The 280107-nt window shown below is 40.5% G+C and overlaps 24 protein-coding genes across 38 annotated transcripts; 9 read left to right on the plus strand and 15 right to left on the minus strand.

The window, feature by feature from the left end:
• Positions 1-10312: 10312 nt before the first annotated feature.
• On the plus strand, positions 10313-11440 carry fibina (fin bud initiation factor a). Its single transcript, XM_031748132.2, has one exon. The coding sequence runs from the start codon at positions 10358-10360 to the stop codon at positions 10985-10987; it is 630 nt and encodes a 209-aa protein (XP_031603992.1). The 5' UTR covers positions 10313-10357; the 3' UTR covers positions 10988-11440.
• Positions 11441-15520: 4080 nt separating this feature from the next.
• tmem276a (transmembrane protein 276a) lies at positions 15521-18639 on the minus strand. Its single transcript, XM_031748046.2, has 4 exons — positions 17785-18639; positions 17246-17359; positions 17004-17141; positions 15521-16868 (listed from the first exon to the last, which is right to left on the minus strand). Exons 1-4 carry the CDS (start codon positions 18185-18187, stop codon positions 16621-16623), a joined length of 903 nt encoding a protein of 300 aa, XP_031603906.1. The 5' UTR covers positions 18188-18639; the 3' UTR covers positions 15521-16620.
• Positions 18640-19560: 921 nt separating this feature from the next.
• Positions 19561-22412, plus strand: spi1a (Spi-1 proto-oncogene a). Of its 3 annotated transcripts, none has more exons than XM_031748102.2 (5): positions 19561-19718; positions 20151-20274; positions 20351-20523; positions 21585-21717; positions 21805-22412. In XM_031748102.2, the coding sequence occupies exons 1-5, from the start codon at positions 19692-19694 to the stop codon at positions 22113-22115; spliced, it is 768 nt and encodes a 255-aa protein (XP_031603962.1). In that variant the 5' UTR covers positions 19561-19691; the 3' UTR covers positions 22116-22412. The 3 variants fall into 3 exon arrangements, with proteins under 3 accessions (XP_031603962.1, XP_031603960.1, XP_031603961.1); XM_031748100.2 differs by having other exon boundaries at positions 19562-19718; positions 21552-21717; XM_031748101.2 differs by having other exon boundaries at positions 19564-19718; positions 20181-20274; positions 21552-21717.
• Positions 22413-22995: 583 nt separating this feature from the next.
• Positions 22996-29109, plus strand: LOC116326743 (protein regulator of cytokinesis 1-like). 2 transcript variants are annotated; one of them, XM_031748149.2, is made up of 14 exons: positions 22996-23174; positions 24052-24184; positions 24270-24392; positions 24482-24715; positions 24792-24962; positions 25053-25202; positions 25319-25466; positions 25564-25700; positions 25792-25887; positions 26601-26747; positions 26858-26968; positions 27065-27172; positions 27630-27806; positions 28644-29109. In XM_031748149.2, the coding sequence occupies exons 1-14, from the start codon at positions 23164-23166 to the stop codon at positions 28713-28715; spliced, it is 1818 nt and encodes a 605-aa protein (XP_031604009.1). In that variant the 5' UTR covers positions 22996-23163; the 3' UTR covers positions 28716-29109. The 2 variants fall into 2 exon arrangements, with proteins under 2 accessions (XP_031604009.1, XP_031604010.1); XM_031748150.2 differs by having other exon boundaries at positions 27630-27739.
• Positions 29110-29197: 88 nt separating this feature from the next.
• Positions 29198-32147, minus strand: LOC120440846 (ubiquitin-associated protein 1-like). The gene is made up of 4 exons (XM_039614213.1): positions 31470-32147; positions 31202-31372; positions 29625-29726; positions 29198-29527 (listed from the first exon to the last, which is right to left on the minus strand). Exons 1-4 carry the CDS (start codon positions 32145-32147, stop codon positions 29393-29395), a joined length of 1086 nt encoding a protein of 361 aa, XP_039470147.1. The 3' UTR covers positions 29198-29392.
• Positions 32148-33455: 1308 nt separating this feature from the next.
• On the minus strand, positions 33456-43309 carry clpxb (caseinolytic mitochondrial matrix peptidase chaperone subunit Xb). Of its 2 annotated transcripts, XM_031748088.2 has the most exons (15): positions 42984-43308; positions 42433-42508; positions 41701-41861; positions 41477-41591; positions 39611-39765; positions 39332-39491; positions 38503-38544; positions 37706-37882; positions 37432-37596; positions 36406-36494; positions 35972-36136; positions 35572-35871; positions 35124-35216; positions 34929-35035; positions 33456-34806 (listed from the first exon to the last, which is right to left on the minus strand). In XM_031748088.2, the coding sequence occupies exons 2-15, from the start codon at positions 42485-42487 to the stop codon at positions 34716-34718; spliced, it is 1875 nt and encodes a 624-aa protein (XP_031603948.1). In that variant the 5' UTR covers positions 42488-42508; positions 42984-43308; the 3' UTR covers positions 33456-34715. The 2 variants fall into 2 exon arrangements, with proteins under 2 accessions (XP_031603948.1, XP_031603949.1); XM_031748089.2 differs by lacking the exon at positions 38503-38544 and having other exon boundaries at positions 34668-34806; positions 42984-43309.
• Positions 43310-43567: 258 nt separating this feature from the next.
• LOC116326741 lies at positions 43568-56015 on the minus strand. Its single transcript, XM_031748144.2, has 27 exons — positions 55505-56015; positions 54705-54756; positions 54584-54601; positions 54433-54495; positions 52511-52612; positions 51752-51823; positions 51554-51658; positions 51374-51445; positions 49717-49809; positions 49553-49630; positions 49181-49267; positions 49000-49089; positions 48316-48354; positions 48149-48226; positions 47978-48052; positions 47636-47728; positions 47466-47546; positions 47088-47177; positions 46911-47003; positions 46754-46828; positions 46584-46673; positions 46407-46487; positions 45720-45800; positions 45470-45538; positions 45241-45366; positions 45003-45150; positions 43568-44912 (listed from the first exon to the last, which is right to left on the minus strand). The coding sequence occupies exons 1-27, from the start codon at positions 55823-55825 to the stop codon at positions 44450-44452; spliced, it is 2835 nt and encodes a 944-aa protein (XP_031604004.1). The 5' UTR covers positions 55826-56015; the 3' UTR covers positions 43568-44449.
• Positions 56016-56849: 834 nt separating this feature from the next.
• Positions 56850-62028, plus strand: LOC116326742 (brain aromatase-like). Its single transcript, XM_039615679.1, has 10 exons — positions 56850-57231; positions 58546-58759; positions 59728-59878; positions 59978-60132; positions 60220-60396; positions 60527-60641; positions 60727-60841; positions 60919-61081; positions 61164-61405; positions 61525-62028. The coding sequence occupies exons 2-10, from the start codon at positions 58621-58623 to the stop codon at positions 61753-61755; spliced, it is 1488 nt and encodes a 495-aa protein (XP_039471613.1). The 5' UTR covers positions 56850-57231; positions 58546-58620; the 3' UTR covers positions 61756-62028.
• A 2668-nt stretch (positions 62029-64696) lies between these two features.
• ap4e1 (adaptor related protein complex 4 subunit epsilon 1) lies at positions 64697-82155 on the minus strand. 2 transcript variants are annotated; one of them, XM_031748104.2, is made up of 21 exons: positions 81837-82155; positions 77132-77203; positions 76889-77012; positions 76157-76230; positions 75952-76073; positions 75689-75848; positions 75433-75599; positions 75275-75348; positions 75067-75189; positions 74870-74979; positions 74640-74779; positions 70864-70976; positions 70626-70744; positions 69145-69447; positions 68514-68625; positions 68298-68436; positions 67948-68203; positions 66255-66806; positions 65974-66164; positions 65742-65902; positions 64697-65293 (listed from the first exon to the last, which is right to left on the minus strand). In XM_031748104.2, exons 1-21 carry the CDS (start codon positions 81975-81977, stop codon positions 65133-65135), a joined length of 3414 nt encoding a protein of 1137 aa, XP_031603964.1. In that variant the 5' UTR covers positions 81978-82155; the 3' UTR covers positions 64697-65132. The 2 variants fall into 2 exon arrangements, with proteins under 2 accessions (XP_031603964.1, XP_039471612.1); XM_039615678.1 differs by lacking the exon at positions 81837-82155 and adding an exon at positions 78165-78216.
• A 196-nt stretch (positions 82156-82351) lies between these two features.
• gnb5a (guanine nucleotide binding protein (G protein), beta 5a) lies at positions 82352-86697 on the minus strand. The gene is made up of 11 exons (XM_031748045.2): positions 86474-86697; positions 85775-85911; positions 85631-85672; positions 85120-85196; positions 84876-85008; positions 84446-84589; positions 84260-84351; positions 83898-83946; positions 83667-83763; positions 83405-83571; positions 82352-83320 (listed from the first exon to the last, which is right to left on the minus strand). The coding sequence occupies exons 1-11, from the start codon at positions 86607-86609 to the stop codon at positions 83309-83311; spliced, it is 1086 nt and encodes a 361-aa protein (XP_031603905.1). The 5' UTR covers positions 86610-86697; the 3' UTR covers positions 82352-83308.
• A 492-nt stretch (positions 86698-87189) lies between these two features.
• Positions 87190-98186, minus strand: myo5c (myosin VC). The gene is made up of 40 exons (XM_031748071.2): positions 98062-98186; positions 97624-97734; positions 97339-97510; positions 96782-96926; positions 95847-96003; positions 95583-95726; positions 95412-95493; positions 95153-95260; positions 94967-95073; positions 94614-94879; positions 94432-94513; positions 94203-94343; positions 93981-94103; positions 93809-93892; positions 93593-93724; positions 93357-93454; positions 93172-93258; positions 92965-93076; positions 92671-92882; positions 92401-92566; positions 92162-92308; positions 91914-92078; positions 91709-91802; positions 91563-91626; positions 91004-91278; positions 90851-90914; positions 90690-90770; positions 90400-90580; positions 90214-90307; positions 90069-90132; positions 89812-89980; positions 89655-89739; positions 89461-89559; positions 89139-89293; positions 88757-88846; positions 88496-88646; positions 88123-88408; positions 87869-88043; positions 87695-87775; positions 87190-87605 (listed from the first exon to the last, which is right to left on the minus strand). Exons 1-40 carry the CDS (start codon positions 98086-98088, stop codon positions 87453-87455), a joined length of 5229 nt encoding a protein of 1742 aa, XP_031603931.1. The 5' UTR covers positions 98089-98186; the 3' UTR covers positions 87190-87452.
• Positions 98187-98694: 508 nt separating this feature from the next.
• LOC116326721 (unconventional myosin-Va-like) lies at positions 98695-117907 on the minus strand. 2 transcript variants are annotated; one of them, XM_039614924.1, is made up of 40 exons: positions 117678-117907; positions 117226-117336; positions 116536-116707; positions 113567-113711; positions 113311-113464; positions 112574-112717; positions 112207-112288; positions 111983-112090; positions 111081-111187; positions 110689-110951; positions 110507-110588; positions 110219-110359; positions 109956-110081; positions 109397-109480; positions 109013-109138; positions 108138-108235; positions 107937-108023; positions 107709-107817; positions 107405-107616; positions 107157-107313; positions 105938-106177; positions 105556-105804; positions 105157-105250; positions 104921-105063; positions 104600-104713; positions 104177-104311; positions 103991-104047; positions 103576-103803; positions 103379-103446; positions 102781-102855; positions 102502-102700; positions 102249-102342; positions 102009-102152; positions 101771-101925; positions 101601-101690; positions 101352-101502; positions 100984-101266; positions 100469-100643; positions 100290-100370; positions 98695-100193 (listed from the first exon to the last, which is right to left on the minus strand). In XM_039614924.1, the coding sequence occupies exons 1-40, from the start codon at positions 117702-117704 to the stop codon at positions 100041-100043; spliced, it is 5463 nt and encodes a 1820-aa protein (XP_039470858.1). In that variant the 5' UTR covers positions 117705-117907; the 3' UTR covers positions 98695-100040. The 2 variants fall into 2 exon arrangements, with proteins under 2 accessions (XP_039470858.1, XP_031603979.1); XM_031748119.2 differs by having other exon boundaries at positions 99048-100193; positions 110689-110954.
• A 1329-nt stretch (positions 117908-119236) lies between these two features.
• Positions 119237-121184, minus strand: arpp19b (cAMP-regulated phosphoprotein 19b). Its single transcript, XM_031748095.2, has 3 exons — positions 120978-121184; positions 120387-120509; positions 119237-120298 (listed from the first exon to the last, which is right to left on the minus strand). The coding sequence occupies exons 1-3, from the start codon at positions 121020-121022 to the stop codon at positions 120128-120130; spliced, it is 339 nt and encodes a 112-aa protein (XP_031603955.1). The 5' UTR covers positions 121023-121184; the 3' UTR covers positions 119237-120127.
• Positions 121185-122846: 1662 nt separating this feature from the next.
• rsl24d1 (ribosomal L24 domain containing 1) lies at positions 122847-126174 on the minus strand. The gene is made up of 6 exons (XM_031748127.2): positions 126017-126174; positions 124852-124965; positions 124696-124768; positions 123813-123876; positions 123563-123648; positions 122847-123256 (listed from the first exon to the last, which is right to left on the minus strand). Exons 1-6 carry the CDS (start codon positions 126095-126097, stop codon positions 123180-123182), a joined length of 495 nt encoding a protein of 164 aa, XP_031603987.1. The 5' UTR covers positions 126098-126174; the 3' UTR covers positions 122847-123179.
• A 2180-nt stretch (positions 126175-128354) lies between these two features.
• Positions 128355-143314, minus strand: LOC116326733 (protogenin B-like). Its single transcript, XM_039614389.1, has 18 exons — positions 143172-143314; positions 142321-142620; positions 139051-139195; positions 138789-138922; positions 138405-138701; positions 138026-138185; positions 137648-137895; positions 136901-137065; positions 136372-136677; positions 135509-135694; positions 133713-133808; positions 132945-133131; positions 132652-132779; positions 132374-132544; positions 131809-131991; positions 130989-131112; positions 130746-130878; positions 128355-130641 (listed from the first exon to the last, which is right to left on the minus strand). The coding sequence occupies exons 1-18, from the start codon at positions 143236-143238 to the stop codon at positions 130273-130275; spliced, it is 3399 nt and encodes a 1132-aa protein (XP_039470323.1). The 5' UTR covers positions 143239-143314; the 3' UTR covers positions 128355-130272.
• A 3060-nt stretch (positions 143315-146374) lies between these two features.
• Positions 146375-162052, minus strand: LOC116326682 (DNA-binding protein RFX7). Of its 2 annotated transcripts, XM_039614758.1 has the most exons (10): positions 161581-162051; positions 159127-159160; positions 157078-157163; positions 156643-156681; positions 156430-156552; positions 156222-156338; positions 154293-154377; positions 153993-154200; positions 152711-153006; positions 146375-152618 (listed from the first exon to the last, which is right to left on the minus strand). In XM_039614758.1, exons 1-10 carry the CDS (start codon positions 161706-161708, stop codon positions 149229-149231), a joined length of 4506 nt encoding a protein of 1501 aa, XP_039470692.1. In that variant the 5' UTR covers positions 161709-162051; the 3' UTR covers positions 146375-149228. The 2 variants fall into 2 exon arrangements, with proteins under 2 accessions (XP_039470692.1, XP_031603912.1); XM_031748052.2 differs by lacking the exon at positions 156643-156681 and having other exon boundaries at positions 161581-162052.
• An 8267-nt stretch (positions 162053-170319) lies between these two features.
• LOC116326726 (transcription factor 12-like) lies at positions 170320-182991 on the plus strand. Its single transcript, XM_031748125.2, has 13 exons — positions 170320-170538; positions 172708-172807; positions 174526-174668; positions 174765-174888; positions 174985-175055; positions 175379-175475; positions 175573-175646; positions 177491-177667; positions 178434-178551; positions 178658-178811; positions 180501-180730; positions 181653-181824; positions 181951-182991. The coding sequence occupies exons 1-12, from the start codon at positions 170470-170472 to the stop codon at positions 181793-181795; spliced, it is 1500 nt and encodes a 499-aa protein (XP_031603985.1). The 5' UTR covers positions 170320-170469; the 3' UTR covers positions 181796-181824; positions 181951-182991.
• Positions 182992-184452: 1461 nt separating this feature from the next.
• Positions 184453-196765, plus strand: LOC116326723 (cingulin-like protein 1). Its single transcript, XM_031748123.2, has 19 exons — positions 184453-184584; positions 185929-186810; positions 186884-186978; positions 188466-188571; positions 188674-188769; positions 188869-189017; positions 189915-190056; positions 190143-190355; positions 190456-190662; positions 190744-190848; positions 190981-191133; positions 191339-191509; positions 191729-191881; positions 193552-193641; positions 194819-194902; positions 195506-195630; positions 195897-196005; positions 196108-196271; positions 196353-196765. Exons 2-19 carry the CDS (start codon positions 185950-185952, stop codon positions 196429-196431), a joined length of 3102 nt encoding a protein of 1033 aa, XP_031603983.1. The 5' UTR covers positions 184453-184584; positions 185929-185949; the 3' UTR covers positions 196432-196765.
• A 176-nt stretch (positions 196766-196941) lies between these two features.
• LOC116326716 (aquaporin-9-like) lies at positions 196942-201171 on the plus strand. The gene is made up of 6 exons (XM_031748107.2): positions 196942-197112; positions 197270-197396; positions 198315-198452; positions 198634-198752; positions 199707-199924; positions 200429-201171. The coding sequence occupies exons 1-6, from the start codon at positions 197011-197013 to the stop codon at positions 200634-200636; spliced, it is 912 nt and encodes a 303-aa protein (XP_031603967.1). The 5' UTR covers positions 196942-197010; the 3' UTR covers positions 200637-201171.
• Positions 201172-204376: 3205 nt separating this feature from the next.
• On the minus strand, positions 204377-222073 carry LOC116326736 (disintegrin and metalloproteinase domain-containing protein 10-like). Of its 5 annotated transcripts, none has more exons than XM_039615484.1 (16): positions 222006-222073; positions 219667-219817; positions 217588-217706; positions 217267-217425; positions 216624-216724; positions 215348-215491; positions 214194-214286; positions 213925-214108; positions 213303-213466; positions 213012-213195; positions 211343-211493; positions 211054-211237; positions 210838-210946; positions 210495-210715; positions 210251-210377; positions 204377-207553 (listed from the first exon to the last, which is right to left on the minus strand). In XM_039615484.1, exons 3-16 carry the CDS (start codon positions 217688-217690, stop codon positions 207354-207356), a joined length of 2124 nt encoding a protein of 707 aa, XP_039471418.1. In that variant the 5' UTR covers positions 217691-217706; positions 219667-219817; positions 222006-222073; the 3' UTR covers positions 204377-207353. The 5 variants fall into 5 exon arrangements, with proteins under 5 accessions (XP_039471418.1, XP_039471417.1, XP_039471416.1 ...); XM_039615483.1 differs by having other exon boundaries at positions 221961-222059; XM_039615482.1 differs by having other exon boundaries at positions 215348-215488; positions 221855-222023.
• A 3784-nt stretch (positions 222074-225857) lies between these two features.
• On the minus strand, positions 225858-231697 carry fan1 (FANCD2 and FANCI associated nuclease 1). Its single transcript, XM_031748126.2, has 13 exons — positions 229943-231697; positions 229719-229859; positions 229249-229450; positions 228938-229171; positions 228711-228842; positions 228522-228630; positions 228307-228426; positions 228025-228189; positions 227723-227876; positions 227502-227605; positions 227234-227428; positions 226575-226703; positions 225858-226468 (listed from the first exon to the last, which is right to left on the minus strand). Exons 1-13 carry the CDS (start codon positions 231438-231440, stop codon positions 226331-226333), a joined length of 3321 nt encoding a protein of 1106 aa, XP_031603986.1. The 5' UTR covers positions 231441-231697; the 3' UTR covers positions 225858-226330.
• A 273-nt stretch (positions 231698-231970) lies between these two features.
• Positions 231971-243780, plus strand: apba2a (amyloid beta (A4) precursor protein-binding, family A, member 2a). Of its 3 annotated transcripts, none has more exons than XM_039615048.1 (12): positions 231971-232187; positions 235451-236693; positions 236945-237052; positions 237263-237302; positions 237387-237532; positions 239502-239588; positions 239681-239866; positions 240003-240182; positions 240786-240998; positions 241354-241473; positions 241865-242005; positions 243644-243780. In XM_039615048.1, exons 2-12 carry the CDS (start codon positions 235482-235484, stop codon positions 243713-243715), a joined length of 2505 nt encoding a protein of 834 aa, XP_039470982.1. In that variant the 5' UTR covers positions 231971-232187; positions 235451-235481; the 3' UTR covers positions 243716-243780. The 3 variants fall into 3 exon arrangements, with proteins under 3 accessions (XP_039470982.1, XP_031603995.2, XP_039470983.1); XM_031748135.2 differs by having other exon boundaries at positions 231972-232187; positions 236948-237052; XM_039615049.1 differs by lacking the exon at positions 231971-232187 and adding an exon at positions 234941-235034.
• On the minus strand, positions 243742-248349 carry duox2 (dual oxidase 2). 2 transcript variants are annotated; one of them, XM_039615052.1, is made up of 8 exons: positions 248255-248349; positions 247087-247265; positions 246831-246888; positions 246607-246741; positions 246241-246445; positions 245923-246137; positions 245640-245830; positions 243742-245367 (listed from the first exon to the last, which is right to left on the minus strand). In XM_039615052.1, the coding sequence occupies exons 2-8, from the start codon at positions 247231-247233 to the stop codon at positions 245356-245358; spliced, it is 963 nt and encodes a 320-aa protein (XP_039470986.1). In that variant the 5' UTR covers positions 247234-247265; positions 248255-248349; the 3' UTR covers positions 243742-245355. The 2 variants fall into 2 exon arrangements, with proteins under 2 accessions (XP_039470986.1, XP_039470985.1); XM_039615051.1 differs by lacking the exon at positions 248255-248349 and adding an exon at positions 247671-247793.
• On the plus strand, positions 248277-263959 carry duox (dual oxidase). The gene is made up of 33 exons (XM_031748073.2): positions 248277-248399; positions 248482-248565; positions 248649-248813; positions 249532-249719; positions 249879-250074; positions 251788-251954; positions 252305-252368; positions 252745-252841; positions 253057-253147; positions 254177-254279; positions 254374-254546; positions 254628-254803; positions 254926-255044; positions 255138-255275; positions 255360-255473; positions 255840-256042; positions 256255-256440; positions 256678-256903; positions 258235-258328; positions 258413-258588; positions 258668-258737; positions 258873-258914; positions 259958-260136; positions 260234-260464; positions 260556-260655; positions 260735-260784; positions 260875-261002; positions 261086-261239; positions 261391-261623; positions 261705-261863; positions 261939-262094; positions 263311-263439; positions 263524-263959. The coding sequence occupies exons 1-33, from the start codon at positions 248333-248335 to the stop codon at positions 263644-263646; spliced, it is 4581 nt and encodes a 1526-aa protein (XP_031603933.1). The 5' UTR covers positions 248277-248332; the 3' UTR covers positions 263647-263959.
• Positions 263960-280107: the final 16148 nt, after the last annotated feature.

Raw genomic sequence — 280107 nt, forward strand, 5'->3', positions numbered from 1 at the left:
CCATATGAGGGGAGCTAGACCATGTGGTAATGGAAAAACTTTAAAGCCTCAGATCTATAGAAGGAAAAAAAAATATGCCACTAATGGACAAAAAACTAATGAAATGGAAGCAAAGCACCCAAAAAACAGAATCAATTATAGACGAGGGAAAAACCAGTGACTGAAACAATGTAGCAGTAACAGACACCTACTATCCTGCAGTACTCTGAATACATTTGAGTAGTAATAATACACTTACCAGCCACTTGACTGGGTAAACCTGTGAAAATGTTCATTAACACATACATCTAAGAGCCAATCACATGTCAGCAATGTAGACATGATCAACACAACCGTATGGTTCAAACTGAGTATCAGAATGGGGTAGAAAGGTGATGTAAGTGACTTTGAATGTTGCATGGTTGTTGGTACCAGACGCGCTGGTCTCAGTATTTCTGAAACTGCTGGTCCACTGTGATTTTTCCACATAAGTGTCTCCAGGGTTTACTTTTTCTCTGAAAAAGAGAAACTATTCAGTGAGCTGCAATTATTGTAGTCAGACTGCTTTGAGCTGAGAGAAAGGTAACTGTAACTCAAGCAACCAAGATATGCAGAAGAGCATGTCTGTAGGCACAACAGGCATGCACCAATGTTACACTCTTCACGCTCCTGCCGGTACAGGAGCATCCACACCAGCAGATTCAGGGACAGTTTCTACCCACAAGCCATCAGGCTACTGAACTGCTGAAACACTGCACAGTCGGTGTACACTTCTGCATTAGAGCCTCTACAGTATTTTTAGTAATCTCTATTTATTTATTCTACTCTCTCTTATAAATATATATTTTCTTTATTTATATAGTTTATCTTATTTTTATCTTTGTTTTAAGTGTTACTTAAGCAGCTTGTTACTTACTTACTTACCTTTCTATGTGAGATATTGAGAGTGCTCTGAGCCCAAGAATTTCATTGCCAGTAGTAATGTGCCATTTTACCTGTATATGACAAATAAACCTTGAAACCTGTTGAACCTTCTAGCAGATGAGCTACATCAGCAGAAGAGCAGTGCCACTCCTCCCAGCTAAAAACAGGAAACTGAAGTTGCAGCTTTAAACAATGTAGCCTGGTCTCGTGAGTCTTGCTGCGACATTGAGATGGCAGAATTTGGTGAAACAACATGAAAGCGTGAATCCATCCTGGTTTGTATTGATGGTTCAGGGCGGCAGTGTTACTGTGTGGGAGATATTTTCTTGCCACACTTTGAGCCCCTTAGTACCAATTGACCATCATTTAAACCTCACAGCCTACTTAAGTATTGTTGCTCACCATGTCCATTCCTTTATTACCACAGTGTACACTGACAGCATGATGCTCACAAAGCTCAAATCATTTCAAACTGTGTTTTATATACATAACAAAGAGTACACTGTACACTGCTTAAATGCTCAGCAGATCTCAATCCAATAGAGAGCCTGTGTTGGAAGAGGAGATTTGCATCATAGACAGCTGACAAGCTTCACCCCAGAACTATGAAGGTGTACCTAACAAAGTGGCTCTCTCATGCTCTGGAAAAACTCATGTACATAGTTATTTTCTGCTCGACTTGTTATTTTATATTTTACCCACAAAAGGTTTCACTGTTCAGTTTTAAAGCATGTCGAAGTCTGATAGAAAACACTGACCATTAAACCAGTTCAGATTACTGTGAGGCTCTTATGGCTGTTTTCAAACTGAGGATTAAATAAAAGACCAAAGAGACCCTCTGTGTCCAAATATTGCTGTGCTGGGTGCCATGATTATCATTTGTACTATTATTGTTGTCATATATCTCATCAAATAAAACAAACTGAGAACATCCTGATTCTGCTGAAGAAAAGAAGGAAAAAATGAATGAATAATGTAAGAAAGTCAAACAAATTGATAAAAAGGCTCCAGGGAGACAAGCAACCTTTTCACATGTCTGCTCCCCACAAAAAGACAGATCCTCTGGTTCAACACAATATTTATTCTCCACTCAGAAGCATGTTGGTAGCTCTGCCACTAAAACAGAAAGGTTATTCACATTTTAGGCTGAGCAGCCATATAGTGTATGATTTAACCATCTTTCCACCCCTGACTGCAGACATCAGTTCTTGGTCTCCACGAGCAGCGCCATGTGACTGATGTTATTGATACAACACAGATTTACACTACAAGTTAGAAAGGCAATCAATAGATCCCCTGAGACTGCCGTCATAAATCCACCAGCACAGATGTGTAAACAGGACAGCGAGTAAATAATGACCAGCAGCAACAAATCAGAGCACTGAGATAGCTCAGTGCAGGAAAATGCTCTCAGCATTATGTAGGGAGGTGTTTACTCTTCCATAATGTGTACTTAATGAGATTTGTAATGGAAAAATATGTTTTCACAAGCAAGTCAGAAAATGTATGAATTTTCTCCATATTTCATCTGGTAGTTAAGTTTTAGCTCTCCTAGGGGGATGATTCAAACATGATTCATGGTCGTTCTCCAGAAAGAGATCTCACAATCTTTTAGTCAGTGTGCCATGACATTTTGTGCAGACACGATCCTCACAGGTTGAAAGCCCACTAACGTTTTCCTCTGCACCCTCTGCGTCAGTGTAGAGGATGTTCTGAGTGAGTTTTCTCACCAGCTAAATGGACTGGTATTTACTGGTCTGGCTTTTCGTTTACCACTCAAAATGCTTTTACATTACAAGCTGTGTTCAACCACTGACACACGCTCTATGCAGTTTAAGTGCTTATGTATTACGCAGAAGCTAACATGCTAATGAATGCGTCGGCGACAACTGTTGTGTCGAAACGTGACCATCTGCCAAAAATGATTGCCCATATTTGAACTGTTGTAAATCACTTGTTGGCCTATAATCTGTCAAACATATCTCTCATGAATGACATCAAGCCATTTTGAACTAGAAAGAACATTCATGTTACGATGTAGAAGCTGCAATCAGTGACTCAAAGTGTAATTGACATTTAAAATGTCTTTTTCCAGAGAGATGTGGCCAAGAGGCCAGCAGAAATTGCAAAAAATATAACATCACAGCTCTGTAAAGGTATTCTTTGTAGCCAAAAAGGACTGGGCTGATTATGCTGTAGGCACAATAATGCAGTCATAAAGATACTTACAAAACAGGTCATTTGTTTATTTTATATATAAGCCCTTCATAATTCCTGTTGACTCCAGTCTATGTACCATTGTGAGCAAAAGTATTACACATAGAAAATATACAGAAACATTTGAAATCACTGTTTGGCACAACAACAACACTGGAGGAGCCAGGGGATCGAACCCCAAACCTTCTGATTAAGTGATCACCAGAGTTTCCATCAAGTAACAAGTTTTCCTCTGTCACAACTTTAGAAAAATTAGGGTTCATAGTCTGTTTTTCTTTGCTCCTATAGCTCGTTTAATGGCCCAAATAATCCAAACAGCGTTCCCATCAGCTTCATTTTTGTTTTGTTTTTTGTTAGCAACACACATACATGCTAAATTGATACATGGTAGCCATTTTTGTCATCGTGAGCAAGTTTTTTTCTTATCTGGTGGCATAATACCTATCAGAGAGAGACATTTTTAGACATGCAGCTGAACCACTTTGTGTAACATTTATAAGAATATAATTTGGTATTTTTGCAGAGCATACGAGGGGAAGATAGATGTGCAGCAGGCATGTTGGGAAAATGAGCTGGGTGTAAGGAGGTGAGACTCAGATATGAAGCGTGAATAACAGCCATGATGGATGAGTGGACCTGAGTAAAGCCTCCTGCACAGAGAAGCAGCAGCCTCAAATTACTTCACAGAGCTCAATGGATGAAGGATTTGGCAGCTGTGCAAAGGGACAAAGCAAAACCTGCGTCTCTGAAGCACCAGGACCTTAATGAGCAGACTCACTTTGATTCATCTACTAATAAACATCTTTTTATGCCATCATGCTATTATTCTCATGATAGAGTTAGCAGTAATAGTATTAGGAGAGTGGGTGTACTCCCACACCAGAACTCATTTTACTTTTGAAAGCATTTTTTGGTCGTTTGCTATTGCGGTCCTCTCCTATTAAAGAACGTGAAAACTGACAGTGAAGTGCACGCTGCTTCAAAGTAAACATGAATAGATTAATCCCACATCTGGTCCTCCCTTATGTTGCATCTGCTTGGCCACTTCAACATATTACTGGTTCATGTTTGTGATTATTATCCTGATTATTCTCGTTCATGTGTGTTTATACAAACTTTTATTAATCCAGGTGCTGGTAGCACTGACGACAGTCACACCACACAGCTCTGATGTCAGTCACTGCTGCGCTGCTGTTGATGGTCTCAATGCTGTTGTGATCATCATTAGCAAACTGGTTCTCTTTATGTTTTAAATGTGCAAGCTGCAACACAATGCTCAGAAAACCTATGAAAAGTGAACACAGTCCAGACAAATCAGTGAACTTTCACAAGAAGTTCAGTAAATCACACTCTAGTAAAGCAAGCAGTGATTTCATACACTGTGTGGAAGCTGTGTAGCTGTGTGGAACTAGGGGCACTTAATTCCGTGTCAACACTTGTGTGGGCGGCGAAATCTGCAGAGTTTCCACATGAAAACTCATCATTAAAGCGGACGACTCAACACAGGAAACAAGAGTGATGAGCACAGGGAGCCGACGGAGAGAGTGCACAGGAGGGAAGGGCAACATGACAAGCAAATCGAGAGCCTTAACAAAAGCCATTTGCTTTCTTCTGGATTTATCTGCAACCGATACAGAAAAACAAACAGGTCATCTGCATATGATTAGTCAGTGGAAGAGGAGAATCAGGACTGAGCATTAGCTGTTATTGCTTTCATAGCAGAGAGCAGAGGCAGCACTTTGTTAACATTGTTCTATTTAACAACATTATCAGACAGTGTGAGAAAAATCTCCCCAGGTTAGACTTTTGAATATAAATGTGACCTTCAGCAGGTGGATTTCCAGTGGATTAATAATTTAATGCTCCTTCATCACAAATGGATTTGTGACCTTGTTGCTTCGGTGATGAGTATGCGCAGTTCATATGGCATAAACCCTTCTGTGACTGATCATTATGCTGCAGCTGATGTAAGAAAGCTGACAGTGGCATGTTTTGTAGTTATATTAATAGTCTATTGGGGCTACTGACAATTATTTAACAATTATTTGATCGGCTTCAGTGGATTTTTTCTTTTTGCTTGTAAGATTGTCAAACTGGGATGAATAGCAAGCCATTAACTTTACAGTTAATTCCCAAACCCCTTACAGTTCACACTTTGGATGCTAATCAGTTTCAACTGCAGCTGCAGTGAGATCTGACTGATCTGACTCGGCATGTGATCTGCAAAAATCAAACCAACACAGCTTGAAACAAACACTTTATTGTGTTGTGGTGGTGCACAGTCAAGACTGAAAGGCTTACCCATGTGTTTATGAAGATCCAACTTGTTTTACTGAACCATGAGATATAAAACAATCCTTTTTTCATTTGAAATGTTACATTTATTTCCAGTTTTTCACCAAAAACATTTCTGTTTGGCACTTTTGGTTTTTTGGTTTTTTTTAACACCCCAATATGTTTTCCTGTATGTTGCTGCCAAATTTAGCTCATTTTACAAAACTACCTCTCTTGAATATTTAATGAAAAAACACTTAAGGGCATATGGCCAAAATGCCAGTCTGATGCAGTCCTCCAAAGATAGCACTTTTTCTCACAGAACTGCAGCAACAGTCCTTCATTAATCTTTCATCTAACTAGCGTGGTGAGAGGGGCTGGAGCCTATCCCAGTTCACAGTAGACAGGTCTCCACAGGCTCAAATCCAATCCCTCTCCTACTCCACTATGGTGTAACTCTATTGAGTCTCTGCTATGGAGTTCATAGATTGTATAAAAACAAATAGATGTAGTCACATAATCTCATCCATCAATTTCAAGGCCTCAAAATTTGCATTTTGGCTGCTAATGTGTTTTTTGATGCCACAAGTGATCGTGTTTGGACGAGAAGGTAGCGTGCTAAGTAATCAGCTAACAATAGCAAGATTCATAACCCACTCCTGCTTGAGGCTGTTTGGTTTGCAAAAGGACTCAAGTGTGTAGCCAGAGGGTGCTGAGGCCAGATTGGTACCAGGACTGTCACGGGGCTGACACAGGGAGACAAACAACCATTCATGCTCACATCCACACCTGTGGCCAATTTGGAATCACTGCCTAACCCGGCACGCATGCTTTCTGGACTGAGGGAGTCCTGTGAAGATTTGAAGCAGCTCTAGAGAGAATTACAAGGTTGCGTTGAGGTTTGTCCTCTCTGGGTGCTTTTGGAAACTTTTTTGCTGATTAGCGGAGGTCACCGTTTTAAATCCTCTGCTTTAATAAAACATGTGAGTGAACAAAGCTTCACTGCTGATATCTGATGAAAAATGAGCCTGATATAAATGATCACATCAAAATAATCCTTCTGATGGAATGAAATGAACATGAAGTCATTAAGAGCGAGCTGACTCACAGTCTCACAGTGAGTCAGCTCGCTGTTTCTGCAGTCTCCCACGCAGCCCGCAGGGCCTCGACCTATGCACCATGAGGAAGCCCATCACCATCAAATAGGGATCTGCTAGAAACAATAGACTCTGGGCCTCCTTATTCACACGCACACGTACACACTCACAAAGTCAACAATAGTGGATCAACAAGAACATCCCTTCCAACTCCACTAAATTATATTTGTTTCTGCATGTGTTGTTACATCTGCTTTGGGGCGGCTTTATTTTACCCCGTGGTACCCTGCTCTGCCTCTGTGAGCTGGACAGTTTATTCTGTTCGTGTTTATATTGAGAGACGCTGTATTTATTCAGGTGTGTGACTTAAGAAGAAACAGAGAGGGCCTGCATGCCGAGAAGCCTCGAGCTGTCTCTGCTTGTTTCCCTCATTCAGCAGTGTGTTCAGAAGTGCAACAGCAGTTTCAAACAAACAAGCAACACTCCGATGACCCAGAGCTGACGGGAAATGAAAAACATGTGCATTTGTAGCATTTCTCACACGTATTTCAAAGTGCAATTGGAACATATTTCCATGAAGACTAAGATGAGATAGAATACACTTTATTTATTATCCCATAGATGGGAAATCCCTGCATTAGAACAGTGTATATAACAGTGTATAACAATGAGCTAAATCTGGAGGGAGGCCTGTGAGCTAGTTCAACCAGTCGTCTCAAGCTGCACTGTGTCATACACATCATATCTCTGTCCCCTCCCTTCATCCCCACCCCAGTTTTGGGTGCATTTAAGCTCCAAACGTTCTATCTCTTTGCCACTGTTGCCCTACAATGACACCAGCTGTGTCAGACCTTCCATCACCTCAACATCCACCTGTATGGGCTCCCTAACTTCTATATGTGACATGTCTGTGGGGAACTCTAACTATATTTTTCTGGGATCATAAATCATCTCAAACGTGAGTTTTCTGACTAAACAGCACATCTGCTTCTGATTAATCATCCTCTTTATCCAAGCATCAGTCTGCCTTGCCATAAGGTTTTAGGAGACGCTTTAACATTATAGAGACGGAAACCTGACTGTAATACTACCGTTATGTATGCTGACTTGGCTTACTAATACTCTTAGAAGGAGCCGAGACGGTGTTAGCATTAATTATTAAATAAAAAACAGAATGCAGAAAAGCCCATTACCTCTTTATGCAGCAGTTGTCCCCCCTGTGTTGCCACTTTTCCATCAGTCCATTTCTGTCCATAAGAGTAACCCCAATCTCTATTTAACTGTTGTTTTCCTACCTTTTTTTATTTTTTTGGTTTTGTTTGCTGCTGTTGTCAGCTTACATCTTGCTGACCTATATCCTTCCTGTTGACAAATCCTATAAATCCTGCTTTTATCCTGCTGCTCTAAACTGCTTTTTGGTGTCAGTCAAGAAAGGCGAGTGAAGGAACAGCAACTCCTGCATGCAGAATGTGAAATACTGCAAATTTAGACCTCACTGAATATTTTTGCATGGTCCTAGTTCATGAATAAATCCAGTCTGTTTTGTATTATTGTAAAAAAAAAAAAAAAAAAAAAAAAAAGCATTTCCAACCGCTCTACCTCATTGTTTAGTGACAAAGATGCATCCTCTCTATAGCAAATACTGTATGGATCAAACACGGGACCAAACAAGACATTTCCAGCCTTGTGTTTACGGCTCACCATATGTTTCCAGTTTGGGTGACTATTGCTAACAAGCTGTGAGCCATATCTGAGACCACCCGGTGATGATGCAATTATCTTGGACAGGATGTGCATTAGAGGGGATGGAAGCCCAGGGGACTCTCCCTTTTTCAGTAATGTAATCGCCTGACTGAAGTCATCAGAGTGAGTGCTCACTATATTCTCACAGTCTGAAAATATAATAAAAAAGCATTAATTACTAAATCTGTTTGAGACTCTCCTATTCCCATCGAGGCACAGCCACAACATTAAAACTACATATTAATTTGGAGGACCTCCCACCACCACAGCAGCTCTCCCATCAATGTATGGACAGGGGGGTTCTGGAGGTAACCTCTAGTGCAAATGTAGGAAACATACAGCCAGAGGGCCAGAACTGACCCATGCACTATCTCAATATGACCCCTAATGTCTTCAATGGGAAATTAAACAACCGCTAGCATTAAAAAAATCTATAAAACACAGCCTCCAATTAATGGACCATGACGTCTTTGACTATAACAAGTCTGTACTGCCTTATGACTTGATTTCAGCAATCCAAATGTTTTTTCTGCAATAAACTTCAACACCTTCATTCTAAAGGTTAAAATTATATATGTGAAAAATAAAATGAATACAGCTTTTAAATGGATTGTTTTATGCCGCAATACACCATACTGAGGAAAAGCAGACAATTTCTAACACAAAGATTTCTGTTTTTGAATTAAGAATTCATTCTTTTGCCCACAAAAATTCATAGAGTTGAGCATTATGTACAGAATGTTTCTAGTCAGCTTGTTCAAAACGCAGCCCTTCATTCACTTTAGGTAATACATTTTTAAAAAATGTTGCCCACCCCTGCTAGTGTGTGCCACCTGGAAAATGACAGTTGATCCTTTGGATCCCGTAGGTTGTGGGGTGACGCCTCCGTGGATCAGGCTTGTTACATTGCTCACCCAATTTAAGTCCAATGCTCCATCACTGTATTTGGCTCTTTGTCATTTTCCTTCTGATATTTCTGACACCGGATTTGTCATGTGGTGTGTCAGATTATTCTCCTGTAGGAGGTTTGTTCTATTGAGGAGGGTCTTTAGTTAGTAAATGTCAAAGTCACATCCACATGAATCCCAAAACCCACAATTTCTCAGCAGCACAGTATCACTGTGAATGTAGAAGGAAGCACTTTATACCCTCTTGCTGATGAGCCACGTATTGTTTATTATATGCCATGGGTGTTTCCATGCTTCCAAAAAGGCAATTAAGACATGTAACAATTTTGCATATCATGGCTTATTACCAACAGCAGCCACAAAAAACTGTATCTGTATTATATTCGTGTAACCCTATAAAAACCAGCTAAACACCTAAACATCACAAGCAACTCTCCCCATAAAATCTTGCTCTTGTTGTTTCCTGGACCCTTTAAATCATGTTCAGGCCCCCAAAACGCCCCATAGAAGACAAAAAGCAAAAACTGGGAATGCATTAAGCACTGCTCTTCACAAGAGCTGCATAAATACACTTACCTGCACCTTTTTCTAATCACATGGCAATCACTTACACTTATGGCCAATGCTGTCTCTTTATCTTACAGCGTCTGTTCACTATGCAATTAGTAGCGGCTCAAGTTCTCAATAGTTCTCGTGTGTAAGTTTATGCTTCTCAGTGTGCAAATGTTCTTCCTAAAAGTGCAAATGTGCCCGGAAAAGTGTCTAGCAAAGTTTCTGGTTGTAATAAAAGGGGAAAATGAAAATGCAAACCAGACAGCTGATACATGATCGATTGCAAATAACTGTTAAATACGGGGTTACATTTGTAAATCATAGAGCATAATGCACAAAACACGCTGCAGAAAAACCACTTATTCTAGATATGACTGACGAAATGCTTATTTTCCACCCAAAGATATTTTTCTGCTGTGAACCATGCCTTAAAATTCTGCGGTCGGAAACACAGACGCTCAAAGATCAGCCGCATGATTCTGCACTGGTGCTGCGCGCTTTGCCTGACCCTGGAGCCACCACAGAGGGGCTCTTCTGCCTTAAAACAGGCAGTCTGCGCCTTTTAGGTGACGGGGGACTGTGTAATATGAGTCGGGATGAAAACTGCGCGCTGAATCCGGCTGCCAGTCCAGATGCTGTTCGCTGGAGAGAGAGAGGAGGTGCATGATGGATCCCGTCCCACTGCTGCTCATCCTCGTCACATCTCTGCCAGTTTGCTCGGCAGTCTACACTGGGCCCCTGCAGCCTGAGATCTCCAATGGCACTTTCCATCACTTCTTCGTCCCGGATGGAGATTACGAGGAGACAGAGGATCCCGAGAAGTGCCAGATGCTGTTTAAATTTTCAGACGTGTATCCATGCGCGGCCTTAGAGGACAGTGACTCACTGGTGAGGGAGGACTTCGTCCTCACGAAGCTGCAGGCGGAGGACTCGGCCCGCCTGCTCGAGGGCATCGGCCGGACTGTGGCCCAGGATCTGGACGGAGAGGACAGCTACGGAAAGTTCCTCCGGCGGGAGATCTCCCAGATCGGCGAGGCTTTTTCAAACGTGGACAAGTCCCTGGTGGAGCTGGAGGTGAAGTTTAAACAAAGTCAAGAGACTGAGCTAAGGGAAGAGCAACAGCTGAACGGGCATGTGGTGAAGCAAGTGGGTGACATTAGGGACGCTCTGAGGGAAACCACCGACATCTCGCTGGGCCTGAAAGATAAACATGAGCTGCTGTCTCTCATCATTCGCAGTCATGGTACCAGGCTGAGCCGCCTAAAGACTGAGTATCTTAATGCTGGTTCTTAGTGGGGCTGTGGTAGTTTTAATGTGTATTTGTGTATGTGTGTGTGAAAGAGAAAGCGAGAGGCTGAGAAAAAGAGAGAGAGAGGACGCTCCAGTTCATTAACCAACTGGAAAGTTTATTGTGGCCTATGAATATCCTTCTTAAGCATTTGAACTTCTCCGACCTTTGGTTGTTCCCATTCCTTGGAACTGTGTCACTGAAGGAGCTCTAACAAAAATATTAGCACATTCCTCTGAATCAGGAGGGAACAAAGAAATGTGGACATAAGTTATGTCTGCAAGGAACCCTCAGTGCCACCCCAGAGGAGAAATCTTATCCAGAAGAGAGAGTGTGAAAACAACCCCCCCGCCCAAATGGATTTATTGTCAGTAAAATATGTAACTCTGTATGATTTTAACTATGCTGTTCACGCTGTTAGGTTGTCATAACTGATCAAATAAATATTAAATATCTGATATTTCCCCATTTCTTTCAAGCAAGACAAAATGTTCTTCATTTTTGTCACCAAATCAGGACTTTCGGGAGTTTTCTTTTTCATGCCTTTCCTGCTTGCCCTGAGACCAATGTGAGACGTCTCCCATCCTTTAAAATTTGAGATTGGCAATAAGTACTCGAAATCTTTGAAATTGTAATTTTTTTTACTTTCATGCGACCCTCCTCCTCCCTCATGTCTTGACATCACCGTGTTTGCTGTTGGCACTACAAGTGGCAGGCTCGACTGTCCCTTCAAGTGGCCGTGGTTAATTGGCGTCTGAAGTCTGTCACTGCCTCCCACTTCCATCTGGAAGTAATCTGCTCGAGTATGAAATATGCTTCTTCAAAGGCCGTCACTGTCATCATTATCTAGTCTTTTGTCTGTCATAATCCACACAGTTCGAGGTTGATATGAGATGTTATTGTGTTTAAACTCTGAGCTGTTTTGGATTATGTCATTTTTACTAAAAATAGGCTCTTAACTGCCAAGTTGTTTATATGTCTATAAAAAAGAGTCTGTTTTGCTCTTGAGTTTATTTCAGAGACACTGTTTATGGATGGAAAATTGTTTTGAATTTCTAAAATAAGCATTAACCCCGGCTAACAGGGTCACACATAAACAAATCTGTTAGGCTGCCTTCATTTGAAGTGCCTTGGATTTAATATCACAAATGCCTTTGGTGGTAATCTCTGTATTTTCTCTCTCTGACTACCGTAAAATGTTCTTATTCCAGCCAACGTCTGCAACAACCACAAAGTAACGTCTACAAGCATGCCCACTTTTTTTCTTTCTTGCTTTTTTTTGTTAACAGAGATAATGTCTATGCAGATGTGAGTGAGTCAGATGGGCTGCAATGGGTGCAACTGGGTGTGATTTCCTCTGTCTGGTTTTCCTCACAGTCCAGCTTCCCCTGAGGGACCCCTTTTTTAAAAAAAAACCCAGCTCTTTCTTGCTAAGCACAGTGCAGACCAGCACAGCAAAAACCCAGAGCTACAGGAGCTCCTGAGAAACCCTATATGTCTATACAGCTCTTAATTTCCAGGGGCTCCTGTACGGGGCTCCAAGATTTGATTAAAACATTTGGACAAAATTTCCACTGTGTTAGTAAAAGTGGAGCTATTCGCAAAACCTCTCATAAGCAACCTGCCCATCATAGTTAATTTGTCTTTTTTGGCTCAACTGATATAAATCCACCTATAGGAAAATATTTTTTTCCCGCAAGATTAGATTCAGATCCACGCTGCTTAGAGGCACGACTGCCCGAGCGTTGAGCATGCTGTTGAAGAATGTATTCTCCTTAAGAAAAAACAAAGAAAGGTCAAGAATGCAGACCAGAGTCGACCTGAAACTACTCTGACCCGAAAATGACAGGCCTCTGGGGTGCTATTGTTAGAAAGGAGAGATTTGTTAAGTGCTCCATCTGCTACTAGTCTTACCGTTATTATTACTGCAATGAAACGGCTGATAGTTTTAATATGATTCAACTGCATCTGACGCTCTTTTAAGGAGCTCTTGTTCAATAAAAATAGAGATACTATTTAACTTCTCAAGTTTTTTAACACATCTCAGTGGAGCAGCTCCATGACAACAGAGAAATTTCCCACTGAGCAAAGTCTGCCTTCTGCTAAAGACCATGAGATAAGGTTGAAAGCTCTAGAAAGAGCAGGAAAGTGAACCTTGAGATAAGATTTTTTTTTTCCAGATTGCTGTGTTGAAGGCCAACCCCTCCTTTCACATACTCAGGAGCAGAATTCATTTACATCCTTAACAAATGTTGCTGATGTAACAAGACAACATAACTAAGTCAAATAGGAAAAGAAGTCAGAGCTTTAACTTCAGTAAAAATAAACACTAATACCAGTGTGGTATGCAGGGATGTAAGCAAAAATCCTACATTTAAAATTAACTTTAGTATAGGAAGTATTGTTAAAGGAAAAAAAATGCAGAATAGCCCATTCGGAAGTGACGGATGACCTCTTTGACTGCTTAATTGCAATGGAAAAGCATTATTTTAATGTAAGTGGAAAAGTTGATTCCTTACTCTATAGTAGTTGGTGATCAACTATAACTATTTATGTATATCTGTCTTATTTTTTTATATTCATGAAGTCATCAGGTAATTGATGAGAAATGGAAAGTACAATATTTTTCTCCAAAATATATTTTAGTATAAAGCAGAATAAAATACCGACATTTAAGTGAAGTACAATGGCCTTCAAAGTGTACTTTAGTAAATAGTCCTTGCTACTTTCAGCATACATGCCTATGTAAAACTAAGTACACTCTTACTGCTTCCATTGAAATTCAAAGAGTAAGGCGCAGTGAGGTGCCGCTAATCAAATGCACTTAATTAATTGATCATCTGTAAGTGTGAGCACCCTTGTAAAACCAGATGTTTTGGCAGTTTGATGTCTGCAGCATTCAGGTGGGTGTTAATGCAAAACCAAGAGCTGTTCCTGCCCATCAAATTGAGATGAGTTATGAGGCCATTTTGGAACAATTTGAAGTTCATCATTGTACAGTGAGGAAGATTATTCACATGTGGAAAGCTTTCAAGACACTTCAAGCTCAGACTGTGCAATGCTTGGAGAAACTGCCAAAAACAAAACAAGAGCTACATCTCAGACTCTGCAGGCCTCAGTTAGCATGTTAAATGTAAAAGTTCATGAATATTACAATCAGGAAAACAAGTGTGGTTTGTTTGGAATGGTTGCCAGGAGAAAGCCTCTTCTCTCTGAAAAGAACATGACGGCACAGCTTTGGATTGCAACATCTGAACAAAACAAAAGGCTTCTGGAACAATGTCCTTTGGACAGACAGGACCACAGTGGAGACGATTGGCCATAATACACAGCACTGGGTTTGGAGGAAATTAAACAGCGTATCAGCGCAAACACTTAATACTAACTGTCAAGCACCGTGGTGGAAAAGTGATGATTTAGGCTTGTTTTGCAGTCATGAGTCGACAATGAACTCTTCTGTATAGTCAAATGTGAGGCCATCTGTCTGACAGTTAAAGCTTGGTCTAAAACTGCATCGTGTAACAGGTTGATGATCCCAAACACAGCAGCAAATCTTCAACAGAATGGCTGAACAAAGATGTTGCAATGGCCCAAAGTCCAGATCTCGACCTGTTTGAAATGCTGTGATAGGACCTTAAGAGAGCTGTGCATAAATGAATCCCTCAGTGAACTGAAGCCACACTGTAAAGAACAGTGGGCTACAAGGTACTGAATCATGGACTGCATTTAGCTTTTCTTTTCACAAGACTCCACAGAGTCCAGTGACCATATATAGAGAAAAGCATACACGCTTTTTACTCCACTTATCTGACATGGTATTAGTCACTTTTTCAGATTGGGGTTTTTAATGCAAAGCATACTTAAAGTTCAAGCAATTGAATGCACTTTAGCCAACAAGCCATGGGTATGTAGCATAATTAGACCACCTACAGCACCGGATGACTTTTTAATGATGTGGGCACATGTAGGACATGTATGATTCCTCCTCATTAACCACACAGTCCTTTGTATCATTGATACCAGACACTGTAACACTGCAAAACAAACCAGTCTTCACAATTCGTTTGAACAGTTAGATACATTTACTACAGAGGACTACTGTTTGTTTACATGAAAAATGTTTTCATGTTTCCAGGGGCTGTTAACAGAATAAAAAGGAGCTCTTTGCAATGAATTAATGGTCCACTAAGAGAGTCTGTGCATCCTTTAGCAAATGATTTTATCACAAAATATATTTTGTGCATTTATGATGTAGAGTGTTTGTTTACTTAAATCTCCCGTGCCTTAAGTAAACAAACACTGTGCCTAATCAACAACAGGGATTTATTTGAAGACTGCAGATGAAGATTGCCACAATTTGAGCAACAGAATAGTACCGATGAGGAGCGAAAGTTCAGGAAATGAGTGAAGCCAATATTTGAATTAGCTGTCAGAAAGATTTATTTTTTTCTTAAAACCAGTATGCATGAAAAAAAAAAAAACCTTGAAAAATTATCAGCAACATCAGTGTGTTAATCTGTGAATTGTCAGCATGTTGTGATCCGAGAGCTTTGGATGAAGTTATCCGGACATTCCTCATTTTATGTGGCCCTGATGTTTATAAACATAGATTTAATTTCCACTGAAGTGTGCGAGGGAAAAAATGACTTCACTTTCATGTTCTATTTAATTTGGACTGATTTATTTCTGTCAGTTTTGTCACTCAGTTTTGGTCACTGACGCACATTTTGGCCACTGACATTTGCACATTTAAGCGTTTAGAAGTGGTTGCATAAAACGGTGGCCTGCAAACAGCTCCTCGTAACACCAAGAGAAATAAATTCAGCTGCAGTTTTAAAACAATGCTGTAAACGCTTTGACTCAGTTAGCAGGCCTCTTCTGCCTGCCGGCATACCAGTGAACACATGTTAAGACATAAGACAACCACAAAGGTTTTTTTTGCTTTTGTTTTTTTTATATGATGTCTATTCAGTGCATTACATGAGGGGGGAGAAAAAAAATACTTTTGCATGGCTCTTTTATTTTTCAAAAATATTCCGACAGGGGTAAGACCTCAAGAACAACAAAACACTTCCCTCAAACACAGTTTGGTCTAATGCTCATTTTTTTTTCCTTGAATAAACACAAATGCATCTGCATACATACAATTCATAAAGTACATGTACATATCTTGTTTTGAATGGGTACATAATGATACACAGTTGCCCTTTGAAATGTGAATTACAAGTCCATGGTTTGATCTTCAGTTCCCATTTGAAAGTTGTGCTATTGACCTCCTGCCAGTGCATCTTTTTCTCTTTTTTATTCTGTTTTTCTTCTCAAACTAGCAGATTTTACAAGAAGAAATTGTTATATTCTCCTCTTGAAGAGCAAGCAATGACACTCAACAGTTTATTCATAAAGAGGGACAGAAGAAAAAAATCAAAAAGCACCAGAGGAACTGAAACCGTCTTCAGTCAAATGTCACCTCTTTATCATTTCCCATGTGAGTGCGAGCAAGTGTCCCATGCTTTCTCTGTGCCTGGCTAAGTGAAGGCTTTCTCTTCTCTCTGAGTCCCTGGGTGAAGCTGTCTCTGGAACAGGGCTCGTCACTGTTTCACAGATGAGACAGGTGTCTGTTTGGTATGCCCGCGGCCTGTCACACACAGCCGTTCTCCTGTCTGGGCTTGTGCACCGCACTGGTCTGTGGGGGGTAGAGGGAGGGAGCGAGTGTGCACAGGAAGCCAGCCAGCAATGTGAGGCCCAGTCCACCCCACGCACAAAACATGGACCAGCCGTAACCATGACTGATGTCTTCTGGTATGCCAAACATGTAGCGCGGATAGCGGGACAGTTCAAAGTTGATTCCGGCCACACACGTGCAAAGGGAGATTATGCAGCACGTCCCTGCCAGAGAGCGAGGATGAAACAAGTCAGCAACCCGATTTGATCACCCCCTTTTGATGCGCCACGGTTAACAAAGACCACACCGCCCCTCTGCGGTGAGTCGGGGCAGTGCTCTTTATGTAAAGAACTTCTTACCTCCCATGAGGAAGAGAAGTCCGGCGACATACTGCATCAGATCGTGGTCTTGACAGCAGCCCAGAGCGCCTATGATCCAGCCGAACATGATGATGGATATGGCCATTCCTATGAAACTGGCAGTCATCCTCTGGAGATCTGCAAAAAAAAAAAAAGGGCACAGCAGAAAACACCCTGTATGTCGGGGGGCGTGCTCAGTTTTTCTACATTAATTCATCAGATTAAAAAAAAAGGCAACTCACGAAGCGCGTGCCACTCATCCTGCCTTATTGTCTTCGTCAGATTGATTGGCAGATTTCTGGGGAGCTCTGATGATGAGTAGTAGTATTTTATTGGTGTGCAGCGTGGAACCAATCCTGTGGATGTAAACAACACAAAAAGGATGTCTCACATTAGCACTGAGAGGAGATGAAGAGGATATCACAAGGCTCGCTCCTGCCACCCCCCACCTCCCAAAAATACGCACCCAGCCCCCCCTCCACCACCACCGCCCACCCATCCACCCACACCACTGTGGAGTAGCTTATTGTACGCATCCCGAGGCTTCTGTTACTACAGGCTGCCCTTTTGTGCTGGGGAGAGAGAAAAAAACAGCACGTCGATCGCATTGTAACTGTACTCCGTGCGATACTGCGTAGGCCTCGAGGGTCTTTGCGCAGCATCAGCACCTTGGATAGCGCATTCGTGCACAAAGTATTGTTACCGACAGCGGCTGCCACTCGACACAAAGCTTCCAAAACAAACACGTTACAGCACAAAAACACGAAGCCCGACACCAAACCTTTAAAGATCAAATCCTCCGTCTCCAAGTCAAACCCTTCTCTGTGGCACTTTCTCCACAGTCCGGTGACGGTGGAGTTGAAATGCCGACTGCAGAGAGACTCCATTGCCGGGGCAGGAGGCAAGAAGTGCCGCTTAGCCCGCAGCAGCATTTCGCCGCTGACACTGGAGCCCTTTCTTTCAACGTTTTTCTCCTTTGGCAGCATCCGAAGCGGAAGGTTGTTGTTGGAGATGTAAATGTAGCCGGGGTCGTTTCTTTTGTTTGAGTAATTCTTGCAGCGTTCCCGGTGCCTCCTGGCGTCAGTCTCGTACCAGTTGTCGGTGCTGATCGCCACCGCGATCAGTCCCAAAGCGCAAAAAGCCAAAAACAGACCTGCCACGGTTAAAGTCCTCATAGCAGCCATGTTCCATGCGTATCTCGCCTCGGTGCCGTGATATTTCCACGGGACAGCGGGACTCCGCTCCTGGCTGCTGCTGCTGTCAGTGTCTAAGGTGGGGAGGAAATTTGGCAATACGTGGAAATCGGAAATGCTGATTAATCGGTGAAGCCCTCATTTCTCTAATTTGTCAAGCATCCCCTAAAAAAGCCATATTCGGGGGCGGAGGATAAATAGATTTGGGCCTAGATGTGCTATTTTGGTTGTCTCCTCTATGCCTCTGAACTCAGTCTAGCCTAGATACTGGCCAGTTCAACGTCTCTTTCCAGTAGATGGAGACAGAGCAAATATTTGAAAGCACGAGAAGCCCCAGACCTGCACTTTACGCACCGTGGGTCACGGTTTGCAATCGTCATAAACACGATTTTCTGGGGTTAAACAAAATAAAGGAACCTTTGCTGTCTCTTAATAGACCATGTCTCAAGGCACCTCAGCTGATGTGTTCCGTGAAACACAAAAATGCAGACAAACAACCTGCTTTTCTCCCTGTGGTGTGTTCACAGGAAACAGTTTCATCACAGCCAGCAGATTGCCTCTGGTAAGTTTCCATTAAAACAGAGGCAAAGATGTCACAGCACAGTGTAATAATGTTTGACTCATTCGATTATTTTTAAAAGAAGTCATGAAAATCCACCTCCATACCAGAAAAAAAAAGTCAGAAGGTGGTTATAAAAATCTCAGTTGTGTGGAAAAGTGTTGTATGTATAAAAACGTAGACAAGTTACAGGGACAAAGTGAGTCCAGCTATTTCAGTCATGTTTTCACTGGTTTCATCTCATGGTCAGAACTTCCTCAATTGAAACCATAATGCCAAACAAAAAGAGGAACAAGCCTGGTCCAAACTTCACTTTTGGTTTCGACTGCTGCCTGCAGTAGAGATTAAAAAAAATTCCAGTGTGAATAAATCATACTCATTGTAATTGAGAGTTAGAATCTCATAAAGCCTGCTTTCCTACTCAATTACGATGTGTTAAATGAAATAAGTGTCGCATTTTCTTTAAGTTTAATCATGTTAGGAATGAGTGCAAAGATTAGAGTTAATGTCTCTCTAATCACATCAGTTAAACTAATGAGAGAGAAGAGTTGAAGCAGGGAAGGGCTCGTCATTTAATATGTGATAACTTTCTCCTCTCACTGCATCTTCTTTAAGGGTGTGAATGTTTTCACAGAAATGTGGAGATGTTTTACACTCAGAGTGTGCTATAACACACAAAAAAGCACACTGGGCTTTAGACTTTTAATAAATGCATGTAAACATGGTGTATGGCCATCAGGAACTAACTCATATGAATCTAGCAACTGGATATGAATGCAGACTGTATATGTTCCAGCTTATTTCTCACTTTCAGTTCCCATTTGCGTGCTGCAGTCAGTGCCTGGCGACACTCCGTATTTATCGGTGAAGCAATAAGAAAAAGTTAAAAATTACCACAAGCTTAAAGAACCAAGAAGCTCATGAAGCCTTGTTTACATGATGGATGGCTATGTTATATCAACTGTAAGTGGATTTCTTTTGATTTTTACCATTTATATGTCATACACCAGGAGATAAGGCTTTGATTTCAGTTTGCGACATCGTGAAGGTATTCTCTTTCCATGTGGGTTTCTGTTAGATTGAGTTTTCAGTTACCTTTGAAGGTTATTCTAGTGACCAAAGTAGAGCTTTAAGACACTGGGGGTGGTATTTTATTTGTTATTAATGTGTGCAAAGATGACTTTTGTTTGTGTTTAATCAGGATATACTATTTCACTGCATTTTAACGGTTAACATGTAGTAAAGTCCAGTATATAATCTGCACTCCTGCTTTATTCAGTTGATTTTATTGTTTTTGTCTGTTTTATGTTCTTCTAAAAGCAATGAGTAATAACTGAAGATCATATCTGAAAACATTTTGGAAAGACAAAGAGACTCAAACTTTTAATTTTTCAGAAACAACATCTCATATTTCCCCCCCAAAAGGCTTCAGAGGAAGTTATTGCAAATGAGGCAGAGAACTATCGACCGTCTGTGGAGCTGTACCCCTACCTCACCGGCGTTGGGGAGATTTGCGATGGTTAGTAGGACTTGATTTCAGTGTTAGAAGGTGACTCATCATACAGCCATGTGCTTAAACCTCGGTGACTTTTCAGAACGTAGATGGACCTTCCAATCTGAGCGGGTCCAGGCGTCAGACTTTGAGAATCCCCTCACGGAGCTTCAGGCCGTGTCTCCCCCACAGCTGATACCACCCTACCGCTATGGCAGTGAGTCACTGTACCTCCAACTTGATCCTCCACTCGTTCCTCTGTCTGCATCACCACAAGTAAGTCCATGTATGGTAGCTTGACAGTTTCTATTGATGTGATTGGAATTACTGACAAGTGGCCTGACGAGTAATGAACCCCCTTCTATTAGATACACTCACTGCCCAAGCTGCTATTCTAAAGTAGAGAAATGCTTTTAAATGTACTGCCATTTTTTTTTATTTGTTTTACTGTGATTGAGGTATTAACATGCAGCAGTGATGTTAGGCAGTGATGAAAAATGCATTTACTCAACTGTTACTACACTGCGTGACTCACATCAGTCTGATTGCTCATTATTTCTCCCCTGAGGGAGAAGACCTTTACTGGAGTCTTTTAAAAGACCTCAAACATTAAAAAGAAACTCCGGAAAAAAATAAGGTTTTGGTAATTATTCTCACTGTCTTGAACACAGCCGTGTCTAAAGTAACAGTAAATTATTTGTCTTTACTCTGATTGACTAGACATTAAAATGTGCCTCATGTAAGGGTCACGTTCACTATGAATCCTACATAATGTCAGAAAATTGCCTATAACAATTCTCTATACTCCAAGCAGAATCACAGGCCAAGAAGACCAGACAATGTTTGGCATTTTTCTACTAAACAGGACAAATTTGTTGTTAAAATCACTTGTAATTAACATATTTAGTTGACAGATTAATCAACAAATGAACTAGCCATTTCACACATAACTGTGTATATAAACTGTACGTGCTCCTGACTTTCAGAATCATTCAACTGCTGCCAAGAAATGAAAACAAACTGTGCAGCTGTGAACTGAATCGGGGATTTAGAAGATTATAATGTGATTTTATCTACACAAATACAGCACATGATGTGGACAGTCTGGGATATTTCCTCTGAAATGTCATCTGCACTGTTGGGTACTGCTGAGCACTGAATTCTAATTCTGGCAGGGCAACTTCCTCTTTTAACACAATGACTGAGTTTAAATGAAAATGTCAGGCGATGAATAACTGCAAAACAAAAAAAGTTGCCCGGTCTGTCACTTCTGTGCATAAACATGCTTTAAATTTCCCCTAAAGATCCCATATTACACCTCACCCCTGTGCTACCAGTACCCGCCTTCGGCCTCACCTGGACAGTACTACTCAGAGGAGGACCAGAGAGGAATCAGTCCACCGCTTGAAGTATCAGAGGGCGAGGATGAATATGAAGGTCATAACCCTTCTTCGTTCAGGAGAGACACTAGTGGGTATTTTCAAACCTCTTTTGTTCTTACATTCAGTCATAAACCTTGAAAAACTGATTAAAACTGCTTTATACTTTCCACTCCAGACAACAAGAAGAAAATCCGTCTGTACCAGTTCCTCCTGGACATGCTAAGAAACGGCGACATGAGTGAGAGTATCTGGTGGGTGGACCAGGACAAGGGCATCTTCCAGTTCTCCACCAAGCACAAGGAAGCCCTGGCGAGCCACTGGGGTATTCAGAAAGGAAACCGCAAAAAAATGACCTACCAGAAAATGGCTCGAGCGCTGAGAAACTATGGTAAAACTGGAGAGATTAAAAAAGTGAAGAAGAAGCTAACCTACCAGTTCAGTGAGAATGTGTTGAGAAACTTCTATTCACGTCAGTACCCTCAATGACAAGGGAACAAACGCTGTCTCTAATCATGCTAAACTACTCAAATTTGTATGTTGCCTGTAGATTTACAATTTCAGTTTGTTTTTCTACCATGTTTCCTTCTTTATTTATTTGTAATCTGTGACATTTGCTAATGTCTATATAAACGGCTTAATTTTAAACTCAAATTATGGGTGAATAAGAACAAAACGACGAGTAAAAGATCAGTGACAACTGCAAAGTAATGTCTTAAAAATGCATATTGTAATTTTCTGAATGCGTGTAAATAAATATGATGCTCTGCTATTTTTGTCAAATTATTCAAATGAACTGGGTCTCTCTTTGAACAAGCAAAAAATATGTTTTACTCCCTAAAATAAAATTTTTCCTGAGCTTTGTTAAAAAGGCAGAACCGAGCTGTCCCTCTCTGCAATGATGGAGAACTCATTAGGATAGTAAATTAAATAGATGACGCAACAACACTCTTCATGCAAAAAATTAAGTACAACAGTTGCTACGAAATGACCTGCGAGTAAATTATAAAGGTGTATTTTGTAGTCTGAACCAACGTCCTTCTTTGGGCAAAAGCTTTTTCTTCAGTCGTTTTCAGTCCAATCCTTATACCTGGCTATTTTAAGAGGAAGAACTTTTATTTTTCTTTGTTTTGTTTTGTTTTGTTCGTTTGTTTGTTTGTTTGTTTTTTGTTGCAGACATTTCAAACACTGTCCTATGAATCATTAAAGCAATATATCCCCATTTACCTCTTGCTGGAAACTGCTGCAGCCCCGAAGTTTGGACAAGTGGGAGATGTTCCAAGTACAGCAAATATAAGCTTTTATTTTACAAGTTATCTGGTTCCGCTCCAGAGCTATTTCCGCTGACGTCATTTCACCAGCCAATCAGAGTCGAAGCATTGTTTCGGTGCAAATTTCAAATGCACCAGACAAACGAACGGGCAGTCGGGCAACTGTACTGACTTTAACCTAGATTTTCTTATTTGAGGAGTCAAAACACCGTTTGCAGAAACAGGACGACTATTTTTAAAACATTTCAATTGTCTGCGGTGGCGAAATGAGAGTGAGGTTAGTACTGAATATAAATATATTTTTTTAGCGGTTTATGTAACTTGTGTTCTTAACTTGCTGATTAGCGTTAGCATTTAATGTTAATTGTGAGAAAACTCGCACAGCCTGTTTCACACATTCAGACGGAGCAGTCGTTAGGTTATGCTGTCATTACTATTAGGCTTTTTTGGTCACTCATACTATTTAATATTAGGGGTACCACGTATATGCTATGCCGTCTGCAACTATTTAAATGTTAGTTTGCTCGGTCGATGGTGGAAGGGCTGTGGCGTCTGGCTTTTCGGGCGCTAACACAGCTGTTTCCTGTCTGGTTTTAAAATCCCTGGCTTACTGTAGTATAAAATAGTATACATTTGTGTTTACATTTTGAGTAATTGAAACACCAGTTAAAATATTCAAGTCCTGCTAACATACAGGCCCCCCACCCCCACCCCACACAACATACAGGCCCCCCCACCCCACACACACACACCCACCCCACCCCACACACACACACACACACCCCGAGGGCCACTTTGAGTCAGGAAAAACCCAGTGAAACCTGTCTGATTTGATTGTTAGCCTCGAATACACACCCGTAACCTCTGTGTACACCAGCTCATTTTATTACAGTATCCACCACACTTTACACTCTGTTACCCTGAACCCGTGAGGGGTTACGTTACGTTTTACTTCATGAAATTGAATTTTTAGTTGTATTGCGTTGTGATGTTGTATTTTATTTCACTGAAATGTATACCTTTATACTTTTTTTATGCCATTTTGTTATGTTTTTTTGTATTTAGCTTATTTTTGAACTGCTGCAACAAAGGAATTGCTCAATTTTTATGGTAAAGTGTATCTTAACAAACTTGAGGGTCTGTTTCTCTTCCAGTGAAGTCCATGCCGCAGAGTCTGTTGCCTACCTGAACCGAGCCCTGGTCAGGTTGCAGGATATTTGGGAAGAGATAGGGATTCCTGAAGAGCAGCGCCTACAAAGGACCAATGATGTTCACAAGCACATTAAAGTGAGTCCCGACACTGGTGTACATTATGGTACCTTTTGGCCTTGTAGGACTAATCCATTGCCTCTTTGCTTTTTCTTGCCTTCAGGGTTTGCTGGACCTCATGATTGCTGAAGAAGAGGAGCTCAAGAAGCGAGTATTGAAAAGTATAGAGTCTTGTCGCAAGGAACTCAGTATTTTGTATAGTGAGCTTCAGATGCCCCCTTTTGAGGTATTTACATTTGAGAAGTGTGTCTGAGTGTTTCTTTATAACCAACAAGACGATCTGTGTTAGGCCTTACCTTCTGGATTTCTTTGCAGGAGGAGGATGGCTGCAGCATGTTGCAGATGGAGAAGAACTGCCGCACACATCTGGAGGTGATGAAGGAGCACAAAAAGCAAAGAATGGAAGAGCTTAAAGGCCTGGTTGTCAAAGACCGAGAGCTGTGTGATGTTATGTGCACTACCCCCTTTTGCATCAACCAGGACTCTGTTCCATCATCAACACAGCTAGAGAGCTATCGGGCCTACCTTGCTGATCTCACCAAAGAGAAGGTGTTTTTGATTTTCTGTTTGTTTCTTGAATATTTCAGTTTTTGCTCTTGGTTTGTAACCTGTCTCATCACTGCAGGAACATCGTCACAAGGAATTTGTGAGCATCAAAAAGGAGATCATTGTATGCATGGATGATCTGGAGCAGCAGCCAGAAACCAGTTTTGAGACGGATGTGATTTGTGAGGATGAAGAGGCATTTTGCCTGTCGAATGACAACATTGCTGCTCTCAAACTCCTCCTCGGTCAAGTGAGTTTGTGATCTTTCCTTTTCTAATGTGATCCGTCTGCAGTATTGCATAGAATAACGTGGATAATTTCTTCTTCTTCCTTCTTCCAGTTGCAAAACCGCAAGGCTGAGAATGAGCTCCTTTGTTCAGGTTACCGCACTAAGATCCAGGAGCTCTGGGAACGGCTTCAGATTCCCCAAGAGGACAGGGAAATTTTCTCAGAGCATATGATCAACACAAAGAAGAGAAACATTGAAGCGGTACAAATCTACCTTTTGATTTATGATTTTTTTCAGTAATGTGTCTGTTTATTTTTCCACCCAGACCCTCTAAACCCTCGTAAAAGGTTCTGATAATGTGTATCCTGTGTTTCCAGCTCCAGGCTGAGGTCCAGCGTCTAGAGGTGCTGAAAATGCAGAGCATGCAAAGTGTCATTGAGGCCATCCGAGCAGAGATTGCCCTCCTATGGACGAAATGTTTCTACAGCCCTGAACAGCAACAAGCTTTTGCGCCATATCATGATGGTGAATGTCTGTTTTAATAACGATCACTTCATTTCAAACATATGCACCAAAGGTCACAGAGGGAGTCACTGTTCTGGTACATCTTTTCTTTCCTCAGATGATTTCACAGAAGAGCTCCTCAATCTACATGAGGCTGAGATCACGACCTTGAAGAAGTATTATGAGGACCACAAAGCACTCTTTGAGGGAGTCACTAAATGGCAGGACAACTGGACGTTGTACTTGGAGCTTGACGTGAGTGCTGTCTCTATAAGCTTTTTGTGGAAGCTTTTAAAATGCTTATCTCTGGGTGTGGTGACATGTGGCTGTATGCTTCCCCTTTTAGAAAAAGGCTAATGACCCTTCAAGATTCAACAACAGGGGTGGGAACCTTCTGAAAGAAGAGAAGCAGAGAACTGACCTGCAGAAAAGTTTGCCTAAGGTGAGAATTTGTTTTTTTTTTTTTTTGGTTTGGTTGTTGGCTGTGCTGCTTCAGTAAATACATAGCTTTACTGTAAACAGATGGCAGCCTGTAAGATATTCTCTTAGAAGGCATTTCAAAGATGTCACATTGGATGAATTGGCAAATAAAAAGAGATGAAGCAAAACTGCATTGCTGTATTGCTGGTTTTGTCCAACAGATGGGGATATTAAATGACTGTCACTCTCTGGTTCAGGTACATATGTCTGTTCATCAAGGGCATTTTAGAAATTGATGTAATCTGACAGTCCACTGTCAGTGCAGATCCTGTTAAAAGGGAATCAGCTGAGCTCTACTAATCCAAAAATGCACATTTTGCTGTTCAAAATGGGCTTTATTTACATGGCCTAGTCAGGGGACACATGCAGCAAAGGGCCTCTGGTGGGTGGCCCTGCATTTCAGCCTTGCAGTCTATGGTCAACTTTTTATCCTGTGAGTTCAACTGCTTTGGGATTTTCTTGGAACAAGGAAAGTTCAGAGAAATAATTAAAGTGTGAAGCCTTGAGTTTTGGCTCACAGGGATTATTCTCACATTAGACTCTCACCTCATTATTTAAAGCATTGGTATTGTTTCACAGTGGTGGCTGTTTGTAGTAAAGTGTACATATAAGAGAAGTAAATGTAATAAAGCCCCTCTTTTGTGACAACATAAAAATTGTTATGCTTGTTTTCAGTTGGAAAAGAGTCTGAAAGCCCAAATCGACGCTTGGGAGCAGGAGCATGGCAAAGATTTTCTGGTGAACGGACAGAAATTCCTCGATTATGTGCAGCAGCAGTGGGATCAACACCACAGTGAAAAGGAGAAGGAGAAGCTTGAAAGGGTATGTGAAGTTATTGCTGTGACACACTCTGTCGTGACTTTCATTTCCCTGTAGCAGTAGTTTTGCCAGTGCATTTTTTTTTTTTAAATGTATTGTTCTTTGGAAAATAGCAAATGAAGAAAACTAAGCAGATACAAGAGGAAATGCTGTATGGAACGATGATGAGAACGCCATCTAAAAGGCGGATAGGAGGGACTCCCACACCTGGAAAAATGAAAAAGGTAAATAGCTAGATATTTCTGTTTTTTTTTTTTTCTGTAACTGTTAATGTCAAACATGAGTACTGACTGAAACACCTTTGTCCCCTGTCCACTCAGCTCAATGGCACCTTGACTTTCTCCACTCCAACCAGCTTTCTGAGTTCAGGCCTCAGTGGGACCATGTGCCAGACGTCCACCCAGAAACCACCGTTGTCTGCTAGCAAGGTATTTTGCTTCATGTTGTGTTTTTGACAGTCAAACCATCAGGATTAGATTTTTTTTTTTTTTTTTTTTTTTTTTTTTCCCAGTATCTTAGACAGGTTTGATCCTTATTATTATTAGTAGTAGTAGTAGTAGTAGTAGTAGTAGTAGTATTATTATTTATTTTTTTATGTTGAAACAGTAAAAACTCTTACATTAGTTTGTACCTAGACTCAATGTTGGTCAACGTTTGAGTTTAGTGTGTCCTGAATATGATGCAGACATTGACACTGATAACTTTTCATTCTAGTCAGGTCCAGTGTCGTTAATTAAGATAATGCACTTCATATTATGTATATTTATTTTGTATGTCAAGATATTGGACGTGGCAAAAGTGCTCATCTGTCATAATGTCCTATATAGTCTTTAAAATGAAAGGGCTTGCCAAAACACATCATCATTCTAGTTGGTCTCATTGTAGGGTCTTGGCCTGCGAACCCCTGGACATGGAAAGGCACCCCGTGCACTAGAGCGAAACAAGGAAAATATCTCCCACCTTAATAGAAACACTCCAAGTGGCACACCACTAAGGTCTCAGGATACTCAAGATCACACCTTCACCTTTAACTCTGTTGCTGGCTCCTATTCGGAATTTGCGGTAAATGGGGTTTTTACATCTGTTTAGTCCACTCAGTAAAGATTATTGTAAGACTAAACATTTGGCTCACAGTTTAAGTTTACGACCAAATGTACAACTTGTTTAATTTCTTGCTATGTGGGTGTACATGTATTTTATAATGCAGATGAAATTCCCACATTATGCAGTTGTGATGCAAAGAAAAAGCTACAAAAATCATTTATAACATAATGACAAGACTTTAAAAAACAAAGCTTTCAGCCATCTTTTAATGTTTGAATACATGTATTCCAAATTTCGTCATACAGTCAGCAGTAATTAATATATAGAAAATGTTGATTATTTGTATTGAGATTTATACAAAACACCACCTTTTACATATAAGTATACGTATAGTGTTTGACACATCCACTGGGAGAGCGGGCAGGGGGATTGCGTCAGAAGGGGCAGCCAGCATATAAGCAAAGTTACTGATCCATCCACTGAGGCAACCCCCTGTTAATAAAGGGACAGCCAAAAGAATCTGTCTACAATGAATGTATAAATAAAATAGTCAAAGTACACTAGGTCTTATGAAAAAATATTGAAATCGCTACAGCCCTGTGCTATAAATAATAAATCAAAAAAAATTCCTGTCATGCCAAACTCTCAATGACTTATTTGTCTGAGCCGCAGCTAAAACTTTCCACCACATGACTCAAATCTCATCATCATGAGGTTAAAGGTTTCCAAAATGAATACATCTACTTAATTTGTCATGTGAGAAAACCATGTTGATACACAAATATTTTACCTTTGATCTTCTTTTTTTTTTTTTTTTTTAAATGTGAAAACATTAATTTGGACTGTTTCTTACAGAGGGACCTCACGAAGGCTTCTAAATCGAATGTAAAGTCGGGACTGCTGAACTCGACTGTCAGTCATCAGTGATGGTTCAACGGAGCTGCTCTGGCACAGAGGTTCACCCACCTCAGGGGTAGTTTGTTGACACAATGAACAAGAGGGAACTTCTTACAAAAAACTGTAAATATTTTGTCAACATTTCTCTTTATTAGAAATTATTCCATGGTTTCCTCTGCTGTTTGCATTTCTCTGGCATTTTGAAATTTTTACGATGTTTTTATTTGATCCTATTTTATTTTGGCTTAAATTAAATATTATCTGTTATCTAGAGCACTACTCTGTTTTACTAAAGTGGAAATTGGAAAGTGGCACCATGATTTTCTTTTTCCAGCTGGATTGACAGCTAATTTTGCTCATCAGAAACCAAACATAGGGTGGTTTTATTCTTTTCCTTAACCTGTAAATAAACGTTTATAAAGCAGTTTGTTCTCTGTGACTATTATTTTCCCGTCATTCCTGCCCCTCATTTTTCAGCTGAACATGGTTTTACTTCAGCTGAGTGCAAGCCAAAAGGCAGTAATTGAATTCAGCCAGAGGCAAATCCTTGCCAGAGTTATAATTGTAATTTTTAAAGTATTGTTCCAACTTTCTATAAAACTATAGGTAGGGGACTGGTCTGGAGGAACTGAGCTCTCACGAGTGCTCTTCTAGTGAGTGGATGTGAAAGTCCTTCCCTTCTTTACGCTGGAAATGTGATGACTTGTTTAAGCCATGCGTGTCATGAGCTCCTCAAGAGCCCTCTCACGGTGATTTTCATGAACAAGCAGCACTTCTTTGATTGCACTTTGCTGGAAGCCCATCTCATTAAACTGAGCCAACAGGCGCAGGAACTCAGCAGCCTGGAAAAAGAAGATATTGTTTTGCTGCTTCATTCAAGTTACAATAGGGTGTGACGGGTGCTGGCTTTTCAACCTGACTTGGAAAAACTGGATTTACCTTGCTTTCGCAGTTCTGAAACATCTCCAAAGCCTCTTCCACCTGTGCTTGGTCATAACCCAACTGACACAGACGATCACAGGTAACCAGGTATTTTAGCACCTGACGATAGCAGAAAAAGCATGAATTTTATCAATTTCTGTGTACAATTTTATGAAGTCTATTCATTAACATTTGGGAATGTAAATACAGGATATAGCTTGACCTACATACTATTACTTTACAGATGTGTTTTATGTTTTAATGCATTAGAAAAACATTGGTTTGCCAAGTACTGCAAATTAGGTGAGGGATAATTGTGATTGTTGTATTTTTAACCTCTTCTTTTCTCTGATGCCATTACGTTTTTTAAGGATGTGTGTATTGGTTTTTAAATACTTAAAAAACACAGGTATACAAAACAAACAGATCATTGGCGGCAGCTCAGAAATAACATTACTTGAGTTATAAGTGTTCATAATACAATGTGAGATTGTTAATCCACAGGACAATGGTGAATGGAAGATTTATTTTGATCACCAATTTCATGGTGATTGGTGATTCCCTATTTAAAGCCATGATGGAAAAACTCTAAGTTACCCCAAAACATTTCTGAACTGTTACTGTAACTGTTGTTGAAATCATTAGATAGGGTTCCTTGCTCTGTTCAAAATTTTACACACAGAGGTGAAGTGCCTTTGAATATTTTACGTAATCTAGTTGAAGTATGGACAACTTTGAATTGTATCGAGATGTTCTGAGCGTTTATAGAGATACTGTGAATGTTTACCAATCCAGATTTACATGCCAATCTGCCTGGAATGATTCTCAGGATGGACCATTTACATTTTGTTGGATGCTGTAGAGTTGAGACATGGCTCCTTTGGAAAATAGCTTAATTTTCAGGAGACCATCCAAGACCGCATGGCTGGGCTTCTGTTCATCCTTAAAAAGGATACATGTCTTAAGTTTGAAAACTTGAAAGATGTGTGCAATGGAAAGCTTGAATGTCTTCTTGGACAGGGGCAAGCTGGCCCTCAATATAGATGTCTCCCAAACAACTTATACCCTTCTGCCTCCAGATTTTAAAGACAGTCCTCCAAACCTGGAATGAATGCTTTAATTGAAGCATACTGGTGAGTCAACATATACCTTGGGGCTTTTCAGTAGTAAGAGCACCTGAGGCCAGACTTGATCCCCAGTGTCTTTAATAAAAATACAATAGGATATATCTTATCCCACCTCTCATAAGGTCACCACTGTGTTGCTGGGCTAACAAGGAGACGGATACCATTCATGCTCACTTTCACACCTATGGCCAATTTAGATTCACATGTTAACCCAACATGCAGGTATTTGGACTGTGCAAAGAAGCCAGAGAACCCACACAGGCAGGAGAACATGCAAACTAAACACAAAAGGCTCCAGCTGGTTAGTAGATTTGAACCTTCTTGGTGCTAACTACTGTATCACTGTGCTGCTCTATCCTAAAAGTTTTAATTTCAAGTCAGAATTTACTCAGTCAGACTTAAGAGTTCACAGTTTCCTTGAAAAATGCAACCTTAAACAGCATGTTGTAACCCTACTGTAGTACAAACCTTCTCAGGGCTCCTATAGCCTGTCTTTTGCAGCGCCAGAATAGCTGTTCTCAAAGGGTAGCCTTTCTCAGTGATTGTTTCAAGTAACTCTCTCTCTTCCTGGCTGAGGGCTGTCAAAAGCTCTGCAGCACAGTCGAAGAAAACCCCCCGAGAGACACCGCTCGTCAGAACCTGATGATGACAAGGGAAGACCAGGCACAAATAAGAGAAAACAGCTTTACCTGCTTCAAGTATTATATTGTTACGTGACGCTCTCAGAAAAACCAACCTTCTTTCTGCGGTTTTTCAAAACAGGCCCTGCAGAGGAGGGTCGTTGTTGTTGCCTCGGTGGGGAAGGTCCAGCGGGTGGTGTGTTTTGGGACAACTTCCTGCCTGAAGAGCGCTGCCTCTTCTTGATGTTCTTCTGGCCCTGAGGGAGCGGGCTGGCCTGCTGTGATCTGTGCTGCTCGAGCACACGCAGAGGCTGTCTGCACTCTTGGGGAGAAGACATGCCCCTGTGACCTCTGAAACTCTGAGCTGAGCCAGTCTTACAGTCATGAGGGGAAGCACCAAGGTGCATGTCTTTGACTCTGGAGATCGGGTCTTTGAGTGAAGCGCTCCGGGGCCGCTCCCTGCCCTTGATGAGGTGAGGGGCATCTTCAGTAGAGGACATTTCATTGTCCTCATGATAACCATCTTCATCATCAGAGTCAGATACGAGGAACTTGACGGTGCGATGGCGCAGCCAGTGAGCATCTGCAGAGTTCAAGCTGTTGCTGCGGGGCCGAGGGTTGGGGGCCCGCTGATCGCTGCTCCTGGAAGTGACTCTGTGACTCTCCTTAGGGCTGCTGAACATCAACCAGTAAGGTGGGCAGGATGGAGCCTGGCACACTGGCTGCTGGCCAGTTAAAATCCATCTCTCCAGGTTGAATCCATACTGCAGAAAAATCATAAAGATTTGAAGCATTATCTCCTATTCACAGCTGACATTTACAGGTGTGGGGGTTACTAAAAACAGAAATAATAACTGTGTAGTATTCAAGTGGGCACTTGACCCTAAATATACTAATTTTATCATACAACCTGTGCTTTTCTTCCAGGGGAAAAAGACCTATGCCAGTAATGTTCGTAAGGTGCAATAAAAAACATTTTCAGCTTCACAGTAAAAGCCCAATCTAGCACTTTTATTTGAACTTAATCCTACATTACAGCGTGCACATTGTTTCAGGAGAACATTGTCTTCAGCAGTGTTTAAACTCTTATTAGAATCTGTAACTTCAGAAGTCCATTAAAATGAAAAAAAAAAAGCTTTGCTAAACTCCAAAACTCAAACCCTGGATTTTCAAGTAATTAAACTGAGAAAATAAATTGCAAGCAGATACTGAACAAGAAAGAACACACAGGCTGTATAGTGAGATATTTTTGGAAAATTTTTTTTAATGTTTGACCTCAGTTTCCTTCATTATCTGTCGGCAGTTTGGTAGAGTAATGTCCGGAGCAGGCAACAGCTGCATTTCTTCCTCCAGTGGACCCAGCTGGGTCTGAAACGGGACATCTTCCAGCATGTTCATCACCACCAAAATGCTTCAAATCACCAACCTGCATCAGAAGACATGAAGAGCTCCTGTATCTCCAGCTTTAAGTTTAAAAGAAAGTTTTATTTTTAGAAATGTTTACCTTGGTCAGATATGTTCTTCCAGGTCCACGGTCCTCTGAAACAATCGGCAAGTGTTTGGAGTAAATGACTCACAAACAGCAGACGTGATAAACCCCTTCGCCACTAAGCCTCTGACATCACTGGGTTTGTTTACCAATAATACCTCAGGTGCCTGCTTTAATCCCACTGTCATAGAGCCATTAGAAATATATCAAACAAACATATCAAAATTAAACCATGTAACACCAAAACAAATTATAAATATTACATTCTGAAAAACAATCTAATACATTTGTCTCTAATAAATATAAGTATTACTATTAAAACTTCACTATTTTATCCCTTTCAGCAGATTGTATCATTTTCCACCTGTATTCAAGGCCACATTAAAGACTTCGTACGGACACTTTGTGACTTTCCTGTGTACTAGGAGGAGGATTATGGAAATGCTGAGGTATCAGGAAACAAAGCACAGCATGATACTTTCCAGAGATTAGCTGATTACATAAAGGTGACAGCCTAACAGTGCATCGCAACATTGTGATGTCTGTTGCATTCATTTATTTTAAGGTTTTATCACACCTCAAACTTAAATGAGAATGAAAGAACAATTAAAAATTTGTACAGAGATATACATTTTATTTGTACACTTTAAACAATCACAATAAATTTAAGATTCACAAAATTTTGGGGGTGGGGGGTACAGGTTCTGTAACAGACCTCTGAAAACTTTAGTAAAATAAAATGAAGCTTCAAGCAAAGGGGGGAACAAATCTAGTTTAATCTAGTTTGAAAGCACAAACAGCATTTTAAAGAGCACAGCAGCATGGTTCAGTCAGAGCATTTAAGTAGAGGCTTGATTACAGACGTGTACTGAAGTACCATTTAGTAACAGGATATTACATCACTAAAGGTAAGGTGAGGAAAATAAAAAAATATCCGTGCAGCTCTGAGGGGTGTTTGACAAAGCAGGTTTGGAGGGGCAGCCAGCATTAACGGGAAAGAGAGCATCTGAACACGGTTCAGTTTTTATAAAACAAAACTTCAGAAGCTATTTCACTGATACTTCAAAAGTGACCCAGCTAGCCAGCTTTGTGAAACAGCCCTCTGTGAGACAGAGGTCTCTAAGTAAACACTTATACATTCCCTAAAAAGTGTGCTAAAGGAGAAAGCCAAAAACTGAAAATAACCATTCTGGCTGTTTAAAAGGTCACCATTGTGTCTCACCTGCTGTAATTAGTGTGCTGGTGCATTATACCTCACAATATGTTCTAATAATTAGAGGTCATGTCATACAAACTGCTTACAAATGCTACCTAAGCAGTGTCCCTAAACATTTACAGCTGATTTCACTGTGAGCACCATTATTACAATGGTGGTAAAGGAAAAAGAAAACATCAAAAATATTGATGTGCTCATGGAATATGATGCCCTGATGAGGCATCAGCTAACATGTTAACATCATATCGGGTCTTTCTCAGCATCCCATGTTTGCAAGTGTACAGTATGATCCCATAATTTCCATTTGCTTCCCTTACCATTATAGCCCCTCACTACAAAAAGGAAAAACAAACTAGCTACAAATACTTCCATGAATAAAATTTCATTATCTTTATATAGATAAAATGTTAACAATCCCCAGAGATTGAAATATTTTAAGGTCCACCTTGTCAGTGCACCACTATAGAATCTACATCTGATGCACAGGACCCAAGGCTGTTACACTCTCTTAACTTCATCACAAAAACCCTCCCCCCACCAGTGTCCACAGCTTATTCGTCAGGGGCTTTAATAAAAGAGTTGGTACCAAACTTGGTATCCAAAAGGTTCATTGTGATCTAATGATTTGCGACAGCATGGCCTTTAGGGTAAAATGGTTCAGTTGTTAGCAGCGTCTGCCTGCCGAGGCCAGTTGTCCTCCTCGATGCCAGAGTCGTATTCCTCTTCTGCCGAATCCTTGGCAGGAGTTCTGAAATTCAAATAAAGGATGCAGGTTGAGTTTCAGTTACTGAGTCGCTGTGTACTCTGTCTAAGAAAACTGATCTGTAGCATGACCCATCTACCCCCGACACTGTGAGGAGAGGTACTGACCTGACATATCTGGGTTGGGATTTTCCCTGGACAACATCTTTGTCCAGTTCAACAGCCATGATGTCAGAGTGGGGCACCTCAAACATGGGCTCAAGGAGGAGTTTTTCCTGTGCGTGAAGACAAGTTTTCACTTTACACCACACAAGAACAAAAAATAAAAATGAAAGTTTGGCACTTTGTGTAAGAATCACATACCATGATGGATCTGAGGCCACGAGCTCCAGTTTTCCTCTCCAAAGCCATTCTTGCTATTGCCCTCAAGGCATCCTGAGTCACATTGAGATCACACTGAAACAAAAGATATTGACCATTTAATTTTAATTCTAAAAATCAAGTCATTTAACTCACAAACACAAATGTATTATTATGTTTCTGTACATCTGATCTAACAAAAGAAATAGAGGCCGTGTTTAGAGAGACATGAGTTTTTGGTACCAGTGAAACAAGAAAGTACATGCATCAGATTACTTTCTGGAAAGTGTTTGTATTATAAATAAAACGAGTGTGTGCAGATATTTGAGAGGACAATGCTGTATTTTGACTCAAGAAAACCCTACTGGGCAAACACAGCAGCCCAAATATGAGAATGTCTACCCCCACCACCCACACAGCGCTGCAGCAACTACAATATTAGAACTCTTACTTTGTCCATGCTGAACAGAGCCTGGTACTGGGGCACTACAGCATTGCGTGGTTCAGTCAAGATCCGGACAAGCGTGTCTTCATCCAAGCTGTGCAGAGGAACGATAACGGGAAGACGGCCAACAAACTCTGGGATCATTCCAAACTCAATTAGATCCCTGGCCTCGACGTGCTTCAGCAGCCTGTCCTTCTCCTCGATCTCTGCTACGGTGTCTGTCTCACCGCTGGTGTTTGCCAGATCTGCAGCAGCGGCTGCACGGCGCCCTTTCCCCAGGTTAGAGGGAGTTCCAAAACCCAAATACTGGACAGACATGAAACACAAGGAGCATTTTAGAGGCAGGAATAACAAACAGGCTGAACACCTGCTGGCGTGCAATACGTCTGAGCCTTGTCAAGGTTACCTTTTCATTCTTTCTTCTGCTAATGATTCTGTCAAGTCCATTAAAGGCACCAGATGCAACAAAGAGTATGTTTGTTGTGTCAACCTGCACCGTTTCTCCTCTCAGTTTCCTGGAGTTTTTCTCAGGAACATTGACAACTGTACCCTCCAGAAGTTTAAGTAAACCCTGACAGAGCAGAAAAAGTGATTGTAAGTCTCAGTTGACCAATACAGACAATAACAAACAGAAAACCGCAAGGTCACAAATGTAAACAAAATCTGTCTGTGTTCGGACAAAACAAACAAAAAATCTCAAAACATCCACCTGGACTGTGCTAAAACTTTAACAAGGAGGAATAAATCAAACATATGAGCTCTAAATTAAATAAAAGTATAATCAAAAAATAATTTGTTGCAGCCTTTAAACAAACTGCTGCATAAAGTTTGCACACTAACCTGCTGAACTCCCTCACCACCCACATCTCTCAGCTGATGGATTCCAGGAACACTGCCAATCTTGTCAACCTCATCCAGAAACACAATACCTGCACATGAAACAGGAGAACAAAGCTTAATGTCTTACCAAGACACTGCCTGAGACACTTTTTGTCTTTGATGAGCTTCCTGTGGATGACTGCTTAGTATTTTCTTCCAATTTCACGCTTTCTGGTGCATACACCTCACCAGTATTCATGCTGAAAGCTTGTAAACATGCAGTGCAGAGTACAGTGCACGTGTAGGCTAACCTGTTAATTTAATCTGAAATCCAATTAATTTAAACCTGTTCCTCTTCTTGTCAGTATATCGAACATGGTAAAGCCATAAACACATTCTTTAGTATAGTAAAGGATGCAACATGAAAAAAGCATTCTAGTTTTTAGATGTGTTGTAGCAGAGTAACTCAGTAATGTATATGAAAATGAAGCAGTATTAATCTTCTCAATGATTAAGCTTCACAAAGTGGTTTTCCATACAAGAGTCCTATGGTACCGTTTTAATTTGTTTATACTCTAATCTTATCTACTCCCAGTCCTATAATCTAATTACTAGTGAGTTTTGGTGTCGCAGTTTAGGCCTTGTTTTATAAAATACCACTGAGATTGCTTTCTTTAGGGTCACCATAAATCAATCTGTTCAACAATCAGGTTCATTACTTTGTAAAACAATGGCTTGTATGGTAAACCAAACATCCTGACATTCAAATATTTGCTCATTAATCTTACACTTGTCTTAATTTTTAATCTTAAGTAATGATTTGAGACTTCCTATATCAAATGAAATATTATTATTAATTGCATGTTAACATTAAAGAAACAGTTGGATGGATGTGAGGGGGAGGAACGAGATTATGTTTGTGTTAGATACTGCTGGTGCTTGCTGCTTGTGCTCAGTGTTTTCAAAACAGGCAGTTTCTTACTTAGTAAACATACGTATCATTCTGACACTGGAAACTCTTTCTGTAAATAAAGTCCCTCTGCCCACCTTGCTGTGCTTTTTCCACTGAGTAGTTGGCATCTTGCAGGAGTTTGGCAATAACCGACTCGATGTCCTCTCCCACGTATCCAGCTTGAGTTAGTGTGGTGCAGTCGCAAATTGCAAATGGAACATCCAGACAACGTGCCAGTGTCTGCGCCAACAATGTCTTTCCTGTGAAAATTTATGTGAATCATAAAATTGTCTGGGGAAGGACATAATACAAACACATTGCACAGTGTATCTGACAGAATCGACTTAAAAGTATTACAAACCAACTTACCTGAACCAGTTGGACCAAGCAGAATAATGTTGCTCTTCTCCAGTTTAATCTCAGTGTGTGTAGAGTCCAGGACTTCCCCACCTCTCCTCTCCTGAGGTGCCTGTTGGCTCGCCTGCTGCTGCATGGACGCCCCGAGAGCATTTCCATGAGGGCTGATTCCTGCAATCTGCAGCAGCTCTGCAACAACAAGCCAAGCAAAGAGGACACTTCATTACTAAAAAGAACTGTAAAAACTCTGTTTCATAAATCACTAAAAATGCAATGTAATGCATTCCTTTGACTCACTGTTAGACAAACATGCCATTCACTGATCATGAATGTGACCATTTGTGTATAGTAACAGTTTCCAAGCAAGGGCTAAAAATACACACACCCTGTTCAGTGTCACTGTGAGTTACTGAGGACAGCTGGACTAAAATTAGCAAACGGCTGAAAGTCGGTCAAAGGTCAACTTCACCTGCTTGTCTGGTCTGTCAGTCATTGATGGGTGTAATTTTACTGGTTCAATTTCTCTTTATTTTATACAAAAGGTCACTGTTACAAACTGTAAATATACCCTATTATCTGATGTTAACAAAATTCCTTAATCATTTTAGTTCAAAGTTCATAATTTTTTAAACTGGGCACGGCCATAAATACATTAAAAAAATGTAATCGCTCTGAAAAAGGTAAAACAAACCTTTGACTGTCACAGCGGTCTGTACACTTTGGCATTTGTGCAACTTAAAAACAACAAACTGCTGATTAAGTGACTTCAAAAGTGATAAAAGATAACAGCGAGTAGGACAGTCACTTACTTGTGAACCTGTATTCATCCTCTCGTCTTCTCATCTCTAGCTCTACAGGGAGAGGGTGAAAGTGCTTAAATCAATATTATTATTAACACTAATGCCGATATATTACCATTATAACATTATCAATGCAGTCGCTGAAAAAGAGCTTTATGAAATCATATGATAAATATTGAACAAATGCCAAATAATACAGATTATAATTTCAGGCCACAGCTGTAACCTCTCTAAGGTTATTTGTAAGGACGTTTCAAGAGTAACCGTTGATACTCTTAACATGCAAATATTAAAACTAAATTGTTTTCAATGTGGCAAACTTTAAAGTCTGCTTATTTATTTTGGCATTTGGCATGAACACATTTCAAAGTGAAAACTTGCGTGATCATATTTTGTTAATTTATTACCAGCTTATTTAAATGAGCTTTGCTTTTAGGAGATACTGTTGCTGTGTCCAAATTCATCTTAGAATTCACTAATTCTCTACTCCATGTTTGAAAGACATTCAGCACAGAGTATTTTCACTTTGAGGTTTAGTTTTGAAATCATGAAAAATAATCTGCTGCATTCATTTTTTTAAAAGTTTCATATTACATTTCAGCTCTTGTTCATTTATGGATCATTTGTCTGGTGTTAAATGAAGACTAGAATTTCACCCAAAAATGTGACTAATCTCAGCACTATCTACCAATACCGAAAAGGGAGTTTTATAAGCTTTTTTTTTTTTTTAAAGATCAAATCAGGTGTCGTTTCCATCAGACACTAATGGCTGATATTATTTGAAACAAATCCTTAGATGCAGAATGATGCAGTGTCTACAGAAAAGACTGCTACTGACCACGAGGTGTTAAAGATGGCTGTTTTTCCACCTCCACCTGCTGTCGGCTCCCAGAGGGGATGTTATTGTAGATGCGCTTATAGTGATTATACACAGCAACTGCCAACACTTTTTTTGCATAGGACTGGCCAACCACATACTTGTCAAGATAGGCATATATCTGGGAAGGAAAAAAAAAAAAAAAAATTATCCTTCACAACAGGAGAAAAATACAATCAAATTCCCAATCGAATGTTAAAAGCTTGTTTTGACAAATTGCTTCCTGCTTCAGTTTCTTACCTTCTTTGGAGGTGGAGGAGGTTTCTGAGCAAATGCCAGTTTCACTGCCTCCGCAGCAGATTCTGGCTCTTTGTTTAGCCCTTTCTTAGAGTCCGTTTCAGACAGCACCACGAAGAAGTGATGACATTTCTCACATTTGACAAATCGTGTTGATGCTACAAAAAAAACACCACATACAGTGTTAGAAACATTTTTAAACCAAGCTGAAGCAATTTTTAAAGACACTTCAACATAAACTTGTGCATTAATCCCACTGATGCTGAAACCTAAAATAAATATGGAATAAGTGTAAAACTGCACCTTATTATGTTTTTGATCCTTCATTGTTTTGAATACTGTTCAGCTTTGATTACCAATAAAAGTCAAAGTCAACACATGCTCATTTAGGGTCCAGTTAGGCTACAGGCTTAGGAAAATAAACTCCCCAATAACCTCATCAGAGATTTCCTGTAGCTGCTAATTTTCATTTCCTCTGTAAGCTATAGATCGTTCATGAATATTTCTGAGATTTGTTGACTGACTAATGTGGTGTGGACCACCCACCCCTAGACAACAGAAAAAGTTCAACATTACCTGCATTTGTTTGTCTTATTGTGAAATAATGAAAACCCAGATATCGATTTTTCTGAGGCCTTTGTTTATAAAGACCTTTATAACCTGCAACTCAAGTTTTATCTTCCTAACTGGAACACCTGACTCTCAGTAGCTGTCAGAGAAGTAATTCATTCATGGCCCCAACTGTAAATGACTACTTTGTGTAAAGTTTTACATTAACCAAGTCAAAGTGTGTTGCAACTGTAATTGTTTTATGATAATAATTAGACCACATTTTACAAATAATCAATGCTGAAATCCTGATGATTTCAAAGCCCCCCCACTCAATATTGTACAGGAATAACAAGTAATGTAGAGAAAATAATTTGACACATGTGATGCCTAGCCCAGCCTCTGGTATGATGGATTTATTTTTCCACAGAGAATGCCTTTGTGGGAAAAACAGACTGTGTGCATACAAGCTTTTATTTTTGGTTTGTGTTTTAATTTGAGCATCAAAACAAACTTCCACCTTTTCCCTGTGGTCTATAAGAGGACAGACTGTTAAACAGCTCACAAATTGTACATTACAAACCACTTCTCTGTCTGAAAGTGTATTGTAGATTTAGATTGCCAAGATAAAAATTAATAAAACAGATGCAGCTGATGTAAATGTGTTTTTTACTTGATAGTACTCACTATGATTGGCCGATTTAAAGTCAGAAAGTCGTAAAAACAAATATACCTGTGTTCAAGATGTTTCTCACACATCCAACAATCCTAACAGCCCTTCTTGGTTTAAAGCTATGAGTCAAAATGTTTATGTGGCACCACAAAATCTAAAACATTCCTGAGACAGCAATAAAACCGACATTACACAGTTTATATCCACATCTTTATTTTGACAAGCTGTGCCAGGAAAATACTTGAAGTGGTGGTTTGTGGTGCACTATTCATCTCCTGTGTTTACACTAGTGTTTATAGTTATTTCCACGCACAAAGGTCTGTGTCACAGAGAAATACGAAAGTTGACTAAATCATGAATTTAAGTGACGTCTAATCCATAATCCATCTTTTTTTCTCCCTGCTCATCATCCATGTTGAGAGGAATCCAGTAACAGCAGCCATTTATTCCAGCAATGATAATACCATGTATTTATTTATGATCAGTTTGTTTACTTTGGTTTGTTTTTTAACTACTGGTAAACAACAACTTTATATCTTAAGAAAACATCTGTGACACAAACATTTCCACAACTGACACAACATCACATGACATTCAACAGTTAGATCATTTGTAAATAATTGTTGAAGAGTAATGTGTGTACTCACATACGAAGGTCTCTACATGTGTGCAGGGGTCCCCACATTTAGGGCAGCGTAGCTGGCTTCCACCCTTACCCGATCCTCCGGAGCCAGACATTCTCTTCCCCTCACTGAGGCTCTTCTGTGTAAAAACAACTGTGTTAGCACGTGTTAAATTAAAGTATTATCATCCTTTGCTTTAACTAGGTTGTGTACATCCACATTTGCAAAATGTTGCAAATAAAGATTACCTTTCCACCATCACTTCCACCATCCTTGGTTGTCCCATCTTTAGAGCCATAACAGACAGAGGTCTCTGAAAACGACCTCACACGTACCCGAGGAGGCAAATGAGTTTCCCGAAATCCGTGACGACTCAGAAAAAACAACTGAATCCGAGAGCATGACAGTCCTGTTTTTAAAAAAAAAAAGAAAAAAGAAAAGACCAACATCCTTTTAGTTTTCAATTAGGCTTCATCTGTGTCTGGGAAATGGGAAAATAAAGGTTAAAAGTAAAACATTTTTTTTTTTAGAAACGTTTAAAGATTTAAAAGGGCATTTTAACAACATGTGTAATACTACATATTATAATCATAAAATACCATAATACCAAAGACCATATTTCTATTTCATGTATATTATTAAGAGCAGCACTTCACGATCTGTGGCAAGAAGTGTATTTACATGGGGTAAAATCGCTCCATATGTTTTTGTTGTTGTTTGTCATGAAATCATATGTATTGTTGGTCTAAAATCTGAAATACGAAAACGTAGGTGATGTAACAACATTGTCCTAACTTTAGCTTCTAAACTGTCATGAATTACCTTTTCACCTCCTGTTGACGTTAGCTACAGAACTGTCATAACAAACGGTAATCTAGGTCAGCTGGGGCCCTGATTCCACAAGTTGAAGCAAATAGCTCAATGTCATGCAGCTTAACGCAGCTGTAGGGCAGGGAGTGTGTGCGTCTTCCCTTTCGTACCTCTGTTAGCAGTGTTTAGGAACAACCTGGCAGCCGAAGCACATGGACAGGACATCTTTTCTTCTGTCTCAAACTCCTTAAACAAACAAAAAAGTGTCAAGTTAGCATCGTACAGCTAACAGACTGCGCTGAATAAGACAGGCCGGTTTAACGCCTCAATACTCCAACGTCACAGTTAGCATTAGCACAGCAGCTCGTTGACGAGACTAGATAGTCGCCACTACAGTCTAAATATTTACACTGTACACCACACGAAAATGTGTTGGTATTTTAAGCTACCATGCAATGCTAATGCTATAAAGGTACCTTGTATGAACACTGTATCTAGTTAGCTTACGTAAATAGGTAACTGTTAGCTTCGCATGCTAGGCCTTAACCAAATTCACTAAGCATTTTCTTCAAGAGGAAACGACAAGCAGCCGACGCTGCAGAGCTAGTAGGCAGAGTGACTCCTAAGAAAAACAAATTTGCAGGTATCGTTGCCAGCTTATTTAAAACGACTAACTACGAACCACAAAGCAACGTTTAACTAGTTTTCCAGTTTTACTCACAGTGCGTGTTGAAAGCAGTCGCGTCTTGACAGCCCCTCTCTGAAACACAAATTTGCTAAATCACTAAATCTTCTGCACGTTTGTTACAGCTAGAAAGGTCAGAGTGTCATGCTAATGCCACAGTGCCTGTTACATGGACTGAAAAGGGTCAACTTCTTTAGACCGTTATTTCACAGGTGTGACACGAACTAAAGTGATGTAACGCCTGCTGTTATGAACTAGGTTAGGTTGGTTACCCGGCTAGCGAACTAGCCTTCCCCAAAGGAAGCGATAGAAACAGTGTGCAGGGTGTCAGCAGCATGGTGGATTCATTCGTGCCAGCGCATTCAACACCCATCCAGATATTTTGAGATCTGCTCAAACTTGGCACGATTCGTGGTGCGTTCATGACAACATCGTAATATGCAATGTTAACAAAGATATTGTGAAATTAAGTTGCGTTTGGTAGTTATGGGACATAACACATCTAGCATTGTAACCTGTTAACAGTCGTTTCAGTCACACTTTGTTATTTGATAGGCTCAGTTCAGATTCAGTATGCATTATTATCTAGAAGTTTAACAAAGCCTTGGTACTCATGAGAGGTAGTTTGACATTTTAATGCATGTAACTTTAAACAAAGAAAGAAATGAAGAATACTCTCAGAAATATGGGCTATAGGTTTGACATCACTTGTGTTAACATAACACTCAAGACTGCCTCTCCTGTCTACATTGAATTCACAAATGCTCACCAAAATTAAACAACAGAAGTTCTGAACAAACATTACCTGATTTAATGGTTCTTAGTTTATACTGCAACATTTGTATGGTAATTAAGGCAGTTCTGAAAGCAAAAGGAGGTCCAGCCCGGTACTAGCAAAGTGTACCTAAAAATTAGCCAATGAGTGTATGTGTAAGGTTACAACTTTTCTCCCAGTCAGTTGTACAAAGTAAGACATGCAAACAAAAACTACTCATATAAATGTACACTGAAAGTCTGATTTCAAATGTCTCAACCCAGCCGCAGAGTTAGCTGTTCCAGTGTGTCATCTCTTCAGGCTCCTGGACAAAACTTGGATTGTGAGCTTCTGCCGTCCACCACCACCTGTACACCACCTTCATGTATTCAGATAGCTTTGTCACATCCACATACTCATTAAGGCAGGCTCTCGAGAGAAGTGAAAAATGCTAAACATCATGTTGACACAGCAGAACCTGATTATTTTTAAAGAGGTCTCACACACCTTTTATTTGACCGGATTATAAGACTTTCAGTACAGAAGTCGGTCTACAGAAAAATACAAAAATATACGTTGCTATGAATACTATTGGTCTTTGGTTTTTGGTTGTTTTTTACAAACTAAACTGAAAAGCACACAAAAAGAAAAATTGCGCAATTATTTACCTGTATATTGTGACAAAACTAAACCATACAATGCTTTGTGAATCCAACTGCATGATGTCATAGAGTTTGATTATTTATTTTTAGGTCTTTTTGAATTTAACTCTGCAGGTATTCACACTTTTGTTGTCCCACACGTACAAAAGCTTTTTGTTGGGATAGTACGACAGCATAGCCAAGATTCCATTACCTGATCTTATATCAAAACCTGCATCCACAGGACTCTCTTTCTTTAAATCATAGGCATATGTCACCCTTCTGTCTTTGTCATCTGTAAAATACAGCACCCCACACACAATGAAAGCATTTCCTGCTTTAGCCGTTGGGTAGTTGGTGTTTATGACAGACTCTATAGAGAATGTGTCATCGTTGAGCTTTGCGACCAGTGTGCTGTCATCTGCGTTTGAGGCAAAGATGACCCACAGTCCACTTTCATCCACAGCAAACTTGAAGTATGTCTTTGAGTTTCGAAAAAGATAATTCAGGTTGTGATATCTGGTGTCTGGCATGGTCAGAATCTGCGTTATCTTCTTTTTCAGACCAAATCTGTAAAAATTAAAAATATTGACCATTAAATAAATGTTGGAAGCATCAAACGCCTCAAGACAGGTGCAGATGTTTACTACAAGCACTTACTTTATAAGTCTGTTTTTTCCACCGTTGTGGTAGTAAAATGATCCTTTATAAACAACATGGCCACACCCCTGGTAGAACCTCTTGGTGTCTGTAGTGTTTTTAGGGTTTTGCAGCGTTGAAAGGTTGTGATACTCCTGCAAATGTCGACCTGGTGACAAAAGTTTTCGCATTAAATCCAATCAAATAACTCTCAAAAGTCTGTTATGAAGTGAGAATTCATGGATGTTGTGTAAGTCACCTGAAAAATGATCGGCCAGCCAGTACCGATCTTCATCCAGCTGCGACGCGTCTGACATCCAGGCTCCATAGGTGCTTTCCATTTCAGTGGGCTTCTCTGAGCATTTTATGCTTTTAATAATACACTCTAAACAAAAAAAACACACACACTTTTGTATTTCAGTAAACTATACAGTAGAAGATAATTAGATAATGGCATGATTTGAAGCTCAATTTAGCAAGTCTCTAACCACTTTCTGTTGATTTGTCACCGGTGGTCACACTGATCTTATTATCAGACCAGAGCTTATTTGAAGAATCTGAAAAAAAAAATGAAAGATTATGTTTAATGTAAATATTTATGTTGTTTGAGTCATAGCAAGTGATCATTACTTTGTATTTTTGTGTGAGGTGACTATAAATTATCAATACTATTTTTTATTGAGCCTTGCAACAAAGTGAAGTGTCAGTATTGAGGTGGGACACGTGGCCATTTCTCACCAGTTGTCATGGGTTTATCGTTGACGTTTCCACTGTTATTGAAAGTGTCTCTGTTTTTATCCAGTTCTTCAGAAAGTGAACCTTTAAATTGGAAAAAAAATGAAAGAGTGTATAGAGATTCTAATGATGTTATAGTTTAAAAAACACCATATTAGGCACAACCTACTGGCACTGTGATAGGCCCTCTTTTTCCTTCACGCCTTTGGAGGGGCATAGATTCAACAAGGTGTTGTAAACAACACTCAGAGATTTTGGTCCATATTGATATGATAGCAACACACAGTTGCTGCAAATTTGTCAGCTGCATATCCATAATATGAACCTCCCACCCAACATATCCCAGTCGTGCTCCATTGGAAAGAGTTCTGGTGAATGTGGAGCCCATTTGAGTCATGTCAATTAACCAGTTTGCTAGAAGCAGCCATTCAGAAGATGTGTACACTGTGGTCATAAGCACATGGACATGATCAGCAATAATACTCGGGTAGGCCGTGGTGTTTAATGATGTTCAACTCGTACTAAGGGGCCCAAAGATCCATGCTGTCACATGGTGTTTACATAAATTTCTAACCATACCATCCAAATGTTCCAGCAAAAATCAAGACTCCAATATAAATAGCATGAAATATTCCATATAAATAAATAACGCTATGAGAGTAACGTTCATAACGAGTGTGTTAGTCTTACCTCTAAATCGTGTCACTGGTGCCTCTGTAGCATTTCGTTTAGCAACATTGAAGGCAACATCTTTATCAGCTGATTTTAGCTCTAGAAAACAAAGTAGAGTGCTTACTCTCTTGTTTTTTTTCCTCCTTTTTTCATATATTTAGACTTCGGTTTATCTCTAGTGTCTTAATGTTTTACCAGGTTCTACTGTTTTGTCTGCATCCTTTTTAGAACCAGGAACAGTAAAAGCATCTCTGGTGTTTTCAGCTGTATGTGGTGTTGGTGTTACTGTAGATACAAAGATATGAATGAGTTAGTCCACATATAAACAGTATAACCATAATCAGATCCAGTGTGGCAGTTTTTACCTGCTATTGTGCTTGTTTTAATGATGGTTCTCCTGCCATTAAATGTATCACTCTTTATGTTGGGATCATGTGGGGCTGCAGAGTGAAATTGCAACCACGTTCAGAACTTTTATTATGAAAGAAGTAACTTAACCATTCAAAGCAGATGATTTCCTACCTATTAATACTCTTACTGGCCCCTCTGTGACATTTGCAGTGTCGGTATCATTCCAGGAGCCCTGGCTGTCATTTTGATCCAAATTTAAGGACTCTGGAAAATTTAAAGAAAAAAAAAATGCCTTTAGCATTTTCTCTGTATATAGTCAAACTGAGGTTTGTCTCATTTGAGGTTTACCAAGTTCTGTTGTTGCATCTGAAAGTTTCTCAGAGTCAGAAACATTCAAAGCACCTCTGGAGTTTTCTGCTGAATGTTCTGTTGGTGATTCTACAAAAAGAAAGAAAACTTTTACTAGAAGAGCTGGCACACCAACTAGAATCAACCAGTCCTTATAAGCTTGAGCTTCCTGTCACTGAATGTAAAAGGTTAAGATATTTAAGGTTTAGCTAAATATTGAACCTTGAGTCAGCATAGCTCCTGATTTTATCAGCAGCTCGGGCACCATTTTGGATATTTATTCAGGATTAGAGTGAAATGATTAAGTTCAGCAATTTGTTATTAATAATATCCAAAGTAAAAGAGGATATTTCATAATCCAAAGCAATGATTTCATACCTGTTGACATCATTACTGGTCCTTTAGTTTCTGTATCATTCAAGGTCCCCTGGCTTTCATCCTCATCAAATGTTACTGGTTCTATGATATTAAAAAATAAGTATTAGGTTGAATTTTGTTTTTTAATATATTCAAACTTAGGTTTGCCTTTGCAGTCTTTGTCGATTTACCTGTTTTCACTTTCATGCCCAGATGTTTCTCAGATTCAGAGACATTCAAAGCATCTGTGGTGGTTTTCTGAAGAGGATACACTGTTGGTGATTCTTCAGGAAGAAACACAAGATGTAACTACAGTTTCTGCTGCACACATTAGATTTGTATACAAGTAATATTTAAAAATTGGTTTCTCACTCCTGGTTAAATTTCTCCCACTGTTCATGAGATAAAAAATAAAAACCCTAAACTACATATTTTCATATTTAATGATGTTTAAGAGATAAAGCTCTTACCACCCCAAAACATTTACTACAGAAACATAAAACATCATTGAACTTTAAACACCGTGAATTTACCCGTTTTCAGGGTTGCTTTAATGAAAGTTTTGCTGCCATTAGAGGAGTCACTATTTATATCTGCATCAGGTGGAGCTGTGAAGACAACAAAGTTCAACACTTCTTCTTTGCATACCAAGCACAACAAGAGGAGGACGTGCAGTTAATAATTCAAAGCACAAGACTTATTACCTGGTAATAATTGTACTGGTCCATTTGTAACATTTTCAGTGTTGGTATCATTAAAGTTGTGCATAAATGGTTTTGTGTCTAGAGAAATTAAAATGTTGTCATTAATTAGTCCTGGTGAATTTTTTGTGTTTGTGTCAGAAGTTTCTCGGGGTTAGAAATGTTCATACCTCCTCTGGTGTTTGCAGCTGGACGATCTGTTGGTGATTCTTCAGAAAAAAAGAGAAGTTGGTGCACACATTAGAAAAATTATATATTTGAATAGTTAATTGCTTCAATTTGGAGCTCAAATTCATACTCTGCTGCAAATATTTTAAACAGTTTCCCATTCTTAGGAAAAATTTAACTTGCATTTTAGTTTTATCCCAAAATTGGGAAAATCTTTTTTCATAGAATTTAAAATCAAGTTAAACACAGCAGACATGATTAAGTAGCTTAAATAAATAGAGCTCAGTAACATAGAATACAGTATGATCAAATTAGGATTAAAAACAAGTTTTAAAAAACAATCTGAAAGCAAATGAAGTAAATAAGTATGGATTAAAAATATGAAATGATAATATAATACTATATAACTAAGGTAAGTATTCAAAGACGTCTAAAAGATATTAGTACACAGTCTGTTAGTCAGTTTTAACGTCAGCTTGTGAACGATTGTGAGCGAGTAATGTATCTGCAGCCAGTAAAACTAATCAAACCAATTATGAGCCTATACACTTAGAACAGGAGCATTTTAAAAACACACCTGTTTTTACTGTTGTTAAATGCAGCACTGTTTAGATCTCCATCACTGGGGCCTATACAGTGAAAGCACTTCCAAAGAGACAAAAAGAGGATGTTTTAGAGTTTAATACCTGTTAATTTTCCTGCTGCCTTTGTGATGACTTCGGGGTCTGTAAGAATCGCTGTGCTGTAGCTGTAATCTTCATAAAACGGTGAATGCTCTAGAATGTTTTGGGGGGGGGGTTTAAACTGTGGGGTTTAAATACATTTTTCATATATTCAAATTTAGGTTTTATGGTCTTGATCATTTACCTGATTCTGTCTTATTGTCCAGTTTCTCAGAGTCAGAGACATTCAAAGCATCTATGAAGTTTTCAGCTGGATGTGCTGTTGGTGATTCTGCAGAAGGAACGTAGAAGATGTCACTGGACGATTGGACACACACTTTACCATAATCGTAGAAGAAACTTGCTGGTTTATTTCAAACAGCAAACAATCTTTATGGCATATCGTGTGTAATTTAAAATCACATAATTCAACAGTTTTAGTGTTTCCAGTTATTAGGTGATAGTAAATGTCTAGTTTGTAGAAATCTATATGAATTTGTTAACATTAGTTATAAAACATTCAGCCGTCTCTTAAATATCTTAGCAGAGACACTCCGACACTCAAATGGTTTCTTACCAGCTTTCAAATATGTGTCTAATGGTTCCTCAGAGAGAGCATTTCTAGCATCATGAGGCTCACCTGGTGTCGGTAACACTGTGGAATTAAAGAGGAAATCCAATACAATGAGTATAGTGGGAAATAAAGATTTGCTTGTACAATGAATGAGTATAAATATTAACCTGCTAATAAATTCATTGGTGCTTCTGTAACATTTTCTGGATTGATTTCAGTCACGTTGTCACTTTGGTAATCTGGGTGAGGTGATACCCACTCTGCAGAAAAGAAACATGATCAGCATAACCATAAATGTTTTATATGAATCCAGATACAGTATTATACTGTATATGTGGCCAAAGTTTCAAATCCTTTTGAGCCAAAATGGAAATGAGCATAAAAGATCCCATTTGAGGCTTAATTGAGAGGGAAATGCAATTATTCAACCATTTTTATTTGTGTTCTGAAGTGATGTGGCATTACTGAGAGCACACACATATGGGCTCAAAATGTGGTCATAAATATTTTGTACTTGTAAATCAGTTTTGTACTTGTAAATCAGGATTTGTATGTGTAAAAAGAATTTGTGCGTGCGTAAAAAAGATTTGTATGTGTAAAAAGATTTGTGTGTGGACTCAGCCAAAAAAACCCCTGCAAGTTACAAGTACGAATTTTGACCCTATTTTTCTTCCTGTCATCTGATTGGTCAATGTCATGTCAATCACAAATGTAACAATCCAATCAGAGAACAGATGGGTTTGGCTGTCGGAGGGGCACTTTTTTGAACTGCAGGTCCTTGGGTAATACAGTTTGAAGCTGGAGGATCTCTATATAAATATCCGATAGCAGCTAGGTCCCCTTACTTTCAGCAGCTGTTGAAAGGATAAAGTTGTGGTATATCAGTGGTTAGAAATACCATTATTACTTTAGGATTAGTTTAACACAAAGTCAGGGCTGACCCGGGACCATTGCTGTGTGAGTCACAGTGCGCAGCATAAAGGTCCTTTCACATCGGACGCAGGATGTGCTGCTAATGCTAACTGCTAACTAAAAGCAAAGGATCCAGAATTTGTTGCGCTGGCTGCTGAGCTCTGTGGGTTTTTGCAGCAGCTCTACCTGTACTAGATGCACCTGCTCCTTGTCGTTCCTATCTCTGACTTTATGTCCTCTACAACAGTTTCTGGTTTTTTTGCTAGTTCTTGAAATGTTCAATAAAAACATGTATGCTAATGCATAACGAAGAAAGCTTTGTAATGAAGACTGTCATTTCCAAAACACTGCCCCCCCCCCCGCGGTCCGCAGCGCTGTTGAAAAGGCTGTGGAAGTCCCTGTATTAAGCACGTAGACCTGTGACACAAAAATCACCAAACTCAGACGACCACAGACTGTTTTCCTTCGTGGTGATGAAGGAAAACGCTGGGTTGGCATGTAAAAGGGCATTTATTCCCTTCAAGGACCTGCAGTTCAAAAAAGTGCCCCTCCGACAGCCAAACCCATCTGTTCTCTGATTGGATTGTTACATTTGTGATTGACATGACATTGACCAATCAGATGACAGGAAGAAAAATAGGGTCAAAATTCGTACTTGTAACTTGCAGGTGTTTTTTTGGCTAAGTCCACACACAAATCTTTTTTACACATACAAATCTTTTTTACACATACAAATCTTTTTTACGCACACACAAATCTTTTTTACACATACAAATCTTTTTTACGCACGCACAAATTCTTTTTACACATACAAATCCTGATTTACAAGTACAAAACTGATTTACAAGTACAAAATATTTATGACCACATTTTGAGCCCATACACACACAGCATACTCTGACATTTTCTTACCACTTTCCACTGTAGTAACAGTAACATTTCTGAAGGAGTCGCTGTTGTTGCCTAAGGCTACACTCAGCAGGCCTGGAGGATAAAAGGAGACATTTACAATTCTGCAGCATTTTCAGTTGTGACACAAAAAACAAATGATCGTGGCTACGCTCACTGTCATTATAGTTTAGCACTTCTTACCTGCTGATGATTGGGACCTCTCGCCTGCTGGGACCTCTGTGACATTTTCTTTTTTGGTATCATTGAAGGCGTCTTGGCTGTGGTTTGGATAAAAAGAACCAAAATCTAGGAAATAAAAGATGTTGAGTTTGATGCTCTTTCTTAGTCAAATATTAGTCTGCCAAACAAGACTCCTTATCGCTCACAGTGGTAACTAACCTAATTTTATATTTGTGCCACTAACATTCAAAACATTAGTGGTGTTATCAGCTGGACGTGGTGTCGGTGATTCTGTGAAGAAAAAAAAGGGACATAAATTGCTACCCTTATCTTAGAGCAATTAAAAAGCACACACCATCCATCTACCCATACAGACATACATATATACTTGGCAACTTGTTGTTTTCTATGTTGCTTCATTAGCTTCTAATTTTAACCCTGTGAGGTCTAAGTCATCATCAGTGATCACCCTGACTCTGACTCTAGCCCAGCTCTAACCCTAAACAATCAGAAGATGGATGAATGAATGGATGGTTGTCGATCAGGCTAATGGACACCTCTATGACCAGTGTGTCGGGAACTTATCTTTAAGGTCAGCATGCCTGAAACAAATCCAGACATTTAAAGAGTTTAAATTAAAATCTAAAAAACAGTCTTAAATCTTGTTTCTGTAGGAGAATGGCTCCTGTGATTTTAAAATCTTGGCATTAATCATGCCTTTGACCAGTCTGATTTGTGAGGAGAGACGGGAAAAGATTTAACTTTGTGGTAAAACAACTAAAACTGTGTATGTTACACTGCTTAATATCATGGTGGACAAACAAGTGATTTTTAACTACTACTAATCAAATATACAGTGAACAAAAGCAACTAAACACTCTTCAGGTCAGCCAACACTGTTGTTTTTGAATGATCACTCAGTTTTCTTATCATGTTTGCGGTCCTTGGTCCTCTGGTTTATTGTGGCATTATTCCTACCTCTCCATGCGTGAATTTGACGAATACTTCCTTCAGTAATCTTGTTTTTCACGTCAGTGGAACAACAGGCGGAGCAGGGTGGACCAGGTGGACCAGGAAGACCTTTATGTTCACAGATGATTAGAAATATGATGTGCAAAACAGACCTAACTACAATACTGCTAACATAGACTCTTTAAGATTAAACCAATTATATTTACATAGTGAAAAGTCAAAACATAAATCATCTCAGACTGTTTTTACATTGTAAGGCCTGGGCCACACTTATGGAGAGCACCCATCAGCCTTGACTGGTTGGGTTAAAGGGAGAGAGGAGAAAATAGGTCAAGGAGACAATTAAAACAAAGGAGGTTGGCTGAGTCAGAAACATTCAGCTCCAGAGCCAGAGACTTCTGCTGAAAGCACAGGGAGTTAATGGCATGCAATGTTTGTGGCCCTTTGATCTAAGTGATGGTTCAGGGTCACCTGATTCAGCCCTAACTACAGACTTTATCAAAAAGAACCGTTTTAAAACTAATCTTGAAAGTAGAGATGGTGTCTGCCTCACAAGCCCAAACTGGGAGCTGGTTTCAAAGGAGAGCAGCATGATATCTGATGGCTCTGCCTCCCACTGAAATGCTGAAAATGTGAGGATCAGAAGTAAGTCTGCCCTCTAGTGCTATCTACATAATATGGCACCATGAGCTCTATAACGTGTCAGAGTGCGATTGAGCAGGATTGTAATTCAGTTCTAGATTTAACGGGAAACTAATGAAAAGACGTTATTATTACAGAAATATCACCTCTCTCTCTACTCCCTGTAAGTACTCTTACTGCAGAGTTTTAGACCAGCTGCATCCTGTTATAAGGTATAAGGTAAGTACAGGAATCTGGCACAGAAGTAACAAAAACAATAAAAGAACAAGGAATGCCGTGATGTGGGCTACTCTATTAATTGTTGATATATAACTGTTTTACCCTTAATAATGACTTGTGATGCCTCAAATGTATTCAATTCAGTTAAATTTAATTTTTATACCATTAAATCACAACAACCAACAACCGCAATCGAGGTGATATAAGCAAGCACTTGGGGACAGTGGGAAAGAAAAACGACCTTTTAACAGGAAGCCAGGCTCGGGGAGTGGCAGCCATCTGTCATAACTGGTTGGGGAGTGAGTGGAGGGAGACAGGACACAAGACACAATAAAGGTGTGTTTTTTTGATGGAAATTAGAACACTGGGTTTTTCAGGTAGCTCTAGTGAGCTGTATGGGCAGAGATCACCCTCATTAACCTGTGATGCACACCCAGTTATTTTGTTCTGGAAGCAGGCCTGAAAAATGAGAAAAGCTACTCAGCTCAGAAAAGAGAAGTAAGGATTAGCCCTACTGAGCATATGTTTCGCACATCACAAAAAGACTGAAGAGTTGAAGGAAGGAAAAGGAACCAATAACAGTTAACAGTGTGGCAAAACACAAGTCTGTTAAGGTAATGTCAGGCTCCTTGAGTATTCATCAAGAGCTTCATGTTAGTTCAAAAACCTAAATCTTTTCTAAATCTCAGTGAGTTTAAGCCATGCAGAGTTGTTAAAACAATACAGTGAATGAGTGAAAGTTAAAAAAAAAAAAAACTTTGCCCACACTGCGATTTTCAGTTTCAAAACAACAAAAATACTATAATTTGGGCTAATCAGTGCTAATCAGCGCAGCAAACACTTATCCCACTGCAGTAAACAGCTATGTGGCAGCTAAATACAAGTTTCTTGCAGACAGTGAGTGGGATGCTCGTGTTGTGCAATCACAGCAGGAACAATAAAAGACTGTTTGAAATGCATGAGAAGCTTCTGTTCTCCAAATGTTTGTTTGTTTTTTTCATACAGCTTTTCGCTGAATGGGAGAGGAGATGGGTTCTCAGATTTCTTAGACATATAAAAGTTCTCACCTTTTCTTCCTCGTCTCCCCTCTGGCCCCGGTGGACCCGCTGGTCCAGGTGAACCGGGTTCACCTGACAGAACAAAAACACTTTGTAATGCAGTTGGAATTTAGCATAATTTGAGTAAATTTACTCAGTAAATTAAAATTTCAGTTTTTACCTGGCGGTCCAGGTGGGCCTGGAAAGGAAAAAACAGTTCACATATTTAAAAAAAAACAACAACTAAGGGCAGTAAATATGCAAATGAAAACTGTGGAGATGCATGTTTTTATGACGTGCACCTGTTAAACAAATTCCTTTGGAGCTCCTGCACATGTCTGTGAAGGCTTTGACCTGAAAACAGAAAAAGACAGGCATGAGGAAAGTTTTGATTTAGGTGTAAGTTAACCACATATAGGGCCATTTTAAGTAGGCCCTGTTAACACAGAAAGCACAGGGTGTTTTCTAAAGGTCTATATTTTAATCTTTTGCCATGTTCAGCAAAACCGGTTGTGTCACACCTAAAAATGTAACAGTGTTTACTCCCAAAATCCAGCAAAAGAATCATTCTCGTTAACAGAGCTGAAGCAGTTAGATTATAACAACAACAACTAAAATCCCTAAAATTTTCTCACTCCAGCTTCTTAAATCTCTGCTGTTTTTTTAATCTTTAGGCTTTAGATGAAACAAACTGAAAGTGAAGAGTAATTGATAATGAAAACAATGTGCAGACCCGGCTCCCTCACAAAGTATACAGTAGCACGGCTTTGAAGAAATGCCAGTTTGTAGTGGAAGAAAGTGGAGCCGAGGGAGGAGCAGTCACACTCCACTGCACAAAGTACTTTTCCAGGAAGCACTCAAAAACAGAAATTTGTTAATGGCTACAACAGACTCCTGGATTCCTTGGATTGCAAGGAGATGCCTCACATAATCGTATTAAAGATGACAGCAAACTCTTGAAAAATAAAAAATTCCTCCTCTCTTCGGTTTCATAATATATATTCAGAGATTCATAACTCAGTTTTTGTCATAATAGAGCAAACAACATGTAGCATTAGTATTCACAGTCCTACAGAAACATCCAAGCATGCTGGTGTCTTACAGGAACCATAGAGTATGTCATGAGCATCAGCATATCCTTCTGATCTTGGCTTTGCGTTGGATCTTCTTCCTGGTTTCTCCTGCGGCGGTGGAGCTTCCTGAACTCTCGGGCCTCTCCGGGGTCGATGGGCAGGATTCCCGCCCGCAACCTGCAGCTCTCTGTCAGCTCCTGCAGCTGGGACTCCAGCCTAAACAGCTCGTCTGCCAACTCTTTCTGCCGAAACAGCAGAAACACTAAACCTGCCGTGCTCAGGAGCAGCAGCACGCACATCCCCACCAGCAACACTTTCCACATGGGAGAAACGCCACTTCCCTCTTTCATGTTTGTGCCCCGTTCCTTGGTCCTCTGCTGCACAGTGATCCGGGCTGTGTAATTCAGAAGCACATACAGCACATTTCTGAACACCTGCCAGCAGATGACACGTCAGAGAGAAACCACAGTAGAGCTGTTGGAGAGGAATAAACATGTCAAAATCTGCCTGGAACTACAGAGAGAGAGAGACACGTGATGCATTGCATAATAACAAACATCTGCAAGACTGTTGAAATCTGTAGGCTTGCATGATTTAAATGCAGCTAATGGACATATTTCCAGAATGACACAGACAGCGCAGGGCTTCCCATCATTCTGGTGCCTCTTTTCTTCAGCATTTTCACTAGCCTGTCCTACTCAAAATTACATGGAAGTGGAATAAATAAGCTGGGAACAAGGGACACATTGTTGGGATCTACAAAAGAACTTTCAGAGAGCTTTCAGCAAATGTCTGCGAGTGTGCGGATGTACGTGCGTGGGTGTCAGAATATCCTTTTTATGAAAGGGTTTTGTTTTTTTCTATTCATTGCAATATGAATTTCAAAATTGAAAGTTTCATAAATAGGCAACGTTACATATTTTTTTCCACTTGTATTGATTTGATGCTTTTTTTGGTGGGTGGGGGGAAGAGGTCAGTGTAGCTTCTATTGCTAATTTCAGAGCAAGACCAACACATCCACCCCTAGATGTGTGGCCAGTATCTTTAAACAGGGCATACCAGCTATTCACAGGTACCAAGCATGAAAGCCAGCTCATTCACAAAACCTTTCCATGAACAGTGTTTTTTCTTTTCAAGTTTGCAACTATGGTTTCTTACACTGGACTAACTAACATGCAATCAATCGCTTTGACAGCACTTTTAGATTAAATTATTCAAACTGAGCTTTTAAGAATATAATTATGACATTTTTTAATTCTTCTTTTTCCTTTTTGAACTCCTGAGTAAGTCCTTGCCTCCTTTGTCACAGGTCAGTCTGACCCAGCTAATTAATTTCCCTTTCAAAAGCCTCCCGGGTTGATGAATTGGACAGTGGGGTTTCTCTGGGTGCAACAAAGCTAAATGTGAAGTAAGGCCATCTAAACACTAATGCAGAGCACAACCAGTGAAAGCCTTGCAGGTTCTCCATTCTTATGAATAGAAAGCACCTCCTTTATTCTGCTGGAAACTGCTTTGTGGTTCAGACGTGCACTGCTGTGTCTCAGGTTCACTCCTCTGCCATGGTGCTTGTAACCCTCAAGTGACTATGTCTCCAGGCAACCGTTAAAGTGAAAGCTCAGCCAAAGGATTTATAAACACTTGAAACACTGGATTTATTTGCACAAAGGATGCTGGTCACCTTTAAAACCAGTAGAGGAAGTACTGCACCTCTTCAAATGGTACTCTAAGTTGGACAGGAGCAGGAGAGGAAAGAGAAGTAAGTAGAACTTCAACCTTTTTTGTTACAAAGATTTATGAAGCAAACCTCTCACATAGACTGTTAATTTTTTTTTTTAATTTATATTTTCTACATATTTTTATTTTATATTTGGACCTTGAATTGAGACACTGTGTTTGATATTAGACTTTAATATTAAATCCATTTCTGTGTCTGGCATCTTGCTTATTTAGTCTATTTATTTATAATGAGCTCACATTTCCCTGCTCATCAGTGTCCTTCTGATGCAGTCTGACAGCTACAAATTCATGTTATTCAAATTTCTGCAGCACAGTGGTGAAAAACTTAAGATATATGACAAAATACTGTAATTGTAAAATAACTATAAAGGTATTAATAGTTTAGAAAATAGCAAAGACAATAAGTAAGATAAGGTCTAATGATACCAGAAAAAAAATCATAATGATGTCTGTAATTACTGTATATTTGATGCTAACTACTTCAGTAATACAAAATGTTAGAGTGAATTGTTAAATGTTTGTCATTTTTATTCTTACCATTTGTACTTTAACTGTGTGTTGAAAGGAATTCTTTTGTTCTCCCCTCCCCAGATTCTCGAGGTTCTGAGTGGGGGGCTGTAGTGTTTTATCACAGGCAACATCCTTGTGAAGGTCTGTTTGATGTGGTAAAACTTCCTGCCCTTTGTATGGCTTCACTGTGTTATCTAGGGTGAACCATAGATTGGGTGTGGGGAGGTTACCCTCTTTATGACCTAGGATGTTGTTCCTGCTTTATGACCCTTTTGGTCAACAGCTTACACACACACACACACACACACACACACACACACACACACACACACACACACACACACACACACACACACACACACACACACTTACAAAACCACAGGCAGGGTATTCCTTGTTCACATGTATATCCATGTAAGCCGTTATATGTTAATGACCCTATGCATATTCAAGTAACCACAATAAAAGGAGTGCTATGGGGAACCTGGCTGAGAGTCTGATGGAGGTCAAGTAGGTGGAACGACACTTGGCTCCAGGCAGGCCTCCCTCATGCATGAGTAACACAAAGAACGTTGCCTACTTGTGTCTTGTTCTTGCTGTGTAGCAAATTGTCCTGAACGTTCCAGCGAATAGGTTCACACTACAAACCTATCATTAATAGTTAATGATAAAGCTTGATGTGGGTGTATTTTGGTTAAATGTGGCTCAGTGCTATGTTACATCCCAGACTGAAGGACAGACTCCACAGGAGATTAGAGAGGAGGAAACAGGAAGGCTACCCACAGGCTGATCATCTTCTGTTTTGTCTGCTGCTTATTAAAAGATCTGAACACAGACTGCAGACACACTGTGTGTGTGTGTGCTCCATTGGGTGTACCTGGTTAGAGAAACGGAGAGTATGCTGCCGGTAGAGGAGCTCACCGCTGGCCCCATGGTGGCTGATAGAGCGTCAGAAGTCACTGCTGTCCTGCTTCTTCTGCTGCTGTTGTTGCTGCTTTTCACCACCTGGAGACAAAGAAAACAGTCACACATACCAGGTGAGGCACTAACAAATATTTCCTATAAGGAACTATGTATGCATATATATATATATACACACACACATATATATATATATATATATATATATATATATATATATATATATATATATATATATATATATATATATATATATATATATATATATACATATATATAACATATATATATATAGATATACATATGTATATATATATATATAGATAGATAGATAGATAGATAGATAGATAGATAGATAGATAGATAGATAGATAGATAGATAGATAGATAGATAGATAGATAGATAGATAATGTTGATATAATGGATATAATAATATAATAATATGTTCTTTATAGAGAAATATTTAGGATGAATAATAGAATTGGATAAATAACAAGGTAAGGATTTTTTAATTGTAATTTGAAGTGTATTTAGAGTGTAATTACTGTAATTACTTTACTGTACTAACTATAAGTATTTATATATCATATCAATTAAAGGCTCCAAAGTGTCTTTTTATATCATTTAGCCATCCACTGCAAAGGAATCAGATACAGAGTAAAGTCAGCAAGCATCTGATGACAAAGAAAGGGAAACCCTCTGTTTTTTAAGCATGGCCCTCATAGACACAGGAGGTCTGCAATTCATCAATGACAAAACAAGGTTTACTCAACCGTCACAGAGTGTGTTCCTTGTCTATTAAAACTATCACAAAGAGTCTCTGTTTTGCAGCTCCAGGTGCAAATTCCTGTGTACTGATGAAAAAGGTTCATGCAGAAGTCAGATAACAGTTACACACAGAACAAAGAGTGCCATCCTTACTTGCCACTCTCTTCTATACTAAGATCAGAGCCTGGCAGCTATCCCAAAAAAATACACTATCTTTCTCAAATTAAACCAAGCAGACAAGGTTCTTGCTAATTTGCAATAGAAGTGGGAGTCTACTACCATCACCCAAAATCATGACCCATTTCTCTCTGTCAGGTCCTTTCTTCTTAGCAGGACTCGGTCCAATTCTCTCCTACAGCAGATTCATCTGGTCTGGGATTGGAACAGCGTGTAACTACTACAACAACAAATATGGGAGCATTGTGCGGGTGTGGATAAGTGGAGAGGAGACCCTGATTTTGAGCAGGCAAGTGTTTCTTTTTTGTTTGTTTTTTTAGAGTAAACTGAACTTGTTTTACAGTAAACTTTCTGACAGGATAAAGGTAAAGCCTAGTTTCTTCTGCAGGTCCTCTGAAGTGTACCACGTTTTGAGGAGTGCCCACTACACCTCCAGATTTGGGAGCAAAAAAGGACTCGAGTGCATCGGCATGTACGGAAATGGTATCATTTTCAACAGTGATGTCCCGCTTTGGAAAAAAGTGAGAACATACTTTTCTAAAGGTGAGAGATTACCACACACTAACAGCACATACTGTGGTTAGACTATTGCTTTCTTGAACTGTGGAGCTCGGGAATGTTACTGTGCAGCTCTGACTGGACCCGGCCTGCGGAGGACCGTAGGAATCTGTGTGAGCTCCGCAGCCAAACACCTGGACAACTTACAGGACATGACTGACCCCTCTGGACATGTAGATGCTCTCAATCTCCTGAGAGCCATCATGTTGGACATCTCCAACCGGCTGTTCCTCAGAGTGCCGTTCAATGGTCAGTTGCATGTTTACTGTACATAGTACGCAGTTCTGGGAATCTATCTCCAAGAAATTGTGACGCATAAGCTCTGGCGCTGCATCTCCTGATTTTTATTTTTTTCTTGTTGTTCTTTTTAATAATTCAGAGAAAGACTTATTGACGAAAATTCACAACTACTTTGAGACCTGGCAAACAGTTCTAATAAAACCAGATATATTCTTCAAGGTTGGATGGCTGTACAACAAGCATAAGAGAGCAGCGTAAGACACCTCACCTCACAGTAAGTCAGTATTGTAGTTTGCGATTTCTTCAACCTAATGTTTGTGTTGGTTTTTGTGCCAACAGACAGGAGCTGCAAGATGCAATGGAGAGCCTGCTTGAAGTTAAGAAAAAGATGATTCATGAAGCCGAGAAGCTGGACGACGAGCTCGACTTTGCAACAGAGCTCATCTTCGCCCAGGTCGGTCTCTTTGGACGGATTTCTGTCGTCCCCTGATACGATTGTCTTTTCTTATTCCCGTCTATTGTGTTTAACAGAACCACGGAGAGCTATCAGCAGATAACGTCAGGCAGTGTGTGCTAGAGATGGTGATCGCAGCCCCTGACACACTTTCCATCAGCCTCTTCTTCATGCTGATGCTGCTGAAACAGAACCCGGACATAGAGCTGCAGCTAGTGGAGGAGATGAACACCATCTTGAGTTAGTGCAGCTTTACAGTGATTCCATATTCACAGTTTCACTCTGGTGAATAGAAGTATTCTGACAGAGCTTTTATTTTCAGATGAAAAAGACGTGGAAAATATCGATTACCAAAGCCTGAAGGTGATGGAGAGCTTCATCAACGAGTCTTTGAGGTTTCATCCTGTGGTCGATTTCACAATGAGGAAAGCTCTGGAGGACAACGACATCGCAGGCACAAAAATCAAGAAGGGCACCAACATCATTCTCAACACTGGCCTCATGCACAAAACCGAATTCTTCCCCAAACCTAAAGAGTTCAACCTCACGAACTTTGAAAAAACGGTAAGTGAGCCGAGTGGAGTTCAGCAATAAAGGTTTCATGGTTTAAACTTAACAAACAAACAAACATGCACACACACACACACACACACACACGAGTCTTTATTTTCTCTGTTTGGCAGGTACCCAGTCGTTACTTCCAGCCCTTTGGCTGCGGGCCTCGTTCCTGTGTGGGCAAACACATCGCCATGGTGATGATGAAGGCCATCCTGGTCACTCTCCTGTCTCGGTACACTGTGTGTCCTCGTCAAGGCTGCATGCTCAGCAGCATCAAGCAGACCAACAACCTGTCACAGCAGCCGGTGGAAGACAAGCACAGCCTGGCCATGCGCTTCATCCCACGAACGACATAACCCCACGACAACAAGCTGCGAAACATAACAGCGCTTTTTACACTTCAGATGAAAGCATCTTGAAATGGGTGTAAAGGCCTTAATGAAGTCCTGTACTAGGAAATACTAACAGTAAATTTGTATTAACAGCACATGTACGCCAAATTCAACTTTACTAATCTTTAAAAAAAATACACTTGTTAAGTAGAGTTTTCTGATTCATGTTTTGACAATGTACACAGCTCATACTTTTAATAAAGATCCATTTGCAATGACTGAAATAACTAAAGAAAACAATCACATGCAGAGGAACAATGGTTAAGTATTTACATTAGTTTTTATTTGTATTATGTTTTCAGTTTGGTATCAGTTTCTTCTCATCTCATTTAGCATCTATTGTTTTGTAAGTGGGTCACCCAAACATTACATTACTACAGGAGCTGCTCAGCCACAGAATCTCACGCTATAAAGCTTTCTCAAAATTTCTCAAACTAAACTGTTGCAACGGTGGCACAGTTATTGGTCCTGAGTTCAACTCCACCACCTGGCTTGGGGATGTTCTCTCCGGGTACTCAGTGTAGTCTTGGTGAAATTAACTTGCGACTTTTTACTCTAGTTTTGTAATTACCCAACATTAGTTTATACAATTAAAATTAAAGCTAAAGAAAAAGTACATTATGGCTAAGAACAATAACCCTTTTCATGAATAATTTACCATAAATAAAATCTGCATTTACTTTGCCTTTATGGGTATTTCTGTTATATAATCAATGTAGAAAAATGGTATAGTGGGCAGTGCTGTATATACTTCAACTTCACTGTGCAAACTACTTGACACAATGTTTCACATAAAAAAAGCTCATTTTAAATATTCATTTTCATTATTGTGCACAATCAGTAGTTCATATAAATTTTCATGTTATTACTTTTTGTTTCACACCCAGTACATGTGTTAATAAGCATAAACTCCATGAGAGCCTTTATTTATTAAATAACCAATGAGTCAAAGTCAAAGGGTCATTTTCACATGTTGAATTTATTCATAAGTTAACTGAATGTAGTGACAGGCACTCCAAGAAACAAGGATTTTTTTTCCTCTGTACCACAGGCACAAATCAAACATGCCGTACTGGCATTAAAACATAAGGCGTAGGGTTAAAACTGAGTATTAGAGACACTGTTAGCATCACACTGTGCTTCAAACCAGCACACAGGCATAGAAGAAACACAGAAACAAACTTTCCCTTCAGGCTGAATACTTAAAACAGGCTAAAACATGTCAAAGAAACATACAAGTGTAATCTGGCACAGAGCAGTCAAACAGCACATGAAGAACAATGGTTCCCTTTCTTTCAGTGAAATGCATATAAAACATTTTGTATGAATATAAACTCATAAATATGTTCTTTTAATACTGCAGTCATACAAAAATACAACAACGACCCTTAACATCCACCTAATGAGAAACATGAGTGCTTAATAATCAGTCCACGCCTGGATGTGAGACAGACCGTTCTCACTGTACGGGTCAGAAAGAAAAAAGGGGAAGTTCATGTCAGCCGCGAGCAGACCAACTGGATATTTTACAAATATTTACAACACTTTAAATTTCATTGGAAGACGACCATGAATATGCCAAGCATGATTGATCAAATGCTTGAATTTCTTATTAACATCCACGTGGAGTTGTTGTCAGTATCGTCCTGTGCTTTTCCCATAAAGGAGCAAAACAGCTACAAATAAAATGAACTAGTACAAATATACTGTGAGCTCATCCATTCAAGAGGCTAAATCAAAATCAGAGGACAAGCTGCTGATTCTTGGAAAATAATCAAACACTGCTCTTCTGTGAAGCATCTCATGAGACAAGTTTGTAAAAAGTGAACAAGAGAGCATCTTTCTTCAGTTTTATTTGCATTTCAGCCTGATGTTATGGTGAAAGTAAAAAAAAAAATAAAGGTGTAACAATTCTGTAAATCCATGGTTCAGTTGAAAATAGGAAGAGGTGGTTGGACTGGTTTTACCATGAGATTTATCGCTAGATCATGATTGGATCAAGTAGAAATAATCTCCATTAAGCGTCTTTAAATATTAAAGCTAGCATGCTTTTACCAAGCATTAGCCATCACAGCTCAATTGGGCTAATATGCATGATCACCATGAGCATGTGGTTATTAAAGGTGTAGAATGTATATAGTGGTGCTGCTAATTTTGAAGCCGCAACGTTTGCATTTTATCAGCCACCGTGCTGGTTTTTTGGAGACAGAAGCAATCCTAATTAAATCAAAGGTTGGATTGGCCAGATGGAGAGGTCCACTTTAGTTCTTCAATTTAGTAGAGTCAAGGCCTAGCAGGCTACTATTGGCTAAAGCTTCCTGTGTAAACACATCTGCCAATCAAAGGACCCAAGCCCAAGAAAACAGCATATAGTTGTTATGAAGACAAAAAGTATGCATTTTTGTAAAGTTGGTAATTTTAATGTGGGATTGATTTGATTTGGGAGTCAGCCTCAAGGGGCCATTTTTGGTTGGTACTGTGTATTTAGCAACCATGCTTGGCTAACAAACTCATAGAAAGCAGCTTAGTGATGACATGATCCTTCAGTTTCTCTGCCGTGGCCGTCATGTAATCCTTTTGATTTGTCTGTGGTTACACTCATGCACTGAAGTTGCTACACCATCTTTTCTTCAATGCATCTGCTGTAAATGTGAAAGTGGAAGAGGGAAGTGACTGTGGACTTACTCGTTCCACTGTTATGATTGTTGTAGCCTAGAAAATGTATTTCAGATCACAAAAAAAAAAAAATATATATATATATATATATATATATATATATATATATATATATATATATATATATATATATATATATACATACATATATATATATACATACATATATATATATATACATACATATATATATATATATATATATATATATATATATATATATCTTCTCTCTGGTCTACAGGAAAAAGAAACAATTGAGAACTTCATCATTTTACACTTTGAGAAATTTCTGTTATACAAAGCGTACCATCAGAATTTAACCAGGAAAGAAGGCTTCAATCGTTTAGTGATTATGGAGCCCTTTCACGACTAAAAGGCAATAATGAAACACCCACAGATGATTAAACGCCATCATTTGACCCTGAGCTTTTCACCTGCCATGTCTTTCAATGAGTTATAATTCTGCCAAATAAATAAAACCAAATCTTACTAAATAACTTTGAGTGGAATTCATAAAGACCGCAATATAAAGATCCAAAGCCACAACAGCAGGTTTCTCCTTTTCTATTCAGCACTCCAGCTCTGTGTACCTTCCTCTTCAGTGAGGGTCTGGTGGGTTTAGTTCCTCAGTGATTTCAGTGGTGATGGTGCTGCAGCTCTGAGTCTCAGAGGCTCTGTAAAGCTCTCTGGCAGTGGTAGATCAGGCAGTCAGGCAGGTCGGGCACCGGCGAGCGCAGCCACACAGCCAGCCAGCCGGCATTCACACGGCAATGCATCAGACACGGCAGATCCTGAAGGAGACGGCAAGCTACGATTCCTTCCATGCCTGAGCAGAAAACAATGAAGGTTACTCAGTGTGAAAATACAGCAAAAAGTATAGGACACATCAATATATATTTCTCCTTTTTTGTATCCAATTCTTCCCCTTTGTAATGCTGTTTATTGGTACCGTCGTGTTATTTAATGATGTTCATGCCGCATACAAGTGAAAGTTGAAGCTGTAAGTTTTGTTCATAAACTCCCAACTACACCTCATTAGAGGCATATTTGACGTATAGTCAAGCTCCATTATCTCATCTTTTTAACTAATGTAGTTTTTTAAAACAGTTATTCCTAAGGTTAAGAATAAATATACAGTAGTTACCACAGATGAGTTGGTGAATATTCTAACACATACATGTTGATGTGAATGCTGCTTTTATATGTATTAAGCATAAAATGATACTCTCAGTTTGAACAGCTTGAATACGAGCAGGAAACAAATGTTCATTCACCTATAACTTCCACAACATGAAGCTGGAGCTTCTTCTTCAGAGCATTCAGAGTGGCTGTGAGAGGTTCCTGGTTGTCATTTATCAACGTCAGATTCTGCTTTGTGTCGTGAGAGAAGGAAAGCCACATCGTCCCGTATTCCTCCGTGGACACCACAAAAGGTCTGCAGGAAACTTGAATTAATTTTATGTCACTTAAATGCTGCACTTCAAAGACGAGCATTAAATATCTCACCTGATGAAGCTGGTTAAAGGGACTTTATAGGAAAACTGCAATGACTGAGACGTCCCAGTGGGCAGCTGGTAAGATACCGTCCCGACCACCTCGACGTGAACCGCAGGCCTCTTCACAGTTAGAGAATACTGGCCCACTGCTACACTGTGGCTTGTCATCTCCCCCGCTGGACTACCACATAGGCAGGATACCTAAAAATAAACAATACAACAAAGCAACCTCATTATGAAAGACTAATGGACACCAAACGACTATTGATCATTTTCCACTGAATAATTTACCTCAAGTTCTTCGGAGTCGACCTGAAGCAGCATCTGTTGTATGGCAGACTCGGAGGAGTTTATAATAAAAACAACTAATATTAATGAATCTTCCTTCTGCACATGACAGGCTGAGAGATTCAGGCTTTGGTTGGCACACAAAGGAGCGATTTCTGAGTGTGAAAGGCCAGAAAGCTCTGCAGGAAGATAAGAATCCAGACACACTTCTGTTAGTCTGCCTGGGTCGTCATGTGGACCAGGATCAGCAGCTACCACACAGTTATCCCTGCGGAGAGCAGGGTTACATCCCTTTGTGTCAGGTTCAGTTAACTCTGCCTCTGTGTGACAGGTGCCATTAGCAGTAGTGAGGCTCTGAGAGAGCTGAGATGTCTGTTCGGCCAGCTCTGAGGCGTTGTTGGAGTCTAGTAGGTTGTTACACAGCAGGTTATCTACAGCACTGGGAGGAGAGATGAGGGAGCTGGATATTTGCTCGCTTGCATTGAAGGACGAGCCCGGACCTTGCCCTTTGGCTTTTCTTCGAAATCGCTGGGGTGTCGGCTCAGATTTTCCCATCTGTTAGAAGCAAAAACACATATATGTAGGAAAAAAAATGTTCAGAATCAGCAATGCAAATAGCTCCACATTAAACACTTTCACTTATAGCAGGGGTTTTAAACAAGCCCAGGGCCGACAATTGGCCCTGCAAGGTCTCCAATCTGGCCCAGTGACAGCTTTGGAAAATGTGAAGAACATGATTAATTTTGGACTTTGAACTGCATGTCAAGACATAGCTAAGCAAGTTTAAATGAAAGTTTAAATGAAAGAACTACTAGAACTTTTTATACATTTATCATGGATGTGGTCTATGATGTAAAATGAGTTTAACATCCCTAAATTAATATCATTAGTACCACCCAAGAAAATGTTCAGCTAATCATTGAATATGTTCTAAAAAGCAACACCTTTTGTCTCATCTTAGACTCACCAAGTAGCTAAATGGGCCTCAAAAAAATGTAAGAAATGTTTCATTCATTATTAATTTTCATAATAAAAACAGACAAGAGTGTTCGTCCAGTTCTCTTTGTAGATACTTCTTCCAAAAAAATGTTCCCCTCTATGTTGAAATTGCAAAGAAAAAAAAAACCATGTAAAAATAGATTAACACATATTTTAGTCAGGGCTAACTTCATGGACCAAGTGCGATCATAAAGTTCCACAACTCTGACCATAAATATCAAAAACCGTCACTGATTTAAATGTTCCTTAAAGGTCATCTCCTTCGGCAACACTCCAGTGTTTTCAGTGTGGCTGCTATTTTTGAATCAGAGGAACTCCTGTTCTACTCCACTGCCCTTGTGAGTGATGCATGCTTTATCTCCTCATTTGAAGATGATGACCCTTCAAAAGAATTGAATTAATTAAACGAAGGGAGGCAAATCTGGTGAGCTGGGTGATAACCACAGACTGAGTTGTCGAGGCCAAAAAAATATATTAATTTTAATTGTATTTTAAATGTGCTGTAAGTAGGCACATTATGACATGTACAAGTGATCAGCTTGTTTACAGCATAACTGACTCCGGTGACAGTTTAAACTCCGACCTGACGCCCTAAAACTCCTGTGGCTAAAGTGTTTTCAGTGATCCTCCACATAAAAATCAGAGCAGTCTGAACCATAAGCTGATGCACATATGGTATATGGATTGATAACCTCACCAGAGACACAGAGCTTTGGGAAGCCAGACCAACAAACAGCGAAGAGGCCAGCTGCTGTTTCTCTTGTTCAGGCTCTGGGGTCGGTGTCTGAGTTGGAGTTTGGCTGTGCAAACTGTCACCTTCGCCCTGCCGGCCGGGAGACTGAATAGGACTGGGAACCTCAACCTGTGCAGCTTCCTCTACAGGTTCTCTCTGGGCCAGATAGCCCTCCCTTCCCCACACCCTCTTTACACCATCCAGCTTCAAAGCTGAAGAGCTGAAACACAAACAGCAAGTCTTCAGTGTGAATTCAACACTAAAACTAGGAACTTGATTACACCAACAAATGCATGCATGTGGTGTCTGCATACCCTCCTTTGTGTGAGAGGTCAGCGCTATCCCCTGACAGACCCGAGCTCATGGACAACAGTGTAGGAGACTGTCTGTCAGTGATGCTGCAGGAGGACATGCTGATAGGCAGAGAAAGGCCATAGGGCTCCAGGCTCAAGGCTGAAACAGACAACAAAGTCAGAACAAATCCAAACAAGACGCTGAATGTGCTGCCAAGATGTTTATCTACATTTTACCTTTTGACTGATCTAATTCCTCCTGCCGTTGGTGGGGAGGTTTGTATGGAGCAGCGCCGGCAGCCAACGCCTCTGACACAAATCTGTCAAGAAATGACAGCGAGGAATCCACCTAGAAACAATCAAACAGTCATGCAAAATTGCCGCAGGACTGAAGACGTTTTGCCTGAGTGCTCTGTGTGCTTTGCTCAGCTACATAAAAACATATAATTACTAATTTATGTGTTTAAAATAAAATTCGTGGCCAAAAAAAGAGAGATTGGTTTTCTTGTTCTCTAAATGAATGAAAGTGCATCCAATACTGAATGAAGTTCTCTGGAGAGCCCCGTCCTTCAGACTTCTCCAGACATGTTAAAGTTTTAATTACTCATTAAATGAATAATGTGATTACGGTAAAGGCTGTCATCAATCTAATCAATTTTGCACGCTGAGGGGTGTTTCCATAAAGTGTTTGCAGGTTTTCACAACCGTCAACTAACCTGCTTTTACTGTGAAAAGAGCTACAGAGTTAATATTTAAATGTTATTAATGTGGCCGGGTTCTTTGCTCACTGCAAACAAGACCACAATACACAACACACTTCACAGTCATACAATGTCATTTAAATTGTGCTGCTTTTAATGCACGTTACCTCCAGAGTCTCTGGGTTGGCACCTCGTGGCAACACCCTGGCTCTTAGTTCAGGGTCTTGGCTGAGGTACTGCAACTCATGCGCCCTTTGTCTCAGCACTGTATCCAGGGAGCTGCTGTATGTCTCAGAAACCTCCTGAGTTACAGAAGCATCAGTGCCACCTTTGCAGAGTTTGGTCATGGCCATGAGGACCCAGCTCTTGGTTTCACTCCTGCTGTTCTTCATGTCCAAAAGTTTGGCTAGCAGGCTCAGGACTTCAGCAGGTTCAAGATCCTCCCTCAAATGAGAGTATTCCCCAAGCACCTGGGCATTACAGAGAGTAAGCAAAGGTTTAGTATAAATATTAATGACATTCTGTAGAACGTTTTTAGCTGCAACAAAGGAAAACTGTTAACTTGTTGTTGTGTCTCTGTTTAAAACTAGTGTCGCCTTCTGTAGTGAAACCCAAACCAAGTAGTTTCTCCACCTATTTCTAAAGAACAGTTCCTGGTTATGATCCCGTTTTCATACAGCACTGTGCAAAAGTCTTGAGCCAGCCCTCATTTCTTTATATTTTGCTTCCAAGGAGCAACTCTTTTAAAATGGTCTTGAGGAATAGTTCTTCAGGCTTTGTGAAGGTTTTTCAAAGTTTTTCTTTGGATATTGGCTCCTTTGTCCCCCATTTTCAGTCCAATCTCAGTCCTAAGCCACTTAATATGGACATATGAATTATTCAAGCACTTAAATCAAGGGATGAACTACTATATTACCTACACATACAATAGAAAATTTAGCAAAGAACCAGTATTAATCTGTATCTTTAAGTATTTTGTTAGTGGTCACAGTGGAAGGGTGGTTATCAAGAAGCCATTCTTAAGGAAGGGAAACTGCTACCCTTTTTACAGGTGTGGTGTGATCAGGAGAGAGGAATAATAGTGGGTGTCTAGGCCACCTGTTTAATACATTGGAGGTTGTTTTAGTGTTGCGTTTCAACTAGGTAAATTCAGTAGTCAAAAGATCAAACTTACCACATAATCGACTTTAATGTGAGGCAACATTTGTGCTCCTTTATTAGCTGATCTCTTTGCACTTCCTGACTCTTGGGTCAGGAAAAACCAAACACATCTGCAGTTGTTCTTGTTGGTTACTGCCTCTATATTTCAAGCTAGCACATATTAACCTGGCTGTGTTGTTTATTTGTCACAGGCTTCAGTTCCTGTGAGCTGACTAACATGTTCTCGACCAGACTCAGACATGACTAAGCGTTCAGCTTCTGGATCCTGAAACCTGTGCAGAATTTGCACGCTCATATTTTTTCACAGCACTGATTTTATTTTTCGGAACATTAATTTAACAGAATTTGTATTTCAAGCACTTTTATATTTAACTTATGACGCAAACTGAGCAGTATCTGCATGTACTGTTCTTTTGCTTCTCGCTCTTATTACATAATAATATGAAAGTCTGTTAATGACATCCCACATCGTGAGAGCATCACTCACCCAGCTGATGACTTGGAGGAAGCGCTGTGGCAGTTTGCCAGGCTCTCCCCGTAGCAGAGGAACGTACGAATTCACAGCAAACAGCTTCAACTTTCTGTCTTCCTCCACACTGTCAAAGCCTGCGCATTTAGAGAGAAATTCATCATTCATCCCTCACAATTAAAATTTTAATCAATCAGTATCATATCAGTGAGCAAGAAAATCACAGCAGAATCATCTGAACGTGTGGGTTTCTCACCCTCAGACAGCAGTTTGAGAAAACTGTTAGGGATGTCAGGCTGCATCATGTCTCCACCAAGCGAAAACACAGTGTTCATCGTCTCTATGAACCACTCGTTATCTGGTGCATATGTACAGTGGTTTATAGGAAAATACAATAAATGTAATAAACAAAGTATAAAAGATACACTTTGGGCAACAGGTCGGGTAAACCCCAGACAGGTTGAAAATCTATCAAAGAGTTTATGTATCAAAGAGTTTATCAAAGAGTTTTGTACTAACTTAGCGTCTTAAATGAGATTATATTTTTAAATCTTTCGTTAATTTCTGTTTACTTTCTGTCACGTAATCTCAACCTCCAATTGTTGATAGTTATGTTTTAGCTCAATATCAACTCAAAAAAGTATCAAGGGTTTCCAATAAAAAGAAACTTGAATGTTAATGTTTTCTCTAAATTCATTATATTATTGCTAGGAAGTATAAATTTACATCAGCATTTTTCAAAACCTTTTCTGTGCAGTTTCATCATCCATTCACTGTTGGTGAAGAACACTGAGTCCACACCACATGTCCATTTGTGAAATGTCCTAGCTACTAAATATCCTACAGTGAACTGTTAGTGGTTTTATAACAAATCATCAGAAAATTCAGCCACAAAGTGGTACACCTCGTCAAATCCACAGAGCAGGGTCAGCGGCTGCTGAGGCACATAGTGCACAGAGGTCACCGACTTTCTGCAGGCTCAATCACTACAGGCCTCCAAACTTCATGCAGCCTGCAGATTAGCTAAAGAACAGTGTTTAAAGAGAGCTTCATGTAATGGGTTCTATGGCCAAGCAGCTCGATCACAGCCTTACATCAACAAGCACAATGTAAAGAGTCAGATGCAGAGTCCAGTCCACCACTGGACTCTAGAGCAGTGGCAATCTGATGGAGTTGTCTGGGTTTAACGGTTGGATTATGATCCCATAGTTCCAGTGAAAGTAAATGGTTCTTATATAAATATTTTCTACTCTAAGTGTGCACTCAATGCGCTTTACACAACTTGCCTCATTCACCCATTCACACATGCTCTCTTTCTCTCTAACATTCACACACTCATACTTACACATTCATGAATTATTATACATTGTTATCCAGTGTTGGGAAGGTTACTTTTAAAATGTATTCCATTACAGAATACTGAATACATGGCCCAAAATGTATTCTGTAATGTATTCCGTTACGTTACTCAATGAGAGTAACGTATTCTGAATACTTTGGATTACTTAATATATTATCATGCTGTTTACAACTACGTGAATGTACTATTGGTGTGATTTATTACTCTTACTGAAGGTCCGCGGCTCCGAACAGTAGTAAAGGGACCTCGGGCTAATACAGTGGGTTCCGTGTCGGGCTGGTAGCCGAAAAATAGCTTTACTTTGTTGTCTGGGTCAACTTTGCTTGCCAGAGACAGAGAGAGGCGTTGAAAGGCTGCTCCAACGGAACTTATTTTTTCCGGAGGAAAACACGAACACAGTGTACAATTGAGTCTTAATAGCTTACTTAATAGCTTACTTAATAGCTTACTAGCTTACGCCCCACAGCTTACTTACTGTGGGGCGATCGTGGCTCAAGAGTTGGGAGTTCGCCTTGTAATTGGAAGGTTGCCGGTTCGATATGTTTTCCTTGAAATGGATAGCTGTTTGTTTGCTAGTGATAGGCTACTTGCGAACCAGTGTTCTCCAGACAGAGAATTGCGTGTCAATGTATTATGATTTATTATGAAAATACAGGTGAATATAGCTCTCCCGTCAATATATTATGATATATAATAAATGTACAGGTGAATATAGTTGTCATAACAATGTCAGGCAAAATTGCAGTAGCTTCCCTGATCATTTTACAAACATAAGTGAAGAGAATTTGAACTAAAAGGCCTAGACTAATGGTTGTGTGCTGAATCTATGAATCAAACTATCACCTGGAAACATAATTAACTGGTCCATAGCCGTGAAACTGGACATGAGTTCTTGATTCTATGGAGATTAACAGTAATCCAGAAATTTACAAATTTGTCCTGGGCCATCGTGTAAATGTTGTCCCTGGGACATCGTGTTAAAGTTGTCCCTGGGACATCGTGTTAATGTTGTCCCTGGGACATCGTGTTAATGTTGTCCCTGGGACATCGTGTTAATGTTGCCAGAGACATACCATATGAAAGTTTAGCCTCTTTTAGCCCCTGTTTGTTTTATATTATAAGTCGCAGAAGTATGACGTCACAAGAAGGTGATTGGTCACTTGCAATGTTGAACCTGGAACAACATTTATTATGATGATGTGGGAACAACGCCAACACGAGGAAATCAGATCGTCCGGCTGTGGCTACTATGTAGCTTGCCATCACCAGTGTGTGAATGTGTGTGTGAATGGGTGGATGTCTGGATATGTAAAGCGCTTTGGGGTCCTTAGGGACTAGTAAAGTGCTATATAAATACAGGCCATTTACCATTTACTTACAAATGGGCTCGTCAGGCACTCTTCTTGGCTGCTGTGGTTATTATTATATTTACATGCTTCCAGCTCCCGTTTTTGCTCCGTGACAGCTCGGACTTTGCCTTTCTCTCCCTCTCTCGCTCACAGACACATAACGTGTATGGTAGTCCATTCTCCCTGCAGCACGGACTACACTGCCCATGAGGCTACATTCTTTAGGGCCATGCCTGTAGCATTCTGCCTTTTAGCTTAGCACAACAACAACAACAAAAAAGCGCTCTCTCACCCAGGAAACACGCAGAGAGAGAGCGCTTCACCCTGTAACCATGGCAACCATAACGCTGCTGCCTGGAACAACAGAACATAGCTGTCAAACTAACCCAAATAATCCTGACCTGCGACAATATGAAACAGGAAAGTACCGCCGTGTAATCCATTTATTTCAACAAAGTAACTGTATTCTGAATACCACCTTTTTAAACGGTAACTGTAACGGAATACAGTTACTCATATTTTGTATTCTAAATACGTAACGGCGGTACATGTATTCCGTTACTCCCCAACACTGTTGTTATCACATTTGGCATGCAGACTGGAGCAGACGGGGGATCGAACCACCAACTGATTAGTGCTCTACCACCTGAGCTGCAGCCTTAATGCTTTAGCATACAAGGACATTTTGGACAACTTGACTCTCCCAACTTTCTGTGAACAATTTGGGCATGGCAACTCCTTCCAACATGACTGCACACCAGTGCACAAAGCAACGTCCATAAAGACATCGATGACTGAGTTTTGTGTGGAAGAACTTGACTGGCCTGCACAGAGTGCTGACTTCAATCCGACAGAACGCCTTTATGACAAATTAGAGTGGAGACTGTGAGCCAGGCCTCTTTGTCTAACGTCAATGTCTGACTTCACAAATGCACTTCTGGACGAGTGGTCAAAAATTCCCATAAACAAGTTGTTACAACTGCAAAGGGTGAGCCGACATCACATTATTTCCTATGGATTTAAAATTGGAAGTCACTGAAGCTCATATGCCCATGAAGGAAGGTGACCAAATACTACTTGTGGTTAAAGGGTCTTTCTCCCATCTCTTCTTTACTTTTTAAAGTTTGATTTATGTGAAATCAAACCAGAGAAGCTGCAGTGACAGCCTGTTGTGACACAACACAAGTTTACAAAGAGTTACTTTGAATATGAGTTTTGCCAAAATTCTATGACTGATTTCTTAGTCGCAGCATTTTACAGCTCCAGAGGGCCACAGGAGTGATAATGAATGGACATTTAAGACGATTACACTTTAAAGGATATTTTTCCGCCAGTTCTGCCACCTTCCCCACCAGGTCAATGGTAGTGTGATCATCTTCACTGATACACAGAAACTCCAGCATCTTCTCAACAATGACTGTCACATTCTGGGCATTAGTGATGCGAAAGAGCAACTCCAGCGTCTACAAGAGAAAAAAAAAGAAACCCGGTAATGCTAAAAACCTGCAACCCTACAACCTCACATGTTCAGACTACGTCACCATGAGCCTCACCTCACGCTTAATAATGAGGTCAGGGTGATCAAGACACTCTATGATGGTCATCTGATGCTGCAAGGCCAGTTTAGGATCCTGCTGGACAACATAGGTCAGGGCCTTCAGGCCTGCAGTATCATAGAGACAGAGTTTTTGTTAGATTTTCAACAAAGAGACATTATTTATGTACAGTCGTGTTTCTCTTTGTCTCTTACCTAGATATTTTAGATTTATCTTGGGGGACAAAACAAAGTTTCCAATGCACTTTGCAGCTTTTTCCAAAAGGTCGGATTTAGGATGAATTGTGTAAATACATTTTACACACTCATATAAAATAGCTGGAAATAAAGAGAAACGTATATAAGTGGCTGACAGAAGAACTTAAATGGTTACAAAAACATATTTATTAGAAACGCTGCATACCGTAAGTGATGTTATGGTTCATCTCTGCTCTTCGTAAAGACTCATCAAGAACTTCATACATGACCTCACTTGTACTATGAAGAGAGAGAAAATGCACAAAATCACTGGAGAATCAGGTGATGTCACTAAGATGTGAAGACAGGACAAAAAATATCTACCTCTGATCATTTTTCCCAAGTAAGGCGAGTATTCTGAGCAGCTGAATTTGAAGCCATGGAGCAGGAACAGTGTGATAATTAAAATCCATGGGCAGCTTTCCTCCCACCACCTGCTTCAATATGGTGACAAAACTTGGCGTCAGGTCCTTGTAAGCGTCTGGGTTCTCCTGTATTAAAGCAAAAAAATAAATAAATAAATACATACATATGTACATTTCAACAGAATACTGCAAATTATGAGGAAACCAGTAAGTACCTGGATCATCTGCAGGTAGATGTGTAGTGAGGCTGTCATCACACCAGGATCTTTGTCACAAAGAGCTTTGCGAAACTTGTTGTGGATGTGCTGAACTTGATTTGGTGCTATTAGGTAGAACTTGTACAGCGCCAGGACTGCTTTCCTTCTAATGATTTCTCTGAAAGTTTGTTCCGACAAAAACGTATTAATAAAAATATTCAAGCTCAACAGCACAAAGAAATATTCAACCATGCATGCAGGTGATGAGCAGCGTTCATTACTTTGGGTGATTTAGTTTTTCCTCCACTAGAGGAAGGATCGCAGGGATCATATCTTTGGGGAACATCTGGCTGACAACAGTCAGAGCCATGCACACTTCAATAAGATTTGTACTCTGAAGATCCTGTGAACACAAAAGATGAAAATCAACATCCTAAATTCCCTTTTGGACATCGTATGACGAATGCTGTGTAAGTCCATGCCCACCTTTAACACAGTGTTTACCAGGAGCAGCAGAAGCTCGTGACTTTCATTCAGAAATAAGGACACAGCGAGGTAACCTGAAAAACCACAAATAAACATATTTGTGACCAAAGCAGTCTAGCTTTTTCATATGTAACACTGATGTTGTAAATAAATACATATTCTGAACACTCTCAACACTCTGAAGCTTTTAAAGTACCATCTTGTGTCTTTTTATGTGTAAATCTTTATTGTTAAATCCTTAAAAATGACAGTATTATCCTTTAAATTGAAAAAGGAGGAGGGAGTGAGGCCACGTAAGGACTCACACTGGAACATAAATGTAAAATGATTCATGAGAGCAGGTGTGGTGGGGTTTTTTTATTCCTTCTTGGTATTCTTTTACATGTCGTTCTGTGTGCCAAGGATTTAGAGGCAGATCAGCAGCTTTCAACAAGCAGCTGGAGCCCACCTCCTGACAGTACGTTCTGTTCAGCCGACTCTCTCATCTCATCAACACCCTTCTCTTTTTTCCGAGTAATCAAACATGAGTTATGAAACTAGACATATGTGAGAATTTGCCACAAAGGACCGAGCTTTTATTGTTCCATCATGCAATATCCTCTTCGTTGTCCTAACAAGTTTATGCAACCTGCCTCATCATCAGCTGCTCCTCCTGGCCTTGTGTGTAGATCATAAGACCAAATGGGCCCTGACACACGAGACTCTGAAGGATGAGTTATTTATTAAACCTACCGACTCTCTTTTCCAGAACAGTGCCTTGCTGAGCCAGTTTAATGGCATGAATATAGCTGAACGAAGCCTCGTAGCCCAACATTTCACAGTAGATCGATCGCACCATGAGCTCCTTCATCTGCCTCTAAATCAGATTATGACAAAAGGAAGAAGTAAACACACTGGTAACTTTGTGTCTCAGTGGAACTTTAATATATATGATATCTTGTGCAAGACAGCAGAGAAAAACCAGGAAAGCATTACCATGGTGGTGTTGGGAGAGGACACTTGTTCTTTGATCGCCAAAAGCTCGTGCTGAATAAGTTTTTCTTCTTCCTGTAGAACAGGAAACAATGGAAAGTAAGATGAAATACATTTACTGAGTCATGCTTATTTCAAGGTAGTGAGAAGTTTACAGCGAGCCAGTGATGCAAAGAAACATAAGTTTAAATGCATTTCAGACTGTGAGATGTCAAGGTTTACTCCTATAGAGTATTCCTACAGAACATGAGAATTATTTGAATTCTGTCATAAAGTTTTTGGAGTTGACAATGCCTTATAGAGCAGGGGTCTAAACTTAAATGAGCGTGGGCCACTGTTGGCACTGTCATCTCATTGGGGGGCCACTTTAGTGTTCATGTAGTACAAAAACCCCCACAAAAAAATAGAAAACACCCACAAATATTTCCGAAAATTAGGGATGGGTATCGTTTAGGTTTTATCCGATACCGGTGCCAAACCGGTACTTTTGAAACGGTGCCGGTGCTTAAACGGTGCTCAAACCGGTGCTTAAAGAATGGAGAACACAAAATTGGTCCAAAAACCTCTCATGTTCAGCTGTTTTTTTTGTAAAAAGATAACAATGTTAGCCTTTTCTGCAGCTATAGGGCATATATGTTCTCACTCTTGGCTGGAAGCAGTGCTTAAACATGGAAAAAAACACAAACTTTGTCCAAAAACCTCTCATGTTTAGCTGTTTTTTTGTAAAAAGATAACAATGTTAGCCTTTTCTGCAGCTATAGGGCATATATGGTATCACTCTTGGCTGGAAGCAGTGCTTAAACAATGGAAAAAACACAAACTTTGTCCAAAAACCTCTCATGTTTAACTGTTTTCCACTTTTTCTTTGGTCATTTTAGCCTTTTTGGCCAGGGTGAAGGGAGTATCTGCCATCAAACAAGAAGACAGCCGCATGTAACTACGACGGTGTTTGCTAGTTCACCTTACATGCATTAATTTAATAACGTGGTTAGCATACTCAACGTTAATTACACACGAACAACATGAAGCTACTCACGCAGAGAAGAACGGCTGCTGCTGCCATCATCATCCGTCATCATTTCTGCTACGCTGACAGGGCTAGGGGCCAGGACTCTACTCTTTTGGGGGGATGTTGCTAACTCCGGGTCCGCTAACAGGCACCACACCCGCAGTAGATGTGCACGGTGTGAGGTCTCGCAACAAGCTATCAAACACGGCAAATTTCTCGGCTTTAAAAAAACCCCGCTATGCGTCGCCAGGTGTTTCATCAGATTTGAGGTGTTACCTCCTTTGACAGTATCACAGTATCAGCTTAAAGCACTTGTTGCAGGCTGCTGAGTTTGCACCTTTTGCTGTGAAGTACAGCCAGACTTTTGACCTCTTCGCCTTGGGCATTTTTAATCTGTAGCTCTGCTCTGAAAGAACGTACGTACCTGGCCCCGCCTACTATCCTCGGAAACGTAAAATGATTGGCTAGAATTGGCTCAGGAAAAAAAAAAAGCACCGAAATAAAGCACCGAAATGTGCGCTGCTTTTCGGTCTGGTTACTACCGTTTATGTCAGAACCGGTGCCATCATGGCACCGGACACCGGTACCCATCCCTACCGAAAATGTAGTGAGTTTTTTTTGCAAATAAACAAATTGGTACTCTCTTTCCTGCCAGACATGTGGCAGCACTAATGCTATAATTTTGTTCATATTTAACAAAATAAAAATGCAGATATAAGTGTACACATTAGTTTTAGACTGCTAGTGAAAACTGTTTTCTTTCCAAATAACTCTCTCACTGAACTAACACAGCCAATCCCTCAACATGTTTGTACTCTCTGCTTATATTGCCTTTTATACTTTTCACTGGGGTGGAGACTCACTAAACATTGCCGAAGTTTCAAATAATGAAATCAGCATGTGTGTGCATAATCTCTGCTCTCTACTGTTGGATCTGGTTGATGTTGTTGGAAGTGAATATCCATTTCGAACGTTGGGAGTTATTTTAAATGAAGAGTAGGTGAAGTGATTTGTTTCAGGCAGTGGATGAACTCGGGCACCTGCACCATATTTGCCAAAAAATGCTCATTTTTTCTGAATCAGCATGATATCTTATAATCCTAAGAAGCTCTATTTTCTCGAAAGCTTGATTTTATGAGTAATCCACTTTGAAACACTGGGAAATACTGGCATCAGTGGGTAATACAGATGGCACTGTACTGTTAGAGACTTAAGAGTCTTCTGGACATTTCTTCACAGTCAATTGAATTGATAGGACTTGAAGATATGAAATAATGGAGTGGTGGTCATTGTTACTCATGTAATCAACCCTTCAAGTAGGACAGAAACTCTTTTGGGATATTAAGATATCTTCTTAATTCAGAAAAACAGGGAAATGTTTGCTTGGAACTTCCAAGATGATGTGAAAAGTTAACTTTGGCTGCTCCCTTTTCATAAGGAGTCTCCACAGCAGGTAGTTTCACATGTTTAATTTGGCAGAGTTTTTACGGTGGATACTCTTCCTGACACAACCTCAAAGGGGATTTGTATCTGTGCTCGGAAATGAACCAGCAGGCTTTTGCTTGCCAAAAGGTCACTGGAATATACAGATACACCATTTAACACTAAAGAAATGCAGTAAGAATTTCAGGTATGCAGGTTTAACAATACCAGACTTATACAAACTGGCCACTTTATTAGTTACACCTAGCTCATACTAGTGACTAGTCACTCTCTTAATTCATGATGTCAAACTCCCATCCTACAAATACCAAAGGTGTTCTATTGGACTAATATCTGGTGACTGTGGAGGTCATTTGAGTACAGTGACTCATTGTCATGTTCAAGAAACCAGTTTGAGATGATTTGAGTTTTGTGACATGGTGTGTTATCCAGGCTATGGAGTTTAAATGATGCTCAGTTTGCACTGGGGTGCCATGTGCCAAGAAAATATCCCTCACACCATTACACCACCAGCAGCAGCCTGAACTACTGACATAAAGTAGGATGGATCCAAGATGTTTATGCCAAGTTCAGACCCAACCATCCAAATGTTCCAATTGAAAATGTGAAACGAGGTAGGGCTGTGCGATATGACCAAAATCTCATATCCCGATATTAAGACATCTATCGTCCGATAACGATATAAATCACAAAAATGTAACATTTTCTGTAAATTCTGTGAATGTCGGGCAGCTCGACTTGCGTGAAGTGTTTCCAGCTGGGTGTCGCGTACCTGGAGTCGAGTGTTTTAACTGATGCATGAAACGATACATTTTTAGACATAGGTTGCTGCCGTTTTCTTTGTGAGTATTTATTACACAGCGTGCTGCGGGGAAAAGCCTGTTCTAACGTTTGAGTCTGAGGTTTATTTTTTAGCACCTGGCGGCTCTTTTTTGCTTCTCATCCGTAAATACTCTGCATCTTTCACGTGATTCAGTTTATTTTGAAAAGTCTCAACAGGATCTTGAGCTTTATTGTGAAAGGTTTATGTGGAAAATAAACAAGCGGACACGAGGTGGTTTTACCGTCGTTGTTGCTAACGACAACGCATAAAAACAAGCGCTTGTCCGTCTGTAGTGTGGTTATATTAAATATAAGAGAAAGAGAGAACTTTAGGAAATTAATATAGCCACTACAGTGACCATCAAAATAATGAAAAAATATTGCCGTAAACAGTTTATTTTGCGACACCACGAAACAAACGATAGCGTAAAATGAAACGATAGACGTTTTTCTATCGTCATCCGATATATATCGTTATATCGAACAGCCCTAAAACGAGGCAATATTTTTCTGATCTTTTATTGTCCAATATTTGGTGAGGCCATCCGAATTGTAGCCTCAGTTTCCTGTTCTTTTTTTTTTTTTTTCTTTTATTAGTCAGTTCCTCTGGTCAGTTTCTTGTTCTTAGCTGACAGGAGTGGCACCTGGTTTGGTCTTCTGCAGCTATAGCACATCTGCTTCACAGTTAAGTGTGTTGTGCATTCAGAATTTAAACATTCAGGTATGCTCTTCTGCATTTTCTCTTTTTCAGGCAATATTCTCTGTAAACTCTAGAGAAAATCCAAGCAGAGGAGCAATCTGAAAGACTGAAATACTCAGACCAGCCTGTCTGACACTAAGAACCATGCCATGATCACCTAAATCACCCTTTTTCCAGATTCCGGATGGTCAAGTTTGAACTTCAGCGGGTTTCTATATGTCTAAATGCATGGAACTGCTGCAACGAAATTAGAGATTTGTGTTAAAAAGCAGCTGAACAGGTGTACCTTATAAAGTGGCAAGTGAGTGAATACTGCTGACTACTTGTCCTGTATGCATTGAGTGGTTTCTGCCACAGAGACTAGACGTGATAAATACCAGTATCCCGTCCAAAAACCATTTACCAAAAACTCGGAAATCCTAGAAGACGAACTTCTCCAATTTGCCACCAATTTGTTTGAGTTTACGAAAATGACATGAACGTACCAGTGAGGATAAATGCGTGAAGTAACACTGCTATCATTTGTTCTGCCACATGATAATAACATGGCAAAAGCAACACAACGCCTGTAAACCAGCCTCTAACTTAGTACAGTAAAGTAGGGCCTCCAGTAAGTAGGTTAAACGTAAAGACATGCCTATAATGAGTTGTTAGCACAGGCAGCTTAGCTTAGCAACCTTAGAGGGTATCGTCAACTTATCTTGTTTTTAGTTAATTTCAAAGGGCAAACTCACATGTTTAGACGTTAGCTCAGTGATTCCCCTGATGAGGTTTCCTAGCTTTGAAGTGGAGGACAGTTTTGCAGACCCAGGGTGAGAGTCTAAAGAGAGGAGGCTCGGCAGAGCTGTCAGCGTCTTCTCCACAACATCGCTCATTTTGGCAGCTAAAAGCGGGCTAAGCAGCTGGCTTCTCTCTTATAAAACACACTTATTAAATCACTAAACATCACAATAAGAGTCTCCTACATACACACAGTAAATTTTACTAGTTGAACATTTAAAACAACTACAAGAGTTACAATACTGGCTCTCCTGTCGGCCATTGTTTTCAATCGTTAAGGCTTTTTGATGACGTCACTTCCGCTTGAGTTGAAACTTTATTGGAAACCCTCAACAGTAACAGTGGCCTCTCACTCTGTTGAGATAATACGACTACTACTACTACTACTACTACTACTACTACTACTAATAATAATAATAATAATAATAATAATAATGAGACATAGGAGCGATATTCAAAACTGATTTTATTATGTTTGTAATAGTTTGATTAACAGTCCCCTGCATATCTGTACACTAAACTACAATAATTACTCTAAATATGAAATTACAACCATTGGACAACGGCATGAAAAGGAGTACATTCAATTATATTTATATATATATATTTTTTGTATTAATTTTTTTAACATGTTAGTATTTCAACAGTGGGGTACCACAAGTTCAGGGTGTCTCTAGTGCACATTGAGTAGTGAGTGGCTTCCACATCTGGAAACAAAAAAAGATGTAGTAAATCATAATTTAAATTACAGGAATGAAAAAAAAATCATTTATCTCATGTTTACCTATTAATGTGCTTTCTTTGCATTGATATTGATACAGTATTATATTGGCAGGTGAGAAGCAGCTGTTGGGTGCACAGGGTGTTTGTTAGATGTACATATAATATAATTTCCAAAATAAAATATTAATTTGTACCTTTCTCCATAAATCTCATTAATATTTCTCAGAACTTTTCCCATTCACAGAAAAGCCCCCCCCCCCCTGCTCTTTGATGTCTCCTCTGATTGAATGTCTTCATTTGTTTAATAAAAAATAATAACAATAAGTAAACATGTATTTTCCTCCATGTGGGCTAATTAACACATCACATTATTGTGTCACTTCTATCCTAGACTGATGCAAGCCACTACCGATAATATTTTCAGTAACATACTTGTTTTCAACTTCATAGTTGTAATCATAAGAACTTCTGTGCGCCTTTTCTTCCCATCACATCGTAATGCAAGCTAGCCATTTGGTTTACTTACTCTTTAAAATATGTAAATCTACCCTGGCCAAAACACTGGAGTATATACAATGCTATTGATGTGCCCTATGTACAATCAAAACTGAGTCTCTATCTCTGTGATTGTACTCTAGCAAACAGAAACATCAGTGTGTCTTCAGTAGGTCTGTCTACTATTTAATCCTTTGTGTCTTGATGCTTAGGCCCAGATCTGGAAGGCAAAGAAAATAGACATTACAAGATATAACCAGACAGAAACCTGGAGTAATCAAATGTGCCAGATCAGATATCATACCCGAAGAGTGTGGTCCCAGGAACCTGTGCAGAAGGCTGTCCCATCAGGGGAAACCCGCAGGGTGCTGACACGGTTCTCATGTCCAAACAGAATAGAAACCCGTGTTCCTTTGAGAACATCCCAAACATTAATGGTGTAGTCGTTGTAGCCACCAAACAGTAGCCGGCCTGGGGAAAGAGAGGGCACACCCAAAATGTTTTAACCGCATTATCCTTAAGCTCAGTACAAACAACAGCGAAGGTAAATATTCTATATGTCGTACCACTGAGCGAGAAATCAACACTGGAGACGCCAAATATGATGCTGTCTTTGGAATAGATAGCCACTTCCCTGTCTGCCCTTAGGTCATACAGGCGGCACTGTAACAAAGGGGAGTGTTTGATTTATTTTAGTTTTTTATGGTGTAGTGTAATTATGATTAATTATGTGCAGCACACTGCACATGAAAACTGGCTTCACCAGTCAAAGGTAACATGAAGAAATCAATTCTTACTGTAGCGTCATCCGATCCAGATGCAAAAGCATCTCCGCTGGGATAGTATCTGTTAAAATACAGACAGCACTAATAAGAAATCAATTTTTAAAACTCTTACATGTAAGATTTGAATACTTCTGACTTATAGCAACTCCTAGTGGTAGCATAAGAAAATGAGACTCCAGATTTTAAAATTTTTGTTTGCAAACAAAAATATAGAGGCCATTACAATAACATAAAAGATGTTATGATAATGCACACATGATGAGGCCTTTAAAACACTTCCTTTTTATGCTTAATTATAAATAGAAAATGTGCTCATCTTTACACTTACCTTCTCTACACTTATATTTAGGAGCCATTACAAGGGGGTGACTTACCGTACACTATTTATGTCTGACTCGTGAGTTTCAAAGGACTGAATACACTGCCCTGAACGCATATCCCAGACATTGGCTTTCTTATCACAGCCCTGCCAATGAAAGCAAAGCAGACAGTGTGAAAAATTTCAGTGTTTAGCCTCTTTAAGTAAGCTGTACCGAAAGCTGTGCAGAAAGTGTCCTCACCCCCGAAACAAACGTGTTTCCGGTTTCAGATGGGGCCAGATCCAGACACAACACATCTGCAGCGTGTCCATGGAAACTCTGTAACAGCTGCCCACTCTCAACATCCCATAATGCACATGTTCCATCCCCGCTGGACGTCAGGATCTTAAATGCATGCGGCAAGAGAAGAGAAAAAAAAATAGAAGTCGTTACAGGCTATCGTGTAGTTGTAAATGGACTGCCTTTGCAGTGTGACGCCTCATGTGACCAGGAAGTCAAACTTGTAAATTATTAACAAAGTATGGGAGCTCTTTCACTGGAATATAGAAGGAAGTGATATCTGATTGAGAGAAAAATAAAAAGGCAGCACGCAGCTACTGTTTCCACAGGCATTTTACCCATGATCCTCAGTGTTTTGCAGATGTTTTTAGAGTGTGGTGAGTTTTCTCACCTGCATATCCGAGTTGGTGAAGCTACAAGCAGACAGGTAGTTTGTGTGCATGGCCACTGACTTCTTCTTTGCAGCTAAGTTCTCATTCTTGTCCAGAGACAGAGGATAAACTGAGCATTTATTATCCAGGCCTCTGCAACAGAGAAGCTACACACTTTACCACAAAAACAAAATACAGAAAAGCAACAAAAAATACAGCAAAATACAACCAGATCTGGATCATCATGGAGAGTAACGCACTCACCCACAAGCTACAGCGCAGCCAGAGGGGGCATAGGCACAGGCCATCACCCAGGTGCAAGGCATTGTCACAGCATGCTCCTATAAACATCAGAAGACAAGGCTTTTGTGCTCGAGCTGCACCGGCACAGGGAGAATTCATTATCCATAATCAAAGCAGAACAACGAGCTTTGGTTTGTCCCATGTAGAAAACTTAAGAAAACACTTTTACACAATCTGGTGTTCAGTTTCTATCATCTAACTCTGATGTCTCGTTCATAAAAACAGGACAGTTGGATTTACCATCAGCACACAATAGATATATTGATGCACAAATCCTATGTGTCACTCCTATCTAATCTAAAAAGAAGTCCTATCTAAAACAAGCTTATTATCATCATGGAAATTTATATTACTAGTATTATTATTATTATTATTATTATTATCATTATTACAATTATTATTATTGATTCAAAAGCCAAAAATACAAATATCTAAGAATACCTCATGATGACCCATGAAAAGTAAATGTTACCTTGTTGGTGGTGAAAGCGTCCCACACAATAACTTTTCCATCCTGCATCAAAAGATAATAAAGGTTTGTACACTTTTAAAACACATGCCACCAACAACAAACTTGCTCTGCAGTCAGCTGGAAACGAGACTAGAGGTTTGTGACCTGCGAGGAGCTGACGATCCTCCTCTTGTCCTTGCACCAGTCCATGCACAGAACTTTATTCCCGTGCCCCTTCAGGGTCCTCCGGGTCTTCATGACAAACTGGCCCAGCCCCTCCACCTTCTCTGCCACCTGATGTACTGCACAAAACACACATGTATATTATGCATTAAACATGTCCCCACATTAACACTCGTGGCTGCAGCCAGGATTAAACTACAGCAGGGCCATCTAAATGGAGGAATATTGAATTAATCTATCTTTAATCTGCCATGTCTCAGATAGCCTGAATCCCATAAAATATGCATCAGAAATGACCTGTGCTTGATTTTCACGTTTTTATTTCACACTCTTGCTTTAATTGTCATATTGTTCAGATATTATGAGTAAACCATAAATAAATAAATAAAAAGGAAGAAAGAAAAAGAAAACAGTCCGTGGAGGAAACATGGATGAAAGTATTAGGCTATGAAATGGGGAGGCAAACAAGACAGCCTCCCCCCGTCTCCTGACAAATCGGTGACATCGGCGCCGATCGGATCGATAATCTGCTCCGCGAAATCCCCCATCTCCGGTAACACCGGCGATCTTTGACTTCTGGCGGAGAAACGTGAGGCTATGAGGAGACGCTCGCTGTTATCCGTCCCGTCACAGGGTAAACGCAGGAATGAATCAGGGCCTCTCCATTTTTTTAGCACTCACGCTCGACATCGTGCAGCTTCGCTCTTTCTTCCTCCAGCTTCGACTTCAGCGTCTCCGACTCCGTTTTGAGATGAGCCAGAGTCTCGTTCAGCGGTACCTCCTGTGTCGCCATTTCAGGGGTTGGAGGGGATCTCATATATTTCCTTTGAGCAGGAAGCGATCGGCAGCGAAAAGGCTTAGAGCAGAGCTAACAGCTGATGCTGCTGTCATGACGTCAGAGGGCGAAGATGCTCCTCCAGTTTCCAGGGGAGGAGGATCCTGCATCCCGGTGATGCTGCCGCACACACACACACACACGATGCATCCCCTAAGCAACAGATCAGATTAATAATGCTTTTTTTTTCACACTGCCCACATGAAGAGAAGGGACAAGCAGAGGGCAGAGGGAGAGGGCTTTGTGGCATTTTAATATGCTGAAATGGAGCAAAGATGTTTTCATAGTAGCCAAAAAAGAATTAAAGAGAAAACAAATAATATTGTCTGTTAAAGTAATTTTACTCTTCTTCATTTTTTTTGAATGAGCTGTTATGATTTGGTGATTTGGCATGCTGTTTTATTAATTCATATTACTTCATTTTCACGTCTGACATCCTCTGATTCAACTACAGGACACACATATGAAAAAAATACACAGTGAGCATTTAATTAACTCATATTTTAGCCTTGTTGTATTTTAACCTGAGTATATGATAGTATAAAATAGGTTTGCATTGGTATAGCTTTGATACAAGATAATGCCTTTATTCATTTATTAGCATGTTATTGCAATTTAAATAAAAATGTACACACACAAACACACACACACACACATACACATTACAAAATGTCACAATGTTATTCAGTTGTTCTTTGTTTTAAACATTTGCTGTACAGGGTTTTAATGAAAGTGCTTAAATATTTCTATCTACAATCTGGTGCAACTTTAAAAGAAATGACTAAGACTCAGTATAAGGAGTAAAAATGTCACAGGATCCGTGTGTCAGATCCTGTTGAGGAAGTCGAGATGAAGGCTGTTCGGGACCTGCAGCAGCTCCAGAGCCTGTGTGGACGTGCAGAAAGGAAACGTGACCTGGAAACGATAATCTGCATCCAGCATCAGCTGTGCGGAGCCTTCGTGGTCTTGGAGCAAAGACTGGAATGAGAAATATATTGACAGCTTAGTCAACTGTATTTTTTTGGTTAGGAGGGTTTTTATATTTGAAAATGAACACCGGGGCTCACCTGAACTTTGCGGACAAACGATGACGTCACTCTTTTTTCAAAATCGTCAATAGGCGTGTATGAATTCAAAATTTTGACGATCTACAAATTTAAATGTTAGGTTGGAGTTTAGTGCAAGATTTAAACATGAAAAAAACCCACCAAAAGCACATTTTAAACGACAGATGGAAGTACCTGAACGGGGCTGAGTTCACAGCATTTTTCAATGATCTCCTTGGCGTCTTCATCAGTGGATTTGTTGACTTGCAGTAACCACGCAGCTTGAGCCAGTGGCTCCAAAGTATCCATAGCATTCGAGCTTTGAAGTTCCTTCTCTTTTAGCCACTCTTCTAGATAACTGATGTTGCATCTGAAAAGAGGAAGCAGCTGTTAAAATAAACTCTCTTTGACTTTTGTTCGAAGCACATACCTGATCTGCGAGCACACACCTGATCTGCATCCCCTTCCTGCAGGAGCACATGTCCTTGCGGAGCATGATGCTGTTAAGGGTGATCGCAGCCACGAGGTAGAACAGCTGTTTGATCACTTGTTTTATGAGGCCCTGGTCCAGACCATGATGGCTCATGGTGGAGTGGAAGACTGTTAGGTGCTGGAGGATGGAGGAGATGGTGTAGGTCTCTGATTCCTCATAGAAGCTGTTGGAACGCTTCCTGAAGCCCGTCGGCTTCATGCTAGAAATCCCCTGTAGACTCTCGTGCTCCAGCATGCCGGGTACTAACAAAGTGTAGAAGTAGGGTTTAGCTTACTCATAAAAGTGATAATAATGTTTTTTGCAAAATACCAAATTTGAAAAACCATTACCAATAGTGGGAGTAAGAGTCTTGTGCATGACTGAGATAAACCGATGATAGATTTGGATGGCCAGATCGCTGAGAATCTGTCTGTGTTCCGACAAATCGAAATTCTGCAAGCAGTTTTTTTTCTGGCGAGGTGTACTTTGCTTCAGGAACTCCTTTTGTTAACAGGATGGAAAACAAGAGCATTTTAATATGTATATGATATTATCAACAGACAGAAATGAAACAGTAACTACTGAATTTTAAAAAAAAAGTAAATTTGTACTTCCTCCCCGCTGTACTGCTTCAGACAGTTGAGGAGCTGGTGGGTGTTTGAGAGCCAGAAGGACAGGAACTCTAAATCTTTTTGGTGACTCTAAAACAGGAAAATGTTGTGTACATTATTAGATATAAACAATACCTCAAAATACACTAATCCATTCACCAGTCTATCCATATATACAGGGGAACAGAGAAGTGTTCCCAGGCCAGCCAAGAGATATAATCTCTGCAGCATGTCCTGGGTCTACCCCACCTCCTCCCGCTAGGACTTGTTTCTCAGCTAGCTTAACCCCACCTATCTGGGGTGCAAAACCCCAAACGAGAATCTTGAGCTCAAGAGTTTTACTTCCTGGTTAAACAAGGGTTACAAAAATAGTTAACCTTACCATGATGACTTTCTTGACTCCACCAATGATTGCATTCATAAGAGACTTGAGTTTTGCATCATCATTTAGGTAGTCAGCGTGGCGGATGCACATGAAGAGGATGTAAGCTGGCAGGGTGGGGATCATGTTGACCGCCACGCCTTTGAGTTTCAGATCTGTTATGAAATTGGGACAAATTTGTCAGAGAATATGGTTTATCCATTCATCCGAGTTTTAATACGCTCACTCCTGCTCACATCCATGGATCAAATAGCTTATATGATTATTAAATAAAAGGCAGGTAAAGTTGGCATATTGCAGACATAGTGCAGGGGAAGAATACCCAGAATGATGTTTTCAATGAGCCTTGGTTCATCCTCTCTCTTGTACTCCAACATGCCAAGGTATTCTTTGGGAATAGTGGATGCAGGTTTTTGCCTCGCTGTTTGAGAAACAATAAATGTGATGAAAAAGTTGAGATAACTTTTATGGACTCTATTTTTTTGTTTACATGTGGCGCAGGAGCTGCGGCGCTACCTTTCTGTGATGTTTCGAGGCTCTTAACTTGAGTCTGAAGTTTCTTTATTAATCTGTCTTTCTGGTCGAGCAGCTCGTCAAAGTCCTGAATTAAAAGCGGAATCAGTTATTGGTTTACTCTCACTGTAACCTTCTACCCCTCGTACGCTCAACGCACCATGTTCTCAGCAGTTAACCGTGAAGTCTCCTCTCTGAGTTTGCTTTTGACCTCATTCTCCATCAGCTGCTGTCTCTTCAAGTGATCATTCTCCTCTTCCAGCTCCTCTACTCTGCCTTGAAGCTCTCTCTTCGCCTCCTCCAGCTCTTCAGCTTTCTCCTCAAAGTACCTAAAAAAAACATCCAAAATCAGGATGAACCAGAAGTGACCATCACTACTTTAACCAAGAAAGACATCACTACCGCTGAGTAATTTACCTCCGTTGCGAGCTCTCTTCTGTAATCTTCTTTTGAAGATTGTGAGTGATCTCTTTGTTTTTTTCTGTTAAATGACATAAAAACAAAAGAGCAAGTTAAAACAGTAATCTGCTTCACTGCGAGACTGCTGAACAAAAGAGTGTACCTGTTAATTCTCTGTTCTGCTCCTCGACAAGGCCTTCAAGCTCTTGTTTCTGTCTCTGCAGCTCTGAAACCTGCAGCTTCAGCTCCGGTATCACCTGCGAATGAAATTAAAGCAGACGTCACAGTTACGTTCTGAAGCTCACCCCTTTAACCCGTGACGTATGGAATAAAACGTGCAATGACATACTAAGTTTTCACTGCTGAGTCTGGACACTTCTTGGCAAATATTTTCATTGACATTGCTTTTCTCCTGGAACAGGTTTTGCAGCTTGCTGTTCTCATTCTCAAGGTGGTCCATTTTCAATTTCAAGCCCTCTACTTGAGTCTCATAGCTTTCCTTCTGCTCCCTCTGGTGGTTTTCTAGAATCCTGCCAACAAATGTAAGACGTTTAACAAATTCAAGTACAGACACTCAGAAGGAAAGCTGCACACTTCTGTTAATAAGAAAGTGGTTTGCTATGGTTGAAAAATAAAGACCTGATGGCTTTTTGTAGGCCTTCAAAGGCTGACAGCAAATCGTCAACTTCATAAATCTTCTCTGATTCGTCAGAAGTCATCCTTTGGAGAAACAATGTGTCAGGTTAAATGACTAATAGAGATGAAGTGAGGAAACACAGTGCTCAAAATATCTGGATTACCCCAGAAGAACTTCCTCTTCAACAACACCTCCAAGAAGCTGCCTTGCAATCTCACTCACTTTACCTGCAGAAAACATTCAGAGCTCATCAACAAATGACGTCTTTTTCTTTACACAAAGGAGATTATTTTTTTACATAAAATTCTATACACACCTCTTGCTTGTTCTGACTGCTGCTTCATCTTTCTCTCCATGTTATTCCTCTGATTTTGCAGGTTGTTCAGATCTCTGCGTAGCTCGGGAATTAGTTTGACATGCTTGGTGAGCTGGATGACCTGCTCCTGCAGGTCTGAGTTCGCCTGCGCCCCCTCTTCTAACTTTCTCTGCAGGATGACTCGTTCTTCTTTTAGCCTTTTTATCTCCTCTTTCAGAGTTGCCACCTCGGCCTCGTGGTCCTGTCTCTGAATTTCAGTGTTGTTTTCCGCGATCCTTCAGAGAAGAAAAAGCTATCTGATTAAACCAAAGAAGCTGGGAAAAATATTAACTTAAATATTTGCTCGACCATGGTGTACATCAGGAGTGTTTTTCTTTTTCCTTCACACTGTCCCCAAAGTGCTTGCTCATAGGGGGAGCTATATAAACAAAATTGAATTGAATTGAATTCTGCAATTGTTATACTGGTCCCACCATTTGAGATCAAACTGGGCTGCGTGTTGCACATAAACTAAAAGGAGTTTGACCCCAATGATAAATCTCACTTTTTAAACACTTACTTTCTAAGCCTTGCTTCATTTTCTTTTTCTTCCAGAAGGTTCCTCTTTACTTGATCAAAGGTCTCTGAAAGATTGTGAGGCCGGTCACAAATGTGCCGCAAACGCAGTCACCGTGGTGTTTATACAGAAATCTCAACTCTTATTACCTTTGGCGTCTTTGGTAGAAGCTTCAAATGTTTTCTCCAACTTCTCCTTCTCAAGGTTGAGAACTTCTACTTCCTTTTGAAGTTGTGCAATTGTCTAGGCAAGAAAAACAGGTTTTCCTAAAGGATCTCAAACAAACTGCTTACTCTGCAAACAAAACTGCAACAAAGACGCAAACAGACTTAAGGCATCAACTTCAATACGAACCAAACTGGCATCTTCTTTAGCTTTCTTCTCTCGTTTCTCTAAAGAAGCCTTCTGGTTGGTTGATTTTTCCAGCTGTGTCTCCAGACCCTGAAGCTTCTCCATAGTTTGGGAGTGGGAGTTTGCCAAGCTTGTCAACCTTTCCAATAATCCACGATTTTCTTTGTTCTGTCAGGGAACACATTAAATTATGTTATCTGCAAAAAACAAAAAGAAAATCACAGCTAAAATATGTCTCGAAGCACCGTTACCTGCTCGTCAATCTTCTTTCTGAGCTGCTGCACCCGGTAGGAGAGCTGGACATTAAGCACGAGCCGACGCATGGTCTGAAATCGCCGTCGTGCCAGCCACGCTCTGGCATACTTCTGGATAACCAGCGCTTTGTGCTCCTTTATCATCTGAGGTTTACATAAATCAGGAGGTTACATTCAATTTGTCAACAATATTTATTATAGTGATGAAAATGATTCGTAAACCGTCTGTTACAGACCTTCTTGTATCGTTTACGAGCTATCCAACCTCGTGTGAAGGCCTGGATGGTGATGGTTGCCAGACGCACTACCTGGTAGACCTGCCTCAGGAGGTAGCCTCTCCAGTGTCTCTGTATCACCAATGCTGCCCACCCCTGCTTCAGTGTCGCAGCAGTCACTGTTTTACTGAACGTTTACGAACAAAATAAGTGTATGTTCATTTTATAATCTTAAGAGGAATCTTTACAGGATGCAGGTCAACAAAACTCAAACAAGTGAACGGCTCTAACCGGATTGTCCTCTTTCCACGGACATACTGCTGGAGAATGATGGCGGCCTTTCTTAATGCCAGGTACTTCCTCCTCTGGCTCCATCCACGAGCATGTTTCTGTATGGTCACACAGGCTCCTCGAAGTCGGTCAAGACGCAGCTTCTCGAGGTAAGCTACCTGGCCAGCTCTGAAGAAGATCTTCGTTCGGCCAAACTTATACTGGTTAGAGTCCTGGGGAGCAAGCCATGAGGCCAAAGTGACGCACGGCCATGGATGACGCTTATACTAGTGAGTGCCATAGGATACAACATACGTGAATCAACCTCTGCAGCACATTCTTGCAGGTCTGTTTCTTGTCATTGAGGTCTGCCTCCACGTGTGACATTAGGATACTGTATCTGCTGTAAAACTCAACGTATGTCCACCTAAAAACAAAAACCATGCCAATACTCAGCATGATCACATGGAGCTGAACATGCTATAAGTTGTAATTACGCTGCATGAACATATATAAAGTCACCTGGACGGGTAGCTCTGTGCACTGATACGAATAGTCTCAAGGACTCCGCAGGCTCGCAGCTGCTGCACTACCCTCCTGGAGTCATACCTAAAAACATGAGAAAACACCAAAAACTCAAACATGAGCAAACGCTTCAGTGAAGCAAGAGTGAAACATCTGAATTAAAGATTCACTAGTAATCATACTCAAACGGGAGCTTTTCATCGTTAGGCTTAATGCAGCGCACGTAGTGAGGGGTTGTCGCATTCAGTGTTTCCATGAGTAAGGAGAGGGAGCTGCGAAACTGCATTCAACAGCAACGTTCAAGAGACAGGACAGAAATACAAATTCAGCCAGTTGGACAGGAAACAATACAGTAAACTTCAGTGAGAATGTGAGCTCAGCCTACAGCAAAGCAGAGAAACAGAGCAAACATTAGCACCTTATCTCCCACTGAGGTTCTCAGGTGTTTATTGGCTGGTTTCACTGAAGGCCTGGCGGGCTTCACTTTGACACTCTTACTGATCGCAGCGTTCTGCTCCTCCTCTTGGAAAAAGTTGGCCAGAAAAGGTAACTGATAACATTTGCAAACAAGAGGAATCTGTTAAAATGAGGAAAAGCAAACATAAAGTAAATACACAGGAAGGCTTTTGATTACCTTACTAGACCTCATCATGTCCACGAGTTCTTCATAGAGAGCATCTCTGTTCTTCTCGAGAAAACCTCTGCACTGATATTCCACCTGAAGAAATACGTGTATAAGAAAACAGTTTAAAAAGTTTATAATTTTTTTGGCTATATTGTGCAGATGCCAGGCAATAAGACTCCACCTTGTCTGCAAAGTGCTGAATCACAAAGGCGCCATTTGATAACCTGGGCTTCTCAAACATAGGGCTGGCTTGTAGGTAGTTATAAAGCTTTTGCAACCAACTCTGATCGGTGCCTTGAGGGAACTGTGAAGCAGAAAGACGTAAACAAAAGATGCTGACAATCAAGTCAAAATGCAATTTGTTACTGATAACACCAAGATCGTATTATTAATCAGATCTTACTAAGCATTCTTCATCGAGCAAGTCAAGGATCCCCATCTTTGCTTCAATCAGATCGATGACAGGTTGATTGTCATAGAAATCTATCAGCGTCCACGGGATGTCCTCTTTCATGTACTCCTCTTGCTCCAGCTTGAATACATGCTGAAAAGACCCAAGAGAATAAACGTGTAAGCTGGTAAAGAGGTGTGTGTGGTAATTAGCAGTGAATGTGGAAGAAGGCATTGCTGACCAGGTTAAACTGCTGTTGAAGCTTTTCGTTTGCGTAGTTGATGCAAAACTGTTCAAAGCTGTTGATGTCAAATGTTTCAAAACTGAAGGAAAAAACACAGAATGCACATATCAAAATGGCAGCAAAGAAAGCTGCACACATATTGAGAAAAAAAAAAGAAAAAAGAGTTGCGCTTGCATTACCCATAAATGTCCAGAACACCAATGAAAGCATGTTGCTTTCCTGGCACCTGTAGTGCTGTGTTTATCCTGTTTATAATGCAGTCAAACAGATGGGCATAGATATGCTTAGCTAGAGCGTCTCTGGCATTTATTGCCCGATCTTTGGGGACCGGCTTCACAACGGTTTCGGCTACCAGAACGATCCTCCGATGGCACAGCCAGCGTACGAGCCCCTCTGCGCTCACCCCCAGCAGCTCGCAGAAGACAGCCAGGTGTGGATCACTGGGCTGAAAGATATACAAATCAAGCTTTGTACTTAACCTGGTGAATGATTCAAGATCGGTCGCACGCACAAGTTATGAACAGCTACTCACGGGAACTGATGATTTGTCATCGCCTACGTTTTTGATCTCCACATTTCCCAAATGCAGAATGGCTGCCAGAATTTTAAACACATCTGACTGAAAGTCCTCCTTCAATCCTGGAGAAAAGACGTTAAAGCTAAGATAAAACTTTAAAATCATAAAGGGAGGTTTCAGTCATGCTGAGGCAACCTTTACCCAGAAGTGAGAAGGTCTGTCGAGTCTCTTCCAAGTCCTTCTTGTCGTTCACACCTTCAATGTTTATGTCACCACCCATGCAGGTGTAGTTGAACTTGTCCGCACTCACTGCAGATGAAAGATTAAATTACTGATGCTGCTTATAATAAAATATTGCAAGACTTAGTTGTGTTTTCTAGGTGAGTTAGTTTAAATAGTAATAAAACAGCAGCAGTTCAGTGTCAAAGATCCACAATAAACCCTCAGTGCAAACACTTACGGAGTCTCAGGTTCTTAAACGCTGGTGAGTCTGCACAGGAACAAATCTGGTAGAATATGTGGTAATTACGCTCATTTTCTGCCTGAAACAAAAACAGAACTCAAGATCAGTATTATGGATTAAACACAGTAACGAAACCTGAAAGAATCCTGATCTCACAATCATGCATACCTGAAAGACCACTCTGGATTTCTCTAACAGGTAGGTCCTCATGTTTGCTCCGATGATCCGGTACTTCCTGTCAAAGCTGATCTCTGTGTATTTCCCAAAACGGCTGCTGTTGTCGTTCCTAGTGGTCTTTGCATTTCCTATTGCCTTAAGAGGAAATGAAATATAAGAACTATATATAAGATTTTTTTGTGTATGAATAAATATGATGACCATTTTTGCCTGTTTAGTTCAACAGCTGTTTTGTGTACAGTCTCTAGATCGTACCTCTGTAATTGGATTGGATGCCAGGACTTTGTCTTCAACTCGTGTCTTACTTCCAGATTTGCTCACAACAGCAAAGTACCTCATAGCGTATCGAGCAGACACCGTTTTACCAGCTCCAGATTCACCGCTGACTATGATAGACTGGTTCTTGTGGTTTCTGAGAAAGAAAAGGGGGATATAAACAAAGTTTGCACCACTGTGTCTTGAAGCATTGCTTAGGACTTACTTGGGCAGTTATTGACTAGATTAACTTTCATTTTAATGATCACCAGGACATAAACGCATGCATGCATAGCACACAACCATACAGTTGTGGTCAGATGATGTCATGGTAATTTGGGGCCTTTAATTATTTCTTTGGACTTTTCTTTTACCAGGGTGGAATAATCATGTTTAATGAGTTTTTTTTTTTTTTTTAAAAAACAATAATTAGGTGCATTTTGAACGAGTTTGGCTTTTCTCTAACCCCCACAGGGTCAAATAGATATACATACACTCACTCAAATCTAATAAGTGGGCCTGAAGGTTTTACATTGTTTATTATCTTAACAAGGCCAAGGTCTGTTAACTTCTCATTACTGATCATGATTGCCTACAACTGGCAGTTTCTCTTTTCCAGCATAAAAAGGATTTGCCTGACAGCACTTATTGGACTGACTAATACTCAAAACGATGGGAAACTCCATTGAACTCAGTGATCTGCTGATTCCAAGTGCATCAGTTCAAACAACTGTACATAAGTACAAGTTATTCAGACGTTTTAACACTTTCTTGGTGCTGACCAAGAAAGTTTGCCCCATGCACATGTTAGTAGTTAGAGTCCTTTTAAATCTGCAGACTCATGCTCACTGTCTCCAATCTGCATACAGTCATCAGTTCTCGCTGATGTAAAACTACTATAAAACTTAAACGAGGCAATCTCAACTTTTACTTACCTTGCCATCTGTTTGTAAGCCTCCTCTGCCACTGCAAATATATGAGGGTCCATGTCTCCCATGTTCTGGCCTGAGTAGGCATGAATGATTGCATCTCCATAGATAGGAAGCTGCTTATAGGGATTTAGAGCCACCAATATAATACCTGAAATGAGGGAACAACACAGACTGAGCAAGAAATTTAACCTGCTAACAGCTTACACCTCAGTACTCAGTTACACAAATGGGCGACAAATTAACAAAAACGAAAAAAAACAACAGCATAAAGTGTTTTAGTAAGGTGTTGGCTCACTATGTTGGCCCAAAATCTCTGATGACTCTTAAAGCCATAATATGTGAGTCATTATTTGTATACTTATCATGTTATTCAGTGATTCATCGTGGCTGCATCAGCTGCATCAGTATCCTGTTTGTGATCACTTGGAGCAACGGCGCATGAATTTACAGTAAAAATGCATTACAGAGCCACAGGACCTCCTCATCATAAGGGTCAAGTATTAGAGGTTTTCCTTTAATTTGTCACCCATTTGTCAGTTTAAGGCTTCTTGCAGCTGTACCACAGTAGGTATAGATGATTCTGGACTCCACAAATCGCACTTTGAGATTGTGCAGGACTGCAGGTTCATGCAAGTAACTCAGAGCTGTCAGGTCATTCTCCCCCACCAAGATGTCTGGGTTTCGCAGAGGAGGGAGTTGTGGTTTAGACGGGTCAACAGTGTAGCAGTACTCCTGTCCAGTGATAGGTGATGTAGGAGAATCAGGTCAGCTGGTGCTTCTCACCATTATAAATGTAATACAGTTTTATATTGAGGGTATTGTTAGTCACTTTCCATTTTACTTACAGAGCCATCCTCCAGAAGCAATTCAAGAACTGTATCTCCTGAATGGAAATCTTTCACAATCTCTGCCGATTTCCACACATGTTCTTCATCTGATATCCACACTCTGTTGTACTAAAATTATTTTTAAAAAGTGACAAATAATTATTTCAGTTATTAATGCCACGGTTTACTGTACAAGTGACTAAAACCAATACATGCAAGAGAAAATCCACCCAATAGGAACCAAAAACTCCATCATATATGCTACCTCATAATATTATACTATAAAAAGATATAGCTAAGTGTTTCGCCTTTAAATTCCTGTGGATCTGTTTGCCTTACAACCTTTCACAGCGCTGACAAAGTTTCCATATGCGTCTGTAAACTTCCAACCTCTAGACTGTATGGAAACATGATCTTACGTGTATTTTAAAAGATTAGGCTTGTTTTCCCTCTTACCTTGGTGTACAGTTCCAGCACAGCCATGTTTGTGCATTATTTTAGTAACTTTTTTTGTCCGTCTGTTTATCACCTGCTGTTTCACCGCTTTCCAGGTGACCAACACATTTCCTCCCCGCCCCTCACAGATATTCCGGAATAACCTGTCAAGTTAGATTACAAACTTCCGATGACCTTTTTCAAAATAAGAGTCCCTTGAGGCATTTTTTGAAATACACTTTCTACATCATTACAGACGTTACGTCATCTGTTTGTGTTAATTTATTTGTCTGCACTGTTTTGTATCATTCAAAGCAATTAAATTGTACTTATTATAAATTTACTTTTTTATTGTTGATAGCCCGTTACTGTCCATTTTGAAAGACTCAAAAGATTAAAGGGTGAAAAGAAATTCTGCTGCACAGATCAATTTTTTACATTTTACTTGAAGCTCTTTCCTTGGACACCTAGATGCTGTAAACTATTAAAGCCTCTCTGGTTAAGTTGATCCAAAATAGAGTCAAATTCATGTATAATTTTGTTTACTGTCTGTTGTCTCAATACCACGGCATTCAGTCTGTAACAAATATACAAAAGCATTGAAATAGAACAATTAAACACTGACAATATTTTCATAGATTGTTTGAATTATATTGATATTTAATTTTAAGAGATCTCAGTTATTGTCAACACAGTTTTTTGTCACTACTTAGAAGTAAATTATCAATAAACTACTTGAAAAGTCTCATGTAGTCATAGCTTTAACTGATCACACGTGAAGGCCGGCAACTGCAGCGGTTGAAAAAGCTCTTGCATTCATTCTGAAAAACCGATCAGTCATCTTCCGGGTTTGTCTCCTCCGTTTCTCGGTGCCTTGTCGCTCACCTGCTCCGGACTTTGGATGACTCCGCCCTCCCGTCTTGTGACAGCGGCTTGACAGAGTGGGTGTGCTCGTTTTTGATCAAGGATTCTCACTGCTAAAGAAACCGGATGCTGACGTCGGCCACCTCACCATATGTGAGCAGATGTAAGCACACAAACACTTAACTTTTTTTTTTAAAACTAACTCATCACATTTATGTGAATCCGACACAGTACTCACAAAAGCGTGAACCAGACAGGCAAGGAAGCACATTAACACATCCCCAGTGGGCAGCAGGTTAATCATTCATAAATGTTTAGGTCATTTCATCTGTTAAACTTTTGCAAATTCCCAGCACTTGTGAACAGGAGATAGCATGCTATTTAGCTGCACAGCAATGTGCAGCTAGAAAGGCAATGTCGGGCCAGCACATTTAATTCAATTTAACTCCCAGTTTCTTTAATGGAGGATGTCTACAGTTGGACACAGCTGTATACCTTATTACAAAGAGAAGTGGATGCATTACAGTGTCAAGGGAAATATTGACCATAACTAAAATACTCTTGATTGTTCTGAAAATTCAACAGAACACCAAGCTTGACATACCTCACGAGGTAGTTAAACACTGTGCAGCATTTTAACATCATCATGTTACTGATCAGCCAGCCTTTAATGTAACCGACAACATTAGTTAAATACATATGTACTTGAACTCTCTCTTCCTTCCCCTTGCCATGATGTGCATAAATAGAATAACATTACATCAGCAGTTATAAAAATATAAAGAAATACTGGAGTGCTCCCAAACTTCTTACTAAAACTTAAAAATATGAAGTCCACTTTTATGAATTCATGTAATCATAAATACCATATAAGCAAGTGAACTTGTGAAACTTATTTTGCTAGAAGAAAAATCCGACCCACGAACGCAAGAACCAGCGTGTTTACAATACAGTCAGCAACACAAGATTTGCAACCTTTAAGAGACCTATATTTTATATTCACTGTTCCAAGAGGATTTATGCTTTATACTAAAAGCAAACAGATAACATGTACACAGCCTCTCCTTGGTTTCTGGAGTCCAATAAAAGCCAACTGTGAAGATATTTTTATACTGCAAGTGTCAGAAGTTACAGGTCTAGATGCGGGTAAGGAAGCCCAGATTGAGGCTACTCGGGATCTGGATGGTGTCCAGAGCCACAGAGGAAGGTGTGAACGGGAGGGTGACGGTGAAGATTTTCTTGGCATCCATCATCAAAGTGGATGACTCAGCTCTGTCTTTCAAAAGGTTCTAAAATGCAAAGCAAACAAACAAAGCCAGATAAAGAAAAGTTGCAAACATATTTAACATTAACATAATAGTAAAAGAGGACAAAGCTTTACTCACTTTAATCGTTGTGATGAATGAAGGGGACACTCTCTCTTCAAACTCAATCACTGGTGTGTACAAGGTCAATACTTTGACAATCTGTCAGCGATAAACAACAAAAAACAAACGGCAATCAGAGCACGAGCAGGATAAACTGTCTACAGATTAACAAAGCTGAGTTTTAACTGATGGTCAACCTGCGCTGTGGTGAGGGCAGTGCACATGTTGCAGATGGCTTGGGCATCTGCTTCAGTCTTTTTCTTGATCTGTAGAAGCTGTGCAGCCTGTATGAGAGGCTCCAGAGTTTCTTTTGCACCACAGTCTGTCAGCTCTCTCTCAGCCAGCCACTCCTCCAGCTGCCATACATTGTACCTGAACCCAGAGAAACAATACAGATTAAGCTCCATACTGCCCAGGTTAAGTTCTTCCATAATTCTTCTGTCCAACCACAGTAATTAAAACAAATATAAAAAACAGATATATATGATATTACCTGAAAACTCTGCTACCTTTATGATTTTGGCAGTGCTATTTGTTAACCTCATGTTCAAGGGTAAAGGTAAATTAATATAGTCTTATGTTAGGATCAGTTGATGCCCTGTTCATGTTTTCTCTCTGGTGAAAGCCCAACTCAAATCAAAAAGTTGTCTCAAATGGTATTACCTGACATTTTGCTCTTTGTTTTTCATGCCCAGTGTGTGTTTGGCTGTACCTGATCTGCAGGCCTTTACCCCAGGAGCACATGTCCTTCCGGAGCAGCAGGTGGTTGAGTGTGACCGCACAGATGATGTAAAACTGCTGCTTGACCACCTGTTTAACGAGGTCTGAGTCCATCCCATGCTGACTCATGGTGGTGTGGAAGAGGCCAAGACGCTGCAGGAGGACCTCCATTGTAACAGCCCCCTCTTCTGAGAAACTGGTGCTCCTCTTCCTCAGGCCAGTTGGTTTGGACCCTAAAACACCCTGGATTGTCTCGTGCTCCAGCATGCTCGAAACTACACATAAGACACAAATTGTAGATGTCAGACTTATCAAGTAACAACATATTTTATTAAGTAACATTAGATTACTTCTCCTCACCTATGAGGGGCTGCAGGATGTCCTCCATACATTTGATGAGTTGACGGTAAATCTGGATGGCCAGATCACCAAAGACCTGCTGGTACTCTGACAGTTCAAAATTGGTCAAGCAGTGCTCATTCTGCTTAGCCGTGTTGTGCACCATAAACACCTAAAGTCCACAAAAGTCGTACAGATATCTGGGATTAATTAAGTTCTATGTACAGCTACATACATAACACTGGTATACTGGCAAACTTTCAAGCTTACCTCATCTCCACTGTACTGCTTCAGACAGTGCATTAACCGGCAGGTGTTAGCCAGCCAGAAAGACACCACTTCAAAGTCATTTCCTCTCCTCTGCAGAAAGATGACAAGAATTAAATCAAAATAAAAGCAGCACTTATTTTAGTGATGCTGATTGAAGTTATACACTGCACCTTGATGACCCCTTTGATGCTGCTGATGGTTGAATTTAGCAGAGTGCTAACTCTCTGATCGTCATTCACAATGTCCGCATATCGTACGCACATGAAGATGATGTAGGCAGGAAGGCCTGGAGTGAAGCTGACGGCAACGCCGCGAGGCTTCAGATCTGAGAAGATTGAACCATTTCATCACAAAAAACCTCAACCACTACATGATTTTATTAGTTTCTTGAACATATGTTTGCCCCACCTATGACCAGATTCTTAAGCAACCGGCTCTCGTCACCCTGCTTGTACTCCAACATGCCCTGGTACTCCTTCTCCTTGCGGGTGATGTTCACTGCTCTGCCAGGAGGGCTCACTACTGAGCGTCTGTTCTCTTGCTCAGTGCTCACTAAACACAGCAATAACATAACATGAGCAATGACAGGATTATTGCTAATATGGCCTTAAAGTGTAACTATGTACAAACTCAGTTCTTTGTGGTTACCTTCAAAATCTTCAACCTTTTTCATGTAAAGCTTAAGTTGTTTTTTCAACTTTCTTATGGTTTTGTCTTGTTTCTCTTGCTGTTCCAGAAGTTCCTAAAATTACATAAAAATTACGTGATTACATTATTATGTTAAGGCTCATACATGGCAGAGAGGTGTTTGTTACTCAACTGTGAAACTAAAAGTATTACTAATATTACTATTGCTACTATTTTACTTTAAGGCAGAGTGATAGGTGTTGGATAAACCCACCAGGTTCTCTCTGGTCAGCCGTGTAATCTCAAGCTTCAAGGTTGCTTCAATTCGGGCATCTTCAGGCAAGAGGAGGCTCTGAGCCAACATCTTCTGCTGCTGCTCCTTTTCATCCTTCAGCTTGTTCATCTCCTCTACCAGCTTCATGTATCTCTCATTGTGAGCGCGTTCCTGCTCGTGCATCTGGCACTCCAGAAGCCTGCAGGATGGAGGGATAGCTTTCAATGACCTTGAACGTGAACTTGTTTTAATAAGTCCTGACTATTATTACTTCATTACCTATTTGTCTCTTTCAAGCCTTCATAAGCCAACCACAGCTCTCCATCTTCATTCAGTGTGTGGATGTCCGTGGATCTGAGTAATTGAAGCATCACAACATGAAAGTTCATTTTAAGACATTCTGACTCCACATAAGATAATATACAAATAATAAATAATAACAACTCATAAGCTAAAGTATGACACAAGGGCAGTTGAGACGATATGGCATGAAATCCTGCAAAGCTTTATGGTACTTTGTGGTACTTTCAAAAGTCATACAACAATAATTTACAATTAAATAATTACCTAAATTAATCAGATTCTGATGCACACAAGTAGTAAAGCCAAAAGAGATGGATAAACCAAACAAATAATTTTCTTTACTTAACACATGAGACATTTCGGTAGTGACAGAGTTTCACCCCCCCAGAAAAATAAAAAAAATTACCAGCCTTCTGTGTGCAAATCCAAAAATCACAAATTATTACTCATATTACCACCTCCAGCACACAGAAGACAATTTTTTCATACCTTTAATGGCCTTTTTGAAAATGAATTCATTGCATTCAAATTTTTCAGGAATATTAATATTTCAGCAGAAGCCAGGAGGTCTTACTTGTGAACGTCTTGATATGAGGGGATTTCACTAAGATCCAATTTCACGCCTTCTCCCAGTGCAGAGTCCTGCAGGTCAGATCAATATTATATCCCTCTAATTACTGTTCATTATACATTTGAATGAAAATACTGTGTCTTTAAATGAATGCATTTCCTTTTCTTTTAATGGGAATAACAACAGTATCAATTTTTCACCTTGTGTTTAAGAGCCTCTTGGCGCACCAAATGTGACCGCAGGAGCAACACCTCCTCTTTCCTCATCTCCAGCTCCTCCGTGGAAGAATTGAGTTGCTCCAGCAGGACTTTGTAGGGCAGAGAACCAGGGGCAGGGGGCACTAAATCACTGTTCTCATTAGTCAGAGACTTTCGCAGCTCATTTAGATCCTGCTTCAATTTCTTGTTCTCAGACTCCAGTTCTTGTCGCTGCATCAAGACATTTAGAAACAAGAAAGACAAAAAAACAAAAATAATCAATAAATATATTTTGTTTATAATCATCTTTCAGTATTTCAGTACAAAGAAGGGTTATTATAGACTGTGGTAATATGTTAAAACTATTTGTGGGCATTTTATTTCTGGAATGCTGAAACTGAACCACAGAGCATCACACCTTCAGTGTTTCCAAGTCCAGTTCTGCTCTTCCACTTGTTCTCTGTTCCTCGACCTCCTTTTATTTTGAAAAATATCAATAAATAATAATAATAATAAATAAAATCACCAAAACCCTTTAAGAAAAAAGTAGCTATGTATATTTTGCAATTTTACATTTTTGGACAGAGAAAAATTGCATTCATACTTTTGCTTTTTCCTGCTGGTCTTCCTCTCGTTTATCCAGCTGCTGCCATAGTGACTGTTTCTCCTGCTCCAGCTCTTTCATTCTCCTCTGAAGCTTCAGGAGGACTGGCAGGTCCACTGCAGTCTGGGTCTCATCCTAACAAAACACAGCAAGCCCTGGTTGATCTCTTTAGAGTCTAACTAAGAATGCTGCACTAATAGGATTATAACACAGACATGGCCAGAAAGAAATCTTCCCACAGATGGTCTGAGGAAGGAGTATCCAGTGCCTAGAGGAAACCTACATAGATAACATGCGAACTCTACCCAGAAGCGTCTTCTGAAGTGCCTCATAAAAACGTGTTACCTGTAAAATTCCTGATATTACATCCCACAAAATGCTTCACAGCCACCTCAAAGATGACAGATGGCGAGTATTTCATACCTCTGTTTGTACAGAGCTGTCTTCACCCTCAGTAGAGCCTAAGCTCTGACTAAACTCAGATGAGTTACTGCTGTAGTTGGAGTCTGTCCTCTTCAGACTAGATTTGCTTGAAGTCTAGGTGAAAATGAAGAAGACAACATGTCATAGAGGGAATAAACATGACAAGCATTCCTGTTTGCAACACTTAGTCTTTTGTCTAGTACTTATAGCTGGTTTCGGTATGCTCTGTAAGTCATTGTGACCATGTAAAAACTGGTCATGGTTTGTAAGTTATGCTTGAAATTCCTATTGTGTGTTTGAATACTAAGTATAGTCCCTCACAGTGTTGAGATCCATCTGTTCCTTCAGGTCTCTGTGCCGCTCCTCCAGATGCAGGTGTTCGCTCAGCAGACTTTGGTATCGAGAACGTTCCTCAGTCAAGTCCTGCTCCAGCTGTTTGGTGTTCTCAACATTGGTTTGAATCTCTGGGTCAAAACAATTTTCTTTATGCATATTTTTTTTCTAAATGTCAGGAATTATCGATGACTAGTAAAGGTCTGACGGTAACCATTTAGTACCTGTCAGCTGTTGTGCTTGTTCAATGATATGCTTGTTCAGTTCATCTACGTCATTTTTCAACAAGTTGTTCTTCGTGTTAAGTTCATCTACCACCTGATTTTGAGAGTGGACATAATCATCAGATATTATTTCTGTTCATTCTGTGGAAAATGACAAATTTTTAAGGTCCTCTTGCCACCAAATATATAAAATTGCTTTCTGTCATATAACACTCTTTATTCAACATTTACAGTAAGGCAACTTATTATCCTCTATAGTCTGAGGTGTTATGGAATACAATATTAGCTAAGTTGCATGTGACATTGTGTACAATGTCACCTTTTCTTATAATTAACAGGTATGAAAGAAAGTCAGGTCAAGGTTTGAGGCAAATTTCGAAGACTGCACTAACGGCTTACCTGCTCTGTCTGCTCCTTGTAGACCTTTGTCTGCTCTTCCAGGTCTTCCTTCTCTCTGCGGGTGTTTTCCAGTTCGTGCTGGAGGAAGGAGAGCTGCTCCAGCAGCGAGGGTAGGGTCTCTGCTTTGGCTCTGGCCTCTTGCTCTGATCTACGCAGGTTTTCTATCTCACTGCTCTGTCTCTCTATCTCCATAGTCTGAGCTTTCTCCATAACACTCAGCTTCTCACTGAGTTCTCTGTTTTCCTTTTGCTGTGGGAGGGGGGGTACAAACACATGCTGTTCATGTGATATGACAACTCTCAATGAACTTTTTTTCTTGTGACAGAGTAAACAAATACGTACCTCGTACAAATCTAGACCTCCATACTCACACAATACCCACCTGCTCATTTATCTTGTGTTGCAACTGCATAATCTTGTTCTCCATGCCGATATTGAGCTTCTTGAAGTGCTCCACAGAGCGTGCTTCTACTTTCAGCTTCTTTAATTCCCTCTTTGCCCTCATGCGACGCACACAACTCTGCAGCAGGATAATGGCTGCCAGGATGCGCTTGTAATGCTGTCTGGCCAGCCAGCCTCTCACCCACTTCTGAATGACCTGTGCCTTTTTCTCATACATCAACTGTGAAAACAAAGAAGGGCAAAAGCAAGTCCATAACATCATATTTAAAAGTGAAGTAAAAGACTTTCACTTAAAAAAAAAAAAAATACAGTTACTTATACATAGTGTTTATCATAGATTAAATACAATGAAGTCTGTTAGAAGTGCATCTCTGTCTTACATTAATAATCCCAGACCATTTCAGTTTCAAACATGGAAGTAAGTCATTAATTACACATTTTAACTAAAGAATCATATAGAAATAGAGCGAGCAGATGTCATTCTTTATGTGGGTCTGCACTGTGTTTTTCTCCCACATAATGAGAGGTTTTCAAAAGTCACTACTGTAAAGCAGAAGCATTAAAAAAAATAATCTGCCTTTCACTGAATGGAAGTGAGGGCAGGCTTGGGTTTCCGGGGGCTAAAACCCAAGGCGGAAAACAGCACATCATCACAAGGTCACAAGCTGCACTGAATTCAATGAAAAATACCACAATTAAAAGGAAGTTCAGCTACAGCTAAAATCAGGAAACTTCTAATAACTGGGAGAAACTGGTGGAAGGAGAATATCAGGGGTTTTTTTTTTCCATGTTTTGTTAATTGTCTGTGTTCTCACAAGAAACTTAAAGCTTAAAACGTATACCAGTTGATGGATACAGTGACGGTTACCAGTAAAAACAGCTATTAAAATAATCACTTTAAATCTTACCTGGGAAAAAGAAGAAGAATGCATAAGAATAAAAAGACATAACACATAAGAATTAAACTTTAGCTTATTTTTATGCTCACTGGCACTGCATTGACTTAGTGAAGGGGTTGAGAAGACTGCCTTTAAATAAAATGTGTTCAGATGCTAACATCAGATCAGATGCTAATATTAGGCAAAGATGCTCTTTTTCCCCATATTTAGTTTGTCGGTATATGTATTACTCAATGAATACAGAAGAAAAAAAAAAATAGGTAGGATATAGTAAACATCTAAAGATCAACATGATGTTACCTTATAGTACTGCTTTCTAGCCATGTGAGCCCTCCAGAAGCACTGAACAGTGATAGCTGCAGAACGCTGCTGCTGGTAGAGTTTCCTTTTCGACCACATTCGCACATTGCGTTGAATGATAATAGCTGCTCTGGTTTGCTGCAGAAACTTGGCGTAACTGACAGAAAAAAGCATTTCAGAAATACATCTAAAATATCCATAAGGTTTCTAAAATCAAACTTCTGCTCTTGTTTGGCATCCCCACTTACCAGCGTGCCTGGTGACCCCGTACATGTTTCTGAATAGTAATGGCAGACTCCCTCATCCTTAGGTACTTTTTGCGTTCCAGCCAGCAGCGAATAGTCTTCTGGATGCAGACACAAGCCGTACGCAGTTTGTCCGAGCGCAGCTTCTCCAAGAAAGCCACCTGGCCAGCTCTGAAGAAGATCTTGTTTTTGCCAAACTGGTACTTCTCCTGGTTCTAAAACAAAATTTAAAAAACCACAGTCCAACATATATTACATCACATTAAAGTGAGCCTGTCAAAGCTGATTTTATAAAACACACCCATACCTTTATAAGTTTTTCCAGGAGATTTTTGCAGGCCTGTTTTCTATCAGGAAGCAAGTCCTTTTGCTTCATGAGAACCCGATAACGGCTAAAAAATTCCTGATAGGTCCATCTGCAATAATCAGATCATAAATTATATCTATAATTTATATAGGATTATCTATTGCAAACATTTTTTACAGCTTCTTGTGGCTCTTTGCTCTGTATCAGAAGTGCTTGCTGATATGCTACCTTGATGGGAAGCCTGCTGCTGAGATCCGGATAGTTTCGAGGATGCCGCATGCTCGAAGCTGTTGTACAGCCCTCACAGGGTCCAATCTTTATTTAAAATAACATAAGTGTACAACCTTTAATCTGTTCTTGTTGAACATAGCTGTATGAAAAAAAAGTGGGAAACAAAAAAAACAACAACAACAAAAAAATCTGCCTCACGTGAACGGAGCTTTATGGTCATTTGGTTTGATGCAGCGCACGTAGTGAGGAGTTGTAGCATTCAGTGTTTCCATCAGCAAATGCAGGGACTGTCGAAACTGAATAAAAAGACAAGAATTAACTCTTCCTAAGAGAATAGAAAAATACAATAATTAATATGGTCAGTTACTATAAATTTCCACGTTTGTTTTATTTCTCCCTCGTCATGCATTTTCTCTACAAGGATCCTAAACCGACTTGAACCTGAACAGCTGATACGATGTCCACAATCATGCATGCTCTCCAGGCTTTGAGAACAGGGACTTCATAACTATCAAACATCACATTCATAACGCTTCTTTATAATTTAACAGTTATAAAGAAGGGCTAAAAAAAAAAAAACTTAAATATGAGTACTTTAGTGAACATGGAGTACAAATCAACAGTTAAATCAAAGCATATCGGCTTCTCTGTCTGTTCTGCACAAGCTGGTTATTACAGGTTTAACTAACACTGTGATAAATTCATCTTTACAATGGGTATGCTTACAAAATGAGACACTGTACCACTTTACAGAATTCATTAGCACACAGTCACAAGAAAGGCCAGCTAAAACTCTAATTCTGTCCAATGTCATGGCCGTCTATGGTACGAGAGTTGTGTGAGTGGAAATGTCAAAGTTCCTTGGGGTGGTTGCCACTCAGCAGGCTGTACATCCAACCTTTATGCTGAAAAGGCCAGAGAAGCCTGGGTTCCACCCCAGACCATTTCCTTCATGCCTCCCTTACTTTCACCCTAATTTCCTGTTTGCTCGTTAATGTTCTACCAAAATAAAGACTGAAAAAAAAGGGTGGAAAAAAAACAGTCAAAGAGTTACCTGTGAGTCATTTTCTCACCTGCAGTCCAACAGTCTTCTTAGTATCCTTCTTAGCTGATCCAGCCCTTCCAATGCTGCTTGTAAGTTTGTTAGAAGAATTTGCTGCCTTCTCATCATCCTCAAATAGCTTCAGCAGCAGATCAAACTGAAACAACAAAAGTAATCAGTGAACAGCAGATGGCAGCATTTTCAATGCAGACAAATGTGTACTTCCTTCAATAGTTGTGCCTGAACAATTCAAGGGTGTGTGCCCACAAACTTACGACATTTGCTGTTGGCAAAGTGATGCTGCAATTAAAACCTTCGAAATACTTTTACACAAAAAACAAACAAACAAAAAAAAAAAACCTGGATATAAGCAGAAGTGAGAATATAATGAACAACAGAAAGTTTGTAAGTTCACCTTGCTGTTTTTCAGCACATTAATCTGTTCTTCATTGACTGTGTCCTTATTTTTCTCCAGGAAGCCCACACACTGATACTCCACCTAGGCACAAAGGACCAGGTCAGATTGTGTTCTCTCACTAAAAGAGCAAAGGTCATATTCACCCAAAGGCTAAAGCAGACTGAGTTGTATGGCTTCAATAAACAGAATCATATGAATCAAACATTTGTGGGAAAGGTATGGATTTTGACTTTGCAGACAGGTACAACTTCACGGTTTTTACTCTTGCTTAGTAAATATGAGTCACATCCGTCTGTTTCCACAATGCTTGTTCTGTTCAGGATATGGAGAGCTGGAGCTAATCCCAGCACACACTGGGCAAAAGCATGGGTTTATACCACAGAGTAGTCACTAACCAATCAAGTCACAAGTACACACATTTGCACACACAAGCAATTCAGTTCAAGTTCATTTGAGACACCTGGAGAAAACCCATGAAGACACAACAGAAAAAGATCCTGAACCCTTCAAGCTGAAGCAAGGGCACATTAGCGTAAGCCATACAATTCCTTTTCACCTTGTCAGCAAAGTGGTGGATGATGAAAGCTCTATTTGACAACCTTGGTTTTTCAAAGTGAGCATTCTGCTTCAGGAGGGTGTTATACAGCTTCTGTGCCCATGTTTCGTCAGATCCTTTGGGCATCTATGGAAAGAGGAAGGGCTGACACATCAGTTAGTCACGGCATTACTCATAACCTCCAAGCGCAGTGTGGCGGAGAGTCTGAAAAGCAGCTGGACACACTTCTGGTGGGAGGAAAATAAACAAAAATGGCATTTTACCTTACACTCCTCATCCAGAAGATCCAGGACGCCCAGTTTGGCTTCAATTAGATTAATACAAGGCTGATTGTCATAGAAGTCAATCAGTGTCCAAGGGATTTCCTCTTTCATGTACTCCTCTTGTTCCAGTTTGAAGACATGCTGGAAAAAATGGGAGTTAAAAATGATTTACAGGTACTGTATGTTTTGACAAAAAAAATAACATTATACGATAATAAGATCTGTCATTATTGTTCAAAATAAATAAATATATATGTAAAAACATTTTGAGGAGAAAAAGACACATACCAGGTTGAACTGTTGTTGAAGCTTTTCATTTGCATAGTTGATGCAGAACTGTTCGAAGCTGTTGATGTCAAAAGTTTCAAACCTGAGGAAAAATACAAGGTTAAATTAAAAACAAACATATCTGGTGAACTGCAGGTTATAAACAGAGAAATGAACAGCAAAGCTAGTGTTCAAAAACAGACCCGTAAATGTCGAGCACACCAATGAATGAGTGCTGCTTCACTGCGGATTTTAAGGCACTGTTGATACTGTCCACAATCCAGCTGAAGAGTCTGGCATAAATGTGTTTGGCTAGGGCATCTCGGCCATAGATCGCGTTCATTTTGGGAACAGGCTTAACAAAGGTTTCCGTGGTTGTCTTGAGCTTCCTGTGGCATAACCAGTGGGCCATTTCTTCGCAAGGCACTCCCATCAGGTCACAGAAAACCATCAGGTGGACATCATCCTGCTGGAAATACATGAACATCATTGATCTAATAAAGACCTACACATCCTCAAAGCAACATTCATACAATTATATATTTTTAAAAAATGATAAAATTGTATGTTGTGTCCTGGGAAAAACAATGTTTACCTTTATGCTGCATCTGTCTGCTGACTGGTCTTTCACCTCCACATTGCTAAGATGAAGAATAGCTGACAGAATTTGGTAAATTTCCATTTGATCACTTTCCCCAATTCCTACAGTCGAGACAATAAATGAGGATTAATCATGTCACAGAGTCCAAAAACAAGACTGTACAGATGACTGACAAATGAACCCTTGACCCCTATAGTGAGGGGATCCCATGTTTCTATAAGAGGGGGGCTTTAGTTAATGGCCAGCATACAGCCCAATTTAATCTCAAGCGGGCTGGACAGAAAACATGTTTACTTAATGTAAAGAAGTGCATGCATGTTCTACAATGTTTGCATTTAAGGAACCACGTGAAGTGCATTTCAGTAATGTTTCACATCATAATTCACACTGGACCTGCAAAGCATAGAGAGTACCGTTTGTGTAACTATTTTACTGTGTATGAAGCAAACAACTTGTGGCCATCCAAAAATACTTTCTGCACAATTTAATGACACTATTTCACAGTATTCAGATCACTCCATCAAAGTTGAAGATATCATGCTATCCAGAGGCTGACTTAGACCTACTGGCCTGCCAGTTCTAGCCCCTGGGCAACATGTTTGATGCCACTGCCTTAAAGCAAAAGTAACTCCAACTCAATACGAAGTTATTCTAAATTATCATTTTTACAAAGAAACGTTTTTTTCCCAAAGGGAATTGTTCTTTCAGCAAGAAAATGGCCAGACTCGTGGGATCTCACGAGTCACTGAATGTTTTGAAAATGAAAATAATGTGAATTAAATGTTGCGTCCTCCCCACTTTGGGCTTATGTGTCAAACAAAACTCAATAACACAATCATCAAACAATCTGCTCTACATGCACATGTAAACCTTACTAAAACACAGCAAACACTCACCTAACAGTGAGAAAGACCTACGGGTATTGCACATCTCTTTGGCATCATCCACTCCATCTATGACTGGGCTCTGACCCTGGTTAGTGCAGTGGAAGTCATCTGCGCAACCTTACCTCATTAATGAAAGAAAATACTATATTAATACAGATAACTGCAATTGCAAAATGTTTCATTTTTATTTTTTAAATGCCTAAAGGAAAATTATATTTTAGAGAATTGCACACCTAACCTGAAGGCTTTGAACTCTGGTAAATGTGAAGAGGCACATAGCTGGTAGAATATATGGTAGTTCCTTTCACCGTGGGCCTAAAGTATCAATAAAGATGTAACATAGTTACCACGAAAACGTACCACAAAGAAAACTTAGTAAAATTAGGCAGAAATTCAAACTAAATGTTGCCTTAAAAATAGCTGGTGCTCTCCCAGACAGATCAAACAGTGATTTGTTTATGTTTCATTATTACTACACTGCACATTAAAACACACTGTTACACAAACATTACAGTGCTTTAAAATAGCTCACTTTGCAGGAGAAATGCATCATATAGAACGATAAAATATTCAAGTAAAATCCAAAGAAATGAAATTTACCTGAAACACAACTCGAGACTTTTCCAGTAAGTAGGTTCTCATGTTAGCCCCAGTTATACAATACTTTGTGTCAAACCCAATCTCTATGTATTTTCCAAAGCGGCTGCTGTTGTCGTTCCTTGTTGTTTTGGCATTCCCAAGGGCCTACATAAAACATATAAAAGTTTCAGTTCAACAAGTTAAAATAAGATGAAGCTCTGACCATGGACAGGGAATTCTGATGTAGATGATCAGGCATGTGTTTGGCACTCAGACGTGATAGTTGCAGGGTTTTCTTTAAGGGTCCCGGTCTGCTGTTCAGGATCCTAACCTAGTTTTAATTTATTTATCTTGCTGCAGTTGTCATGCTCAAACAGTCCGTTAGTGCTTGGTGGCATAATCAAAAGCCACGTAGGCATCAGGGTAGATCAGGACCAGAATCAACCCACGCAACACTATGTTATTTCTACTGTGACAGGAGTGTTCATCCCAACAGTGAAAGGGTATTTCTAAATTAATTGTTGCAGAGACATGTAGACCAGAGGCAGAGAAAGGAAGTCACATCCCAATTAACGCTACAGTTGCAATTAAATGAAATGAAAGGGTAAATAAGTTAAAACAACAACAACAACAAATTGGACACAAAACTGAAAACTATGATACATGTACAAATTTAGTGTATAACATAAATAATATAAATATATGTACAGATGTTCAGTAACTTTTAATAACTTCTATTTTTGTCCTAAGTCCTTTACCTCCATGATGGGACTGGATGCAAGAACTCGCTCCTCCACATTGGCCTCTCCAGAGGAGCTGACTGTGGCAAAGTAACGCATTGCGTACTTGGCAGAGACGGTTTTGCCAGCCCCAGACTCACCACTCACTATAATGGACTGATTTCTTTCATCCCTGAATGAAAGTGTCATACAGACTGAACATTAGTAAGAGGAAATACAAAAGAATTTACTTGCTTCAAAGTTTAACATGATATGTACTTTGAAATGTCAACACCTGGCCATCTGTTTGTATGCCTCCTCTGCGACTGCAAAGATGTGGGGATCCATGTCCCCCATGTTTTGTCCGCTGTAGGCATTAATGATGCCAGCGTCATAGATGGGCAGTCTCTCATACGGATTGATGGCAACCAGGACAATTCCTAAAAATCAACCACAAGAAAAATGTTCACATTCAATTACAACATCATGAATTGTCTAAAACTACTTCTTCCCATGTATTTAAACTCTACCACGGCAAACAAGCTGCAAAAGCAGACTGGTTATCGGATTGTTAAACGTATTACTCAAATTTGGTAAATGAAAATATATCAAAAGTATTTACAGTGGAAACAAAACAATTTTACTTTCTTTATATCCAGAAATACATAAATATGACAAAAATTAACAAACATGAATGAACATCAGTCTCTTAATCCGATAAAGCTGATAAAATAGTTTTTGGGGAAAAAAAAAAATCTAACAGACCAAATCAAACAGCTTGGGTACGACAAATGATGTTAGCTCTCCACTAGAGGTCTGTACATATACACACACATAGTATGTATGTATGTATGTATGTATGTATGTATGTATGTATGTGTGTGTGTGTGTGTGTGTGTGTGTGTGTGTGTGTGTGTGTGTGTGCATATACACATATGTGTATGTATTACTTAAACTTGCATTGTTTCTGACAGCCACCATGGAGTAAGTAAAGTAAGTAAAATTTTATTTATATAGCATCTTTCAAGATAAAAATCACAAAGTGCTTCACAGAGAAGCTAAAACAGAAAAACAGAAAATCAACCAAAAGCAAGTTTAAAAAGATGAGTTTTTAGCTGTTTTTTAAAAGAGACCACTGAGTCCACAGATCTCAAGCTCAAAGGGAGAGAGTTCCACAGTCTGGGGGCCACAGTTACAAAAGCTCTGTCGCCTTTTGTTTTCAGCCTCGTGATACCATTACGGACGCAAAAAGACTTGTACAAGAGTCTGGGACAAAATAATCCAGGATATGCTCACAATGACTTCTGACTGGCACGTCATTTTTCAGTGAGTATGTTGTTTCACAGTTACAGCCACACCTCGCTCATCACATCCACACACAGGAAGGGACTCTGGCAACCAGAGACCCTAGATATGGATGATGAATGTCGTCCCTAATTTGTTGCACAATAGCTATTTTTGTAATTTTGTCTCTGTATACCGCCACCAGGGACTTAAAACAATCAAGATCTGACTGAAGCATAAACTTTCAGCTTTATTTCAAGGAGTTAAAAAAAAAATAAATGGCAATAACTGTTTTAGAAATTTTATCAATTTATATTTTCAAGCAGAGCTCGGTGAGGCCTGTACCATCATTGTTTCAAGACAAATTGAGGCGACATATTATCTGAAGTGAATTCAGCGTTGAATTTGCATATTACAGCCTTTCACTGTAATTTTAAATATGAGGCTCAGAGAGATGTCAGTGCAAGTAAGAGAGGAACTCTTTAGGCTGGGGGAAAAAATTAAAAAAATAAACCTGTCAAAGAGATAGCAAAAATTTTAGGAGCAGCCAAATCAACATTCTTACAAAACAACAACAATAAATCCAGCAACACCAAAAGACATGAAAGACCACAAAAGACCACTAAAGTGCATGATGACAGAATTATTTCCAGGGATAAGGAAAACAATTTCACAACATCTAACCAAGTCAAGAACACTCTGCAACTAAATGTCGAGGTTTACGATCAAGAGACACTTTCATGAATGTAAATACAGAGGGTTTACAGCAAGGTGCAAACCACTCGTTACACTCGAGAACAAGGAGACCAGATTTTGCCAGAAATCATCTAACAGAGCCAGCACAGTTGTGGAAAGAAAAAAAAACTCTTTGTACAAATGGAAAGATGAACTTGTACCAGAATGATCATGATCTGAAGCATAACAAACTCTGTGAAACATGGTGGAGGCAATGTTATGGTATGGCCATGCATGGCTGCCAGTGGAACTGGGCCACTAGTGTTTATTGATGATGTGGCTGCTGATAGCAGTAGCAGGATGAAGTGTGCAGGGCTATACTCTCTGCTCAGATTCAGCCAAATGCAGCAAAACTGATCAGACAGAGTTTAATATTGTAAATGGATAATGACCCAAAGCATACTGCAAAAGTACCTCAAGAGTTTTGTAAGGCATATTCTTGCCAATGTCTTCAATTCAGTGTCTCCAAGTCAGTCACCTGATCTCAACCCAAAAGCGCCTGCTTTCAGTTACTGAAGACAAAACTGAATCTAGAAAGATCCACAAACAAGCACCAGGATTTTCAACCAAAAACAATCTCTATTGTTAAAATGACTGTTAGTTTTACAATTAACTTTGAGCTCTGAAAAGCCCCTTTAATTAAAGCTGAAAGTTGGCACTTCAATCACACCCTGATTATTTGAAAAATGTATTATATTAGTAGGGTAAATAGCAGGTTCAGCTAATCAAATGACCTGTAGTTAACTGATCATCCACAAGTATGACCACCATAGCACCATATTTTTAAAAAAAAATTTTAAAAAAAATAGCAGAGCAGCACAAACACCTGTAATCAACTTTGAACCATGGTGGTGGAGGGGTGATGATTTGGGCTTGTTTGCTCACACAGGACCTGGGCATCTTGGAGTCAGAGTTCACCATGAACTTCTCAGCATACCAAAATATTCTACAGTCAAATTAAAACGTTGGTTTTTTTTACATTATTGTAGAGAACAAGAGCACAGGAATGTCTACCTGGAACCAACCGCCAGCTACAAAGTGGGAAAAGCAAGTATCCATTAGCTTTCATTTAATTCGTTTATTTGAAGTATGCTGTATTATATGGTGCTGTGTTCCTTTAAAAGCGACCTGCAGCACATACATCAGCATAACGTAGTGCAGATTATGTCAGAGTGCACAGTGAGCAGAGCTCCAAAGTCTACAGTGACAGTGATAGTGCGAGTCAAAGCAAACGTCGCTCATTACCACAGTATGTGTAAATCAACTTGGAGTCCATAAAGCGCACTTTGAGGTTGTGTAGCACTGCTGGCTCATGGAGATAGCTGAGAGCTGTGAGGTCATTCTCCCCCACCAGGATATCTGGGTTTCTTAGTGGCGGCAGGTTGTTGGTACGTGGGTCTATTTTGTGCTCCACTTTCTAGAAAGACACAAAAAGGTAACAAAACATGAAGAAGAGAAGAGAGTAAGTTGCTTCCACTTTTAGGGAATGGCAGCACCAGGTGTGCCTAATGATGAAGCTTAAAAGCAGCCACTGTGCTCACCCTGTTCATGTTCACTCACGATAAAGCTTTGGCCTCATTTTCATACCTGCTGTGCATGCCCAAACTCGACATCATAGCTGCAAGCAGCAGCATAGCTGAGGATAACTCTTCCACCACATAATTTTTCTATTTTCCACCTATTTTGAAGTAGCAAATGAATTTGACTTCTTTAAGTGTTTGCCTTGCCTGAGGATTTTTGTGCGCTCATCAAACAACTCAGCTGTCTCAAATAATCCTTCAGGGCACATAGAAATTTATGAGGCTCTGTTGCCAGCGTTCCTGCAGAGAAATGTGTGCATGGTTCTCAGACAGAAGATCAATGTCCATTTCAGTGCCTCTGTGTGAAACTCTTGTGTGTCCCATATGTACAGTAGTTGGTATTTAATTGTCTCACCGTGCCATCCTCCAGCTGCAGAGACAGCGTCTGGTCGCCAGGAGTGTAGTCTTTGGTAAGCTCTGCTGATTTCCACACTTCTGCTGCATCTGGGAGCCATACACGGGCATACTGAGGGGAAACGGGTCAGAGCCATTCAACCATTGCACTTACAGAAACCGTACAAAAAACTACAGCATAAACATCAGTCACAGGAAAATTAAAGAATAGCAATTATGAAGCTGCCAGACAGCATTCACTCATATCATCGGCACTGACAGCATTCACTCCTATCATCAGCGCTGACACAGTCTAAAGGTCTGATTTAAAGAACTTTACTAAATGAAGTTCTTAAACTCTTCATTTAAGCGGACACTCCTAAGAGAAAATCGCCATACTTGACAGTTACCTAAAAGTTAACTAACTCAGCTGGGTGGAGAAGCTGGATACCTGATAGTCAAATTCAAACCTACCTTGGAGTAAAGTTCAGCGGCTGCCATCTCTTTAAAGTCCTCAGTGAGCCTGCTCAAATGTTTTCCTACCGCGGAGAGAGGCGCCGAGCATTTTTACTGACTCCCGGAGTAGAAAGCCATTAACTTTTCTCCTCTCCTCCGCTCTTTGGGACTCCGAGCGCCTAGCGGAGAGAGGGATTCAACACATGCGCGTGCCCAGGAACGGTTTGCTCTCGTGCGTCTTGCGTGCCTCCCAGCGGCCAGCAAGCTTATCTCAGCCCGCGAGGACAACGCCACACTGTAACCGTGGAGCTACTAATTATAGTGGAAAATATTACTCTTTCGAAATCATTACTGGCCCACAGGGAGCATTACGGGGCACTGCGCCGAAGTTCACATCTTCTCGTATTAACGAACTGTTTTTGCAGCGGAGTGGAGAAGGGTTTTTTTTCTCTGTGCCCATGTAAGATGTGCTGTGCATAGTGTGACCTTTCAGTTACTTCATATCAGTCTGCTTTTTAGATATGAAGAGAAAATCACATTATTAAATTACGTTAAAATATAGGAAATGTTGTTAGTAGAAACACAACTGAGTGCTTTTTTTCACAACCCAACAATGATATAAGACTGCTTCAGTGCTGTAGAAACTTTATTATTAGAATCAATATTCTTTCATCATAGGTTTGTCTGAACATGAGTGGAGGGCCCGGCTGAAATTGAATGAAATAGCAATATGGACTTTTTTTAGTCATTTAAGTCAATCTATTGCCACCATGCTTCCGTTTGTCTGTAGGTTGATGAGAGACTGAGGTTGTTTCACTTTAAGGATAGCCAGATTGAGATGCTTCATGGGCCTGTTCCATTTGATTATAGTCTTTACCTGAAGTCAAAGTCCCGTTTAAGTGTTAGTGCAAAAAGTTTAAGTACCCACTACACAGAATCATACACGCTCACAAAAATCCCAATAGATTAGCAGTTTCTGAAATACTGAGACCTGCCTGTCTGACTCAAACAACCATGCCACATTCACCTTTCTCCCCCATTCTGACAGTTGGTTTGAACTTCAGCAGGTTTCATGTCCACATCCCTAATTGGACTGAGTTTCTGTGGTCCTGCTGAATCTCAAACAAACGGGTTGATTGGCAGCTGAACAGGTCTTCTTAGCAAAGTGGCCAGTGAGTGTACATCATTGGATCATCGGTATTGATTCATTAACATGCATATTATTTGCATACAAAATATTATGGAGCAAATGTAGAAATGGGCATAACATTGAAATACTTGAGAGTACATGTACATTTCACCACTCTATTCATCCTCTCATCCAATGGTTTTGGGCATTATAGTATAAACAGGTTCCAGCTCAGTGGCATGGGGTTCTTTACTTGCACACCTCAGAATGTATCTGTATACTAACTAAAAATATTCAATATAAAAACACAATATAAAAAGTACAATATCTTTGTTATAAATACATCAATGCAATAGAAACATTAAGTGGTTCTCCTGTAGTTTTGTTTCTTAGTTAAATTGAAGCATAAAAAAATCATGCAAGGACAAATTACACTGAAAACGCTTAAGCTATTATGCAAAACTATTTTTATTTACAAAACAAATGGCACAGTGCGACTGCACAGTAAATGCACATGCACACTCCAGACATGACAGGGGAGTTTGTTTCCATAAAATCATAAATCCCAGTCAGACAGTGAAGAACATTTCAGGCAAGATTCACAACTAATATTCTAACAGAGGGAGCAAATATTGCTCAAGAGAAACCGTTCATTCATTTTAAGGCCATTTTAGAGGTCAGGATGAGATTGAGACCAGCAGCAAGTCAATGCAAAACAATGTTACTAATGAGACTTAAACACAACTGGATACAAAGCATGTAACAGCTAGTCTTGAGCACTTCAAAAGCATGGAATCAAGTAGCATGACAGAGAAAACGAGGGACGTAAACAGAGTAGAAGGAAAAAACAATAAATGAAGGATTATTGACTTTTCACCATTAAAATGCCTCCATAAGAGCATGGGATCCCTCAAATTGCTGTAAATTCAATTTTCTGTTCATAGTTCTGTTTGAGCCTAATGAGTGGGAACAAAGAGGAAAAAGGAACCTTTTCACAAGCTTTCAAGCAATTACTATGGAGGCATATATTCTTAAAAGCAAAATAATTTGTCAAGATAAGATAGCCATAACATCTAAATATATAAGTGTGATAACTGTTCAAGAGATATCAGTATGTATTGAGTTTTTAAGAGCCTGAGAAACACTTTCACTTAGCTGAATTTATCTCACTGATGCCCCAGTGCCTCACAGTTGCCAATTCTTCAAGTATTTGGCTTGTTACATGACTTGTTCTTACAGAATACAAACAAAAGGAGAAAGATAAACAAAATGTAAACAGTGTGCGAAGTAGATATTAAATGGACATGGGAATAGTAGCAAAACAGTAAACATAAAACCATCAACCAGCCAGTTTACTGGCCACGATGGAAGTTTTTCTTTGAGGCAGGTCCTGAGGTGTTGGGATGTGTCCCCCTGTGATCTCAGTCTTCTCCGTTGGGGCGGATGGCAACTGTTTATTCTTCATTTTTGCCTTGGCCATGTTGTAGTCCCCAGAATCAAAATACTTTTGCTGTAAACAAGAATAAACAGAGTGAGATCTCTATAAGGCTGACATCTTTTAATTGTAGTAGCTAGCCAAAGTTAGGTGAGAAACTCACCCCCTTCTGGAGTCTTTTCCTGAGAAATTCAGATCCCCCTGGCTTGGCTCCAAGGTTGGGATATCTGGCCTTCAGTTTGGCCTCCTCTGATTTTTCTGGGCTGATTACCTTGTCCTCCATTTCCTGTTGACAGAGTGCAATGTGTAAGGATAGTAAAACTTTCCACTTGGATCACTTGAAATTCGGTTTTCCAGCCGTATGCATCACGTGACAATAACGAAACTTCGATATGTTGTATACCGACAGCAGCACATACTATGACCACAATTACTTTGTTTGATTAGATACCGGCGCCGCCATGAGGTAAACTGCTGTTTGCACTAGCATTAAAGTTACTGTTAGCATGATGAGCTACTGTACAATTTTGCATGTACAGTGAAGAAACCTGTTTGCCTGACCCAAAACAGCACAATTTTATTCTACCAACAAACGCTAACAGAACATTAGCCAATTCAGCGACAGCATCGCTAAGGCTCTCAGTCAAGGTTAGCAACTGGCTAACTAGCTTGGTGCTAGCCGCCAGCTAATCAAGCAGCACTGGCTAACTGGTGTTAATTTGATGTAATTTTCCATTTAGTGGTTACAGTTTACCTGCTGTTCCTCCGAAGTCCTCGTTTCTTCAACTTCCTCGGACATGACTGTGCTGTATTCCCGCTCTGTTCGCAAAACTGAAGCTATGGCCGAACAAGCTCCTCTTCGGGAAGATAAAAGGTAGCACTGTCAAAGCAGCGGGCGAGGACAGCAGCAGCCTGTCATGCAGCCTCTCATGCAGCCTGTGTAGCAACAGGCCGGTGAATCGATGCTAGAGACGCAGATGGGCGGGACGATAGCGATCATAGAATCTGTATGCGCTAATAACAAAGTTGTTTTTCTTCAGACTAATTCACGCGTAAAAAAATATAATAGCGTTGTTGAAATTTGATTTTGCATTGTATATGGATTTTTTGAACCCCGTCACTTTGTTCAGGTACACCTGTTAAATAAGAAACAGAATAATTTATTAACCCCAGAGGAAATTATGCAACTGCTCATTAATAAAAACATCTAATCACTCAATCACATAGCACCAACTCAATGTATTTAGGTATGTAGACACGACCAAGACAACCTGCTGAAGTTCACACTGAGCATCAGAATGGGGAAGACAGGTGATTTAAGTGGATTTGAACATGACATGGTTGTTGTTGCCAGATAGGCTGGTCTGAGTAGTTCAGAAAGAGCCATTTCCAAACAGCCATCTCTAAGGGCAGAGAGGAATAGCCAGAGTGCTTCAAGCTGATGGGAAAGGCAACAGTAAAACAAATAACCACTCATTCCAGCCAAGATATGCAAAAGAGCATTTCTGAAAGCATAACACCCTGAACCTTAAAACAGATGAGCACCAGTGGCAGGCAACCATATTGGTTGCCATTCCTGTCAGGAAGAACAGAAAGCTGAGGCTATCACAACGGATCACAAAAATGGACAACAGATGACTGGAAAAATGTACTTGACTTGACTTCTGATGCAATATTCAGATGATAGGGTCAGAATTTGCCATAATCCTCATGAAAGCATGGAGCCATCCTGCCTTGTGTCAACAGTTCAGGCTGGTGGTTTTGAAAAGGTGAGAAGGATATTTTCTTGGCACACTTTGGGCCACTTAGTACAGATTGAGCATCATTTAAATACCACAGCCTACTTCACTGCTGCTGCTGGCCATGTCCATCCCTTTACTACAGTGTACTCCCAGTGTACCCATCTTCTTAAGGTTATTTTAAACAGGATAGTGAACTATGTCACAGAGCTCAAATCATCTCAGATCGGTTTCTTGAACATGACAATGAGCTCAAATGACCCCACTTAGCACATCTCAATCCAATCAAACACCTTTGGGGCGTGGTGGATCACATCATGGATATGCAGCCACTATGTGATGCAGATTTTGTCAATGCAGCCCTGATCTGAGCAATGTTTCCAGCACCTTGTTGAATCCATCTATGAAGAATTAAATTTGTTTTAAAGATGTGAAGAGCTACATGCTTAAAATGACCATGTGAAGGATATCTGCTCTTCCTGAGATCATAAAGAGCCAAAAGTAGGACGTATATGTACTCTGACCTCATCATTTGAAACTTTCAACATTTTTATTAGGCACAGCCACCAATTTAACAGTATAATAATTGACCCTCACATTTTCTCTGTACAGACAAGTTGTGATTGAATGACTGGCACAGGCCTATATTTTTTCCTGCTGTATAGTCACTTCAGATTAGGATTAAATGTTTACATTGTACAATATATACATGGGCAGCTAATCTCTTATGATGCTCATGCCAAATAACAACCTGCTGAAAAAAGTAACACGGTTGATGATCTATTAGTCTTCCAAAATTCAATCTATTATTGGCAGCAACGTTAATATTCATTCATGTATTATTTGGTATTATGATCATCACACAAATTAAAGAGCAGGAGAAATTCCAGAAAAGATGCTTTTTAATATGTCAGCAATCTTAAAATTTTCAGAACAACTGTAATACATTAGACTTTGCAACAGGGTTAAATCCATTTCTTCACTGCTCCAAATACCACACAGTGAAAAACAAAACAGAACAACTGGGAAAAGTGCAGTTAATGGCTGCTGCTTTGAAGTTGGGCCTTTATTAAGTCAATACGTTCAAACCCTTCACAGCAATTTAAAGCCAAATGCTTTACTCGGCACAACAACTGCTATTTGGAAACTTAAATTTCCAAACAAATGTACAATAAAGTTTAATGAAAAAAAAAAAATTAAAAAAAACCAACAGAAGATTAATCCTCCTCCTCCCGCATGTCCACATCTTCTTGCAACTTCTGCACCATTTTGTCTTCCAACTGTTTGGCTTTTCCTGTAACAGACAATACAAACCATGCTGAAATTATCTTTATTAAAAGGAAAAGTAACCAACAAATATTTATGATCAGTAACTGCATTGACAATGATTTTACTTGAAGAACCTCCATTCTGAAGAAAGGAAAGCAAGAACAGTAATCTTATTTCTATTTTATGTGTTATACCTAAAGAGTGCTGCACATTGACCCTTACCCTGTTTTGTCTGATAAAGTCACACTTGACTGTAAGACGCTTGTACTAAAATCACTGTCACCAAATTTACTACATCCACAGTCATGTGGATAACTTCATGAGTCTTTACCTGCATGTGGTGCTTTGATGAGGTGAATGTTTTTCTTGACTTCGTTGATGGCCTCTTCTTTCTCCAGCTCTTTGCCCTTCTTTAATCTATAGAACAGAAACAGTTTAGGCAAATGCTTTTTTTCCCCCTCAACCCTTAAACATATTTCCCTAATTTACAGAGATTTTAAAAGTATCATATTTAATATTCAATATTCAAAAATGAAATCACAAGAAAGTCTATTAAAGTATTTTTTTTTAAAAATGCTCACCTGTTCATGATAAATCTTGCCTGTCGTTTATGTTTTATTTCGCTCACTTTCTTCATTGCTTCCACTGCAAAAGTTAACAGAACATAAACACAGTGCTTAGAATCAGACAATAACCAGAGGTTTATACGAGTACGATCTTTCATGTATGTGACAATCAGAACATTTTGTTATAGAGTGATACTGGAAAAACTAGCCCATGCATTTGTTACTGGCTGTCCTAAAACCTCCCTGAAAGCTTTCAGCTGATCAAAGGTGCTGCAGTCAGAGAAGGAACAACTAATGAGACAGATCATATTTCTGCTATATAAAATGTAAAAATATATATACCTATATACAATTTGAAGCCTTTATACTCACAAAACTTGATAATACCTTAAAGACCTCAGAGGATTATAATAACCCAATAAAAACTGTACACAGGCTTCAGCTATCAGGCTCCTCTCCTGCCTGGGTTGGGTTTTGCAGGTAGATGCCCCTCTTCCTCTGAGATTAAACTTCAAACTTTTGTTGTTGATAAAGCTTAAAAATAAGATTAGATCCTATGATCGTGGATAATTGCTGCCTGCTGTATTACCTCTTTTCATGCATCTTTCATTCATCATGTGTTTGTATGCTACCATTACATGCTATTACCTTTGTTCCTAGTCTGTCTCACAGTTTGTGTTTTGTCCAGTTTGCCTTCTGCTTCCTCTCTACGTGCTTAGATGTTATCCCTTTTCTTTCCCCTGATTGGGCCCCAGAGCTGGGTTCTGCATTTTAAATTCTTAACCTTACATTTTTTTAAGTGCTCTAAGATTTCTAATGTTGGTACTTAATGGTATACATACAATTAATGTGAATGTTTCTGCCCAAAAAGCTTCTAATAAATAAATATATACATTACCTGTCTTATCCCAAAGCTCCCTGTTATATTTAACAGGAATATTTCTGCGTTTCTCAAACTCCAAAGAGTTATCCTGAAAGACAGCGAGTGTGTTGGTTAAGGTTTAGTCAAACAAATGAACGATTCTGAGATGGTCCTCATAGATGAACAGCTTACCACTGTCAGCTCCTTTCCTGATGCCTTTCTGAATGCTTTGGTCCATCTTGTCTTTCTTGGGTTGCGCTTCTTCTTGAAGTTCTTGTGGCATTTTGATTTGCAGAATCTGAATGTCTGTTTTATTAAAGAGAGAAAAACAATTTAGGGATCACCCGATAAGAAAATGTGTGGATATAAATAAGCACATGAGCAAATGATAGAAAGTGAGACATTATCAGCAGTAAAGATATTACATTTGCTGAAAATCTAATGACTGAAATTTCAAGATTGGAAGTGCACTGGCAAAATCAATAGCTGAAATTGGACAAATGGTTTAAGACGACCTCCAAAAATTACAGGAAAATGATGAATTTACATATATACACATACATATACATATATAGGGGATATAGTTGATACTTTACAACTTAAAAATACATTTTCAAAACATTTACTGCTTGTTATTAGCACTTAAACTTATATTATTGTACATTATTAAATCCTTTATCTAAACAGTCTTGTTGACTTCCGGATTTCTGTGTACAAAATCAGATACAATGTGAAGAACAACTACATCACACATTTTTATCTTTAAGAACAAAGATATGAAACATTGCTTTAACTGTACTACTGAGTATATATTCACAAATAAGCGGATGACAAGAGACATACGTAAACTAAACAAGCGAATTTAATGACCTACTGCATATTTTCCCTACAAACTAAGATGTTTCAAAATACCATTACCGTGGCACAGAAGTCAGGATTATGAGGACCATCAAGTGTTTGTATTAACATTTGTTTACAGCCTAAAATTCCAAGCTCCTGGTCTCACACTGAAGCATAAGAGGGCGCACTCACTCCATCAGGCAAAACCGAGGCCCTCCGATTTACACGTCCAGACTCACCCAACAACTTCATGTCCATTAGGTTTGCGAAATAAAGTCATGTGTTTTAAAAAGAACTTTACTGTCTATTTCTTCTATTTTCCGTCGCAAATACGATTTACGGCTGTTATTTACCGTTTTTCAGCCCTAACTCCCTGCTTTGGACCCACGTGAATGAATCCAGCACGTTATGTTAGCATGCTAGTATTAGCCGTACACTAACGAGCCACCACTAACAGTCAAAACAGGAGCTTTGGTTAAAATTAACAGCATTGTTCGGGCAAAAACCTGCGCCATACCTTACAGTCGTTCCGTACAAACATCACCCCATGTCCGGGGTACACTGGTCCCGAGCAAAAATAACACTTTTCGATGCGCATTTTCGCATCAGGAGTGCTGCGTGTGGCAGCTGACAAAAACAAGACCGTTCCCTCTTGTTCTGCTTCTTTTTGTTGCCTGACATGCAGCAGTTTGGTGTCTTTACCGCCACCTAAAGACGAGACTTGAAACTGCAATTATCCTTCAAGAGATCGGAGGTTTTCCCAAGCATCTTAACTAAACTGTGGAAGAAAATATGTAACAAAAATGTAAATAAATAAATAGATTTATAAAATTCAAAAGCTAATTTCTGTGTATTGAAAAAAGTATAAATAAACAATTTCCAGAAACATCTTGATGCATTCTCAATCATCCAGGAAAGTAAATCTCCAAAAGTTGAATCTGTTCATCTGGACGTAGCGTTTGGTGGGAGAAACGTTTCGTCACTCATCCAAGTGACGAAACGTTTCTCCTATCCAAGTGCCTTTTCGTCACTCATCCAAGTGACGAAACGTTTCTCCCACCAAACGCTACGTCCAGATGAACAGATTCAACTTTTGGAGGTTTCCAGAAACACATTTAAGTTCAATCTTTGTACATTTGGTCAAATTTGTCAACATAGCTAGAATTTGGTGGCATTGGATGGAAATGTTTACTAAGAAATGGGCGCCTGTGTGACTGTTTCAAGTGTTTGTACTGTTTTGTTTTAGTATTTCTATTAGTAGTAGTACTATCCTGAACTTATTACATCTCACAGTCTGACTAATGCACTCTAAAACTAATTTACTACAGATAAAGCTAACACCGAATGCCTTTGCTTCTTCAGTATTTTCTGTAAATTATACAAGATTGTTTTTCATGTTTTTCATAGGGGCCTCTGGATGTCTAGAGTTTTGATCTCCTCCATACCTGCGTCATGCCCTGGAGGACGGGGCAGTGGCCCCCCACACCCTCTAGCAGATCATTACATGAAGGAACCTTTAAAAAAAAAAAAAACAAGCGCGTCCATGCTCACAGGTGTACACACACGGGTGCTCACACACACAAACTACACCCTTTTTGGCTCCTACCTCAAAGCACACTGTGCGCTGTCGATCTTACGTGCTGCACAATAATGTTTAATATTTAGTATTTACTGACATATTCCCATATATCATTGTGATGATGTTTATTACTCTCGTTTTCTTCTGCTTGCTTTCTTCTTTCTTTCTCAACAGGTGATCCAGGTGATTGATATATGTATTTTTTCTGCTTATTCTGTTGGTTTTGGTTTTTGCCCTTTTTCCCCGTCCCTCTTCCCCGCTGTTTTTCTTTCCCTCTTTCTTTCTCCCCTTTCCTTCCCCCAGTCAAGTCTGTCCCGTATTCAGCAAGTGAAAATAAAATAAACAATAAAAGGTGAATCAAATGGACCATTACGGCAAGGCTGGGATGGTCCATTTGGTAAAGTAAATCCGTTGGGCATCTTTCTTCGCCTTTAGACAATAATTCTGATGGCAAAAGAACCAAACGGGACAGATTTAAAAGAAAAAAAAGAAAAAGAAAAAAAGATTGTTTTTCATGAAGTCATGCTGTCAGAGAGATAACCTCGCTTTGGTATACAGAGGAATCCATGGTGAACCAAGTGATTCTTAGGTGCCTTGGGCACCCCTCCACAATTACGCTTGAGAGTTGGCATGAGGTGTTTGCACTGATATGCTGTGTTTGGTTTTCTCCAAACATAGCCAGACATCCCAACTATGGTCTTGTGCAAAGAATATTGATGAAGAAGTGTTGTATTTTGTTCAGATGAAACTTTACAATCCTAAGTTATGTTGCCATGTTCTTTTTTTTTTAGAGAGATGAAGCCTTTTCCTGGCAACTCTTCATAACAAGCCACACATGTTCAGTATTTTTCATGAACTTTAACATTTAACATGCTAAGTCCTGCAGAGTCTGAGATGTAGGTCTTTTTGCAGTTTCTCAGAGGATTGCACAGTCTGATCTTGAGGTAAATTTGTTAGAACATCCACTACTGGGAAGACTGCCAACCATCTTGAACATTTTCCAGTTGCGAATAATCTTCCTCACTGAATAATTATGGACTTAAAAATGTTTGGTAATGGCCCTATAACCCTTTCCAAATTGATAGGCAGCAGCAGTTGTTTTTTAAAGTTCATTGTTGACTACTTTGCTCTTTGTCATTGTTCATACATACCCAAATACTGCTAAAACCTCTACTTTTATAGAGGCACAAGATCAAAAAGTAGTCCTAGCAAACATCATATGAAAAAAAAAAAAAAAAAAAAAGACAACCTAAACAAGTGTAACACATTATTTTTTCCAAGAATTTTATTATCATCATCATCATCTACTAGTGCGACCATCTTGAGAGTATCAAAAAAAGGCTTTTTGGAACATTTTAACACATTAAATTCTTTGTTTTGTTGCTCTCTTTGGATCAAACATGTAATTTGGTATTTAAAAGCAGAAATATTTCAAAAAAACAAAACACAAAACATAACTTAAATAATAACAAATACATCTACACCCTAAAATCTACACTCGGAACCTGAATGAAGTCTGCAAAATTATCAGTGGCTTACAAAGCAATCTTTCATATTAAAGCATTTCACAGAGAAAGTTTAAACCGACCATATTTTGCAAAATGTCACATTAAAATTAGGAAATGTTTTTCTTCACATTATTATAAAATGGGTCACCTAAACTATTTAAACGTATTACTCAGTTAACAACAATTTTTGGTGATAAGCACTGTTTTTTGACATCTGAAGCTTAAAAAAACAAAAAACAAAAAAAAACTATGTAAAATGCCTTTTCAGCAACCAAACCCACAAATATCACATTTAAATGCAAATAATGTATATAATGTAAATGAAAACCAAAGAAAATTACTAAATAATACACATCAATATTCTTTGGTTAGCATTATTTGTTTTAGAAAGGTATCAAAAATTGATTATGTTGCTCTTCACACATAGGGTTTCCATTATGATAGTCAAAATCCTTCATTGTCGCACCTGGACAGGAAACATTATGGAGAGAGAAAGAGAAGTCTTTCCCATATGGCAATATTTGTGAAGGGTGACAGATGATTCTCTGAAAAATATAAACCTCATCTGTCACTGGGACGCTGGATCTTTGGTCTTGGCATCAACATTTTCGTACCAAGGATCGACTGAATAAAAGAAAAGGCTGTACCCATCTGAGGAAGCAGACAACTCTTTGGATAATAGCATCGGCATCACCGCTGCACTCAGCAATGGTCTAGAAGGCAAATGAAACAAGCCCCGGAGACTCGTGCTAAAGCTTTCACCAGAATAAAGCATTAATAAAATTTACACCGAGGAAAATCAGCGTTCTAAAGGGAAATTTACATCACTGGCACAAACAAAATTTGGGCAAGCACACCCTTAATGTAAATCTACTAAGTTTTTGGCTGCCTTAGAATATCTTCTGTAGTATCAAAAACTCTTTGGGTATAATTTTTCCCGTCTTTGGATCTCATCATCTAAAGTATGCAAAGCCCTTTGACGTTAAGGCATTATTAAAGCTTGAAGTTCAGTGCACTGGAAACGCCAAACAATACTGTTTGATAAAGCTCTACAAGGTTTGAAAAAAAATTGAATGCACTTTTCATCTTCACAACATACAGCATTCAAAGACAAACAACATGTAACGAAAGCCCTTTCAACCATGAAAACAAAAACTACGCGATAACGTTCGAACACGGTAACAAGACGTGGCAATGAAATGTTTTCACTTTGTCCCCTGAGTCAGAGATAATACTGCACAATAGGTGGTTAAAAACAAAAGGAGGTAGTAATGTATATAATGACTAGAACACTGAGGTAGATAATCAGTCTAAAAAGGCTCAACTACATCCTCCGCTCCAGTGGAAAGTAGTTAAATACAATGAAAATGCACCGCAGTACATTTCTGACATTCTCTTTTTTGACATTCATCGTGGGTGAGTTTTGGTTTAGGACAGACCATGCCAAACACAGAAATACAGGTAGGAAGTTGTTTTAAAAAACATGGAAATAAAAATGTTAGGAAGAATGTTCATACAAAATCCTGAGGTAAGTCCAAAGCAAACGCACACATCTTCCTTTGCAGCAGCAGGATTCCTGATCCCTCGTTTCCCAGGAGATACCCAAAGGGCTTCCACTCAGGAAGCGGATGAGGTAGAAGTGGCATGACTCTGGCTGTTGGGAGAGCAGATGCAGGCCTGATGACGTTAGGAGCTGGCTGCTTGACAAGTACTGGAGGCCACTGAGATGCCGCGAAGCAAGGAAGCATCAACCTCTTTTTCCACTTTAAAAGACTGCTTCAGCTCCACAACTGCGATACTGTCATCTGGCCCTAAAGATTCAGGCCTAGAGCTTCGGCTGCTCGACGGGCTGCTCATCTCTTCGTTGCTTTCTTCGTTGGAGTAGTGTCCAGAGTCACCCGTCTCTTGGCTCCCCTCACTGGTGTGAGAGCTCTCTGAGTGAAGAGGTCCGTAGATGATCTCCCGTGATGAAGACGGCAAGGGCGCAGAGCCGAGATGCTCCTCGTATCTCAGAACAGTTTTGCCAGCTTCGTATAAGCTGGCTCTGTTTTCGATCTAAAGATGAGGACAAAATTAAATTAACGTATGGAAACTACATGAGAGTGTTTTCTCAACAGACGTGTAATCACGAGAATCTTATTTGCTGTTCCATTTCTCACCTTAGCATCTATGAAGTGATCACGCATCATGGGTATAAGGGCCTCAACATTCTCCAAATGCCGTTCACTGGGAAAACCAGAACGTGGACCTTCAGGAGCTCCTACAGCAATGACTTTATGACTGGAGGATTTTCTATTAGTTAAACAAATGACAATAAATATATAAATATCAGAAAGAATGCTTATGCTTTATTACATGATTCCAAGTATTTTTTCATAATTTAAAATACAGATAATCAGTACCTTGGTTTCCCCTTACTGATCAGAATCAAAGCACATGTAATTATACAGGTCAAAGCGATGCTCACACCAACGATGATCCCCGTCATAGACCTCTGGTCTATGTGGTAGAGACCATCAGAGAACACTGGAAGATAAATAGAGAACAATTAAAGAGCTGCTATATTATAGGATTAACTTAAAATACATCTAAGAGACGGAAGTTTATTATTATTATTGTTATATTCAAACTCCTGTTAAACAAACCTGCATGTTTGTGGTTCACCGTCAATACTGCATGCAGCACTTGAAGCAAAGTCCACTAAGCATTTATTATAAAAACACTTATATTCCTCCCTTAAATATCAAAATACACGGGACTGGATGATATGAGACAGACCTTTGCCCAGACCTCTGTAAACTCTTTCCTGTCGAATTTATGGGATCAGTCACTTATTTCGAGTCTTACTGAATAAAACATTATGTGCATTTTGGAAGTTCTGATCATTCTTAGTGTCAGAACGGAGGATTATCCAATATATGCTCATCGGTTAATGACTTGTGATTTAAAAAGCTGTTAGTTAATTAGGGGTTTTGGAGTGAGATACATCCCCCATTTTTTCTTTTTTGCTTCTGTGATTCATCTCACTCTTTAAAAAAACAAAAGCAGTTTTTGTCAACAAAAGGAACGTCCATTCAATAACAATGAAACTGAAATTAAACCTAAAGACACAATCCTAACAACACAACCTTAGAATTACCACATGGGATTTTCAGTCCATGTCATTTCAGGCATAGAAATGCAATGCCATAGAAACCAAAGCCAGATAAAAGTATGTCTGACCTGTAGTATCTGGAAACCAGTCAGAGTGTCTGGGATTTTTGCTTCGGTGGACCTTTCCTCGCTTCGGTGCCAGCTCAACAATCTCAGAGAAAGGACCTTCACCCACCTCATTGGAGGCAGCTATTTTTACAAGGTAGATATTTCCTGGCTCCAGCTTCTCCAGCAAGGCCATCGTATGACTCCCTATAAATGACAGCAGAATCACACAGTAGAGAATAGATCATGGCTGTCAAACATATGGCCAGAGGTACAGAAGTAGGCCACCAGAAGATCCAATTTGTCCAACTTTGCTTTGCAAAATATTTCACTCACAAACGAGGAGATCATAAATTTGGGACTTTTCATTGTATGTTTTAATTAGGTATGGCGGCAAAGACAACATCATCACATGCAATTAAGAGGTAAAGTATAGCAGGAGGTAAACTGGGTGTGAAACATTTTTTCACACTCAGTTTTAGTTTAGTTTGACTTAACTACAATAACCTTGGCTGGATCATTCAATTCCCCAAAGAATTCTTCTGAAAAACTTATTTAACATATTATAAAAACAAAGTAAACTACTTGCCCTCTCTCTGGACTTTTTGCCAGTGTCCAGCAATCCAGTCTTTTTGTGAAGCATACAGGATGGTATAGCGTGTAATCACCACGTTGGATTCAGTGGGCTCCCTCCAGGACACCAGAGCGGTGTCTTCCTCAATCAGAGTTACTCGCACTCCTGCAGGAGGTTGGCTTGGTGCTAGGCACACAGAACACAGAACAACTCTGAGTGCATCGGTGAAAAATATGCAATGAAATGATCAGAAAGAAACAGGAAGAAACACATTTACAGTAAAATGATGTTACCTGCTGGGAGGGTTTGATGGTGAACTACAGAACTCCAGGGACTCGACATCTGGTCCACATGAAGGCGTACCACAAACTCATAACGAGTGTTTGGATCCAACTTCTGAACTGTCACACTTTGCTTCGTACTGCAGAGAAACAAGATTCCCACATCATGGCAATTTGGCAGGAAATAGCCCAGAATACATTCTCACAAATTACATGAAATACATGATGTGAATTATTAAAGGGATGTACTCATCAAACCAAACTAAAAGCAGGCTTCAATTCTCCTGCCTTTGCGAGGTTCTTACGTTTGCAGGTAGCGTATTGCAAAGACGTTATGAGTGCCCACAGGTGTACAGCGGACTGTATAACTGACAGCCTTGCCAGAAGGGAAAGGAGGATGACTCCAGCGCAGGGACACTGCAGATGAATTGCCGTCCAAAACAGTGACTTGATTTGGAGGTGGAGGAGCTGCTGCAAGTTGGTCTCTAGCCGCTAAAGGAGGAAAGAACGAGTCATTTTTTATTTTTTTTTTAATTTACAGGCAAAGGTTGTATTTCATTTTTAGTATCAGCCATGAAAGTACTGAAGTCATTTACTATAAATACACTATATTGTACAATACTATAGTATTGATAGTATTAAAAATGCTTTATTGAAAAAAACAAAACAAAACCCATTAACATCAGCATAAAAACTGCACTGGGAGCTTCATGGGTTGGGGTTTCCATATCCAAGGAGCTCCTGTAGGTGTAATGTGCAAATGGCCCAGTACTTCTGTCCATGTAGTGTTTGAAAAACATTTATATTAATAGAGCCTCTGGATTTCAAAATGATACATTTCTTTTTGTTTCAATTGGTGTGGAAGAGGGAAAAAATTATCAAGCAGCATTAAGTAAAGCTGTTAGTGGAGAATCAACCTCAACAAACCATCATCAGAAGACCAAAGAGAATGAATGAAAACGCGAAGAAATTATTCATCTAAGGCTTGTGTGTTGACAAGATTTTCAAATAAAGGTTTGGGTTGGCTGCAAAAGAGCAGTCTTTGGGAATTGATGCTTTACACCAATACTTACACACACATCCTGGGGTACTGATGGTCTGGTCTCTTTGGTGACCGTCTCCAACTTTGCTGACAGACAGAATCTTGACGTGATACTTTTTCCGTGGATCTGGAATGATAATATTCAGATTTTAGCCATTTTAATGGACATTTTGCTAGAATAAAAACATTTAATCATTAAAAAAAAGCTGCTTTAGTTGAAAATATTGTCTAGTAAAGCTGAGAGATCATGGTGGTTAATAAATGGAACAAGATCTATCTAAAAAAAGAAGAGTGAGAGGGGGACATAAGGACAATTAGCTGCAGGAGGGTAACTGCTGGTCTTAACTGGCCATCCCCCATGTATGGACAATACATGGCCTCCTGAGTCACCCCAACTTTTCATTTGTCTCGTGGTGTCATGTGTAACGACCATGAGAAAGCTCAACCAGGCCCAAGCCAATGTAAATAAGGTGACATGCCCAAATCTACAGCATGAATGTTATCGCTCCATGATTCTGCACTTTCACTGACTTTACAGCTATGAAGCCCTAATAGCACAAGCTTGCTTTAACATACAATACAAATTACTGATGACCACAGAAATAAACAAAGGTGGATGAGGTAAAATATTTCAATAGTACATTCAGGACAGCCACAAAAAAAATCTGAAGTAAACAAGACCTCTAAGGTCTGAACTTTTCATTTAAAAATATTCTGTCACATTGTATATTTTAACTTGAGAAACTACTATTTTTCCTCAGCCCCTAAATCAGGATGCTTTTAGGGAGCGTTAAAATTTGTAATGCCTCTGGAGTGAAAGGTCACCCTTTGGGTATTGACCAGCGAAGGCAATGTGTCCAGGCCTCTTGTGGGGGCTGGGGTAGGGGCAGCGTTCAGCTGCTGGGATTGTAGGCCCATGGGACAGGAGGGGGGTTTGACTGGGGTCACCGGGTCAGGACAAGAACAGAAAGAATCCAGGAGCGGGACTGTGGGATAGGAGGTGGGCCTCTTTTGTTATTTTCTATCGCTTTTGTGTTACAGCCTTAAACTTGGAGCAACAAAAGAAGTTCAGCGATATTGTGAAATATCAGACTAATAGCCACTTGTGATTTTTTTAAACTTAATACTGAAGAGTTTTGGATTTTTAGACAGGTTAGTAACACAAACAGATTTCAAATAGAGACATGCAAACTTCTCCCATTTCAGCTTATTTGGGACTTAGAAATCAAACTGTGCTCAAAGACTAAATGATCACGTTAGATTAATATGGGCCTACTTTTATAATATATATATATATATATATATATATATATGTAGTATCTGTAGATTATTTAAATGGACATCAGAGACAACTGGTGGGGGTAGGGTACTAATCCAAGTGTGCTATCCCACGGCTGGAGGTCAGTGGCTTGCTCTGGTCTTTGTTCATGTGCACTAGTGTCCATCTGAAAAAAGGGTAGCGGCCAGGGTCTTACAAGCCACGTCTGGCCCTGGACAAAACACAATGGCTAAGCATAATTATGCAAGGCCCGAGATGGCTAGTAGTGGAGGGAGGGACATCTGGAACCTGACCTCTAAACCTGGGCTCGTACTCCAGCCTGACTGGAGAGTACTGCTGGTTAGGCAGGAGGGGTCAGCACATATTGATCAGGATAGGGGGTGGAAATGCAAATGCAGAAGCCGACTGCCCATTGAATTAAATTTGAGTGATGCAAAAATGACCCATCACTCTCTGCCGTCTCCAGTCCAAATCACAGGTGCAGATAAAGGAAATTTACTAATCGTAAACATTTTTTTAATTTACTCCTGTGTTCTATGCACACTCACCAAGGCCACCAATAGTGTATGTATTTGTTTGAGCCTGCAGCTGGATGTCGGGCTGCTCTGGTTGTCCTTCCTCGTGGTAACACAGCCGATAGCCCTGAATAGCCACAGATTCAGGGGAGCTTTGCCAGCGTGCCACAATGGAGGTGCAGTTTAAAGCTTCAAGTTGAAGAATAGGGGCTGAAGGCACTAAGAAGGCAGCAGAGAGGGCACTCATGAGAATTATGAGACTTCTGACCATAACAGAAGACAAGAAACAATAACAACAGGATAGCCAAAGAATGGATTGACACCGCAGTCAAACTAAGAAATCCCTTTTGGTTTTAGTGTTTTACAACAATGTGTAAATATAAAGCTAAAATTCAGCTTTGGTGGAAAAAAAACAACAACAAAAAACAACAACCTCCCCAGCACATCGGGCTATGAAAATAGGATATTCTTTCCCCCCACATAGATGCCTGAGGCCCTCTCTTTATGACCCGTGACTGAGGCCAATCTAGCATCACTGACAGCAAAGGGCAAAGGTTTCTGAGTAACCAACACAAAGACTGTGGGACAATGCTAAAACAGCAAACTCCAGTCATACGCTGGCCACTCTGCATGAACTCTAGTGTCCTGGTTTTCAAAGAGCAGCCAAACAGCGATGCAACAAAAGAAAAAAGGTTCTGCTAGTTACACGTTTAAACACTATCTGATTTCACTTCGCTGTAGCATTTACTAATCTGCTTTTTAAACTTAATTTATTTTTATACTGCATGAAAACAGGAATAAACTAGAATCACAATCATGTGATGAGCCTGCAGAGACTTTTTTTTTTAAGCAGCTAAATTTACGTTTTTTTCTTTATCAGACTTCTGCTGGTTTACCTTTGTTGTTGGAGGTCTTAGGCGTACGGTGTGATGTCCATGCTGAGGGCTCACACCAACCCACTCGGGTGGCTGCGGCCATGCGGAGCAGGTAGATGGTGTCAGGCTGCAGCCCCTCCAGCAGGTATTCAGTGCTGTTCTGCAGTAGCTCTACAGATGTGACGGTGCTGTCTGCAGCTGTGCGATAAGAGAGTCTATATGCAGACACACGACCGCGGCTCACCTTGGCTGGCAGTGGCTGCCAGCTCACCTGGATGTCTGTCGTGCTGTGGCTGGTCAGGCTCAGCTCCGGAGTACGAAGAGGCACTAAGAAAAAAAAAATTGGATATCGAAAATGTATTAAAAACTAGAGATTTTTCTACTTATTATTCAAATCAACCAAATTTTCTTAATAAAAATCTGATTCACAACACTACAATCTTGCTAATTTCCTTCCAAAACGTGCTTTGCATACACCCAGTTGCACGCAAGCTAGCTTAACTACCAAAATGATTTACTGCGAGGAATGTTGGAAGCGCTTCAAGCTTACCATCCTCCAGGGTATGTTGACTGACTTGGTCTGACATTCGACTGGCTCCCATTGGCATATAAGCTACAATGTAAAAGCTGTAGTTTCGAGCTGGCTCCAGGTCATCGATGATGTAACTGGTAGTGTCGTTGCCAATAACAACTTGGTATTCTTCATTGTTTAGACCTGAAAAAAAAAAAAAAAATCATATAGCAAGTCATTAATTAGGGTAAGATTATCCACAAGAGAGTGGAAAAAATAAAAGCGAGTTTAACTTGGTTGCCAAGTGTGCGTCCTATAAACAATCACTGCTTGGAAAGGATTCAAGTTTCTGAATTCTCTTTTTTTGTGTAAACGTGTAATGAAAATGATAAACATAACTGACTCCAGCCAGCATAAAATAAACCCAGTTTAACATCTAAAAGTCAGCTTTTACTCAACTCAACTATTACTTTAATGGTTAAAGTGAATACAATCTTACAACTTTAGTTTGCAAAACTTTTTTTTTTTTTTTTTTTTTTAAAGTTCGCTGTCCCTTTAAGTCCGAGCAGAATGAGCTAGAGAGTGGACAAAGGGCTGACTAAGCTTGTTGTTATTTAAGTGAAGTTGCCTTGACCCCTGCGCTGTGCAGCAGCAACAGATGGCCTTCACCAAGGAAAGTTGATCATGTGAGAGTGTGATGCAGCATAATGTGGTAGACCCGCCAGCCTTTTAAGGCCCAAATGATAAGAAGAATCAAATTAACCATCTTTTTCCTCTGTGTCTCACCTTCAGCCTTCATATAATGGATAGAGTAGGCAATGACTTTGTCTGCATTGTACAAAGGTCTCTCCCAGGCCAGTAAGATAGCAGAGCTTGAGATGGTCTCAGCATGGATATTTCTCGGAGCACTGGGCCTGTCCTCGGACATGACAACAATAAGGCGAGCCAAGGACAGCACAGATCCCTGTTCATTCTCTGCTACACACTGATAGATGGCATCATCCTCAGGAATAATCTGTGTAATCACCAGTTTACTATGAAACAAAAGAAAAAAGGAAAAAGAAAAATCAGCAAAGCCAAAGAAGCCAGCTTATTTAAGCAGGTTTGTCTTTCATAACGTTTAATTAAGTTTAAGAGTGCCCAAAACTCCTGTCTATACTTTACCTGCTATACATCTTAATCCTCCCATTTAAGTGAACTTGTTCTCCATTCTTCAGCCAGGTGATGCGAGGCGTGGGTACTCCCTCTGCTTGGCACATGAACCGGGCAGTGCCTGCCCTCGGACGGGTCTGGCTTTCAGGTTTCTCAACTATGTTTGGCGGCACTGAAACAACAGCATAACAGAAGAGCTAATGGTTACCTTTCATTAAGCCATGGAGTTCGAGCTGTGAGGCATCTTGCACCGAACACATTTGTTACTTGGGCGTATAAACATTTTCAAAACCTTTAGTTATCAGTCTGTATACTGAATATAAGAACCAGGCCAAAGATGTGATCTGAAGACATCTGTGGCATAATCATCAAAGATGATCATGATCATTACCTAATACTGTGAGGTTGGCTGCAGCAGTGGTGTGGTTGCGGGTTCCAGGGGTGGTGGCCCTGCAAAGGTAGACTCCGCTGTGCTTGGTACTGACATCAGTAATAACCAGGTTTCCATTGCCCAACACTTTGGCGTTATACACATCAATGGGTTTACTGTCAGCACGGCTCCAGGAGATGATGGGCCGGGGATTCCCTGTGGCCACACACTCCAACACCACCGTTTGGTGAAGAGAAACTGTCACATTTTGAGGTCCAGCAATGATTCTGGGTCTCTGACGTAGTTTAGGGCCTGCATCTTTACAAGAAAATGCAAACAAAAAAAGTCAGGGAATGACAGTGCTTAACACTCATTCCTAAAATGCAGTCAGTGCAACTAATTTACCTTGGTTGACTGTAAGTGTGGCCTCTCGACTCTTTAACACACTACCGATGTTAGTTGCCACACATCGATAGTGTCCGGCATCCTCCAGTTGTACATTGTGAATCTGAAGAACTCCGTTTGGCAAAACAGTTATTCTGAAAACATACAAAACATACAGTCTGGGTCAAACTAGAACGCTCATGTGAAACCCAACAGAATATGTCGGCTAAAAAATAAACTAATAAAATTGTGTCTAAATTAGTTATGATTTTTCCTCAGTTACCTGTCCGTCTGCAGTGGCAGTGTCCTTTGGTTGAGCTCCCAGTTTATGGTAGCAGGTGGGCTTGAGATGACTGCACAGGAGAATCGTGCCACAGAGCCCACAGTCACCACAACAGGCACAGGATGCAACACAAACTCTGAGATACCTGTGAAAAAATTAAACAATCAATTTCAACTAATTAATTTGTTTTAGTACCAGATGAATATAATGCATTTCTTTTGGTAAAATATCATACATTATGCATGCAAAGCCCTGACTTTGATGAATGGTAATTGATTAGATGAAAGGTACTGATTTTATTTTTGTGCAGATGAGCTATGAGGTCCTCTTCTGACCAGCTGGCCTAATCAATGGATCAGTTCAACAATGACACTGAATGATGCATTATTATATATAAAAAGTAATCAATTCACTTCACATAAAAAAACAAAAAAAAAAACAAAACTGTAAGCAAAAGTAGACATGAAAAATGGCGAACAATGCTGAACTATAAAGCTGTGGTCATTTTTTGCACACACATGCAACAATTAGCTTTTCTGACACATATTTTAGACTTTAAATCTACTTTAAAATTACAAAAACAGTGCACTCTTTATTTATGCACTTCCGAAACGTGTTTTAATAGCCACCACAAATAAGCAACCATCAATCTGCATTTAACTGAAGGCTACAAGATATGATCAATGATCTTCATTTATTAAGGTGATAACCATCTCCCTGCCCCCTCACTCACAGGAAGGAAGTCAATATCATGTTAAAGGAAATCAATGCTCTGTTTACCCACTAAAACTTCCACATTCAGATTCTGGGATTTAGAACATCAAAATTGAGGAGCAGTGCTTCCATTTAAAATCTTGTCTCATCAGTATCAAACAAATAAAACTTTGATTCCGTATCTGTGAGGCGAATAAAGACTGCTTTTTGAATGGATTTGGGAATAGTTCCTCTGAACTTGCAATAAGGGGTTGGTTTAAGGTTAATGTACAACAGCAAAATATCACAAAAATAAATACACTTATTTAGTCGCCAATCATTTGTCTTATTGTGAAGTCTGTTACTAGTCACATGCTCCTATTTCTGACACCAAGACAGGCTGGTGGACATCCTGAAAAAATACACAACGTCTGCTAGGACGTTAACAATACGATGCTGACCACCTGGTTTTGCTCTTGGAGATGGAGGGTGTGGCCAATCTGCTAATATGGTCACCTCTGTTGTAGACTGCAGATCAATGTCTAGGTCAAACAACAGAAAGGTCTCTCCAAAGAGGTCAAAGTGCACTGCAACCCAGTGTCAATTCCATTTTAGCCCAAACTGGCCAGATCGAAGCCAGTTTACCATTGGCCAACCAAAGAGACCAGGTGATTCAAATGTGGGGGGTTTTTTCCTCCCCCAAATGAGATAGTTGTAATGACCTGAACTACTGCAAATATATTTTATATACATATAAAAGGGCAGCCCAAAATTTAAAGCCACACCTGTGTTCATATCTGCAAAAGAAATAGTTTCTATGGCCAGCTGGAATATAATCAGATCTTCTGATTTCTGAGATGAAGACACAGGAGTGTGAGAAAACCTCAGCCCAGCTGGCCTTTGCAGCTGTTTCTCCCAACACTTTTATTCCTTTTACATGGTTTGTGTGGTTTTCCCTGTAATGAACTGATGAGTTTTACCAACTTAGAAATGCCATCTTCCTTAGAAATGTAAGCCTTTTTTTGTGCACCAATGTAGTAAATTTCAACTCCAGTCATTATTTTTTGTGGCACACCATTTGGAATCAACTGTTGTAAGCTATGTTCAGAAAGACATGATTTCTGACATCTTTCCAGTTCCTGGATTTGTTAAAATTGGAGACTTGGTGAAAGAAATAACCTTAAAAAATGCCTCCTTTTATGTGGAGGATCAGGCTCAATCACTCACATGACAAACTGGCCTTTCTTTAACAAAAGCGCTGTGCTTGACAGGGCAACAGAGAGGCTGATCCAGTGAAAGGGGTTGTGGGCTGGGCAGAAGAACAGCAGGCCGACCCAGCTAAAGCAGGCCTGTGACATCACAAAGCCTTTCCCCAGCTGACCCCTGACCCCAGGACCTCTGGACAGAAGGGGAGCACAGAGGAGCCCCATCCTCCACTCCCCCGCCTACAGCTGACCAAAAACCTTTAACCCTTTCACAGACAATGGCTGAATCCCAAACCAAACTTGACTTTGGATGATTTTAGGTGGTCAACTTCTAGAAATTCTTATCAAATAGAAAACAACTGCAAAGAGTGCATTTTGGTGCCCAATGGTAAAATCAACAGTGGGGATGAATTTATTCAAACATAAAACATTTTTTTTCCTCCATCAAATGTCCAGTGACAGGAAAATGCACTAGCTTTTGTTTGCTAACCCATCAGGTTTATGTGTAGACGCCTCTCTAAATGTACATACTGAGCAAATAAAATGTTTTTTTTTTTTTTATTGCTTTGAATCTCATTTTCTTGGATTGAAGTTGTAGTTTTTTTCTAATGCTGAGTATTGATGCTAATCTCTATAACCCCAGTGCCCTCTCAGTATATTGCAGAGGCCAGTACTAGTTTCCATGACACCCGTCATGGGATATCCCCTTCTAAGAACTATGAAAAGTGTCCATGGTAGACCAGGCCCATTGTATAGACACAGCTGTCCTGGCCACTGATATGTGGACAAATAAATGCCCCAGAATCAGGCCTTTTCTTCTGGATCAGTCAGGGGCACTCCAAATAAAGGCTTAAAGGCAAATGGCCTTTCAGAGATTCCTTGGGGTAGCAGACCATTCGCCAGTTACACACCACTATAGTCCACTCATATTTAAAGAAAGGAACTTATAGTTCCTTACTTTTGGCACTATTTATAGGATACCTACATAAAATTTGTGAGTGATACTTAGTCAAAATACAGAAAACCTGGTCTGCTTTATTATGGAGTATTTATGAACCTTTAGATTTACTCCCCATCTACATTTAGCGGTCTTTTACAGTGATTTTAACACTGGACTAGCAGCTTTTAATTCTGACACAGAAGCTTGTGTTTCAGAGGATCTTCCCAGGAAAATGAAAGCAGAGGGACTGAGGTACATCTGCCTCCCCTTTCCAGGTTTGTTGTCCATGAACTTGCCATTGTGATTTTTGCATGCTGACAACACCACAAAGTCAATACCACCAGCAAGTCTAACCAGTCACCACACTGATCAATGGAAGAAAGGAAGAAAGTCCACGTTAGGAAATTCTTTCACCTGGAGATCCATACTCACTTGCGATAGTCAAACGTGATCTTTGGCTTAAGATAGCTCCAAATTTGTTTTGGGAGAGGCACTGGTAGAATCCTTCATCTGAATCCTCCTTGGTATGCTTTATCTTTGGTATGTACAAGGAGCCATTTGGCAGGAAGTGTATGTGCTCACTTTCTGCCAGCTTAACCCCATTCCTCAGCCACTTGATGGTGACTGGAGGCTGTCCATGGGCCTGACAGTCCAATACAGCGGGGTCCTTTGGTAATACAGTAACATCACTGGGCTCTGTGATGAAGGACAACTCGCTGAAACATAAAACACCTACAGGGAAAGAGAGGCTGCATTATTAAGAAGAGAAGAAGACTAAAGCAGGTCATACTTACCCCATATAACCTGTCAGAAAAACCTCACTGATTACAGGATTATTTTATTTTAAAGATCATCCAGCATTATGTAGTTGACATACATGTATTTTCTCAACATAACAACCTCTATAAAAAGCAGCTGCATGTCTTAATGTTAATATTTAACGTGTTAAGACAATTCATAATTCGGAAACAATGATGTGAAAATATTATCTGACGTGAAAGCTGAAGGTACGCGTCCCAAACGACGGAGCTTTATCGCCTTAAAGTTGAAAGTTCAGCGACATGCCATCTTATCTCATCTCATTCAACGTGGAACAAAAAGCAAAGCTATGTTAAAATAATAGAGCTAAAATAGTTTGTTTCAAAGAAGAACGGCTGTAGGCAATACAAGCGTAATGTACAATCAGCGGTAGAGGTGTGTGGACAGGAAAGGTCAAGCACCGCTAAAAGTTAACTCATTCCCAACCATAATGTCAATAATTTAAAAAACAAACAAACACTTACTTGATAAAGGAAGACACAAAACAAAAAGCAGCCAGTGCCGGAAAAATTTCATCCTAAAATTTGCCATTTATCCAGAGTGCTCTGTCATTTTTTCCCCCCACCGAGCGGACGCAGCTCCTCTCCGTGATGCTCTCAGATCCCCAATGACGCTTCTGCCAGCAGAATAGTACCAGCGGCTCTACTGGGGTACCGGGGAGGGGGGCCCCACCCCGCCTTCTAACGCATGCGCACATAATAGACGAGCGTAAAAGTGAAGTCAGATGACCACGCGCTCCTTGGAAAATCTCACAAGATGACAATCTTTAATTATTATTATTTTTAACTAAATACTTTTGTTTATAACACCTACATGGTGGTCTAGCCCCGAGGTTTCAAACATACAGACAGCTCGTCCCACTGGCTGGCTTTGCAAAGTGTGAAAAATCATTAAAAAGAAAAATAACACCTTGCTAGCCCACAGACCACAATTTGTTTGGCACTGCAAATCTGATGTAGCTGATTATCACAGCTCTTTAAGGCCCTCACCTGAACAACAGCATATCTCACAGACAGGACTTCATGCAGCCTGCAGCTTACACCCCTGATTGAATGTGACATTGAGTTTCACCCTTCGTGAGTATGTAAATTCCTATTAATGTATTAATAATATGGGTCATATGTAAAAGTAAAAACTGCTTTGTTATGACATAATGTTGTCCTTTCTTTCTTTTGTTCTAATCTAACTCTGTGTTTAATTACATATTTTTAGCTCAGTGAAACTTTCTGAATATTTAAGGCTTACTTTTTTAACTTTTCGTGGGACTTCATGTGGACTCCAGCTGTTGTCCTTCTCCATTATGTCATTTGCCATTTTTGCTTACTCTGCATGTGACACAGCCTATTCCATGCCTATTAGTTTGTTCATGGATTTTTAAATACCATAAAGCCCTATAGAAAACTGAATTCAATTCCTTTTAGGCTGTTAACATTTCAGGATCAAGCACTGATCAGAAGCATTGACTAGATTACCTACACACTGATCAGAAATCAACAACCAGTTTTCAATGTTTCAATAGATCAAATGTTCTGGACAACAAAATAAGATGAACTTTTGAATTATCAGTTACCAGCAGCTAATAAGGTCACATTGAACAGCATCTGCTCCTACAGCAGAGCCTAGTAATTATGATGAGATATTGATGGCTGCTAGTCAGCTGCTTAATGAATTCAGATATTGATCCAGCGACTGTGCCTTTTGACAATGGCCCTCCTGTCTCCAGGCTCTCATTCAGTAGCAATACAATGGACTCCAGCTGTGAGCTCAGCCACGCTGTATCAGCAAAACCTCCCTCCACTTGCACAGGTAAATAAAGTCATCACGCTGGTAAATGTGCTCCCTCACAAAACATATCACACTCTCTTTCTCAGCTACATCTATGAATGGTTGTTTACTGATTTCAGAGGATTGCTACTTAAAAACATGCATCGCCAAACTCCAATATCCAATCAAATGAGGAGACATGAGTGTAATTATGTATTGATTAGAACTAACTATTGATTTAATCATTTAAAGCCTTCTAGTCATAACTCAAGGCTCAAAATCATTTGTCAGGCAAATAGCATGTGCTAAAGTGTTTACTCAGTACTAATAATTTATGCGAAAAATACGTTTTGGTCACCTTCTCAAAACCCTCAGTGATAATAGTAATTGTCACTGTGCACACTTTTGCCCCCCAGTATGTTTAACTGTAGATTCTTTATTACCATGTTCTAGCCTATCAAAAACAAACACTGCATTTTTTTTCCTTGTGAAATCTGTTGACTCATGTTGCTAAATGTTGGCTGAAGTAACCACTGGCCCCGTATGGCTAAAGGTCAGGGTGTTTGGCCATGATCAATAGGGTTAAGGTCATTAACATATGATGAATATCATGAGGCCCTGGGAAAGCAGAGCAGAGGACCAAAGAGCTGGACTCTGGTTGGCTGTAGCTTGTTTCCAGGAGAGGCCAACCCCCCTACAGACCTTAGAGGTCAGTTGAAGAGCTGCTGACCTCTAACCTTGGGTCGAGAAGGTGATGGAGAGGTTTGAAGTTTGCATAAAACAGACTGATAAAGTATTAAATATGTGCGGTGTTTAATCAAAGACAAATAAACATCAGTGTTAGTATATTTGGAAAAATCTTTACTGTACAAGCTTTATTTCTTAGTCTCCTTTCCAAAGATATGTCAAAAATAGCAGGAATCACAAATTGTTCAACTAGTAAAGCAACCAATTCCTTTATTTTTGCTTGGTTCTGGCATGCTGTGGAGCTTTTTTTAAACTTTAAAAAACAATTACAAAAATAAGGCCAAGATGGTTTAAACATGTGGAGGAAACAAATAGTGGCTACACTGGCCAAAGAATGCTAGGGTAGGTGTGACAGAGCCTATAGCGACCCTTAGATTAATAATAATTTAATTATTTGATGCCCGTGGGGAAGCAGTGGTCAAGAAGAGCCATCTACACCTGTACTTTTTGAGGATGTTGCAGTTTTTCCCTGTATATAGACAACTGCTGACCGTTTGTTGTTGAATTGGTTTTAACATTTCTCATTATTATGTGGTTTGGAAATATTAGAACCAAGGACAGTATAAATGTGAACAAAGCTTTGAGGATAGTCAGCAAAATAGCAGGCCCCCCACAGACATCACTACCTGCTGCGAAAGGCCCCACCGGTTGTGGAGAGCCAGACCCAAGCCCTGCACAGAGAATTTAAACTGCTTCCTTCATGCTGTAGATACAGAACATCACGAGTTAGGTGTATTAGAACAAAAAGTCCTTTGTTCATGTAGCAACAATGATACAAATTAAAACTGAGATGCAAATGTAACATTTAACTTCTCGTTTGAAAAAATAGTAAAGACTCCAGTTTCAAAAAATTGGAATTTTTTGCCAGTTATTTTGTGTGATATCTGTACCTTACCTTACACCAGTGGGGTTTTTTCCCCAAGATATTTTAGTTTATTTTTACTGGAGGATTATTTATTATTATTTACATTTAGTGAATTTTGGATGTGGATTTATGTTTTGTGGTTGTGTATCATTTTTGTTGTTCCTTGTGGATGATTTCTTGAGAGAATGCCTGTAAACCAAGTTTCCCAGTAGGAACAATAAAATGACTGAACGTGAACTGAAGCGAAAGAAGAAGAAGAATGACTACTTAAAACACGTGCGCACAAAAAACCTTCTTTAAAAAAGTTTATTGGCTTTTAAAACCACTTTAAAAATCTCACCAGTGAGTACTTTCCATTGAAAAAAGAAACAACGCGATTGCAATATTAACAAGCTACTGTACATTAAGCGAAACACCAGACAACACCACAGAGGAGGGTTTTCTTTTTTTTTTTTCTACTGGTAGAAATGGACAAGATAGTCTGACAGAGTTGGGTCTGGGTCAGTCAAAGGTAAAGAATCACTGCTTGATGGAGCTTCGGAACTCATAAAGAGGTGCATTTCCTTCATTCAAATTCAAATATCAGTGCCATATTGTTAAAGAAAAAAATTAAGAGAAAATGTTAAAGTAAAATACTCTTCACAAAACGCATTTTGCAAAAACAAAATACAAACAAACAAACAAAAAAGAATATGTAAAATTGTCAGAAAACAGTCAACATAACATATAGAAGAACATTAACTTAGTAAACAGCACACAACGAAAATAATGTAACTCATGAAACTAGCACTGCCAGTCTGGTTAACAGAACCTGCCCAAATCACAGAAGACAGTGGTTACCAAGAATACAACGTACAACAGAAGTAATCACACATGCGTGCGTACAATCATTTATCAACATAATGAGCATGTAGGTTTTAAAAGGTTATTTAACTTTTTTTTTCCCCTCAATGCTTTATATTCTCATGTAAGAGAATGAGTAAGAAATGTGTATCTCACTGAGATTAATGCACATTTTGCTACAAGACAATTAGTCATTTTCTGACAATTCACTGAAACTTCCTTACTCGTTTTGTTGTAAAAAACTGTTTTTTTTTTTTTCATTTTTTCTCTTTTTTTTTTTGCGGGCATCCATCATTACATTTGTCCATAAAGATGTGGCAAAGCCATGTGTCATAAAAATTTAGTGCAATAACGTGAACCTCCAAAGTTTGTTGAAACGTGAGTAATCGCTTTTTTTCTTTTTTTTCCAGTGTCTGCTGAAAGACTTTGAGCACAATGTCTGTCACAGAGATGTTTGCAACCAGCTAACAGTATCACAACTTTTTTTTCTCAATATACCATGCTATTGATCCTGCTCAAAGCACACATCACTTCTGCAACTGTAGAGACCTTTGAATAGAACAAAAAAATAAAACTAATGGAAAAAAAACATAATCAGCAAGCGAGACCAGACAGCATTACTTTTACGACACACTGAGCCAGAAATGTAACACACAACATACAGTATCTTGCTGACTATAAATCTGCTTTTTTTTCCTCTTTTAAATGGCACATACTTAGCTAGAATAATGGCCATAATATAGTGTCTTGATACATCAAATCTCTATGTATCTATCCTATTTACAGATGGAGCTTAAACATGACTTATACAACATTGACAATAGCCAAAAAACTCAAGCAAGCATCCTACTGTATCACTTAGCCTACCTGGCTAGCAGTGATGGTTTCAACATGCTTTCAGGTCCATGGTTACCTATAAAACATAGGACAGTGACCATTTCACAAATATACATACTGTACATAAGATTTATCTAACTTAATCCTTTTCTGCGAATGCAATAGATCTCTTTTATATCTCTGAGGCTGCCCGCTCCCCGTTGTTGTTAATGTTTACTAGGAGTGTTTCTACGTGTAATAATCTCTTATGATTTTCAAACAGAGCATCTTTGGTATGGACATAAGGCTGGATCTCCACAAACATAATAATGCAATTTCCTCTTGATCTCAAGATGACATCAGAACACACTTCAGCCTCCATCCTCCCTTGTAAATGAGCCTTCTCCATACCATTGATATTCTTATCCAAGCTGGGCGTATAGCATGCCAAAAAACCCCCATTAAAATAAAAACAACCTCATGACTGTGAGTGCGCCTGCCATGGTATCGTGAAATGACGGCATATCAAATTCCTCTAAATTCTTTAACGATAAGGGCACACACAGTGTAGTCGTTAGCCTATACAATACATATCTATATTGAAACACTGCGGAACAAAAACAATAAGAAGTAGTATTGAAAATATCAGAGTAACAGCTGCCTTGATATGATGAAGCTCTGGATGGTTCTGAAGATATCTTAACATTATACTATGTACAGTCTCTCTAAAGATGGCGTAAGGCCTTGGACTTTGGAAATAAGGCAGCCAGTTGTTGATTCCTTTCAATGTATCGTCCACAAAGTGGCCTGAATCCCCATCTTCTCACTACAGATTCATCTACTCCCTTTATAAGATAATAAACAGTACAAGAAGTATAGGCTTAAGAAAATTTCACTCTCGGACAATGCTCAGATGTGAATCAGTTTTTCCACTGATTTGGTATATGATAAAGATCATGTCATAAATTCAGCACCCGGCAGCTTAAGAGGCTACCCTTTTAAATATTCAGATATGGCAGGCAAATGTACTACAACTAACATGTGCATATACTACAATATCGTCTCCATTTGGTTGAATTTGAACTGCAAAAGCATATGTTGTTTTGTTTTTTTTGGTGAAGTCTCTTGTGCCAAATTTCCTACCCATCTCTCTTTCCTTAATTGTTCAGCAAATACAAATATTGCATTATTGAAGATTACCCTTCTCCTAACGTTCTTAAGTAAGTGCACGCGGCCACCGAGAGAACTCAGATGAGGGAGGAAAGTGGTTCGACACTGAAACTCTGGGCGACAAATGCCAAAAAAGGGGAAGGGATCAATTAAACATCGCGTGTAGGAGAGATTTTCTGGTACGCCTGGCACTTTGAACAGAACAAATGGCAAAGTCCAGACAAATCCCAACAAACTAGAGTTTAAAAACAGATTTACTACATATGCACAAAACCAAACAACAGAGAACAGAAGTCTTACAGAATAAAAGATAACATTAACCCAGCATCTCTACTGTAGTAGGCTGGTCTTTGCTTTCTAGCCAGTCAAAACCAGAGTTCACAGTATCACTGCATATCTGCTGAAAAAGCGGGTCGTTCTTCAGTTCTTCCAGTGTTGAGTCTTCATATTGTTCCTGCTGTTGATTGGGATCAAACAGCAAGTTGGTGTCCAACGTGTTAAGGTCAGTGATGCTACTGGACAGATCTGAGGTCAGTCTGATATCGTTTGAGAAGTCAGACGCCACGGCGTTGAGCTCCGAAGCTACCTGACCTACCAACTGGGAACTGGGGTTGAGGCCATCGTCCCCCAGCAAGTCCTTGACAGTGTTGTTGAAATCCAGCTGTTGCTGTTCGTCCTCCACCTCCTGCTGCTGTGTGCTCTGGAGGAGCAGCTGTGGCTGCGTTTGCACTGGATTCTCCTGCAGCTGCTGCTGTTGCTGGTCTTGTTCACCAGAGCCCACTTGTGCTTGGCTGTCCCCAGCAGAGAAACCTCCCTGTTCTCCACTTCCGGTGGTGAGGTAGCCGTGCTGCTGGAGCTCAAAGGCAGCAGGACTGGAGCTGACAGGCAGCTGAGTCTGATGAGCAGTCCCTGCAGCAAAGCCAGGGGTGGTCTCCAGGATCTGTGTGAGGTTCATACGGGCCGTGTAGTTAGAGGGGAGGTTGTTTATGCCTAGACCGCGGACAGACTCATCCCCGTCCGCTTCCATCTTGCTGAGGAGAACATTCGTGATTTTGGCCGTGTTGCTCTGACCCTGCACGGGCAGCATCTCACTCTGCATCATGATGTTCAGAGGTACAGATTGGCTACGCTGGACCATGCTGTGGACAGAGGTGACAGTCTGGCTGTTCGACAGGATGCTGAGAACCTCGGAGGTGATGGGGGAGTTAAAAGGTGAAACCACAGCGCGCGTTGTCGTGGTGGTACTTGTTGTGGTGGTCGCGGGGCCAGTGTTGCCACTGAAGTTTCTCTGGCGCACTGCTGGGCTAACACTGCGGCAACGGAAAGTACTAGATGTAGACGAGGATGAAGCCTTGCTATCTAATGGTGCCGGCACAGCAAAACTCTCTTGTTTTGTAGGAGTTGTTACCATTTGCTGCTGTTGTTGCTGTTGCGGCTGTTGTTGTTGCTGCTGCTGCTGCTGTGGCTGCTGCTGAACTGGAGAGATCGGGGTCAAACGGCCAAAGTGAGCAGCATCCTGTCTTGACTGAGACTGAAATGACTGGCCAGGAATTGCAAATGCATGTGGCTTACGAAACTGATCGTCCACCAGGTCTTGGTAGCTGGGCAGGATGCCGATGCTATGGTTTGACAAAGGACCTGAAGAGTTGCTATTGTAGCGGTTGTTGATCCACTCCAGCTTGGCCTTGTCAGGGTGGGTTGCCATGGGCCTTTGCATGGGCTTGACAGGGCTGCTGGAGACAATACTGGCATCGTGGTAACCTGTAATGCTCGAGTTAATGGGAGTAAAAGCAAAAGGGTTCCTGCACTCCACGGGGCTCGGGGGGACGCTGCTGCTGCAGTTGGACAGTGGTGTACTGATAGGGGTGTGACGACCCATGGCTCCATCCACAGGGGTTATGGGAGCCATACGGGAGCACGGGCTCTCCCTCGTCAGGCTGTGAGCGAGCGTCATTTCAGATGTAGGGGTGGGTGTCGGGGTTGGTGTCGGCGTGGGGGTTTGGACTGGAGTTGTACTGCTGTGGGCAGACGGGTAGAAGGTAGTAGAGGCCTGGTGAGTGCTGAGGATAGAGCCTTGACTGTTGGCTGACTGACTTTGCAGGGACACATCCACACAATTACCGAACAGACCCTTCAGCTTCATCTGCTCCTCCATTTGGACTAGCTCCTCCACAATGCTGTCTTGGGTCATGTCATCATCATTGAATGGGAAATAGTCCATGTTGGTCTGAGAACCTGCAAAATCAACCATTTCCTGTGTGAGGGTGAGCTGGCCCGAGGCTTCAGAGGGTTGGGCTATAATGGAAAGTTGGTCAGCAGGGGCTTGTTTGTGTTCTGCTGGTATCTGCTGGGCAAACGCCTGCTTGCGAAGCTCATCAAGGTGCCCCTCCTCCCATATTGTGCTCTTTAACTCACTCATCACAGAGGCTTCGTGTGGTCCTGAGTTGGCTTGTATGGCACAAGGATCCCCAGTGATCTGCTGCAGCAGCGCCTGATCGGTCGTGTTATTTCCCGCAGCCCCAGTGCTGGTATCGGGGCTGACAGAAGGGTCTTCGTGTTTCACCACCAGGTCTTGGTGTTTGACAACAGTCTGGGTGCTCTCAGTGTGTGTGATGGGTGAGTCAGAGAGTGCAAGGATCTGTGTGGGCCCTATAGAAGTGTGTTTCACTTTGCAGGGGGCACTCTCTGGTCTAGCAGGGGTTCCTGGTCTGGGGATCCTCTTCACTGCAGCGCTGACTCCGGGTTTGGGATTGTCAACTAGAGCCAGCGGCTGCTGGGATATAAACACCCTCTTCACTGGAATTGCATGGGATTCCCCGCCTGTGCGCTTCCTGGGGCTCTTGGCGTCTGCGCAGGGATCCTTTGATGTTGGGGTAACAGCAGAGGAGCCACTAGATGATGTGTTGACACTGGAGTTCTGATTATCAACAGTCAAGTACAAAGTACTGTCATGGCAGTTACTGTTATTGCTGTCCTGAGTCCCAGCTGCAGCTACAGAAGTAGGAGGAGATGTGGGGTCATTTTTTATCCTCGCCCCTTTGTCTGGTCCTGGAGAACATTTAACAAGGAAACTTGGCTCACTAGCAGCCCTGAACTTTGCCACTCTCTCCTCTTTGGCTCCTACAGCAGTTTTCTCCGTGCCAGAGGCAGAGTTATTGTCATTTCCGGCTTCAGACACCACTTTGGCGTCAGCAGAGGGGGTGGGAGTAGAGGCAGGAGCACTAGGTCTGACTGCAGGAGACTGGGGCGCAGCAGAACTCCCACTTTGTAACTGCTGGGATTCCTCCAAAGCAGCGGTGGTGCTCACGCCAGCTGAGGCGGGTCGCACAGAAGTGCTGCTGCTGTTACTACTGCTGCTGCTGCTGCTGCTGCTGGGAGCGAGAGCGATGGCTGTCATCTTCACCACGTTCACTGAGCTGACGTGGGGAGTGGGCATCACAGTTTTTATTGGGCTGTTGGTGATGAGCAAGGTGGGGGGTGAACGCAGCGTGATGGCACTGGTGGCAGAGGGCTTAGGCAGGATTTGGGCGTACCGTGTACTGTGTCGCGCCAGCCGGTCACCTACAGGACTAGCTGAGATATTCTGAGGAGTTTTGGGGGACTGTTTGAGAGACTGAGTGACCACTTGGAAGTTCACAGGCAACACTTTTCCTTCGGCTGTCCCTACGGGACTGGGTGAGGTCATCAACTGCCTGCTTCTCTGTACCTGGGAAAACAATGAGAACATAACAGCACATTTTAGGCAAAATGATCCACAACTTGTCAGATAATAATTAAATAGAAAACTTAGTCACGTACCGTCACTGGGCTGGGGACAGCTGCTACTACGATGCCTATGGTAGGCTGAGGGGAGAGCAGAGCAGGGCTGCCACAGGGGATCGTGGGGCCTGGGGTACTGGCCTCTGTTCTCTTGACCTGGGACTCAGTGGGCAGGGGTGAGTGGAGCTTCTGCTCCTGCTGCTTCTTCTGGATCTTGCGTTGCAGTTGCTGCTTTGCATCAACAGAAGGCGAGGGCAGGGTCTTCACCTGGGGCTGGAATGAGTTGGACTCCGCTGTCGGCACAAACGCAGAAGCTGGAGTTGGTGTCTTCATTCCTATCAAGACATGAAAAATACTATGTTAATGAAGTATGCAGTGTCAACGAGAGGAAAAGAGCGGTAGATCGTTGGTGGTGTTCTTGTCTTGTCAAACATCTCTGCTGAGCCATGAGCTGTTTGCAGTTCTGGATAGTTAAAATTCCACAAACATATACTATGTGTAGCCTAACAAACATTTTACAGCACACAGACATCATGGGGACGGTTAATTTAGATAATGCTTAAAAAATAACTACCTAAATAGGGCCTTGAGAGGTGTCAAGAAGGCTACTGATTGGTGTGAATTACTTCAAGACGAAGCGCTTTGCATAAACATCAGCTAACATCAGTAAATACACTCTCTTGTGCAGATATGCCAATACTGGTTAACAAGACTGATTCTGGCCAATGCTGGCTAAAACTGATTGTTGGACAATGATTTGGTGCACTCCTAGTGTATGTGCAATCACTATTTTAAGTGACAGGTTAGTTTTAGAAAATTTGCATTATGCACGCTGTAGCTTCACTTTAAACATGAAGTCAGTTTTTCATTTTAGTACTTCTGCTTTGTCGCTTGCAGTTCAAGCATCAGCGTGGGAGAAGCCGTACATTTATTTGCAATTTGTGATTGACGGTCATTTCTGAAACAGGACTTTTGATTTGCATTTGCAAAAAATTAGGACCACACTTAGAAAACACTCTTGAATCAGTGAGATGGAAATATGTAAAGAAAGAATAACAAACAGCAAATAAAATTCTTTGACAGACGTTGGCTTATGCCTTCCAAGCTTGTATATCTCAAGTGAAAAAACACAACGTTTAAGATGTACTACACTCCCTAATGAACTTCAAACTTACATGCACACGAGACAACAATGAAACAAACATGCCAATAGTAAGTAAGTAAGTAAAGTTTATTTATTAAGTGCTTTTCATAGACAGGCCGTCACATAGCGCTGTACACAAAGATTAAAATAAACAATAGATCAATAGGACACCTTTACCTGTGGGTGTTCCGGTCATAACAGTGAGTGCAGCCATGGACTTAGTACCAATGTAGTGGCTATTAAGCAGGAAACGAGCCAGGTCCTCCACGTTGTCAAACTGACGGCTCAGGACCTTTTGAGCCCACTCACACACTAATCCACAAGCTGCAGACCTCATTTCATCTTCAGCACTCGGAGACTGGCCTGTTGGCTCCATCAGTTCACACTAGTGAGACAGAGCAGAGCAGCAGGCAGGTGAGCGTCGAACAAATTTTTCAAGTCTAACTATATGGATCGGTTTTTTGCAGGCAATCTTACCCCATCACCAGACTTCTGAAGATCCAGGTTGGGTAGGGATGGCATGTGAACAAAAGCTTTCTTCCTTAACCCGCTATAACAGTATGTGCGAAGGAGTTAAGGTTTCTAAAGCATGAAGAGTGTGCAAACCTAAATGGTTATAACATGCCGATATTTGTAAGTTTTTTGAAATTCTGCCCTAAAAATATGACACCATCTAAGGCCAGACATCAGCCTTTCATGAGCCAAGGATTCCCTGCTACTATCTTTCTACTTCTGTAGCCAGACTCTCTTGGAATTTGGAAAAGATAGTTCTCCAGGCTTTATGAAGGCATTTCAAAGCTTTTCTCTGGATATTTGCTGGTTTTTCTTTTCTTTTCTTTTTTTTTTTTTTTTTACCATTTTCAGGGGGATGTTGTTTAATTTCTTAAGCCACTTTACACTAAACTATGAATCATTCAAGCACTAAAAAGGCACTTAGTTCAAGGGATGAACAAGTGTTAACACAGTTTAACAGGCAAAAAATATTTTTACACTAACAAGCTGATTCCCAAAGAGACAATAGCTGAAACATTGGCTTCTCAGCGTGGTGTGCAATGTGTCTTTAAAAATATCTGAGGGCACTGGACTCTTTTTGAGTTCGCAAACTTGTATCTTTTCCCTTGGTTTGGTTTCTTTTCACACAGCAAAAACTCCAAGCAAACTCCAAGTGAACCATAATGCATCACCACAAACCACATGAGAACATTTAGTCTGCTTACTGCTCAGACGCGTCTGGGGTGTGAGCAACACAAGCAAATACAAGAAGAAGGTGATGTGTTCTGGCCTAGTAGAGATAACATGGAGAATTTACATTCACTTTACAGCTAGCTGCTAGCCCATACTGACTACTTATGCACTCTGCACATCTAGGTTACCATGCTGCACCCCAGAATTCAAGAGAAGATGTTCAGCTCAAACTTGCTGCATGCATCTGCTAGTTGGCTTGGATCACGTTCACACCATAAATGAACCGCTCGCTTGGAACTGGACCGAGACCCCCGACCATGTTCACACCTGCACAAGCAAACCACACCAAGATTGAAAACTATTTTGGCTAAACTAAAAACTGGCTAAACACTGCAGGTGTGAAAGCACACTAAGAGAGCTCAGGTATTTTGAATACCTGAACACACCAAAATATTGACTTTGAAGCTTTTTAGAATTGTACAAACTCTGTGTTGCCTTGGCTACTGTACTGACATTTATGTTTGCATGTTGCAGTAAATCCCTGCACCTATTTCTCATTTTCCTAGCAAAATATAAAGAAAGATGCCTCAAGGCTGTTTAACTTTTTTCTTTCTTTCTTTCTTTTTTTTTTAAATTTTTTTAATAAAAAAAGAAGCAGCTTTGAAGCTTCCTCTTTTGGGGCAGCATGAGAACATGAAAAAAGACTCAAACTGGGCGTGACAAACACCCAGTTTGAGTCTTTCTTGGCATGTAAAGCCAAGAACTTTACTTTTTTCCCTTAAAGTTTTTTTCCCCCTGAAGCTTTGTAATCCCCTTATGTTGTCTGGCCATAGGGTCTGAGCTCAGGTAAGCCTGTCCATAAAAAAGGGACTGTAGCAAATAAATGGCAAACTAAGTTACATGCACTCTGGAACTTAAATTCACACAAGCCAAGTAATGCTAACTAATGGCGCAACTCCTCTCTTGACTCTATCCTCTGTGGAATTTTGAGGTTTTAATGTATTTATAAAAAGCTTATTTTAAGCCCAGCTAGTGCTATCATGTTGAGATGAATTGCCTAAGATCTCTGCAAGCAAACATTAATGATCTGCCTGCTCAGCATCCATACAAGCCCAGCTGCACACATGCAATCACCTAAAAGAATCAATCATGTTGGAAAAAAAAAAAGAAGAAAGAAAAAAGAAAGAAATACAACCAGGGTAAGACTTTGTTTAAGGATATTTGGATTTGCCTCTCATTCCCAGACGACGTGCCTTCATGTTAGGAAAGACATTCTTCATGATCTTTCCAAAGTCTGCTGCACTCAGTGGATTGTAGCCGAGATTGTCACAATAGCTCCTTGTAGGAGAAGAGAGCCCACATGAGATTATGACAAAACTATAACTGTCTGAGAGCAGATCGCACGTCTTCTGCAAGGTTACCCACTTACTTGTATTCATCATACACCTCTTGCTTTGGGAGGGAAGTCTCTGGGTGCTCTTCTAGGTGATTGCGTATCCAGTTGAATGCATACATCTGTTGAGTACGGCTTGACGACATGGAACTCTGATCACTGAAAGCGGTGCATAAGAAAAAGGCATTTGGTGAGGCAATATCCTTGACTGCGGTGCATCATTTCTTGTTAATACAGAAACTTTAATACCATAATCCAGGAGTGGAGGACCCCCTCTCATTCTCAGTCCAAATGGGCAGAATTTGGGGGTTGGGGTGATGAATAGATATGGGGAAACAAATGAAACACAGACAGCTAGGTATAGCAAAAGTCTACAGATTTCAGTGGTTCAATCATACAGCTGAAATGTTGTTTTAAGAAGAAAAAGAAAAAGAAAAAAACCCTCAACAGTGACTTAAATTCAAATTCGATGCCCCTCTAGCGTCTATCAGCCTAACCTGTGTCTGTGTAGCAGCCAGTGGATTTTTGACAAGCAATGAGACAGTGCCGATAATGTAATGAGAGCCACAACAAAGCATGTATTTGCGTGTGCGTCTTTGTGTGCGTGTGTGTGTGCGAGAGAGAGGGAAAACAAGCCAGAGAGCAAAGTGGAAAACTTAGTTTAAGTGCTCGCCTGTGACATACCTTTTATCATTGCCACTGCTGGGACCAGAAGGCAACTTAAGGTAGAGGTAGAGCTTTTCGATGTCTGTAAACTTCTCAACATCTTGCTGTAAAAATAAAAACATCACAGAGAGAAGAAAAAAATGAACATGTCTGAAGACTTTAACACACGTGCTGACAAAGGCTGTGGTCAGGCTGATGGTTTAAAACCTGGTTCATAATTCAGCACCAACTCACACAAACACTGGCTCTGGTATTACAATTGCATGCAAGAATTTTATTATTGATCCCAACTTAAGTGCTTTTCATCTGGTTTCTAAGAATGGATTCATCTCACCTCTTCCTTTTGTATTTGCCTCTTTGTTGCTAGGGGAACCAATACTTAAATGAACGAGGTGAGAGCTGTCAGCCAATAAGCACTGAACGAAGATGCTATTTACTACACGTCACTGCTGCAAGCCCTGAGTGAATTACCTGCACAGGTCCCGACCTGATGGCCTTGTGGCTGGAACCTAACCCTTCCCTTTTTTACACTTCGTGAACTTCTTTTTGGTTTTTAAGTCTGATCTGATGAGCAAAATCACATCACGCCTATGCATTTCTTAAAACACTTGCATCAAAAACAACTGCAAATGCAGATTATACTGGCGGAAATTTCTCTCAGTGCTTTTCTCTCTAAAGTTATTATTCTGATGCACGCTGTACACAAGGTTTTTACTGCATAGAGGAACTTTTGGCAACCGGCAAAGAGAATTCAGCCAGAGCCAAAGAAAAAACTACAACAAAACAACACTGGAATAAAACCTTGCTTCTAGTAAGTGTTATTAATCTGAGCTTCATTTACTCAAGCATTAAATTTCCTAATAAAAGAGGTCAGAAAAAAATAAAAGGCAAAACAGACTGAGCGCCACTAATCTTTGAGGACTGATTGTGCACAGCCCTCCCAAAAAAGCTCGCTCTGCACGAAAAAACGCTTCAATGTGTCACCTGAGCAATAAATTCTTCTATATAGTTTAAGGCATCTAGTTTTACCATTTTTGCATGACAACAGTGGATCATAGTGGCACACATTTGTCACTGAAAAAAACTAAATGAAACATATACATTTTATCTGATTCTAAAATGACAATATTTTTTATATCTATATCTATATATATATAGAGATATAAAAAATATTATGTATATGTATACACACACACACACACATATACATATATATATATATATGTATCTTATTACTATCTTATTAATCACAGAATATCCAATTTGGTACCTCTGACATAGAAATTCTGTGCACATTATGATATGCCGATAGAAAGCCTATCAAACAAAGTTATTAATACAAATGTGAAACACATCTCAGTGCCTGGTGAAAAGCAGCTCTTTTAGATGTTTATTTACTGTTTTATGTGGAAGCATCAGAGGAGTCAAAGAATGGATTTTTTTTTAAAATTGGGACAAAAATGGAATAAAGTCCAAAAAACAGCAAAAACAAAAACATCTGCCTAACACCAGACAGACGTGTTGAAATTAAAATCCAGGCTCTGTCTGCTTTATTGATGACAAAAAATAGACAAAAGCTTTATCACGTCGCTTTGATGTCACTGACACGGCTTTGCAGCTGCATACGGCGGCGAGACAGAGGGAGACGCAGCGTCTACAGTTTGAGAATAATCTAAAACTGTGCATGAATAACCAGCTGAAACCGAAATACAAAAATCTTCATATATTTATATAAACATTGGAAACACTTTTATCATTTGCTTTGCACAGTGCAAAAAAAGGCATTCGTGAACATTTACATGTAATGTGTTATATGTGTTACTAAAAAAAAGAAAAAACACAATATAGCATTAAGATTTCTGCATGTAAATATTAGTTAATCAAATTTAGGCTTTGTGGGTTTGGCTTTGTCTACTCTGCTTCATCAAGCATGAAACATATTTAATCATTTATATGATTTAATGAAACATTAATTGCACAACTGTTCTCCGAACGCAACAACAAACATTAACACATGAGTCTGATAATGAGGGGATTGCAGATTAAACAGTATTTACTGATACTCACCAATATGCTGTCCACTTTTGATTGTACAGATTTGCTACAATGAGAAAGAGAGAAAAATTCAAGAAAGTGAATAAATAAGAAATAAAATGTCATGGATGCATGCAAGATTTTGTCAACATTTCAGCAAATAACTTTAAAAAAAAAAACCCCATCTCCCTTCCGGTTTACATTATTTTTGTACACCATTAAATATGACATATTTTATCATTCGCTGATATACTTTGAGGGCATCTTTGATAAAGTGAGAACATGTTTTAGAAGATTTATGAACATATTAACTCTGTATAAAAATGACATGTTTGAGTCCTCTCTCTGGCAGATCCTCTCTAGGTCGCTCTCTCAAGATGAACTAAGGCAGCGGTGCCACAGACCAGTACCGGTCCGTGAGTCGTTTGGTACCGGGCCGCGAGAGTTGAGGCTCAGGTGTGAAATTTATGGTTTTCAGGGTTTTTAGCATTATTCTTTTATCGTTTTTATCGTTAACCTGGTTTCCCTTGGTCTTTTCCCGTGTGTTATGAATAAATCTTCTTTTTTTGGTACCAGTACTGGTTTTATTTTGTTGTATTTATTCCCGTGGAGCAAAAAAGGTTGGGGACCGCTGAACTAAGGGACTGAGTTCCAGGTTTTGGTGGGGTTGTCTATGAACGCCTGCACTAAAGCCTCTGTGTCTTCTGTATGCTTCGGGTCACTATCATGCTGAAATATCATCTGTGTAAGCTTTTTGCATCATGTCTCCATGCTGCAGAAAGCTGGCATCCAATATATCAGCACCAGTGCCTTACTGTACAGCTGATGTTAGCCAGACTGTGAGTAGCAACTAGTGCCTGTATCTCTTGGTCACTCTCCCGACCAAAGCTCTTCTTAGACCGTCACAGAATTTTTCTGAATGACCAAATCTAGGAAAAATTCTTGTTCATTTCCAACTTGGCTGGAACCCAGTAGCTTTTTATGCCTCATGGCCAGATTTAAACATCTATGGAGATCGCAGTGAGGGGTTTTTGAATCACACCCAACCAGTGAATCTGCCACAGGTGTCCTCATTTACTCGCCACTCTCAGCAAAACGCTCGGTGACATTTTATCATCATTTTAGGGTTATCACGAGCAGATGCCGAATTACACAACTGTGGGTTCTTTTGCAATTTTAAAAAACTGCAGCATATTTTGAGTCTGGTGTTACTACACAGTAACGCTTCCATGCCATGCCGAACTCGTAATAACAGGAAAAATTCCGATGTGATTAACAGTGCTGAAGCCTCTGTAGCGTGTGCAACAACGTGTAAAATTAGGCCTTCACTAATCACATTTTATACAGCACGTGCTCATCCATACCATGAAGCAGACCGGCCGACGCAAATAACACGGTGGCCGGTTTCAGTTAAAAGAGACACATCACTAGAAATATCACAAGGCTAATCAAAGCAGGTGTATCAAAGGAAGATGAGCTGAATATTTATGTAAATGAAAGGTTTCACCTTTTCATATGAAACCCCAGAAAACTAAACACACCGGAAAGCACGTTTACAGCTGGTCACTGCTGGATAATGTGTGTGTAATGACTACTTCAACTTAATCCTTTTTGAAATTAAAGCCTCGGTGTAGTATGGCATATCATCTGAGCAGACACAATAATAGCAGCAAACATGCATTTGGTTGATTTTAATCACAGTGCTTTTGAATTTGCGTCGTGCTTCTTTTTGCTTGTGGTCTTCATGAGTGATCTTTACTTTATCACTCACGCGCTTCTGCCTCTTATCTACGCACAGATGCTGTTTACATCTCTGGCGTCCTTTTTTTTTTTTTTTTTTTTTTTTAAATGTTTTCTGCTGGAAATGAGCCCGTGTGGCCATTGATCCCTTTTTTTTCTTGTATTTAAACCCACAAAAAACATAAACTTAATTTGCTGTAAAGTAATGATGAGGTGAGGGAGGGAGGAGGGACAGAAACTGGTGAGTAATTTCCAAAGCCACAGTGCACAAAATAACGTACTGGTTTTTCAGAAGGAGCATTTCTATTTATAAACACGCGCTATTCCCCCACATGATGCAGCCCTCTCATTAGGAACATTAAATCAGAGCGAGGCTGGACGTGTGGAGCTGCCTGCTTTGACACCTGTCATCCCGAGCATCAGCACCGCCGGTGGAGTCGGTGTCATCTATTATAACATGGCCTCCTATGGCTCGATGCTAATGATCATAGCTACCCCTGCTGTAGGTAACCCGACGTTACCGTGTCGTTAGCGCACAAACAGGAACCAGACGGAGCGGTGCGGCTCGCTGCCGTCGTGTTTCTCTGAAATATTTACGCCTAGCACGGCAGCAGCCGTGTTGTTTTTCAGGCAGCTTTTTGTGCAGCACACTGCCTCCCTGCCACTCCACAGTCAGATACGCTAATTACAAGGCTACGGCTAGCGAAAAGGACAGTGTGGCCGCTTGTGGATCGCTTCCATCCTTACCAAATTGAATTCTTTATTTTGAACTGTAACGCGTTAGCCTCGGGCCCCTGGAGTCCTGGCACCAGCGCTGGAAGAGAGCCTAATCCCGAGGCAGGCTTCTGACCAGGTTGTTGTTGATCATCAGCCATCACGATGGAGGGGTGGTGGGGGAGCTTTAACAAGTAGGCCTCATCCCCGGCTGTGCACTGCACCGGACCCACCGCTGCTGTAGCGGCTCAGTCAGCTAGGACAGCCCGCTGAATCCACCACAGAGCATGGCTACAAACACTGTGATCTGACCCTCGCGAAGCACAAAACAAAACCCCCCAAAAAACACCCGGGAATACAAAAGGCATATCGCAGGGGTATCTCCGCTGCCGCAAATTGCACGCCTGCAGCAGCCAGCAGCAGCTACAGACGGAGCTGCCTGCGTCAAGACGCACGCGAGCTGCAGCGCCAGACCGGAAGTAGAGAGGTTTTTTTTAGGGTGAAAATAAAATCCCGATGCTTGGCATGTCGAAAGGGTCAACCTAGCTATGTAAAGTTCACTTTACTTGGATCTGCATCAAAATGGTATAGTTTCTGTCTTGAAGCTTATAGCACGTGTTCAATTTAAATATCGATAATATCGATACCAGCGCTGGTTTTTATCCTCCAGGTTCATACATAGCCCACTGAATTGTGTTAAATTAAAGTTTTTTTTAAAATGAAACTTTTCGTGTTGACTGTCATGTCAACTTTATTTACAGCCTGCAGCACATTTAAACAACTGCCAAACACTTTACCCTTATGCTAATTCAGCCCTTATATGAACAGTATTACAATGAAACAACATTAAAACTATACTTTGGGGTAGTTCATGCTACTCTTTTTTATTTCTGCAATTATTTCTCCTTTTTTAAATAATCATCTCCATTTTTTATAATCAAAATATGGATTAGAGATACCAGAATTTCAACTGGCAAGTGGCACTTAACTTATACATTGAAATTTACTTTCCTTTTCTAATCTGCATCTTTGGTGTGACAGAGGAGGATGCCAAGGGTGAGATGGAGGCAGATGATCTGCTGTGGTGATCCCTAACGGGAGCCGTTGAATGAAGAAGAAGAAGAAGAAGAAGAAGAAGAAATATTTTAATGAATGATAGCTGGGCACAGCTGTTATCTAAATCTCTGTGATGTGTTTTTATTATTATAATTATTATACTTCATTATCTTCCACTGCAGACCATAGAATTGAACAGGCAGCTGAAAAATGTTCCTGTTGTTATTAAGAAAGACAATCATTATAATTAAAAAAAAAAAAGAAGAAAAAAGAATTCTTGCCTTTAATTTTCTTCGGCCTTATCTCCAAAAGTTGAATCTGTTCATCTGGACGTAGCATTTTGTCGGCCTTATGTATAAATTAAGCAATGAAGCAAATATAGGGTCTGCTCAATTCTATCTGCCTGATAAACTTATAAACTTAGTTTCAAGTAACAGTGCACACCGTAATTGATTTAAACACGCCACACCATTATCCCAACATCCTTCTTTGAATTTTGAAAAATTCCAGGAGGCTTTTATTTGAAAAGTCCTTACCAGGACTTCAGGGTCTCATTGCGCCTCACTTGACGCGCTGTAGTTCCCATGTCGACCTGCAGGGGGCTGCTGCAGGAAGCTGGTTGATCAGATAGTGACAATGACGGGTAAACAGCCAGGATGATATCACTTTGCCATGTAAACCAAGCATTTATAAGCAAATATATTGATCTCAGTATCTACCGACACACTTGAATAAAACGGTGATCGAAAGAGACGATCGACGAGGAAACGCTGATACACCAAAGAGGTGTCACAGACAGGTCGCTCCAAGATTGTCTTTGCTCATTGAGCAGCTTGCTATTTTTTTTCCTACTTCGGCTGAAATCTGAGACACAGTCGGCAGGAAAAAAATAGCCCGAGAGCATGACACTAATCGAGACTATCGGCACCAGATCTAAATATAACGTTTACTTATGCCACATCTGCCATAAATGAGATATTTTCCACGTGGCAGATTAATTCACTGGTAATAACCTGTTTTAACCAACGCGTGAACAGCAGAGGTTTATAGAGCTCCTATAAGGGGAAAAATGCATGTGAAAATTCAAAAGAATGAAGTAACCAGAGCAAGAAAAACAAGACCTAAATAAATGCTTATTCATGACTTATTTTATGCTGCCATCTGTTGATAGAAACTGGTAATGTTACTCCACTGCTCCACTAACACCGCAAGAAAGCAACAGACACACATGAGGAGGGGAGGCATGTGTGAGCAAGTATACAGTGACTGGGGTGACCTCATGGCTCTGAAGACAAGAATAACAGGAAGAAGAGGAAATAGTACCAATGGTGCTGCTCGCTTTCTGCTACTTCTGCAGGACTTCATGCTCCTCTGCCCCAGCTGTGTTTGTCCACATGTTTGTTTAATGTTTAATGTTTGCCTTTGCAGTGACTAAGCCTTTATTTTTTCTCAGTGTACATGACCTTATGAGTCAGAGGCCCAGGTCAGACATCGAGGTGTGGAGATATTAAAGATACTGACAATCCGGTGCATGGCCTCTTTAGTTGAATGTTATCGAGTTTAGTGTGCCTGCAGTGAATAGCAAGAGAACTGGCGTAGAAATTAAACTCAGGTTCAGCTAGACGGGCTATTCTCATTTTAGCTTTTGTTGCAAAATGGGACGAAATAGCTTCCTGGTAATATTCTAAAGTCATTTTCTAAAAGAGACTGGGGATACAATTTGGGGAGTTAAATTTAAAACATGTATCTATACATGCTAAAAGGTCTAAAGTCTAAAAAGCGCTACTAAAACATGTTTTTTGCAAGGTACGGGAGGAGATGGGGCTTTGACCAGGTGTTCTCACTGACTATTTAGTCTATATGTATGTCTACATGTGTATCTGTAAATATGCATATCTGGGCCTGTTACTGGGATTATAAAACCAAATACATGTAACAAATTATAATAAACGATTTATGACATAATAGAGCATGAACAAGAAGAAAAAGTGATAATTATTTGTTAATAAATAGTGGAAAAAATAAGCTTATTCTTCCTGCTCCTTGTTTGGAACATGTTAAACTATTTATTATAATTATTATTTTTTCTTGTGTTTTGTTTGGGTTTTTTATTGTGGTTGCATTATTTTAATGCGTTCAAAATAAAGCCACACATTACATTACATTACAATAAAAAATGGATTGTACTGTATCACAGGAAATAGTGCGTACTGATACACAATACATGCCACTCTTATCTTAGGAAGGAAGTTGATGTCAAAGCCTGAGTTGAGACGCCTCTGATGTTGTCTTTTAATTTTCCTTGTAAATGTACAGTAGCTGCATTATATTTGATGATCATTAATTGGTGTGCATAAAATGCACCGTCACAGATATTCCTAGTAATTATAAAAAACATGCATGCAGTAGGAAAAGTTTCTAAATGCTTTTTCCAGCATGGAATTTCTCCGTGACTTTTTCCTCAGATTAATTCAGTTCGGTTTGGACATAAAAAATATGGGTTTTTACTCCCTAATCTACTATTTTGTATTTATTTGTTGCTATATAAACTATTGTTCTATTATAAGTGATAGAAAAAGTATGCAAATACACATTTATTTGTTGGGTGCTTTTATTGTGTTGATTTCATTTAGGAGTTTTACAAAGACCATATTTGGTCAGTGTGCACTTAAACCTCTGTTACCCTTCAGAAATTGTTGCTTTCTTTTTATCACTGGAGAAAAAATGTGTGTAGGTCTTTCTATAACCCTGTCAAGAAGAATCCAGGCCAGTTCCTCAATTTAAAAAAAGTGTTTGTGTTGTAGGGAGGTAGTTTTGGACATGCAGACATCTACTGTATGTATGTTATTGATGTTTTATTTGGTATTAAAATTCATCTTTTTTAAATCAAAGGTATTTCATGTAATTCACTTTAGTTTTAGGATTATTACATCGTGCCATTAATGCGTTTGGGCTCGCAGAGCACCTACAGCAGGTTATATAATACTGTTTTGGTAAATGGCTGTTTCAGTTGTTGTTCATGGAAAGTCCTGCCACCTATTTTGCATCTGAGATTTAGATTACTGTCTATTATTAGATATCATAAGGTCATATTTGTTGAGATTTACGTGGCCTTGTAATTACAGTGTTACCCGCTGATTAATGAGAAATTATGGAAACATCTTGAGCGGCCAAATGTTACTGTAATAGGGCCAGGTTTGGACAGCGGGCTGCTATTGGCTCACTACTGCTGCAGTGGTTTAGAGAGCTCATGAGGCAATATTATGTATAATAAGTGTTCTCATAGAAAGCACACAAGTGGCACAAATGTTGAAGGTTGTGTGTGTGTGTGTGAAATGTAAAGAATTTTGTTTGTCATAAGGATAAAACTCGATCCACTGCTGATTTAGTGCAAACCAAACTTTTTTTAAAAAGAAGTCAATATTCCCATGTGTTACTGAAAATAAGATGTTTATAACTTGGTTGTACCCTAAAACCTACAAGAGTATGAACAAAATGTATTACTGGCCTAGATATTCTGGCAGATTTACCCCATCTTTCCATTGCTATTACACACATCCATCAAATGTTGTCATCTCCAACTTGTTAACAACACCGGGGGTGTAGAACGGTAGCTCTTTATCTGAATTTCAAGAAAACGTTGTTTCCTTGTTAGTCAATGTTTTCTCACTCTATTTTTGACCTTTGGTTGCTGGCTACTCTGGACTGATTTATTTTACTGTCAATCTCCTGTCACTTCTGATTTGGGATGGAAGCCCTCATCTCTGCAGTCTTTGCCCTTGCTCATTCCTCCAAATGTTAGGTTTGGCGCAATGATCTCCTCAAAGTGGCATTTTGGTGGCCATTTCACACCACACTAAAAACTGACACATATCTAACCCTTTTCTTTTTAGGACATAAATTGGACTTCAAATATAAAGCCAGAATATTAAAACGAAGGGTAACACAACAGAAGCCCAAGATTTTTCTGATAATTTTAAGAGAAATGAACCAATGCTGGTATCCCACACAGTAGCTTATCAATGTTTTGTTTGTTGTACAGATTTGATTTAATGACATGCTTCCTGTTGATCTAGTGGGTGACATATAAGACTGGCGGTGACCCACAGCCGCTTCTCCTCATAGGTGCAGATGAATGTGGGACAGCGAGGTCATTGTGGCGGAGAGGACAGTCAGTCTGGATCTCACGTGCAGCCACGGCCTGTCCAATCCTCTTACAACCCCCACTTCTTTCAGCATTCAGGCCAAGATCAGCTTGCTGTGTGCAGGTCTTATCCTGAGGATACAGAAGATCCTCGGTGCAAAGTCACGTCAGCACGTATCAAACGCCATGGCCAGACATTTACCTCATGATAGCTTTTGAGATGCATTCACTCACACACTTTTTCAGAGCGTTATCTACACATATCTGCTCTATGGCTTCTAAATTTCATCGCTTCTCCAGATATAACCCCATTATAATGACATCAACAGATAAATTTGCCAAATCAAACCATTTTATTATCTATTTGTATGCTATTGTCAGCAAAACAGTTGTATTAGAAAAAATAACTTATTTCTAATTAAAGAAATCCAAAGCTCATTAAAGAATTTCTTTAAGAGGTTCAAAAGAAGAAACACAACTAGTCAGTGAAAAAGACAGATGATTGCTGCTGTTTAAAAAAAATCATATGATAAAAAACTATTTTTCCAGTCAAATACAAAAAAAAGCCAATTATTTAATTGATGAAAATGCTAAAAATCATCAGTGGCGCTGTTATTTCTGTGTTCTGTAAAAAGAAGAAAAAGCACAAAATCTGTGCCTGCCACAAGGAAGCACTTTCAGTCATTTAACCTGTTATCAGACCCTCTGCTAAAACAACAAGGATCTGACCACAATGTGTTAGTACTTTTGCTCACTTTTTCCGTTGGCTTATCAGTTCTGTAACAGGGTGAAATATGGGAGTCCCTGCTTTGACGTCACTTACACAACCTTTCCCAGGCCAGGCTGTTATTACAGATTTTATTCAGTGTTTTTTCCCTTCGCTTTCTTGGCGTCCTATGGAAGAGCGGATGGGAAATTCTGATGTCATCAACCTTGGGCACAGCGGGACAGAGGAGCATGCAGACCCTCAGGGTGCCACTATTGGTGCCCATGTGTTTGTGCCCCGTAGATGGTGAAATAGATGGTGTGGTGCTGCCCGCCTGTGCTGCACCTGCGTCCCAGCATGCTGATTGATCAGTTTGGTCATGTGGAATGTCACCATCTGCTCCCTAGTCCCACTCACCCCTTCTTGTGTGAATGCCAATCACTGGCAGGAAGATAGTTATTTAAGCCATGTCAAATCAAGCGCATGGCGAAGAGCAATATGCCAACAACACTTGAAATGTGCATTGCAGGCATAGTAAGCACAACAGCACATCTTACATAAAAAGACCAACCATAAGAGCTGCAGAAGAGGTGTTTACTTCTGGTTCCCTTTTCAGTTTCGAATGATCTTCTCACATCTATGCAAAATTCAAATTTGATTACTGAGTTTAGCAATCACGCTGTGCAAGTGTTTCTATGTGTTTGCATGTGTAATTCCTCATTTAATTTTGATCACGACTCCTTATTTGTTTTTCCTCCACCCCCTTCGGTTTCTCTTTTTTTCTTCTTTTGTTAGCTTCTTAATGGCCAACAACATATCAGGGGGCCATCAGGAGTGACATTCCTCTTTGTGGAGCGTCATAACCAATGACATTTCAACCGTGGCAAAATAAAGATATGCAAATCAGAGCTCATTAACATTTGCATTACCTGTTTGAATAATCGCACTTCTGACAAGGCAGCAATTAGCTAAGATTGATGCAAAGTTCAGGGTCAGGGGACTGTATATATTTGCTCTTGGATCATTTGCCCAAGATATGTGTGAGTGTTGGTGTGTCAGATAGAAGAGCTGATCTCTGTCAGAGGAAAAGGTCAGCCAGTGGCCACTGGTGTACCTGAATTAAAATAATAATTAAAAAAAAACAGCAACACACAAATATATATGTGTTTTTATATATATATATATATATATATATATATATATATATATATATATATATATATATATATATATATATATATAATCTGGATGTATTCTATACATTTAGAATATTTACTCTTTACGAACAGCATCTTTTTAATAAAGCACAGTCCTAAAGGTCAAGAAATTGTTGTTTTGATGAAGCTGAAGTGACTGACCTCCTAACCCAGTTGAGCAGTCAGGATTAGACTTTACCTTAAGGAAGCTGAGTGCACTGCACAGCTCACCTTCAGAACATAACATGTTTTCCTACTCTCAGCTCTATAGTTTGCAGTTTACTCAGTAGAAAATTGTCATTAAAAAAATGCATATTTATAAATTGTAATTAAATGATCCCATGATGGGCAGCCACAGCAGACACCAGGTTAAAATTTTAAATATAAACACATTTCAAGATTCTAGGTCGCTGTCATTTTGGCCACTTTGCTCCCACTGCCCTGCGGTGTTACTGTAAACACTGGAGACAAGACTTCAAGATAAAGGCTTTGCTGCTGTCTCGCTTGGAATTATTTTATTGGATTGTAGTGAGGGCTCTTTGGGCCAAAATGCTGTGCCAGGACAGTGTGCCACACTGTGCATCATGCCAACCACAGTGTACATAAGATGTCACAAAACATAGATTTGCTTGTACTGTTCAGAACTCATTCCCTTTATTAATCTTTTCCCCCCAGATATGAATTGGTGACTCCCAGATGTTGTGCCTTGAGGTGAGTCTAGGTGTGCACATTACTGCTGAAACTGCATAAAAATCAGTTAATTAGACTTAAAAGCACTTTAAGCGAACGTCAGTGGGTCTGCCTGACAGCAAAGAGCACAGAAAACTACAACAAACTACGTCATAGGTGTCCCGTCAAAAGTGCCTTCACCTGATAATATGCAATTAAAGAACATCTCAGATCACATATAGGCCATTTCCCCCACAGGTGTGGCTTGACATTTTTTTTGGCTTTACCTTTAGCATGCTTTAAGAACCACCGGTGTAAATATCAGTTGTAGGACATCAGACAGCGGCTTTGGCCTCAAACAGGATGTCTGACTGTTTAATGTTACACGTTAGCGCATCACCCAGACAGACCGCAGTATTAATAACCTTTAACCCAGCCGCTGGAGGAGCTTGCCACGCTACACGTGCCTACAAATTAAGACAAGTTTCTATTTATAAATGTGGGTCAGACAAGGGTGTGGTAGGCTGTCCTCTGTTTACTGGAAACCTCTACCTGTCTAACGGGAGATTATCTCGGTGCCGTCATCAGTGCTCTCTGGTCCCGAGGAGGGGATTGCTTCCATGAGTATTTTTCATGCAGGACACAATAACAATAACAAAAAACAAAAAGTCAAGCATAACCACAGTGTTGTAGTTTTTCTTCTTCTTTTCTTTACCTTGCTCAGGTGTTTTCTCGGGGATTTCCCTGATTGTAATTTTTTACTTAAAAAAAATTCTGTTAATGTCCAGTCTCCATAACAATCAAAACTGTAGACAGTAAAATTAAAAAAAGAGCAGAAAAAGAAAACTATCTCATAGCCATGTTTATTTCACAACCATTTTATTTTTAACACTAAAAAACAAAACAACAGGTTGCTCATAATATAGATGTCCACTCGGTAACAGCATCAACTCCCGGCCACCCCTCTCTGCTGCCTGAAATGGTCCTGCCCTCATTTGCATAAGTTGTCTGCGGGTTGCTGCATGACCAGCAGGGGTAGGTTAGGGGAAGGAGTGCATGTGGACTGTACACACATGAGTGGAGACACGAGCAGAGGAGCTGTGCGTGGACTGTATCGTGAACCTGGACTCTTGCACTGAACCAGCAGAGTTATGTACTGCGCTCACCCCGTCTCTGGCGCAGGGAACAACTCACTGATGCACTGCTACAACATGAAACCAGTGAGTACATATTTATATATGTATATATATTACAGTTATATTTCTGTCATTTCCCCTCCCAAGGTTACGTGGGTGTGTTTGGTGATGATGCATTTGCACTGTCCTCTCAGATGTTTGATTGCTATATCTGTGCTCTCATTGATTGAATAACCCTTTCTTTTAATAGATGTGATTTTAGCAGACTTGCATCAGCAAGAAAACCATTTGCATACACAACTTGTAAAAGTTAAAAGTGTTCTTTTTCCTTCTTTTTGTGAGAAAGTTAAGAGTTGGTGAGAATTTTTGTTGCTTTATTGAGATCATTAGACGCACCACGGTTTAATCTGTACATGCTTTGTGAAAGGCAACAAAGAGCTTATTTTAACTTCTGCAGTTGCAGGTTAGAAGAGAACGAATAGTTTCTGTGGCGTTATAAGGTTTACTCTTACACTTGGTTTGATTTGTCATAACAATCAAAAAGAGAGTTATTGACAAATTACACACATCTTCACGCACATAATGCTGGTAGCATTTATTTACTTATAACTGTAATATCTCAGTCATCTTTCTCTTAAGGTTAACAAGAGAGAAAAATAAAACAACAAGCATCAACTTGTGCTTCCTGTTTGCTGACAGAGTATCATGTAGTCAAGCCTAGCAGCAGAAAACATCTTGACATGAAGCAGATTGCTGCTATTTCTATTTGATTTAACCCCGCTATGTCGGAGCAGTCCCTCCACCACTGCAGCCATTATCAAAGGCAGCTTTGATCTCTGTGAGACTAACCATATCCAGACATCGTGGATCAGAGAGGCAGAAAATTGGTTGCATGTGGCTGGAGTTGGCCATGGTGGAGCAGAGCGTGGGCCCTGAATAGCAAGTTGAGCTTTTACTCATGTAGCATCGTAATGCTGTGTACTTTTACAATGGCCAAAGGTACTCTCGTTGTTTGTTCTTTTTTTGTTTTTATTTCCCCAACTTTATCCTTATTTATAGACTAAAAAAAACCCCAAGAAATTCAGCTGATAGATTGTAAAGAATATTTATCCAAGATGATTTAAAACAAATGTTAACCTCTTGAGTATTTTAATCTCCTCCTTTTTTTTTCTTGTGGGGCTTAACTACTTAAAAAAAGTCCTTTATCATTTGTGATGCCATGATTGATGGTTAATAAATCAATGCTATGCTAAAAGAGGGTGCTATGGTGACGGCTCTTCTCCAGTGGGGGCCAGAGAAGGCGTGCTGGGGCGGGGGTGTGACCATTATTAACGGGTCGCCTGCTATGCTGATGGTAAGGAGGACAATTGGCTTTATCCTCTGCCATATGCTGCCCATGGCGGCTCAGACGGGCCCAGTGTCGACAGGGGCTCCTCTGTTTGGCCTAGCCCACAATCACCATGGGACTCATGCCAGCCAGGGTCATGGCTCGTGTGTGTGTGTGTGTGTGTGCATGAGCCTGTGAGTGTGCACGCACAAGCATACTCAAGAGAGTCTTTAATAGCCTGCTTTACAGAACTTGTCGTCCGGGTAACTGACACCCCATTGATGCTGCGCAGGGAGGTTTATTTTCATTTCCTGGGGCACATCAAAGCAATGGAGAGAGGTGCAGGTGCAGCCCAGACCTCTTGGTGTGTTTGAGTAAGTGAGCATGTGTTGGTGTGATTTTTTTTTTTTTTTTTTTTTTTGCATATGTGCAGTTTGCAGCATCAACACTTGTAAAGAAAGAATTAAAAATATAAAAAAGCTGAAGGTATCTTTAGTTTAGTCTAGATCTACTAGCCATTAACAATACTTGGTTTCCTACAGGAGAGGATCATCAGGATGAGACTCTTTATGTGTTTGGTTTCTGTTTGAGAACAATTCACAAGAAGGCTTGGATTTCAATTTTATTCGGGAGGGTGTCCTATCCCAGCCTTCTGAAGCCAGCCGAACCTGATCGTGATTAGGGCTGGGATTTCTCATGGTGAATGGTTCCTAAATCCGGATGAGGAGGTGCATGGATCTGCAGCTTATGGATTAGCGCAATAGCTCTAAGTGTGCATCAGCTCTCTGCTTTGTTTTCATAATACTGTTGCCTCATCTTGCACTCACAGTATTCGCGAGTTAGTGTCAGTCAGATTGGTTTGGGCGATACTGAGACAAAGAAATTTATGCTCAGAGTTCATTTTATTCTCTTACTTTTCTTTTCAGGCTTATGGGCAGTCTCCTGGTGCAGACATCGCCACCCAGAACTCATCTTCACATCTGTCGCCCAAGGCCCCCAGCAATGTGTTTGCAAGCACGTTCTTTGGTGAGCTCGAACCCTCTTTACCATTCTCTGCAATGCAGTCCGTTTTGATAACAAAATATGAGAAATAAATGCAGACTTAAAAACTTTATTATTTTACTACATATCCTACTACTACTTTTTTATACTTTAGTTGCAAGTTTATAGGTCTATATTTCATATTAAAATATACACGCTCTCTCCACCAGCTGTCTTCTCATATAAATCTATTTTTATTAGAGTTCTCACTGGTTTTGGAAATATTGTTTTAACAAATGCTTAAATTGGTGTTCAGTATGAAATGGCATTCAGTATAACACTAATGGTGTACTCGCCAGAAACCCATTAATATTCACCACAAACAGTCAGTGGGACAAGGAGTAAAGTTGATAGCTGGAATCAAGTTACCGTAACATATTTTCACAACTTACCCAAAAGTCCTATGATTTCACTCCTTTTTCTGTCTCTGTATTAAAGGAAAGTTAAACCAAAAGGCTCCAGCTCTGCTCAAAGGCCATCAAAAAAACGTGTCCTCCATTTCTGATTCTCACTGGAGAGAAGCCAGTCTGTGTGAGAAACACAGTTTAGAAGTGTGGCATGAAGAGAATTTTTCACCAGAGTTGAAATGTTTTAACTCACATGAACACAGACTTGCCTCGATTCACGTCCCCCGTTGTAAATTTTGCATCAGTTACTGTCACTCCTTAAACTTTTGGTTGTTTTCGTGTGAAAAGCTCAGAACAGTCTACAGCCGTGCTAACCGTACTATTAAGTTCATCAAACATAATGTTTGCCATGTTCATCATCTCAGGTTAACTCAAACATTAACTCATTAGCCTGGAATACAGCTGAGCCTTATTGGTTTGGACGTTTGGACTCATGGTAATTCATTGTGAGGTAGATAGATGGTATATGTGCACCATAGACAGTATAAAAAACAGATATAGATACAGTGACATCACCCACGGGTTTCTGAAGTCAAGTTTTGAAATGTTGAGATGAGCCATCTTGGTTGCAAAAATGTTTCTTTTCTTTTTTTTAAATGTGAGGACGTGATCATCGCTTGTCGATCTTAACTTGTTAGCCACTAAGTGTGTGGTTTCATGCCACAGTTAATGCTGATTTGAAGAATACTTAATTTTTTATTCAATATGACCCAAAATGAGTGACTAAATCCATAAACTCAGCAGGAGAGTGAAGAAATGAAGACAGGAGGTCGTTTTTCTCATAGACTTCTAGAAGACCAAAATATTTCGGCACCCACAACTATCGCCATCTGGTGGCCTTCAGATAAAATACAGGTTTAAGGTGCTTCAGCTGTGTCTTCATTTTTCCTGGAAGCTACGTCCGATTTTCAAACTGTCTATGGAGTCTGTTATTCTGGTGCTTATTGTAGTTGTCAGATATTTTACTTACCCAAAAATCCAACGGAGAGTGTAAGTTGTATTACATTTTATTGGCAGTAACTATGATATCTCAGTCTTGGGGGTAAAAGAATCAAAGAAATGCCTAAAAAGCACCATGAAGATTAAAGTCTGTGTACTTCACTTTATTTAAAGATCCATTTGTATTCTCAGCTAAGCAAATTCAGCTGAACATCGTGTCACACGTTAATGAGCATTGCTTTAACTGAATCTGGACTTCACTGATTTCATAGAGTGCCACTGTAGAGCTTCACGACCTGTCTGGCTGTTTGAGATGCTGCTCCAGTGCAGGCTATAACATATTATTACTCATTTTAGAGGGGATGGGCAATTCACCGGACATCTGGAATGCTGTAAATGGGCTGAACCAGCAGGGCTATGAAGGTGCACTGGGAGCAGCCACAACCCACCAAACACAGCCGGGGAGTTACAGCAGCCTGCAACCGGCACACAGTCACCTGGTGAGATTTACCGCTGGGACCTCGGGCGTTGATAGCAACAAACTTTTTGACCCCTGTTGTTTTTTTTTTAACTGCGTGTTTCCCCCCACTCTTCAGGACTTCTCTCCGCATCCAGTGTTGGCTGTGGATATGAACAGGGCTCTCCCGCCCATGTCCACTTTTCATCGTAACAATGCAGTCTCGCGCGCTCCGTCAGTCAACACCTCAGAGAGCTCTGCAGGTCAGAAAATGGAAATGGATACATGCTTTCCCTAATTTAACTGCTCTTTATCACGTGTTTATCTTGTATAATAAATATTTTCTTTTTTAAATTCAGTCTCAGGGAGCCAGGGAAATGTGTCAGGACCATCACAGACAGGCGACACCTTGGGCAAAGCTTTGGCCTCTGTAAGTACCACCACCTCAATCCAATTAGATCTAAGTCTAAGTCCCGAGAGCCCCAGTGGTATAATGCAAAACTTCCCCCCCTGCCAGTGACAGGTCACTGCACATTAAAAAGAGCTACTCTCATGCTGCACGACATTTTATTGGTTGCTCACGAGTAAAATGACCAGAATTCACGAGTTAAGTTGAGATTACGAGCCTATGAGGTTGCGGCAGCAGCCGTAAAAGCCCATCCAGAAATGACAAGTTGTGCTTTTAAAATGATCCATGCCCTGGTCACACTCTTCCTGCTCCGTCTCTCCCCTTTTCTCGCTGTCTGCTGTTAGATTTACTCCCCTGATCACACGAGCAGCAGCTTCCCCTCCAGCTCATCCACACCGGTGAGGTCTCCGTCTCCGCTGCCCAATTCAGCAGAACCTGCAGGTAAACTGGAGCATAGCACACGTCAGTGAAATATAATTTACATCATCTATATTCTGTTTCCTTGATGTTTTAAATCTGTTTTTTTTCTTCAACTCAGGTAGCAACATGTGGCCACGGAGTTCAGTTCAGGCACCGGTCTCACCACATTATGAGTCTTCGCTAATATCGATGGTAAGGAAGTAATCTGATATCACTGAAGCTTTGATTATTTATTGACTTATGCCTAGACATCACAGTGCTGGCCTTATCTGGTATATTATAAAAAAGATTAAAGTGGGTGTGTACATGTGCCAACTTCAGCTTATTTCATGCCACTATAACAGTTCTGATAATAATGTTGAAACTATTTGGTGCCATTAAAGGTTTGACTTTTGGTGATGTTTCTTCAAGAAACAACTTAAGCCAAAGATTAATAACACAAACTAGCAGGTAATAAACCCCTAATCAACATTAAAGCTCAAGCTTCTTGCACCTCACAGCGGGCCTTATTATTTCCAAGAAAATGGCATTGAAATGCCCCAAAAGACACCAACAACACAAACAGAGGTTTCAGTTTCTCCGGTTAGCAGAGGAGAGGCTAGCAGGTATCCGTTGGCTCCAGCTCTGCAGGGACACCTGTCGATCAAGGAGACCACACCCATAATTCTAGCATCAGGCAGATGAGTTATTTAAAAAATTAAATAAAATCACCCAACTTTGAGTTGTTCTTCAGAAAAACAGAAACTGTCTTTTTGTAAACAAATTTTTAATGTTGTAAACAACACAGGAGTCTCTGGATTTACCCTGAGGTTTTGGCTTAGTTATAACTTGTGGTAAGATTTTATAATACAGCCCACGACTCAGGTAAAATGGCAAAATTCCCCTGTAATTAATTGAATCCAATTTAATTTCAGTGTATGTCATTTGAAATTACAATGTAATTATATTTACCTACAAATACTTTAAGGTGGATAACAAGTCAGGTTTCAAAGTAATTTTAAATAGTGTGTAATTTCCTGGTAATTTTGCAGAAAAACAAACAATATTTTGCCATCTTCCATAATAAGTATGCAGTATTTTTGGGGGAGTTAATTAATCTTGCCTCTTTACATCTTTATTCAGTATTCATTATGTTGATGTGTATGATGGCTGTTCTGTTATTTAATTGTTCTTTTTTTATCCAAATGTGATCAAGGACTGTTTTCTCTCTGTAACTCAGAAGAAAAAATAAATACCATCAAAATTTGCAGGATTATGTAAATTTTTGATGACATAATTGTAACAATGAACTGTTCTAAATCCCTACTTTATATACCTACTATTAAATAGGAGGATGAAAAGAACATCCATCATGCACATCAACATAATGAGTATTAAATAAAGATGCAACAAAAAATACAACAAAGATATGAAAAAGCAAGCTTAATCTGCTCCATAATATGGCCCACGCTCTGAAAAGTACAGGGTACTTAAAATGTAAGATGGGGCAGTGTTGCTTGTTTTCCTACAAAATTACAGAGACATTATGCACTACTTAAAATTACTTTACAGTATATTTTAATTAATTACGTTGTTTCCTATAAAGAAAACTTGACTTGTTAGCCCTTTATTCTTGTCTATATTCTTGTGTATCTAACTTAATTTTTTGTAGTGCATTATAATTATATTGTAATTTCAAATAAAATACATTGAAATGCCATTTAATTACAGGGGAATTACGCCCTCAGTTCGGGCTATATTATAAAGTGTTACGTAACTTTTTTGTTTACTGAGATTTCATGCTCCTGTTTGGCTAGCCTCCCTTCACAATCATGACTGGGTGTTTCCACTGAAGAAACTGAATAAGTCAAACGTCATATTCAGAATGCTAAATTTCTTTTCCTGAGCCTAACTAACCTGCTGTCACCTTAAATCTGTGAATATTTCAGTCCAAACTGATTTTAAGCTATACTACTGTCTTGCTGTTTTGGGCAAGAGGGTTTGAAATTTAGAGTCCTCTTTGTGAATTCTGAGAGTTGTCCCCCTGGTGTTTTCAGTCTCAGGTGGAGGACCGTCTGGACAGACTGGATGACGTAATCCACGTCCTGAGGAACCATGCCGTTGGCCCCACCGCTGGTCTGCCCAGTGACATCCACGGGTTGCTGAACCAGCCCAACCACGGCCACCCGGGCTCTGCCAGCACCCTGCCGCTCAACTGTCACAGTCCAGCAATGGTTAACAACCCTTACTTTGAAGTATTTAAAGAAGGACAGGGCAGTGTGTATGGAAATTCCCTGATGTGTGTGTATCTGCGCTGGCATTCAATTCCAGGAATTTTTCCACCCACTACGTCTGCATGTTTTCCTAATGTAAAGGTTGCTGTCCTTGAAATCGGAAACTGAGAACAATAGGAGCACTATGATGTGCTGTCCTTGTGTGTCCAGTGTATAGTATGTGCAGACTTCTAAATCCACTGTAGGGTGATTGGGGAGGGAGAGGGGGAGGCAGCACGGTGCACTCCCATTCCACCATGTTTCCCTTTGAGCAGACCAGGGGATTTTAGCTCAGCTGGAGTGGAAGTGTATGCAAGGGAAAGGGGTTTTTAGTGTAATCCGTTGCGAGAGGGGGTATTAAATTCTCTCACTTTTATTTTTATTTATTTATTTTTTTCCAAAGGATGTGTCAGTGAATCATTCCTGAAGAGAATTAGGGGTATGTTTAGGGAGTATATAGTAGTTTAAAGGGAAGGATTAAGATTGTCTGAGATTAAATTAATTCTGTAGAGTGAGAGATCCACACAGGGTCGCTTTGGAAATGAGAGGGCAGATGTTGATTTGTGGCTGATTTGTCTCTGGCTTGGATACTATATGCCACTGAGTGTCTTAGAAAGATTTATGGAGCCCCGCAGTCACATTTAGAGGATCCCAATCTACAGAATACTTAACCACTGACTTATGAACACATGAAGATTGGTCTTATGTCATTCTCTGTGTCATAAAGGTTGAAGCTGTCAGTATGAACAACAACCACTCCGCCTTCCAGGGCCGCGCGCAAAATGGTCACCCGTACCCAGCCAGACAGAGGGCCACCCTACAGCCTGTGCAAGGTGGAGGTAGAGGTGAGCTACCCTTCTCCCTCACATCTCTTCTCCACCAGACTCATATATTTCACTTTTTCTCTTTATGAAAAAAAATGTTGTTTATGTTTTGTGTGATCGCCCACAGGTGGACTTGGGGTTCAGAGTAATCTAGAGCTTAAGATGGAAAGTGGGGAAATGGAAGAGATAATGCACACCAGCCATGGTCACAGTTCAGACAGCCAGAGATCAGATGAGGAGAGCGAACACAAAACACATGGAGAAAACAGTGCAAGAAACAGGTGAACGCTCATGCCTTATCGTGTGTGTGTGTGCGTGTGTCTGTGTGTGTCTGTGTGTGTCTGTGTGTGTGTGTGCGTGTGTGTCTGTGTGTGTGTGTGTGTGTGTGTGTGTGTGTGTGTGTGTGTGTGTGTGTGTATTAAAAAAAAAAAAAGCAAACAACAAAGCAAAGAAAGAAAAAAACAGTGTTTATTTGTTCAAAAAATAAAATTTTGTGTGTAAAGTCGATAAAAAAAACCTCCCCAATTATGCAGACAAGGCACTTTTTTAAAAATTGGTTTGAATAGTTACTAATAATTTAAATTACATTTTCAAAATTTTGTTTTAATTTAATTTTGTAATTTAAAAAAAGTTACAATTTTTTTTTGTTTTGTTATTTTTTTTAAATAAACAACTACTTTTTAAAAATCTATTACAATAAAAGCCAAATGCAAGAAGAAGAAGGGCCTTCCTGCCGTTTGGTTTCACTCATTTAAAACACTGCCAGACCCCCTGCAGTCAAGAACAGCTGTGTCTGGACCAGCCTATTTAACTTAGCCTCATATTTCTTCTTCGTGTTGCATTAAGTCGCAGTGAATTAAAGAAGGAAAAAAGAAGGAAGAACAGCTGTCGGGACGTACACATCACAGTTAAGAGCTAACCAAGAAAATCCCCAAACCACAAAGCGGTCTTTGTAAACTGTCTTACCACTGTCCCCTTTAGCCTCTGAGTGAACTAAGGTCCGTGTTCAGCTTTGCTGCACTTGCATTATTTATGACGCATGATTATAGATCTTGGGAAACCTTATAAAAAAGAAAAAAAATGTATTTGTTATGAGACTGTGGTGATTTTTACCTTGTACACCTAACAGTCAAAACCAAAAAGGACTCAATTTGAAATACATAAACCTGAGAGACGAGCAATCACATTTGTTTTGTTCAAAAATGTTTCAAATTAATAATAATTTTTAGCAGTTTTATATTCTGTCAATCCTCTTATTAATTAAAGGACTTACTGTCATTATGTGGCCGCTGACGATGAAGGATGCTTTTGGTATTACGTGAGTCACAGAAAAATTCATAAGGCCTGCGTTAGAGACTAAAATGATAGCGTATGTCTTGAAAATGTCACAGACTGGAGCTCCTGTCCTGGTGTCTTTACGTCCAGAGGTCTTTTCAGGCCAGACCCCTTCAGCTGTGTCTTGAGTGCATGTTTTCTTTTTATTTAGATCTGTAATCTAGTTGAGGGATATCAATACTGACATATATAGACATCCTCCAGCATCATTCTTTTTTTTGTTTGTTTGTTTTCTAAAATATTGAAACCAGATGATAACAAAAAGCAAAGAAAACAAAGAAGAAAATTGTTTAAATGTGACTCTAAGAATGGCCATATGGGTTCTTTTAAACACACATGTTTAAGGGTTATTCATAAATCTGCGGCTGATTACATTATCTTCTGCCATTGTTCTATGCAAACCCTTTTTTCACTGAACGTTAGAGGATATGAGATGATCCCTGGAGACTGGATCACATAATCCTGGCACAGCAGCCAGCAGAGGGCAGAAAAACCCGGAATATATTCTGAAAGCAGTCTCGCTCGCTTCGCTTTTCTCTGCTTCATCTGGAGTGTCGGTTTGAATTTGATGAATCTTCATTTTTGAAAGATTCAGCCACCCCTTTACCTGTGGGCTTCCTCTCTTCATGTCGTAGCATCCATGAGGATGAGGAGCTGAGTCCTGAGCAGAAGGCTGAGCGCGAGCGTGAGAGGAGAATGGCCAACAACGCCCGCGAACGCCTGCGTGTGCGCGACATCAACGAGGCCTTCAAGGAGCTCGGTCACATGTGTCAACTACACCTGAAGAGTGAGAAGCCGCAGACCAAGCTGCTGGTCCTCCACCAGGCTGTTGCGGTGATCCTCAGCTTGGAACAACAAGTCAGAGGTCAGTGCGTGTTTGCTGCAGGGAGGCCAGTCTCAGATGATGATGGCACACCCACGATGAAAACCAGCCTTTCAGTCTGTTATCCACAGAAAACTCCTTCAGTCTATTTAGACATTTTTTTTTTTACATGTACTTTTTTTTGCCTTTACTTCTTCTGGTTAAAATCGAATGAATTGATATATTTTTTGGCCACATGAGGGCAGCACAGTAAGCCGCAAACACAGCATTATCTGACAGTAAAGATCTGTGAATGAGAATCTGCAATCAAACAGCCTATTTACACAGTTAGCAGATGGGAAGCAACATTAGCATTTATCTGGAGGTGTGCTCGTGTCCTCTTGTTAAAGAAAGGCCCTGATTCAGCCCCATCGGCCGCTGAGGGGGAAATATGTGGCTGTTTAAATACTAAGTGCCATCTCAGTTCACTTAGTCTGCCTGCTGTGCAAGAAATGTTGAGCTTTTATTATTTTTCCCCCCTTTTAGCTGCTTTTTATCACTAAATTATTACTGAATGAGTGACAGCATGATATGAGCCAAAAAAGGTGTGAGATGCTACAAGGCTAAGGGAAACTCCAGAATTTATTTATTTTTAATTAAACCTTTATTTAATCATTGACACTCAATGCTTCATCTACAAAAGAGGCCATTTTCAGACGAGCATGATAAAATTCTAACAGTAAACCATAAACAGTTCTCTGGAGGATGCTTTCTGTGTTGCATGTTGTCATTTGACCTGCTGCTAATATGAGAAGCTTAATAGTTAACATTAAAACGTCTGTAAGGAAGACTTTGAAAGTTTCTAACTTCTATTATTTTTAAAGCAGATTCCCAACATCTGTAGCACTGTTACAGTAATGAGTATGTACTCCCAGTGTTTCCTATTTTAGTCTTATGCTAACGTGTTATTTGTTGGCCTCCACAGAGAGGAACCTGAACCCGAAGGCAGCGTGTCTGCGGAGGAGAGAAGAAGAGAAGGCGTCTGCCGTCATGACGGACCCACAGTCCATGCATCTCGCTTTTCATCCCAGTCTGACAGACCCGGCGAACCCCATGGGCCATCTCTGAGCACCTGACCACATCAAGTCTACCATCAAGTATTTACCATCACCTTATATCAGCAATAAACTTTATGAACTAAAGTCTAAAACAATTGGATGTTTCTATTTGGGGGAATAATGTAAAGGACTTCCTCAAATTCATTTCCTGTCTTTGATGTCCAGATGCTGAAGGAAGAGCATCCCAGCTGTTTTGGATGTTTCCCATTTCTTCGGACATTCAGACTGGGACAGTGAGGTCTTCTTCTCTGATTAGAAAGCGTGATGCAGTTGAACAATCATCTCCTAACTTCCCAAACTGACTCTTAACTTTGTGCCTGAACGTTACTTGTAACAGACAAACGCATTGTACGCTGCAGATGTTTTGTACATATTTTGTATATTTATTGATTATCCTTCTGTTGGAATATATCTGAATGGATGGAAACCAGTAGTAGCAAGGTGTCATCTGCAGTTTTGAATTTTGGCTTAGCCAGTTATGTTTCTGACTGACACTTTTACAGTGTGTCGATATTTACCGCAAACATTTGTGTTTTCCACCGAGCTCAGATCCACATTCCCACATTTGTGTGTTCAGACAGCAGATTTTACTTGTCCTGAAGTGTGTGTGTGTGTGTGTGTGTGTGTGTGTGCGTGCGTGCGCATATTGCTGCAGGGGTTCGACCATTCTGTGAATGAACAGATCTCCAAGAATGTTCTTTAACACGTGGACAACATCTGGCATTTGTAAAGTTGTTTGAATTTTATTTGTGTTCTTGCACTCTTAAAAGATTACTGAAACACTGGTGGACAGGAGCCCTCTTCTTCTCAGTGTAATCACTGCTCTTCACACGTAGTCAAACAAGCTCTTTGCATGTTTGAGTTTTTAATAGAGCCTTTCATTTGTTTTCTAAGTTATGTAAGTTATCTTTTATACAAATGTTGTGAATTTGATGATGTGTATTTGCTTTTGTCTCCGATTTTACACGAGGCGACACTTTTTTGGGTTTTTTTGTGCAGTTTACTAGATGTAGCTACAGTTCACCCTCTGAGCAATACAGTGTTACAGGATGATTGATGTCTTGTTTGCTTCTCACTCTGCTGAAAAGATAATACAAATTTAAAAAAAATAATAATCCTGAATAATCTGAAATACTCTTATCATAACATGTACAGTATGTGTACAGTTTGAACTAGCCTACAGGCATGTGTCAAAATTATATTGTAGCAATAAATGTCTTTTTCAATGAATTTTACTCTCAGTTCTGTCTTTTTCACTCATCTTTAGTCTAGTCCTTGTAGTTACCATTTTCAGATTTATTATTTTTTTTTTAAATTTAACACTGACCTAAGAGTCATTCAAGCATTTAAAAAGCCTTTATTCAAGTGATAAACTAGTGCTCTGTCTACACATGGCTTAGCAAGGAACCGACTGTATTTTAGTCACTTTGTTACTGTGAAAAAATCACAGTTTTTTCTTCCATTTCCTTACTTGAATTTATGAAAACTACCAAGCAAAATTTGACAGGGATGAAACTTTTGGCACCAAAGAACTATTTGCTGGCGTATCTTGGCATGGTGTGCTGTGTGTCTTTAAGTAATGTGAGGAAACTGGACAAGTGAAGAAGAATCTGAAAGTCGTGCCAGAAATGGTCTCAGTGGAAGGGTGGCTATCAAAAGCAGGAAACAAGGACGGAAAGTCTGCAGCATGCCAAATTACACCAGAACTGGATTTAAAATCAGGCCTTATGGTGTGATGAATCCAGATTTAAATCATCTTCGGTATGTATGTAAGAGGTCAAGAAACAAGTACAACAGTGAGCGTCTGCGGCCATCTGTGAAACACGGTGGTGGCTCTCTCATGGTTTTGGCTGCATTTCAGCCAGGGGTGCTGGGCATCTTTGAATGTCCTTCAAGGAAAACCTTTCGTGAAGTCTACTGAAAGAAATAACAAGAAAGCTTGTCTAAGAGTTCAGACTGTGTTGAAGAATAAAGGCGGTCATAACAAAACTTGTTGAATTGCACAAACTTAGTTTTTGCTTTATATACTGTATTGCCATGTATGTTTGCGTTTTTTTGAATAAACTGCCGCACCTACTCCCAATTTTCCAAATTATGAAGAAATGAGGCGTCACTCAAGATTTTTGCACAGTACCGTATGTATGGCAAAGTACTGCATATGCCACTAATTTGCAAATGTTTCCACAAATATAAATGAATACAGTTTTAGTTTAACATCCAGATTCCAAACAATAAGAACTTTAGCCAAATATCAACAAGGCAGCTTCCTTTAAGACCTCTTTGGAATCAAATCTGGATTTTGTGTGAGTTGCCAGATAAAAAGAAAAAAAATTCACCTGCAAAAAACAAAAAAACAAAACCAAAAACTCCTTTACCCTTGCCTTTATTTATTTATTTATTTATTTATTTATTTATTTTTTTAGCTCGAATATTTTTAGTTAAAATATTTCGACCCTTTCAAAAACAAATAAATAAATACATGAAAAGAAAGAAAAGAGGAAGTATATGAATCCTAAATAATCATGAATCAGAAATAACTAAACGTACTTTAGAACTGCAGAACTACTAATACAATTACATGTTGGGAATTCTTCTTCGTATAAGTATAATACACTTCTGTATAAGCCTACCTCAAAGCGAGCACTAGGCAGCAGCAGCAGCAGTCATATGACGTTTCTGCGTGACAGAGCGGGCAGTGAACGCCTCTCTGAGCGGGGCTGATCATGTCTGGGCGGGTGGAGGCTGGACAGTCCGATCGGACAGAGGAGGAGGAGGACAAGTCAGCGCTCACACAAGACGGTAAGTTTGAGATTAAGAACAAAACCGGCTCTAAATAACGCTAACAGCCTTAATCCTTCAAAGATAACCCATCTGCTGTGATCATCAGCGCGTTTAAAGATGGTCCTCCAACTTTTTACTACACCTTTTCATTAAGACGCGGTCTTTTTACAACAGTGCCAGGTAGAGTTCCTGTATCCTTTTAAAGTAGCGAAGTAAAGTTTATCCGGATAAAGTGTGTGAGTGATAGATACTGTAGTATCCAAGGGCAAACGAGTTCATGTTAAGTACCTAGAATGACAAAGTAAGAACGACCCAATGAAACGTTAGAAGCTCTTATTACGCGTGAACATGGCAGGTTGTAGAAAACCCACCAATGGGACAATTTGCTGTCTTTCTTTTTTTTAACCAAGTCATTTAACTTTTACTTAACATCAGCTGAGCAGTCGATTTAAGGGGACTTGAAGGGGGCTGGTTAATTTAAACTAACAGGACAAAGCAGTGGAGTGCTGTTTTTCTACAACCTGGCAACCAAAAGTAGTTTATTACTGATAGGTGATTGGTGAAAGTTACTGTTTAGTTAGTCTAAGTTCAAACATTGCAATGAACTGAGGCTGGACTGACTGAAAGATGAACATTTTTAATGTGTTTCTCTCTTTTCTCTGATTTTGTGGCGCTTATAAATGGCTTAAAACTATTTTTTTTCCCATAAAATTGATAATTAACTATATCAGGACATTTTGAAATAGTTAAATGAAAAAATATAGGCACAATAAAGGCATATAGAGTTAAATAAAAATATATATGATTGCCTAAAATATATTGGGGTCACAAATGACCTCGCCAGGTCACTCCTGTGAAAGTGTTGGTCATTCGAGGGTTATTTGGAGTGGCAGCATGCTAAGGATGGGGCTCGTAGGAAGACACCATACTGTCTTCTATTGTGTTTGTGTGTTACAGCCTCACAGTAGTGTGTTTGTTAACAAACATTTTCCTCAAGTGTCATACGACGGAGCGGGTGACGACACCTCTCCACCTCAGCCAGTTGTAGTCGTCATGCAGTTGGCTCAGCTCAGGCTGTACAATAGTACGCTGTCATTAGCACACAGAAAGAGCTGTTTTCATTGCACAGCAATATCAGCCACTCGCCAGCGTCCATTTATTGTGTCTTTATGTGCAGCTGTGTGAGGAGCTCCTTCGATGTCTGTCCTTACGTTCCCCCTTAAGCTCCAACCCTGCTCCAGTGTTTTGTAAACAGATGATAAGGCCTGACCAACCTGAAGCATCAGTTTTCAATTCACTTTCCCGTGCAGTCTCCCTCTTGGTGTCATTTTTAACATACCTGTCTGTGCGTGTTCCCACCAGTTTATCTCCAGAGGGGTTGGGATGGAGTCTCACAGGCCGAGCGGTTCTCCAGACATCAGGACACAGAGGGGCTACATGCTGGAGCACAGTCACAGGGGCAGCCAAGACAACTCGTTTGGAGTGAGGATTCAGGTTCAAGGGATTAAAGGTCAACCCTATGTGGTTCTGAACAGTTCAAGCCAGGACAGCAACAGGGACGTTTCTGTCGTCACTCACCAGGCAGGGTACAACCCGGGTATGGCGCGAAGGTCCATGGATGACAGACAGCTGTCACCCGAGCCGCAGAAGATGGTCAACTCCCCCGTGTTTAATTATCAGAAACGCCCAGAGGTCATGAGATCCTACAGCCCTGAAAATAATAAACTGAGCCCGGGGTTTCCTTCACAAACAGCCTCAAACAAACCGACTACTAACATGACCAAACCCAGGATCCCTCTGCCTGCTGAGGGCCCAGGAGAAGACCCTGCTGAGTTGACCCAGAACAAGGCGCCTCCATCTCCTGGACAAATTCCTCCAAGGTCCCCAAACTTAGTGGAGACCGACTCCATCATTTCTGTAGGGAAACTAATAAGCCAGTTTAACAGCAACCAACGGAGGGGAAGAGGCCCGAGGAACAGGCTGAACCTCGAGGAGTGTCGTCGGTCACGCAGCGTGGACAGCAGTCGAACCTCTGAATCCTCCTCGCCCTCCCCTTCAGCTAGCAGGAACTCGTCTCTGAAGGGCGGGATGTACCCTCCTGGATCGGCCAGGGCTCGACTCCTCAACGGAGAAGTCAACTTAAAGCCACCAAGCAAGAAAGATACGAGCGCCAAAGGGCTTCACAGAGCAGAGAAAGCGTCAAGCGGTGACCGGGCTGATGAATCTGATGAAAGAGATGCACAGGTACAGGGTTTTGTTTTAGGGCAAAGTTGTCATTTGAAAGATCAGATTTATTTGCCGTATGTTCCCTAATCAGGTCACTCCCGATCTTCTGAAAGGACAGCAAGAGCTCTCAGTAGATCCAGCTGAAGACACGACGAAACAAATGCTGTTCACTTACCTGAAGGCTGGGTGAGTCCCCCCAAGCTTTCGGCACTTTACTTTAAAGGGGCAAACAGACATTTTGGGAACTATAGAGCATATTTTTGATTTCTTGCAAAAGTGTTGAATGACAGTGTTTGCCTATATCTTAAATAAGAGACTCCAACAGGAAAGGCAGCTTGATTTGTATTGTTAACGTTTAAGCACACACTGTAAACTGGGAGGAGCAGCGAGCAAGGCTTTGTGCAAACAGTTACAAAGAACAGTGACCGGCACCTCTAAAGTTCAGCGTTTTCAATTTTGTTTGTTTAAAGTGCACAAAAGCAAAAGTTTAGAAAAGGCAGACAACGGTGTTCTGGATTACTATATAGGCTGTCACATTGTTAGCTCTCTGAAGTCAAACAAACAGGATATGACCTGTTGTGAGATTTAGAGGTGCTGTTTTTATGTAAACAGCACCTTAGACCCTTTTTAAAATAAATTATTAGCAATAACAAAGGAATTTTACTGAAATAAAGGTATAATATAGTTTCCACTGAGTCTTTTTTCTTTTTCCTTAAAAAACAATTTAATTGACTTGGTCTCATTCTGTATTTCCCCCCCGCTCATCCACACCTCACCTGCAATGCCCCACATATTTCCTTACCAGTATATCAGACTCAAAATAGAGGAGTTGCGTACGAATGCGAACACATGCGGGGACTTTATAGGTGTAATTTGTGGCTGATGTTTGTGCTTTACAGACGATCTGGCAACTTGGTTAACATCGCGCAAACAGTACATACAATTCTTATAAATCATAAACTCTGAAGGATGTGGACATTATCTATACATTTTCCATGAGAAACAGCTTGTTTGAGCTTGAGATCAGCTAAGCAAGTGGTGTGTTCTCACATAAATCATCCATCCATCCATCCCTTTTCTACCACTTATAAGGGTCCGGGTCATGGGGCAGTTGTCTAGGCTCCATCTAAAATATGTAATATCTTCCATAACGGCTCTGCTATTACTCTAAACTATCTTAATAAACAAGTTTAGTTTCCTGTTTTCACCCCAATTTCCAATAAAAAAACAACCAAACAAAAACAAATTATATTTGTTGTGTATAACAGTGTCTCATTTTTCATGAATAGTATATTCAGTACTCCCTGTTGGTGTAGTGGTGAGTGTGTGGTTGAGATCAGGCAGTGTAGTCTGATACAGGATGTGTGTCCAGATGTGTGTTCTCAAGTCAGGAATGTAGAGCACGACCATGTTTTTACTGATAAAATATCCGCTGCGCTTGGAAAGTTTGAAACATCTACCAGTGCCTGTTTGGTGCAATTTATTTACAAAAAAATGCTGAATTATGTGTTGTACCCCTAAGAGAGGTCAAGTGAACAATGTTTTATTTCTGCATACCAAAGCTACTTGACATCACGCTCAGAGGAGGTCCTGCCCTGCCGCAACCAGATAAAGTTTCATCTTTTCATCGGGGTTGTTACTGTGTTTGTTAAATATTTTTTCTTGCTGCCCAGAACGACTGATGACGACTCCACCACCCATAGAAAGGTCCACCTGCTCTTTCGGAGGATCAACAAGCTCAAATGGAGAACTGCTGCCAATGTGGAGCAGGAGGAGAAAGTCAGTGCTGGGATGAGATGTTCATCAGGGCGGCTCGCTCTCCAATATGATTTATTGTGTTTGTCTGAAAATGCTTATATTATTGCAATGTTTTGCTTTTAGGACTATGAAGAGGCGATAAAGCTCCTGCGGGAGAAACAGGCAGAGCTGGAGAAAGAAGTGTCGGAACTGAGGCAAAGACTAGAAGCTGAGATGAAGGTGTAGTGTAGCCCCATCCTGATGAGTCACCTCCAAACAGCTCACTTCCTCTTCCTGTGACTGACAATGTTCCTCTCTGTTGTTGTTCTTTTTCTGCAGAATGAAATGACTTTAGCCAAAGCCTGTGAGAAGGCGAGGACAGAGAAGAAGAAACTTCAGGAAGAGCTGATAAAAAGCCAAGCTGAGCTCAGCCAACTCAGGGACAAGCTAGGAGAAGTTGAGGCAGAACTTCAGTATACCAAAGAGGAGTAAGGCTGTGACCTTCAGGTCATTCACCAAAGCTTTAAAGTAAAGCTTTGCCTAGTGATTCAGTTTAATTTGGTTTTAATTATTTAGTGCCAAATCACAACAAAAGCCTTAGTGCACTTTATATTGTAAGGTGAAGAAACAATAATCAGACGGCCCCCTATTAGCAAGCGCTTGGCAACAGTGGGAAGGAAGAACTCCCCTTTAACAGGAAGAAACCTCCTGCAGAACCAGGCGCAGGGCAGGGCAGCCATTTGACACTACAGTCAAACTAGACTCACCAAGCCTGAATGTGTCATGTTTCTGCAGTTTAGGTGAAGCACTCCATATACAAACCGGCTGTTGGGATTTAAATTGTCACAAATATTGAAAAATTGGTCCAAGTCCAAGTGCTGCTGGTCATGAAAGAGCCCAGCACATGCATTTTAAAATACAAATGATACTGCACAGCCTGCTGATATGGAGGATTTGTTGCTTTTGGACAGAGCTAGTACTGCTGCCATATTACAAAGTGCTTTTGATCTTCTAAACTAAGCAAAAAGACAAATTAGCATTTTTCCCACTGGAAAAAACCCCCCCAACAACCTTATTTTTATGAAATCCAACATTATTTTAATGAAAAACTGATTTAACTCAATGCTGCTTTTCAGGGTGTTCATCTAAGCCTCTGCTCATGCTCTCTGGTCACTCAAGTGCACTCTGATGTATGATTGGATGAAGGTCACTGGACTGAGAGCAGTTAGCTGAATACACTTTTGGTTTAGTGGTAGTTTGTTTCAAACGTGAAGATTCCTGTTTTTCAGTCTACTCCAGTTAAGCAGCTTTCTGCAGCATTTAAGGAGAATAAGCGAGCTCCTGTCTTTGATATGAAATATGAACCTATTCTCATATGTTGCCAGGGTGGCTAAAATGAAGGCTGAGAAAGAGAGAGCTAAAGCAGAGATGAAGGACCTTCAGCAGCAGCTCTCAGAGATGCACGACGAGCTGGACCGAGCGAAGAAAGCAGAGGTGATAAATGAAGAGAAAGAAGTCCTTCTGCAGGTAAATGAAAGCCCACGAGCCAACATATAGCATATGTAAAGCAGCTTTTTCCCTTAAATATATATTTGTGATGGTGAATTTGACAGGATTTATCCCAGCTGCATGCAGAGTTTCAGGAGATGCTACAGGTGAAGGAAGAACAGGAGGACTTGCTGCATCGCAGAGAGAGGGAGCTCAATGCCCTGAAGGGAGCACTGAAAGAGGAGGTGGAGACTCAGGATAAATACACCTCTGCTCTGAAGGAGGAGCACGAAGAGGAGCTTCAGAAGCTGCTCGGGCACTTGGAGCTGGTTAAAGAGGTACCAGGAAACATACCTCCATTTGCTCTGATCTATCACACCCTGTGTCATGTCATATTTCGATGTTGATCTCACACCTTGCTTTCGCCCTGTCTCTCAGAGCAATGCTCTGCTCTGCCAGAAGAAGCTCGAGGCGGAGGAGGAGAGCGGTGCAGCTAAGGTGCAACTGAAGGAGCTGAGCCAGGAGAGAGATCAGCTGAGAGGGAAGGTGCAAGAGCTTAACAACAAGTTGGAGCAGCTGAATCAGGTGATCCAGGAGTACAAAACCACAGAGAGACAGTTGGAGCAGAGAGCAAAGCAGCTTGAGGTGAGGAGAAGGGTGCAAATCTAGGGAGATAAATGTCAAATTTTCAGTTTGTTCAGTTTGTTTTGCTTTATGCCGTTTCAGAGGGAAAAGCAACAGGTTGAAGAAATGCTGGACGATGTGAGGAGGAACGAGGAAGAGATGTGTCAGTCTAACAAGTCGCTGCTCACTCGCTTGGAGGATGTGCAGGTATCAAGGAAATAAGGTTGAGCGGGAGACAAATGGAGCACACTTCATCATATCTACTATATCATATCATTTCATGAGCATCATATCTATGCTCTTGAAATGAATTCTTTTCTCTGGGTTTTCTTCTGACAGGGTAAGCTAGCCAAATTGAACCATGAGCACAGAGACCTGAAAGAGAAGCTCAGGGAGGAGAAGAAGCAAGTGGAAGAGCTGTGGAAGACAAAAACTGAGCTGGAAGATGAGAGAAGGCTGCAGGACAGAGCAATGGAGCAACTGCAGAGGAAGGTGAGTGGGGGACATAAACTATTTTTTAAGGCCTTCCAAAAAAACATTAAATGTGTTCTTGGAGCCAAATGAGGCCTGAAAGTCTGCTATCTTAACCCTGAAGCCATGAGATCACCAGAAACAGCTGTTAAGTCTCGTGCTTGCATAACTTCTTTCATCTCCTGTGTCTCCCTTATCTGAGCTCTTTGTTTATCTGCACGGATAGATGAATGGCATCATAGAGGAGTGCGAGGCGTCTACAGATGTGCTTCAGAACCAGGTCGATGAGGCCAAAGAAAAGAGTCAGAGGGACTTGGCCGAGCTGCGGAGACAGCTGCAGGAAAAGGGAGCAGAGCTGGAGAAATCCAGACAGGCAGCCAAAAAACTGCAGGAAGAGGTGTGGTGCTCACCGTCTCCCTGATTCATCAGCATGAATTAGTCTTAGTCACCAAGAGAAAAATAAGAGTGTGAGAACATGCAAGTTTTGTATGAGATTGAATAAAAGTGGTCAGACTCTGCGGATTACGTGTTGTCTGTAGAGGTGTCTGCTTGACTGCTCAGCACCGGACATTGTGTGTTGCTTTGTGTTTAACCTTTGAGCTGTGTTCTTGTTCAGCTGCTTCCTCTGGAGGAGGATCTGCGGAGGTGTCGCAGGGAGCAGCAGGAGGCCCAGCTGAGGGGCCGGCAGCTGGAGCAGAGGGTGGAGGAGCTGGAGGAGAGGAATGCTGCCACGATGGAGGAACGAGAGCGCCAGGTCAAACTCATGGAGGTAAAAACATCTCTGGACCTCCAGCTTGCCAAACTCAAAATGCAGCGGTGGTTACCACTGTTATCTCACAGCAAGGAGGTTGTGGGTTCAAATGCTCCATCAGGCTGGCCGCTTTTTTGTGTGGAGTTTGCATGTTCTCTCGTTTTCCAAAGGCATGCATTTTTAGGGGCCAGGTTAATTGGTGAATTTGAATAGTTTTCTGTCTCTCTGTGTTAGTCCTGTGATAGACTGTTAACGTGTCCAGGGTGTACCCCGCCTCTCACCCCGTGGTGGCTGAGATAGTTTCCAGCCCTCCTGTGTCATTTTATTGGATAAGCAAAAACATATGGATGGATTGATGGATTACCTTGTGAAACAACATAATTACATTTGGATGGTAACAGAAACAAAATATCCTGTTCCCAATCCTTCTTTTATTTTACTCCAAGTGGACAAAATACACTCACAAGACTGTTGGTAACACTTTATTTCACCTTAGTTAATATACTTATTTGTTAAAAATAATTTACATTAAACATTGTAACAAATTGAGCTTAATGGTATCTCCAAACAGGCCAAAGAGTGGAAGTCCTTTTAGTCAGCTGTTATCAGCCATAATAGAATTACATATAGTCACATTATCTAAGTTGTTTTAGTCTGGATACTGTTCTGCTGCCCGCGCAAGCCACTTTGCAACCCACCTCCTTTTCCTGTTATTTCTAACTCATTAAGTGGCCTGTCTGCTGTTATTTATGTCTGCAGTTTTCTTTACTGTTCTTGCTGTTGCTCTTTCCACACCAGAGTTTCCAGATATGAGGGGAAATGTGCTGAGGTTCCCAGGGCAGAATTAGAGAAAAAATGACTGCAGATGGAAAAACAATCCTGTAATCACTTAAGTGTCTGTCTTACAGTGTCTGCTCATTTACCTACATCCCTATGGGTGCAGAAAGGGAAAGGTCAAAATGAAGCGTTGTTAAATTGTCTTTTCCAGGTGCACGTCTCTTCTTTGTACAGACCTGGAGCGAGACTTTTTACTAAAATTTGTGTGGCTGCATTAATAAAACCAAGTAGTAAAAAGTATCTCAGAGTTCACTGTAGATCTAATCCTCCAGTTGAAGCTTAAAGATGAAAATCTACCCACATGGTTAGATGGCAACAGTAATATTCCCAGCTATAACACATGTAACAGCGCAGTCACACTGGTAATGTTTACCTGTTCCTCTGTGTGTATTTGCACTGTCACCTGGACCTGCTGTGGGTGAGGAGAAGTTCAGTGGAAACAGCGTCTCGCAGCTCAGCCCTGTTTGTCTTGCCAATGCAAAAACATTACACAGTGATACCAGCGTGCGCACTGTTGACACTTTGTATCAACCGAGGAAAAGCGTATTTACTGTTAAAAGTTATCAGACCTGTCCGACCGTTCTCAGAAACCTTCTTCTACCTACCCCCCTCCCCCACCCACATCCACTGCTAACGCAAGCAGAGTTTAACATATAATAGCAAAGCGGGGGTTTTTTGTGCATTTTTCCTGAAGGCTTCCTTGTATAATGTTACCCAATACACTCGTCTAATCTGCGTCAGCTTTCTCCAGAGATAAATATCTCATGTCCCCTGTGTTTCCAGCGTAATGCAATTTAAATGAAGTCGATGATGGTTTGAAGCATCTTTTCATTCATTTCCTGTCCTCTCAGGAACGCATCAGCCACCTGGAAGAAGACCTTTGTGATGAGCGCGGCAGTGCTGACCGCTTGATGGAGCGATTAGACAAAACCAAGGAACAGGCAGGTTTATTCCCTTGTTGTCTTTGCTGTTTTTTTGCGTGTTTTTTTCCCAGATCAAGCACACATTTTGCATTTTTCTAATGCTCATAAATTTCCGTCCACAAAAACAACAACCTACCAGTGATAGATTTATTGCCTGTTTCAATTTTGGACCCTCAGCTCTGTTTTGATCATAAACAGATGTTGAGCTGAGAGCTCAGATTTCTCTGAAAACACCCAAAGCTGCTGATTGGTGTTTCTGAGCTGGACGTAAAACAAGTTTGTTTTGTTGTTTCGTCTGGTCATTAATCATGTTTCTTCACTGCTTCCTCATCTTCAGTGTGCTTTTAATGTTGGCCTACGTTTGTGGGAGCAAAGTGGTACACAGTAGGTGACACAAAATGCTCTTTTGGGTAAACTAGTGAGCCCCCCACCCCCACTCCCCAAAAAACAGCTAACTATTGTGAGCAAGTATTCACACTCCCTCCTCTGGGCCTCTGGGTGTTATTAGTGAGGAGGGCCTTTAGATCTGATGTGTCCGTTCAGACCAGACTGAATTTCCTCTGTTTTTATGAGTTAAGCTGGAAACCTTCTATTTAAGCTTAAAGTTTGTAATAACACATGGTCTTGTTTGCAGTCAGTATTGAAGAGATGTGAATGGAAAGCAAGTTGTGAGGTTTAGTGTTAAAGGAGAACCTTTGTGCACATTTCTAGTGCCTTATATTCCTTTTAAATATATGTTTCTTGCATTATTCAAAGGTTATTTATCATATACCAGGCCTTGATGTCACCCTGCAGTTTATCCAAAACATCTCCCCTTCCTCTTCTCTTTAAGCGAACTTTCCCCTGATTGGCTGCCCATCACAAACAGAAGGTTTGAACAGTCGGAGGTAGAGGCGTCTGTCCTCACAGCCTCTGGGCAACTCTGTGCATCTGAGATGCCTTTGTGTCTCTAATCAAAGATATCAATTTCTTTGACGTCACATTGAACCAACAGGGAAAAAAACACCTCAAACTGAGTGTTTAGAGAAAATAAGTAAAAGTCCACTTTCAGGGGGAAAACATATGAAATACAAGCTCAGCAAATAATAAATTAGTAGTTCAGTGTCCATATGTCCTAGTTTTATTACTTATGTGCGATGTTATGCAGTACATGTATAATGGATAATGAAAACTATGTTTCTCTCTGCATTAACAGATGGATCAGATGAGGAATGAACTGATGCAGGAGAGATCTGCCAGGCAGGATCTGGAGTGCGATAAGATAAGCCTAGAGAGGCAGGTAATGATCCCTAAACCCCCAACACCAGACAGCTACATAGAGTGAAATCATTTCTGGAGAAAAAAAATCTTAAGGTGGAGTCAAAGTGATGCAAGAGACTGCTGCTGAAAAATTAGGGTTAAGATCCAAGTTAGAGTGCTTGTTAGCTTGTGAGCAATATTTCATACTCATGTAAATACTCATGTAAATGCATGTGGAATAAAATCAGCAGGCCGTTCAAATTGTAAGATTCATGTTCAATTATCAGCATTGATGTCTGAGTGTTAATGGAAACCTGCTCAAAGGTGCCCTGCAGGGTCTTTTTCTTTCTTTCTTACAAAAAGGTTCAGCTTACTCTCAGCATTGCTCACCAAACTGTATTGCTTACATGCTTGAGGGTTAACAACTGTGCAAACTTTTGCAAAGCTTGTTTTTTCCTATTTTGTTTAATAGACCATTGCCTCCCCCCTTTGGATCCGTGGAATAACAACCTCAAGCTCTTACATTCTTGTGCAACAAGCAAACAAAACTGCGACCACCCTGAGAAACTACTGCTTCATGCTGCTGTTACAGATTTTTTTTTTTTTTAAAAGCTAAAATTCTTCATCATGTTCTCTCTGGCAGAATAAAGACTTTAAAAGCAGAGTGGCTCATCTGGAAGGTTCACAGAAGAGCAACCAGGACTCACTCGTCTCCAAGCTCAACATCCGCATCCAGGAACTGGAGGAGAGGTTGCAAGGAGAAGAGAAGTGAGCAAACACACAGCAAAAAGTGACCTTACTTTAACAACCTCTCATCAGTTTTAGACATTAATATGGATTAAGGCTGTATGGATCAGTGCAAGATCCATACAGAAACTCAGATTCTTGGTGCTGGCTCTCAGTGAGGGGTGGACCCATTCATCACCATTCAAACAAGAAAAATCATCTCTGGTCTGCACACTAGGAGGGTGTTAAGTGACACAAAGCTGCAGGAAAAAAACAGGCACATGATCGCTTGTTGCTTTTGCTTACAGGGACAACAACAACTTACAACAAGTGAACCGCAGGCTGGAGCGCAAGCTGAAGGAGATGAAGATGCAGGGAGACGAAGAGCGCCTCAACCTGCAGAGCCAGACGGACCAGGTCCACACATCTTTAACCACGAATAAAACCTCGTTACGATGTTCTCTTCAGCAGGCGACTCGACTCATGATTCTTTATCTCGTTTTTCCCCGAACTCTGCAGCTGACTCAGAGGCTAAAGACAGCGAAGAGGCAGATGGACGAGGCGGAGGAGGAGATCGAGCGTCTGGAACATGCTAAAAAGAAGTTGCAGAGAGAGCTGGATGAGCAGATGGAGGCCAACGAGCAGCTTCACAGCCAGCTGAGTGCAGTGCGGAATGAGATGAGGTGACCGATCGCTCTCTGCCTTTAACATGCCGCTGCACTAAATCACGTCATCATCATCATTTAATGTTTTTGCTTCAACAGGCGGAAGAAGAAGGCCACTCCCCTCACTAAGGTTGCAGAGGACGATGCGAACGACATGGACGACCTGGGATCTGACTGACCTGCGCTTAAAAAGGATTAAAACTGGACTTTGATGTCACTGTGAACATTTCACAATTGAATAAAATGTCATTAACAACTCAGGTGTGACTTCCACCTCGAGCTGCATGGCATCTTGCCAATGCTGACCTCTTGTGGCAATATTTATAACTGCATTATCAGACCAACTTTTGATTCTTCTTAATCTCTAATTTATTCTGTTGGTGTATTAATGAATATGACGTGGCGCGCACATTATTAAGGTAATAACTAAATGCACTAAAATGCTTTTTTCAACATTCACCAGTGTATATATGCCTCCAGACACTGAAATAAATACAGCTGTGTGACATTTCTGTCAGTGTGAGACTTTGACTTTGAACAAAAAAATGAGAGAAAGCTCAGTTTAAATGTAAAAACAGCACAAAACTCATCTGCCGGTAACCCTCAGCTATGAAACTCTGTGAGAATGGTAGTTGCATGAATGGATCAATGGCCTGCTCTTAATGGCTGAGGCTGTGCAGAGGTGGAGATGTGACTCTAATGAGCTCCAGAGATTCAAAGCGCCTGACAGTTTTGACATCTGCTGGCACGGCGATACATGGAAGTACAAAACAAGAGAAGCATGAGGCAACACTGTGCTCTAAAACATGGAATATTCAAGGAATTCCTGGCAGAATTCCTGGGAACCTTTGTCTTGGTTGTAAGTATTTTTTTTTCTTTCAGGATGAAACTATTTTTTTTTCTCAGAAATCAAACATTGCACAATCTGCTCACTTTAGAAGTTCCTGTAATTCCTTCAGCTGATTTGATTGTTTTGTTTCAGTTTGATTAAGGATATGTTCCTCTCTGTTTGTCAGCTGTTTGGCTGTGGCTCCGTTGCTCAGACCGTCCTCAGTCGAAACACCCTGGGCGAACCCCTCACCGTCCACATCGGCTTCTCTGTAGGCCTGATGATGGCAGCGTATGTGGCCGGTGGAGTTTCAGGTAAATGCCACTTCTAATGTTGCTCTTATTTAGTTCATTCTTTATTTCTGTTGACATAAAATTGGCCTCAGATGGGCTGCAAAACCCCTATTAGCTCTGCTTAATTTATGCATAGTCAGCAAAGCTGACACACTTGTGAAAAAAAAATCAAAGGTAAAAAGTTTTAATATTGTAGTTGTTAATAGTTTTTTTAGCCTTCTATCTTAACCTCTTAATTTATAGTCAATACAAACCGCCTCTGCCAGAACATATAAAACAATCTGACACAACTCTCTTGTACGTGCTGTAATAAAAACATTGATACTCGTGAGGCTTGCAGCCTGCAGTATTAAATCTTTATGGCTTCCTGTCCGGCCATGTGCCACCTCCCCCAGCTCCGGTGTCAACAGGAACGTGCCAGCTCTCTGTCCAGATCCACCAAATGTGTACTGACCATTGATTTATTAACACAGCCTCTCTGGGGTCGTACATAACCCTGGGCACTAAATGTCCTGCAAACTGCATTGATCATAGGCTACGTTCATCTGTCTATAGCAGAGACCAGACTCCCAGTGAGAATGCTTACTTCATCTGTGCAGGGGCTGAATTGAATTAAATCAAATCCCCCACCCATAATATTTCACAAAGAGATATAACAGGCAGGTTTCTCGTATATATATATTTAGAAACTACCTGGCCTTATTAAAAATAACAACAGAATAACTGGAACATCTTTTTTGTTTTTTTGAGGTAGTGACTTTTATTCTGCCTCTAAAAAAACAAACCGTGAACCGCCCTGGGGGGCTGCTCCCCTTCTGTTGCCTCTTGTAAATGTGACAGCTTCACTAATGATGGAGAGGATATCAGGCCAGCCATCCCACCCACACACACGCACACACTGCACCCCTCTTTTACTCTGTGCTTTGTCCTCTCTCCCAGGGGGCCATGTGAACCCCGCTGTGTCTTTGGCCATGGTAATTTTGGGCAAACTGAAGATCTGGAAGTTTCCGTTCTACGTCATCGCTCAGTTTCTTGGTGCTTTTGCAGGAGCTGCTGCAGTCTTTGGATTATACTATGGTGAAGCCTCCTTTGCATATGTATATAAAGCCATAACAAATGTTATGTAAAGAAGTGATTAAGTGCACAACACTCAGCTGCCGCTGTGAGAATATGTTAACCCTGGGTTTGACTACACAAGATAGAAATGGATCCTTGTGACTTTGCAGTTATGTCAGATGTCTCTTTGTGCTCCTCACAGATGCCTTCATGGACTTCACCAGTGGGATTCTGTCAGTGACGGGAATCAATGCAACGGGCCACATTTTTGCCTCATACCCCGCCAGACACCTGTCAGTCCTCGGCGGCTTCATTGATCAGGCAAGCTCTAGTCGCGGTGAACCACTGACCTCCGCTCTCTTTCTGCCTCTAAATACTGTAAAGTCTGGCCAGTGTGGCTAATGCAGAATCGATCGGCCTATTTAGTCTGAGAACACTCCCTTTTTGGCTCACTTTTGGCCCTAATGTCCCATTTCCTGGTACTTGGCAGAAGGTCACATTTACTTAACGCCATTTCCAGTCTGTTTATTTGGTGCAGCAATACAAAATTAACACGTCTGCTTGCGTTTCCAAAGATGGTGGAAACCACAGCAGGTAAAGCGCTGCGATAAGTCTGCTTAGTGCGACTGTGTTTATGCAAATGTTTGTTATTTTCATTCTGTGTAATAGCAGTGCTCAGAGGTCAAGTACAATTTGAGTCGGAGCGAATCATACGCACAGGGCCAGAGTTAAGATGTTGCAAATGTGATTTAAATGCACCCAGATCACTATACACATTAGCTGGACATGTTTTATTCATTTGTATTCAGATGTTTTCAGTTAGAAAAATATAGTTATTTTATAATAGAAGTTTGAAGAAATTCACATAATGGCATATTATATGACTGCGATGTAAACAAATGGCTTAGTTACTTCAAATTGCACAAAAATCCCTCAAAAAATGACATGAAATGAATTAATGAATATATTAATATGTGCACTGGTTCGCATTATAGAACATTAAACAAAGAAACTATATATAAATGATATATATAATATATCAAATAAAAACTACAGCTGAGTTGTGCTCAGCTTTTAGACTGTATCCATGGCTTATGTATTTATTATGATGTGCGTTGTGAATTTAATAGTCTGATGGCAGATGGGTAAAAGCTGTCACAGGGACCCTGCTGTTCCATGTAGTATATTATTGTAATTGGGATGTTACCAGCATTTATCAAAGCTACACAGCCAAACTCATCCATTAATCAAAGGCTTGCTGGTCCTCTCTCGAAGGTGGTGGGAACAGGTATGCTGGTTTTGTGCATTCTTGCTATCACTGACAGCGGAAACATCGGAGCTCCTAAAGGCGTCGAGCCGCTGGCCATCGGCCTGATCATCATGGCCATCGGCGTGTCCATGGGGCTGAACTGTGGCTACCCCCTAAACCCAGCCAGAGACCTGGGACCCAGACTGTTCACAGCTGTGGCAGGATGGGGGATGGAGGTCTTTAGGTAGGTGGAGTCGAATCACATATTATATGATGATGATGGGTGGGCAGTTTGGCCATTAGGTGAAAAAGTCTAAACATGGTGTTATTATTAAAATGCATGGAATATGTAACTTCTGAAAGACATATCATTAATCTATACATATAAACTCTATGCATCACATGCTAAATGTTGACTTATGTAGTAGCTTTATTTGATGATCTCTTACTTACAAAATAATTTAGCAGTTATAAACAGAATAAAAATCATCATGTGGACACATTCTGTGAATTATGAAAATGTAAATACAGACATATCTCCCTGCCTGTCTTCAAATCTTTCATTGAGCTATTTATCAAAGTGAGCCCGTGCTGGTGACACGTGTTACATAATGTCACATGCGCTCGACAGATGCAGTCGATGCTTGTGCATGAGCCGATGGAGGCACCGGCGATCAACAGCTGACTCTTTTTTCTCCCACTGATGTTTTTGACTCTTCCTTCCTGTTTCCCTTTACTCTGCCCGCAGCACCGCAGACAACTGGTGGTGGATCCCAGTGGCGGGACCGATGGTGGGGGGAGTGGTCGCGGCCGTCATCTACTACCTGTTCATCGAGCTGCACCACCCCCACGCCGAGCACGAGAAGCCCCAGGAGGAAGAGGAGGAGGACGAGGAAGACGAAGAGGATGATGACAGCAGTCTGAAGGACAAATATGAGATGATCACGATGAGTTAAGAAGACTTTCACCTTCAGGACTGAGCGCTTTTACTGTCAGTCAGATGAACACCCAGCGCAGCTTCTATCTGTAAGGACAGGCTCCATGTGTCAGTGTCATCTCATTGGTAGCTGGATAGGCTGTAGTTATACTTCAAGCTTTTTCAGCCCAATACAACACCAAAGACCTCCATGGGTCTAAATAAAAATAAAATATATTTGGAAACACAGAATACCTTTTGCTCGATAGCCTGCTCTGCAATCTAATGTTGCATTTTTCATAAACTCATGGAAATCTCAGTCCTGTGTATTTGAGATCATTACATAAATACTAGCAGCATATATGTGTTGTAAATACCGTTTTGTATATATAAAGGTTTCTCCTTTTTTGCATATACTAAAAATAGAATAATAGTTCTGCATGCATGCAAGTGCCCTGTTACATTTCTTTGTGTTTTTCTCAGTGGTTGTCGTGATATTTGCGTATTAACTTCAAATTTTTTGTGCTTGTTTTGACTTTTTGCAAAACTCTCTTACTCACTTTTGTTTGTCGACATTAAAGTTTCTACAAGTTGCAACTTCTCCTGAGATATTTCCCTTTATCTCTCTGCTGCATTTGTAACAGAAAACTGCACATCAACCTAAAATGTGACAAGATGCTCGGTTGATGTAAACATTCTCATACAAGCAGTAAATTGCTCCACAGACGAAGTATGTCCTGTCGAATCTCATCGCTCCAGCTAATGTCCCCAATGCAGATGAAGGAGCTGAGATTCAGTTGGTTGTCTGATTTTACTTCAACACTGCAGAATTGTTAGAAAAGTTAAATACGATCGGGTGATAAGACTTAAAAATGAGAAGCTTCTTCATTGCTTCATCTGGGAGATTCTCACCTTTGATTTAAAATAAGAATACCAAAAGAATTATTTTATTAATATCAAATGAATTATAGTTAATGTTCGAGAAAAGCCATGTTAAATAAGAGCCGTGAAATGGAGAAAAACAAAAAACCCTTGTTCCAAGCTCTCTAAGTCGAGGAGTGCTCCTGTATAACATGTGGAAAAGAAGCTACAAGAATTGAGAATAATTTAAGATCCAAACAGGAGATTAAAAGATGGCAGTTTGGCTTTAAGAATAAATTTAATTCAAAGTCTCTGTTAACTCAGTTAGCCATGCTTTTTTGGGTCTTCCAAAATAAAAAACAAGAAGTAGTAAGTTAGTAGTAATCAGCTGTAGCGCAAACATGTTGTTGGGCTACCTACTTCATTCCTTCAATATTTCAAGAATAGTTAGAAGTGGGTCAGATTTAATGTTAAGTTCCATTATATTGAAAAAATATTTTGGATATTTCCATCAAAAATCAGTGTAAATTTAAAGCCCTCATATCTCAGTGTCTGGGTACATGCCTCTTAAATCTAGCAGAGTAAGTATAACACAAGTACAAGTAACTCAAAACTGTATGTGAGTAAATACACATTATTTACAGTCTATCTGTGCTGGCTTCATATAGTTCAACAGTAACACTAGCAGAGAGGCAGCAACAATCAGGGGACAAACAAATACTTTTAATTAGCTGATATATAATCTTATACTAAGCTGGGGAGCAGCTACAGAGAACAGAGTGGGCAGTTTGTAGACTGACATGAAGATACATGTGCAGGTATTTTGATTCTTGCTTCTTGTCTTTCATCCCTGTTTCAGGCTTTGAATAATGTGGGGTGATGGTAGAAGAACTGGGTCTGGGGATTTTCCATGTACACAAGCAACCAAGACTAATGACTAAACCCCTCAGACTGACTGACTGTAGGAGCACTGAAAATCCTCTGGCTGCTGGACAACAAAACATGCATTAATTCTGCGCATCCAGCGCAGGTTCTTTGTTTGTGCCGCAGCCTTCATGGTGAGCAGGGCCTTGCTGCCGCTCAGTCCACAAGTCCCCCTTCTACAGTCGTGCTTTTGTCACTGCAAGGAGAAACAAAAGGCACACTGCTTGCTGATCAGCTGTGACATCAGCTCCTTGCAGAGAGCTGGAACTGTAAATGCAGAATATTGATAATATCCTCTGTGTTAGTACACTGTTTCAGATGCAGAGGGACATAGATGTGGGAGCTGTGGGGGAATTGTGTGAGAATAGATCACAAAATCAGTACAAATTCAATCACTGGTGTAAACTTACTGGAATATAACTGAGACACAAAATATTGAACCTCATGCCTTGTTCCTGGATTTAATAAAATCGTGTTTACAACCAGCAACTGCAGCCGAAGAAATGCGCAGAAAATCGATAGCGGGCCACATTCCACTGCATGTGCAAATGCATGCTCCCTGGATTTGACGTACTTTTTCATATGGGTGTTACATCATTGAATGCACTCATAGAGCAAAGTGATCAATAAGTATAGGCAATAAATAATATAGTGCGTAACACACATGTGGAAGACACGAGCAGGCGCGTGGCGGAGACAGAATAAAAGCTTTTGATCAGCTGCTTTTTCCTTCCAACAAATGTATTCAAATAAATAAAAAAAGGATATCTGAGACCAGACAGCAATGAGTGCTGGATTGTGTGTGCTCCTGAAAACAAAACATATATATATATATAAAGCTGTGTGTGTGTGTGTGTGTGTCTCACTGTTGCTGATGCTGGTGACTCACAGGCTGCTAGGAAACCTCCAGCACCAGCATGGCCTCTGAAGCAGCTGCTCCCTCTGCTGTGAGCCTCACGCTACTGCATTCATCACAGTAAACAAGGTTCACTCCAATGGTGCTGTAATTTTTACAACAGGTTCTCATCCCAACCACATCAGGGGCGCCACCAAGGGGTGGGTGGTTGGTTGGTGGGGTGGGGGACTGCCCCCCCAATGCATTAATTCTGGGCATCCAGCGCAGGTTCTTTGTTTGTGCTGCAGCCTTCATGGTGAGCAGAGCCACAAGTGCTAAGTTTAACTAAGTTTAACTAATGCTAATTTGTTATTAAGGGGTCCAGAGTATGCCAAGAAAATACCCCCCACAGCATAACACCAGCAGCAGCCTGAACTGTTGATCCAAAGCAGGATCCATGCTTTCGTGCCATTTACATCCCATTTTATTGTCTGAAATTGCACAGACCAGACAACATTTTTCCAGTTTTCCATTGTACAATTTTGGTGATCTTGTGTGAATTGTTGCCTCAGTTTTCAGCTGGTGTGATCTCTGCTGCTGTAGTTTTTTCTTTTTCAGGTCATTCTCTGTAAATCCTACAGATGTCTATGTGCCATTTCTCAGGGCTGAAATATCAGCCTGTCTGGCACCAACAACAATTCAAAGTCGCTTAAATCACCTTTTTCTAACCATTCTGATGCCCAGTTTGATCTCTGGCAGGTTGTCTTGACCTTGTCAACATGCCTGCAACTCAGTGCAGGCATGTGACTGGCTGATTGCATATTGTATTGACCACTTGAACTGGTGCACCTAACAATGTGGACAACAATTTTGCAAGTTTAACTTTTAACTGCTGTAAAAGGATTTCCTATTTTATGTGCGGTGTGTAGATGTTTGCTTCACTAACAGAGTATCACGCAGATTGGAGTGGGATGGTGCTTTTCCTCAGCAGTGCTCGTATTAGAAATAAAAACCCAAAACAGTTTGGTAAAAAAATAAAATAAAATAAAAAAAAAATCACAAGATCTAATAACTTCACATCCATCTCTTACATTCTCCCCAAACGCAACTTTTCACAAACAACATCAGCATCTTTCAAACACCACGACACCAGACTGTAATGCAAGCTTTCCATTTATTTCAAGCCCAATGCAAATGACGGTTCATGTGTTAAATCAGGGGGAGTGGCCCTTTAAACATCTGGCTGCACAGTCCTCAGTACAAACTGCCTCACATGGAGAGAAAAAGCCAGAGCACGCACACATTTACAGACAGCAAACAGGGGTCTATTTTATTTTGAATGAGTCTTTTAATTAATGCATTTCAAGTACTCCAAAAAATTACATCTCTTTGCACAATACAATTTGAATTTTTTTTTGTTGTTGTTTTTTTTTAGTAAAAATGTTCAAAGTGAACAAAAATTTCCGATACTGTATAAAACACAGTGAACATTAAAATCAGACAGTAGTATTACTTTTTAATCTTGTGTTCTTTCGGCCTACGTCACCTACAACATTTTCAACTCAATTTGGACATTTTTCAGTGCACGTTTATCTAAAAACTTTACCAAGACTACGAAATTAAAAAGAAAGGAAATTTACAGGCATCTTCTCTTCTACCCAAACCATGCCACAGGATAACAAAGACAAAAATGAGAATGTAACACTGACTCCATCACACTGAATTGTTTTTAAGCATTGATGACGGTGGAGAAAAGTATCGTAAGTAAACTCCAGTTCAACTAGCACATATAAGAACATAAAATAACTTAGAAGAGAGGAAAGTTTGTCACATATGAACATCTTTAAAACAACTTACTCTGGAATTAGGATACAAAAAAAATTAAACCGATGTATCAAAAATGTAATTCTCATTTTTCAAATGAAATGCAAATTTTATTCGATTTTTTTCCCCAAGTACTGTACAAGTTTACAGGTTCAATTCTCCGGGCCTTGACAGGTGAGACGTGGCTCAGGAGATCAGATTTAAAAAGAGCTCAATTTTTGTACAGAGAAAAAGAAAACAAAAAAAAACACCCCTCCGACCCGCTCGATTCATCTGCCGCGTGAACGGAAAACCGTGAGGTGTCATTATGTTTGTCGCGTCCCCTCCAGAGCACATGTGTGGCTGTAATGACCAGATAGATATTAGTTATGATTAGTACCGCATGCATTTGAAGTATAGCCATAATGCCACGATAAAAATGAAGTCAGAGCACAGAAAGTCCTTCCACAGCATTTAATGCAACAACAACAAAAAAAAAAAAAAAAAACCTGCAACGTGTTGTTGCTGGAGCATCCCGTCGGGCGAAATGTCTGCGTAGTAAATGAAATGACAGGATTTTAGCATATTATGTCATGATTACATTATCAAATCCTTCCAGTGAGTGTTGTGATTGACCAAGATGCCCCTTTGGTGCAGCGAAGAGAGGAAGAAAACACCTGAGGTCGAATCGTATAGCCTTCATTTCATTCTCTTTAAAGTGGAAACCTCGCAGGTGCTTCCTGGATTTTAGAAAACCTGTGCACTGCTCCGTAAAGTTCTATGGCACGCTCATGTAAACTCTGAGGCCTGCACTCATGAGCTCTTAAGGGGAATTCAGTCCTTGAGATGAGAGATTGGACCAGAAGCTTGTTTCCTGTGGAAGCAGTGACCCCGCTGAGGGACGTGTTGGTGAATAAATGTGACAACACTGCTGCGTTACACCGCTCGCTCCCGCGGTCCAAAGTAAATCGTGTCGAGTGACATACAAACATTACAAACCTTGGTCAATTAATAGTCACATTTAATAAATGTGTCTGCATGCCCACATTAAAAACTTCTTAGTTTCGCTATCTGAAGAATAATAGAATGATTCCGTCTTTTTTTTTTTCCAAGTCATTTTTAAAATTTATTTCCACACTCATGTAAACTAACTCTGTACCATGATACACTCTCACTTCTACACTACGCCACAGCAGCCTTCACTCTTCACCTTGACTTCATATCTGAACAGGCAGGATCAACATCAGCTTCAGTTAGTGGTTATTCATTCTTCATTATTATCAAAAACAAACAAACAAACAAACAAACAAACAAACAGACAGACAGTAAACGGTTGCACCAAACTAGGCGATTTCTCCTTCTGTTTCTGACCTTGTCCAGTTTTTCGTACAACAGGGGTAAAACATGATGTTAGCGAGACAATTTAAAAAAAAAAAAAAAAAACATGGTGAAATAAAGGGACCTTGAACACAGAAGGCCTAAAACGTGGGATATGGCGACCTTGTTGTTCAAAGAAAAGCAAATCAAAACCTAGCGAGTTCATGAAAGTGAGAGAGATCCACCTGATTGGACCGCGGAGAGAACTCGATAGCGTCAAATCCTCAACGGCAGCGTCCAAGGAACTCACCACAACCGTCATTCTTTCATTTATGTGTTAAGAATCCTGAGAGCACTAACCGAAAAATTAAAGAAAACAAAAAAAAAAGTGAAGAATTACACATTTACAGTAGAAGAAATAGTTTGTTTTCACTTATGATACACTAAATATTTACAATCACATGCAGAAGACCGTCTGCACGAGAGACCGGAGCCTGTGTCTTTTGCCGTTTGACATGTGTGAAATCACAAAAGTGCCGCAAATCCCCACTGAGTGTCTCTCATTCCTGGCTAAGATGGCAAAAACAAAAGAACGAAAACAAAAAGAAAAAGAGTTCACAAGCAGCTACGCGCCTGTGACTCAAGAAGATGTTGCAAACGAAGAAAAAAGAAAAACAAAACAAACCACAGAATGAACTAAAGCTAAAAACGATTCCTTAACTCCTTGGCACTCCTTAAAGAAAAAAAAGAAAAAAGATGGGGAAAAAAAAAATGCTAGATCGCACTGCAGTGGAAATGGCTGATGGTCAAGTCCCCTCCACAAAGAGCCAATCGAGTTGCTGAACAGCGTTTTCTCTTTTTCGCGTGTCTTGTTTTGTCTGTAGTTGGAGGATATGATGATGACTAACAACCATGTCAGGCGTTTCTTTGGATGGAGTGACGCTTTTGTTTCCCTCTGTAGGCACAAGGAGGAGCCAAGGCATTGGGGGGGAGCAGGGGGGAGCTGGGTGCAGGGTCTCAGCGTCTCATCTGGCCCATCTGATAGTTCTCTCTGGGCTGACGGTGGTGCCTCTGGGGCTGCGCCTGGCGCTGAGGCTGCCTCTGTGCCTGCCGCTGGCCGCCGTGGCCCCCGTGTCCGCTGTGGCCGTGCGGGTGCTGGGACTGGTGCTGCACCTGAGAGCTAGCATGCTGCTGCGCTCGTCGTCTTTTCAAAGTCCCTGTCAGAGGAAAGAGAGTTAATTTAGGCTCGGGAAAGACACGAGCGTGGTCCTAGATTTGTTTCGTTCAGCTGAAGCGCTTGATCCTAAGCTGGTGGTCTCGCAGTGTGATGGAGGATTACCGTTTCTGTTTGATGACATGTTTATCTCACATTTGTCATCTCTCATGTAGGGAAACTCAAAAATCACAAAGTATCAGCAGCTGTTCTTTCACAGCAGACAGGGTCCTCAAAGAGTGACTCCTGCTTGTGAACAAGCCTACCTTGCATCACATTCATCTTACAGGGTGATGTCATTTATGAGCCTGCAGTGCTGAAGGAATTTATTAAAATCAGACCCCAATGTGAGGTTTATGCCATTGCTGTGCTAAATTAGCAGCATTAGTAATTACCCAATTAGTTTTTTCATGTTTCTGTAATGTTTAATCCACCAGTACTGAATGTTAACCGTGACCAGTTTCTGACTTCATAGAAAAGTCCAAGTTCAGATATAAAAACGTTCAGTGAATTCAGTCATTTTTATTTTGAACGAGATTTCAGATTCAGATCAACTTTACTATTCCCCAAAAAGGGTAATTTGTTTGTAGCTTACCCACAAAACCACTAATCACCAACACTGTTGCAATTCAAGGAAGAAATCAACAACAATGAGGTCAAAAAATAGATGTATAACAACGTCTTTTGCCTTCTTTATCACCTGATTTTCCCAGAGTGAGCAGCTGTCGGTGTACATGATAAAAAGAAGGAGTGACAGAACACAGCCCTGAGGTCAACGGGAGCTTGACACAATCCTACTGGATATTTGTCCATTAACGAGGACCTGTTGGACTCTTTCAGTGAGAAAGTTGAAAAACAGCATCAGGAGCTAATCTAAAAGTTTAAAATGAGAGGCCAGTCTCATTAAAAGCAGAGGAGAAATCAGCAAACAGAAGTCTTGCATGGGGTGCTTACAGACTGTGTTTAACATAAAGTTCGACAGATTTTTTTAAAATATTGTTGCTTTTTTTTATACATAACAGGTGGTCTAATAAAAGTGTTAAACAATGTTTATTAGAGCCTGACCAAAAATACTATAAAAGGGACACAAAAATGCCAAAAACCAACATGAACTTCCTATATATGGGTAAGATACAAGCATTAAGTGTTTGATGTGTGCATTTTTCCTCTGTAGGCTTCAACCGCTGAACTGGCACCTGGTCATCTAAGGTTTGAAAACCCTTGCTCTTAACAATCAAGTAAAGACACTGTCCAAAGCTGCTCTTTCTCACATGTAGGACACAGCAGGAGATATGGAGGCAGAACACCCACACACACTGTCTCTGTTAGCTCACACCGACAGACTTACGTTAGATTTATTTTATTTACTGTCAGCGGTTAGCTGTGCTGTCCAAGACTTCAAGAAACCACCTGCCACTAACTGTAGCTGCAGCAGATAGAAGCTAATAGTAAACAAGCTAAAGGGACCGATCTGTGGTGCTTTGATCTGGAAAAATAAACGGTTGCACGTAGGCTGGAAGATCAGCACTCAAGTGGAGCAGAGCAAAACCCCATTCTGACTGCAGAAGTCAACAACTTCAGGAAAGTTGGGCTGCTATTGTTATCAACGTGTAGCATGTGTGTACAACATGCCAAAAAACAGCAACTTTTAAAAATACTCTTAATTAACAAAGAAAATGTCATTAAACTGCTCTTAAATACATGCAAACCATTTGTACTGATGATACATCACCTTACCCATTACACCCTGCTTAATTTGAATGTGCCTTTTAGAATATTCAACTACACTTTTTTTCTTCTCTCACATTTAAACAAGTAGATCGGTTGCCATGAACACCCTTAGGCGCAACAGCACAGGATGCAGTGATAAAACCAAATTCATGTAGAGAAGCTATAAGAATAAGTCAATCATAACACTGCTCTCATTCACAGGTATTTGTGTATGACTGCAGGGTTAACAAGGCACACAGTACAGTGGTTCGATTTAACGTGATGTTTTTTAGCCTGAGTGAACATTCAAAACTCAATATGAGTTTAATTTGAATCAAGTTTAGGAGCTCAGATTCAGTGCTGACTGGTAAAATCTGTAAGTGTTCTCAGGAAACTGTTTTCACAACACTGACCATATTAACCGTTACTAGGCCTGTAATTGATAACATGAACTGCATGATTAATTTTACTTTACAGCCTGATAATAAATAGGTTTTTTAAAAATATATGTGTATTTTTATTAATTTGTGTCCCTGTAGTGTAGTGCTTTACACATTCTTTTAGCAAGCAAAAGCTCCCCAGTTTGATCGCGGGAGGAGACATGAATCCCATTGGGGTGGTGTCAGCGAGGGCATCCGGCATAAGAATCTGCCAAATCAAACATGCGGAGCTACCCGCTGTGACAACCAATTGTGAAAAAGGCAGGATCTAAAAGTAGCTTTCATATTTACTGTAATTAGAGTGTCCTTGTAAAAGGGAGCTTTCTCTCAGTGGTTTGACCTGTCTGAATAAAAATGATATTTAACCCTCCCCCCCCAAAAAAAACCCTGAATGTCACAGTCAATTTTAAAGGAGGTTTGAAAGCAAACTGCTGACATGTGACTTAAAACATCTGGGTGGTCAGGTAAATTATCTGAAAATTTTTCATGAAAATAAATAAAAGCTGAACGCTCTTATTAGATGAGGTCTCTTTTTAGTGTTCTGGACTCACCTGGAAGTGGTTTGGGAGGTGGAAGTTTGGGGTTGCTGCTGGGAGTATGCACACTACAGATCTTAATGAAACCAGCCATCAGCAAGATGAGGGCGATACCCATCAACAGCACGGCCCACCAGTAAGCCTGGGATGAAAATGAAGCGCAAATCAAGCTCAATCAAATACAAAAAAAAAAAAAAAAAAAAAAAAAAGACCCCCCACATACTAACTAATCATTCACAATCAAGATGTCGACACATACCACGATCCACTCGGCGATGTTCTCATACAGCTCGGGGTTAAAGATGGCCTTCTTTAGTCTGGCAAGTGGCCCATCTGCGTCCACCAGTCGGCACTTCATGAACACATCGCAGTAGCCCTTAAAGTCGTTGCAAGGCGAGCCAGCTGGCAACGTGGTGACCTTTTTATTGAAGAAACGAGCCAGGCGCTCTGATCCTGTGCTGCTGCATGTGCTGGGATTCGCTGTGCAGAGAGACAAATCCAGTTAAAAAAAAGAAAAAGAAAAAAAAGATAAAACTCACCCATATATTTAAAAAACGAAAGAGCCTGGTTATAAAAGGTGTGAAAAAGGGTAAATGACTCACTTTTCTCCATGCAGCACACGTGGCAAAGCTCGGTCTCATCCTTGCCATCTTGGCTGGCACAGGTACACGCCTCGAGCCCGTACTTCTCACAGATGGAGCCGGAGCAGCCCTGCGGAGGAGGAGCACGAGGACAGGCGAGATCAGACACTCGCTGGTATGAGTACAGTGTTGCTATGACAACCAGTTCTTCAAGGTGTGATTTCTTCAGCCACTCACCCCGTTGAGGCAGACTTGAGTCTCTCCGTGGCAGGCGGTGAAGTTGGCCTTGGGCTCCGACGTGGGGCACTGGGCGCTGTCGCCCTTACACACGCCATGGTGAGCGCACTCTGACTCCTCTCGGCACTTGTCACCACGAGCCTTGTAAATGCATTCGCTTGTACAACAAGGACCCTGGCTGGGACTGTTGGGGGAAGAGAAAAGCGTCGCGTTAAGACTCAAAACATGAGAACACCCACTTTAAGAAATATTAAAATGGTCAAACTGAAAAATGAAAATCGTCATCTACCTGCAGACTGTATGGTCCTTTAATGTGCACTTCTTGTTGTCAGGCTGGTTGGCGTCATGGCAGCACTTGTCCTTGCACTGATCGCTGTAGCCACAATCGCACTGCTCGCCAGGCTCCACCATACCATTACCACAGATGGGCTGCCCAGACTCTGTTTTGAAAAAAAGAATAAAGTGTTGAGCCTTTTGCGGAGTAAGCTCAAAGTTTAAATCAGACATTTATTAAATAATATCAGGGGTTTTTATGAATTACAGACTTTTTGGTGCTCTGTAGAAGAAAACCCCCTACTCCTAGTCAGATGTGACAATGAAAAATTGTCCCCCAGTTTTTTTCTCCATTTACACATCATTGAGATTTTCGATTGTTTAAAGGCCTTTACACACCAGACGCATAATAATCATATGAACATTTTGTGCATTAAAAATATTTTTGGACTCGCCCATTCCTAATGCATCCTTACACAGGTTTGTGCAATTTGCTGGACGAATTTGCTGCATTTATTTTTCCGGATCAGACCACTGCATTCGGAAACAAGTGTACTCGCAGCACAAAACGTGCACCGCTACTGAGTATACAATGATAAGAAAACAGTAAAATAATACTATTTTATCTGAGACACACAACTAGATGCTGCTCGGGGCAATCGATCAGATGTGGTCCCAACTCTGCCAACAAGAGTTCAAACTGCCCCACTGACGGTATGTAGGAAACGGTCGTGATGCAGCTTCAACTCGTGGGTCAAACCATGAAATTCTCCCTGCTGCTGTCTTCTCCTGAGAACTGGATGAACTCAGATTCTCCCTTTTCACATTTACAAAGATCAGGACCAACTCGTCATTGCTTGATCATCACTTGATGTCGACTCCATGTTTTTCCCTCCCATAGTGTATTTTTTGAGGAGACATATTTTTTTTGCAAAATTTTAACGAAATACAAGTTTGCTTCTTAAAAATTCGAAATTTCATGGGGTCTTTTTTTTCTACAAAGTGCTTTTTGTGTAAAGGCCTGAACCATTAGAAAAACGCACAAAAATTTCCTTCACTGTGTACACAAATCATGCTGACGGTAGTGGACCATCATCCCCCAAAGGCTCATTCTGAGCACGCTTGCACACCAAACCCTTGAATGCTGTTCTGGAGGGAATGAGTTGCTAAAAAATAAAAATAAAAAAAAGAAAAGAAAAATAGAAACGGACCCTTCAAAGAGCCAAAAGCATAAACCCAAAAACCGTCAGTTTGTGGGTGGGTGTATAAAGCATTTTTCAGTCATATCAGTGCAGCCAAGATGCACGTCACTTTAAACAGCTTGTGCAAAACAGGAAGATTTTTTAGACCCGCCAATCACATGGTGAATTAATCGAGTGACTTCTGAAGCATCAGTTTGCTGTTCTACTGACTCAAAAGTGTGAAACTGGCAAGAAAAAAAAGCAAAAGAAATAAAGATGACAAGGTATACTTCCATAGTCTGCCAAATACTGTACAAAAATACCATGGACTAATGCCAAGCTGGCTTTTCAAAGCTGATACTAGCCAATAACTTCTCAGGATGCCTGAATTCTTTCACTAATTAAGACTTTGGGGTAAAAATATTCCACACCATGAGAAGAACCCTAACCCTGATCACAAGTTAAGGTCGAGGCCCTAGATCCAACAGAAACAGTAAAACGTACCAACGAAGCAGTTGTTCCTCTTTTTTTCCAGCACCTGGCTGATGTTGCGAATGCTGCAGAGGGAGAACTTATTGTTGTTGAGCTTGTCTCCAGATGTAGCCCTTGCATACATGATATAATTGCCCTTCTCCTTCTTGTCTTGGCTTTTGGATTCCCCTGGTGTGCACTCAGATCCAGAGTCATGCTGGCAGTGAGGAAGAAAAAGAAAATCAAAGATTAAAAGCAAGAATAAGGGACAAAGAGTACAGGCATCATAAATTCCTTCTCACCGTGCATAAATGCGGCACTCACCGGGGAGCCAAAGTTGTGTCCTACTTCATGTGCAAAAGTGATATGGGAGACTTTCGGAGGTACGTGGGAGGCATAGTTCTGTACAGTGATTATACCAGTGTTGAGAGACTTCTTTTTTCCATCCGAGTACAGCTTGCTTTTTTCACAGATGCCTCCAGAGCTCCCTGAGAAGGAAAGGCACAATTTGCAACAAACAAAATATGGAAAAACTTAGCTCAATGAAGAGAGTGAATGTGATTAATTTAACACCAGCTATTCAAATAAGTGACAGGAGGCCTTATTTAAAAACACACTTCATCATCATGTTTACAGTACATGCTGAAGACAAATTTTGTTTGTCATTACTGAGAGAAGATGCCCATTTTACTGCAGCAAATTTGCATTTTAACTGCAGTGCTTTCAATTAAAAAGTCAAATTAACTCCAGCGTAGAGTAAAAACAGACTGCAACAAATATCTGGCGACAGTTTTAAAGAAAAATATGTTCCTGTTTGATGAGCTTCAGTCTACACTTGCGAGGACAAATTCCTGCTAAGGAATGTGAAAAAAAATTATGTTTTTGTACCTTTCTGTAAAAACAAGACACAGTCTGCTTGCTTATCACAAGAATAAGATTTTCGTACCTGAGGGCGCTCCCACCCAGGCCAAACCCAGCACCCCATCATCAAAATCTCTGTCAGTGAAAACATAAGCCAAGCAGTAGTCGTCGTGGTTCTGCTCCGAGTTCAGCTCCAAAAACTTCTCCACACCAATGTTGGCAAAGCGGAATGGGTTGGACTTGTCCCTCTCGTCACTGGTGGTGTTTATCTGTGAAGACAGGAGACAGCTGGTTCACAGGAAAGACCGTGAACAGACCTAAAACGCGAAAGCGGACGATCTGCGAAAGACTCACCCGGATCCTTTTCACCATGAAACTGATGTTACGAATGCCCATGAAGTCTGTGCCTTGATAAATGGCATCAATGGCCTTCACATGACTGGAGATCTGAAGAAAGTACGAGGTATTCATACTTTTAATAGCTGACATTTCACTCAAGTACGCCGTACATGATGCTACAAGTACTAACAAGAGCTACTTGTATGTAGCTCTATTGCTAACAACAACAGTTAACAGAAACAGTAGGCTAATATCATACATTATTCAACTGGCTATGTGGTTTTTGCATTTAAAAAATACAAAACAAAATTCAGTGTTTATGCCAGGCGTGGCATTGACCTAGGACATTACCCATCCGGTGCCTGTCGAACGGCACTATACGACAACATTGACATCAAACTGATGTCACATACGGCGCCGCTAGCAGCCATTTCTGCATCACTTTATTTTGTAACCTGACGCATTGTTCCACTGCCACCGGGTTGAAGAGACAAGTTTACGATCGTGTAGGCTTATACCACCGTTTTAATGACACATCAACACAGAATCTCTGAGAGTCACAGATTGCTCAGAGGGAGATGGTGCAAGAATAAACTTTCTGAAAATAAACAAACCTAAAAGAACAAACAGATGCTAAATAATTAAATCAATAGATAGACAATTTCTATGCTTCCACTTTTGACTTCTTTTATATCAGCACCGATGTGGAGGTATTGTCTGACACCTGCGACACCTATCGTTCAGGAGAATACCGCAAGCATAAAAGATGATGTAATCAGGGTTATACTGGGGGCTTTAAGGTGGTGGAAAAAAGTGAAGTGGCAACGTGTACACTATAAAGTGAGTAGACCGAATAATAAGCTACTGCTGGCAGTAATATCTTCCTATTGCTGCTAGCCTCCTGTATACTAACTTAGCTTAGTATACAGATTAGGAAAAATGGAAAACAGCCTCACTCTCATTAATTAAGTGCAGTAGTTAATGGGTAGTGCTTGAGTGGTGCTAATGTCTTAGTATAACTCTCCCCAGAAAATGATAATAGATTTGCCAAAATATGACAATTCCTACACCGTAACGCAACTCCATAGAAATTGTACTTTGTGGACATTTTCTAGGCTTTAGAAAGTATTAAGAGTAGCATATATACCAAGTCACTTCCTGTGCGTTACCTGCGCTATGACAGCTTCTCTACTCTTGTAATACTTGAAGAAGAGGTGGTCGGTCTGAATAAAAAGCTGACATGTGTTTTTCTCAGCCTGGGCCATCCTCTTCTTCCTCAGCAGCTGGGTGTCCAGCTCAGTGTGGACTTCCTGCTGTGAGTGGGACGGAAGAGGCAGAGCAGGAAATACACAGTTAAATAAAACATATTTAAAGGATTTTTCCACCAAACAGTAAAAAGAGTAAATAAATAATGTCTGGTATTTTTAGGCTGTGGTTCTTCAGCTGCAGTATGTTCATGAAGCTCTATTCTGCAGAGGAATATGTGCTTTCTATGTCACATACAGAGTGGGGGGGGAAAGGCTGACCAGTGATGGACATCTATCTCATGTGGAGTTTTAACGTGTTCAGTACTTTTCGGTCACAGAGTTTTGCAGTGACATGTCACACCAAGTGAGTCAGAAGTAACATATAAATCAAGTTAATACTTTTGTTAATGTGGTTTAAATTGAACACAGACATATTTTATGACTGCCTACTATCTTCGATTGGATTAGAGCTAAGAGGCACAGCTTGAGATAAGGTGTTACATTTTATTGTCAGGTACCAAATTGAACATCATGTCATCCTGTTTCAGTTTATGACTTGAATGTGATAATAATACACGTGAGGCTTAGATGCTGCTTTCCTTATTTCTGAATCCAAAAGGATCTAAATCTGAATCAGTTTGTGACACATTCTTGCAAACGCGACACTAAACTTGATCTGTGAAGATATGATGAAATGTCTAACCGTGCCCATCTTGCAGTGATAAAGAATCCTTCCCCAAAATTTCCTGGATTGAGATCTGAACTGACTCCAAGAATGAGTCATTTTTGCAATGTGGGCCAAGCCTGAGCTCTGGAAAATTTTTCATGCAGTTAAATCTTTAACTTTTTGAGTAATCCTGCTAACACTCCTCTGCAACGGTAACAAATGAACAGGTGAACTTTTATACAGATGATCGTCTGGCCAAACTAAACCGTGTCGTAATACAATTTATGGAAATCTGTTCTGATCTGTTGAGAAATAATATATTACATATTAATAATAAAGTGACAAATCTTAACCGTGACTATACTGGTTTGACACTTACATGGTTATAACTTAAAACACAGAACCAGGCACAGAGACTTTAAAAAGACATCTCTAGGTATTTTTGACCCTGACTAAGTAGTACCATAAAATATCCTCAAAGCTCTTCACTAAACCCTGTCAGGGTTTATTGTGGTGTATGGTGAAGTTAACCTTAGGGGGCTGCTCCACGGCAGAGGCTTGGTATTTCTTCATCCTTTCAAACACAGAGCTATCGGCACAGCCTCCCTCTGGGCCATACTTGTGCGGGTAGTCTGTATGAGAGAGACAGACACAACACTGTTAGGATTATGGGAGACAATGTTAGCTACTTAACCCCGTGAGTCACTCTATTTCAGGCGCTATTCATGATCAGCTAATGGAAGTACTTACACGTCACTTGAGCCTAGCTTTGCTGTGTGAGTTACTTTCCTGTCGCTCTCATTAGTGATTCCTCTCACAATTATGTTTAATTTGCCCCTCAGCCACACGCTATGTGTACACAGATGATGTGAAATTATGATTTGCAAGTGTAGTGAAGTGTACTTGGTGCTCACTATTAGTATCAACATTGCAAAGCCTGCTGAAATGAGCCAGTACCCAAGAGCAAGATTGTGTTACTCAGCTAATGAACACCCCAGGTGTCCGTGCTCCCCAGGGGGGCCTATCACACCAGTCTGCCTCCATCGGCTCGGCAGCACTAACCTTGCACTTTCCAGTCACACATTTACACACGCATATATCTAAACACACACTCGATGATCACGGGATAATAGCCTTTCAAAGTATTTGCGTGGCTAAAGGTGCAGGGACTCACGTATGTCATCTTCATGGTAGATGACAGAGTGGAAGGGCACGTCCTTGTCCTCAAGGTATCTCTCCGCAGGCTCCACGTAGTAAGTGCCATGGTAGCTCTGAATAAAACCCTCAAATTTACCATCCACAATGGAGCCATGAGTCAATGTGCCTTTCTCGCCTGGGAGTCCAAATTGTACAATTGTAAGCATCAGAAGATTGACACAGAAGCGGGTGGATTTGCATTTGAGAAAAACAAAGCCAACAGTTATTTGAAAAATCCCCTAGAGCAGCGGTACTGTAGTGAGACATTTAAACAACTATGAAAAATTTATAGTCTTACCAAAGATTTCTCCAGTGTAGATGTGAGAGGTATCATATGGAATCTCTTCACCTGAAATATCTACCTTCAAATCTGGGGAAAACAACGTGGTATCTCTCTTCATTCGTAAATTAAAGTGCCTGAAATCAAAGAGATAAAAAAGAAGGCCTTTAGATTCAGGAGAGGAGCTGCAGTTGGCCATAAGTAGTGGAAGTAAGCAACATTCACCCAGCCTTCTCTAAAAATGAACCTGCAAATTAAAAGGGGGGTGGGGTCGAAGCAAGAGCATTCGCAGGGAAAAACAAAACAAAAAAACCCCTCCATATACGCCATTTTCTGCTGCTGATGGAAAATTGCAGCATTTAAATTTGTAAGAGTCCAGACAGAAAATTTGAAATTAGGGCATCTTGCAACAATGCTGTTTTTTTTGTAGTTCAAACATATGGAGAGGAAAAAAAAAAAAAACATGTTACAGTAAACCTCGGGTTTCATGGAACACCTACACAGTGCTCTTATTGTACGCTCGCATTGTGTGAAAGTTGCTGTTCTCTAGGTCCGTGCACAGACGAAACACAAAGCCTTTGTAAAATTTAGATCTGAAGCTTAATATAATAACAAACAATACGTCCTGCAACGTGCACAATGCCTAGTGAATCACTGTTTCTTTGTAGGAATCTCAGGGGAAAACTCTGCGGCATATTAACATGTTTATTGGCTGTTTCAGATACATACAGAACTCTGCAAAGGTTTTAGGCTCTCTAGATGTTATCCATTGCTCAATCCTATTAAGGAGGCATGTGATAGGTCCAAAATCTTTATTCTGTAGGATGGCAGTGAGCCCAAAAAAAAAAACAAAAAAAAAACCAACAAGAGTCAAAGTCCGTTCTTTGGCGACAAGAACAAGGAGTCTTGCAACAGATGGTAAATCTCCCACACTGTGATCATAACACCAACGTGGACTCAGTCTGAGATTCCATGAGAAAATAACAGAGAGCCATAATTTACAGAAAAATAGGGCAATTCTGAAAGATGTGTGAAGGAAACTACTGCTCCAGCACTTTGAACTAAAAACCTAAGAACTGGTGGCGTTTTAGAGGCAAACCTTATAGTGCATATGAATCTAAAAGCATCCTCACTTTACTTTTAGTGGCTGTTTAGTGTAAAGCACAAGACATTGTGTTCAAATCTCAAAAAGGAAAGGCAGGTGGTGTGCTGCAAGTGAAAGAGAAGAATCAGGAGTTCTCTCTCTAGCTTTGTCGTAAACTCAAAAGGAAAAGAAGCTGATGTGTTTTTTTTTTTAAAGGAAGAGACATCTTCCTTCCGAGTTTGCCTTGCTCTTATGATACGCTTCCCTATTAAGCGGCATCTGAGTTTAGAAACAGCAGGCCCTGTTACAGGAAGGGCAACAAACTGCCTTTGCCAAGATCCCAGCCAGATGGTCGTGACTTTGTCATGGATGCTTTTTCACAACACCACCTCCTCAAAATATTAGCTAAAGAACCATGACAAGGACAGTATCAATCCATATACTATATTTGGAGGGGTTTCTACTCAGGCAGCATGAAACACCCAATACATCACAGAGCTAACGAACACAGACAAATACATGCACAGTTTCACTTTAACTGCAGGGAATAAGAACACCTGAACAACAGCAATTATTTTGAGCTCAGGTTTGTGTCTTTAAATAGCCCATTTCTATCCCACCAACACAGTTAGTTTAAGCAATTAAACAAACATTAGAGTAGTTGCTGGTTAATTCAACCAATCAAGGAATACTAAAGCTCCAGGGCAGAGCAGAAAACCTACACAGAAACTAAGTCTGGATCATTAATCCATCCTGAACACTGACCTAACATGATGCACCTGCGTATTTTTTTGATTTTGTAAAACAACTTTTAATAAAATTGCAAATCCCCCAACACAGAAGACCTCCAACTTTAATCATAAACAGCACAAGTACACGGAACTGTGTTTGCAAATGAATAAACAGACAAATGAATAAAGATACATGAAGAGAAAGGGGAAAAAAGAAAAAGAGATGCAGACAGACTTTACCTTTGGATAGTATCTAGAAAAAAAAAAAAAAAGTGCACGAACCTTCCATGGGCATGAAAATCTAAATGCAAGTACTTGTCTTCATGAGAGAGTGCCCTCTTGGCCCTCTGATGCTTGCTGTGCACAAGCTCTGTGTCATAGGACAGGCCTTCATAGTGGCGGATGTACTTGTTCAGGGGGTTTCTATAGTGTCCTGTGTGAAAAGAACAAAGGAACATCTGTTAAAGAAAGATATGTGTACATGGTTCCCCCCCCCCAAATATTATACATACAGCGGCAATCCAAAAAAGAAAAAACACGTTCCCTACTCATTAGAAACTGGGATGCGATTCTAGTTGGTAACAGTAACTATTCCTAACAGAAAGACTCAAAAGAATATGTACAAAAGCTACATTTGTAAACAACCGATGCACTGCTCATGTTAGGGTGGTTTAGATCCTCATAAGGCGGATAATCTGGACGATATTTGACAGGCAGGATTACAATAAAGGAAACAGACAGCAAATCAGTGAGGTCTGGGTTTTAACATTTAACTAAAATCTATTTAAGCCAAATGAATGGCAGCCTTAGACTAACCCTCAACGACAGCCCACAGCATCACCACTTAATTATTTCGCCACCAGAAGAGTGGGTGGTGGGCTTGAAAGAAAGCGATTCTTAACCGTCTCCACCCATTTTGCCCACTGTTTCACACTCAAACAAAATTGTTTTTTTCTAGACTGATTTTGGTAATGGCATCTATTCCCCCCATGAATGTTGGCGTGTTTTCCACATACATATACACCACTTTCCTCAGTGTAAGGTCAGATCGCTGCTCCATATATAAAAAAAAGAAAAAGAAAGAAGCTTTTTTAGTAAATAGAGTCCATGTAATTAGGCCTCTCTGGCAGGTAATTATGCCTGACTAGTGAGCCATAAATTACAGGATTCTGTGCAACATTATAACAAAGATGGATAAGTAGACCAGGCTTCAGCTACTTCCCTCTTCATGTGCGGTATGAAATATTTAGGTGGTAACATTAAATTTTTCATTGAGGTGACTATGAGAAGTGAAGGCCATGACTATATCTCTGAAATAAATTAATTTCTTTATGTTTCTTACAAAACATAAAGAAAATGTGAGGAGCCAAGATTAATACACTTCAAAAACACTAATCAAAGAGAAACATTAAATATAGGAAAATATGAGACAAGTTGGACTTAATTTATCTTAAAAGTTGGGAACGCTACTGTGTTACAGTAGCCAAAAACAACATAGGTCAATAAAAAAATAAAAATATTGAATCAGAATGTAAAAATGAGAAAAAAAGAGCTCAATCAAGCTGAAATCAATGTATGTGAATGAATAGCTTGAGTACACTGTAATAAATAAAAAGAAGTATTGTGGTATTAGGCACGAAGGGTTTCCTGTAGTTTAGACTGGATTAGATTAATAAAAGAAGTAATGCAGGCAAAACCACTGTGTAATTGTATATGAGTCCTAAATCTAACTGAGAACATTAGGATTTAAAAGCACAGCATCGGCATATAGCAGATAGAGGTAGGATGGCAGAAGTGCATTACACGTCAATACTGCATTTTACACAAAGCAATTTGGCACCCACACTTTACCCACACACACACACAAAACCTATTTTTATTAAAATACTGACTGCAGGCTGATTTGACTTAAAATAGAAAAATACCAAGAGAAAACACCACTGACAGGGAGCAAAACTGCAGACAAAATTATGCCAGCAAAATGTGCAAACTTGTGTCTTTTACACTGAACACAGTCACGGGTTATTTTCGGGACTAAACTGCTGTTGCTTTTTTAAAATAATGACAGAACAATTAGCGGCTAAAGTGGCAGCTAGCTCAGAGCTAACGCTGCTTTATCACAGTCGGCATCTCCATCTTCTCATAACAATGGCTGTCGGCGCCGCTCGCACGGTAACAACAAAACCCTCACCCAAAAGCTGGCGATAAAAAACGGTGACAACACACGGACGTAACTCCCCAACGTCCGTTTATTTCAATCGACTGCGCGAATCCGAGCCCGCTTTTAAGCTATGTGTGATTTGTCGCCTTGAAGTAATACGGCAAAAAGGGTGCAGTCCTCTTCATAACAAGCAGGCCCTGCTGATCCCTTCTGTAGCTAGCAGGCTATCGGGATTTCTGCTCCTCTCCGCTCGCTGCTTCATGGATTCAACACAACTCGATTTTCTCCGACAGAAACCGCCTCACTCACCTTGGGTGTAGTTTAGCACGTACACGAAGAGGAAAACTTTAAGGAGAAGGGTATGTGACAAATCCATTGTTAGAGCATTGATGCCGTTTTCACTTTATTGTCCTACTTAGATAGGCGCAGACGCCCTGTGTGTTTATTGCAGCTTCCTCACATCGCCTCCTCTCCCTCTCTCCAGCGCCGTGACGTCAGACGCAGGATAGCCTGGCATCCCTTCCCCCAGAAGCGTCCATGATCCAGCAGGCCTGCATACATTACAGCACTCAGTGTGCCTCGGATCTACAGTCGTGGCCAAACGTTTTGAGAATTACATAAATATTGGAAAAGTTGCTGCTTAAGTTTGTATAATAGTAATTTGCATATACCCCAGAATGTTATGAAGAGTGATCAGGTGAATTGCATAGTCCTTCTTTGCCATGAAAATTAACTTAATCCCAAAAAAACCTTTCCACTGCATTCCATTGCTGTCATTAAAGGACCTGCTGAGATCATTTCAGTAATCGTCTTGTTAACTCAGGTGAGAATGTTGACGAGCACAAGGCTGGAGATCATTATGTCAGGCTGATTGGGTTAGAATGGCAGACCTGACATGTTAAAAGGAGGGTGATGCTTGAAATCATTGTTCTTCCATTGTTAACCATGGTGACCTGCAAAGAAACGCGTGCAGCCATCATTGCGTTGCATAAAAATGGCTTCACAGGCAAGGATATTGTGGCTACTAAGATTGCACCTAAATCAACAATTTATAGGATCATCAAGAACTTCAAGGAAAGAGGTTCAGTTCTTGTTAAGAACGCTTCACGGCGTCCAAGAAAGTCCAGCAAGTGCCAGGATCATCTCCTAAAGAGGATTCAGCTGCGGGATCAGAGTGCCACCAGTGCAGAGCTTGCTCAGGAATGGCAGCAGGCAGGTGTGAGCGCATCTGCACGCATAGTGAGGGGAAGACTGTTGGAAGATGGCCTGGTGTCAAGAAGGGCAGCAAAGAAGTCACTTCTCTCCAAAAAAAACATCAGGGACAGATTGATCTTCTGCAGAAAGTATGGTGAATGGACTGCTGAGGACTGGGGCAAAGTCATATTCGATGAAGCCTCTTTCCGATTGTTTGGGGCATCTGGAAAAAGGCTTGTCCGGAGAAGAAACGGTGCGCGCTACCATCAGTCCCGTGTCATGCCAACAGTGAAGCATCCTGAGACCATTCATGTGTAGAGTTGCTTCTGATCCAAGGGAGTGGGCTCACACGACTGTAGTGTCATGCGTGTGTGTCATATATAAATATATGCACACATCAATAAACATGAAAATTCTAGAGTTTTTCTCAACATAACAACTTAACTGCTCAATTATTTCAGCTACAGGGCTTTTAGTACAATTGCACATGATTTTACATTAATATTACATAAACGATTCACTGTTGAAGCCACTTTATGCAAAACTGTGAAACACCCCCGAGTATCAACCGCCCACTGTGACTGATACTACTACTTGATTTTTGTTTTTAAATGTCCACCAAGCAGGTTGTGACTGGCTGGTCTGCAAGAGAGCATACTGGATACTTTGTGTCAAACCAGTGATGTATGCCTCTGATTTATGACAGAGGAAGTAATTAAAGGTAATGGCAATTTTTCTTAATATCATAAATTATGATATATTTAATAACTCGTTAATAATCAATAATCACATTGTTTAACACATTTTCACACAAAACACAGTTTTTGTCAGAAAGTAAACGTTTTGGCTTAAAATGACAACAGCGCTCCAGTATGAATTATTATTCCATCATTTTAATATCTCAAACATCCTGTTCATCATCCTATTCCATCGGCATATTTTCATGATCATATTTTTTTGGTCAGAATATTATTGATTATTATCGAGTTATGAAATATCATAAAAAGTATTACTGGTTTGACACATGGTATGTAATATCTATTTCTTCTGCTTCTTAGCTCAAAAAGTCGATTCTGTTCATCTGGGTGTGGAAACATTTTGTCACTTATCCAAGTGACTTCTTCAGTCTCAGCTGAGTGGTGTTTCCTTAGCATTATAAACAGCACCTTTGCACAATGACTGAAACTAGCACCACTGATGAACAATGGGCTGTGAGGTCAGTTTCTTGACCATTAAATTGGCAGATGTACAGATGAACAGAAGCAACTTTAGGGTTTTTCTTACCTGGACGATTGAGCATGTATCAAAACATTGATTTACACACTTTCTAAATATTGCATTTTTACTACTACGTTCTTACTAAATACGGTGCTGCTTGCGGTCTTTGTTCACAGGCTCGGAATATTTTAGTTGTTCCTTGTAGTCAAATAAAGAGTAGGGGGGACAAACCCTTTCAGTCTGTGGCATCAAGGCTTTTCAACAGTCTATCACTACAGCCACATTTAGCTGACTTTTAAAAAGAAGTTAAAAACTTTTTTTGTTTAAACTTTTGTAACTACCTGTTTTTTTTGGCACTTAATATTCTTATTTCCTTTACTATTTTCTGCTGTACAGTGCTTTATGACTGTGAAAAGGGCTTAATAAATAAACTTAACTTATTAATTTACGTACAAATTTCAAAGAGCTGAAACATGAAAATTAGATAACAAATTCACTGTTTATGCTACAAAATAGAGAAAAAACTTTTTTGGCCTCTAGTTTTGATCATTAACTGCTTATTTTTACTTGCACCAAGGAGGTTGTGTTTGGTTTGGTTTGTCTGGGTGTTAGCAACATTACTCAAAACCTGTTTGGACAGGTTGGAATAATTTCTTTTTTAATCATCAATAAACTGGACTTATTCATTTATTTATTTTTTACATTTTGCATATCTTGACAAATATCAAATTGAAATAAAATAACATTAAAGTTAACATTTATCCAACTATTGTTCTTTTTTCTTTTGTTGTTGTAGCTTTGGCATACTTTATAAATTCTTATAAATTGCCAAAAAAACATATGTTGCTTCATTCACAACACTCAGCATGTCCTAAGGTTTGGCTTATTAGACTTATTTGTTTGTTATGGATGAATTTACTCAATTTCTTAAAAATCAGAAGTGGGGGTTATCCCAAATTTGACTTAATCCAGATCTGGATAAAGAGATTTCTCATACATTCTGAATCACTGAGTGATGGAAATACTGGATATTTTGTCATATCTTCACAACTTTATATCAAACTGAAATATTAAAATCCAGATTCAGAATATTCTGGATTCACTGACTCTTCTCATACCTGATGTAGATTCATCTCTCAGCGGTGGTGTTTATTCTCAGAGTGTTCTTGTTCTGAGATGACTTTTACAGTTAAGTGACTGAGTCACATCATACCAGTAATACAATTATGTCATCTTAGCATCAGGGAACCAATTCAGACTGAACACTTAATAAGTTAATAGAGAAAGCAAACCACAGGTTGAGTGATAATTTAAAAAATAAATAATGGGCCTTTGGGAGATGACTGTACACGGCATTAAGCATGACCACTTTTCTTGGTAGGGTACGGAGCCACTGTGGAGGAGTAGTTTATACAATGAAGGATATATATGGAGTGAAACTAAGCACAATCAAATTTTTGTAGGAAAACTAAACAAATGAGGAATTTAGGCAAGAATTTGATATTTTATTTAAAAGATATAAACTATGATTCATTTTTATTGTTAATAACTGATTTACGGCAATGTCAAAGTTTGAAATGAACATGCTGAGGCAGAGTCTTAGCTTATTAAACAGATGTGTGCATCTTATAGTTATTTCTGACCATTTGATAATCAAAAATGTTTAATATGCTTGCATAACAGAAAGTCTGTTTAAAGATTTTTTCTTTCTTCCTTTTTTTAATTTTTATTTTTATACAGCATTTGAAAAGGAAGCAGCTTTTTTTGGGCTGGCTAAAAATTTCCTTCAGTCCTGCCCTAAAATACTCTGATTAAAAGTAGCCCCATGACTTCTTTCTTTGTACCCAGCTGATATCTTTGATTAACCAATGCTTAGTGGCAAAAAGCTTATTTATAGGCATAATATCACAGTGTTTAATTGCATTGAAAAACTCATAGAGCTGTCATGCAATTTATAAGCAGCCAAGAAAATGTGAGTCTTGGTTGCATGGCAACCCACGATCCTGTGATTACAGTGTTGCCCCAAAAAAGGAAACACCATTAAATTAGTGTAGTGGCTGGATCTATTTACTGTCATGCATCAGTTGCGATTTTTGATCCTAGAAGCTGTTAACGATGATCCTCATCACATAGTGCACGACTTCCTGTTGAAGACCAGATGATAATGCCATACAAAACAAAGCATATTAACCTCCTCCTACATAGAAAGGTGAAATTTTATAGATTTTGAAATCAAGATTTACACCATTCTCTACAGGTTGATCAAACAGGATTTTTTTTTTCCAGCGAGTCCGATTGCGGATGTTTTCTTTTTTTACCACAGTCTGATTAATTAGCAGCATAAGTCTTATCAGTCAATTTCTCTGTGTCCGTTTATTCCAGACGAGCTCCTCTGGCTCCAGTAGCAGTCACGTGACACACCTCCACATCGGCCCCAAGTTTCTGCAGCTCATCCAGCCAGATCTGTTGCTTGTGGGATAGTCGGTCATTGGGACCCTTCACCTCCACCAGCTACAATCACATGACATCACAAGAGTTTAAACTACCAAGCACCAAAAATCTCCTGATTACATAAAAAAAAGAGAACAAAAAAGCCAGGATGGTCAGGTGATCTCACCTTGTAGCTGTTGTTTGAGCTGTTCCACACCACAAGATCGGGCAAACCTCCACGGCAGTGCCTGTAGTCTTTTGCCATTCGTGCTATTACTCCACCTAGAAAGGCTCCACCCAGGCATGCAACAAGAGACTGGGGAGAGAAAAAAGAAAAGAAAAGAAAATCAGCATCTAATTGCACATCAGTATCATGTTGAAATGTAGAAACTTACAATCCTCTTACCAAAAAAAAGGTATAACAAAAAACAATGAAAACAGTACAAAGAAAAAAAACCTTTAACCTGTGACAAAAAACACATGGTCTTCTTCAAATGGATGCCAGGAACGCCAACAAAAACATCGGGGACAAGGGCTTGTTTACTGCACTATCACCTTTTTTTGTTTCTTATTTTTCTATTATCAGTTCATACAGATTCATTAAAGGCTTTACAAGAAAGTTTGAAACCCCATTGTGCATGTATTACACCAGCACGGCTCCAAAGTAAAAGAGCCTGCGTGCTAATCTGGCAATGGAGGATGCTCCAAACTTGGTAATGAGGTGAGACAATTACTGGAGTGTGTTTAAGGAAAATGTGTCATCATTCGCCCCACTGCGCTGACACGTAATATGAGAAACACTGTACACTGACAGCATTGAACATGTACTTTTAAAACCTTAAGTACCTGCGCTTGTTGAAGGGATGAGAAACGTTCCCAGCTCACCAACGAACACACTTTTCCCTCCTGGGAATTCCAGACATCTTCCAACATATTTTGCAGAGTTTCCACAGACGCCTCACAAAGTAACTGGACACGAGACTCAATTGCATCCTTTCTGTTTTCATAAAAGCAGTCGGTATAAAAGTCCAGTGGACACGTCTGTAAGGGAAAACAAACGTGAGCCCTAGAGTTTCATACATATTCAGATAAACAGGTATAGACCCTTCTTTACCTGGTATGGGTTTCGGAAGACATCTGGAATACTGTCCATGAAAATGATGTCCCACAGCAGGAGAGCAAACAGTGTTGAGAATGTTGAACCCTCTCCATGGATCCCTGATAATAATAATAATAATAATAATAATAATAATTAAACAAAACAAAAGAAAAAACAAAAAACCTACTGTTTCTGTTTCTATCTATACACTTTTACAGGAGAAAAAAGTGGTTTACCTTGGTCAAAACCTTGCTGTCTGTAATGCGCTAAGGACAGCTCCTCTACAGAGCATATTACAGTGGAATGAGCGCCCTCTTCATTTGCTGGTAAAAGAAATTTAGACTTCCCCATGCCTCCCTCATGAGGAAACAGCTGTCCTCGAATAGTCACCTGCAGTCAGATGTAACAACAAACAAACACAAACACACACACACACACACACACACACACACACACACAAAAGAATCTTTTAGGTGAGCTAAAAAACTAAGCTGTTCCATTTTGAAACCCACACACTGACACACTGTGAAAAACGTACATGCTTGACATCTTGCACTTGGACAGTGGGCAGGTCTCTCAGTTGCAGGCGGTACTTCTTGCAGCTGGCAGACTCTTTCATTCTAGCAGCTCTCTGATGGAGTGAGAGCTTATGTCCTGTACGCACCAAAGGGTCTGACAGCCCATCTCTAATAGCACAGATAGCCTGCCAGGTAAAGAACACGGTCCAACAATTGAAAGATTAACACAAGACATCTGACAAAAAATTAAATCAAGAGACTGTCTCAGTAGGAGGTGAATGAGAACAGAGAAGGGTGCGGACTTGCTCAGGACTTTTGAGGTGCTGGTGAAGGTTTAGTGCCAGTCTGTCCCACCATCGCCCGCGGCTGTCAGGACAGTAAATGGACTGCAATAGCAAAGACCGCAGCTCTTCAACTGCTTCCTGTGACATGAACAGAAGACCCATGAGATCTTCAACAATGACATGAACAAGCACTTAAATTTGTGTTAGGCGGTGAATGGACAGGTTCAAAAAACCTCATAGCGACGGAGCCTTTGCAAAATCTCGATCCCTCTGGATAAAATTCGAGTGTAAGCCCATCCTGCAGTGAAGCAGCGCAGAAACACAGGCAGCTTTTCCTGATGACTGCAAACAAATCATATTGTTATCAGTCACAAGTGACTGTTTTTGGAAAAACACTGAAGCAAATGTTTATGATTTCCCACCTGAGGTCATTGTTTTTCTTCAGCACTAGCCATTGACTTTTGGCTGCAGTGTAGAGCTCCATGGCCGTCTCCCACTGACCACCCTGCATAGCCAGGATCACCTCTTGCAGTGCTCGCATGGAAGCTTCATATCTGGTGTGATGCATGCCATTATTAGTACTTATCTGTGCCTATCCTGCTTGATAAAACATAAGAAAGTCATTATAGATGTTTTGGTAGAACCTTACCTGATAAGGTCCTCTCTATCCTGAAAAACCTTGGCAACACGCTGTACTGTATAGTCTGGGAAGGCCAGACGACCTGAGTTTACCAAAAGGATGGTATAAAGCTGGCTCTGTCCTCCAGCTGCCATCTCCTCTTCTTCCATGGTGTCCGTCAGAGAGAAGAGCAGGAGAACACGAGAGAAGACAGCCCGAGGACCCCGACAGAGACGGACACAGGAACCTGCAAGCTGCTTAGCCCTTTAAAGACAAGATAGGGGTGTGACAACCACTGCAATACTGGTACTAAAAAAACATGACGTAAATAATTATCTTACCGTTTAAGAATCACTGCTCCGACACTGTTTTGTGCAGTGGTCAGAGAGAAAAGAGACTTTTGCTTGCTAAGGCGGAGCAGTCCGTCCACTAGCTGCTGTTTTTGGGTCGCTGAATTGCCCAGGTGGAAAGTCTTAGCCAAAGCTTTGAGTTCAGGAGCTGGCAGGAGATCCAGAGCCTCACCCAAATCTTCAAGGTCATTCTCTTTGAGAGGTAAAAACACCAGACGTGGACATTATTAAAGAAAATTTGGTGATGTTTATTCATTGATGTAATTTGATGTTTATTCCAAACATTTTACTGTATTTCCAAGCTTCAACCATTAACATGATGCCAACATAATAGCTAAATGTGATCAGTGCAGTCATATTAATAACATAATTGGAAAAAGATGAATATCGAACGGTAACAAAATGACAGTAACAAAAGGAGACATTAAAATTTTTACACTTTAATGGTAGAGAGCATTTACCTGTCTCCAGAAAACCACTTTGAACCAGTTCTTGTGCAATGGGTCCAAGATCGCTGCATATCTCTTCATAATCCAGCTTATTTACTTGGAGCCACTTCAGTTTCCTCTGAAAAAGCCTCACATACAACTTCTGTCCCATGACTTCAAGAGAGAGAATACATGTGAACAATAAAGCCAGATTTTCACAGTTTTTAGAATAACTATTGAATAATATTTTAACATACCTGACAGATTTTCAAATGCACGTATAAAAGACAAATCATCTTGGTTGAACAACTCTCTGTCATCCTCATTCTCCAGCACAGCGTGCAGTACAGTTTTGAAGTTCCTGAGGTAGTAGGGAAGGTGCAGCGAAGCTGTAGTCGAGCTCTGCTCACTTGTGATGCTATCGGCACCAAACACTGGGAGTAAATCATCACTGACAACCGCAACCCTGTCCTCACACGTTTCCTCTGAATTCAAAGGTTGGTCACAAGCAGATGGTGATACTACAGTTTCATGCTGATCCAGATCAGTTGTTCCAGCTTTACTTTCAGAGGAATTCTCCTCCAGCTTGGCTTTCTTTTTAAAGCTAGCTGCCTTACCAGTGGAAGATTTACTTTTTCGTTTTGCTGGTTTGGTGGGAGACGAGTGTGGCTTTGGAGTAACTTGTTTTTGAACAGTATCAGATTTAGATGCTTTGTTTTCAAGTTTATGTTGTTTTTTTGAATGTGATGGATCTTCCACTGTTGCTGCACAAGCGACACTGGTGGACCGGCGTGTCATACCTTCTTTTTCATCATCTAAACTCTGAATCAGAAGATTCTCCTTCTGTGAGCTATTCAGTGTCTCATCAAGTTCATCCACTGTCTCTTTCCTCTCAGATGCCTTATGAAATTTTCCAGATAATTTGGAAGAGAGACTTTCCAGGTCAATGGTCCTGACCACAGTCTTGCTGTTTATTTCCCGTGGTGCCTGTTGTGAGTTATTTCCTGGTTTGGAGGGAGAAGAGTGGGGCTTCAGAGTAACTTGTTTTTGGACAGTATCAGATTTAGATGCTTTGTTTTCAAAATTATGTTGTTTTTTTGAATGCGATGGATCTTCCACTGCTGCTGCACAGGCAACACCGATTGATCTGACTGGCAGGTCCTCTTTTTTGTCTTCTAAACTCTGAATCAGAAGATTTTCTTTCTGTGAGCTATTCAGTGTCTCATCAAGTTCATGCATTGTCTCTTTCCTTTCAGGTGCCTTATGAAATTTTCTAGATAATTTGGAAGAAAGACTTCCAAGGTCAATGGTCCTGACCACAGTCTTGCTGTTTATTTCCCGTGGTGCCTGTTGTAAGTTATTCTTTTTGAAATAAGGGCTTGTTTTGGTCTCTTTGCCTTCTTCGCCCTCTTCTTCCACTTTTGGATCCACCTCTGGAGACTTTGGGAGACTCCTTCTGGGTGACAGCTGAGTGCTTGAGATAACACTATTACTTGCTGAGCCGACAGTGCTGTCTCCTCTCTCAAAGTTCTGACATTGCAGATCAATATGCTCATTGATCTTGAATCTCGGTACCAGCTGGCCACACAGGGGACAGGCCAGCTTAGGTGGAGGCTTGCTAGAGAAGAACGACGTAATTGGACTTGCGGTGGCACCCCTGGCAGCAGTCCCAGCTTTAACAACATTGTCTTTCTTTTTGGTTCTGGACAATGATAAACGTCCCTTGAGTATGCCTTTGTTAGCTCTCTCGGCCATGTTCCAGCAATTCAGGCGGCAGTGGTGGTGCTGCTCGGTGAAAACTATTTTCCCCCAAAGGTTTTCTTTGTCGCATACTCTGACAGCTTTCGGTGTAGAAATGACTCGTATGCTAGCTTACCTATGCCTCATTTAAAACGGTCACACATTTGCGACTTTTAGTGCTTTACAAATCCAACAGAAAACTATAAAATACAGCCTGTCAGCGGTTCAAAACAATAGCTAACATACCGATAGCAGATATGGCACCCAATCCCGCTTCTTAGGCACAACCAGTAGAGCGCAGAACATCAAAATCGATCCCAGATACATCGATATTTTTCCTCAACAAACGCAAATAAATCCTAGGAAGCTGTAAGATATAATCATATTAAATATGGCTTTAAGTAAAGATAATCTAATAATATAAATGGCACCATGACTTACAAGCCACCACTGTATACTGTTAAACAAACTAGAAAATGACTAGAAAATTAAAAAACAAAGAAAAAAACCCCCATAAAAAATACAATCCGTGCATATAGAGGTGCATCTGCGTGTGCATTAATCATAAGTCTGTTTTATGTTGGGTAGAACAGTGCGACTAGTGAGCACATGGTGCGTGTCCCTGTGTTAGGGGGTGTATTTTCTACACAGGTTCCTGGGCTGCTGTGCGGCTTTTATTCAAAAATCACCATCCCGGAGAGCAATCTGATCTGATCAGCACACGGGCATTTTAAGGGAGAGGCCCCCACAGGACTGATGTCGGTAAGTGGCACACACATATATTAATGCAGGTATAGAGGGGAGCATGCAATATTGATACATGTAGGCCTGCTCGTGTTTCTGTCACAGAGCGAAAACGATGCTAGATGTGCGTGCTCCTGTGGCACATCAGCCCATTAGTTGGGTGTCAGCATGGTGCAGTCTCGATGCTTCACATCAAGGTCGATGTGAATTTTGCAGGTGCTGTAGGATAACAAGATGCCTCCAGATGGTATACCCACTAGAGAGCGTGTGTGGAGGGAGCGCGCTCCATTAATGCACGCTATATGCGCAGGACATATCCGATTATCTTATCGACATCTAGGCAGAGGGAAATGCGGCGTCCACTTGTGGGGAGACTGGAGCCACAACAACAACCACCCCTGCAGCTGCGGCAAAAGTTAGGCGTAATAGCTTTATAAAATACTACCACTCATTCTTCAAGGGCAGGGCAGATGCAAGAAAACTGCAATGGTGAAGCCCAGTTCTACTCTGTAATTGCCCTTGTTGTTTTAATTGCCAGTTCAGCACCATGGAGAAGTCATGCTTAGGTGTGTTAGCAGGGATTAGGGTTTTTTTGTGCTGATGATGCTATAATCCCAGTTGCATAATGACCTGATCAACAATGATTGGATTCATTTCGTTGTGGAGTCTTTTGAGCTTGAGCCCAATGATTTGCTCTATGATTTTATTTTTTCAGCCTCAAGCTTGGATGCTTCATGCTGAGATGAGGATGCTGATGATGACATGTTTATACTGGGCGTGTAGCACAGCACTGTCAGTGTGCTGCCTCTAACATTTCCTTTACTAATCAAATGTAAAACATGTATTACTAGACTGAGAGCATCACATTCACACTTAAGGAGCTCACTTTTAAATGATGACAGGGATGAAAAGAGATTTGGTGGAGTTGAGAGCTGAGAGAATCATAAACTATATATTTATAATATTGATAAATACAATCAACAGCATTTTTATGCTGTATTGATGGATACTCTCTAATTTACTGATGTTAAATCCTGCTGTTGTACGTTTGTATTATTACTGTAGGGCTGCAAATAACAAATATTTTGATAATTTCTCAGTCTGCCAGATGTTTTCTTGATTAAGAATATATGTTGAATGCACACTCACCAGCCACTTTGTCAGGTACACCTGTTCAGCTGCTTGTTAACGTAAATATCTAATCAGCCAATCACATGGCAACAAAGTTAATGGCATATGCCTGAATGCATATTTACGCATGCGGACATGGTCAAACCAGGCTGTTGACATTGAAACTGAGCATTGGAATGAGAAAGTGGGCTGATTTAAGGGACTTTAAATGTGGCATGGTTGTTGGTGCAAGGCAGGCTGCTCTGTGTATTTCAGAAACTGCTGATCTACTGGGATTACAGCCATCTCTAGGGTTTATAGAGAAAAATGGTCAGAAAAAGAGATCAGATCCAATGAGTGGCAGTTTCCTTGTTGAATGTCAGAGGTCAGATGAGAATGGCCAGACTGCTTTGAGATGATAGGAAGGCAACAGTCATTCGAATAAGTACTTGGTACATTCTATGCATATAGAAGACCATCTCTGAATGCACATCATGTTAGTTCTTGAAGCGGATGGGTGACAGCAGCAGAAGACCGCACAAGATGCCACTCCTGTCAGATAAGAACAGGAAACTGAGACTGCTGCAAAATAGGGTCTGAATCTGGAGTAAAAAACATAAAAGCAGCACCAGCAGTGGTGCCAAGTATATTTTCCTGGCACGCTTTAGGCCCCTTAGTGCCAACTGAGCATCACTTAAACACCACAGACACACCATATCACAAAGCTCAAATCATCTCTACCTGCTTTCCTGAACACAACAGTGAGTTCACTGTACTCAAATGGCCTCCACAGTCACCCAATCTCAATCTAGTAGTGCAGCTTTGGGGTGTGGTGGACTGGGAGATTCACGTTATGGAGGTGCAGCCAACAAATCTGCAGCAAATGTGTGATGCTGTCATGTCAATATGGACCAGAGTCTCTGAGGAATGTTTCCAGACCCTTGTTGAATCCATGCCATGAAGAATTAAGGCAGTTCTGAAAGCGCAAGGGGGTTCAGCTCTCTGCCATCTAGGTGTACCTTATAAAGTGTCTGGTCAGTGTAGACTACCATATCCCTGTTTTAAATTTCTAGCTTTTGTCGACTGCAGACTATTGGTAAAAAAATTATAGAAAAAAATCAAATATTTACATTTCCTGGGACTCGTTAAATGTCAGCATTTAACTTTAATTAACAGCTGTATTTAATTTTTTCCACAATTATTTTCTGTCAGTTCAGCTGTGAAGTACTTTCTGACTAATTTAGACCATAGAGTTTTGTGTTGTTGTTCCTTGGTTCCTTACTGTTTTTCAGGGCAGCTTCTTGAATATACTGTTTAGTAAACTATAAAAAAATAACATAGTTTATAGAAAACATCACATGCTACAATCTGAAAGCAGGTATGGGCAACATTTTTGTCAGCATTACTTGTGCCAGAATTCTGTAATAACTTTTTAGGATATTATATTTCAAGCGGTGTGTGAGAGAGCTAGACTAGGTTAAGCAGATGACTTTCACCCGCAAGAGAGGAGTTTAAATTGTGTGTGAAGGCAGACTGACTTACATTAAGCCAGTATAGAGCATCTGCATATGTCTGTGCTTCTGTAGTGGGAGGTGCTAAGAATAGAGAGAAGTGTTGCAGGAGGAAGGCTGTGTCTGTAGTTTTACTGCAGGCTTCCTGTTCTGCAGGACATCAGGACAAAATTAGAGCAGGCACAACGAACCAAGATCACAGATAACAAACACCATCATAGACAAATGGACTGAGATGGTGCATGTAAGTAAAATATGGATGTCGGGTACGGAGGGAGGATGTGTGTGTGTTTTTAAAGTGTCACAGAGATAGTCAGTGTAATACAAAAGTGGATCTTTGACCATATGCAAAGAGGAATCTTTGATGTTTGGTTATTTAAATTTGACGGCACCTGTGCTGTAGGCTTGTAGTGGAGGAGCTCGAAAACTGGGAAAGTGAAAAGCTTTTTTTGTTGCTGAAGAGTTTCTGTTTTTATGAAAGAGAGCGTCAAAGTCTTTGGAAGGTGATTTCTCCAGTATGATGAGCCTACGTCATTTGCAAAATACGATATGTGTGCAGTTATTTTTCATAATAATAGTTAAGAGTTTGAATGATGATATACTGTTGAAAATATAACATTTCTCAAAAATGTGAAATTGGTTTTCTATTAATGTTTACAGGGCTTAGGGTAGTGGGCTTAAGGGGCCAATTATGGCTCATGGAAAGAGGCCAGGATCCATTTCCAAAATATTGGTACCCGGCACTTCAGCATGCCCCGGTCCAGGACAGAGCCAAGAAGAGCAGGGAGGTTTGGTGAGTGAGGCGACTGAGCAACCACCTTGTGCGCTGGAGGATGATAATAATGACCAGCTGACTTCTCCTGTTTCTGCAAATCACTATTACATGAGTTGTGACCCTAGTCCTGAGGACATGGAGGACACCTGCTCTGAGTATGACAACGTGGGCTCCGATGTCGAGCAGGACTATGATGAGGTTCTGCATTTGAACAGAGAGGGCGGTGTGGACATGAGGTATTACAAGCAGTACTGTCCCGAGGACGGTGGCTATATAAAGCATGCTGTCAGTGATAATATTAATGAGAACACCAGTGCTCCTGACCAGATGACTCCGAGACCACGGCATGGCACAGAAATATGTGAGGGATCACAATCAGACGCTAAGCCGAGTAAGATGAGCCATCGCTTCAGGTCGCATTGTGCCCCAGTTGCTGGTGATGAAACAGAAGGGGGAGTTAAAAAGGGCCAGGAGGACAGGTTCTTCTTCGGTGATGGAGATGAGATAGAAGAGGTGCTAGATGGGGCCAAATTTATAGAGGATTTAGAGGAGACGGAGGACAGTATTCAGAGGCAGGCTAGCCTTTATCAGAGTAATGAGAACGAAAGAATTAGGAAGGGGGGTGAGGAAAGGCAAAGAGAAGGTGACGTCCGAGTCACAAGGAACCCTAATATCCTAGGAGCCAGCAAGAAGTGTGAGCCATCTCACATGGATTCAAAGGAGAAGGAGCGGCAGGGTAAAGGGCGAGGAAGGAGGGGAACGGGCGAGGGCATCGAGCACATTGCCTCTGGGATCAAAGGATGCATGACCAGCAACACTGAGCAGCGTCCAAAGACTTTGCCCAGGGACTGTAAAAAAGTAGCCGTGAGGACCAAAGCTAGGTCCAGTTCCAGTAAGCGACACCCTATTCCACCACCTCGCCACTCCCATGCTCAGCCTCCTACTGAAACCCAGAAACCCCAGCCTCACAGAGAGCCTCCTCCTGTTCCCAGACCCAGTAATTCCACTGCTAACAGCCGGGAGAGCGAACCCAGGGTTATCAAGCCATCCCTGGCTCCTCTTCACACACCAGAACAACAGAGGGAGTCTCTCGAGGAGAGACAGAGACGGCTAGAGAAACCCCAGCAGGTATGCAATGCAAATAGGACACGTCTTTGTCAGCTCTTGTCCCCTGTGCCTTGTGATTGTAAATGTTTGTGCCAAACCTGCCTCCGCTGTGGTTTAGAGGGGATCAGCACGATTTTAATTTTATGCATCGCCAGAAATAGTCTTTATCACTTTTTATGAGTTCTTCTTATTAGCACAGGACAACAAGAAATGTTAAAAAACACAAACTGTCCAAGATAAGAAGAAACCCCCCCCCACTTATTTTTGTTTAGCAGAATGAGAAGCTGAGCCCGGCTGCAATGCCTGAGGAATTGCCAGAGCAGGCGACGAGGTCTATGTGTCCAGAGCCTGTCTCTGCAGAAGACAGCAACACTCCCAAGGTTAAAATTCAGCAACTTTTAGCTTCTTATCATCCAGTTTTTGCTCTAAAAACTGTCTTTTACTGTCTCTTTAACCGTATTCCTAAGAAACATTTGCTTTTGTAAGTTTTGTGTGTAGGCAATCGTGGATATTGTGATAGATATAGATTTTTATACTGTATCTGCAAAATATTTGCCCTTGAAGTCCAACTTATTACATTTTTTTAAAAGAATACACAGGAAGCTGCTTCGTTTCCCAGCTTTGAGGATGGTAAATATCTCAGAATATTTTCAAAATGTTGTCATTTTTATGAATCTGTGCTGCACGTTACAGGAGTCTTTTTTTGTCACACAGTCCCAGGTCCCTGCGAGCCAGAAGACCTTATTGATGGGATCATCTTTGCTGCTAACTACCTTGGCTGCACTCAAGTTTTGTCTGATAAAAACCCATCCAAGAGTGTCCGCATGTCCCAGGCCCATGAAGCTGTCAGTCAAATCAAGGTAATTCGTCTTCACGGTTGTTACAGCTACTAACACGCATCGATTTGGTTTATAAATCTTTAAATTGTCCGGCATCAAAACGTGGGAACAAACTGAAATGAAATCTAGGGAACAAACTGAATTCGGGTCCAGGAGAATTGATTAGATTCTCTTGATGTTCTCCATCTGGGATTTCAGTCTTAGAAAAGTTGGCTTTTATTTTTGGCTGATGGGACTCGATTTGACTTTATTTTACATGTATGCTTGTAGTTGAAAGAAATAATATGTATGTAGTTCTAAAGCCCAAAGTGTCCCTTACTGTGGATTGAAATAGATTAAGTTTACATCCATTTATCATGGGCAGTTTTGCATTTTTTAATGATTTCTTTGAACTGTTATTTTTTCAGGGTAAAATGGTTATACAGCATACATCTTTAATGACTTTAAAAAATAAGAACTGGGTCCACAAGTTTGACTTGTTGTATTTTTTTTAATACACACAGGGCCAGAAGTATATATACAGGCTCAATTATATAGATACACTTACTTGAATCTTTTAATAAGCGCTGCTGAATTCTGTCTTTTAACTTGACAAGGCCTGTTAACTTAAACAACCGTACATAACTATATTATTCAGATGTGTCATCACTTTGCCAAGGTCTGGATTAAGACTCAGACTGTCCCCCTATGATAAGAGGAATTTGGTTAGGATGTTCAGGAATAACCCAGGAACCACTAAGGCTCAAACCTACCATGAGCTGGAAACTGTTGGAACACCAGCATCAGTGTCCACAGTGAATCCAGTTTTATATCATCATGGACTGAGAGGGTGCCGACCAAGAAAGAAGCTCCTGCTCCAAAATGAACGCCTTCAAGCTCGAGTGAAATTTGCAGCTGCCCTCATGGACAAGCCAAATGCCTTCAGGCCTTCTGGAGAAAGGTTTTATGGTCATACGAGACAAAGATTGAGCTATATGGCCACACTGACAACAGGTATGTTTGGAGGAGTAAAGGTGAAGCTTTCAAACCTAAGAACACTGTACGGTGGCGGTAGCATCATGCACTGCAGCTGTTTTGCTGTCAGCAGTACTGTTACATCGCACAAAGTGGATGGAATAATGAAGAAGAAGGACTATCTCCAAATTCTTCAACTTCAACTCACATAAACAGCTAGACAGCTGAAATTTTGTCAATTTTGGGTGTTCCAGTAGCTCAGTGATCCAAAACACTCATGTACGTTGGTTTTTGAATGAATGAAGCAGTTAAACAGCTGGAATGGCCTTACCAAAAACCGTGTCTGTCCCAGGAAGAGTGGTCAAATATACACCCAGAATTATGCCAGAAGGTTCTTGATGGCTACAAAAAGCTTCTGGTTAAGGTGTAACTTGCTAAGGGACATTTAACCAAATATTAGTGTAGGTGTATGAATACATCTAAACCTGTGTGGATTAGAAAAAAATCCAAACTAAAGTCAAACTTGTGCACCCAGTTCTTTTTAAAGTGCATTAAAGATGAATGCTGTACAATCATTCCACACTGAGAAAATGAACAGTTCAAAGAAATAATCAAAGGCCCCAAATTACAATGACCATAACACGTATATATACTTCTGACCACAACTGTATGTTGCTGGTGACCTATTTATAAAAAGTCAGCAGTGCAGTAACCTCATCTGTTTACCACACAGTGGAGCTGTTGCATGTCTTTCTTTTGGCCACTTTGTTCTTTTGATACTGCCACGTAACACATGTTTTTGCTCCTGTGTATTACGTCTTATATCCTGTGCTTGTGCCTCGGTTGTAACTACAAATTAACTGCTGGTCACAAAAGCAAAGTTTGAAAAGAATAATTTAAACCGTCTCTGCGTTTCAGGCATAAGCACGAGCATTATTATCAAGGAACAAGAAAAAAACATACTATGCAAGATTAAAGCATCACATTCATTCTCTGAAATGCAAAACGTCTTATTAAAATTCTGTGTATCTCAAAGAGCCAAGATGAAGATTCCCAAATGATGACAGAAGTGGACCTGTTTATCTCCACTAAAGCTGTCAAAGTACTGAATGCTGACACACAGGTCAGTGCCTCTTAAATTTGTGTGTTGCCTTCCTCTTGTGCATAAACACAATTTATTTTCAGACATGATTGTCATTACTTTGTTCTCCATAGGAAACAATGATGGACAGTGCCTTGCGGACCATCTCCTACATCGCAGACATCGGCAGCATTGTAGTTCTGATGGCACGGAGGCGCATGTCTCAGACCTCATCAGAGGAGCTCTCTGAATGTTCGGACTCTACCAGCGATGGGAAGAGCCAGTACAGAATGATCTGCTATGTCTTTGAATCAGAGGATGTAAGTATTGTCGTTCTTTTCTAGTTTACGCTCTAGTTTGACATATTTACAGTAATCTCTGGTCACTTCATTGCTGTTGTCAGCTGGGATAGCCTTTCTGCTGAGCGGTTTCCCCCAAATGCTCCCCTTCCTGCAGGCGCAGCTAATCGCACAGTCTATTGGTCAGGCGTTCAGTGTGGCCTACAGGGAATTCCTGCGAGCCAATGGCATCAACCCCACCGACTTGAGCCAGAAACAATACAGTGACATCATCAGCTCCCAGGAAATGTACCACGATGACCTCGTCCATTTCTCAAATTCAGACAACTGTAAAGAGGTGTGACATTTTTTTATTTCACTGTTTGTTTATCATTGTAAATGATAACTGATGGATTTTCCACCCTAACAGAATCTTGCTAATTTTCAATATGGAATTCAAAGTGTGGTCTAAGGAGCTTGGAAAGAAAAGCGTCTTTCACCTCTCATCCGAGAAGCTTCTTCAGTTCTAAGGGTCAATTGGTGGGGAGTCCCAGATTTAAACCCAGTGGGAGTTTCCCCCCCAAAGAGGGACAAAGGACCCCCTGATGATCCTCTACCTAATCACATGAGCCAAGGTGTGAAAGCGGGTGTGGGTCCCAATCAGCCAGGGTTTCGGGTGAGCTCATTGTGAAACCTGGCCCCACCCTATCATGGGATTTCCTGAGGTCAGATGGCCCAGGATGTGAGTGGGCATTAAGGCGTCTGGGAAGGGATCTCAAAACTGGATTATAGATGGCAGACAGTTGGTGTCGTAAACCACCACCTCTGTTCAAAGATGGTCGCTCACAGTGGACGTTTCCAAGCTCCTTAGACTACGATGACCTGGATGACTGAGAACCTTCACAGACAATTCAAAGTGTGCTTAAAAAGGTTTAAAAAATACTTGTATACTGTATTACAGCTGTATATAGAGAAGCAGAAAGGCGAGATCCTCGGTGTGGTAATAGTCGAGTCTGGCTGGGGCTCCATTCTGCCCACGGTCATCCTGGCCAGCATGCTGAACAGTGGGCCCGCAGCTCGCTCTGGAAAACTCAGCGTGGGCGACCAGATTATGTCCATCAATGACACCAGTCTCGTGGGGCTGCCACTGGCCACCTGCCAGGGCATCATTAAGGTATGGAGTACATCAGGAACCTCCAGTTAGCCCTTTACTTAGAGTCATAAGTTAGACAAGGAAGTATTTGAATCAAAGAATAGCACAAGGAAAACTATCTGTAGTTAGTAGTGCTAGACTGAACAGCCCAAAAGTATGAATTAGAGTGAAAGTATCTAACTATTAGTGGACTTTTAGGTGGTCCCTCTTTTCACCCTAAAAGGATTAAGTGGACAGGAAAGAAGAACACGAATGAATAAATGTAAATTTGACCATGACACTAACAATAAGCACAGGGATGGCACCAGTCTTTAGACCACCTCCACAAACCTTTTGACTTCTGAAACATGTGAATGTGTTTCTGAATGTGTCCCAGGGTCTGAAGAACCAGGTGAAGGTAAAGCTGAGTATTGTAAGCTGCCCTCCTGTCACCACCGTCCTCATCAAGAGACCTGATCTCAAGTTCCAGCTCGGCTTCAGTGTTCAAAATGGCATCGTGAGTGCAGCCGTATCACTCGTTACCATGACTCTAAACTTAAGATTGAAGTTTCAACTCAGGCTTATTAAATGCTTAGGTGCATGCAGTTTTTTTGTCATGTTACATTACAATGATGGCTGCTCATGTTAAAAATAGCAATAATGAGGTCAGCGTATGTACAAATAATTGCTGTGAGCCAAAAGCTCAGGCGTCATTTCTGCTCTGATAGTTTTTGAGCCGCTGCACCAGGGCCAAGATAAATGAGGATTTTTTTAATGAACTGTGAACCGTGAAAGCTGCTCTAGTACATGCCAAAAATATGTTAATATTCACAACATATCCCCTTGATGACTGGAAGTGTTGGTATTTATGATGCAGTTACACATTTGGGGTTATTTTGCTTCCTCAGATCTGCAGCCTGATGCGAGGCGGTATCGCTGAGAGAGGCGGCGTTCGTGTTGGACACAGAATCATTGAAATAAACGGTCAGAGTGTAGTTGCCATGGCACACGAGAAGATAGTTCAAACCCTGTCCATCTCTGTGGGTGAGGTAGGAACTCCTCATGACACAAGATGGCAATTTTCTCCGATTACTGCACCACACAAACACTGTGCCACAGAGGCCTTTCATAGATGCGTGCACATTAGAGTTTGGTTTAAAGCCAAATCATTGGGTGCACACAGGGCCACAGACTGCCTGTAAGTGATGGGTCAATAAAGTCAATAAAATCCTGTGATTAAACAAATCATGGTTAAATATTTTTAAATTAAAACTGACTAGTACAATAAAGGATGTTTGTGTGAGAAAACTCACAGTCCCGAGAAATTAACTGTTGTGTACTTTCACAGTGATTACAGGAATCTATTTCCTTGAGTGCAAGTTTACAATTTATCCCTATGAGCGTGCTTTAAAGGAACAGTTTGGGAAATCCTTTTGCCCTTCCTTGTTGGCTCATACACATTAACTCCCATAAAACCATCACCTTCATGAAATCAATTAGATAAACTCAGCTGTTTCAAACTAACTGTCAGGCAGCTCATGCGTCACATTGATTTTTTTTTTATCTTGGGGGGAAATTGTTATGCATCTTTTAACTCTTGACCAAAGTAAATGAATATGGCAACACATCAAACTAGTATTAAACACAAACAAATGGATGGAGAATACAAACGAGACCTGATGGTTCAGATCCCAGTTTTATGGGAAAAGCTGTGTTGTGATGCTCAATGCTTCAATGCTATAAATAAAACTTAAAGTTAAACATAATCAAAAATATGTAATAATTATGAATGGAACACAATCATTTTTTAAAAGACAAAAAAATGGACCCCCCTCATATCCATCACAGTAATCTAGTGACTGGTTTGTGGGTTTAGCAACTTATTTAAAACTTATTTAAATCTTTCACTTAATTTTCAACTATGCTTGCATTTTCTCTGTAATTTCTTCAAGTGTAGATTCTGATAGAAAAGATCTCTGTTTGACAGCAATGCATCTGAATCCTGTTCTCAGTCTCTGGTGGGACAGAGAGGAGTAAGTAAATTAGTGCCAACTACACATCTGTGCATGTGTAAATGCATCTGAAGTTGATGGGTTAACCCAGGGAGCTCACTTTACATTGTAGGCCACATACAGCCCACTTTGACCTTCAGGCGAGGGATAAGTTTAACCACAATCAGAATCCCTCTGATATCTTCATAAACAAAAAAAGAAGTACAATTTTAGCTGCATGTCTCAGTTTTTCTATATGACAACGAAATTTAGCTGTAGGAAATGGAAGAAATCTGTAAGCATGACACTTTGGGACTAAACTGTAGGTAATAGATGTGTAAAAGTACAGAAAAGGTATCTCATTGCCCAGACTGACCTGTAATAATAAAGCAAAGTTTTTGCTTTTTAAAAAAAAAACTACCATAAAGAAATAGAAACTCCTCTATTAGATAGTGAAAAAAATTGGGGGTTTTTTTGTCTTTTTTTTTTAAACTTAGCTGTAGTACAAGCATTCATGAAGGTGACCTTTATGAAAATGCAGTTAAAAGTCCCAAATCTTTGCCATTCTTAAATTTTCCACGCCGACCAGTTGGCCGTATGAGAGTCTTTGGGGGGCCAATTCAGGGCCCTTGCGCCACATGCTTGACACCCTGCGTTTTACCCACCCTGCTTCTCTTATCTCTCCCTCTGTGCCAGATCAACATGAAGACGATGCCTGCTGTGATGTTCAGACTGCTGACGGGACAGGAGACGCCCGTCTACATATAGAGGACCCGCATGGATCAGCCCCACTGTAGCTCTGCATGTCTGGCTGCGTGACGACAATAAGACAGGTGGCTCAGTGGGACGAGGAGAATTTATTTTTCTATCATTTTATTTTTTTCGGCCTCTTGTCGCGACGCTGTAAAGAACATCCGTTTCTCATTTTCCCAGGTTTTATCTTGAATTACATCGTCATAATGGCCTTACAATGTGAATACTCTGTCTGTAGTACTGTACGTGAGTTTATGGTGTCGAAGAAAAGTAGCTTTACGGTCATGTTTATTTTCTTATGAAGAGATAAATTAGTACATTTATTTTTTATTTAGTCATTTTTATAATGTGTATGGGGTTTAAAATTGTACTTCTACTGTAAATACTTTGGATTTCTCAAGGACTTGATTGGAAAGGCCATATAACTTCTGCAGTATATGCATGTGATAATGAAGAATACGATTTACTGACCAGGGATTCATTCTCAATCCAACATGTTAATCTATTACAATTAGTATCAAAAGAAGATAATAAGATGCTGTACAAAGGCACTAAACTCTGTGTATCGTGGTGACGCTGAAGGCCAAAGACACTCTTACTATTCAAGGACATACAGTATATGGATGATCATTACTTTTACCAGAGCGTACAAGAATGTATCAGAATATACAATAATGAATGAATGTAAAGTTATAACACACAGAAAATACAGTTTCACTGCTGAGCACTTGTTTGTTTTCATTTTATTCAGCTCTTAAAAAATTAAAGGACAGAAAAAAAACATACTTAACAGGATTACAAGAGAATCAGTTCAACCTATAAGAGCACTTTTATGCCCGATGTTTCTCTCTGAGTCTGCACATAAATGACAAGTGTGCATGAATCTGATGCAAAAACCTGATGTTCCAACATTCGGGCTCTGGCTGCTTCTCGCTTAGAAATCTCCTTCTTTTAGAAATAAAAAGCACATTTGTTTTTGCTGAGTATGTCATTAAATGTTCAGAAATGTGTTCACCAGTCCCGTCGTAAATTAGTGCCATCTGGCTCTTGCAGGTATTCAATAATGCTGCCAGCTTAGGACTTGTGTTTCTGAAACTAGAGACTCTAATGTTTTCTGTTCTGGTGAGAGCCAGGTTGCACTGGTCTCTGGAGGGAGTAGCACGTGCTGTTGTATTAAATCTTCGGTTTTTAAGCAATTTCTTGCATCGAAAAGGCTCAATTTCATTAATAAGTCAATGTCTTTGACCAACTTTCTGATCGGTTTAATGTAAATAAAACCAAATGTGCATTTCCTTTAAAAAAAGCGGATTCTTAAAGTGTATACTCTGTGTGCAATCAATATTTATTTGTGTTGTCTCATGTTTCATTACCAAACAAGCTACACAACAAGAGCTCTACCATCCACACTCATCACACTATATACACATTTTATGGATCCCATACAAAGTTATGTTTATTTACAGCTACTACAACATGAGAGTGACCTTTATAAATGTGACCATTTACAGTGGACTAAATTTTAAGACATTATTATTTACAGGCTCACACAGATAATTAACACATGTGAAAGTCGACACTTTAACTGTAACACATTCAACAAAAAATATCTTCAAGTATCAACAATGAAATCTCCCTGAGAGGGAATCTGCACAGCTTCATAAATGTTCCTGTAACACAGAAAGAAAACGATCAAAGTTAGCTGAATGACGTCTTTATCATGGATATAAAGGTGACTATGGCGGCCGTATAAACTAAATATGGGAATGCCTTATTAATACACTATTCGGTTTTGTCCCTCAGTAGAATTTACTTATATTAAAGGTAAGAACTTTTGCTGCTTTAAACAAATGATTGAGACATTAACAGGCAGCAGAATGTTACTTTGTTGATTACTAATCTTCTCAAAAACTGTATGAACAACCCACATGAATCTATTTACCTCTGTAACTTTTAAATTCACTGGTGAAATTGTCACTCCATCGAGGAAAAATGAATTCAGGTAGCCCTCGCTGTATGATTCATCCTCATCTTCACAGCTGTCGACACCGACACTGAAAGCCTCTTTCATCTTCTCAGGGACCAAAAAGTCAAACATCACCACAAGAAGCCCGATGAGGGTGCACAGGATGCCTGAAAATCATCTGAGTTAGTAACAATCGGGCTTGGAATGATACATTCAAGTGCAAAACGTGCGAAACCTATGTGCAAATTCATGTGTTTACCTGTTAGCAGGGCCAGCCAAAACGAATGGCTGTATTCTGTTTCAAAGGAGTCAGTTCCTATGTAGAAAACACACTGAGGCACATTCATGATGGTGGTGAAGGAGATCATGGAGAAGAAGATGAATGCAGCAGTAGCAATCACCATGTACCCAGCGTACCGGATTACTGGCATGGAGAAGAGGATGTTGGCGAGCATCCAGCAGCAAAATGCTGTCCTGTTGAGCAATTATTGCACAGGGATTTGAATTTCTACATCACCGAAAATTAGAGCGCACGGTATTATTTGACAAAATGAAGCTATGAGTTATTAACAATCACCAGAGCGTTGCAGAAGCGTATCGTCCAGAGTATCTGTACTGAAAGATGAGACCGCACGGGCTGCTCGGGGTGAATTTTTCAGCGATATACAGAATGGGGTTGGGTAAACCTTTCTCCAGAGCTTCCTCATATTCTTCAATAGTGTTATGCCAGGTGAACATCTCATTGTAGTCAATGGTCTCATTAAACTGTACAACAGGATTCCCTGAGTGAGATCAAACAGATGTAAATACTACTAAGCAACACAGATAAAAAAAGGGCCTTTTCTGACATGTGCAGAAGATGTTGTTGTAGCACCGACTTCTTTCACAATAAAAATTGCAGGAATATTTGACGAGACGTCACAGGTTGCTTACAGTGACTCACCTTTCAGCGTAACGTTAATGCCGTACAGTCCGACATGCAAGCCGATCTCCGCGTTAACCACCGCGTTGCTGAAAGACTTATAGGTGGCTTTTGTGGTCATTCTGGCCTCAGCCCAGTCGTTAGTGAAGTTGAGTGCTGCAGGGAAAAAAATAACTTGAAAGTCTCGGAAAAAAGGTGGCAGGAAGAATAAAATCTTTGAAAAACAATACGAATGCAAAACTCACCCACTATCACGGCACCGATGAACAAGCTGGTAATTATTCTAAATGTCCAGAAGAGCCGCTGAGAGGAAGAGACAGAGACAAATTATTTCAGGTGACTAGAATGGAAAAAAAAGGTGAGGAAACCGAAATGACAGCATTACAACTGCTATTATTTTTGCACTTTTCAACAACAGAAAGAGAGAGAACAATTGTGAGGTTTCGTCACTCATTTGCAGTGAGTAATAGTTTTTCTTTTTTTGGACTTGGTTGCACTCACCGACTTCCCTCGTATCCCGGGCAGAATGAGAAGAAGACTGACCGCTAACACAACGAAGACCAGAATAATGGTGAGCAAGCGGCTGCTGAAGATAAACGGAGTCCTTTGTAGAGGGTAGAATGGGTAAATGTCATCGTAGAAAGTCATCTTAGCTTCTGCTCTTACAGACACAACTGAGACTAGACAGCGTAACAGAGAAGACAGTGTTAGTGACAGAGTTCTCAGTTTCCCCACCCAGATGCAGAGATAGACACTCTTGTTACTCGCAGCTGATAAGGTGCGTTACATTACTACAACTATGTAACACGGCATGATTAAACATAAACATGGCTGCTTTATTAACTTCTCTGGCACTGTGCACCTTCGCTGCAAATAAATAAATGCATCTGTTTAACAGACAAAGACATGCAATCCTATACATCCATTTAGCCACCTGTGCCACTGTAATGTAAATCACTGCTCCTCTCTTTGCTCCATCCTGATTTTAGTGTGTTCAATTACACCGTAAATAATAATAATAATAATGATAACGATGATAAAAACTCAATGAAACTATTGTATAGAAATAAGACAAACTATCTTACCTTAAAGTTAATTCAGTGATCACTGAAGGAGAAGGAAGTTAAGTGTGAAGGTTGAAAGAGCATACACTTCTTTTATAACAGCAGGCCCCCCCTCGTTTCACCAGGGAGGAGGATGCATTAACTGGAATACTGTGGAGAAGAGGTGTGATCCCGGAATGATGGGCATTCCCATTTGGGAAACAGGTCACATTCAGTTGGTGATAAGCTGTGCAGCACATTTAAACTTTAGTATTGCGCCATCCCTTCGCAGCACCCGTGCTACTGAACTATTCTGCTCAACACTTGAACCTCTGCAGTGGGTGAGAATCAACTACTTGCTCATCTTCAGTCAGATACCAAGAGGTAAAAGACACATGACTTTTTCTTTGGACTAGAGTTAAATAGACATTAAATACAAGTTAAATTGTAATGTCGCGATGAAGCGGTGCAGTTTAGGTTTTTGTCAGGTTTTGCTGTTTGTTTGAAAAACTAGAGCGCAGTCGAGTTAAACTTGGAGGATTTTTCTTCTTTCTGTTAAAGCAGCCTTGTTTAAAAACTAGCCTCTATTATATGTTAATAAGGATATAAAAGGAAATACGAGTTACCTTCACTCCGTCTTCACTTCTCAGTACTCAACTACTCCTCTTGGCCGAATCCTGCGCTGAGGAGCACCTCTCGCATCAATGGATTTGCGTAAATGGGTTTGGAGTGTGTGTGCTGCGTTTGGCTTGGTGCTCACTGTTAGTGAACGTAAGTAGAAAGCAAAGACTGTGTTTTCAGACTCTTTTAACTTTGTTAATTTAAAATAAATCCAAATTTGCTCGACATGTAGGTTCGCACTGTGAGATAACCTGGGAGGTTCCTCGCTTTGATGGCTGGTACAACAGTCTGGGACATCCCCGACGCGGAGCTGTCGGTAAGTCACGGAGTTGCTCAAGTATGCAGCCGCGGCGAACTCTGCAAACTCTACATCACCGCGCTGTGCTTGTGCTCGCGCAGGTACTCATCTGATGCGCCTCGTGCCCGCGCATTACTGGGACGGAGTCTACCAACCTGTCCAGGAGCCGCTGCTTCCAAACCCCCGCAGACTGAGTAGGCTGCTGGCGGAGGGGCCCTCGGGTCTGCCCTCCACACGCAACCAGACCGTGCTCTCGCTTTTCTTTGGTAAATATAAAGCTATAAAAATAATGTAAAAAAAAAAAAAGGGTCCGCTGAGCAAAAGAAGAATACAAAGCACATATTACTGACACTGAAACGTGGCACGCCTAGAATCCTGACTGGAAATGCACTGGTGCACTCTCAAGGGGGAAACTTTTTTAAAACGTAATTTAGGGCAAAGACAGCAAACCTTTCGCGCATTATGAAGTTCGGATTTGATTGGTGACTATGTGTGTGTGGTTTTTAAGTCTTGTTGTCCTCTGAAATTAACGTTAATTTAGATAATTGTTCAAAATAAGAGTCTGGAGGCGTTACCAAGATATCTGCTGAGATAGTGGTGTGCGATACTTCAAATTCAGGTTGGGAAACTAATACCAAGTAAATACATGGCTAGTGTCGCCTATGCCAATAACAATAAAAATACTTTTAACCTATAAAGGCAGCATGTAGGGAGAGCAGTCCTCCATGATTCATTGGATGAATCATCATAAATCATCGTAAATGTGTACATTCTTTTAATGGCCGCTGTATCACTGTGATCTTTACTTTCCACAGTACTTAGTTAACACAACAAAAAACACCTTTCAGCTTCTCCTTTATTGGACACGTGGAATAAGTTTCACGATCAACTGAGCGCCTGGTTACTCTGACAACTGCTAACATATGTAGTACAGTATATAGCAGGTAAAAGGAGGTTATTTTCAATTATTTTCCATTTTTTCAGGTTATCATGTTACATTTGAAATCTTTGACTCAAGAACTCCTGGTTGCCCACCTGAGTTCATGCACATCCCAGTCCCAAAAGGTGACCCTGTCTTTGACCCTACCGCCTCCGGGAAAGTCCTCCTGCCCTTCCAAAGAGGACCATGGGACAAAGAGTCGGGACAGAGTCCCAGTAACCCTCGCATACAGGTACCAATTCAATCTTGACCATTGTAAACTAGTGTTGCGTCTAAGGTCCTGCTGCAGTCTTCAGAGTAAATGTGTCTCTGTGCAAACAGCTGCGTGGGCAGTTTTATAGAGAAATGTTTTTTCCTGACTTGTATGTGACATGGACGCTATACAATACAGGTCAACTTGGTGACCGCCTGGATAGATGGTAGCTCCATTTATGGCCCCTCCACTTCCTGGTCCGACTCCCTGAGAAGCTTCTCTGGAGGCCTCCTCGCTTCAGGCTCTGAGTGGAACATGCCCAAGAAAGGAGGACGCCAGATGTGGAGCGCTGCTGATCCCTCTACAAGAGAAGCTGGAGCACAAGGCCTTTATGGTGAAAAACCAAAGTTTTGATAGTGCCAAACACTGACTTCCCATTCGACAAGAGCATTAAATATATTAAAAAAGGAATAAAATTCACCCTCCTATGTGTAATTATGATAGTTACACATAGAAGGACATAGAGCATGTAGGGAATATCTTTTTTAAAACATAATTATTTTCTATAAATGGAGTTTGGGAAGTCCACACAAATAGTGTTATTTTACATTTTTTAAATCTTAATGTTGTTTGCAAGAGATGACATTTAGTCTGCCAAAACTTAACAATGCAGTTGCCTATTATCTGTATATTTTCTTCTCCTTAAAGAGAAAGTCAGTATATATCAAGACTGATACTGAGTTTTTTCACAATATATGGACAATATTGGGCCTCATCTCTTAAATTCAGATGTTTTCATTCAATTCAATTCAGTTTTATTTATATAGTGCCATATCACAACAACAGTGACCTCATGGATCTTTATATTGTAAGGTAAAGACCCTACAATAATAGAGCGAAAACCGCAAAACTCAAATAACCCTCTTTAAAAACGCACTTGGTGACAGTGGGAAGGAAAAACTCCCTTTTAACAGGAAGAAACTGCCGACAGAAACAGGCTCAGGGAAGGGTAGAGATCTGCTACAGCCAGTTGGGGGTGATGAGAGGGAGACAGGATGAAAGTCTTATCACCACAGGTGTATAAAATCAAGCACCAGTCATGGAGTCAGCCTTTGTAGACAGTTGTGTTAGAATGGGTCGTTCTGAAGAGCTCACCGGATTTGAGTGTGATACTATAGCAGGATGTCACCATTGCAACAAATAAGGTTGTGAAATTTCTTCCCTTTAGATCTAGGTTCAAACATTTAGGAACCATAGCAACACAAAGCGGCAGACCATGTAAAGTTACAGAGTTGCCAATTGACGCAGATAGTGTGGACAAGTTGCCAACACTCTGCTGGCTCAATAACTGCAGAGCTCCAAACATCCTTGGCATTCACATCAGGACAAGAAGGGTGAGCTGGGAACTTCATGCCATGGGTTTCCATGGCCGAGCAGCCCCTATAAGTTAAAATTGCAGGTGCCTCAGTACTTTTGTCCACACAGTGTATATGTTTTTGTTTTGTAAGCGTCACTAAATCATTGTGATTGCACATTATATATGTCCAAATCACATAACTCTCTTTGCACGCTATGTGGTAATATTCACCCAATCAAGAAAACAAACACCAAAAAAATTTATGCAAATACTTCTTCACCCTCAGTCTGGGTTAAAGTCTGCCAGGGTGAGTCAAGGGAGTTCCAGACTGACGTGGGTTATGACTCTTTAGTTGTTTTGTAAATGGCCTGTCACGCCAACCACAGTAAATCCCTTTCTTTATAGCAGAGAAGATGGCATACAGGTGTCATGAAACCAGTGTTTTTGTTGGCTGTCTGGGGCGGGAGTGGAGGATCTTCTCCTTTTGTCACCACTCTGTTGTCACATTCTTAAAAACAAGTAGCTAAATTATCGTTCTATTAGCAGTCGCAGATGTAGACAAATCAACTCAAAATGAAACGGACACTTGGCTAAAGATGCATGGAAAATTAATGATCGTAGGGTTGATTTTTATTCTAAAATACTTATTATAAAGCCCATTTCTGTATATTGTGTTGTGGGAATGAAAATGCCAAATGAGATGATGGCAGAGCAGAATTTCCTATAGTTTCTGTCTTCTTTTCTGCCCAGAAATGGGAAATGCCTGGGCTAACGAGAACGTGTTCACAGCAGCAGAGGGGATTATCTGGTTTCGGTACCACAATCATATCGCCTCCAAACTCCACAACAATCACCCGGAGTGGTCAGACGAGGAGCTGTTTCAAAACGCCAGGAAGACCGTTGTGGCCACATTCCAGGTAGATGGAAAAGTCTCCACGTAATCCTCTCGCTGCACAGATGCTGATTTAATTTGCACTCTTGAGAGAAGAAGGTTGCATCAATGCTAGGTGGTCGTTAAAGGCGAATGCATCATCCCTCACTCATTTGATTAGCACTTCTGCTCCCTGCGCAAGCTGTCATGAACCGCAGTGACCATGTCTTGATGTTTTTAGTTGTTTTTAGAACAATAGATCATTCACCAACAATTAATTATTTTTAAAATGTAAGCTACTGGATTCCTTATCACATCAATCTACGGCGTGATGCCTGATTCATACACAGTTTAAACATAAAAACTGACTGTTTTTCCTGCCTCGTTTCCACACAGAATATTGCTCTCTATGAATGGCTGCCTGCGTACCTTAATGGCAAAAAGCTTCCTCCTTACCCAGGTAAGAATCAGCCAGAGTGCTTGTGCATGTAGAAGCAGGGAAGAACAGGTCATGCACCGGTGACCACAAGCCGTGGTGAGGTGAGCCATCGGTGGTGGCGTTAGACAAAAAGTGTGTGCCGTCAGCAAAGCATTAACCCGAGTCTTCTTCTTGTGCTGAATAAGCAGCCACGGCTGAAGAAAGTTAATAGATAATGGTCAGATGATCCCATCACCTCAGTCACTTTTTCACTGTTTCTTTTATTCACTGCGGTTGTTGGCTCACTGCGATAGAAGTTTGCATGCTTGAGAAGTAATTCTCACTCTGTTGTTGTTGTTGTTGTCACTCTCTTTTTTTTCACTTTGTTTTTATTATGTTCTGACTTACATGTATGCAGGTTACCAGAAGTTTGTTGATCCAGGGATCACGCCTGAGTTTCAGGCTGCTGCCATACGGTTTGGTATCACTATGGCTCCACCTGGTGTTTATATGAGGTAATGATTCATTATTTCCTGGGACCACTGGGAACAGGGGGAATGGGGAACACGTCTCTCAAGTTTAAAGAAACATACCCCTGCTTCTCATATTTCCTTTGGGGAGAAATAATAAAAGCTCAGTATCCTGCTGTGAATAGTGTTAGACACCATGTAAAACCCTACATCTAGATGCTGTGAGAATAACTGTGCATTGTCGCTCCGTTTTCCTACAGAAACAGAACCTGCCATTTTCGGGAAATTATCAACATCGATGGGAGCACATCGCCAGCAATGCGCCTTTGTAACAGCTTTTGGAAACGTCAGGTATGTTTTGTTTAGACTGCTGCGTTTTATTAAGTTAGTACTAGTGCACCACATGCTTCAACACCAGCTTTCATTTTGATGTTCTTATTTGTATTAAAGATTTTTAGTGAGATCAAAGTAGTTGTTTTTTTTATTTTTTGTGGAAACGTAAAAAGAGACAAATCCCAAGGATGACTGAAAAGATATTTAAGAGTTCAGTTTTATGTAAATGGGTTACATTTTATAAAGGTGAGTTGAATTGTAAGGTAATGAGTGTACAGTATTAGTGACAGAACCTCAGTAATCAAACAGCACTGTGTGAGGAAGCACTTGGTCACACTGTGGAAGAAGAACTCCATTTTGGCTTTTGCCATTGTAACCTGGACGTGTGTCCCTCTATGTTAATAAAGTGATCTACGCTGCTGGCCCCAAGTATAATAGCTACAATATCTGAATCTTCCAGTTCAGAATTATCACAGATTTACTCAGATTCACGCTCAATGATCTACTAGGTTTGGGAAGGAGACTGTGAGTGGCAAGCTCTTAACACATAAGACCACAGATTTATGAAACAGAAAATTAGCTTTATGTAAATGTCTTGTTCAGTTCCAATTTGCTTTTTTTTTAAAAAGTAGGAATACCTTTAAGTAAAATAAACAACTCAAATATACCACAAAAATAATTTAAACAACCGAAATGAGTGTAAGAAACAGAAAGAAATGAAATATTTCAACACTCCCAACAAAAAGGAAAAGAAAGGTAAATGTGGTACCACTTGACTATTTATTGGTTGTCCACCTTCACTTTCTTATTATGTCAGTTTAATCAGTTATCAGTTTATCTCGGTCCAAGAACAAACAACAACCTGAGTCTCTGAGTTTCACGACTGGTTAAAGGGTGATAGAAAGAGGGGAGAGAAAAGAAGAGCATAGAGAGGCATTTTTTGTGTACAGTACTGTGCATGTGACAGAATTTAAAGCCTGAACTATTGTACTATGCAGTCCCCATTCCTAGACTTTAAACTTTTTCTGTCATTCATTTTTTTCCCAGGACGTTAATATGAAGAAAAGCCAGGATGTAGATGACCTCCTCATGGGAATGGCCTCCCAGATTGCAGAGAGAGAAGATAATATTGTTGTGGAGGACTTGAGAGGTTTTTAATCTTTCTCATTCACTACTTCTCTTAATTAACCCAATAAATAAATAAATAAATATCCAGCACTCTGATTTTATTTATGCTTTGATAGATTTTATGTACGGACCATTGAGGTTCACCCGGACAGATCTGGTGGCTATGACCATTCAGCGAGGAAGAGACTTTGGTCTGCGGAGTTACACTGAGATTAGAAAGGCTCTGGATTTGCCTCCTGTAAACAAATTTGAGGATATTAATCCTGAGCTCAACCACACCAACCCACAGGTACAAATCTGAAAACCAAACACACAGTAAAGAAAGTTGGGCATTAATCCTGGGAATTAAACGTGTGTGTTGTTGCAACAGTTGCTCCACGACATTGCAGAACTGTACAATGGAGACATCTCAAAGCTGGAGCTCTTCCCTGGAGGACTGCTGGAAACTCTTGATGGGCCGGGTCCTGTTTTCTCCGCTATTGTGCTGGATCAGTTTGAGCGTATAAGAAATGGAGACCGCTTTTGGTTTGAGAATAAGCAGAATGGGTAATTTCAGTTTTCTCATACAGTAGAAAAAGAATATTTTATCCTTTACATTTACAAACTTCTGAACAGAAAATTCACTGCATTTGAGTTATTCATCTCAGTGTTTTTTCTTGGGGTTCCAGTGTGTTTACGGCTAAGGAGATCCAAGCGATCCGCAGTGTGACGTATCGTGACGTCCTTATTGCGGTGACAAGTGCAGAGGCCTCACATATACAGAATAACGTATTCTTCTGGAAGGATGGTACAAATAAATTAAGTCTACAATCAAAACAGTTCAGTTTTACATATAAATATGTCCTTTAAAAATAAAAAAAGCTCTCTTTGTTGTCATTAGGTGACCCCTGCCCTCAGCCCACACAGCTAAATGCATCAATGCTCCATTCTTGCACTAATGCCACAAAACTTGATTACTTTGATGGGAGCAGGACTGGCTTTGGGATATTTATTATTGTCTTGTTCCTCTTCCCTGTTGGTAAGTATCATCACGCTCTCGCTGTCTTTTTGCTTGGCAAAACTCTGATTTGATTGTGAAGCATTTGATTGTTTTCCTTTACAGTGAGTTTTCTGGTGGCCTCTTTGGTGGCGTATCTAAGGAAGTATCGCTACAGGAAGTTCCAAAGAAGAAGGAAAGCTGGTGACAGAACAGAGGAGCCGGCTGTGGGACTCAGTGGTATGAAATCAAAATAAGATTAAAAAGGAAGAACTTTAAACTTTATTTATTTGCAGTGTCCATTGTCGGGTTAGCTTAATGTCAGTTTATGTCATCAGCTATGAGTTATGTCTCATTAAAAAATGAGCCAGTCATGTGAATTTAACTGTAAAAATATGTCATCTAATAATACTAATGAATCTAAGGATATAGTTGACCTTAAACCTACTAGAAACAAGAAAAGCTGGAGATGGTTAAAGTGGATGAAGTGGTAACCAAAATGGATTTTTTTTTAAGTTTTTCTCTGCTTCATGTTCTTTTAGACTTCTCCATATTTTATCCAGAAAGCTATCACAACCTTCATCTCCTTCTGCTTATGTTCTCTAGCATACGAGTGGCAGGGTCATAAAAAACAGTTGCAGCCCGTCAGCGTGGCGATCGATAAGAAGCGGAGGCTGCAGGTCTGTGACAGATCTGGAACTGCTCACCGCTGCATCAATCTGCGCAACCAGGACTACCTAGATGTCCTTCTCTCCAATGACTGTCAGCAGAAGGCTCTGCTGCTCAAAGTGCCAAAAGAGTATGACCTGGTGAGTAGTGGGATAATCAGAGACTTGCAATCAGATTACCAAAAACCCAGAAATGCCGCTGCAGGATCTGGTGCAGGCACCAACGTTCTCACTGACAAAGTGATGCCCTCCTTTTTTTTTCACCTCATCTGGTCCTAGATGCATGCATGTATCATTAAAAGCCATTGCTTTTATCACACTCTTCCTTTTTAAATAATGTTTTGCACATTCAGGTGCTGTTTTTTGATGAAGAGAGCAAACGTATGGAATTTGTCAGGCACCTGCACCCGAAGGTGACAGACGTCAGGCCGGAGATTAGAGTGAGAGAGATAAGGGAGAAGGGACTGCTGAAGGAGGCTTTGACCAGAGAGCAGAGGGCTCAGATTGTTGAAACTTTCATTCGCCACGCTTTCTCCAAGGTACAGTCACCTTCTGGATGTTTATGTCATTCTCTCTCCTGTCAACTGTGTTAGCAGCTTTGTGCTCAGCCGCAAAATGTCGTCAATTCTAGTTGAAGGTCAAATTAGACAGACCACAAACCAACAGAACTAATTGTTGGTCTTGATTGTGATCTCACCTGCCATGACATCATGCTGCTGACGTTTGTGATATTAGTAATGATACTATGGTGACATGTAATAACACTTCCCTCACAGGTCTTGGAAATAGAGAAGCGTGACGCCGGAGACATGAGCGGCATATCCCACAAGAAAGCCAGGGAGGTTCTCCAGTGTGAGCTGACGGCGTCGGAGTTTGCTGATGCACTTGGCCTCAAATCCGATTCCTTATTTGTGGACTCCATGTTTACACTAGCTGATAAAGATGGCAATGGCTACCTCTCCTTTCAAGAGTTTCTGGATGTTATTGTTATCTTTATGAAAGGTAAAACTAGTGACTTCAAAATATGCTCTAAAAATGCATTTAAAATTGAAATCCTTTTAATAATAATTTAAAAACCCCCAAAAACAAACAAGAATGGGTTTCCAATAATTAAAAAATGCTGGAACAGTATTTAAAGCATCATGAAAAAGAGTCCAACTTCAAGTAAAAATGAAGAACATCAGTCACACACATGAAAGCAGTTACACTGTAGATACACTGCTCCAAAAAATTTAAGCAACACATCTCACCTGCATAATGGAAATGAAAATGATCAACCTACAGAGGGCTGAATTCAAAAACACCATGAAAATCAAAGTGAAAAATGATGAGTCAGGCTAGTCCAGTTTGCCAAGATTTCAGCAACTCAAAATGGTACTCAGTAGTTTGTATCGCCGCTGCCTGTTTACGCGCATCACTGATAACATCGCATCATGTTCCTAATGAGACGACAGATGATGTCCTGGGGGATCTCCTCCCACATTGACCAAGGCATCACTGAGCTCTTGGACAGTTTGAGGTGCAAACTGGTGTCCCAGAGGTGTTCTACTGGATTTAGCTCAGCCAGTTAATGTGTGAACCTGCTCTCATCTGTGAAAGCACAGGCCAGCAGAGGTGGACCTGCCACTTCTGGTATTCTCTGCCAACTGACAATCGGGCTCCACTGCCAGGAAGTGAACACGGGGCCCTGTGAGGACGTGGGGCCCACAGACCACCCTCATGAAGTCTATATGTGATTGTTTGGACAGGGACGTTCACACCACTGGCCTGCTGGTTATCATTTTCTAGCTCTGGCAGCGCTCATCCAGCTCCTCTTTGCACAAAGGAGCAGATACTCGTCCCGCTGATGGGTTAAGGACCTTCTACGGCCCTGTCCAGCTTTCTGCCTGTTTCCTGGAATCTCCTCCATTGTCTTGAGACTGTGCTGGGAGAAGTAGTAAACTTTCTAGTAACGGCACATTTGTCGTCCTGGAGGAGTTGAACTACCTGTGCAACCTCTGTAGGATTCAGGTATCTCCTCGTGCTACCAGTAGTGACACTGACTATAGCCAAATGCAAAAGTTGTGAATAAACAGTCAGAAAGCAACCCCCCAAATCATTCCTGTTTTGGGGGTTGTTTCATTGTTGCCCATCTGGTGCACCTGTTGTTAATTTCATTAACACCAAAAGAACTGAAACTGATTAACAAGCCCCTCTGATACTTAACTGACCAGATCAATATCCCAGAAGTTTAACTGACCTGATGCTGTACTTTGATTAAAAAGTCTTCCTTTAAATTTTTTGTTTTGCAGATGTCTAAATTGTGATGTCTGATGATGTGTGTATGTGTTCAGGGTCTCCAGAGGAAAAATCCAAACTCATGTTTTCTATGAACGACATTGGCGAAACTGGTTTCTTATCAAAAGAAGAATTTGCCAGGATGCTCAGGTTTGGTCTTTCCCCTTTTTTCATGAGTGTACCACATTTATTCTGTGTTTTATGGGTCGTTTTCAACCTTTTGATGAATTGCAGGTCTTTCATAGAAATCTCCAACGGTGCTCTTTCAAAGAGTCAGGCAGAGGACGGCATCAAGGCCATGATGCAGGCCGCGGGCTTTGATGACAAGGACAAAATCTCGTGGGAGGACTTTCATTTCCTGCTGCGGGATCACGAGAAGGAGCTGCAGTTTGCTCAGCTCAATGTCAAAGGTTGGAGAAAGTTTTGTTTAAGAGCATCCTCATTTTTCTGACCTTGTCTGATGCAGTTGCGTGTCTGGCATGTGCACAGGGATGGAGAAACAGGGGAAGAAAAAGCTGAGTCGAGACCAGAGAGTGTCCTTCATTTGTCCGGCAAACAGGTGAGAAAACTGGACATCATAACTCATTCACATCACAAATGTTTGTAATACTTAAGACAAAAAACAGGGATTATTTATTTCTTTTATCCAGCTGGTATTTCTATGATGTTCAATATTGTTTTGCTTTTTTTTCAGCAGTGACAAGACAGACGGACCAGAGATACGCAAGCGGAAAAGGTATGGTTTCTTTAAGTTCTTTAAAGAATGAAAATTATGAATACCGAGAAAGACAAAAGTGTAACACAGCTTTAAATAAACTCTTACCCGGTGTATTCAGTGCATTTACAAGACAACCTAAATGCAAAACCAAAGGTGAGCCTTAATTAAGCTAATGAAGCTCATCAATCAAAGTAAACAAATAGAAAACAAACTAAAGGAAAATGGGGCAAAACTTAAACAAAGGGATAAGCCTAAGTAGCAGAAGATGCCATGAGTGACAAAGACAAGGCCCAATCACATTGAAGGACTGATGGACACACAGAAAAAGTACACACTTGTGAGAGCAGCAGAGCAGACAACAACAAGGGAGCGAAGAGACAAAGACGGGAAGTGAAAACAAAAGAAGACACACAAGAAAAGTAGTTTTCAAAGTAAGACGTGAAACATTTTAAAGAGAGACATCGGCTGCTTGTCACTGTGCTAACATATCTCCTTGCTTCCTTCACTTGGATCCTTTCCTTGCATTTCAACTCCACTCAGCAAGCATGTGAAAGAAAGAAAGAAAGAAAGAAAGAAAGAAAGAAAGAAAGAAAGAAAGAAAGAAAGAAAGAAAGAAAGAAAGAAAGTGAGGAAGGGGCAGCCCGAGCTGCCGAGAAATCCTTGCTTGTGTAGTGTTAGTCTTATACTTCACTGAGGTGTGACCTGCTGCACACCTGAATCACCTTTCAAATCGAAACACAAACACAAACACAATGCCTGACAATGTAAGTATGTGTGGGTTGTAAAAATATAAAAACAAATTGCTGCTTTTTATGATGCTGCAACACTTTGAAGTTAGATTAACCCACATACTCCAGTGTGCTGGATTAATGACACACATTCTAGGTGGGGCAGTGGTTTGCAGTGTTGCTCGCAGCAGGAAACGTTCATATCCACCAGCTGGGTGGGACCTTTTTCTGTGGTGTTTGCATGTTTTCTGTTTTCTTTTTGCACCTGTTTTAACACTTAGATTGGGAAACAAGACATTTTGAATAAAATGTAACAGGTTCAACTGTTTTCAGGTTAAACGTCCATACTCCAAATGTCTACGTGAAGCCAAAGCGCGAGAAGTACATAAAGAACCCGGTCCAGCAGAAAATCCAGCAGTTCAAACGTTTCGTTGAGAATTATCGCCGTCACATTGTGTGCTTCATCATCGTGTACGGCATCACAGCTGGTGTTGCACTTGAAAGATGTTACTGTGAGTGGAAAACTTCCTTGTGTGTCCACATTGCATCACGACCCCGTAGCATGTTCCTTTTTTTCCCATCTAACTTAAATACAATTACTGTGCGCAGACTACGGCTTGCAGGCTATATCTACAGGTCTCCCCGAGATGTCCATTGTGGGTATCATCGTGTCCCGTGGTTCGGCCGCTGCCATCTCCTTTCTGTTTCCTTACATGCTTCTCACCGTGTGTCGCAACCTCATCACGCTCTGCCGAGAGACCTTCCTGAATCGATACATCCCCTTTGACGCTGCCATTGACTTTCATCGCTTGATGGCCATGAGTGCCATCATCCTCTCAAGTCAGTATTTCTGAGAAGTATGGTCACGATTTGATGTTTGGTGATATAAATATTCGTGTGGTGCTCACCAGTGTCTGTGTTTTCATTACAGTTGCTCACAGTTTGGGCCACGTGGTCAACATCTACGTCTTCTCCATCAGCGACCTTAACATCCTATCTTGTCTCTTCCCAAAAGTCGTATCAAACAACGGGTAAGACTTCAAACGAAACCTTAGATGTAGCAAATTTTGAATTTTATCCCAGTTTATGTTTAGCGTGTTTTCCTGTTAGGTCTGAACTTCCTCCCAAGTGGTACTGGTGGTTCTTTGAAACTGTTCCAGGTATGCTATGAAACAGTTGATTACTGACATGCTGCAGTATTACTTTTTTAATAATTAATTTGCTTGCTCTGCATTTTTCTTTTCTTATAGGAATGACTGGGGTCTTGCTTCTCTTTGTGGTCGCATTTATGTACGTTTTTGCCTCACATTATTTCCGTCGCATCAGTTTTCGAGCATTTTGGATCACCCATTACCTCTATGTTGCCGTGTACATTCTTGTAAGTACTATTTGGGTTCAAAGCGCACAACTGGGGCAGTTTTGAACAGCGGTGTGATACCAGCTTTGGTTTTGTCCTGACAGACAGTTATTCATGGCAGTTTCGCTCTGCTTCAAGAGCCTCGTTTCTACATCTACCTCATCCCACCTGGCCTGCTCTTCCTCCTGGACAAACTAATCAGCCTGAGTAGGAAGAAGGTGGAGATCCCGGTTATCAGAGCTGAGCTGCTGCCATCAGGTGACCCTTTCGGGAGATTAAACATGGCTTTTCTCCATTAAATGGCTCATTGTTCTGTCTCGACCTGATTTCAATATCTGCTAATGAAAATTCTGCATTTTCTTCACTGAAATCATGCAACGTGTTTGTGCATGGCTTATCCTACCTGCAGGTGTGACACATCTGGAATTCAAGCGGCCACAGGGCTTTGTTTACCGTTCGGGCCAGTGGGTTCGCATAGCATGTCTGATGTTGGGCACGGATGAGTACCACCCATTCACTCTCACATCAGCTCCTCACGAAGAGACGTTGAGCCTGCACATCCGAGCTGTGGGGCCGTGGACCAGCCAGCTCAGAGAGCTCTACACCGAGGAAAACCTGCTGGAGCTTGGAGCTTATCCAAAGGTAGGTTGTTTTTACATGTGGTTTCCTCTGGATCTCCATTATTTTCATGGCACTGGTATTCATCTTTCATTTCACCCCAAGCTGTACTTGGATGGACCTTTTGGTGAGGGCCATCAGGAGTGGATTGACTTTGAGGTGTCTGTTCTGGTGGGAGGAGGAATTGGAGTCACCCCATTCACTTCGATTCTCAAAGACCTGGTGTTCAAGTCCTCTGTCAGGTCCAAGATTTTGTGCAAAAAAGTGAGTCCTGAATGAAACAACCTGAAGCACATTTTATCTTGAAATTGTCCTGCTAACAGTCCTGTACTTTTTCAGGTTTACTTCATCTGGGTGACACGGACACAGCGTCAGTTTGAGTGGGTGTCAGACATCATCAGGGAGGTGGAGGAAATGGACACTCAGGATCTGGTGTCGGTCCACACTTATATCACTCAGGTGGCTGAAAAGTTCGACCTGCGCACGACCATGCTGGTGAGATCTACAGTCACCATTTCAAAGTATCACATGAAATAGAGAGTGTAGTGAAATGTATTTAAACCTTTATCAAACAATTAAATCAATATTTGTATTAAGGGGATTGTTTAGGACAGTGGTGTCCAACTCCAGGCCTCGAGGGCCGGTGTCCTGCAGGTTTTAGATGTGTCCTTGATCCATCACAACTGATTTAAATGGCTAAATGACCTCCTCACATGTCTTGAAGTTCTCCAGAGGCCTGGTAATGAACTAATCATTTGATTCAGGCGTGTTGACCCAGGGTGAGATCTAAAACCTGCAGGACACCGGCCCTCAAGGCCCGGAGTTGGCCAAACCTGGTTTAGGATATCAAATGCCTTCATGAGAGTTAGATGACAAGATTCATGTCACTCACCTTCTAACAAGGAAGCTAACCTGTGCAAAACATCTGTAAAGCTGGCTATTAAACACATTACATCTTATTTGTCTAATTTTTATAAAACCTTTACTTTGCTGATTTCCTACCAGAATCGCTTTTATGGGCAGGATTAGAATTTGCTTTGTTCCTATTGAACAGTCAGAGCAAGTGCTCCTTTGAAACCACTTTTTACAGGTCAAACAAGTAGGATAGAGCACATGACTGAGTTTCAGGGGCTGTTTTCCCTGGTTTCCAGACTTTTAGCTGAAGTTTTGAGTCATCCATTAATTAGAAAGCTCCTCCATTTAACATGTCAAAAAGTGTCCTTAGGCAATATACCGGTGCCCTCGGTGCATCTCTTAGAGTGTGAAAAATGATTTTATGCATAGAGTATAAATCAGTTTGAATCCCACTAGAAGTACAAAACTATGCAAATTTATTGTAATTACCCAAACCGCTATCAATCTTCCCATGTGAGGAAAGGTAATGAGTGGGCTAACGTTAAACAACCAGAGACTTAGTGTTTTAATGGTCACAAAACTAGAGAAGCAAAGAAAAGAAGATTAACAACCAAACAGAAACATAAAGTGAGTAGTATCCCTGAACCTGGTGCGTGTTTCTGTAAACATGTAAGACTGACATCTTGCTTAGTTTTCAGAGTTTGGTGAGTGTCTTAAGGCTGCTGAGACTGAATCCCAGCTGCCCTGAAAGGCAGTCTAACGACACTTTTAAAGCAAATGAAGTGAACTGAACTCTTGTCAGGATTCACATGAGCACTGTACTCACTAATAAATTTCCCCATCTTTGTGTGTGCAGTACGTGTGTGAGCGCCATTTTCAAAAAGTGTGGAACCGCAGCCTCTTCACCGGCCTCAGGTCCGTCACCCACTTTGGCCGCCCGCCCTTCGTCTCCTTTTTTAGCTCCCTGCAGGAGGTTCATCCAGAGGTCAGACCTTCATCTGTCCTTATTTACACGACGGACGACGTGAGTGGATTATTGTAACGTCTGAATTTGTATCATTTTCTTTAGGTGGGTAAAATTGGAGTGTTCAGCTGTGGTCCTCCAGGACTGACCAAAAATGTGGAGAAAGCTTGCCAGCAGATGAACAAGAGGGATCAGGCCCATTTCATGCATCACTATGAAAACTTCTAACTTATTTACAGAAAGAACAAAACTAGCCATGTTTATGTGGTAAGAATCATAGAGCCATGTTGGTAGACTTTAGTTTTTATTTTAGTTACTTGAATTACTTGAAGGATACAACCTGATACATTTTAATCCAATCATGAACATCATTGTAAATTAGAATCAATAATGGTATATCTTGTGAGAAATAATGCACCTTTAATTTGTCAAATCATTTTTATTCATTGTGAATCTTGTGAGTGTTTTTATCTGAAGTGTATGGCTGGTTTTATATTGTTGATTTCTCGCTTTATTGTATCTGTATAACTTTAAGAAATAAACAAACATTTTACATTAAAAATCTGGAGGGTTTTGTGCTGCTTTTGGCTCCTTCTGCAACCTTTTGGACTAAAATTTCACTTCTTCCCCTCTTTATTTATAGAGTTTTGCACATGTAATTTGACATATCAGGCCCAATACAGCAAGTACCAACCAATACAAAGACACATATCAAGACAGATTAGGCCATTAAAATTCTGGTGATAACAATAAAACAGATAAAATAAAATAAAATTTTTTTTTTTTTTTTAAAAAGGAAAAAAGGAAGAAAAACAAAAAACAACAGCCCACACACAGAAAACAACAGGTCTTATTAGCCCATATAAATGATGAAATCATTCGATTCACAGATTTGAAAAAGGATTTAGGTAGAAACAATGGGATACTCTGAAAAAGATAGAGGAATTTGGGTAGAATATTCATTTTTATAATATTAATCCTGCCAAGAAGTGATACAGGAAGATTTGCCCACCTTTGAAAAGCCAACCTTACATGGGTCAGCAAAGGGTTGAAATTTGCTGTTCGCAAAGCTTTAAATGAAGTGGTAATATGCACTCCTAGATATCTAAAGCCTGAAGAAGCTAGGTGGAAATTAAAATCTGTTTGTCTAAGCTCATGTGCAGCTGGGTTTATAGGAAAACATTCACTTTTTTGTATATTAATCTTGCACCCAGAGAAAGAGCCAAAATTTAGAAGTATTTTCATTATAGAGGATAAATGAATTGTTGGATTTGTAACATATAGCAATAAGTCATCTGCGTATAGAGCAACCCTATATTCCGTACCACCACGAATAACCCCTTGAAACAGAGGCGAGGTTCTGAGAGTCACAGAGAGAGGCTCTATTGCTAAAGTGAAAAGTAAAGGTGAGAGTGGACAACCTTGACGTGTACCACGTGATAGAGTAAAATACTCAGAATTCACATTATTAGTACAAACAGATGCCAATGGCGTAGTATATAAAAGATGAATCCAAGATATAAAACTGTCACCAAAACCAAATTTCATCAAGACTGCAAAAAGATACCCCCATTCCACTCGATCGAATGCTTTTTCGGCATCCAATGAGATCACCACCTCAGGGACGGTGCTATGATTTTGGAATAAATTATATTAAGAAGGGACCAGATATTAAAAAGGAATGTCTTCCTTTAATAAAGCCTGTCTGTTCGTCTGATATAATAGAAGGAGAACTCTTTCCAAACGGGTTGCTAGCAGTTTGGATAAGATTTTAAAGTCTACATTAAGAAGGCTTATTGGTCAATAGGAGCCACAACAAGTAGGATCCTTTCCTTCTTTATGCAGTAATGAGATAGAAGCCTGTCTTAGTGTCTGAGGGAGAGAGTCGCGTTCAGTGACTCCTCAAAAACCGACAGCAGCAAAGGGGCCAGTTTTAAGTGGAATTTTTATAAAATTCAGCGGGAACCCATCGGGACCAGGGACTTTCCAGACTGTAAGGATGTGATTGATGATATAACCTCATCCGCAGTGAGCGGTGCATCAATTTCTGCTGCTGTTGAGGTTGTAATTGTAGGGGTATCCAATTTGTTAAGAAACTGGTTCATATCTATAGAATTAGAGGGGAACTCTGATGTATACAGAGAACTATAAAACGACTGAAAAATTGAGTTGATCAGAAGTCAAAGTTCCCGATTCATTTTTAATTTGCAAAATTTGGCGAGATGCCGATTGGTGACGTAGCTGGTGGGCTAGCAGACGAGAGGCTTCATCACCATGTTCATAATAGTTGCCACGGGATAAAATTTCACTTCAATAACCAAAACTCCTAAAATGGATTTGCTGGTTGAGTGGTAAGCAGGACAAGCCTCGCTGCAGTAACGAGTGGATTGCATTTATTGGTTTGCTAAGATCAGATGGGTGTATGCACGGGTATCATAATGTTCTAGTTTAACTTTAAGCATGAGTTACAAGCTGACGTGACCACAGAAGCACTTAAAAGTATTTTGCACTGGTAAATTTTTTCCTTGGCTGGCACAGGTGGTAGGAAAACAGAGGATTTACTGTAACTGTGTGTGCTGTTTAGCTAAACCCCTCTGGTGGTGCATAACATTCAAGAATATTTCACCAAGGCTCTGAGGCATGACTGGGTCTAATGATTGCTGTTCTGCACCTTGCACACAGTTTCACAAATTGTCACTGCTGTCTAGCTTGATGCATCTGATCTGATAGACACTGAGAAGCTTCACTGGAGCAGCTGAGGTGAAAGGCCTTAAGAGTTTCTGAGCAGCACTAATGAGGAAGACATGTACTTTGAAGCAATATGGATTTTGTGCCTCTGGGTCAATTTTATTTCAAAGCAGTTCATAACAACAGTTTTCCTGAGGTGCTTTTTGTTTTAAGGTAAAGACTGTAATTTTAGGGGGACAACCCCAACTGTCAGACCATTTACTATTTGGCAAAGGTGGGAAGGAAGAACATCTTTTTTTAAATGTTTATTTATAAAATTTAGAAAGAAACAGGAGAAAACTTCCAGGAGAAGCAGCTCAGGGTTATTCAAATACACCGGTTGGTGGGTTAGTCTCATGAAAGAAAAGTAGAGCAGTGAGACAAAAGTTAGTGACACACAAAAGTGCCGCATAACCACACAGGGAGCCAAGAGAGGGGATCGGAGAGGAAATGCTCAGTGCATTGTTGGGAAAATATCGTGTCTCAACAGCCTGAGACTACTGCAGCATGCCTAAGGAAAGGTTCAGGGCCACTGGATCCTGGAACTGTAAGGTTTAACAAAAAAAGAAAATTTAAACTCTAATCCTTATAGTAGAGATAGTGTCCATGTCCTGAGCCCAGAGTGGAAGTGGGTTGCATAGTAGAGTCACCTGAAAGAATCAGCCTCCCAGTCTCTAAGAAGCACAAGTAAGCCACAGCGAAGGTAATCTGAGAGCAAATATATGTATTGGGATTTTATGGCCCTTCGCAGGCCTGACAAGGATTTGATAAACATCTTTACTGAGACTGTGAATGACTACAACACTGCAGGTACACTGATTACAAAAGGTTCAGAGTTTTTATTGTGACACCTACTGATCTTATATTGCCATATTTAGAGTACTGTGTGGAAGTCTGGGGAAATACATATGAAACTTTACATCAACTATTATGTAAACTTTAGAAAAAAAGCAATCGGGATCATGTTTCAAGCCAGGATTTAGAAACTACACTGACAATTTATTTTCAAAGTCAAAAATCTTGAAGTTCATGGAACTCATAAAGTATAAAACTGCACATATTATGTGTAAATGTTACCAGGACATTAAAGAAAGAAGAAAAGAAAATATCTGAATTATATCCATCATTCTCTTTATATTTATGCATAGAGTTTTCCTTTCTTTTGATGATTGAGTGGTTATTTCATGTCATTCAGTTTTTTGGTTATTTTGTTTGCGCACGTGTGTGTGTGCAGGAATCTGTGTATGTGCATATGTGAGTATTGGTTTGTTTATTTTATATGTCCGAAATAAAAGGTTGTCATCATCATTCTCATCGTCTCGTTTCTGACATCTGCTCTCTGTGCAATAACACTTAAAAAGCCAAAAATTAGCAAATGAATACAAACTAAACTAAAACTAAACATTTTCAAACCATTAAACCTGCACTGGAGACTAATGGAAATGAAACTGAGATTGAAACTAAACGTCAAAATAAAATAAAAGTTCACACTGATTAGAAAATGCAAAAGCTACAATAACTAGGGGCGTAACACTTGGTCACTGGCTTCCTTGGGAGATAAAAGGTTATCTAAAGAAATCATTTGGAAGTTTATTGTGACGATCAGGAGACCAGGAAGCAAAGTTTCATTGCTGGGAAAGTGTTTGCAAGACGCAGTATATAAATTCCTACTTGGAAACACCTGTAGAGACTAATATGAAAAGTAAGAGGTAAACATTTCCTTGTTTTTATAATGTGTAAAGGTCACATGAGTCATTACTCAGTGTCACAAAGAGCGTCTCACGCTATTAGAATTATTCTGTAGAACAAAGGTGACACAGGATATGGTCATTCTTTCTTAGATCATCTCTTACACGTTGTGCTGCTTACTCTCCCATATCAGCACCTATCAGCATCTTTAATACAGTGGCTCAATTTCCCTACTGCTGATTATAATGTAATTTATTTGAGTTACTCTGATACATCCTGTTCTCTGAAATAGTTACAGTAATAAATACTGTAAGCAGGGTTACACCTGTTGTCGTACTCTTAGACCGGTGGCTCATAGTAAGGATGTGCCACACCCTTAATTTATCATCATGGCTTTGTCACCTACATTCATTCATTTAAAATTTCAAAATTTAGGACTGGGGAGAATTTTGAAATGACATGTCTCAGCAGCAATTTAACTTTTAAAACCTTTCTAACATATACTTCTGCAAATCTTTCTCCCAGTATATTCAGTATTCGTTCGGTTCAACACATCAACACAAACAAAGTGCCTGCACAAATGCAGTGTACTTAGATTTGTTACATTACAACTGGAAAATATGTTTGGGTGACCAAAATGACCAAACGTCACTGTATGATTTTGATAACTAGTAGTTACAAATATTTGCAGCATGATTTTGCCCACTTTTCCTCAGAAATTCTTAATTGTTTTATTTTGCTTATCTTTAAGTGCCGTCTGTTGCGATAATGTCAAACAGAGGTTGAGTCATGCATTAAGTAGGGTTTTATGGTTTGACTTTATGATAAAGATTCAGGAACAAAATATATAAAAAATGAATACGTGTCAGTGTGGGTCAGTACTGAGACAGCTGATAAAGGCACAACTATAAGACAGAATTAGATAAAAAAAATTTCTTGTTAAATGTGTAATAGGAGCGCAAACAGAGAGCTTCGATTAAACATTAAGTATTCAGCCTTACCCTCGGGTTATGATCTCAGGCAGTAGAACTTAATGTCGCTGATAACTGATAAGCCTTTCATTTGTAAATATTTAACAACAAAGGGATGGCACAGTTGACAATGCTAGTTATTGCACATGCTTAAAAATGTATTTCTTTAAAAGAAAGACTCAGATCTGCAGAACTGATATGACCTGCAGGGCACATTCACATTTACAAATGTATTTAAACTTTAAAACAGTGCCACTCTGGTAAATTCATTAAATTTGAATGCAGAACTAATAGCTGGTGTTACTTTTTTCTTCATTATCAGTTAATAATTAGCTGCTGCCTTACAGTACGCAAAAAACCCCATTTGGTTAGAAATTATATTTTTAAAGAACAAACCTCAGTTGTTCTCTTTGTGCGTGACGTTGATCGGTAAAACATCACTATGATCAGGTTGCTTCATTTCATTTCAAGGTTTTATTTTATTATGTGTATTAATGTTTGGTAATGTATTTGGTCTGATGCTGAGGTTTCTTGATCTGTCTTACCAATGTGGGGATATAAAGAACCTTGAGTGTAAAAGCAAGAATTTAAGGGTGGACTTAAAAAGATGTAAATACAAAGGTCATATTCTGGATAAAAATCTTCTGTGCTTTCTGAAATCTGGCAAAAACTCTGGACTTGAGGTTTAAAATTTAAGACAAAGCACTCAGTAAGCAGATGTTTGCCTATAATTCTTTCCTGCATTGTGCTTCATTGATGAACATGCAAGTCTAAATAACTGCAAAACCTTGTTTTACTGGTTTATTTATTATTAGTATTATTGCAGATGTGGTGAAGTTGTGGTTGTGGAAAAACTGAGATCCTGCTGCTCTACAGTGCTCTTATTTTCTTTTTGCTAAAACAGCTGTGGTCTCGGTCACCTTGACATAGAAAATGCTGCTGTCAGAGGAACAAGCGAGACGAGGTATCTTTTAGAAAATAGGATCCAGGGCTGAAAGTACACTTAATGTCTTGAAGAGATGTCATTTTATGTCTGAGGGAACATGCTCACCACTCTTTGAGTGTGTTTTTCTGCTATATATGCATTGTGCAGGATTATTTAAATTCAGCAAGCACTCAGTAAAAAACCAAAGTTGTTGAACATGGTCTGTGACCTTTGATGCATTGATGCAGACGTGTACACAGCCGTCTGACACCTTACATCAATACCGGACATACAGTCATGCTTTTCCAAACAATAATAAACAGCTATTAGGCAAGAAGATAAGGAGCTTTGTGAAAATAGGCACAGACAGACTTTGTCTACCTGTGCATTGTCACGTTTACTGGAAGGAGTGGACTCTGTAAACTCTGAAAAGTTCAGTGCGTTTATTTGCAGTCATCACCAGTTGTGCTATATACAATATATAAAGGGAAATGGGGCTCCAGGGATACAGGGGAAAAGGCATCAAAACATCGAACACTCCTCAACTCATTTCTCTCTCAGGCGGGCTCAGCACACCCCAGGGCAGTAATCAAGGGAAGATGTGTACAGAGGGAAACACACACTAATTAAATTTAAGGCAAAACACAAACAGAAGCAGCCAGCACTTCACTAACTAGATTGTTCAATAATCCAGCAAAGAATGACAGCCAGCCACTATCTGGTTTGTGGCTGCTGATGAGATAATTGGAGATAGGCGGGGGATTTCCAAAGGTGCGTAGAGTCAAGAGCGGGAACCCACAATGAGTCCCACCCAGTAGCACAGAGAACAACATACAAACGAAAGAGAAGAGCAGAAGAGAGAAGCAATAGAAGCAATAGAAACTGAAGCAGAGAGATAGAGAGAAAATAAAACCATATCAGCCGGAAAGGACTGAGGGACCACGACATATATAGTTTATTTGTGTATGACAAAAATAAAGTGACAACAAATGAGACAGGAATGACTTTATCCACCACAGGAATGACACGATAAATCAGTCAAATCAAAGTGATTCAGATAAATGCACCTGACACTGAACTTTGACCTGCATCAAAATACAGGTCATATTTAAACTCAGCAGCCACTCTGTGAACCAGACCCATTCAGCTACTCATTAACTCAAATACCAACTCAACCAGATGACCCAATATAGCTCACACTGAACATCAAAATAGGGAAGAAAGGTAATTTAAGTGACTTTGAATGTGGCAAGGTTGCAATACACAAACTGGACAATAGAAGATTGGAAAAACGTTGTCTAATGAGCATCAGTAAATGCCACTGCCTCTACCTGAGTGCTGTCCATCTCTTTATGACCGCAGTGTATCCATCTTCTGATGGAGGCTTCCAGCAGGATAACAAGCCACGCGACAAAGCTCAAATCATCTCAAACTGATTTCTTAAACATGACCTTGAGCTCACTGTACTCAAATGACCTCCACTGTCAACAGCTCTCAGTCCAACATGGCACTTTTGGGATTTGGAAATTCACGTTATGGATGTGCAGCAGACAAATCTGCAGCAACTGTGTGATGCTATCATTTCAATATGGAGCAAATTCTCTGAAGAATGCTTTCAGCACTTTGTTGAATCTATGTTATGAAGAATTCAGGCAGTTCTGGAGCCAAATGAGTATTCAACCTGGTACTAGCAAGGAGTACCTAATATAGAATGACAGCACGGTGTGGTTCTCTGGATTAGCTGTAGGTTTAGGGTGCTGCAAAGAATGGTAAACATGGCTTGCATCTGCTACTTAACCTCTCTCCCCTTATAGTAGATGTAGGGCCAGAGCAGAGTGCTCTGTGTGCAAAGCACAGTAGGTGGCTGTGCAGTGTGACAGAGGAAGAGAAAGACTCAGCGCTCCACAGACAGCGACACCGTGGAGCAAACATTTCCTCCTGTGCTTAATACAAGGGAAAAACTGCGTGTACAACTGGCCTCATGCCTCTCTGTTGTTACTGATGACAAACCACAGGCTATCGCTACAGTGACCGAGTGAGTGTGAATGATTTGTAAAACTCAAAACACAAAACTAATACACCACCACATTTCCTTCAATTCAGGCAGTTATTTTCCATCTGCAGATAAATGAACTGTTTAAAGTACAGTTTAAATGAGCATTTGTGACTGAAATGTGGGTGTGTTAGCATTTTTGTTTTTCTGCTGGAAAAACTTGAAATATTTCTTGGTGAATTTTAGCCCTTTAAAGACAAACAATACAGAAATTATAATGCACATAATTTTTAAAAATAAGAATTAAAAAATTATATCAGCAAATCCTAATTTCAACTAACCTCAGCGCTGTCTTCCCTGGTGCAATCTGAGGCCATGACCAAGTCACTACTGAAGACAACTAGTGATGATGAGACATGTTAAAGTGCTATGTACATACTCACAGAATACTCATTTTTTTCTAACTTCCAGTAGAGATACAGTTTAACAGAGCAGCCACTCAGTTACACTGTAATTATTTTAGGAGCTTTTTCGATAAGAATCAAGAAAAAAAAACAATGCCTTTACCAAATGTTCCTTTTTTAATCACTAAGGCTTACATTTAAAAAAAGTTTCAAAGTTCTCTTGGTGTATGTTCAGATATACGTCATGCCTGCTTAGGCTAATGATAACGGTAAGTGACGCAAAATGATTATTTAGCCTGCAGCAATTTGCAACATAGAAGAAAAACAAAAAGACGCCAACTCATTTTCTATTCCACCCCGGTGTGAGTAACGATCTGAGCCTCACCACTGTAAAAATAACCTCTGCCACAGCCCCTGTTTTGTATCATCTTTTATAACAAGCTGTACTTGTATTCTTTTGGAGCGACTCGGTGTTTGATCCTGGTGAATTTTTAATGAAAGCCTATTATGGCCACATGTGCAGGAGTCACTGATCAAATAGCACCCTCTTCTGGTAAACACGTGTATTTTTTTCACAGCACTTGGATAAAATCCACTTCAAGGTCATATTGGTTTGTGCTGCATTAGTCTTTTCTTTTTAATAGATTTTCATTGAGATACATTAAGCTCCCCTTGAAACACACTTTTTCCTCCTTATATGTTAATGCTTCTCCTTAAGCAGGAGTAACGCTGGATGTAACGGGTCAGTGCCCAAGACGAAATGTTCTAATCTTGTTTTAATCAGGTGTCACATTCTCACAGCAATACCCAAGAAGGTGAGTTGTTAGGAGAGTTGCTGAGCTGCGGATTCCTGAGTTCCTCCCGTCTTACTCAGCCTAACAGTATGTCTCATTCACTTTACACAGTTTTCCTCGATGGGTAGAGGATTTGACTCTCGCACTCCTTGTTTTGTAAGTCCCTGGTGATTTCGAGGCCAGTCAGCACAACCCAAAATAACTGTGGAGCCTTCTGACATGGTTGTTCTAAATTATCTTCAGGGCTGTAACAGAACAGAACTAGTTAGACACATTTTTAATTAAATGGGCCAAACGGATATGAAATGAAGACTTTAGTGAATGTTTGATCTTCCAACAAGACGGGAAAATAATGCAAAATATGTTGAGGGTGTCTAAGCGCTGGTGAGCAATGTGCATTGGTGTACTTAAGAGTCTGTTAATCTTCTTAGTGTCGCTAAGTACCCGGCTAGAAATCAGCTACTGTCCAGATTGTCTCTTCCTGCCCCAGATAAACGACTCAGACAACAACAAAGGGAGGCTTGAAGAAATATGTGGCATGGTCTCTTCACTGGCATGAAATATGCACCTCCCCTCCTTTGGGAACTATTTTGACAGAGCTGTGGAAGAAGTTTTGGTGGGTTTCCTCAACTCGAAGATGTTTGGCAGTGGCACCAAGAGGTGGTTCGTGAAGAGGCAAAGAAGACAGCAGCAGCAGAGGTCTGGCAGGAAGCCATGTGCCAGGAAGAAGCAGAGATGGGCAGCTAAGATTCTCCAGCAGCACAGAGAAAAGATCCTGAGCGAGCTGGATGTCAACAGTGTACTTCCGTACCTGGTGTATGACAAGGTTTTCTCACTGGGGGAGTACAAGGAAATACTGGGACAGGAGTCCAACAAGAAGCGGACCGAGATATTCCTGGACCACCTGTCCTCGAAGGGGCCTGCTGCATTCGGCTCATTCTGCTCTGTTTTGGAGGAAGTTTGTCCTCACCTGCTAACCTGCTTTCTGTTGGATGGAGAAGGTACAAACATTAATTAGCCTCTAATTGCATCATTAAGCAGCAAAGCACAAAAACAAGAGGTCATAGAGGGTCTTTCTAATAAAAATGTTTCAGCTCATTAATCTGTGGCAGCTTTGCACTTACGTGTTCAAAAGTTTTAATTATGTACACATATAAAAAGTTGAAAAAATACAAAGGAAATTAAACTACTTTGCAGTAATCCAGCACAACAGACTAAGAGCAAGCAAAAATAGCTTCTTAAATCTGGGTGGCTGAGGGGATTACTGAGCCACCAGCGTTCCTAACTAGCCTCTGACAACATATGGCCTCAACGTGGGTGCAAATGCAGGGCCTTGTCTGTGCCGCACTAGTCCAGGTTAATGTGTTTTTACATAAAACACGCTCTCACAAAGGGAAGTGAGTGTCGTCCTTACACGTGGCAATTTCCCACAATTACCAGCTCATGAATTCTCCTGCTTGCTCACCCGGTCATAGAGAAAGAGGTGTAAATCAGCCAAGTTGTAAAAAGGGCTAAAATATTAATCTGCTCCTACAGATGGTGTCTCAGGACGGGGCAAGAAAGGGGGCATCGCTGCGCCCCCGAACACTCCAGGAGAGCAACCTCTGTGCCCGCCTCCCATGTACACCGACCCCATATTTGACTCCAGGTGAGAACTGCTTTACATACCCTATCAATGATGTCATGTTGAGTTTTATTTCTGCTGAATCACACGATGCTCTACGAAAAGATAAAATCATCCTTCCATGTTTTAAACATTCAGATTGATGACAAATTAACAGCTGTGACTAAAAGAGTGAAGAAACAATGCAAAATGCAGAAGATCTTTTTCAGTTTATATCCACTCATCATGGGCATGAGTGTTTGAATAGTTTTAGCCTTTTAATGATTTCTTTGCGCATTTCTTTTTCCACGGCTGGGATGATTTTACAGCACCCATCTTTCATGTGATTAAAAAATAAGAATTGGGTGCACAACTTTGAATTTAGTTTGGATTTTCTTGAATTCAAAGAGGGTCAATATCATACATAAAGACTCAAATTTTTACATACACCCTTGCCAAAATAGGGTAAGTGTCCTCTAGCAAGTTGTAACTTTACTAGACCCTTGGTAGCCATCAACGAGGCATAATTATTGTTGGATATTTGACAAGTCATCTGGGCGGTAATGACTTACAGGGGCGTAACTAGGAATTCAGAGCTCCCTGAGCACCCTGCCTCTCCTGATAGATGAATGATGGCCATATTCCGTTTTGTTTTTTTCACAAGGGTCCTGGTGTGCTGGATAAGTAGGCATGTCTCCACCAGTTTTATTGCATTTTAAGAGTGGTTTAGAAATGGCTCCAAGAGACCTTAAACAGTTCAGAGAAATCATTAAAAGCCCCAAATTAACATGAAATTAATGTCCATGTTGAGTGAATGTAAACTTGTGAACTGCATGTGGCATGAGGTGTAATAGAATTTTATTCACCTCAGTTCAGTTCAATTATATTTACGTAGCTCTAATTCACAATCCAACAATCTTCAATGAGCAGGCCCTTGGTCACAGGCAGGTGAACATTTTAATAAAATGACCTTTCAAAATCCTATTTGCTATGTGCGTTGGCATTGTTAGCTAACAGATCTTAAATGGATTATATCTTCGAAATGCTAGATAGTGCTCTAATACTTATTTAAAAAAATTCAAAAACACCAAATGAGTTAATATTGTTAGGAATAATCTAAGCAATGCAGCACTGAAACAGTCACAGCACCGCTAAAAAGAAAACTGCAGAAAAGAGGCGCATAAAATGACCTCTGCTGAGTTTGTTGATTTTTTTTGTATGTAAGAGAGCGAGCCTGGTAGACAGAGTCCTGCGAGGGTGTTTTTTGTCACAGAGTGTGTCAGCCCTTCTGAATGCGTCATGACTGAGTGACGGTGTCTTTCTGGGTGTGTGTGTGTGTGTGTGGACCTCTGGAGACCTCCATTGGCCCAGCTTGCACGGTGGCGGGGGTTGGGCAGAAAATATTTCATAGTGTGTATTTGTGTGTGTATGAGAGGTAGCATGGATGGGTGGTTGGGGGGCGTTTGTGATGCTTCAAGTGAAGGGACAGGCAAGCTGATATGCTCCCTGGGCCGTTCCTTTTTAATGTATGACAGCTAAGTCAGCATGGGGACAGCCATCCCAGTGGTTTGGCCCTGGGCACTGACACACACGCACAGACACACACATACCCACACAGACAGGCTGACAGAAACAAACCAACACACTAAACAGCATAACAGCACAGAGAATGGTCACAGAGCCTCCACAGGAGATGCAGTACGCTAACAAGCCAATGTAAGTCCTCTTAAAATTTCATTTCAGGGTTCGATGCTTTGTTTGTGCGTTCACCTGAGACCTTTCAGTGTAGCCGTATACATGAAGACGCTCCTTGGAAACTGACGTCTCTGACATGCATCTGCAGGTTTTGTGAACGGCTTGTTTTCAGTGCACTTGTCTTTGTTAATGCGAATGTCACTACAGTTGGCGAATCAAGCGTCGGGCAGTGCTGTCTGCATGTATATCAGGATAAAAAAGCGTTATCTTTTGTTTGTTCACTTTTAGAAGAAGTAGGACAGAAACTGCCTCAAGTGATGGATGCTTGGCTTCAAAAATTGTGCGCCAGCATGTGTCCCTGTGTGACAGCGTGAAGCACGACTGCTTGCCTGCCTGCCTGCCTTGTTATAAATGTGAAGGCAACCTGGGAATGTCTTCCTCTTGTTTGAACTATGTGAAGTCATGTGAGTTTTTTCCCCCTTTTATTCTCTGAACACTTTCTCTGATCCACAGCAGAGGAGCAGATTGATTGTCAGCTGTGTGGGTTCAAAGAGGCACTGTGTTTATTAGTTTGGCTTTTTGTTGCCTCTGGTCAGTATCCTGCTGACTGAGAGTGAACACGCAGCATTTAATCACATCTCCAGGCTTCTGCCTTAAAGGGCACTGAGAACCTGTGTGTACCCACAGGGAAGGTGCAGGGAATGATGTGAAGCTTGCTGAATCCAGTTTAAAGGCCGCTGGTTGCCAGATTGTTTACAATATGCGGCTATTCTTGGTTTTAAAATCAACACTCAAGACCTCTTGAGCACTCATCTGAGTGTGAATGTGCAAAGGCTTCTCAGCCTGTACTGAAGTGAAAACTCAAAGGCATGTAAGCCATGATTGCACAGATATATTGAATGAGCAACTGGGTATTTTCAAAACCTGCACATGTCCCGTTCCCCCACGGAAAATGAAGTGATTACCCAGGATGCGTTGGCTGTGTGTTTGGCTCTGAGGCCTTATATCTATACGTGAGCCAGCAGCCGTGATGTAAGGCACCATGCTTTCATCCATAAGTGGAGAAAATGAGATGCTGGCGGGTTGAAGAGGAGGTGGAGGAGGAGAGGAGAGATTAGCTGGAGCTGTGAGGTTATGCTTCTCCGTGCTGATGACTCACCTCACGGTACACAGAGAGAAAGCACTGCGACAGCGCTGAGGTGTGACTGTGTGTGTGTGCGTGCGTGCGTGTGTGAGTGCTTCATTACTCTTGGTCTTCTTGGTGCAGTGCATTCATGTGAAGAGGACTTTCTCTGTGAACTCCTCTTTGTTTGGTGCACGAGTAATAAATCACAGTGTTACAGCGGTAGTGATTCTCGGGGCTTTCGTCCAGGTTTGGCTCCTTTGGGAGCAGCTTCCGAGTCCTACAAACCAGCTTTGATTCTGCTGTGCAGAAAGAAGTGGACAAGCGAATGGAAGGACACAAGAAAGAAGGGCAGCCCCGTGTGTCCTATTTACTTGCTTGGAAAAAAAAAAAAGAAAGACGAGGACTTTAGTGTGTTAATTGTGCACACGTGTGCGTGAGTGCGCGGCGCACAATAAGAGATGTCAGCAGTGGGTTCTCATGTGAGAAGGGTAATGATGGGGCCGGCTCCTCAGTGGAGATGCAGAGGAGGGGGATGCCAGTGTGCCATCAAAGTGCTGCAGTGGAGTGTGCATGGAAATGCAGTGGGCTTCAGACTGCAGCACAGCCACTGACCCACTGTTGTGTTAGTGCTTCCCCACTGACACACTACCACTGGTTTCCATACACACTCCCTGTAGTGTGTATGTGTGCATGTGAAAACAAAAGACAGAGAGAGAGAAAGAGAAGCTTCGGTAATGTCTCTGTGTGTGTGTCCTCAGCAGTTTTCCTATCATTTAATGGCTGCTGTGTTTTACATGACTGATAATGATGATGTGCAGAGTCTGATTAATCAGGGGAGTTATCTGAGTGGCATCCTAGTCAATGGGAGGTGACACGGTGCTTTGCTGGTAGGTTTGCTGGAGTGCAACTCTGCACTGATGATTCCATTATCGATGTATTAGCTGACTGTTGACAGGATTCAAGATGCGACGAACAGGAAGCAGAGATATTACCGCCAGCCTGCAACCAGGATTTCATGTAGGCATTTTTTTACATAAGAAACTGAATTATCTAACAAAGTCTACAGGAAGGTACCTCTAATGATCTATTCATACAGTTTTTTTTCCCTGCATATCCAAGGCTCAGGGTCACAGCTGGGCTGAAGTCTATCCCAAGGTGTCATAGGGGAAGAGGTGGGGTACACCTTGGATAATTTAACTATCTATCACAGCCATCCACATCTACATTGACACCAATCACCAATTAAACTAATGTCTTTGGACGTTAGTTTAATTGGTTCACAGGCTCACAAACTCCTCACAGAAAGGTCCTGCCAGCTGCACTAACCACCACACCACCGTGCCGCCCTGCCACTAATAGATGATCATTAAATTCTGCTTTGTGCTGTTTTCTAATTACACACAATTTAGTCGATGTATTTTCAAAACAAACTAAAATCCTACACCGTTACTCTCACCTCATATCCTCACTGTCATGAGTTAAAAATGAAAGCGACACTAACATTACTACACATTAGATCATTATATGTCTATTTTAATGTCATTACTGGGCAATTCTGTGCTTCTTTAAGAAATTTTACCACTGGATGAAAACCTAGTGTTTATATACTTATAGCAATATGTATTATTTGATCTCTTACTTTATAGTCTGTCTGCCCCAGAAACCTGTGTAGGAGCCAAGCTCGTTTCAAGCCTTTGCAGGTGCATTTAATGTCTATGCATATAAATCACTATTTGTTTTATTTTTGTTTTTAAACTGAATCATATTTACTTTATGCACACTGAAGCCTTTTCATCAGCAGGTACTGGATGAATGAATTTATGGACATATGAGCACTGGGTGAATTTAGGTTCCTTTAAAGCCCCGAAGGCTTTTCTGCTTCCAGTCACCCAGAAGTAACTAGCTGGCAACCACCAAAAGGGCTGTTTTACATTTCAGAATACGCCTGATGTTCATTCTCAGCATATCAGCTCTAGTTATTTCTAAAACATCATATCCTATATGAACATTTACTCTAGAAGCTCACTGTACCTTTGCACACGCAGTGTCACCCTGCGTTTGCCAATGCGAGTTTAACACTGTCAGTTCGGTAGATTAGGATACTTTCGCAGATAGAGCACACGACATCACGGGTGCAAACATTTTTAGCAGCGTCGGCCACAGAGGGATTTGCTCCCCTGACACTGGCAGCTTTAGTGTCATGCTCTGTCTGTTTAGCTGTATGGTGGAAATCATTTGGATGACGAAACAGTTTCCAAACTTGATTTTCATTTTGATTTTTTAAAATATAAATTAAATCATTAGTTAATGCCTTCAGCACACAACAGTTAAATGATCGATTCAGTCAGTTGTAGGATTGCGTTGCTCGCAGCAGACGTATGTGGTATAAAACCTCCCCAGTTTCCATTTATCTTTTGTTTATGTCTGAGCTGGTGAGGGTGAGAGGTGCAGTTCAGAAACTCAGGTGTCCTCTAAGACTTCAAAGTCTAGACTAATCGACTTACTCTGAAGCTTACAACGGCACCTCTGTGTCAGTCTATTGACTGGGAAACAACCCACGCCAGCGTCTGTTTGCTGCTAATGACAGGTGGTGTGGGCACAGTCCACTGAGGCAGAGCTACTACGACCACACTTCACTCCAATTCAGCAATCACAAACATAATCAAAAAGGCAGAAAAAGCAATAAAATATTGCTTTCACATTAGATAACTGACATAAGATATTTTTTATTATAAATGCTACCTCATGAACTGCAATCAAAG

The sequence above is a fragment of the Oreochromis aureus genome, linkage group 7 (genome assembly GCF_013358895.1).
Source record: "Oreochromis aureus strain Israel breed Guangdong linkage group 7, ZZ_aureus, whole genome shotgun sequence".
Taxonomy (NCBI): domain Eukaryota; kingdom Metazoa; phylum Chordata; class Actinopteri; order Cichliformes; family Cichlidae; genus Oreochromis; species Oreochromis aureus.

Coding starts and splice junctions, on each gene's coding strand:
- LOC116326743 (XM_031748149.2), top strand. Junction 24,716..24,791: donor CTGATCTCACCAAAGAGAAG/GTGTTTTTGATT, acceptor TCATCACTGCAG/GAACATCGTCACAAGGAATT. Junction 25,888..26,600: donor TGCAGAAAAGTTTGCCTAAG/GTGAGAATTTGT, acceptor GCTTGTTTTCAG/TTGGAAAAGAGTCTGAAAGC.
- myo5c (XM_031748071.2), bottom strand. CDS start 98,088: ATGGCTGTGCTGGAACTGTACACCAAG. Junction 90,915..91,003: donor GCAGTCAGAACAAGCAAGAG/GTGTGTATAGAA, acceptor TGTTTTCTGCAG/GTAAAGTGAGTGAGATTGCA. Junction 89,560..89,654: donor CCTCGAAACATCACAGAAAG/GTAGCGCCGCAG, acceptor TTTCTCAAACAG/CGAGGCAAAAACCTGCATCC.
- LOC116326721 (XM_031748119.2), bottom strand. CDS start 117,704: ATGGCAGCCGCTGAACTTTACTCCAAG. Junction 117,337..117,677: donor CCGCTGAACTTTACTCCAAG/GTAGGTTTGAAT, acceptor GTTTCCCCTCAG/TATGCCCGTGTATGGCTCCC. Junction 116,708..117,225: donor TGCAGCTGGAGGATGGCACG/GTGAGACAATTA, acceptor GTGTCTTTCTAG/AAAGTGGAGCACAAAATAGA.
- ap4e1 (XM_031748104.2), bottom strand. CDS start 81,977: ATGAGCGATGTTGTGGAGAAGACGCTGACAGCTCTGCCGAGCCTCCTC. Junction 76,074..76,156: donor TGGTAAACACTGTGTTAAAG/GTGGGCATGGAC, acceptor TTGTGTTCACAG/GATCTTCAGAGTACAAATCT. Junction 74,780..74,869: donor ACCTCATTATTAAGCGTGAG/GTGAGGCTCATG, acceptor TTTCTCTTGTAG/ACGCTGGAGTTGCTCTTTCG.
- LOC120440846 (XM_039614213.1), bottom strand. CDS start 32,147: ATGCTTCAAATCTTTATGATTTTTCTGCAGTATGGATTCAACCTGGAG. Junction 29,727..31,201: donor GCTATAGGAGCCCTGAGAAG/GTTTGTACTACA, acceptor TGCTATCGTCAG/GTGCTAAAATACCTGGTTAC. Junction 29,528..29,624: donor TTCAGAACTGCGAAAGCAAG/GTAAATCCAGTT, acceptor TTCTTTTTCCAG/GCTGCTGAGTTCCTGCGCCT.
- LOC116326726 (XM_031748125.2), top strand. CDS start 170,470: ATGTACTGCGCTCACCCCGTCTCTGGCGCAGGGAACAACTCACTGATG. Junction 178,552..178,657: donor TGTGCAAGGTGGAGGTAGAG/GTGAGCTACCCT, acceptor GATCGCCCACAG/GTGGACTTGGGGTTCAGAGT. Junction 180,731..181,652: donor CTTGGAACAACAAGTCAGAG/GTCAGTGCGTGT, acceptor TGGCCTCCACAG/AGAGGAACCTGAACCCGAAG.
- LOC116326733 (XM_039614389.1), bottom strand. CDS start 143,238: ATGGCAAATTTTAGGATGAAATTTTTCCGGCACTGGCTGCTTTTTGTT. Junction 139,196..142,320: donor ATCACGTTTGACTATCGCAA/GTGAGTATGGAT, acceptor ATTTTTTCACAG/GTATCTCAGAGTTTGTGTTG. Junction 136,678..136,900: donor TCAACATACCCTGGAGGATG/GTAAGCTTGAAG, acceptor TTTTTTTCTTAG/TGCCTCTTCGTACTCCGGAG.
- arpp19b (XM_031748095.2), bottom strand. CDS start 121,022: ATGTCCGAGGAAGTTGAAGAAACGAGGACTTCGGAGGAACAGCAG. Junction 120,510..120,977: donor GGACTTCGGAGGAACAGCAG/GTAAACTGTAAC, acceptor CTCTGTCAACAG/GAAATGGAGGACAAGGTAAT. Junction 120,299..120,386: donor GGAAAAGACTCCAGAAGGGG/GTGAGTTTCTCA, acceptor TCTTGTTTACAG/CAAAAGTATTTTGATTCTGG.
- apba2a (XM_039615048.1), top strand. CDS start 235,482: ATGGCTCATGGAAAGAGGCCAGGATCCATTTCCAAAATATTGGTACCC. Junction 237,053..237,262: donor AAGACAGCAACACTCCCAAG/GTTAAAATTCAG, acceptor TTTTTTTAAAAG/AATACACAGGAAGCTGCTTC. Junction 239,867..240,002: donor ATGTCTTTGAATCAGAGGAT/GTAAGTATTGTC, acceptor CCCTTCCTGCAG/GCGCAGCTAATCGCACAGTC.
- LOC116326736 (XM_031748137.2), bottom strand. CDS start 221,921: ATGGATTTGTCACATACCCTTCTCCTTAAAGTTTTCCTCTTCGTGTAC. Junction 211,494..213,011: donor GAGGAACAACTGCTTCGTTG/GTACGTTTTACT, acceptor TTTTCAAAACAG/AGTCTGGGCAGCCCATCTGT. Junction 210,378..210,494: donor ACATCGCCGAGTGGATCGTG/GTATGTGTCGAC, acceptor TTTTCATCCCAG/GCTTACTGGTGGGCCGTGCT.
- duox2 (XM_039615052.1), bottom strand. CDS start 247,233: ATGACTTTCTACGATGACATTTACCCATTCTACCCTCTACAAAGGACT. Junction 246,742..246,830: donor CATCGGTGCCGTGATAGTGG/GTGAGTTTTGCA, acceptor TTTTCCCTGCAG/CACTCAACTTCACTAACGAC. Junction 246,138..246,240: donor TACGCTTCTGCAACGCTCTG/GTGATTGTTAAT, acceptor ATTGCTCAACAG/GACAGCATTTTGCTGCTGGA.
- fan1 (XM_031748126.2), bottom strand. CDS start 231,440: ATGGCCGAGAGAGCTAACAAAGGCATACTCAAGGGACGTTTATCATTG. Junction 228,427..228,521: donor AAAGGCTCCGTCGCTATGAG/GTTTTTTGAACC, acceptor TTCATGTCACAG/GAAGCAGTTGAAGAGCTGCG. Junction 227,429..227,501: donor TCTTCCGAAACCCATACCAG/GTAAAGAAGGGT, acceptor TTTCCCTTACAG/ACGTGTCCACTGGACTTTTA.
- clpxb (XM_031748088.2), bottom strand. CDS start 42,487: ATGTCCTGTCCATGTGCTTCGGCTGCCAGGTTGTTCCTAAACACTGCT. Junction 41,862..42,432: donor CCTAAACACTGCTAACAGAG/GTACGAAAGGGA, acceptor TTTTAAAAACAG/GACTGTCATGCTCTCGGATT. Junction 41,592..41,700: donor GTGGAAGTGATGGTGGAAAG/GTAATCTTTATT, acceptor GTTTTTACACAG/AAGAGCCTCAGTGAGGGGAA.
- spi1a (XM_031748100.2), top strand. CDS start 19,692: ATGATGGATGGCTATGTTATATCAACT. Junction 20,524..21,551: donor CTCTGTCTGCATCACCACAA/GTAAGTCCATGT, acceptor TTTCCCCTAAAG/ATCCCATATTACACCTCACC. Junction 21,718..21,804: donor TTCGTTCAGGAGAGACACTA/GTGGGTATTTTC, acceptor TTTCCACTCCAG/ACAACAAGAAGAAAATCCGT.
- rsl24d1 (XM_031748127.2), bottom strand. CDS start 126,097: ATGCGCATCGAAAAGTGTTATTTTTGCTCGGGACCAGTGTACCCCGGA. Junction 124,769..124,851: donor CAGGAAAGGAGCTGACAGTG/GTAAGCTGTTCA, acceptor GCTGTCTTTCAG/GATAACTCTTTGGAGTTTGA. Junction 123,649..123,812: donor GCAAGATTTATCATGAACAG/GTGAGCATTTTT, acceptor TCTGTTCTATAG/ATTAAAGAAGGGCAAAGAGC.
- tmem276a (XM_031748046.2), bottom strand. CDS start 18,187: ATGGCTGCTATGAGGACTTTAACCGTGGCAGGTCTGTTTTTGGCTTTT. Junction 17,360..17,784: donor GGAGGATTTGATCTTTAAAG/GTTTGGTGTCGG, acceptor TTACATCCACAG/GATTGGTTCCACGCTGCACA. Junction 16,869..17,003: donor ACTTCTCTTCCTCATGGGAG/GTAAGAAGTTCT, acceptor GCTCTCTGGCAG/GGACGTGCTGCATAATCTCC.
- LOC116326742 (XM_039615679.1), top strand. CDS start 58,621: ATGCTGCCGGTAGAGGAGCTCACCGCTGGCCCCATGGTGGCTGATAGA. Junction 60,397..60,526: donor CCTCAGAGTGCCGTTCAATG/GTCAGTTGCATG, acceptor TTAATAATTCAG/AGAAAGACTTATTGACGAAA. Junction 61,406..61,524: donor TCACGAACTTTGAAAAAACG/GTAAGTGAGCCG, acceptor TCTGTTTGGCAG/GTACCCAGTCGTTACTTCCA.
- LOC116326716 (XM_031748107.2), top strand. CDS start 197,011: ATGGAAGTACAAAACAAGAGAAGCATGAGGCAACACTGTGCTCTAAAA. Junction 197,397..198,314: donor TGTGGCCGGTGGAGTTTCAG/GTAAATGCCACT, acceptor CCTCTCTCCCAG/GGGGCCATGTGAACCCCGCT. Junction 199,925..200,428: donor TGGGGGATGGAGGTCTTTAG/GTAGGTGGAGTC, acceptor CTCTGCCCGCAG/CACCGCAGACAACTGGTGGT.
- fibina (XM_031748132.2), top strand. CDS start 10,358: ATGATGGATCCCGTCCCACTGCTGCTCATCCTCGTCACATCTCTGCCA.
- gnb5a (XM_031748045.2), bottom strand. CDS start 86,609: ATGAGATCCCCTCCAACCCCTGAAATGGCGACACAGGAGGTACCGCTG. Junction 85,009..85,119: donor GGCTGCGCTGTAGCTTGTGG/GTGAGTGCGTTA, acceptor TCTCTGTTGCAG/AGGCCTGGATAATAAATGCT. Junction 83,947..84,259: donor TCAGACATAAATAGTGTACG/GTAAGTCACCCC, acceptor GTATTTTAACAG/ATACTATCCCAGCGGAGATG.
- LOC116326682 (XM_039614758.1), bottom strand. CDS start 161,708: ATGGCTGATGATCAACAACAACCTGGTCAGAAGCCTGCCTCGGGATTA. Junction 159,161..161,580: donor AAAATAAAGAATTCAATTTG/GTAAGGATGGAA, acceptor TTCTCATTGTAG/CAAATCTGTACAATCAAAAG. Junction 156,682..157,077: donor AGCAGTGGCAATGATAAAAG/GTATGTCACAGG, acceptor TCTGCCCATTTG/GACTGAGAATGAGAGGGGGT.
- LOC116326723 (XM_031748123.2), top strand. CDS start 185,950: ATGGAGTCTCACAGGCCGAGCGGTTCTCCAGACATCAGGACACAGAGG. Junction 195,631..195,896: donor AGGTTGCAAGGAGAAGAGAA/GTGAGCAAACAC, acceptor TTTTGCTTACAG/GGACAACAACAACTTACAAC. Junction 196,272..196,352: donor GCAGTGCGGAATGAGATGAG/GTGACCGATCGC, acceptor TTGCTTCAACAG/GCGGAAGAAGAAGGCCACTC.
- duox (XM_031748073.2), top strand. CDS start 248,333: ATGGATTTGCGTAAATGGGTTTGGAGTGTGTGTGCTGCGTTTGGCTTG. Junction 255,045..255,137: donor CGTATTCTTCTGGAAGGATG/GTACAAATAAAT, acceptor TGTTGTCATTAG/GTGACCCCTGCCCTCAGCCC. Junction 260,785..260,874: donor GTTCTTTGAAACTGTTCCAG/GTATGCTATGAA, acceptor CTTTTCTTATAG/GAATGACTGGGGTCTTGCTT.
- LOC116326741 (XM_031748144.2), bottom strand. CDS start 55,825: ATGAAAGAGGGAAGTGGCGTTTCTCCCATGTGGAAAGTGTTGCTGGTG. Junction 51,824..52,510: donor TCAAATTCACGCATGGAGAG/GTAGGAATAATG, acceptor TTTTCTTCACAG/AATCACCGACACCACGTCCA. Junction 45,801..46,406: donor ACCAGTGACACGATTTAGAG/GTAAGACTAACA, acceptor TCCAATTTAAAG/GTTCACTTTCTGAAGAACTG.